At 51.2% G+C, this 253,903-nt stretch overlaps 17 protein-coding genes and 1 pseudogene across 43 annotated transcripts; 9 read left to right on the plus strand and 9 right to left on the minus strand.

Moving 5' to 3' along the window:
• The first annotated feature begins 5,460 nt into the window (after positions 1-5,460).
• Positions 5,461-6,159, plus strand: LOC129500137 (deoxyribonuclease TATDN1-like; annotated as a pseudogene).
• Positions 6,160-16,897: 10,738 nt separating this feature from the next.
• On the minus strand, positions 16,898-26,883 carry TBCB (tubulin folding cofactor B). Its single transcript, XM_055310732.1, has 6 exons — positions 26,286-26,883; positions 25,623-25,766; positions 21,633-21,729; positions 20,896-21,087; positions 17,320-17,392; positions 16,898-17,170 (listed from the first exon to the last, which is right to left on the minus strand). Exons 1-6 carry the CDS (start codon positions 26,721-26,723, stop codon positions 17,056-17,058), a joined length of 1,059 nt encoding a protein of 352 aa, XP_055166707.1. The 5' UTR covers positions 26,724-26,883; the 3' UTR covers positions 16,898-17,055.
• Positions 26,884-26,941: 58 nt separating this feature from the next.
• POLR2I (RNA polymerase II subunit I) lies at positions 26,942-28,270 on the plus strand. The gene is made up of 6 exons (XM_055310743.1): positions 26,942-27,121; positions 27,200-27,254; positions 27,564-27,637; positions 27,724-27,798; positions 27,901-27,952; positions 28,163-28,270. Exons 1-6 carry the CDS (start codon positions 27,063-27,065, stop codon positions 28,223-28,225), a joined length of 378 nt encoding a protein of 125 aa, XP_055166718.1. The 5' UTR covers positions 26,942-27,062; the 3' UTR covers positions 28,226-28,270.
• A 46-nt stretch (positions 28,271-28,316) lies between these two features.
• OVOL3 (ovo like zinc finger 3) lies at positions 28,317-30,212 on the minus strand. Its single transcript, XM_055310742.1, has 4 exons — positions 30,119-30,212; positions 29,979-30,043; positions 29,027-29,228; positions 28,317-28,525 (listed from the first exon to the last, which is right to left on the minus strand). The coding sequence occupies exons 1-4, from the start codon at positions 30,210-30,212 to the stop codon at positions 28,317-28,319; spliced, it is 570 nt and encodes a 189-aa protein (XP_055166717.1).
• Positions 30,213-33,753: 3,541 nt separating this feature from the next.
• On the minus strand, positions 33,754-82,836 carry WDR62 (WD repeat domain 62). Of its 2 annotated transcripts, XM_055310626.1 has the most exons (32): positions 82,584-82,836; positions 79,629-79,720; positions 77,462-77,524; positions 74,088-74,145; positions 73,684-73,854; positions 72,764-72,901; positions 72,171-72,353; positions 70,488-70,648; positions 68,992-69,181; positions 58,381-58,518; positions 55,873-56,051; positions 54,623-54,714; positions 52,901-53,026; positions 50,140-50,207; positions 49,938-50,059; positions 48,713-48,788; positions 47,820-47,931; positions 47,655-47,718; positions 46,889-46,999; positions 45,069-45,202; positions 42,810-42,862; positions 40,137-40,355; positions 38,776-38,900; positions 38,427-38,530; positions 37,973-38,077; positions 37,539-37,673; positions 37,142-37,253; positions 36,891-37,032; positions 36,748-36,808; positions 35,916-36,563; positions 35,246-35,403; positions 33,754-35,140 (listed from the first exon to the last, which is right to left on the minus strand). In XM_055310626.1, exons 1-32 carry the CDS (start codon positions 82,758-82,760, stop codon positions 34,874-34,876), a joined length of 4,584 nt encoding a protein of 1,527 aa, XP_055166601.1. In that variant the 5' UTR covers positions 82,761-82,836; the 3' UTR covers positions 33,754-34,873. The 2 variants fall into 2 exon arrangements, with proteins under 2 accessions (XP_055166601.1, XP_055166602.1); XM_055310627.1 differs by lacking the exon at positions 40,137-40,355.
• Positions 82,837-83,378: 542 nt separating this feature from the next.
• Positions 83,379-96,134, plus strand: THAP8 (THAP domain containing 8). The gene is made up of 4 exons (XM_055310740.1): positions 83,379-83,575; positions 93,146-93,338; positions 93,566-93,957; positions 95,351-96,134. The coding sequence occupies exons 1-4, from the start codon at positions 83,493-83,495 to the stop codon at positions 95,478-95,480; spliced, it is 798 nt and encodes a 265-aa protein (XP_055166715.1). The 5' UTR covers positions 83,379-83,492; the 3' UTR covers positions 95,481-96,134.
• A 1,356-nt stretch (positions 96,135-97,490) lies between these two features.
• On the plus strand, positions 97,491-110,336 carry CLIP3 (CAP-Gly domain containing linker protein 3). Its single transcript, XM_055310684.1, has 14 exons — positions 97,491-97,639; positions 97,945-98,170; positions 101,322-101,461; positions 101,547-101,640; positions 101,841-102,002; positions 102,429-102,547; positions 103,444-103,680; positions 106,204-106,339; positions 106,488-106,616; positions 107,334-107,477; positions 107,560-107,683; positions 107,889-107,953; positions 108,314-108,386; positions 108,792-110,336. Exons 2-14 carry the CDS (start codon positions 98,005-98,007, stop codon positions 108,844-108,846), a joined length of 1,644 nt encoding a protein of 547 aa, XP_055166659.1. The 5' UTR covers positions 97,491-97,639; positions 97,945-98,004; the 3' UTR covers positions 108,847-110,336.
• A 433-nt stretch (positions 110,337-110,769) lies between these two features.
• Positions 110,770-115,799, plus strand: ALKBH6 (alkB homolog 6). 14 transcript variants are annotated; one of them, XM_055311468.1, is made up of 8 exons: positions 110,770-110,792; positions 111,439-111,464; positions 111,584-111,662; positions 111,939-112,007; positions 113,509-113,569; positions 113,912-114,084; positions 114,290-114,494; positions 115,359-115,799. In XM_055311468.1, exons 2-8 carry the CDS (start codon positions 111,439-111,441, stop codon positions 115,658-115,660), a joined length of 915 nt encoding a protein of 304 aa, XP_055167443.1. In that variant the 5' UTR covers positions 110,770-110,792; the 3' UTR covers positions 115,661-115,799. The 14 variants fall into 14 exon arrangements, with proteins under 14 accessions (XP_055167443.1, XP_055167452.1, XP_055167450.1 ...); XM_055311469.1 differs by having other exon boundaries at positions 110,791-110,817; XM_055311475.1 differs by lacking the exon at positions 111,439-111,464 and having other exon boundaries at positions 110,787-110,817; positions 113,933-114,084.
• A 122-nt stretch (positions 115,800-115,921) lies between these two features.
• On the plus strand, positions 115,922-120,149 carry SYNE4 (spectrin repeat containing nuclear envelope family member 4). Of its 5 annotated transcripts, none has more exons than XM_055311458.1 (8): positions 115,922-116,136; positions 116,242-116,379; positions 116,626-116,677; positions 117,165-117,308; positions 117,522-118,037; positions 118,913-118,990; positions 119,642-119,773; positions 119,867-120,149. In XM_055311458.1, the coding sequence occupies exons 2-8, from the start codon at positions 116,252-116,254 to the stop codon at positions 120,065-120,067; spliced, it is 1,251 nt and encodes a 416-aa protein (XP_055167433.1). In that variant the 5' UTR covers positions 115,922-116,136; positions 116,242-116,251; the 3' UTR covers positions 120,068-120,149. The 5 variants fall into 5 exon arrangements, with proteins under 5 accessions (XP_055167433.1, XP_055167434.1, XP_055167437.1 ...); XM_055311459.1 differs by having other exon boundaries at positions 115,922-116,379; positions 117,522-117,716; positions 117,789-118,037; positions 119,867-120,148; XM_055311462.1 differs by having other exon boundaries at positions 115,922-116,379; positions 117,522-117,716; positions 117,789-118,037; positions 119,718-119,773; positions 119,867-120,143.
• A 7,129-nt stretch (positions 120,150-127,278) lies between these two features.
• SDHAF1 (succinate dehydrogenase complex assembly factor 1) lies at positions 127,279-128,389 on the minus strand. Its single transcript, XM_055311726.1, has one exon. The coding sequence runs from the start codon at positions 128,290-128,292 to the stop codon at positions 127,936-127,938; it is 357 nt and encodes a 118-aa protein (XP_055167701.1). The 5' UTR covers positions 128,293-128,389; the 3' UTR covers positions 127,279-127,935.
• A 109-nt stretch (positions 128,390-128,498) lies between these two features.
• Positions 128,499-132,596, minus strand: LOC129500138 (IgGFc-binding protein-like). Its single transcript, XM_055310262.1, has 4 exons — positions 132,564-132,596; positions 132,208-132,510; positions 128,983-129,272; positions 128,499-128,847 (listed from the first exon to the last, which is right to left on the minus strand). The coding sequence occupies exons 1-4, from the start codon at positions 132,594-132,596 to the stop codon at positions 128,799-128,801; spliced, it is 675 nt and encodes a 224-aa protein (XP_055166237.1). The 3' UTR covers positions 128,499-128,798.
• Positions 132,597-166,398: 33,802 nt separating this feature from the next.
• On the minus strand, positions 166,399-173,651 carry LRFN3 (leucine rich repeat and fibronectin type III domain containing 3). The gene is made up of 3 exons (XM_055309427.1): positions 172,590-173,651; positions 169,794-171,236; positions 166,399-167,709 (listed from the first exon to the last, which is right to left on the minus strand). The coding sequence occupies exons 2-3, from the start codon at positions 171,218-171,220 to the stop codon at positions 167,244-167,246; spliced, it is 1,893 nt and encodes a 630-aa protein (XP_055165402.1). The 5' UTR covers positions 171,221-171,236; positions 172,590-173,651; the 3' UTR covers positions 166,399-167,243.
• Positions 173,652-195,919: 22,268 nt separating this feature from the next.
• Positions 195,920-198,890, plus strand: TYROBP (transmembrane immune signaling adaptor TYROBP). Of its 2 annotated transcripts, none has more exons than XM_055311075.1 (5): positions 195,920-196,052; positions 196,437-196,463; positions 196,613-196,747; positions 196,916-196,962; positions 198,656-198,890. In XM_055311075.1, the coding sequence occupies exons 1-5, from the start codon at positions 195,992-195,994 to the stop codon at positions 198,719-198,721; spliced, it is 336 nt and encodes a 111-aa protein (XP_055167050.1). In that variant the 5' UTR covers positions 195,920-195,991; the 3' UTR covers positions 198,722-198,890. The 2 variants fall into 2 exon arrangements, with proteins under 2 accessions (XP_055167050.1, XP_055167051.1); XM_055311076.1 differs by having other exon boundaries at positions 196,919-196,962.
• Positions 198,891-199,081: 191 nt separating this feature from the next.
• HCST (hematopoietic cell signal transducer) lies at positions 199,082-201,164 on the minus strand. Of its 2 annotated transcripts, XM_055309412.1 has the most exons (4): positions 200,419-201,164; positions 200,001-200,024; positions 199,412-199,543; positions 199,082-199,181 (listed from the first exon to the last, which is right to left on the minus strand). In XM_055309412.1, the coding sequence occupies exons 1-4, from the start codon at positions 200,453-200,455 to the stop codon at positions 199,141-199,143; spliced, it is 234 nt and encodes a 77-aa protein (XP_055165387.1). In that variant the 5' UTR covers positions 200,456-201,164; the 3' UTR covers positions 199,082-199,140. The 2 variants fall into 2 exon arrangements, 1 of the variants encoding a protein (XP_055165387.1); XR_008662428.1 differs by lacking the exons at positions 199,082-199,181; positions 200,419-201,164 and having other exon boundaries at positions 199,482-199,543; positions 199,959-200,300.
• A 612-nt stretch (positions 201,165-201,776) lies between these two features.
• NFKBID (NFKB inhibitor delta) lies at positions 201,777-209,380 on the plus strand. Its single transcript, XM_055309411.1, has 12 exons — positions 201,777-201,920; positions 203,291-203,391; positions 203,559-203,619; positions 204,099-204,298; positions 204,530-204,720; positions 204,803-204,908; positions 205,022-205,168; positions 205,282-205,333; positions 205,427-205,575; positions 207,554-207,670; positions 207,987-208,151; positions 208,709-209,380. Exons 4-12 carry the CDS (start codon positions 204,293-204,295, stop codon positions 208,760-208,762), a joined length of 987 nt encoding a protein of 328 aa, XP_055165386.1. The 5' UTR covers positions 201,777-201,920; positions 203,291-203,391; positions 203,559-203,619; positions 204,099-204,292; the 3' UTR covers positions 208,763-209,380.
• A 3,541-nt stretch (positions 209,381-212,921) lies between these two features.
• On the minus strand, positions 212,922-221,562 carry APLP1 (amyloid beta precursor like protein 1). 3 transcript variants are annotated; one of them, XM_055312084.1, is made up of 17 exons: positions 221,356-221,562; positions 220,341-220,484; positions 219,509-219,641; positions 219,189-219,301; positions 218,840-218,973; positions 218,546-218,730; positions 217,981-218,111; positions 217,530-217,604; positions 216,562-216,720; positions 216,356-216,484; positions 215,465-215,564; positions 214,596-214,703; positions 214,309-214,335; positions 214,054-214,124; positions 213,756-213,818; positions 213,482-213,625; positions 212,922-213,367 (listed from the first exon to the last, which is right to left on the minus strand). In XM_055312084.1, exons 1-17 carry the CDS (start codon positions 221,500-221,502, stop codon positions 213,269-213,271), a joined length of 1,962 nt encoding a protein of 653 aa, XP_055168059.1. In that variant the 5' UTR covers positions 221,503-221,562; the 3' UTR covers positions 212,922-213,268. The 3 variants fall into 3 exon arrangements, with proteins under 3 accessions (XP_055168059.1, XP_055168060.1, XP_055168061.1); XM_055312085.1 differs by having other exon boundaries at positions 214,309-214,332; positions 221,356-221,561; XM_055312086.1 differs by lacking the exon at positions 214,309-214,335.
• Positions 221,563-222,658: 1,096 nt separating this feature from the next.
• On the minus strand, positions 222,659-231,353 carry KIRREL2 (kirre like nephrin family adhesion molecule 2). Its single transcript, XM_055310263.1, has 17 exons — positions 231,127-231,353; positions 230,263-230,315; positions 229,921-230,070; positions 229,222-229,371; positions 228,895-229,055; positions 228,360-228,510; positions 227,959-228,064; positions 227,689-227,837; positions 227,238-227,365; positions 227,014-227,146; positions 226,618-226,718; positions 226,272-226,491; positions 225,482-225,584; positions 225,088-225,196; positions 224,693-224,758; positions 223,544-223,582; positions 222,659-223,274 (listed from the first exon to the last, which is right to left on the minus strand). Exons 1-17 carry the CDS (start codon positions 231,351-231,353, stop codon positions 223,203-223,205), a joined length of 2,118 nt encoding a protein of 705 aa, XP_055166238.1. The 3' UTR covers positions 222,659-223,202.
• Positions 231,354-233,690: 2,337 nt separating this feature from the next.
• Positions 233,691-252,425, plus strand: NPHS1 (NPHS1 adhesion molecule, nephrin). 5 transcript variants are annotated; one of them, XM_055310863.1, is made up of 29 exons: positions 233,691-233,809; positions 233,921-234,136; positions 234,220-234,342; positions 234,526-234,654; positions 235,134-235,215; positions 235,568-235,671; positions 235,855-235,982; positions 236,075-236,246; positions 236,406-236,563; positions 236,803-236,947; positions 237,063-237,187; positions 238,565-238,751; positions 238,931-239,060; positions 239,229-239,401; positions 239,831-239,971; positions 240,055-240,195; positions 240,990-241,111; positions 242,090-242,261; positions 242,360-242,516; positions 242,612-242,763; positions 244,117-244,228; positions 244,311-244,492; positions 246,482-246,538; positions 248,561-248,680; positions 248,823-248,847; positions 248,954-249,029; positions 249,187-249,280; positions 249,377-249,492; positions 251,522-252,425. In XM_055310863.1, the coding sequence occupies exons 1-29, from the start codon at positions 233,752-233,754 to the stop codon at positions 251,651-251,653; spliced, it is 3,729 nt and encodes a 1,242-aa protein (XP_055166838.1). In that variant the 5' UTR covers positions 233,691-233,751; the 3' UTR covers positions 251,654-252,425. The 5 variants fall into 5 exon arrangements, 4 of the variants coding, with proteins under 4 accessions (XP_055166838.1, XP_055166839.1, XP_055166840.1 ...); XM_055310864.1 differs by lacking the exon at positions 238,931-239,060 and having other exon boundaries at positions 238,565-238,749; XR_008662546.1 differs by lacking the exons at positions 249,377-249,492; positions 251,522-252,425 and having other exon boundaries at positions 246,482-246,534; positions 249,187-249,202.
• Positions 252,426-253,903: the final 1,478 nt, after the last annotated feature.

Genomic DNA, 253,903 nt, shown 5'->3' on the forward strand with positions numbered 1-253,903 from the left:
CCTTCCAGTGACTGAGACTGCACAGCCCAGGATCATCCTGACCTCTTTTCCACACCTGTGCCAACCCGTCAGGAAATGTTGACTCCACCAACACTGCCCCAGCCCGGGACAGTTTCCATCCTCCTTGACCTGACCCCACAGCAGCTCCTCCCTGGGCTCTGTGCTTCCTGCCTGCCCTCACAGTCTGCTCCCCATCCACAGCCAGAGGGAGCCTGTGATACCCTGAGTCAGGTCTGGGCCCTCCCCTGGCCACACTTCTCTCCTGGTTAGAGTCAGTCCTCACCATGGTCACCCATGCTAGTGATCTGTACTGTCACCTCTCTGACCTCACCTCCTCCTCCTTAAGAAAGTGAGAAGAAGCACTACTGGCACCTCAACCTGGATGTACCCAGCCCCCTTGGAGGCCCTGCAAGTGCAGCAATATCCAAAGAGCCCACCTCCTGGTGCCCTTGAGGGCTGCTACCCCATTACCAAGGCCCTCTCTGGCCACACCTTAGTGCCTCAAGTCTGCGCATCTCGTGGTCTCAGGAAGATCCTTTCAGATCTTTGATTTCACCCCCCACTCCCTGTTGCACCCGCATGCTGCCTCTATCATTTATCACCTGCTAACATGGTGTATAGTTTACTCATTTATCCAGTTCCTTATCTTTCTCCCCCACTAGAATATTAGCTGCTCAAGGGATTGCTGTCCATCCTGTTCACCGCTGGGTACTGAGTTCCTAGAACAGTGCCTAGCACACCTTAGAGGAGATAGTACAGCAAGCATACTAAAGTCCTCCACCATCTTCCAGATTCCTTTGAATTCAGACATGGTTATGACTTGTTTTGGCCAATAAAATGTGAATGGAAATATCGGGAGTGTCTTTCTTTCTTTCTTTCTTTCTTTCTTTCTTTCTTTCTTTCTTTCTTTCTTTCTTTCTTTCTTTCTTTCTTTCTTTCTTTCTTTCTTTCTTTCTTTCTTTCTTTCTTTCTTTCATTTTATTTTTAAGTAATCTCTATACCCAGTGTGGGCCTTGAATTTACAATCCCAAGATCAAGTTGCATCCTCCACCAACTGAGCCAGCCAGGTGCCCCTTATGTAATGTTTATGCCCAATGTGAAGCTTATAGTCATGACCCAGAGATCAAGAGTTGTATGCTCTACAGATTAAGCCAGCCAGGTCTCGTGAGAGTGTCACTTTTAAATGTCGAATTTAAAAGCCAGTGCAGGTGGCACCTGGCTGGCTCAGTTGGTTAAATGTCTGCCTTCAGCTAAGGTCATGATCTCAGGGTCCCCCCACATCGGGCTCTCTGCTCAGCAGTGAGGCTGCTTCTCCTCTCCTGCTTGCTGCTCCCCCTGCTTGTGCTCTCTCTTTCTCTCTGTCAAATAAATAAGTAAAATCTTTTTAAAAAATTAAAAATAGGGCAGCCCTGGTGGCTCAGCAGTTTAGCACCGCCTTCGGCCCGGGGTATGATCCTGGAGACCTGGGATCGAGTCCCACATCGGGCTCCCTGCATGGAGCCTGCTTCTGCCTCTGCCTGTGTCTCTGCCTCTCTCTCTCTGTCTCTGTGTCTCTCATGAATAAATAAATAAAATATTTTAAAAATATAAAATAAAAATAAAAGCCTGTGAAGGATGCTCTATGCTCTCATCCCCTGCCTAGGCAACATTAGGAGCCTGGCAAGCACAGAGGTGCCAAATAAAGGAAGCTAACTGGCTCACTGAGCCATGGCATGGAGGAAATCTGACTGTTTCTATGAGCAAGAAATAAAAATTGAAGAGTTAGTCTGCTAAGGTCTAGGGCTCATTTGTTATCACAACATAACCTAGCCTATTCTAACTGATGCAGGTAGAAGTTGTTACTATTATCCCATGAGAAAAGAGATGGGGTTACTTGTCCAAGATCACACAGTTGGTAAGTACCAGAATCAAAATTGGTACTCAGTGGGGTGCCTGGCTGGCTCAGTTGGTAGAGAATGTAACTCTTGATCTTGTGAGTTTGAGGCCCACGTTGGGCATAAAGCCTATTTTTTTTTAAAGATTTTATTTATTTATTTATTTATTTATTTATTTATTTATTTATTTATTTATTTATTTATGAGAGACACAGAGGGGGTGGGGCAGAGACACAGGCAGAGGGAGAAGCAAGTTTCATGCAGGGAGCCTTACGTGGGACTCAATCCTGGGTCTCCAGGATCAGGCCCTCGGCCGAAGGCGGCGCTAAACCACTGAGCCACCCTGGGTGCCCATTAAGCCTATTTTTTTAAAGATTTTTTTAAAAGATTTCATTTTTTATTTAAAAGAGATAGAGAGCTTGCACACAAGCATGGGAAAGGAGGGGCAGGAGGGGGGAAGCAGATTTCCTGCTGAGCAGGGAGACCGATGATATGGGGCTCATCCCAGGACCCTGAGATCATGATCTGAGCTGAAGGCAGACACTTGCCGACTGAGCCACCCAGGTGCACCTGTAAAATCTGCCTATTTAAAAAAAAAAAAAAAAAAAAGATTTGAACTCAGGAAGGCTGTCTCTGTAGCTCATGCTTCTAATCCTCACAATTTGTTGCTTTAACGATGTTCATGTTACAATGCCATCAATTAATAAGTTGACAATAGTCATAACTAACTGAGCTTCATGCCTCCTGAGGTCTTGATGAACAAGCTGAGGTAACTGCTTTACCGGCAGGTATTGCAAAGGCACTCACAACTCACTCTCTCCTAAAGGAACTAACACGGGGTGGAGGTTCAGGGAGATGGTGTCACTTGCCTGAGGGGATGGCAAAACCAGGTCTAAATCTATATCTTATTTGATGCCAAATGATTATGTGATAACTAATCCAGATGATTGTCCCTCCACAGCCCTTTCTTTTTTTAAAGATTTTATTTATTTATTCATGAGAGAGAGGCAGAGACACAGGCAGGGGGAGAAGCAGGCTCCCTGCAGAGCAGAAGCTGGATGCAGGACTCAATCCCAGGACCCCAGGATCATGATCTAAGCTGAAGGCCAATTTAGCCACCCAAGTACCCTGCCCTTTCTTTAATGGTGTATTGGTCGGGGTCCTCCAGAGAAACAGAACCAATAGAATATACAGAGTAAGAGAAAGAGATTTATCATAAGGAATTCGCACATCATGGAGTTTGAGAAGTCCCACGTTCTGCTGTCTGCAAGCTGGAGGCCTAGGAAAGCCAGTGGTTTGAGTCCTGGTCCAAGTCTGGAGATCCAAGAACCAGGGGAACCAATGATATAAGTCCCAGTCTGAGTGCAGAGGACCAATGTTCCAGCACCACAGTCAGGGAGAACTCAACTTATTCCCTCCTCTGACTCTGTTCTGTTCAGGCCCTCAGAGATTTGCATGATGCCTCCTGCACTGGGGAGGGCAGTCAGCCGTAGTCAGTCTACCCGTCCAGATGATAATCTTGCTTGGAAACACCCTCACAGACACACCTAGAAATAACATTTAGCCAAATTCAGAGGCACTCTGTATCCCAGTCAACTAGATGGAAAAAAGTAACCATCATTCTATCCCCAGTCCTCTTCCCAGGCTCCCTGCTGCCAGGTTCTTGCATAGGTTGTGTCTCTGCAGGAACATATCTCCTACTCTTTTTGCTTTGGAGGTGATTTGGTGATTGCACCTCATCAAAGTAGTCTTTATTGACCTCCCCTATTACAGACTAGGGCAGGTTGCCCTCTTATATACTCTTAGGAGTCCCAAAACTTCTTCCCCAGGACAGCATAACAAATTAATATCAGTAGTGATCAATAATGTCTGTCTCCTGGACTGGATTGGGGACTTACTTAGGCGGTGGGCAGGGCTATCTCAGGGACCACTGTGTCCCCAGCATCACTCAGCCCAAGGCTCAACATGGGATACATGGTCAGTAATTCTTAGTTATCTTCGTCATTATCCTTTGGGGGATATTGATATAATTCAGACTTCCTCATCAGAACAGAATCTGTCAGTAGAGTATGTGCTTTCATGATCCCACAACAAAACTTCCTCATCCTTCCAAACCACAAAGCTCTCCTTGGTGATTCCCTCCCACCTCCTGCTCCAGCTAAATCAGGTAACTTCTCTGGCATCTCACAGGCTTTTGGGTTCCCCTATCCCAACCTGATCACCCTGAGGCCTGCGTGTTCATTTTATAATGATCCTGTACACTGTGCATCCTTATTTTCCATTTCTGTAGGTGTGCTATATTTCATAATTTAAAATATTTAAAATACCTGGTAATGCCTGCTCATCGTAGAAAATATATAAAATAAGCAAGAGAAAATGTAAAAGGAAAAATTCACCCGCTTTTCAAAGACAACCTTTATTTAGTTTTATTTCCTGCTTGATTTTTTAGATTTCTGATAATATATAAAATTTGTATATGCAATTTGCATCCCGCCCATCAACTTGCAAACAACTTGTATGAACCTGGGACAAGCAGCTATAGTACCTTCAGCTGCTTACCTGTGACCTGACTTCACTGTTAGGCATCAGCTCTTTGCCCTGGAAAGTAACCAAAGAGATGATTCTCACACTCCATAAGGCAGAAGAAATTAAACACTAAAGCTAGGATTTCGGGGATCCCTGGGTGGCTCAGCGGTTTGGCGCCTGCCTTTGGTCCAAGCATGATCCTGGAGTCCCGGGATCAAGTCCCACATCAGGTTCCCTGGATGGAGCCTGCTTCTCCCTCTGCCTCTCTGTGTCTATCATGAATAAATAAATAAAATCTTTAATTAAAAAAAAAAGCTAGGATTTCATTTCTCAGTTATGCTCTGAAGAAGCAGCGGAGTGAGGCTTCATTTCCTCTTTCTCCTTCTCGCTCCCTGGCACTTAGACATGGTGGGAACCACCTTGGACCACATGGGCCAGGGCACGCCCCTAGGCATGGCAGGGCCATAAGTCAAAGTGTATCTGATACTAAGAAGTTTTGTTACCAGCCCTGGACCACTTACAGGGAAGAAAGAACAATTTTATTTAAGTTGCTGCCATGTTGAGTTCTGTTACAGGGGTTATATTAAATGCCACTTAACCCTCAGTGCCTATTTGACATGCCCTGAACAATTCCCATGTCCCTAAAAATATAATTTTTGGTGTGTCCAGAATATTCCATCACCTGAAAATGTTTCATTCACTTATTCAACACTTATTTATTGAGTGCTTCTATATCCAGGCCCCTGGACCAGCAATAGGGATGTAACAGTCATAATCCAGAAGGAGACAGGCAAACAAACATAACCCATCTCTGTTTTCAGATAATAGCATGTCCCAAAATGTAGGGCAGAGACCGGCTAATTGCTCACCGAAACTGTTTCCCGGGGGTGGGGCCCGAGAGGTAGACATGAGTCGCTTCAAGTTTGTGGATGTTGGTAAGCACTTGACAGATCCAATGTTCAGAGGAAGTTATAGGGGAGGTCAGGAGCTTTAAGATGACTTACAAGACATAATAGAGAAAGTGGTCCAGATTGGTGTCAAAAAAATATTTTGAAAAAAGTTTCAATTGGCAGAACAAACAAAATTACCAATGTCTCTTCACTGTTGGAACTCACATGATGAATTTTTGGACATGATGGAAAGAAATAGAGACCTGTGTGTGGGTGGAGCAGTGCATTCATTTGATGGTACAAAGGAAGCGGGAGCTTTCTTGATTGACTTGGATCTCTACATAGAGTTTTTTTTTTTTAATTTATTTACTCATGAGAAACACACAGAGAGAGGCAGAGACACAGGCAGAGGGAGAAGCAGACTCCATGCAGGGAGCCCGATGTGGGACTCGATCCCAGGACCCCAGGATCACGACCTGAGCGGAAGGCAGAAGCTCAACCACTGAGCCACCAGGCACCCTCTACATAGGATTAAATGAAAACTGAGGCCCACTGAAAACTGAGGCTAATTTGGAAGTTCTGAAGTCAATATCTCATGAAAAAATGAATGATTGAAACTGACGCAACTTGGTGTGGAGTGCAAAGTACATAGGCTGGATCAAAATATATAAAAACTTCATTTTCTACCAAAAAGAAGTGGGAAAATGGGCACGATGTAAAGACATGAACCCTGTCATGTAATTCAAATACTGGAGACAATGTCAACAGTAAGAAAGCAAAATCCACTCAAATTGGCCAATATTCTATATAACATCATTAATTTTTTTCCTGACACGTTATTTTTCCGTCTAGTAAAGCATAAACATTAAGACAGTTGGGAGTCGGGGGGATCCCTGGGTGGCTCAGAGGTTTAGCGCCTGCCTTTGGCCCAGGGCACGATCCTGGAGTCCCGGATTGAGTCCCATGTGTCGGGCTCCCGGCATGGAGCCTGCTTCTCCCTCCTCCTGTGTCTCTGCCTCTCTCTCTCTCTCTCTCTATGTCTATCATAAATAAATAAATCTTTAAAAAAAGATAGTTGGGAGTCTCCTTCTGGAAGTTAAGTTATTGATAAGAATGCTTTTTTCTTTTTTTAAAAAAGTGTCTTTTTATTTATTTATTTTTTAAGTGTTTTAAAAAATATGCTATTTATTTACTTCGGAGAGAGAGAGAGACAGTAGAGGGAGAGGCAAAGCAGGCCTCTGCTGAGCAGAGAACCTGATATGGGGCTCAATCCTAGGACCCTAGGATCATGACCTGAGCCGAAGGCAGACATCTAACTGACTGAACCACTCAGGTACCCCAAGAATGCTTTTTTTCTTATAAATCACTGAGATTTTTTTTTTCACTGAGATATTTGTCAACTGAAGGAGACTCATGTCTTCCAGGACTGTGATCTCTTCATCTCTATTTGTTAACCATTTATTTTTCCCTTCCCTTTGCTTTAGGGCAGCCAGGAATGCCCAAGGAATATCACACATATCCCACCTGGGTGGGTGGGTGCATGAGGATTGCAAGTGTCAACTTGTGCTTTCCCCCAACTTGCCTTCTGCTCCACCTCATCAAGAATCCACCAAACCAGGCCCAGATCAGCATAACCAGTCAACTAATCTATTTATTTATTAATGGTTTTTAGCCGCCAAATTTTGGTGTGGTTTGTTACACAGCAGTAGCTAACTGATACAGGCTTCATGACTAAATAGATTCAGAAAATAATGCCTAGGAGATTCCTTCTTGTACAGTTATCATGGAATCTAGCACATTAATGAAAAGTCCTATAATAAAGCAGCTCATCTAATTTTGTTTAAGCCACCAAAATCTACATTTCTTTTATCAAGGAACACTTTAATTTTTAAAAAGATTTTATTTACTTATTTTTGTGTGTGTGTGTGTGTGTGTGAGAGAGAGAGAGAGAGAGGAAGCATGAGCCAGAGGAGGGGCAGAGGGACAAGCAGACTCCCCACTGTGTAGGCAGCCAGATGCTGGACTCTATCCCAAGGCCCTGAGATCATTACCTGAGCCAAAGGCAGACACCCAACTGCTGAGCTACCCAGGCATCCCTATGAATTGTCTGTTCATATTCTTTTTTAAAAAAGATTTTATTTATTTATTCATGAGAGACACACAGAGAGAGGCAGAGACATAGAGGGAGAAGCAGGCTCCATGCAGGAAGCCTGATGTGGGACTCGATCCCAGGACCCTGGGACCACGCCCTGAGCTGGAAGGCTTAATCACTGAACCACCCAGGCATCCCATCTTTTCATATTCTATGTCCATTTTTATTTGTTGAGTTTTCATGTTAATTTCACATTACTTTGTTAATACCTTCAATCATTGAGGATGTTAACCAATTGTCTATCATTTTTGTTGCAAATATACTTCTCAAATGTATATTTACTTCAGTTTGCCTATGCCCTTTTTGGACATATAAAATATCCAGCTCATTTACAGCCTACTTCATCAGTCTTCTCTTTGATGCTTTGTTTCCCCCACTACATAGAAGCTTAGAACATCTTTCCCTAGACAGAATTTGTTCAATATTTGCTGGTAAGAGCCTCCTTTAGATTTTCACCATGCTATTCCCCCACACACATATTACTCAAATCCAACTGGAATTTATTTTGTTATGCCATGTAAGATGGGATTCTAAACTGATGTTTTCCCCCAAATAAATAAGAGATCAATCCAATTGATGTGACATAGTGCTTCTTATAAATTCTTATGTTCTCTAGTCTGGCCAACCATTCTGTTACATCATTCAGTAGATTGTTCTTACACTAAAACTACACTTTAAATTACGTGAACTCCATGAGGACAGGGACTCTGTCTGTTTTGTTGCTGCAGTAGCAACAGTACCTAGTAAGGTTCATGGCAGGATCTCAATAAATATCTATGAAATGAATGAGTAAATGAACATGTGATTGAATAAGTGGATGGACGGGTGAATGAATATAATATGCCAGTCCCTGTGTGGTATTGTGATTATTTATGTTGTGAAAAACATATAGTCCCTTCCGCAAAGCCCATAGGTAGCTAGAAAACATTTCTTTAATCTTTTATCAGTTAGCTCTTGCTGTATAACAAACTATCCCCAAATTGACACTTAAAGGAACAATAATTTTTATTATTTTTCATGATTCTGCAGTTCAGGAATTTAAATTGGCACAGCCTGGTTTTTGAGATGTCTAAGCAACAGCTAAGGCAGGGGCAGGAAGCTGTCCTGTTGGAACCACTGTGTAAATCAGGAAAGGATCTAGGCTGGAGATAGATCTGAGAATTGCATGCAGATGGTGATCAAAGTCACAAGAATAGATCAGAGGAGAATGTGTAGAATGAGGAGAGAAAAGGATCCAAGTTAGTGCATTATAGAATGTTCCGTATAGGGACACCTTGCTAACTCAGAAGAGTGTGTGACTCTTAATCTAAGGATTGTGAGTTCAAGCCCCATGTTGGGTGTAGACATTACTTTAAAAGATGAAAGAAGACAAAGATGAAGAAGAAAGAATGTTCTGTATAGCAAGGTGAAACTGTTTTAAAAATTTGACCACCAGAACTCCGGGGTGGCTCAGGGGTAGAGCATCTGGCTTCAGCTCAGGGCATGATCCTGGGGCCCTTGGATGGAGTCGCACAATGGGCTTCCCACAGGGAGCCTGCTTCTCCCTCTGCCTGTGTCTCTACCTCTCTCTGTGTGTCTCTCATGAATAAATAAAATCTTAAAAAACAAACAAACCAAAACCATGATCATGAAGCTTTCACATTCCCTGCATCAAGAATTGGGAGCTATGGGGCACCTGAATGGCTCAGTGGTTGAGCATCTGCCTTTGGCTCAGGTGGTGATCCCAGGGTCCCAGGATCCAGTCCTGCATCCGGCTCCCTGCCAGGAACCTGCTTCTCTCTGTGTGTGTCTCATGAATAAATAAATAAAATCTTTTAAAAAAAGAATTGGGAGCTATGTGGCCTCCTCTTGAATCTGGGTGGGCATGCGTTCACTTTGATCAAGAGGTAACAACAGAAGTGACACTATGTGACTTCTGAAGCTGGGTCAGAAAGGCCTTGCAGCTTTGGTTCTCATGGAACACTCTGCAGAAAGCCAGCTGTCACATAGGAAGTTCAGCTACCCTGGGACTGCAATGCTAGAAGGCCATGCAGAGGCGCTCTGGTTTTAGATCCTGCTGAGCTCCCAGCCAACACCCAACGTTACTTTCAGCCAATTTGCTGAGTCACTTTGGACATCCAACCTAGTCAAGCATTGAGATGACTCCAGTCCCAGCCAACTTCTGACTCATATACATGAGAGATCCTGAGTCAAACCCTTCCTAAATTCTTGATCTACAAAAAGGCAGGAAAAACAAAATGTCTGATTTAAGTTGAGGGTTTTTTTTTTAATTATTTTTTTAATTTATGATAGTCACACACACACACACACACACACACACAGAGAGAGGCAGAGACATAGGCAGAGGGAGAAGCAGGCTCCATGCACGGGAGCCTGATGTGGGACTCGATCCCGGGTCTCCAGGATCACGCCCTGGGCCAAAGGCAGGCGCCAAACCACTGCATCACCCAGGGATCCCCTAAGTTGAGGTTTTGATAATACTTAATCCAGCAATGGGTAACTGAAACACAGGTATACTAAAAACCTGTTGCAGCTAGCAAATTAAAGCCAAAACTTAGCAGCTTAAAGTTTACTCATTTATTTAAGTAACCTCTACACTCAATGTGGGGCTCGAACTCCCAACCCTGACATCAAGAGCTGCATGCAGGTTTGGCGCCTGCCTTTAGCCCAGGGTGCGATCTTGGAGACCTGGGATCGAATCCCATGTCAGGCTGCCGGTGCATGGAGCCTGCTTCTCCCTCTGCCTACGTCTCTGCCTCTCTCTCTCTCTCTGTGACTATCATAAATAAATAAAAATTAAAAAAAAAAGCTGCATGCAATTCTGAATGAGCCAGCCAGACACCCCCAAAAATCTAACAGCTTAAAACATTGTCTTGGGACGCCCGGGGGGCTCAGCAGTTGAGTGCCTGCCTTCGGCCCAGGGCATGACCCTGGAGTCCTGGGATCGAGTCCCACATCAGGCTCCCTGCATGGAGCCTGCTTCTCTTTCTGCCTGTGTCTCTGCCTCTCTCTCTCTCTCTCTCTCTCATAAATAAATATAAATAAATAAATAAATATAATCTAAAGAAACAACAAAAAAAAAAACATTGTCTTACTTTCTTTAGGTCAGGAATTCAGGAGTGGCATAACTGGGTGGTCTGGTTCAGGATCACTCATGGGGATGCAGTTAGGTTGTTGGTCAAGACTGACTGCATTTATCTCATGGTTTGACTAGGGTGGAGGAGCAGCTTCCAAGCTGGCCCACTTCACAGGGCTGCTGCCAGGGGCCTCAGTTCCTTGCAGACTTTCACAGACCTCAGTTTCTCATCACATGGACTTCCCTTTAGGCTGCTCAAGTGTCAGCACAATATGGGCAGCTGGCTTCTCCCCAAGCAGGTAATCCCAATACAATACCTTTTATGATCTGGTCTTAGAAGTCAACACCATTACTTCTAGAAGCGAGGCATGAAGTTCAGCCTCAAGGGAAGGCAGCATTAAGTCCACACTCAAAGGAAGGGCTGTTAAAAAGAAGTGTCAAAGAACTTGGAACTTTTATTTTTAGGGATTTGTTTGTTTGTTTGTTTGTTTGTTTGATAGAGAGGGAGAGTGTGCACAAGCAGGGGGAGGGGCAGGGGGAGGAGCAGAGGGAGAGGGAGAAGTAGGCTCCCCATGGAGCTCAGAGCACCACATGGTGGATTCCAGGACCCTGAGACCATAATCCAAATTGACGACACTTAACTGAGCCACCCAGGCACCCCTAACTTGGAACATATTTTAAAACCACAACAGGGGGATCCCTGGGTGGCTCAGCGGTTTAGTGCCTGCCTCTGGCCCAGGGTGCGATCCTGGAGTCTCGGGATCGAGTCCCGCGTCGGGCTTCCGGCATGGAACCTGCTTCTCCCTCCTCCTGTGTCTCTGCCTCTCTCTCTCTGTCTATCATAAATGAATAAATATAAATCTTTAAAAAATAAAATAAAATAAAATAAAACCACAACAGGGGGCAGCCCTGGTGGTGCAGCGGTTTGGTGCCACCTGCAGCTTGGGGCATGATCCTGGAGACCCTGGATCGAGTCCCACGTCGGGCTCCCTGCATGGAGCCTGCTTCTCCCTCTGCCTGTGTCTCTGCCTCTCATTCTCTCTCTGTGTCTCTATAAATAAATAAATAAAATCTATAAATAAATAAATAAATAAATAAATAAATAAATAAATAAATAAATAAATAAATAAAACAAACCACAACAGGGGTTGCAAACTCAAGAGGCATATATGTATCTCCTCATGGAGGAACTCGAACACCACCCATAAAGTATATTTACCAGGAAATCGAACTTGTGTGTGTGTGTTTTTTTTTAAGGAAATCGAACTCTTATCTGACCCAGTTTTTTAATCCCTCAGTTTATAGAACATACAGGAATAGAAGACTATAGCGAAGGATACAAGAGGTACAACCAGCCAAGTCCGGCTGTAAGAAGTCCCACAGGGAGATTGAGAGGGAGGAGGAATGTTGAAGAATAAAAAGACTTAGATGTCAATCAAATATAGGGTGTAAACGCTGTCTGTGATGAAATTTGGAAGTTTTTGGATTTACAAGCGAATGTCTAAGAAAGAATTCTTGAGACATTTTTGATGCAAAAAGGTGATTTTATTATAGCATAGGAGTAGGACCCGCGGGCAGAAAGCTGCGCTAGGATTGTCTGATTATACACTTGTTAATTAGTGGGGTTTAGGGACAGCAGAAGTCTCTAAGGAATTTGGAAGCAAGGCTTTTACCGCCTAGAGGGGCTAGCTGCTGTTAAGATAAGGTAACCTTGGGCAGCCCGAGTGGCTCAGCGGTTTAGCGCTGCCTTGGGCCCAGGGCGTGATCCTCCTTGCATGGAGCCTGCTTCTCCCTCTGGCTGTGTCTCTGCCTCTCTCTCTCTCTCTCTCTCTCTCTCTCTCTCTCTCTCTCTCTTGTGTGTCGTCTCTCATGAATAAATAAATAAAATCTTAAAAAAAAAGATAAGGTTACCTTTAGGTTTTAACAAAACAAACATTAAAGCACTAAGCCAGGGATCCCTGGGTGGCGCAGCGGTTTGGCGCCTGCCTTTGGCCTAGGGCGCGATCCTGGAGATGCGGGATCGAATCCCACGTCGGGCTCCCGGTGCTTGGAGCCTGCTTCTCCCTCTGCCTATGTCTCTGCCTCCCTCTCTCATTCTGTGTGACTATCATAAATAAATAAAAAATAAAAAAAAGAGGTTAGATACTTTAAAAAATAAAGCACTAAGCCAGCCATGAATTTGAGGAAGCTCATGCTCTGCGTGTTTCAGGGATCTATCAGTGGGCTGCAAGCTGCAAGGAGACTTAATTTAAGCTACATTTCTCTCTTACCTTTGTTTCTCTTCTCATCTGGATTCTTTTTTTTTTAATTTTTTTAAATTTATTTATTCATGATAGAGAGAGAGAGAGAATGGCAGAGACACAGGCAGAGGGAGAAGCAGGCTCCATGCACTGGGAGCCCGACGTGGGATTCGATCCCGGGTCTCCAGGATCGCGCCCTGGGCCAAAGGCAGGCGCCAAACCGCTGCGCCACCCAGGGATCCCTCCTCATCTGGATTCTGATTTGAACAAACCAACAGTAAAAAGACATTTATGAGGGGCGCCTGGGTGGCTCAGTTAAGGGACCAACTCTTGATTTTGGCTCAGGTCATGAGCTCAGGGTCATGAGATCCAGCCCGGCGGCCAGCTCCTCCTGGAGTCAGCTTGGGATTCTCTCTCCCTCTGCCTCTGCACCTGCCCTCCTCATGCTGTCTTCAAAATAAATAAATGAAATCTTAAAAAAAAAAAAAAAGAAAAGAAAAGAAAAGAAAAGAAAGAAAAGAAAAGAAAAGAAAAAAGATACCTATGAAACAACAGGGGACTTCTGAATACTACTCACCTATATTAGATAATATTAAAGGATGGCTTTTTTTTTTTTTTGGTGTGATGGAAACGCCTTTTAGAGATACATACAGAAACGTTTCCAAATGAGATGACATAATACCCAAGATTTGCTTTGAAATAATGAGAGAGGAGAGGGAGCATAAATAAAACAGGACCGGCCATATGTTTGAACTACAGAAGCTGGGTGATGGGTCCTTGGGAAATCCTTAACTATTCCAATTTAAAATTCTCTTAATATGTTGGGGGGGGGGAGATTTAGCTGTTTAGAAGAGAGAAAAGAAAAAAAAGGGATATTTTTTCATGTAAAACGTGAGCGCCTTCACCCGGCTTGACTGCCCGCCAGCAAGCCTAGAGTTGAACGACCCGCCGAGATGCAGGAGCGAGGGAAGACGGCCCCGCCCGCTCCAGGCCACAAAGTGCCCTCGTCTGGGTTTTTCCAAGAGGTTGGGGCGCCCCCGCCAGGACGTGGGTTCCCACCCCTGGATTGCACCCCGCGGGGCCCGGCAGCCGTCCACGCCTGCGCAACGCCGCCCTCCGCGGAGGAGCCCGAATCCCTTCATCCCACAATCCCCCGCGACCTCCGCTTGAGCTTGCGCGGAGCAAAACGAGGCTGAGGTTCTCGCATGGTTTTCTGGGAAATGCAGTTCGCGTGCAGCCCTCGCCCTCGCCCCGCCCTCGCCCCGCCCCCGTCCCCGCCCCGCCCGCGCCCGCGAGACTCCGCGCTTCACCAGGCGCCGCGCGCGGTTCGCTGAGCAGCGCGCTGCTGCCCCCACGTGGCGGCTGAGGGGCTACTGCACGCGTCTGGGACGATGGGGACGCCTGAGGTCGCAGGGACCTGGGAACCTCTGGGAATCTCCGGAGGGGTGGGGTGCGGTAAGAAATTAGGGGCAGGTCCCGCCGTGGAGATTAAATAAAGCGTTCCCAATGTTGGCCGAAAGTAGTTCTTATACCTACTGCTAATATTTACCGAGTGGGCATTCACCTGCAGCCGACTTCAGCACTTCCTATGCCTCAGCTCACTTAAAGCTCACAGCAGCCGTTTTGTCATCAGCCTCAATTTATAGGAATGAAGCTGAGACCCAGAGAGAAGGAACACTTACTTGTTCAGTCACCCTGCAGGGCAGCCGGGGTTTGAACCCAGGCTGCCTGGCTTCCGGTCCGTGCTCCTCCTCAGTGTTACACCACCTCTCCCAACCTCCTCAATAATCCCAAATTTGTAACCGGTGCGTGAATCAACTCCAGCAAGCCATTAAGCATGCTCAGTCACTGATTTAGCTCAGCCTCAGCACAAAGGTGGCATTCAGCCTAAGTTTGTGGTTAGCACAGGGATCAAGTTCCTGATGGGCACGGATCACCAAAGGGATTATTTCAGGCCTACAAAGCCCTGTCCCTTTTTGTTCGGGTGACTGCTAGTCAAATGTCCCTATCCCCATTCCTTCCCTCATACCAGCACCATCCAGCAGATTTGGTGATTTTTGTTTTCCTTCCCCCACTGCCAGCAACTTGATTCATAATTAAGTATCACAGTTAAAAACAAGAGAGAAATTTCTTGATAATTTTTTGTCTCCCTTTAACTCCCAAGCAAGGACTGTGTCCAATTCATGAATGTGTCCCTAGTATCAGGCCTGACATCCACTGGGGGGGGGGGGCGTGTTCATAAACTGTACAGAGCGTTGGATATTTACCGTCTTCCGTCTGCAATGACCTGAAGACTTCTGAAATCAAGGCCCATGGACTCTGGATGAACTTAAAATGGTGGGCGCTGGGGGGAAGTTGGGGGACATCCCCCCTAAGGCTCCTCACTCTGACAACTCCCTAACATGGTAGGGGCCTAACCCTTGGGATCTTTTTCTGAAATAACCAGTTTTGGGGGTTATTTTTTGGTTTTTGTTAACATTGACAATTTCAGTGGTGTGTGTGTATGTGTGTGTGTGTCCAGGTGTGTATCTATTACTGTGGGTGTGTGATGTGAATCTCAGTGTTCCCTGTGTGAGACTGTGTGTGCACTGTAACCTCTCATGTCTGAGTGTGAGCCTCCGGTGTGTGTCTCCAGGGTCTGTGAGTCCAGGAGTGTGAGTGTTCTGTGTATCTAAGCAACTGTGTGCATCACAGGGGCGTCCGAGTATATATACAGCAGGCCGTTGGAGGATGTGAGCAGTACCCCCGAGGATCCCATCCCCTCAGCCCTTAAACAGTTCAACTTCATTCTTCCTAGCATGGTTGTGCCTGCCCCCCTGCCGCTGCCAGCTCCCTCTCCAGGAGCTATAATTAATTGCAACAATTAAGTGGAATCTCCCAGACAGCCACCCCACTGGGAATTACTTCAAAGCGCTAACCTAACGAGGCTCCTTGCAGGCAGACAGACACACACACACACACACACACACACACACACACACAGTGGGATTCAGGCTCCCCGAGGGCAGGGACTGCCTGCGAACAAGTCACACAGCTGAGGGCACAAGGTACTCTGCCCAGCTCTACAATCCTAGGGGGGGCTTCATGCTACTTCTAGTCTGATTTCTTTCTTTTTAAAAGTATTATTAAGGGGCGCCTGGGTGGCTCAGTCAGTTAAGCATCTGCCTTCAGCTCAGGTCCTGATCCCAGGGTCCTGGGAGGGAGCCCCATGTCCCTGCTAAGCAGGGAGCCTGCTTCTCCCTCTCCTCCCTGCTCATGCTCTTTCTTGCTATCTCTGTCTCTTTCTCTCAAATAAATATTTTGTAAAAAATAAAAATAAAAGTATTACATGAACAGGTAAGGTCTCCCACCCACAGGAACTGTGGTGGAACTACTTATTGACCCCCAATATTCCTTCTCCCCAGCTTCTGCGGTATAGGAACTTTCTTTTTTTTTTTTTTTTTTTTAAAGATTTTATTTATTTATTCATGAGAGACATAGAGAGAGAGAGAAAGTCAGAGACACAGGCAGAGGGAGAAGCAGGCTCCATGCAGGGAGCTGGACGTGGGACTCAACCCCGGGTCTCCAGGATCCCTCCCTGGGCTGAAGGTGGGACTAAACCACTGAGCCACCGGGGCTGCCCGATATAGGAACTTCTGATATTTGGGGAGGAACATGGCTGCCCAGAATAAAAACTACATTCCCCGGTCTACAAGTGGCCAGGAGACAAAATTCTGGCCAAGGAAATAGAAACATGTTCTGAGTTGCACATATTTCTTAAGGGCAAGAGGTGTCCTTCCCCTTCCCCTCTCGATGTTGCCTGGAGCTGATGATGTGGGAATTACGAGAAGGAAGAGCAACAACATACATGTATGGAGACTGGCCTCTGACACAGAGGGATCACCATACCAGCTCTTGGTGGTTACATGAGACTTTACATGAGAAATAAACTGCCTTATTTAAGCCACTATTATTGTGGGCTCCTTTGTTACAGCCGCAAAGCATTACAGTAACTAATAAAGGACAAAAAACAGTCTCATGGGCCCCCAGCTATCAGGTAAGGAATAAAGCCTCGTCCTGCCCAACCTCTACCTCATCCAGCCTATTTCACCCTCACCTATCCCCACCCCCCACCCCATATTCATCAAGTCCTCCAACACTTCTCAGGTTTCCAGGAAATTTAATGCATGAGTCTCAAAAGTCAATAGCAAGGTGAATAAAATAAAAACGGGCTCGGGGAAGAGGGCCACGGGCACACACAGGGAGGGGCAATGAGTAGGCCAGTTAGTTGGAGCTGGGGGATGCCTTTCCTCAGGTGTCACATCTCATCCAACCCGTAGTCTTCCTCAGGAAAGTCCCCCACTGTCACAACCGATGGCTTGACGAAGGCGCCGTACTTGGCCTGGCATTCGAAGTAGCGTTTCCCATTCACACTGCAGGGCAACATGGGGAGGCAGTGGTCAGAGGGGCCCCAAAACGGCTCCCACCCCAGATGCCAGGATGGGCAGGCTCAATCCAAACACACTTACACACAGAAGCACACGTATGCACACAAAGATGCCTGAATGGGACCGTTCATTACCTGCCGTCGTTCTTCCCTAGGGGCTCATCATAGCGGACGCCAATCCAGTAGCCAGGCTTGAAATCTGTGAGTCCTGTCCAGGGAGGAAAGCCCAATGAAACTTCTCGCTGCAGTTCATCCCAGATTCATGCCCACTGACTCAGTATAAAGCCTATCCTGGCAAAAACCACTCCTTGCTAGCACCCAGGGCCACCTCCATCTCCTGCCCAGACTAATATGATAGCCTCCTTCATTGGTCTCACTGTTCCTAGCTCAGATCCTCGCTTTTTTTTTTTAAAGACTTATTTACTTATTCATGAAAGACACAGAGAGAAAAAGAGAGAGAGAGAGAGAGAGAGAGAGAGAGAGGCAGAGACACAGGCAGAGGGAGAAGCAGGCTCCACGCAGGGAGCCTGATGTGGGACTCGATCCTGAGACTCCAGGATCACGCCTTGGGCTGAAGGGGCGCTAAACTGCTGAGCCACCCAGGCTGCCCTTCTCAGGATCTGCTATTTACTCAACATCCCACTCAGAGGAGTCTTTGTAAAAATTTAAAGGAAACAGCACTGCTACCTTGCCTCAAATTCCTCAAAGGCCGCCCATCCCATTCGGCATAAAATCCACACTGTTTATGATCAAATGATTTTTGACAAGGGTGCCAAGACTGTTCAATGAGGAAAGAATAGCCTTTTCAACAGATAGTTCCAGGACAACTAGATATCCACACTCAAGAGAAGGAAGTTGGATTCCTATCTCATGTCACACATGCAAATTAACTCAAAGTAGGTCTAAGACCTATATGCAAAACACATCACTATAAAACTCTTAGAGGAAAATACAGGAGTAAAACTCTGTGACCTTATCTTAGGCCCTGGCTTCTTAGATATAATACCAAAAGTGTAAGCAACAACAAAATAAATTGGGACTTTAAAATAATTTTTTTTCTTAAAGATTGTATTTATTCATGAGACACACACACACAGAGAGAGAGAGAGAGAGAGAGAGAGAGAGAGGGCAGAGGGAGAAGCAAGCTCCGTGCAGGGAGCCTGATGTGGGACTCAATCTTGGGTCTCCGGGATCACACCCTGGGCTGAAGGCGGTGCCAAACAGCTGAGCCACCCGGGCTGCCCCCCCAAATTTTTTAAATGTTATGCTTCAAAGGACACGATCAAGAAAGTAAAAAGACAACCAACCCACAGAAAAGCAGGACAAAAAAAGGAATGGAAGAAATGTTTGTGAATCATATATTTGATAAGGGAATTTACCTAGAATATATAAAGAATTCTTAAAACTAGGTAAGGGCTGAACTGTGTCTGCCAAAACTTACACGATGATATCCTAACCCCCAGTACTTCAGAATATGACTGTATTTGGAGACAAGGTCTTTAAAAAGGTGGTCAAGGGATCCCTGGGTGGCGCAGCGGTTTGGTGCCTGCCTTTGGCCCAGGGCGCGATCCTGGAGACCCGGGATCGAATCCCACATCAGGCTCCCGGTGCATGGAGCCTGCTTCTCCCTCTGCCTGTGTCTCTGCCTCTCTCTCTCTGTGACTATCATAAATAAATAAAAATTTTAAAAAAAAATTAAAAAAAAAAAAAAAGGTGGTCAAGTTAAAATGAAGCCATTAGGGTGGGAGATATAATCCAATCTGATTGGTGTCTTTATAAAGAGGAAATTCAGACACACAGACACCGGGGATGTGCCTGCACACAGAGGGAAGAGTGCTGGTGAGGACATGGAGAAACCAGAGCCCTCACACACCACTGGTGAACTATGGTGTGGTACAGCTGCTCCAAAGGTTAAACAGAGCTACCGTGTGACCCAGCAATTCCACTCCTTCTGCAGAGAAATGAAAATATGTGTCTGCACAAAAACCTATTCAATGTCCACAGCAGGGGCACCTGGGTGGCTCAGGGGTCGAGCATCTACCTTTGGCTCAGGTTGTGATTCCAGGGTCCTGAGATCCAGTCTCGCATTGGGCTCCCCACAGGGAGCCTGCTTCTCCCTCTGCCTATGTCTCTGCCTCTTGTGAATAAACAAATAAAAATCTTTTTTTTTTAATTTTTATTTATTTATGATAGTCACAGAGAGAGAAAGAGAGAAGCAGAGACATAGGCAGAGGGAGAAGCAGACTCCATGCACCGGGAGCCCGACGTGGGATTCGATCCCGGGTCTCCAGGATCGCGCCCTGGGCCAAAGGCAGGTGCCAAACCGCTGCGCCACCCAGGGATCCCAACAAATAAAAATCTTAAATAAAAAAAAAAAAAAGAATGTCCATAGCAGTATTATTCATAATAGACAAAAAAGTGGAAAGGACTCAAAAATCCATCAGCTGATGAACGAATGTATAAAATGAGGTGTACTTAACCAATGCGGCATCATTTGGCTATAAAAAGAGACGAAACAGGACGCCTGGGTGGCTCAGCGGTTGAGCGCCTCCCTTTGGCCCAGGGCATGATCCTAGAGTCCCGGGATCGAGTCCCACATCGGTCGGGCTCTCTGCATGGAGCCTGCTTCTCCCTCTGCTTGTGTCTCTGCCTCTCTCTGTGTGTGTCATGAATAAATAAATAAAATCTTTAAAAAAAAAAAGAGAGAGACAAAACCCTGACATAGGCTACAACACGGATGAAGCCTGAGAACGAAGTGAAACAAGCCAGTCACAAAAGACCGCCTACTATAGGATTCAGTTTATGTGGAACGTCCAAGATAGGCAGGTCTACAGAGTCAACATCGACTAGTGGCTGCCCAGGACTGGGGGAGTCGAGGCTTCAGAAATGGGGAGTGGCTGCTAATGGTTATGGAGTTTCTTCCCGGGGAGATGGAAATGTTCTAAGACTGGTGACGGCCGCACACTTCCGTGAGCACACGTAAGACCAACGACTTGTATACTTTAAGTTTCACGGTATTTGAATTACACCTCAATGCAGCTGTTATAAAAACAAACCCCACGCTGCTCCCCACTCTCTTCAAGGCCCTGCACATCCCACGTGCCCGTGCTCGTGCACAGACCTCACGTCTTACCTCTCCCCCCATGTCCTCCCCACTCCCCACGCTGACTTCCTCTCTCCCCCTTGGATGGGCCCAGCCAGGCCCAGCCTGTTGTAGCTCCTGGTTCCTGCTCCAGGGCCTCTGGGCCTCTGGGCCTCTGGGCCTCTGCACTCACCACGCCCTCTGGCGGGAGCACTCGACCCCCTCCTCACCCTTTCTCTCACACAGGCCCACCCCCCCAACCCCCCCACCCCCCTCCCAGGAAGCTCCCCCCATCACCCACAGGAGGGCAGGGCAGAGCAGGTGCTGCCGCTCAGCTCATACAGCCCCACCCTCATCACCTGGGCCCCTGCCTCCCCCATCTCAGCTCTGACCCTGCGCCCTGTGCCCTGTGCATTCACCTCAGAACCAGCCCCTCTGGCCTCCACTTCCTCTCACAACCCCACTGTTCTGCCTCTGCCCCCCACTTCCCTGCCAGGAACACTCTGGGTCGTCACTGTCATTGCTGGGTCTGCCTCCCCGACCAGACCGGCCTGGGATCTCCCTGAGGGGCCGAGTCTCCAGCATCGCCCACCTCAGGGCCGAGCACAAGGCCTCAGTGGGCCACGTACCTACATACATGACGGTGCCCCGGCGAGGGGGCTGCCCAGGCGCCCGCACTTCACAGCGGCTGCCCACAGGGATGGCACTGGCCTGGGTCTTCTCCTCGTTCAGGCGCTGGGTGGCCTCGGCCTCCTGCTGTGCCCGCTCCTCTTCGTTGTACCGGCCCAGCTTGCTGCGCTTCAGGAAGGAGCGGACCGAGTCTGAGGGCGGGGTGGGGGACAAGGCTTAGAGGTGCTTGCCCTGGTCTCATGGGACAACTTGCCACCCACGCAGGGCCAACATTCAGAAGAAACTCTTCTGTTCTGGCCCCGTGGGCCTCCCCACAATCTAGATGCTGCCTCCTGTCTTCCCATGACCCCACCTTCCCACGTCCCTTCAGCATCATATTCCCTCCACCCAGCCTCTCATCTCACCCGCTACACATCCGATCTGTTCTGCTCATGCCACCGTGTGACACTAACTCCCCCGCTACGTGTGACCCCCCGTAGACTCCCCTCTCATGACCCCTCTGCCTGCCCACACTCCCTCACACTTCCCAGCCCCCATTCACACCCCACGCCCTGTGCCCCTGCAAGCCCTATCTGTCCCCACAACAAACCCATCCCACGCCCTCCACCTGCCATGTCTGACTGTCCCCAATGCCCACACCACCGGCCCCCCTCCCCTGTCTGCCCCCCACCCCTGTCCACTGGCACAGACCCCTTCTGGCCCTCACAGGCCCCCATCCAACCCCCTGCGCCTGTACCTTGCCTCTGGTCGTAGGCTTCTTGTGAGATCTGGTATTTCTCCACCTTAGACACATCCTCATACTCCCCAAGGCGGGCACCACTGTGGTCAATGACCTGTAGTGAGGGGAGCGATGTCAGGGGGGATCCGGGCCTGGCCTGGGAAGCTTGGGATGCTGGAGGCAGGGGCTGCACACTGGAGCATTCCCGGGATTTAAGTCTCTCCATCTAGGAAAGACCATATTCCTCTACCCTCACCTTTACCCAGGGCTCCTCTCCTCTCCTGAGCCCAGCAGAAGGGGTGAGAACACATGTCCACACTGGCCATCTCCCCTCCCTCGCCCCCATCCAAGCCCTCAGAGGCTGGATCTGGACCCAGACAATCCCCACATGCTGCCGCCAACATCACTGGTGGTCCAAGATCGTTGGAATTGAAGACAGAGCTCAAGTCTTGCTCATGAGACTTCTGGGCAGCACATCTGTCCCTCTCTGGGTCTCTGGGACCCTCCTAAGCTAGACCCAACCTCCAGCCTCCCCTGAAGCATCTCTTCCTGTCTGTCCCCCCAATATTCACTCACTCACTGCTGCTATGCTCTTCCGTAGCCCCCAGCTGGGCTCTGTGCTGGGTGCTAGGGACACAAGCTCATCTGCTGGCAGCCCGACCACAAACACACACATGCACGTACTAAACACCAGATGACAAGGTTCTACGTAGATAAATAGCACCAAGAGGCTCAGGAGCATGAGAGGGTAGTCAGAGTAGGTTTCCGAAGGGAGGGGATGTCTGAGCCAAGGCCCAAAGGCTGAGAAGGAAGGACAGGCACCAAATCTTGGTGCAGAAATGACCTTAGCCCTTTTCAGGAAGAGCAGGGATGCCATTGCAGCTGGAGCAGAGACCCAGGGGAAGGTGGGAGACACGACGGGTCACTGTGGACTTTGGTTTTCACCCAGATCGAGATGCAGCCAGGGAGGCGCTGAGCCAGGAGCGCCCTGACCCAACTTGGAGCATCACAGGCTCCTTCTGGAAAGCAGACTGCAGAGGGCCTAGGGGTGAGAGGATGGAGGCTGGGCCAGGGCAGGGGCAGTGGGGGAGAAGAGTGCTAGTCAGGATCACTAAGAATTTCTACTTTCTATATTAAAGATCTTGTGAATTTGGGATCCCTGGGTGGCGCAGCGGTTTGGCGCCTGCCTTTGGCCCAGGGCGCGATCCTGGAGACCCGGGATCGAATCCCACGTCGGGCTCCCGGTGCATGGAGCCTGCTTCTCCCTCTGCCTGTGTCTCTGCCTCTCTCTCTCTCTCTGTGACTATCATAAGTAAATAAAAATTAAAAAAAAATGTTAAAAAAAAAAAGATCTTGTGAATTTGACGTGGGTATTATTATAAGCAAAAAATGTAGATAACATTATATATGTGTGTGTGTATATACAAACACACACACACACACACACACACATATATATATATAAACATTTTAAAATTGTTTTAGGTTGGGACGCCTGGGTGGCTCAGCGGTTGAGCATCTGCCTTTGGCCCAGGGCGTGATCCTGGTGTTCCAGGATCGAGTCCCACATTGGGCTCCCTGCATGGAACCTGCTTCTCCTTCTGCCTGTGTCTCTGCCTCTCTCTCTGTCTCTCATGAATAGATAAATAAGATTTTTTTAAAAAATTGATTTTAAATAATCTCTATGTCCAACATGGGGCCTGAACTCACAACCCTGAGATCAAGTCACATGCTCTACCAACTGAGCCAGTTAGGCACTTCAAATATATAGGTAAAAAACAAAAACAAAACAAAACAAAACAAAAAACAAAAAAAAACCCCAAATATATAAGTAATATTTATAAACAGAAAAAGAATTTAAAACAACAAAAATAACCTCCCCAGAGGCTCTGCCTCTGGGAAACCTTCCTCAAATGACCTCAGAAGTTAAAGGCCTGTCTACACCTGAATCCATGTGTGAAAACCTCCTGTTGGAGGATGCCATGACCCACACCCGAACCACCAGCGTGCGGAGGCTGAGGCTGCCCCGGTCAGCCCAGGGACTCTGTCCTGTGCCCAGCACTATCCTGACCCATTCCCACTATGATCCAGGCCCCACCGCACCACCTGGACGGTGGAAGCAGCCCCCTCCCAGGTCTCCCTACTCCTCTTGTCTTCTGTAGCCTGCTCCCCACACACAGTCAGAGGGAGCCTACGAACATCTGAGTCAGGCCAGGACTCTGCTGCCTCGGAGCCCTCCCCTGCCTCCCCTGGTTCCCACTTCCCCCTGCCAGAAGAGAGGCCCCTCTTCAGCTCCTGTACCTAACTGAGCTCCCTTCCACCCCATGTTTGCACATGCTGGGCCCTTTCCCGGGGTGCTCTTGTCTCTTCTTCAGTTTTTTTTTTTTTAATATTTTTTTAAATTTTATTTATTTATGATAGTCACACACACACACACAGAGAGAGAGAGAGAGAGAGAGAGAGAGAGAGAGAGAGATTGGCAGAGACATAGGCAGAGGGAGAAGCAGGCTCCATGCACCGGGAGCCCGACGTGGGATTCGATCCCGGGTCTCCAGGATGGCGGCCTGGGCCAAAGGCAGGTGCCAAACCGCTGCGCCACCCAGGGATCCCTCTCTTCAGTTAACTCTTCCTATTCTCCAGGTCTCTGCTCAGGCGTCACCTCTTTCAGGAAGTCCTCCCAGACCTCACTGATAGGTCAAGTCCCCCAGTATCGGCTCTCTCGGCTCTGTGATCTCTTCCTAATGGCCCCTGTGTCTCTGACATTTCATGTTTGTTCCTGTGAATATCTTGCTAACATCTACCTCATACACTGGACAGAGCTAAAAACAGAGACCTCTTCAGACTTGGCCCTTGGCATGACACAAATGCTCAAAAAACACCTAGGAGGTAAAAAAGGAACCAGTTCTCTGAGCATACTGACTCCCACAGTCATGCAGACTGAGGCGATAATTCTAACTATAGTTCATTCTTAGGGAAAGTAAATTTCAGTAAGTTTTTTATTTTGCAAAATGAAGTTAATTACACCATTTTCTGAGTCTTATTTTATGGATTCAGTTCAGTATTCAACAATGATTCATTGAGCGTTTTCTCTGTCCTCGGCATTATTCCAGCTGCTGGCGGAAATGCACAGTATGTTACAGGGTGCTGGGAGCTAAGGACAAAAATCAAGTAAAGTGGAAAACAGAGAAGATTTAAATTTCATACTGAGATCTATGAAGGCCTCACATTTGGAGGGTGACATTTAGTGGAGGGGGCGCCTGGGTGGCTCAGTCGGTTAAGCATTCAGCTAGGGTCAGGATCCCAGGGTCCTGGGATCGAGCCGCACATCTGGCCCCCTGCTCAGCAAGGAGTCTGCTTCTCCTTCTCCCTCTATCTGCTCATGCTTTCATGCTTTCTCTTTCTCTCCCTCCCTCAAATAAATAAATCTTAAAAAAAAAAAAAAAGACTGGAAGGGTGGGGTAAGCCATGTGAAGCCATATAAAAAAGAACTATGCGAGTGTGGGGTACACAGCATATGCAAAGGCCCTGAGGTGGAGGTTACCTGGGATACTGGGATGTCTGAGGAGTAAGGGGGGGGGACAGAGAGGAGGACGTGAGTTGATGCATGCAGAGGCCCTCCGTGTTCCAACTTCTCCCAACACGTCCAGTCTCATCACTTACCCTGACCCCCCTCACACTCTCTGCTGTTCCCTCCACCTGGCATGCCCCTCCCTCTCCTTAAGTTGTCCTTTCCTCATCTTTCGGGTCTCAGCTCAGGGATCCCTTCCTTCAGGAGGCCCCTTCTGATACTTCCAGGAGGAGTCAGGCACCTCTCTGGGCGCCCTCAGTTCCCTGGGCCTTTCCCAGCCGGGATCGGCCCCCTCTGCCTGTCACTGTCCAGAGATGGCTAGGTGTCTCTCCCTGCTGGACTGGGGGCTCCACGAGAGGAGGGCCTATCCTGGTTATCACACAGAGCAACGTACAGCCAAGTATTTGTTCAATAAATAAATGAATGAGGGGGGGTCTCACGTGGATGCGGCAGCCGTCGTCTACGGGGTACGAACCCAGCAGCGCATCCTCCTGGTCCAGCTTGCTGTAGAACTTGTCGTCAGCTCCATACAGCTCCAGTTCCATGCAAGACGCAGGACTGCCCACCACCAGCTCCAGTTTACACTGCGGGGGAGCAGCCGGTGGAAGCCGGTGGAAGCCGTCAGCGGCCCCACCCTCTGCCCTGAGGCTCCACCCCTCGCTACATACATTCGCAGGTTTGTACTTGCGTATTTATTTATTTATACATTTTTTAAAGTAGACTGTACGCCCAACGCGGGCCTCGGACTCACGAGCGGAGATGGAGAATCGCCAGCTCTTCCAGCTGAGCCCGCCAGGCGCCCCGAGGGTCCGCCCCTTGCAACGACCATCACCCCATCCCCGCTCCTCCAAGGGACCCACCATTTAGGAGCCACCCGGTTATCCTTGGCCACGCCCTATGCAACCTCTAATTTTCCCTGGCTTCGCCCCCCATTTCTGGAACTTCAAGTTCGCCCCGGCCCCATCCGCCCGCGGCCCAGCCCCCAGGCGGTTCAACCCGGGTTGGTCCCGGCCCCTCCTCGCCGTCGGGAAGCCCCTCCGGGCCTTCCTTGCCCCGCCCCCTCACACCTACCCCGCCCCCGGGCCCCGCCCCCACGGCCACACCTTGAACTCCGCTATGGTGAGGCTGCGACTGTACCGCTTTTCAGAGCGGAAGCTGTTGAGAGAGCTGCTGATGAACACGGTCACGGTGGGCGCCGACAAGCCCGTCACCTCCATCTCGCCGCGCCCTGCCGGGGTCCGCAGCCCGGCCGGTCGCCTCACACCGGCTCCGCAGCCGCCGCCGCCGCCGCTTCTGGGATATCGGCCCCGCCCCCTGCTCCCGACCCGGCCAATCCTCGCCCTCCCGCGAGCAGGGCCCGCCAATCGCCGCCGTCCCTTTCCACGCCAGGAAGAGGCCTCCCCCGTGCTCTTGGGTGGGCCCAGCCAATCCCGAGAGGCCTTCCATGGAGCACAGTTCTTCCAATAGCCGCCCGGGAAACGGCCCGGCGGACGGCGGCTGAAGCCCACAGGAAGGACTGGCAAGTTACCTCGTCCGCGCATGTGCACTGGCCGTCAGCCAGGGACTGTGCAATGGCTTCATTCAGGCTCCGTGCCTTGCTTATTACGAGAAGCATCGTGTTCCTGGCTCTCGTCCCATACTGCTCTACAAACTGGGGAAGCGAGGCTCGAAAGGCGGAAACAATTACCGCAGGGTATCAGAAAAATTAAAGCAAGTTGTTAATGGAACCTCGGCGGAGAGAGCCGAGCACAAAGCCGCTGGGAGCCGGTGCGCGTGTGTAGCCCCGCCCCGCCGTGGCGCGAAGCAACTAGGCGTGACCCTTCCCGCGACCCGTCGCGCGGCGGAGCCAGTGCGCAGGGCTCGGCGGGCCCGGCGTCGCTATGGAGCCAGACGGGACCTATGAGCCGGGTTTCGTGGGTATTCGATTCTGCCAGGAATGGTGAGGCCGGGGCTGCGAGTGCGCAAGGGGAGCAAGTAACGGCCCCAGGACTGACCTCTGGCTTCCTCCTCCCCGCAGTAACAACATGCTTTATCCCAAGGAGGACAAGGAGAACCGCATCCTGCTCTACGCGGTGAGCGCGGGCGGCCGCGGCGCCCGGGTCCCCCCAGAACGGTCCCCGGTTCCCGGCGTGGCCCCAACCTACTCCACGTGCCCCTTACCCCTCTCTGCGCCCCCTTCGTGTTTTGGTTTCCTTTTCTATCCCCTGGGTGAACCCTAGTCTCTTGTGTGGCCCATCCCGGAGGTGATTCCCAACATACTCCGTTACCCCAACTTGGAGACCCCGTGCTTTAGTCATCGCCTCCGGGGAAGGCCCAGCCTTCCCTTCCAGTCCCCCCCGGATCTCTCCGTGACCCCCTCCCGCCATGCTCGCCCTCTCTAGTGCCGGAATTGCGATTACCAGCAGGAAGCCGACAACAGCTGCATCTATGTCAACAAGATCACGCACGAAGTGGAGTGAGTGGCAGGACTAGAGCCTGGGGACGGGGTTGTTGGCTGGGGAGGCCTCATCTGGGCCTAATTATTCACTTCTGCTCCCCCAGCGAACTGACCCAGATCATCGCCGACGTGTCCCAGGACCCCACGTTGCCGCGGACCGAGGACCACCCGTGCCAAAAGTGAGCGCGCTGTTGGTGCTGGCGCTGGAGAGCGGCTCGTCCTTAACGGGTGGACGGAGGAGGGGAGGGTATGGTAGGCTGAGTGGCTGCCTGTCCTCCCAGGTGTGGCCACAAGGAGGCGGTGTTCTTCCAGTCACATAGTGCCCGGGCTGAGGTGAGTGGCAGGAGGACTTTGCACGTCGCAGGGTTGGCCCTCCCCGGGCAGGGATGCCAATATTGGGGGGAACCCTGGCCTTCCGGGTGTCCCCCTTCTCAATGGGGAAAGCCCCTTTGCCTGTTATCTCGGGGTGAGGGTCTGCTGGATGTTCTGTGTTGTACCCTTCCATGAGGTCCAGACCTTTCCTAACTGCAACCTTTCTGCCAGGACGCCATGCGCTTGTACTACGTGTGCACGGCCCCACACTGTGGCCACCGCTGGACCGAGTGAACTATCCTCCCCCGTGTGTAATAAATGCTGTGTTTTGTGTGTGCATTTCCTGCATTTATTTGCCTCTCGGAGTTGTGTGGGATGCACATTCTCAGGCAGCGCGATGTAGAGCACGGTGCTGCACGTAGGCGTCGGGCCTCGAGCAGGTGAAGCCACAGTCCTCACACACATGCAGCTTCTCACGGCGCTCACGGTAAGCATAGCTGGCCGGCTGCCCGTGCACCTTGGCGAGATGAGCTTCAAGGGAGCAGCGCTGTGTAAATGCTTTCCCGCAAGCTCCACAGCGGAACGGCCGGATCCCTGTGCAGAAGGGCAGAGGGGGGAGGACAGACAGGGGAGTGGCCTCCAAACCAAAACCTTCCCACCATGCCTTCCAGGAGCATTCCTGCATCCCTAATCCTAGTTGTCCAGACTCCTCTGCCCACGTCCCACCGTGTGCTACCTCCACCCATTGCAAACATGGGCCAGACACGTGTGTTCCCCCTCTGTTCATCAGGAGTTTCCTTCCCCAGGGGGAGAAGGAAGGAGGCTTTGCCTTACATCTTTCTGTTTAGGACCTAAATCATGCAACTACTATGGTCTTCATCTGTACCCCTCAGCAGGCTGCTTGCTACCCTGGCACCACCTTATACCTACTGGATGGGATTCTTAAATAGGAGGTTTTCCAAGCCTCCTGTTGGCTGAGTCTCCACCCCAAAAACACAAATGCTGGAAACTCCACATCCTGGGGACCTTTCTCCCAATTTTGTTCCCAACCTTCCTGGGGCCCAACCGCCTTTCCCTATCCCTGCCCCTCCTCACCAGTGTGAGTCCTCATGTGACGCTTGAGGTCGAAGGCATCGTGAAAGCCTTTGCCACAACAGCGGCACACATGGCGGCGTGCAGGGCTGTGGCACTTGAGGTGCCGTGTCAGCATGCGCTGCAAAGGGAAGGCCTTGGGGCAGAGTGGGCAGCCAAGCGTCCCGGGGCCCCTGGGACTGGAGGCCAGACTGCCCTGCCTCGGCTGTGGGAGGCACATGGGAGTTAGAGCCCCTGGGAGTTAGAGCAAACGGAATACCTAGAACCAGGAACCAAGGAGGTCTGGGAAGGCCCGAGACTGCTCTTTGTGTGTGAAAATGCTACCCTCTCTCCAAGGCCTTCCCTGGCCCTTCCCCATTGCCTTTACCTTGCTTTATATTTCTCCATAGCACATCTTCCAACATAATATATATTTTTCTAATTTTATTATCTATAGCTATAGCCCCCACCAGCTCCAGGAAGGAATGAATTTTTGTCTCATTCCTGGTAAATATCCATTCAGGAAAGCCGTTCCTGGCTTTCAACAAATACTGATATAATCTCAGTCACATATATAATCTGGCTAGTGCTTTCCTTCTTCCAGGTCATGCATAGCTGAATACCCCTTCAGAGGGTCCCCAGCCTTCCCCCACCCCCCATCTTGTTCCTGTCACTTTTGTCTGATCTGACATAAAGCAAATCACCATCCACTTGGCTTGAATCTTGTTTTGCCCCACTGGACAGAGAGACCTCTGGGAGTAGGAAATGTGGCTGCCCACTCGGGAAATGGTGCGTGGGCTGAAGCCTAACAGTAAGCTCTATTAAGAAAGGAAAGGCATTTCCAGCAGAGAGAACAATAGATGGAAAGGTCCTGAGGCTGGAGAGGCAGGTGCAAATGGGCTCAGGAAGTAAGGGGCAGTCAGGTTCTGTCTCGGCTGAGAGTGAGCAGGGTCCTGTGCTCCAGCTGCAGACTCACCGCCGCCCAAGAGTCCCGGAGGCCAGAAGACTGGCGTGCTGGTGGGCCCTGCTGGTTGCTGCAGTCTGAGGAGAGAAACCCAGATGGTGATGCTTTGTGTCTCACCTACCCTTCACCTCCAGGCCCAGTGAGGGGCCCACCTGGAACATAGGCATCTCCTCGAAGCTGGTCAGGCAGGTGGCCCCAGTTGGGTGGCTGTGGACGCCGACTCCTGACCAGGAAGGCACGGGGCATCACCAGGAATGGTGAGATGGCCTTAGATGGATGCCTGCCTCTTCCACTTGCAGTCACACCTCAGCCCCAGGATGACTAGGAGGGGGAAGGAAAGGAGGGAGGGAGCCTTGGAGGAGCCTCATTCTCTCCATGCAAATTTTGTGACCAGCCCAGGGAGCTGACTTAGCTGGCTCCAGTTACCTCTGCCCCAGGACCCACTGTTCCTCTCCCTTCTACACCAGGTTCCTGAGGGCACTTTCCTGCCACCAGGGGCCTGCCAAGTGCTAGGACCCCCCCAAGAACATCAAGCAAGGGCAAGATTGGAGCCTAGACAGCTCCTGGAAGGGGGAAAAAAGAGATTCTGGGCGGGGGGGCTGTCTTCTCAAAGTAGCAGCAGGGCCCAGGACCTGAGGGTCTGTTTGCCAGGCAAATCAGCCGCCAATCGGACATCCAACAGCCTGCCTGGTTATTCAAATCACAGCAGCTGTCTGAGGAAGCTGAGGGGGTGGGGTGGGGTGGGGTGGGGTGCTGTGATTGCTTGCCCCAGAGGGTGGAGGGACAGTAGGGTCCAGCAGGTAAGGACAAAGGGAGGATAGAGGCTATGCATCTTCCAACAGGAGGCTCTACCTCTCAGATTCTCAAACGCCCAGAGCAGACGTTCAGACCAGAAGCTGTTGAGATGTAGCAGGTATTAAAATATTGGTAAATAAATAAATAAATAAATAAATAAGTAAGTAAGTAAGTAAGTAAGTAAAATATTGGTGCGTTAGTAGCCCAGCTCCTAGTGCTTGCCTGCCACACCACTTCCTCACTGTCCCACAGTCCAGGAGCCAGAGGGGGTCACCTGACACAGCCAGGGCCTCCCACACACTAGCGAGTGAGTCTTGTTCTAGACTGATCATTGTCTGACTTCTTAACCAGTAGTTAAGGATTTTTAATATTCTCTGTGCAGTTACTTCCTCTCATTTATCCAGTCAGCAATTTCCTGAGCTCCAACTATGGGCCAGGCTAGCTCAGCACTAAAAACGAGCACATAACTTAGCCCACGGGGGAGACACACCAGTAACAGCCCAAAATGACAGGTTATGATGGGGGATACACAGGCAAAGTGATTCCAACTGCAATAGAGAAAACTCATGGGGCTCAAGGGAGCCCAGAAGGGGCTCCTGATCCAGCCTCAACGTTCAGAGATGACTGCTGGGGTGTAGCTCTGAAGGAGGATGAGGTTTCTGGTGAAAGGGGGAGGGTGTTCCAGGCGGAGGGAACAGTCTAGACAAAGGTTTAGTGGTGAGAACAGTGTTATTTCTTCACACTCCCTAAGCGTCAGTCCTGCTGATTCATTTGGGGCAACAAGGGAGGCAGAACTGACAGCCTATCAGCCCAGAGCTTTGCCACTTTATCTTTACAGGACCCAGGCAAGTCACTTCTTGCTAAGCCTCAGTTTCTTCGCCTGGAAAATGGGACAAATGTGTCTCCCTATCACTGGTTTGTGTCAAAGATCCATGTAGATCATGTGGGGAGAATGCTTAGCATGCAGCATATGAACAGGGTGGTTGTTAGGAAGGCTTGAGGGGTAGCTAAGCAAGCATCTGAGTTTCAATCAGCCCATCTGGAAAATGGGGTTTGAAGTGTCTCCATCTCACAACTGTGGATTTCACACAGCTGTGGCTGTCCAGCGTGGGAGCACAGGGCGGAGGTCGCACTGATGAGCTGGCAAATGGTTGGGGGGAGCCATTGTCTCTTTCCCGGTGTCCAGGTCTCCCTGCCCAGCACCATGTCTCTTGGGGCAGCTGGTTCCTGTAATACTGAAAACACACTAGGGAAGAGATCCAGGGCTGGGGAGCTGGATTGCCCCCAGGCTCTCTCTGTCCCATTCCTCCCCGCTCTGCATCCTGGAAGGCTGACTGGGGTGGGTCACATCATCTGGGCTCCCATGCCCCTGGCTCCCAGGACGACTTGGGACAATGGGGAGCCCCCTAGAAGATGGGGGAGTGGATTCCCCCAACTCTTTCCCTATGGAGTTGCCCGTTACCCGGCTCCCCTTAGGGCAGCCCGCTCTCCAGGCCTGGCTCTTCTGGGTCCCACTTTGCCCCCTTGTGGCTCCAGCTCTCCGGGTACCAGTCCAGGATACTGTACCAGCCCTGTGATTTCCTGGTTCCCTGCCCACTTCTTTGAAAATGATCCCTTCACCAAACTGTCTGAAATACCCCATGTATGGGGTAGCCCGGGTGGCTCAGCGGTTTAGCGCCGCCTTCCGCCCAGGGCGTGATCCTGGAGACCTGGTATTGAGTCCCATGTCGGGCTCCCTGCATGGAGCCTGCTTCTCTCTCCGCCTTTCTCCTGTGTTTCTCATGAATAAATAAAATCTTTAAAAAATACCCCGTGTGAGCATGCTGGCATCTTCCTGCTGGGACCCTGGGTCCCCAAACCGCACGCGCACACATTCAGCAGTGGCTTCTTAACCAATTTGTCCAAGGAGAGTCTGGTCTTTCCAGGGCTGAAGAGCTTAGTATTAAGTGGAGAGCGGTAGACACACTGGGTCCTCTCTACAAGCCCCCCTCCTCTTGGGCTGAGAACCCTTTTGTTTGAACAGTGGTATGTCCAGGACAGATGGTTGGTCCAAATAAGTCAAAGCAATCTCCATTCTTTTTGCCCCCAACTACTCTAGAAGGGAAAGGATCTAGGAAAGCTTAGGACTTTCCTCACTACCCTGGCAGCTGCCCTCCTTTGGGCCTTTGGGCCTGGTTGGGTGAGGGCGTACTGCTGAGTGCTGGTATGGCAGCCGTATGGTGGCCAGGAAGGCCTAAGCTGGAGGTGGAACTCCAACTCATAGGGGAACAAAGCAGGAACATAATCAAGAATAACAAGTATCCCTACAGCTTGGGCCTCCCTAAGCCAACTGTTTGCTACGTAGGACTCGAAGGATGCAGGTGAGAGGAGAGGTACATTCCACAAAGGCTCAAGATGGTCTTCTGGGTGTTCAGGGGCCTGGATGCCAAGCCTTGCCTCAGGGATCTTAGATGACTGTGGCCAGGCAAGGCAGAGGCAAGGAGAATGGGTCCCCAGTGGCCTGTAACCTGTGGGGCTGGGCAGGGAGTCTCCGGTGGGGCAGGGAGAGGGACTTCGGGAAATAAGTAATACTGGGCATCTCCTTAAATACCAAGATCAGGCATCTGATTTAGGGGGGGAAATTGTGCTGTGAAAATTTCTTGGATTTAAATGTCATAAAGCAATGAAGACCCTGCCCCTTGAACCCCATTCTTCCTCCCACCTCCTCTCTTGCCTTCTTCATTCCTGTCACATACATTTGACCCTCTCAACGCGGTTGCATGGACTATTGTCTGCTTGGGAACTTCCCCAAGATGTCTATGTGACCTGTGCCTTCTCTCAAAGGTCACCCCGAGAGGCCTTCGCCGGCCCATCAACCAGCAGTTAACTCCCTCAGCTTACCCACAGTTCCACAGATATTTTAATTCCTATTTGGTCTCTAGAAGGCTAATGCCATGAGGGGAGATGCTTTGCTGGTCTTGTTCCTTATCCTGTAGATGTAGACAGACACAGGTACCAGCAGAGTTTTTTGAACGTACAGTTGGTGCTGATGTGTGTCAGTGTTTAGGGAGACAGCAGAGGACCATGTTCTTATGCTGAAGGGTCTGGCTCTGGCACTAGGCAAGTCCAGGTTTGAGTCTCAGCTCTGTGGAATCCGGGGCAAGACTGGCTCTCTCTGAGCAGAGGAAGTCAGGGAAGTGGTGGTTCAGGCCACAGCAAGCCGCGTGGCGAGGCTGTGTTTTAGGAGGGGGCCCTGCCCTTGCTGGCTTCCTCTTCATAGAGAATTGGGGCAGTGGGGGCTTTTGTGGTCACAAGAGTGGCCTTCTTGGCAGACATGCCACATGGCTAGATGCATGCTGCCTGGGGAAGCTGCTACCAGAGCTGGCAGCTTAGGAGATGAATCTGGATGTAGTCTTCCCACTGGACAAAGAATAATTTGTCCCAGCTGCTGGATGGCCCGGGCATGCGGCCCGACTGTCCAGTCAGTGGGCTTGCTGGTCTCTCAATCCCCCTGTCACAGATGGGAGACAAAAGCCTGGGCTTGGCCTGGCAGTGGTGTAGCAGGTGTGTCCTGGGAGCCAGGGTCTGGCACCTGGTGACGGCAGTGGCTCCAGTACATTCTGGGGCACTGGTAAGGGGCAGAGGAAGGGTTTCCCCTCTCCTTGGGGAATAGATAGGCCCCACCTTGGGGAATAGCAAGGACCACAACTGATCCCATAGTGGCTCAGCGGAGATGGGAGACATGGGATCCAGGTGTTGGGATCATCATTACTGCAGTTCCTGTATTTCTTGGGAATGTTGGTCCCATTGACAGAGTCCTGGAACAAGGCAGGGCACTGGGGCTGACATCCTCCAGGGGAGACAGGAAGGGGACAAGCGGGTGAGGGTACAATGCTGGGGAGCCAACACCTACGGCACACAAATTTCACCCCTTCCAGGGTTTATCCACCTGTATTCCCTGGGCAGTCCACCCTGCCCTCCTTCCCTGCATCCGCCTGAGGGGGCTCTGTGAATGCACCCTGACAGGCACCAGGAACCATTCCTTGAAGTTGTCAGTTTATTTGCTTCAGACACCGATTTCCTCTGAAGCAGCCAGGCTGTCTTGGGGGGGGGGGGGCGGGGGGCACCAGCCCTCAGTGCCCCCGGGCCTTCCTCCGCACAGCCTGCACCAGCAGCTCTGAGTAATGTTCCAGCAGGGCATGCAAGTCTGGGCTTGCCAGGGGGCACAGTGTCGGTGGGGAGGGGGAGCCCAGGCCAGGCTGGGCCTGGGGTGGGGCCACATCACTCCTCAGCAGCCAGCTGTTGGCCTCTAACTGGCTATGGATCCAAAGGAAGGTGGAGGCCAGCTCAGTCCGTGCCTGCCGCTGCTGCTCAGTGCTCATCTGGTCGTTGGGGACCACCTGCGACGGGTACCGACCTTGTCAGGGGCCACCACCCAGCCAGCTCAGGCAGGCCGTCCCAGGGAGCCCCCCGGCCCACACCTCTGACCCCGGGGCTCGGCTCACCAGGTTGTAAAGGTCCATGGCTTCTTGGAAGGCAGTCTGCAGTCTGTGCACGATGGTGCTCACACTGCTCAGTTCAAGGGGAGTTGGGGGCAGGAAACTCAATGGCCCCCCAGGCTCCTCCCAGTGTCCAGGGCTGCCCTGGACCAGACTGAGCGCATCTGGGGTTAGAGGGGAGGGAATGAGAAAGACACCTCCGCTTTCCAGCTGGTCTCAGAAAGGCCAGGATGGCTGGGCTGCTCTCAACTGCTGTCCCTCCGCCTGGAACACTTCCCTTGGTCCCCTGAGGCTCACTTCCCTCCCGCTCTGCTCAAGTGCCCTCCTTCTCCAGATTGAAGCCTTTTCTCATTATCCTTCTCTAACCACTGCCCCCCTGCTTGTTCCCTAAGCCCTCTCTCTTATTTCTGTCCTTATTAGCACATACTCCTTCGTGACACACTAAACACTTTGTTTCATGTCTGGCCGTCTCCCCAGTTAAGGGGTCAATTTTTTGTGGTCTTGTTAACCACTGTGCCCCAGTGCCCAGGGTCTAGAACAAAGCCCAACATGTATGAAGTGCTCGCTAAAGATTTAAGTGAACCAATGGTGCAGCCCCCGGGGCCAGGTCAAGTGCCCACCGCTGGACCTAAGCCAGCTGTACAAGGGATGAGCCTTGCCCAAGAGTGGTACTCACCAGGGGCGGGCTCCAGGAGGGAGGTGACGCTGCCAGGGACCCCAGGCCTGGTCTCTGGAAGCGAGGTGCTGTTGGGGTGGGCAGGGGTGTTGGGGGACTCAGGGACCAGGAGCCTCGGGAGAAAGGTGGAACTGTGGAGCCCCAGGGAGCTTGCATCCACGGGGCTGGGGACTGGGAAGGTGGCTGTTGTGACGCTGGGCTGGGTGGCCACAGGATCCAACGGGGGAGGCGGCAACAAGAGCCTGTCGCAGATGCTCGACAGGGTCAGCTTCAGGCTGGCCCGGGCCTCGTGGTTGCCCCCCAAGGAGAGCAAGGCAGGTTCTCGGCCCTCGCTGTTAGAGCCCGGTGCTACCGTGGTGGGGATGGCCTGGAGCTCCTGGCCCAGGGACACCAGTTCCCCAACGGAGGACGGCCTGGGGAGGGGCCTGGCCAGCTCAGCCAGCACAGGGCCCTCACTGTCCTCGAGGGAGATGCTGCGTGACATCTTGGCGCGGGAGCTCGCAGCAGCCGCCATGTAGGAGCGGGAGGAGGGGCTGTGGACACCCTGAGTCAAGCCTGGAGTGGGCAGGGCTGTGGGCGTCAGAGGCTTCCCGTCAGCGGGCAGCACTGAGGAGGGGGCACAGGGTGCCAGGCCTGAGAGGCAGGGGGCTGTAAAGGAAGCAGCCAGCTCACTCTCACACCCCAGCCAGAGAGCCGATGCGAGGGGTCCACCCCAGGAGGCTGCAGGGGCTGAGTGGCCTCTGCCCATCCCTACTGCCCCATAGTTCAGATGGGCACCGGAGCCATTTGCTGAGATGCCCAGGGCTGTTTATCTGCAGATGGGGGCACTCACTCAGTGGGAACCAGGGCTCCAGGGTCTCAAGGGGCTCCTCAGCCTTTTTCCCAGTGAGGACCTGCAAGCACGACCAGGAGGTGGGGACAAGAAGGCCTCCTGCTCCCAGCCCTAAGTCCTGAAAGAAGTAGCCCCATACTCACACTGGTTCTGCCTGGGGAGGTGTAGCCAGCGCCTACTCTCAAAGGCTCTGCCCTGGGCTGGCTGCCCCCAAGGTCCGTGAATTTGACCTCTGGGGACTTCACCAGGTGCAGGGGCAGCTGGGGAGGGAAGGTGTGGGTAAACCTGTGGGAAGGAAAGCAGGGGTTTGTGGCTGGCCTGGGGGTTCCTGAGGGGTCACAGTCCCGCCCTGCGAGAGACAGTGAGCTTGGGTGGGAGGGGCACCTGCTCCTACCTGGATGTTTTCTGGAGACGCGAGAGGAACTGAGCTGAAATGCTCAGCCGGGGATTGAAGAAGTCTTCAGCCTCAGGGGCCTCCAAGTCTCTCAGGGATCCATGGAAGAGCTCTAGAGGAAGAGGCCAACGGAGCCCTCAGAATCCCTCCAGCCACCCAGCCCTGAGCCCAGGAAGACCCACAGACCAGCAGGTAGATCCCCAGAAACGCCATCAAGAGCCCACACTATGCCTGGGGAGCAAACACAGCATGGAGAAGAGCCTGCGTGGCTCAGTCCTGAGGATAAAACGCAAGCCCTTCTCCACCCTTGCTAGCCATGCAGGGAAGCCCTACCCACCCTACCCGGAACACCCATGCTTTGCCCAGCACTGGATGGCCTGCCCAGGCAGGGCCCTACCCTCGGGGTGACCGTCAGTAAGCGTCTCGAAGTGGTGGCGGAGGAACTTCTCCTGCTCAGGGGTCTGGGGCAGGGAGCCGTTGGATATGCCCAGCACCTCGGGCTGGGATAACTCTTCTGTGGTACCTGGGCATCCTGGGGAGAGGTGAAGGGGAGGCGAGGGGGCGGGCAGGAGAGAGTCGTCAACACCATGAGTCATGGCAGACGCCCAGACAAACAAGCTAGACGCCTAACAATGGAGAGAGCTGGACTGGCCCATCACACACCCTGCTGCCACTAGACCGAGGAGAGGCTAATGGCTCTGTCTCCCAGCGAGGAAATGGAGGCTCAGTGGGCATCAAGTACAGGGCTGATGTGGGGAAAGTGATTATACCTCATGACCATCCCCCAGCCAGTCCTACACCCCGTCTTCCCCATATCTGGCCCCTGCTTACCTGGTGTGCGGGGCATCATCATGTTAAACCGAGGGGTTGGCCGGGGAGGGGACGAATGGATGGTGGTGAAGCTGCACTCCAAGTCGGCCTCTGACTCCCCCGAGTCTGGAGAGGCAGAGCAGGAGTCAGGAGTCCAAAGCCAAGCCCTTACTGGGTGAGTCAGGTAAGTGGCTCAGCTTCCCAGGGCTTCAATTTTCCCATCTGGAGAACGGGGGTTAATAATATCCTCTCTCCATTTTTATGGACCAATAAGTTCTTTGAGGAAGCGGCAGAGCTGGGCTCCTGCCAGTGAGCAATAGGGCTCCAGAATCCTCAGGTAACAGAAGGGACCCATGCCTGTCTCTGTGATAGACTCTGAACTTCAGGAAGACGGAGTCAGGTCACCATTAACACCCAGAAGGGAGCCTGGCTGGACCAACAGATTGCTGCAGGGTCTCTGCCTATCCCCACTCACCTTCGGGTGGGCTCCGATCCTTCGAGCTAATGGAGGAGCCTCTGAGGTAGGAGTCACCCTGCTGGTCTCTGGGCTTCCCCTTCATGTCCTTTGTGCAGTAATCGCTGCAGTGGGGGTGAGAACATACTAGTAGTAAAGAGCTGGCCCCCACCCTGAACCCCCAGACATCTGTGCCCTGCTCCTACTGGGAGCACGGCCTAGCCTCTCCTGCCTCCTGCGCAACCCGGGCCTACTCCACTCCCACAGGCCTACTGGGAGAGCAGAGAGCAATTCTTCCGGGGCATGCCTATCAGCCCAGGCCTCCCCTCTCCAACACCGTAAGGCTTCCCTTGGTGCAAAGGACACCCACCTGTCTGTCCCTATGACTGTCACCTCTGCCTCCAGGGAGTAGATGAGTTCACTGTCCTCAGAGGACTCCCGCTGTAGGGGCAAGAAGGAGGGGTGCCCACAGCCATTCTCCTGGGGGCTCTCCGACTGTGGGGTGAAGAGAACACAGCCATCTAAGGTAGCCATGGCAACTGGGGCCCTTTGGAAGCCAGCAAATGGGCCACCAACACCCACAATAACAGGAAAGATGTGCTGGCCACTCACGGGAAGCCAGGGCCTGGCCCCTTATGTGCTCATCTTGAGCTCATTCTGTGCTCCTCCTGCATGACCAGTCAGCCCCTTTACACGTAAGGAATTGGTATGGCTCCAACCCTCCAAGAATCTGTTTGAATGACGTTTAAGAACAAACTAATCCTTGGTGAGAGATGAGAAGACTGCTCACCACAGGTGGGGGTACTGACGAGGAGGGGCACGGGGGGGGGGGTCTTCCAGGAGGTAGAAAAGACTCTACATTTTGGCCTGGGTGCGGGGCACATAGGTGCATACATAGGTAATAATTCACCAAGCTGTATACCTAGGGTTTGTACACAAAAGCGCATGTGTATTATTCCACAATAATAAAAAAAGAAAGTTTGTACAACAGAATAAAAACTAATTTTGTTTGGAAAATAACAGAACAAGAGCTAAAGTTGCTTCAGGACTTCTGAGGGCCCAGGCCCTATTCTCAGCACTGGATTCCTATCAAAGCCCTCTGGAGGCTTTCTTTTTATGACCATTTTTTAGAAATATATATATATATGTTATCTTTTTTTAAATGACCATTTCTTTTTTAAAAGCAGAAGCCTAGACAAGCCTTGTGACAAGTCACTACACAGCCAGGAAGGGGTAGGGCCAGGGCTCTATTGCTCAAATGCCCCCAGCCAGGTATAGGCCTGTTCTCGGGCCCAAGCTTTTAACCCTCAAGCAACCCACCCCCAGGCTCCTAGTCTGCCCTGGGAAGTCTCATTTACCCCAGGGCCTCACCCTCTTGCCCCCAACCATGTCATGTAATCATCTTTCACCCCCTAGAGTGGGATGGGTTAGCCTGATTTTCTTTTTTTTATAAATTTTTTTTTTGTTTTATTTATTTATGATAGGCACACAGTGAGAGAGAGAGAGGCAGAGACACAGGCAGAGGGAGAAGCAGGCTCCATACACCGGGAGCCTGACGTGGGACTCGATCCCGGGTCTCCAGGATCACGCCCTGGGCCAAAGGCAGGCGCCAAACCGCTGCGCCACCCAGGGATCCCCTAGCCTGATTTTCAAAAGGAGACTGCCGAGGCCCCGAGTCCAGGGTGGGCAGTCACAGTGCAGGGCCTGTGGGCTGGGCTGGCCGATCTGTACCTCACTCAGCAGGCCCGCCAGGCTCTGGGGCTCCACTGTATCCAGAACAGAGTTCTCCAGGCTCTCAAGCTTCATGGGGGTGAAGTAGCAATCCAGGTCCTGGGCATCCAGGATGGTCTTGAGGGGCTTCTGGTCAGCCCGCTCTGCCCAGCGGCCATGTGGCTTGTAGCTGCGCTTGGCATGGAAGGCTGAGCCATCTGTCACATCGTCATCTCCTAGCTGAGGGTGACAGGGGATGGTCAGACAGCTGGCCAAGAGCTCACCAACTCCAATGGGGCCCAGGGACTCTGCATGGACTCCATCCAGTCTCTTGGCTTTATTTTTTAATTTTTATTTATTTATTATTTTTTTAAGACTTTATTCACAGGAGACACACAGAGAGAGGCAGAGACATAGGAGGAGGGAGAAGCAGGCTCCCTGCAGAGAGCCCAATGCGGGACTTGATCCCAGGACCCCGGGATCACAACATGACCTGAGCCAAAGGCAGACGCTCAACTGCTGAGCCACCCAGGCGTCCCTAGTCTCTTGGCTTTAAATACCACTCAGTGACAACTTCCAGATAAACGTCTCCAGCCTGAACCTCTGTTCAATTACAGAAGTGCATACGCAACTGCTTTCCATCTATATGGATTCTTAGTGATACTTCAAAGTAGGCATTTGAAAGCAACTCCTGATCTTTCCCCCAGATCAGCTTCTGCTGCAGCCTTCTCTGTCCTATTCCCACTGGTGGCTCGGGCCCTAAACCTGGAGATCACCTCTCATCCTTCTATTGTCCCTCATACTCCATACTGTATTTCTTCAAGCAATTCTCTCAGCACTGCTATCCCAACAGCATCCAAGATATGGCCACTTCTCTCACCCTGGTCCTGCCCAGTGTGGCCTCTGAAGAAGACTGGCTTGAGAGACAGTGGAGGGTGGGTGTTTCTGAGAACTCAGGCTCTGGAGCAGCCCTTGTTCACTAATTCCTAGCTGTGTGACCCTGGACAAGTTACTTAACCTCTCTGGGCCTCAGTTTCTCCATCTGTGAAACAGGGATATGAAAAGCTCCTGTACCTCAGTGGGGATCAGGTGAGATAATACACATAAAAGACTTAGAACTGGGATGCCTGGGTGGCTCAGCGGTTTGGCTCAAGGCATGATCCCGGAGTCCCGGGATCGAGTCCCACATCGGGCTTCCTGCATGGAGCCTTCTTCTCCCTCTGTCTGTGTCTCTGCCTCTCTCTCTGTGTCTCTCATGAATAAATAAAATCTTAAAAAAAAAAAAAGACTTAGAACAGAGCTTGTGCAGAGTCAAGTGTGCTACGCATATTCACTGGCTGTAATTCCGCTTGTTGTAGTCACTGATAAGGAGGAGCCTGAGGTCTTGAGACCTGGTCTGCAGGGGAGGGGATGGCAGAGAAGATTTCCCTGAGGGAAAGGTTTTGATCTGAGGACTAACACTGTTACTGAAATAAATTGTCCAACCTAGGATGTAGGATTCTGCTGCCAGCTTCTTCTTTTTAAGGATTTTATTTGAGAGAGAGAGAGAGAGACAGAGAGAGAGAGCGCGCGACCGTGTGCATGAGCAGCGGGGAGGAGCAGAGGGAGAGGCACACTTCCTGCTGAGCAGGGAGCCCAATTCGGGGCTAGATCCCAGACCCCGAGATCATGATCTGAGCTAAATGCAGATGCAAAACGACTGAGACACCCAGGTGCCCCTCTGCTGTCAGCTTTTAACCCACCAGCTCCTAGCCTGCCCCTCCCCCAAGTAAACAACTATTCATTCAATCCTAGTATCCTCTTCGTCCCTTTCTTTCTCTCACATCCAGTCTCATAATCCACCGAAAATCCACCCATTACTGCCCACCCCCCAACCCAGCTCAGCCTCTAATATCTCCTGGATGATCCTAACAGCCTCCTCCCTGGACCCCTGCTTTGCCCCTCATGTTCACTTTTGCATTAGATCATGGCTTTCCTCAGCTCAGAGCCCTCCCTTGCCTCCATCTCACTCAGTGCCAGGGATAAAAATAAGTGGGGAGGACGATAAGGAGTGTTTGAGGAACGCAGTGCAGCCCACATGGTGCCATGCCATCTGGCCCCCATCACCTCTCTAAGCCCCTCTCTTCCCCCCCTGCCCTCATTCACATTCAACCCAGGCAGCTGGGTCTCCCTGCACCTTGAACATGCTAATAAGCACAATCTGCCTCATGGCCTTTGTCCTGCTTACTGTTCTCTGCCTGGAACATTCCTTCCCAGGACCTGCATTTCTCCCTTATTTCAACTCTGTTCAAATATAATCTCAGTGAGGCCTTTTTTGTTTGTCTTAAAGTTGTTTCCCCCTCCCCCCAACCCATGCTATTTTCCTTCTCATTTTTTTTCCTCTGCAGCATTTATCAACTTCCCAAATACTATGCATCTTACCTGTTTCATATGGATGCTGTCCATGTCCCACACTAGAAAATGTCTGCCTTGCTACCATATGTAAGGGTCAGAACAAGCCTGGCACAGGTGTAGGTGACACCTACACAGGTGTCACATGAATGAATGGGTGTCTAAGCTGAGACTGGAAGGATGATGGGGCTCTCCAGGGAAATGAGAGACAGGGAGAGGGATATGGGCTCCCAGAAGAAAAGCATGAAGGACAGCACCCCTACTTTGCCAGCCCTAGGTGTCCTGGTCTCCGGGCAGACTCACCAGCCGCTTTGCCCACAGTGGCAGTTTGCCATTGGTCAGGAGACACTGAGGATCTGGAGAGAGACATGGAATCCATGAAAAGAGACAACAACCCAAAAGACAAATGGGCAACATACATAAACAGGCAATTCTCCAAAGAGACAATACAAAAAACAAGAGACATAACAAATGATGCTCAGCCTTGCAAACAGTCAGGAAAATGCAAATTTCCATAGGACATCAAAACTCAAATGCTTCATATTACCAAGCATTGGCAAAAGCGTGGCAGGACAGAGGGCTTCACACTGCCAGGTGGGGCAGTAACTGGATTTGGAGGGTCCTTGGGGTTCCCTTTTGAAATAAAGTGTGTACTAACCCCATCGCCTGGGAGTGCCAGCCCTTGCCTCTGTCCTGAACAAACACTCTCACGTGTGCCTGAGGAGGCCGAGGAACAGTCAACAAGGCCATATTCACAATGGTGTACAGTTGGCAAAACCCTAAATGTCCATCCAGAGGTGAATACCTTAAAATATCCTACTATATGCTGTTGGTTGAAAGAGGGAGGCCTCTAGGGCGTCTGGGGGGCTCAGTCAGTTGAGCATCTGACTCTAGATTTTGGCTCAGGTTGTGACTCAGGGTTGTGGGATCCAGTCCCATGTTGGGAGTCAGACTCCTGATCAGTGGGGAGTCTGCTTGAGATTCCCTCTCCTTCTCCCTCTGCTCATGGTCCTGCTCTAAATCAATCAGTCAATCAAATCTTTTAAAAAAAGAAAGAGGGAGGCCCCTGTTTTGTATCCACTAACATACAGGTTGAGGTTTCTCTTTCTTTCTTTCTTTTCTTTCTTTCTTTCTTTCTTTTTTTTTAAAGATTTTATCTATCTTTCTATCTACCTACCTACCTACCTATGAGAGAAAGAGAGAGCGAGCACGAGGGTACACACATGGGGAAGGGCAGAGGGAGGAAGAGAAAAAGAATCTCAAGCACACGCCACACTGAGCGCAGAGGGTGACACAGAGCTTGATATTACGACCTGAACCGAAAACAAGAGTTGGACTGACTGAGCCACCCAGGTGGCCCCCAACAACATATTTCTGAGTGAAAAAATATACAGAATGATGTCTGCAGTAGAATATAATTTATGTACCTAAATCTGACATGTTCTGAAGGCTGTGTGCATACGTATAAAAAGTTCAGGAAAAGGCCTATAAGAATTCATACCAAACTGAAAGAAGTGGTCACCCTGGAGAGGACATGAGATTGGGTGTGAGGGTGGCAACAAAGAAAATTCACTCACTCTGATTTTTTTCCAAGGCTGAATTCTTTTTTTTTTTCCCCCCAAGGCTGAATATTTACATTCATGTTGCCTACTGTCTAGTCAGTCCCTATTGGCAAGGCCCCCACCCCACACTGAAGCACCTGCCCTCTCTCAGCTGGAGAATCAACGCCAATGGGACCCAAGAGAAGCCTGCAGTGGGCTTCTGGGCAAGTTTCCTCTCTAAAGGAGACTGTAGGATGGACCATCCTATGCAAGCAGCAGCCATCTTGCAACCAGGAAGCTTAAGCCCAGGGTATGTACAGAAGGGCAGAAATTTAGAGAAAGCCTGGCCTGCTACAAAGTCATTGAGCTACTACTATTCTCCCTTTTGCCTGAACAAAAGAATCTGTTGTCTTCTGGGGAAGAGCACCCTGTTTTTTCCCTGGGCCATCCCCTGCACCCCTGCCCACCCTCTTTGGTCAGGTGGTCCCAGTGGAGCTGAGTCAAGCCTCCCCCTTCAGGGAATACCACATGACTTAGACCTGGCCAATCACAGCCACTGGCTCAGAATTGGGCACCATGTCTCACGCCGGAACCATGAGTCACAAGCCCAGGATTCTGCTTGAGCTACTGGGAAAGAGATGCTCTTTTTTCTATCGAGTTTTATTATCTAGGGCTGCTGGGGGAATCTTTGCCCCAGGAAAGGGAGAGTCTGCCTGAAAACAAAGCTAACATGGAAAAAAGCAGAGCCATGAGACAGAGAAAAATATATTCCTTCAACATCACCTGACTACCAGGATCTGGCCATTGCCTGAAGCCAATGCTCTGATTTTCAGGTACATGAACCAATAAATTCTCTTTCCCCTAATGAGTCTGGTCGCTATTACACTGAAGGAGTTCTGACTGATAGGATTATTGAGCTACATTTCCAGGCTCTGAAAGTCAAGTAGTAGGCGAAACCCAGCAACGATCCTTACACTGAGAGTCCAAAATAGGGCCCCCTTGGATAGGTGCCTTTCCCAACCTGGGTCCGAGCTGTCTTTGGACGGGGTCTTCAGCAACTCTTCCGATTCACACTCTTCCTCCAGCTCCTCCTCCGTCTGCTCTCCAGGGCTTAAGGAGCAAATCTCGCTGGGCATGGATGTATAGGTCTCCTGCCTGAGGCCAGGAATGGGGGCAGCAAGGAAAGAAATAGGTAAATGGGGTGGGGGTGGGATGGACAGGGATCCGCCTAGGACTGAGTCCTGTGCTAGCTTCCATATGAACATATTATAGACTTCTGGTCAGGATGGGGCTGGGAGGGGCACCTGGGTGGCTCAGAGGTTGAGCATCTCCTTTTGGCTCAGGTCATGATCCCGGGATCCTAGGATAGAGTTCTGCGGGGAGCCTGCTTCTCCCTCTGCCTGTGTCTCTGCTTCTCTGTGTCTCTCATGAATAAATAAATAAATAAAATCTTAAAAAAAAAAAAAGGGGGGATCCCTGGGTGGCTCAGTGGCTTGGCGCCTGCCTTCAGCCCGGGGCGTGATCCTGGAGTCCCAGGATCGAGTGCCGCATCAGGATCCCTGCATGGAGCCTGCTTCTCCCTCTGCCTGCGTCTCTGCCTCTCTTTCTCTCTGTGTCTCACATGAATAAATAAAATCTTTAAAAAATAAATAAATAGGGATCCCTGGGTGGCGCAGCGGTTTGGCGCCTGCCTTTGGCCCGGGGCGCGATCCTGGAGACCCGGGATCGAATCCCACGTCAGGCTCCCGGTGCATGGAGCCTGCTTCTCCCTCTGCCTGTGTCTCTACCTCTCTCTCTCTGTGTGTGTGACTATCATAAATAAATAAAAATTTAAAAAAAATAAAAAAAAATAAAAAAATAAAAAAATAAATAAAATCTTAAAAAAAAAAAAGATGGTGCTGGGACACATCTGCCACATCTGTTCTGCTGGAAATGCCAACACAATAAGTAAGATATAACAAAGCCTGGGCTCAAAAAATAAGACAAACTCTCTAAGGGCCATAGCAATGTAACTGAAAGCAAAGCAGAGATTGGGGCTTGAGTACTAAGCTGCCACATTCTGTTCTGGAAAGTGTGTGTGTGTGAGTGTGAGTGTGCGTGGTAGGATGGGTAGCAATGAGGTTTTATCTTCTTTGGAGTACAGGAGCCTAAAACACGCTTGACAAGAGGTGGGCAGTGGAGGACACCGAAGGTAGAGTGTAAGCTCCAAAACCAGGAGCCAAGGGGAGCTGCCCATTCCCTTGGTACCTAGTTCTGTAAGACCTCCAATGCTACATAGGACAAGAGGCTCATGGCCTGGCCTGGTCCCTGTGGGGAGGCAGTGGCAAAGCCTCAAAGCAGAGGACAAGGACGGCTCCAGAGGCAGAAGAGAGGATAAATCCCCAAATCTCCCCCTCAACTGAGACCTCTATACTAAAATCCCTAACAAAAATTAGAATATGAATTCATGCCAAATAAAACCGGTCTTGTAGAGCAGAAAGACTTTGGGGAATAAGACACGTCAACTCCACAGGATGCTTCTCTGACTCTGTCCCTCCCCACTGCACACTGGGTCCAGAGCCTCCCCTTGGTCCCCACAGTTCCCTGGAGTGTCCCCACCACAGTGGGCACAGGCTCTCCAGGCACCCTGTTTTTCTACTTCAAAACCCTTCTCACATGTATTATCATAAATTTGTACTCAAAGTCTGCGAGTGTGCAGAGGCAGGGCCTAAGGCTGTCCTGGCCACGGCTGGGTCTTCAGCATCAGTTCTCACGGGGCCCAGGGTGGGGAGACATTTCTTTTCTCTAGCAGACAAATGGGGGACAGCCAAGTGACTACAGGACCTGGGCTGGCTGCTCTACCTCTCGTCCTTCCTGTTCTGCTGCTGCTGTTGCTCCCGGTGGTTAATCTCCAGCAAGTGCTGCTTCATGCAGTTAGTGATCTCTGGGCCCAGGTGCCAGATGAACACACAGCTGGAGGCCAAAGAGAGATGTGGAAGGAGCAAGAACAGTGAACATGAGGCCAGCGGAACCTGGAGCCACCCAGGTCACCGCAGCCAAGACCCCATTCATTCCCTGGCCCCTCCCGGAAAACACATCCCTGCAGCTTAGTGCAAGGGCTCCAGGCCACACTGGGTCTACATCCTGGGCAGGGTTCTGAGCACCCCAGGAAACCAGGACCTGTTCTGAAGACCTCAAGACTCAAGGAAGGGGTCTGGGGAAGGACCATAATAAATCAAAGGGAGTGACAAAAGGGACTTCCTTGGGCACCAGCCACATATCAAGGACTTTATACACTATCTTATTTGATCCTCACTGCAGTTTGTCAAAGACATGGGGGTCATCTTTTACAGAGGAGCAAACTGAGGCTTAGCACTGGGAAATGACCTGCTCAAGGTGCCAATTAAGTAAATGGCAGATCTGGGATTGGAACTCAGGGCTGGTGTGACACTGAGGTACACGCCATCAAAGGAAAGAATAGTAAGCTGGAACCCACAGTAGAGCTCTCTTAACGGACAGGTTTGGAGTTTGGTGCTCCTGCTGTCTGAGCCCCTGCACTCCCCAAAGCAATGGTCTTGCCCGGTACTAGAGGGAGGCCAGCCAGGGGTGGCCTCTAGGCCTTGCCCACCTGTCTCCAGATACTGTGATCAAGTGACGACAATCGTAGGTGAACTTCATGCTGGTAACAATTTCTGAAAGCAGAGGAGAGAAGCTGTGCTGGCTTTCTGACCCAGAAGGCTGTGTGGGGGCACATGGGGAGGTGTCTTCCCGCCACGGAAGGAGGCACACCCACCTGAATGACCAAACATCTTGGCAATGCACTCGCCTGAATAAAAGTCAATCACCGAGATGCTTTTGTCGGAGCAGCTAGTGGCCAGGAAGGTGCCTGAGGGGTCCACATGGACCTGCCAAGAAGAGGACCCACATGACAGTGCGGCTGCTTCCTCCCTGCGGTGAGGCCCGGGTCAAACATCACAGCCTCCACTGATGGATGACCCTCTTATGCCGGACACTTGGCACCGGACTTGTCCCAGGTAGCCCTCGGGACATACACCCTGGTTAGGATAGGAACTCCTGTTCCCACTTCACAGGTGAAAAAATTACCAAGCACCCCCCGTGCCAAGCATTGTACACATGCAAACTGATTTCTTCCAGAGAAGAACCCTACGATAGAGACTCTTTCTTTTTTTTTTTTTTTTTTTTAAGAGACTCTTTCTATCTGCATTTTACAGATGAGGAAACAGGCTTCAGAGGAGATGACCCTTGCCCAAGGTCACAGCCTGAGACAGAGCTATTAAGAGTCTGACCTTAAAGCCTAAACTCAAAACAACTCCCTTACTTCAGGGGCTCTGAGAAGGTTCCCCAACCTTGTCCTGAAAACGTGGCAGGGGGCAAGCCTAGTAAAAGAGCCCAGGCCTCTTTGTTTCCACCGTACTATGGCCACTCAAAACAGAAACCACTTAAATGTCCCCGTTTGAGGAAGGGCTCAGTAAATAAAGGTAAAACAGTCTGTGATGCCCTCAGCTCCCAAGCAATCTTGGTCAGCTAGGCCAGACTGGGTGCTGGCCAGCTTGTGATCCTTTGATCAGGTGCCCAGGAGGCCACAGGTCTCAGGTGGCCCATCAGGGTGGCAGACGGACAGGGGGAACATGTGTGGTTTTCACACTAGAGATTCTAGCTACTCACCTTCAGCAGGGACCCTTCGTCACCCTGGGAGCCTTTGTAGCACTTCTTCTGCTTTCCATTCACGGTGTTGTAGACTCTGGGGAGGTGGGGGCATAACGTGGCCAACGCGGCCCTGCCCACCTGCCCCCTCTTACATGTGGTTCCAGCCCTACCCACCAACCATCTTCCTCTCCCCTGGAAGCCTCTCGTCACCTCTTATCCCCATCTGATGCCTGGACTGAAATCCCATCTCAGGGAATGAGATGCTGTCTCAGGCTGACATCATGGAGGTTACATACTGGATATTCATTGAGTTAGTTGTCTGCTGAGTTAATGTCTGTCTTCCCTGCTACAGAGCAAGCAGGATGCTGGCACTCAACTTGAATGAGCAAGGCAAAGAGGTAGAGAACCTCTTTGTACACGCTCTCCCCATGCACACCCCCTTTCTCCCCTCTCCTGGCTCACTCCACATCCTTCTCAGTCTCACTTCAGATGTTCTCTCCATCAAGCCCTTCTTGATCCCCAGGTAGGATCAGGTGTCTCCCTAGGACCCCCCAAGTCCCGGCCTCTCCCAGCCCTGACCGCTCCATGCTGTCACTGTCTAGTGAGGCATCCATCTCTCCTTCCCTGGACTGTGAGCTCCATGAAGGCAGGGCCTGGGGCTGCCCTGCTCACTGCTGTCTCCTATACTATCCATCCCAGATGGGTGCTCAGGGAATGTAGGTGAATGGATGCATCTGAGCCACATCAGCCCCTCTCAGTCACCCCACATAGGTTTCCGGAGGGCCAAAAGGAACCCCCTTCTGGCCTGGAGGCTAGGCCTGGGTGAGCTCCGTTCCTAGGAAACACCCAATAGGTCCTTCCACCCAACCCAGCTGCCTCAGGGACCGAATGGGCAGGGGAAAGAGACTGACACCTCATGAGCACACAGACCCAACTAGGTCTCATACAGGTCCCACTCAGAAACCAGGCCAGGAAAAAAAAAAAAAGAAAGAAAAGAAACCAGGCCAGGGGCAGCCCAGGTGGCTCAGCGGTTTAGTGCCGCCTTCAGCCCAGGGCGTGATCCTGGAGACCTGGGATCGAGTCCCATGTCGGGCACCCTGCATGGAGCCTGCTTTTCCCTTGGCCTGTGTCTCTGCCTCTCTCTCTCATGTCTTTCATGAATAAATAAATAAAATCTTAAAAAAAAAAAAAAAAAAAAAAGAAACCAGGCCAGGCCGACTAAGAGCCCAGGGCAGCTCCTTACCTCACATTGCGGTCCTGGCAGGCTACAGCCACATACTTCTGGGTGATGTCAATGTCCATGTCATACAAGGTGGTCTTCTCTGCCACATGGTGGGTACGGACAAAGTGTAGTCCATCTGAGGTCTGGCAGGACAGGCAGGGCCTTCAGAGGACACCCATGACAAGCTTCCCTCCCCAGCCCCTAAGGAGGAAACCCACTCTACCCGCTGGGCACTGCGAAAGTAGATGCTCTTGTCAGCCCCACAGCTGATCATCTGGATGTCTCTATTGCCTGGAGGAGAAGGAGGTGGTACATTAGACAAGGCTGGGCCACTGCTGAGCCTGACTGGGGTCAGGGTCCCTAGTTAGGGAACTTACTGCAAGTGTACTACTCTGCTGGAGGGTCAGGGAGGGATCCCTGGAGGAGGTGCAAGTAGTATCCTAAGATGGGAGCTGTGTGCATGAGGTGGTACAGATAGAGCAGTGGCATGGCAGGCCTCTACAGACCAAGGGCAGAGAGGGAAACAGGCCAGGGACACAGAACGGGCACCACTTCTGATTTGGGATTTGGAAAGGTGATTTGGGTGACAGAGTGGAGGCGGGACCAAAGCAGGGGACAAGTGGAGACAGGTAGACTGCTGGGAGGTTCATGCCATCATGAGCAATCAGAGCATCCACACATACCTCAGGCCAGGCCCCGTAACATAGGTGCCTCCCCCTCGACTGCTCACAGCCCACTCCATTGTACAAATGTGAACCCAGGGGCTTAGAGTCACACAGTCCTGGCGCACGGAGAGTCGGGACAGGGTCAGGATTAGACCCAGGCGTTTTCTGGCTAACCACTGTGCTCTGAGCCCTGGCTTCTTCTCCATGCCTCTGATTTCAACAGGCCAGATTGCTAATGTGTCAGGACATGACGCCACCTAAGTTCTATTCCTGCCAAGAATGTATCAGCGGAATGAAATTGTGACGAAAACAAATTTAAATTGAAGGAAATTCTATAAAATGACTGGTCTATATCCTGCAGAAAGCCATGTCAGAAAGACAAAGGGCCTGACAGTCCCCACCCCATGGAGTTCTGTGAAGCCTGTGGAACAGTGGCTGCCACCTGGTTAGCACTATAAAAATTCTTGCCTTTCTTCTTTTTTCTTTATAGAATTAGAATAATAACAGCACAAATACCTCAGTGTTGTGTTGAGGATGTAAAGACAGAACAGATATAAAACACTTAGAGCCCTGGTACCACAGATCTGCTGCTTCATGGCAGGATACCGGAGAAGCTCAGGCCTGACACACAAGATATAACTCAAGCAGGAGTCACTGGCCCACAGAAGGGAGTGAGTCCCGTGTGGGGGAGGGAGCATGACCTGGGAAGGACCCAGAGAGGCCTGCAAGTTACTGGTAATGTTCTGCTTCTTAACCTGGGGTGGGGAGCCCACATGCTTAGCAATGTTAGAACACAAGCGATCAGAACAGTCACTGGTTATAAACAATAGGTGTGTCTGTTCTAGTTCATACCCACTGATTATGAACCTTGATGGGGAAATTCAATGTATTATTCTGCAAACTACACATATTGTATTCATTTGTTTGGATATGTTTCAGATAACACTGTTAAAGACCGAATCCTTTTTTAGCATGGCAGCGACCATCAGGTTTCGACCAGCTAGAGTCCAGTTTATACTGACAATAAAATTGTCCATGTTGTGAGCATAGATAGCCCAGCTGGAAAAGAGCACCCAAGAGCTGGGTTTAGGATTCATGTCCTGTCAGACTGGCTGGGAACTCTGATAAAGCCTACACCCTGTAATGCAGAAGGTGGCCTTAAGGACCAACTCCTGGGCTACCCCTTGGGTCATCATCACTGCTCTCAGATCCAGACTGTTTGTTAAAGCTGAGGTCACTGGTGGCCAAACTGCTAGACTTGCTGACTTATTCCAACTCTATTCCGTGGAACAAATAGGTTTTTAAAGATGTCTGAGAAGTTTTAGCTAATCAAATCTGGCTGTCTTCATTGACACATCAAACATTGTTAACTTCTTTTAGCTACAGAGAGGTAGGGCAGGAGGTAGGGAGGACCAAGGGACAGTAGTACATTCTCAGTCATAAGATTACAGGTAAAAAAAAAAACCTCTTCACAGTCAAGAACTTAGAAAAGTACATGGGTATATTCTCTCCATGAATATATTCTTCTGGAACATCATTTTGAATATGCTCTTGGGTTCTGATCAGTTAACCCTACAGGACCCACCTCCCCTCCCCTTGGAATCCTTTAGGGCCAAGGACCTCTATACTGAATCCTTTGAGTCTAGAGGAAATCCCTTTGATTTCCTAGTTGAGTGTGGGCTTTGTCAGCAGCCCTGCACAATATCCTAAGCCTGCACGCACTGGCTCTGTGACTCCAGCTGTAAGTGCGAGGATCCTCTCCAGCACAGAGTTAGCTTCCAGCAATTTTCATGGTCACCTATTTTTCTGCCAAGGTCACCAGTGCCCACCCTGCCCTCTAACAGGATTGGCACCCTGGTTTCCTTTAGGGGAGCAACATTCATCTAATTCCAGTCCTCCTGGATTGGAGGCAGAGGCAGATATGGGCTAGGGGTGCATGAGTCAGACCTGGTCCAAGAACACATCCCAAAGCCCTGGCACTGAGAGCTGTTCTGAAAAGAGCAGGTGCCTCAAGCCAGCACAAGGGAAGTCAGCTCCCAATTTCTGCCAAAATAGACAGGAAGAGGGAAAATCTCTTTTCAGTGGCACAGTGATAACCAAGATGCTGCCCATCATAGAAAGGCGCAGCTGACAGAGGCAGTCTTGAAAGGTTAAATAAACAAACAAATAAACAAACCAACCAACCTTTGGATCCAGCTGGGCCTGAATCCAGAGCTTGCTTTCCCCTCTTGTTTAAGCTAAAGGGAGTCTTAGTGTTGTTACCTGCAGCCAAAGGAGTGCGCCAAACAAGGCGGGGGAAGCAGGAAGGGAGGGGCTCACCAGCAAATTTGATGGCCGTGATGGAGGAAGAGTGGTCATCCAGGGTCTGCTCCAGGTTGTAGTTCTTCTCCACATTCAGCACATGGATCAGTCGGTCCCGACTGGCTGAGGCCAGCAAGGTCAGCCCTGTGAGTGGACAGGGTAGCCTTGGGTTCCCAGGAGGCTGCTCAATGCCTTGGCCTCCCACACGGCAATGAGACTGGGCTTCCCCAGCCTTGAAGAAGGGGTCTTTGGTTCTGTAACTGCGGCCAACTTGCCCCAAACCCAGGAAGGGACAATTTCCTCAGCTATCTGTAGTCCTGCCCCAGGGCCCCCAAACCCTGGCATTTCACACCCCATGCCACCAGTTCAGGAGGATGAATCTTCACGTACATACGGACACTCTGCCACCTGTACCCATAGCAGACATCCTAGCAGAGCCCAGAGCTTCTTCCTGTCAAGTCCAACTCTTTGGCTTCCCATGTGAAGTCCTGCCAACTTCTCAGGCTCCCCGGAACACTGTTCCCTCACTCTCTGAGCTCTGGGTCTCTGGGTCTCGAAGAGGTCTTACTGATGACCCGCTGCCACACTTCTGCCAGTACGCCCCTCAGACAGTGGTACCCTGGTTGCCTGGCATGTCTGAGGGCTAACACATGACTGGAGGCAGAGGAGAGCTTGGGAAGGATGCACTGAAGACAGATCTAAAGAACTGCGGAGGGTGGGGGAACAGGGTGTTTGAGGAAATGGAGGAGGAAAGAGCGTGGGAAGATTGCTAACGTATCAGGACACGACTCCACCTAAGTTCTATTCCTGCCAAAAATGTATCAGCGAAATGAAATCATGATGAAAACAGACAAACTCAAATCGAAGGAAATTCCATAAAATGGTCTGTACTCTGCAGAAAGCCAAGTCATAAAGACAAATTAAGGCTGTGGAAATATTCCAGAAAAAAGGTGACAAAAGAGCTATGAAAACTCAAGTGTGAACCTGGACTGGAAAAGAAAGGTGCTATAGAGGACAATACTGGGACAGCCAGTAAAATAGGAATAAAGACCACAAAAGGGAGGACTATAGGATAAAGTGAAACCTCCACAACTGATGTGCACATGGCCATGTAAATGGATGTCCTCATTCCTAAGAAATGCTCACAGACCCACTGGAGAGTGAAAGGTCATGTCTTCACTCTCAAAAAAATCAGCAGAAAAAAAAGAAATGAATATGCTACTATTCTATTAGCATGAGTATATGTACACACACATGCATAGAGACAGAAACGGAGATGGGGAAGCAGATTAAGTCATACACACAGTTATAGGGTCATACAGAATTGAAAAGAAAAAAACCCTGAGGAATCTGGGTGAAGAGAACATGGGTATTCATTCTAGTACTCATGTGATTTTTCTGTAGGTATCAAACTTTTTCAAAATCAATATGTTCGATATGTGATCTATAACTGTTGATCTATCTTTTCCAGTGGAGGAGATGAGCTCATCCATACATTCTTTCATTCAGCACTCACCTCTTTAACCTGAGTGCTGTTTGGGGCGCTGAGAACCAGGGCCAGCAAGTCCAGCCCAGTCCTGCCTTCCAGATTCTTGTATTCTAGAATCCCAGCTACCCTGACTCAGGGCCCAGCAACAGGGGCGCTTACACAGCCCCATCAGACATCAACTATCCGTTTCTATGGCTCTGCTGGGGGGCCCTGCTCCCCTGCCTTCCCCCTTCTACCCTGTATAGGTTTACCTGTCTCAGGCTTGGAGTACTCCAGGCACAGCACCTCAGCATCATGGGCTTCCACTTTGAACAGCTCATCCATGAAGTGTAGCTCGTGGATCCTGGGAGACATACTGTCCACTGTACCCTACCCAGAGCCCCCGCCCCTCGGCTCTAGGTGCTCTGCCACTGCTAGAGAATGTCAGAGCTGCCTGTGAGGCAACATGGGGGACTCCCTGCCCTGGCCAGCTAGTCGAGAGATGCCCAACCATTATTTTCCTCTAGAAACCTGCTTTCTCAAAGGTTTGAGAATGGTTTGCCCACCTCAGTGGGTGGGCACCCAGACCCTTATGGCTCCATGGGCCAGGTCTAGGATAGTCCTCTGGGGGAAGAGGAGTGGAGCAGGGTGGTGTCAGAGGAGATCCCTGGGGGTGGGGGAGGGGCTGGAGGTCAGAGGTCAGACTAAGGATAGGACCTATGGGTGGGGAATACTTCACTACAATCTCTCATTCTTAAAGACTCTCAAATCTAAACTTTCCTCGTTCTCTCCAAATGAAATCAAACCACCTACAGGCTATCTAGGATGATATAAGAGCCAGTTATCCCAGGTCCTCCACTCCAGCTGTGTGACCTTAGCTTAGCCACCGGCCTCTCCTGCCTCACTGCCTCATTAACCTATCTGGACATGGAGCTAATACCAGCACTTGCATCAGAGGTGGGTGAAATGACTACGTTGGTTGATGCAGTATCAGGCCACATGGAGCATGTGCTCTCTACCTTCCCCCCCTCAACGGCCTCGGCACCTAGGGGGTCACAGCCATATTCTGTCAGCAGCTACTGGGCCAGTAACATCTTAAAAAAATCTCATAGTGGTGGTAAACAGCCTGAGCTCTCCAATGTCCCATCCTCCTGGCCCCCCTCCCGCACCACCAGGACCCCTCATGCCCCAACTGGCATCCCCTCTGACTATTCAGCACCAGTATCACATGGCTGGTGAAAGTGTCACCCTAGCCTGCAATTGTGCAAGTTTGCCCATCTACAATGCAGGTGCCATTTGCAAGCCCCAGCTGCTGAGGTCCTGGAGCTACACTATCTCAGCCCTCTGGAAGACACTGCTTAGCTTACGTTCTCAGGGATGGGTGGTTTCCAGACTGCCATTCACAGTCCCTCATTCTCAGTGGGGAAGCAGAGGTGCCCAAGTCAGGGCTCCTTCACACCACCCTCAGGACCCAAACCTGAGCTGGGAAGTGTACATTAGTCATCTGCCAGGGCTCACTTGCCTCAGATTTCCACTTCGGTCGCCTGAAGCCAAATGCTGGCCATCAGGACTGACCTGCATGACTCGGACCCCAGCCTTCACATCCACAGGTGTTCCATTCTCACTCCCTCGGTCTGGGAAGTGGGACATGTCCTGCAGGTGCTGGATGTCATTCTCTACATACACAACCTTCAGCAGGGTCTGCAGGGAGGAGAGGGCTGAGGTCAGTGCTCTGGGAAGGTCTGAAGCACATCTGCAATTCTGTCTCCCAATAGCCAGGCTCTCATTCTTCATAGTAACAGAACTCCATTTTTTAAAAAATATTTTATTTATTTATTCATGAGAGACACAGAGAGCGGCAGACATAGGCAGAGGGAGAAGCAGGCTCCCTGCAGGGAGCCCGACGTGGGACTCAATCTCAGGACCCCGGGACCACGCCCCAAACCAAAGGGAGACACTCAACCACTGAGCACCCAGGAGCCCCCAGAACTCCAAATTTAACCTTCTCTACTGAGAATAACTGTTTCCTACCCTCCCCTGCAGCTAGATGAGGCTCTGTGAATAAATTCTGGTCAATGAGATATAAAACAAGTGAGAACCCTTCTGCTTCCTTTTCCTTTGTTCTTCTACCTGGAGCTCTAGCAGCCATATTGGATGACAAGGTCAAGGGCTACTCCAAAATGACAGAGTGGAGAGCTGAAGGCTCTTGGGTCTCTAAGGACTTCCTCCTGTAGCTGCCAAAACAGCTTGGACTGGTTACCTCCAGGCTATTTAGGAGTCAGAAAACCAAACGTTTACCTCTTATTTTGGATTTTCCTGTTGTATGCAGCTAAATGTAACATATCACAGGTATGGAAAAGAAGGTAGTAATACTAGGTGAAGGGGATGAGGGGAGTAAAGGGGCACCTGCTATACACACCCTGCATAAGGGTCAGCCACACTGACCATTCAGGTTTTTCAACTCATCAGACTCTTTCCCACCGGGCCTTTGCACAGGCTAGTCCCTTGGCTTGGACACTCTCCCCTCCCCTCTTTACTCATTCCAATCCTCCATATCTCAGTTGCCTCTTCCCCTAGGAAGCTGCCCTTGACACCACAGATAAAATCATATGACACTTATATATCCTACTAGCATTTCGCAATTTTTTCATGGTGATTATCATGCTTGTGATCATATCATAGGGGCGGCGCCTGGGCGGCTCTGTGGGTTAAGCGTCTGACTCTTGATTTTGGCTCAGGTTATGATTTCAGGGTTGTGAGACTGAGCGCTGCGGTCAGTGAGGAGTCTGAAGATTCTGTCCCTCTGCCCTTTATCACTCTTCCTCTCAAATAAATATTTTTTTAAAATGATTATTTATGGGGTGTTTGGGTGGCTCAGTCGATTAAGTAACTGCCTTTGTCTCAGGTCATGGTCCAGGGGTCCTGGGATGGAGCCACACGTTGGGCTCCCTGCTCAGTGGGGAGTTTGCTTCTCCCTCTGCCCCTCCCCTGCCTATTCTCTTTCTCTCAGATAATAAAATCTTTAAAAATGATTATATCATAATTTGTGCAGTTACTAGTTCACTGCACAGTGCTTAGCATAGATTTTTTTTTTAAAGATTTTATTTATTTATTCATGAGAGACACACACAGAGAGAGAGAAAGGCAGAGGGAGAAGCAGGCTCCATACAGGAAGCCTGATGCGGGAATTGATCCTGGGTCTCCAGAATCACACCCTGGGCTGAAGGTGGCACTAAACTGCTGAGCCACCCAGGCTGCCCCATAGCGCAGATCTTAATAAGCATCTGCAGAGAAGATGAATGCACAATTCACATCTCAGCTCCTAAGAGAAGCTCCCTCACCGACCTAGCAATATCAACTATTTCTTCAGCAAAGTTTTCTCTATATCCTCCCATCATGGCTCTCTTTGGGGTCCTGCCAGCACCCTCACCCAAGGCTTCACAGTTTGGCAGCAAGGTAGACAGGGGACGCCTCTCCCTGGTTTGGTCCACCAGGTGCTCTTCCAGGAAGTTCTGACTTAACACTTAGGGTACAATTTCATTTCTTTTTTTTTTTTTTTTAATTTTCTTTTATTTATTTATGATAGTCACACACAGAGAGAGAGAGGCAGAGACATAGGCAGAGGGAGAAGCAGGCTTCATGCACCGGGAGCCCGACGTGGGATTCGATCCTGGGTCTCCAGGATTGCGCCCTGGGCCAAAGGCAGGCGCTAAACCGCTGCGCCACCCAGGGATCCCTACAATTTCATTTCTATTGAATATGGCAAGTTGCCTGGAGTAGCTGTGTTGACACATACCTGGACGGCAGGAGCTGACTGGAAGAGAGAAGCCGAGAGGAGAGACCATGCTACTTCAGAAAGAAATAAAAGGAGAGAGAAAGAAACGAGAGAGGGAGACACAGAGTGCTTCCTGGTCCCTGCATCCAGGAAAGCTTAACACCAGGATCCATAGGATTCTCTCCTACCCCTCTATCCTAGCTTAAAGTACATCTCTGTTCCTCCTAAAATATGGTTCACAATTAAGCCACTCACGTTACTGAAGATATTCTTCTGCCATTCAGAGTCGGGACTGCTATTCATGTTCCAAAAGCGGATGGTGTTGTCTGAGGAACAAGTAAGAAAAGATCCTGATGGCAGACAAGCTCTCTGATCTTCAAACTCAGGATACACCTACAGTTCCCAGAGAATAAGGCAAAGAGTGATTCATTACAACCATTTCCATGACAGCACTGGGATATTCTATTGTATTTTGGTGGAAAAAAGAAAAGGCATGTTGCAGATAAACAGGCATAGTGTAATGTCTTCTATGTTAAAAATAAACAAGAAAAAAAGGACACTACATGCTACCATATGTTGTCCATGCACCATCTTCAGCCCAGGTCATGAAACATCCTCGCACATAAATTTCCAAGGCAAATGGGCAGCCCAGTCAAAAATCACTAAGCAAAAAAGGAAACAAGGTACCATGGGCAAGAAGCAGCAGAAAAAACAGTCCACCTTCAAATACTGGAAAATCAGACAGAATATAAAATAACTCTGTTTAATGTGTTTAAAGAAATAGAAGAACTTTGACAAAAGAGTAGTCAACCATAAACTAGAAAGAATAACCAAGCAAACCTGAAAAAGAACAAAACAGAACTATTTCTAAAAAACAAAATACAGCTCAGAGAGTCAGAGAGATAACATATAAAGGAATTTCAAAATATGGAACACTGAGTTCTGAGATGATAATAGCAGCAGCAGAGATTTTTTTTAATCTAAAAAACCCACACAAGGCACCTAGGTGGCTCAGTTGGTTAAACATTCGACTCTTGGTTTTGGCTCAGGTCATGATCTCAGGGTCATAGGGCTGAGCCCTGCCTCAGACTCTGCACTCAGCTTGAGTCTGCTTGAAGATTCTCTCCCTCTGTCCCTCCCCCAACTCGCACACATGCACTCTCTAAATGATTAAATTTAAAAAATCCCCACATAAAAATGAGTGACCAAAACCACATGAACAACAATACAGCAAAACTAGGTGATAAGATATTCTCTTAACTCCCAAAAGATAAACAGGTAGGGACAAACTACCTCTAGTCATAAGATCTACACATCATCAACATGTGTATGAGAGAAAGTAGAGGGAAGCAATGAAGACCCTGACAGATCCAACAAAGGATAACCCAAAGTAGCCAACAGGTATTCATGGGAAGGTACAACAGGCCAAACAACAGTTTAAATTGGGAGGGTTTTATCCTCTCCAATAGTGGTTTAACTGCAAGGTTTGGCAGTTAGGTCTGAAGGGGAGTTTGAAGAAATAGTTGATTTTGCTAGGTCAGTGAGGGAGCTTTTAGGAGGTGAGATGTGAATCAAATCAGGAGGGTTTCATCTTCTTCAATAGTAGCTGAGTGCCAGGTTTGGCATTTAGAAGTCTGGAGCAGTGAAGCCCATAAACTCAAAACTGACCTGCCAGGGCTCTCTTTGAGGACAAAGGCCTATCCTAGGGCAAACTACTGAGTGGAAACAAAACTGATCAGGAGGGGATCCCTGGGTGGCGCAGCGGTTTGGCGCCTGCCTTTGGCCCAGGGCGCGATCCTGAAGACCCGGGATCGAATCCCACATCGGGCTCCCGGTGCATGGAGCCTGCTTCTCCCTCTGTCTGTGTCTCTGTCTCTGTCTCTCTCTCTCTCTCTGTGACTATCATAAATAAATAAAAATTAAAAAAAAAAAAAAAAAAAGAGAGAGCCAGGAGAGCCAGAGTAAAGGGGAGGCTTAGAACAAAGTAGAGGTACACATAAACAGGAACATAACAAGGAAATATCAAAAGGCAAGCTGCCATATTTTTTTAAACAGTATAAAAATCATGGAAGATGGAATTTTTTCCTGAGAAGTAGGAAAATGTTCTGAACACCAACTTCTATGTTTTGTTATTTTTTTAAGGAATGTCTATACCCAAGATGGAGCTCAACCTCACAATCCCCAGATGAAGTCTCATGCCAGGCACGCCACAAACTATACCAACTTCTAAAAATTCGGAAAAACTAGTATTACATAAAAAGGAAACAAAAAAAGGACCAAACTCAAGTCCCAAACAAAGTTAAAATAAAATGAAAAGAAAGAAAGCACACCAGAAACATATTTCCACAAAACAAATCAAAACTGTAACTTACTATTTCAAGATAAGCTAGAAGACATTAAGAAAATGATCTGAGATATGGATAGCAACCTAAATCACAATTAGAAAAACCAGAAATAAAGGATGCCTGGGTGGCTCATGACCTGTTCCTGACAAGTCTTCCAAAGAATGAACTCTGAACTACAAAAACAACTGGAGATGTCAACAAATGTCTATATGTAAATACCTGTTACTTGTAGAACAAAGAATAAATATGGGTCAAGTGACATCACTGAAAATGGCACAGTAGGGAACTCCAAAAACTATCCCTCCACCAAAGCAACCTTAAGCTGGAAAAAAACTATCAGAATCAACTTTTTCAGAACCCCGAATCTAACTTACAATAACCAGGAGGAGCTTAAAAAAGAAAGAAGCTGCTGAATTTTGACATTTAAGGAAACTACTGTCAAATCATTAGTTGACTACTCAGATAATGGAAAAGAGACTTCAGTGACCACACATGAAAAAGAATACAATCTTTACAAAAGTAGTTCAGAAAAATCACTAAACAATTACAACCCACATAACAAACCCTAGCGGGGAGGAGAATTTGATTGCCAGAGTCATCACATTATAATAGTCGAAATACCCAGTTTTCAACAAAAGAATAATGAAAGAGAAGAAAAGAAGAAAGCACAGCCCATTCATAGGAAAACAGAAATTAAGAGAAACTGCCTGAGGAAGCCCAGATTGGACTTATTAAACAAAGAAGTTAAATCAACTGTCTTATATATACTGAAAAAGATCAAGGAAATTGTGGACAAAGGACTAAAGGAAACCAGAAGAACAATGTCACATCAAAAATGCAATATCAAAAAAAATTAAAAAAAGGAACCAAATAGAAATCTAGAGCTGTAAAGTATAATAACTAAAATAAAAATTCAGTAGGGTTCAACTGCAAATTTAGTGAGCAAAAGAATGAATCAGTGAAGCAAAAATAGGTCAATTGAAATTACCCAGTCTAAGGATCAGAATGAAAAAATTTTAAGAAAAATGAGTAGAACCTAAGGAACCTACACAAGACCACAGACAACATCAACATCCACACGTAGAAGTCTAGAAAGAAAGAGGCACAAAAAAATATTTGAAAAAATAGAGGCTAAAACCTCTCAAATTTGATGTAAGACATGTATCAACACATTCAAGAAGCTGAAAAAACTCCAAGCAGGATAAACAGACTAAAAAAGATTCATGTCAAGACACATCACAAATTACTGAAAGCCAAAAGCCAGACAAAATCTTGGAAGCAAAAAGAGATAGATGACTTATTCCATACAAAGGATCTTCAATAAAATTAACAGTTGGTGTCTCAACAGAAACCATAGAAACCAGAAGGCAGTGGGACAACATATTTAAAGTACTACAGAGAAAAAAATGTTAACCAAGAATTCTGTACCTTGCAAAACTACCCTTTTTTTATAATAAATTTATTTCTTATTGGTGTTCAATTTGCCAACATACAGAATAACACCCAGTGCTCATCCCGTCAAGTGCCCCCCTCAGTGTCCGTCACCCATTCACCCTCACCCCCCGCCCTCCTCCCCTTCCACCACCCCTAGTTCGTTTCCCAGAGTTAGGAGTCTTTATGTTCTGTCTCCCTTTCTGATATTTCCCACACATTTCTTCTCCCTTCCAAAACTACCCTTTAAACATGAAGGAGTGGGCAGCCCAGGTGGCTCAGCGGTTTAGCGCCGCCTTCGGCCCAGGGCGTGATCCTGGAGACCCGGGATGGAGTCCCACATCAGGCTCCCTGCATGGACCCTGCTTCTCCCTCTGCCTGTGTCTCTGCCTCTCTCTCTCTGTGTCTCTCATGAATAAATAAATAAAATCTTAAAAAATAAAAATAAAAAAAATAAATAAACATGAAGGAGAGGGGGAACCTAGGTGGCTCAGTTGGTTGAGCGCCTGCCTTTGGCTCAGGGTGTGATCCCTATCTGGGGATTGAGTCCCACATCAGACTCCCTGCAGGGAGCCTGCTTCTCCCTCTGCCTATATCTCTGCCTCTCTCTCTGTGTCTCATGAATAAATAAAATCCTTAAAAAAAAAAAAAAAGTTTTGGGATCCCTGGGTGGCTCAGCGGTTTAGCATCTGCCTTCGGCTCAGGGCGTGATCCCAGAGTCCCAGGATGGAGGCCCACATCGGGCTCCCTGCATGGAGCCTGCTTCTCTCTCTGCCTGTGACTCTGCCTCTCTCTCTCTCTCTGTCTCTCATAAATAAATAAATAAAGTCTTAAAAAAAAAAAAAAGACAGCTCTAGGGAAATTATCAATAAGGAAACAGAGGCCTGCAAAAAACACTATAAACCAAACAGATTAACAAATGTATAAAGACTATGCCACCCAATAACAGCAAAATCCATGTTCTCAAGTGAACATGGAACATTCTCCAGAACAGACCACACATTAGGTAACAAAATAAGTCAATACATTTTAAAAAAACTGTAATTATACAATCTTCTCCAACCACAATTGGAATGAAATTACAAATAACAGTAGGAAATTTGGAGAATTAACAAATACATAAATATTAAACCATACACTTTTACACAATCAATGGGTCAAAGAAGCAATCAAAGAGAAATTAGAAAATACTGTCAGACAAATGAAAATGAAAACACAATATACCAAAATTATGGCATGCAGCAAAAGCAACGCTCAGAGAGAAACTTACAGCTCTAAATGCCTACATTAGAAAAGCAGGCTGACAGGACGCCTAGGAGGCTCAGCAGTTGAGTGTCTCTGTCTTTGGCTCAGAATGTGATCCTGGAGTCCTGGGATCGAGTCCCACATTGGGCTTCCTGCATGGAGCCTGCTTCTCCCTCTGCTTATGTCTCTGCCTCTCTGTGTCTCTTATGAATAAATAAATAAATAATCTTTTTTTTAAAAAAAAAAGCAGATTGGGGCTCCTGGGTGCTCAGTTGGTTAAGTGTCTACCTCAGCTCAGGTCATGATCCCAGAGTCCTGAGTCCACTCCTTGTTCAGCAGGGTATCTGCTTCTCCCTCTGCCCCTCCCTTGCTCATTCTCTCTAACGAATTAAAAAAAAAAAACTTTTTTTTTTAAACAGGCATCTGGGTGGCTCAGTTGGTTAAGTGTCTGTCTTTGGCTCAGGTCATGACCCCAGAGTCCTGGGACTGAGCTCCTCATTGGGCTCCATGCTCAGTTAGGAGTCGGCTTCTCCCTCTGCCCCTCTCCCTGCCCATGCTTTCTCTTTCTCTCTCTCAAATAAAAAAATAAAATCTTAAAAAAAAGATAATGGTTATCATCATCATCATCATCATCATCTCAGGTGCGCCTGGGTGGCACAGTTAAATGTTCAACTCTTGGTTTTGGCTCAGATTGTGATCTTGGGGTCATGGGATGGAGCCCCATGTTGAGCTCCACAATTGGCCCAGAGATTCTCCCTTCCTCTGGGATTATCCCTCCCTCTGTTCCCCTCCCATTGTGTGTGCACTCTCTCAAAATTAAAAAAAAATCTTAAAAAAAAAAGATCTTAAATCAAAAATGTCTCACCTTAAGAAACCAGAAAAACAAGAGCAAACTAAACCAAAAGCTAAAAGGAAGAAGAAAATAAAGATTACAATGGAGATAAAGTCTTTTTTCTTTTCCCCAGAAATGGAAAACATGATCCTAAAATTCATATGGAAAAAAAAAACTAAAAAAATAAAATAAAAATAAAATTCATATGGAATTGTAAGAGATCCCAAATACTCAAATGAATATTGATCAAACAAACAAATCCCAAAGTTGTTAGGGACACCTGGGTGGTTCAGTGGTTGAGCTGCCTTTGGCTCAGGGTGTGATTCCTATCTGGGGATGGAGTCCTGCATCAGACTCCCTGCAGAGAGCCTGCTTCTCCCTCTGCCTATGTCTCTGCCTCTCTGTCTGTGTGTCTCTCCTGAATAAATAACATTTTAAAAAACAAAACAAATGCAAAATAATGAAGTTGGACCTCTGCATCAAGTATATACAAAAATTAACTCAAGCAGCAGCCCCAGTGGCTCAGCGGTTTAGCGCTGTCTTTAGCCCAGGGCATGATCTTAAGAGACCTGGGATCCAGTCCCACATCAGGCTCCCTGCATGGAGCCTGCTTCTCCCTCTGCCTGTGTCTTCGCCTCTCTGTGTGTCTCTCATGAATAAATAAATAAAATCTTAAAAAAAAATTAACTCAAAAGAGATCAAAGACATAAATGGAAGAGCTAAAACAATGAAACTTTTTATTTATTTTTTTGAAGATTTATTTATTCATGAGAGACAGGAAGAGAGAGAGAGAGAGAGAGAGAGAGAGAGACAGGCAGAGGGAGAAGCAGGCTCCATGCAGGGAGCCTGATGTGGGACTTGATCCCGGGACTCCAGGATCACGCCCTGGACCAAAGGCAGGCACTAAACCGCTGAGCCACCCAGGGATCCCCCAAACTTTTTTTTTTTAAAGTGCTCCAGCATGGAGCCCAACATGGGACCTGAACTCCTAACGCTGAGATCAAGACCTGAGCTGAGATAGAGAGTCGGACACTTTTAACTGACTGAGCCACCCAGGAGCCCCTAAAACAATAAAACTCTTAAAAGAAAAGCAAATCTTCATGATTGTGGATTTAGCAACGGTTCTTTATAGCTATGACACCAAAGATACAAGCAACAAAAGAAAAAAATAGATAAATTAGACTTCATCAAAATTAAAAACCTATGGGATCCCTGGGATTTAAAAAAAAAATTAAAAACCTCTGTACAAAGGATACCATCAAAAAAAGTGAAAAAATAACAAAAAATGAGAGAAAATATTTGCAAAGCATATATCTAATAGGGTCTAGTAACCAGAATATATAAAGAATGCTTACAATTCAACAGGAAGAAGACAAACAACCCAAAGTAAAAAATGGGCAAAAATTTTGAATACACATTTCTTCAAAGATATACAATTACCAACTAGTATATGAAAAGAAGTTCAACATCACTAACCATTAGGGAAATGCAAGTCAAACACTAAGACAGCTATAATTTAAAGCAAAAATCAAAAAAACTCGTGCTGGTAAGGATGTAGAGAAATTGGAATTCTCATACATCACTGGTGGTAATGTAAAATGGTGAGGGGTGCCTGGCTGGCTCAGTTGGAAGTGTATCACTCTTGGGATGCCTGGGTGAGTCAGCAATTAGGCATCTGCTTTTGGCTCAGGGCGTGATCCTGGGATCCAGGATTGAGTCCCACATCAGGCTCTTTGCAGGAAGCCTGTGTCTTCCTCTGCCTCTGTCTCTGCTCCTCTCTCTGTCTCTCATGAATAAATGAAATCTTTAAAAAGAAAAAAGGAAGTGTATGACTCTTAATCTCAGGGCCGTGAGTTTGAACCCCATTGGGGTACAGAGATTATTTAAATAAATTAAAAAAAAAAGGAATGTAAAATGGTGCAGCTGCTATGGAAAAGTCTGATGGTTCCTCAAAAAGCTAACAAGATTTACCATATGACCCAGCAATTCTGCTCATGGGTATATACCCTGATTGTTCCTCAAAAAGCTAACAGGATTTACCATATGGCCCAGCAATTCTGCTCATGGGTATATACCCAAAAGAACTGAAACCAGATATTCAAAGCTTATACATGAACATTCATAGCAGTACTATTCATAATAGCCAAAAGGTACAAACAACACAAATGTCCACCAACTGATGAACAGATGAATAAAATGTGGCATATCTGCACAATGGAATATTATTCAACCTTATAAAGGAATAAAGTACTGAAACATTACAACACAGATAAAACTTAAAAAGAGAGGTGTCTGGGTGGCTCAGTAGGTTAAGTGTCTGCCTTCAGCTCGGGCCATGGCCTTAGAGTCCTAAGATTGAGCCCCACATCGGGCTGCCTGCTCAGTGGGGAGTCTGCTTCTCCCTCTGCTCCTCTCCTTGTTTGTGCTCTCTCTCTCTCAAATAATTAAAAGTCTTAAAAACCAAGACCCAAAACTTTGAAAACATACTAAGGGAAAGAAGCCAGACACAAAGTCCACATATTCTATCATTCCATTTGTATGAAATATTTAGAACAGGCAAATCCATACCAATAGAAAGCAGGTTAGGGCTGGGGGAACGGGAATAGGGAGTGATTGGTTAATGGGTACAGAGTTTCCTTTTAGAGTGATGAAAATGTTCTAGAACTAGATAATAGGGATGGTTGTACAACACTATGAGTGTACTAAATGCCACTGAATTGTACATTTTAAAATGATTTAGGGGGGTCTGGATGGGTCAGTCAGTTAAGTGTCTGACTCTTAATTTCGGTTTAGGTTGTGATCTCAGTGTCGTGAGATTGAGCCCTACATTGGGCTCTAAACTGATCCTGCAGTCTGCTTAAGATTTTCTCTCTCACTCTCCCTCTGCTCCTTCCCCTGAACCTGCACGTGCACGCATGCATGCATACGCTCTCTCAAAACAAATAAATTAAATGGCAAATTTTATGCTATCTGTATTTCAACACAATACATATGTACACTTACAGTCCCCTAAATAAATGGGGTCAGAAGGAAGAGAACATGGTATATAATGGCTACATGAGCAGGTCACATAGATGTTGAATAACTATTTTTTTAAAATTGGGAGAGAATGGAGAACATATACAAAAAAAAAATTGTTTTAACTCTTTTTAAAATTGAGTAATTGTCATTCTTAGACTGTTGTACACATAATGTGAGAATAAATAAATGATTAACGGGGATATTCTAATTCCATCATCCCCCGTGTCTTTAGTATTCTGGAAGGATCAGTTTAATACCTATGAGCATCCCCAACACTCAGACTATGAATTTGAAATACCAATTCAACTTGAAACCAAAACTTAGGGCTTCTTTAAGAAATGATTGATTCCAGTCTGGGATAGGAAATGTACAAGATGAAGCTGGAATATCTTGTCATCTCAAAAAACAAAAGGTAGCTACCAAAGAAAGACTACAAGGGTCATGTCCAGAGGACTCAGAAGCCAACTTGAAGAGGCTCCCAATGGTCAAAGATGAGACAATTTGAGCCTCCATAATGTTAACAATTGCAATGGATTAAAATATATCCAATATATTTACATATGAGTGTATAATGATATTAAATAAAAACAACTAGTTACCTTTAGAGGACAGGGAACCAATTCATTATCTTGAAAACTGGTAAATAAAGGGAAAGAATCAAGCATTTATCCTGCCTTTCCTATATGAAGTGTACCACTGGGTGACCAAATGGTAGATGAGGGGAAGTGTTTCTTCATATAAGTAGTCCAACTAATAAAAAGAAATGATAGAATTAGAATATCACCATTTGCAACCCCCAAGGAATAGATGGATCTAGGCATTGAGCATCAATAGCTCCTAACAATTATCAATAAACTGTACATTTCCTTTGTATGATTTTCTAGATCTGTTATTCAAAAAATATTGAAGGCCAAAGAGGGTTAGGACATTAGGAGTTGCAGAAGAAGAGAAAGAATGGGGTAGAGGCAATTTTTAAATCTGTACTGGCTGTTCTTTCCAGAACTGATAAAAAGATGCACCCACAGATATTTTTGTTGAGGAGACAGATACACATAAATAATAGGCAAATGCAAAGGAAAAGAACTGAAAGAACACATAATAAACTAATAACAAAGGTGAGGGTGAAAGTGAACAGGATTGGGGGTGGGCAGATCAAAACAGACTTTAGTTTTGAAACATTTCACCCTTTTTTCAAGGAGAATATATTTATATATAAAATTTTAAAGTTATTTAAAAAACATTCTTGTTGAGTAAAGTGCTATCAACAGAAATGTCAGATCTATGAAAGGCAGATGGATTCGAAAAGTCAAAGGGCTGAATAATGGTTGTTGAAAAGGATCGAGTTATTTCTCCTAATTCTGAACTGGGCCACTGAAAACATAATTTCTCTAGGACAAATGTTCCTCACAGTATGAAATTTTCAGAAGGGAAAAGAGGTAGAATACAATTATTTCCCCACCAGTTGTCTTATCTGCAAGGAAAACTTAGAACAGCTTTAGAGAATGAAAACACCCCCAAAGACTCATTCTCCGAAAATTTCAACACTTGAAAGAGCACTAACCTACACAAATAGCTCTCCACAGCAAGCTCTATGAGGTACACACGCTCCTGCCACAGTCCTCCCAAGTGGCTGCATGCCTCTGCCCCTCATTCCCTGCAGGTCTCTGCTTGAAGGTCACGTCCTCAGAGAGCACCCCTGGTCTCTCTTCCCCTGGTTTTATTTTTCTTTGGAGAGGTAGTGCTGCTTGGCTGTCATTGATGATGTGTATGAGATTACTCTCCCACCCAAATGTGAGCTCCACCACGGCAGGACATTTGTCAGTTTCCTTCTCAACTAATGTCCCCAGCACCTAGAACAGCACCTGGCACCAAGTTGGGGCCCATGAGTATCTTGTGAAGGAATGGCTGAATGGGTTCCCCAAACTGCAGAAGCTTTCCCCAGCTGAGCCCCGGATGGGAGCTGAGCAGGGGCAGAGAGGAAGAGGGGCTCACCTCCACATTCCAGACGTAGGAGCTGTGGAAGAGCTCCGACCACATCTTGCCTACTTTGTTGATGTCTTTGACGTCCCAGATGTAGATGCTGTGGTCCTTATATACGCAGGACAGCCACTGATGGATGGGGTCGAAGGTCAGCGCCACTGTATCTGGGTAGACTGCTTCTGCCTTCCTGCGGAAGAGGAAGCTAACAAGGCCACATGGGTTATCAGTCGCCATCAATGGCAGTGTATCAATGACAGCTGCCTCTGGTGACACTCAAGCTGCCTCTTGCCTGGCAATGCCATCCCTTATGATAATTGAGGTGGTTCATCTCCCACTCCAACTCTACTTCTTGTCTCCTTCTTCTTTTGCTTTTGCTTCTAGTACAGTGGTTGTTAACTGGAAGTTCCTGCCTGGCCCCTGAGAATATCTGAATTTTCACCTTCCCTCATCTCACCCAACCCAAGCTCCATCCTTTTTCTGAGCTGGAAGGATAATGGGCATGTACCTTAGTTCTCTCACACTGGCCTCACCAACACATGACCAAAAGTCCCTATGCCAGGGCTGGGGTGCTGTCCCCTGGCCTAGGGCCTCCCTACAAAGGCTATAGTTTACTGAGCACTTACTATGCGACCATCAGAGAGCTTTAGCTGCCCTGAATCCTTAGTATCCACGAGAGGTAGGTACTATATTTCACAGATGAGGAAATTAAAGCACACACGGCGAAGGTGGCAGGGGGGCTGGGCGGCCTGGTCACTATAACACAACACTGTGTGTCACTCAGAAAAGGTACCCAGGAGGTAGTGTCCAGCAATTTACAAACAGGCAGCCCCAGGCACCCAGCACCCAGTTAGGTAGCCCTTTCCCCCAATAGCCTTACAACAAAGGGGAAGATACACCATAGCTCAGCCCTTCAACCTGCTTTCAACATGGCAGCCAGACGGATTTAATGCTTAAGGCCAACCATATAACTAATGCCAACGCCTGCAATCTCCAGTGGCTGCCCAATGACCCCAGAAAAGACTATAAGCTCCCCTGCAGGCTTCCATCAATGTTCAGACCAGTCTCCTAACATTCTCCCTGGCACACTGGGCTCTGGCCATGCAGCCTCTAGTTGTACCTGCAACACGCCAAGCCCAGGGCACTTTCCCCTTCAGGTCTTTATACTTGCTATTAGGACCTACCTCTCCACATAGCTGGCTCCTCCTCACCAGAGACTTCCTCTGCTCCCAATCAACGTAGCCCGACCCCCAGGCACTTTCCTTCCTGAGTTCCTGGTTTATTTCACCCAAGCATTTATGACGATCTCAAATGACCTTGTTTGTAAACTTGTTTGGCATCAAGCTCCCTCACTAGACTGCAGACTTCATGGTGGCAGAGATTTTGCTGCCTTGTAATAGCTCTATCCAGCGCAGGGCCAGCCAGATAGGTACATGAAGCTTGATGCACGAATGGATGTCGGGAGACAGACTCTGCGTTGGGCCCCTCTCCTACCATGTGCTAGGCAGTACCTGGGCTCCAGAGCCTGGGCCACGTCCACCCCAAGGTAGTGTGGTTTCGGCAGGTTCGCAAGGTATTGCAGGCTGTGGGCCTGGAACATGCGGACGATCCCATCTGTGCAGCCGCAGAAGATGAGCTCCTGACTGACACAGAGGCATGAAGATAAGGAGACCTGTGGGGGCAAAGGGGACCCAAGTGGACTTGGTGCTGCATGTGGCCCAGTTCAGAGACATAGGGACTAACAGAGCAGAATTCAGCCTCTGAGAAGCCTTAGAGTTCCTTGGGTTTGAGGAGCCCATTTTGGCAAATTTTAAACTTCTGAAGTTAGGAGATGGCAGTCACTATTGGAGAAAACGTGCCAGCAGGCAGACAGAGGCACAAACTGTGACAGAACTGTTATCACTGTCTACAGAGGAACTCAGCGTCTGTGGAAAATAATCTGTTCAGCAATTTGTGACTTCAGATAGGTAACATGCAGTACCAGGGTTGAATTTGAGGCTTATGTTTTTCCCCTACTGTTTAAAAACAACTTCATAGAGATACTTCAAAGCAACACAGAAAAATGTTACTATATACAGAAAAGACTATCAGACTGTCTATCCTGCCAGGATACACAGATGGAAGGGGCAGGAAGTGCCAGACCTCTGGACACAGATTAGAGGAGCTTTTCGAAATCTAGAGGGATTTAATTTATAAGTCATTTAAGACAACTGCTCAGGGGCTAACCGTGCATCTGTTGGAAGCTTTGGACTTGCTTGAGCTGCTAAAGTTCTAAAAAGAAGATTCAAATGAGAAAAAAAATGATGTTTAACCAACTAAGAAAAACAGACGAAATTTCAAATTCTTCCACAGGCCTGACACTGTGCCATTAGCCCTAAAGGTGAGTTCTGGAAGAGAGGCACAAAAGCAGGAGTAGGAAAAGGAGGGAACACAAAAAAAGTGTGGATTCAAACCCTCAGATCCTGAAGAAATGTGGTTCTGCAATTTATAGATATATCAGCCTTTAATTTAAAATGTTTAAAAAAAGAAAATGTTACATATTTTAATAGTCTTTTTTGACCGAAACATTAAGTCAATGATACCTTAGTTGTTTTTTTTTTTTTAATATTTTTATGTATCTACTTATTCATTCATGGGGGGGCGGGGCAGAGACACAGGCAGAGGGAGAAGCAGGCTCCATGCAAGGAACCCCATGTGGGACATCCCAGGACTCCAGGATCATGCCGGGGCCTGAAGGCAGGCACCAAACCGCTGAGCCACCCAGGGATCCCCCCTTAGTTTGTTTTGTAAATGCGGTCATCCAATCAATCAATCAATTAATCAATCAGGTCATCCCACCAGCTAAGAGAACTCAGTGAAGAGAAATGGGAACTGGATCTAACAGTCATGGGAGAGCAATTATAGCCTTGATCCCATTATAGGGTACCAGGTACTGTGCTAAGCGCCTTACATTTTACAGATTACAGATGAGGAACCTGTGCTAAGTGCCTTACATTTTCCATTTTACAGATGAGGAACCTGAGTCCCAGGGAGGGAAACTCACTCACCCAGAGTCTCACAAACATAACTTCTGAGCAGTCAAACCCAGAGCTAGCGGGACCAACTACCAGGTAGGGATATTATTGAGTGTCCCTTGAGACATGTCCTGGGAAGAGTGTTTTCCCCACTGATGGCAAGGAGGGAGGGTGGTGTACCTTCAAGTCGATCCACTTCTCCAGCACTCTCTTCTCATTGAACTGGCAAAGGAGGCCCGAGTAGGACACACAGAAGGTGTTGCCTGCCAATTGGCCCCGGCCACAAGCCACGCCACAGAAGATGTTGTTGTGCAGCTCACCCAGGATGCCTGAACGCCCTACGAGGGGAACTGTGCCCATCACCTGGAGGCATAGCAGGGCACAGTAAGACACTGTCCACATGGCCTAGACCCCAGCAAGGTCACCATGGAACTCTCCCGACCAGAGAATATGACACATAGCTAAATAGAAGGACTCTGAGACATTCCGCCAAATGGAAGAGAAGGATAGAAAAAACAGCACACACTTCCAGGCAGAGTGGCTGGAAGGCAGCAGTCTAGGAAAGAGGTCTGGTCCCAGGGTCAGTGGGTGGGGAAGATATTTCCCAGCAGGGCCTCACAGCACCTGGAGAGAAGCCCAGAAGCAGAAGCTGAACCAGAGGCCAGAAAGCTTCTGAGACCACAACCTCTAAATCTCAGGTAGAAACAGGAGTCCATACTGCCCTCAGTGGTTACTCCCCAGGCTTGGCTAAGGGGGCAGGGGCAGAAACCTACCTTTGCTTCTGTGGAGACTTCCAAGAACCAGAACCTCACATGTCGGTTCCCTACGGTGACAAAATAGCTGCTGTCCTCTGAGAAGGAGAGAGCAATGACCCTGCATGATACTTTGTTGGAAGCCACCACGATGTCTTTCTGGAAGAATCAATGCAGAGTTCACTCTAGCACCTACCCATTGGATCATTTGTGCCTTTGCCCTCAGCCCTGCATCTCCCCACCCTCCGCTGCTCCAAGTCATTTTTCTTTGAGTCCTCCAGTGAGCTGCTTTATGGGAAAACCTATGTGTGGCACTCATATCATTCCCAATACAGAGGACACTGAGGCTTGGAAAGGTTTCCACGTGTAAGTTCCAGAGCTCTCCCCAAGAGTCCAACTTCTATAGCTCACACATGGCTGAGCCTTCACAGGATGTAATCCTCTCAATAGTCCTAGATGCTAGGAAGGTGCTTCTCCCCACCCTTCCAGGCTCAGAGAGGTGGAGTCATGTGCTCAAGATCACACACCAGATTATGAGGAGAGCCAGGACTTGGTACCCATTTCTGCACCTCCAAGTCCTCCCCTAGCTATTCCAACATCCAGTCTTCCAGTTTGTATCAACTTCTTGAATTCTCAGAACTCGAAAAGGTAGATGCTAGCATATCCATTTTACACATGAGGATGACTCACACAGAAGTCAAATCATTTGCTCAAGGTCACAGCTGGTTGACATGAGAATAATTATGTAATTCCACTAGTTGAGAGCTCGTCATATGCCTCACAATGTCTAGAACAGGGACCAGCATCCAGTAGGTGTTCAATAAATATTTTCTGGATAAATGAACACTTTACCAAATTATCTCACTTCGTTTGCTGAATGCCTGAGCCTCAGGGTGCTCTGGCAGCTGGCTACCTGCCCATACTCCCACCGGCCATCTCACCTTCCAGTCCCAGACGTTGAGTACCATGTCGTGCTGGTAGCCCATGGATACAATGTGCTTCATATTGGGGGAGAAGGCCACACAGGCCACGCCGTACTTGTGGCCCAGCATCTCTGCCACCTGACTCTTCTCATCCACGTCCCAGATGCGCACAGCAGGCCTGTGCCCGTTCTGGGGAAGGTGGGGCCATTACTGCTGATAAGTTGTGTACCAGGCAGGGCTAGAAGGGCTATTAGGGCTGAAATTGGCATTGCCCCAGGACATACCCAAAAGCCACCACCCCCATCTGCCAAGGGGCTTTCTGGCCTGGGAAGAAGCTATTCTAGGGTATAAGGCAGGGGTATATATTCTAGGGTATAAGCAGTCCCAAGATCCCTTCCCACCCAATCACCATCACAACTCACCTCCCCTGTCACTATGTACTTCCCATCAGGGGAGAAGGCCAGAGCACTCAGAGACTTCCTGGGGGTAAGGAAAGGGGCTGGTCACTGGTTTCAAGGAGGACAGGCAGCCAGACTCCCATCTGGCTGTGCTCCCACAACTCTGCCCACCTTTTGCTCCCAAGCCTTGAAAGAGGCCAGGAGAGGGGAGTGCCAGCAGCTCCCATAGAGCCAATGCTGCCTGTGTGCTCAGCACAGCACACAGTGCGTTCCTTGCTTTACCTGCTGCCAGTAGGGGGGCAGTGGCAAAGGGAAATGGGCAAAGGCCCCAAACCCAGATAGGGTGGTCACTGTACAGGGACCTTCCTTTTCTCTCCCTCAGCAGGGGGTGGGCTCCCTGAGACCCCACCCATCCTGTATCCCTGAGAAATTCAGGAGCAGGAAATGGTACGGATCTGGCCTAACGATGGGGGTGGCGCTGAGGGGAGGAGCCTGGCAGACAGCACAGGAGACAGCCTGCAGCATGTGCTCCATTGCTAAATACACAAGGTATTCTGGAAAACCCATGAACAATCAACATGTTTCTCTCCAGCCTGCACAAGGGCTGAATGACTAGACTAGTTTGCACGTTTTCTTGGCAGCAAGTTTCATGGTTCCCAGACTACACTGTTGTTTTCCTCTCCCTCTCCCTTTTATCTATGTTAATTGTCCAATGATTGTCTCCCTCACATGAGTTAATTAGTGTGCAGATAATTAAGTAAATGCTCTGAGCTTTGACAACCTCATAGAACATTTATCAGCATCCCCTCAACTCTCTGGTGGCTTCCCATCACTCCTCCAGCGGCAGACAAGGCAAGCTGTCTATGGGATAGCCACTTGCTCCTCCTGTCCATTTGGATTAGAACCCAAATTTTAATTAGGATGGCAGTGTTCCCAGCAGTAGTACATTCCTCACCTCTCTTACAGCTACACAGCTACCTGATTTATTCTGTCCAGTGAGAGGTAAGCTGAAATGCTGGGTGGGATTTCCTGAAAAGCTTCTCAAAGGGGATTCTTCGATCTGATCCCCAGTTGTTCTCCTTCTGGACGTGACAGCCAGAACTCCATCTTGGACCATGAGACAACCTCAAGAAGCCTCACAACAGGCATGGTGGAACAGAAAGACAGGCACACTGGGGTTCCTGATGCTTACAGAGACACCAGCCATCTGGGTGCCCACCATTGTGCAAGAAGAGTATGCCCTTCTGTCTGAAGCCATGATTGTTGTGGGTTTCTGTTGTGTGCAGCCACTCCTAACCTGTCACATGCCCTGACCCTATACCCGGCCCTCTGCAAAATGCTATATGGGCATCGCTGCACTGATTCCTCAGGCGCGTTCTCGAAGACAGGACTCTGAGCCAGTTTTGAGGTGAAGAGACCTCAACACAGGGAAGTCCTGCCCTAGTTATCTAACCTGACAGGGTAGTGCACTGTTCGCACATCAGAATTCTCTGCAGAGACTTGAAATATGTCAAAGCCGTGCTATGACCAGTAAACAAAAGTCTGGGGAGGAACAGGGTAGTATCTGCAGTTTCACAGAAGCTCCCCACAAGATGCTCACTAATCACTGGAAAAAAAGAGAGGTTTCACGGTGGGAAAGCCCCATGATGGGCAAGCAGATGCCACCTTTGTCAGGGGCCCAACTGAACACCACTGGTCACAGGAGATACCAGTACCATGCCACTCCCGCTAGAATGCACTGAGGAGAAAGTAGCACTCCTTCTGCTGCAGAACCTCAGTTTATGAGGAAACATCAGACACACCGAAGGCTGGGGCATTCTACAAAATACCTGGCCCATACTCCTCAGGTGTCATGGTCAGGAAAGTCAAGGACAGATGAAAAAACTGCTTCAGTCTGAAGAAGACTAAAGAGACCACTAAGTGCAACACGTGATTCTGGACAGAATCCTTTTGCCATAAAAAATGTTCCTGGGGGCAGCCCCAGTGGCCCAGTGGTTTAGCGGGGCCTTCAGCCTGGGGCGTGATCCTGGAGACCCGGGATAGAGTTCCCGTGGAGCCTGCTTCTCCCTCTGTGTCTCTGCCCCTTTCTCTCTCTGTGTCTGTCATGAATAAATGAAATCTTAAAAAAAAAAAAAAAAAAAAAAAAAACAATGTTCTTGAGATACACGGCAAAACTTGAAAGAGACCTAGATGGTAGTGACGTACCAATTTTAATTTCCCGCTTTTGCTGAGTGTATTGGGGTTTTGAATGGTAACCCCTCCCTCCCTGGAAATATACACTGAAACATTCAGAGGTACAGGGACATCCTGTCGGCAGCTTACTCTCAAATGGTTCGGAAAAAAAATTACCTATATAGATGGTTATACAGGCATTCTTTGTACGGTTCGTTAAAAGTCTAAAACTATTGCAGGGATCCCTGGGTGGCACAGCAGTTTGGCGCCTGCCTTTGGCCCAGGGCGTGATCCTGGAGACCCGGGATCGAATCCCATGTCGGGCTCCCGGTGCATGGAGCCTGCTTCTCCCTCTGTGTCTCTGCCTCTCTCTATCATAAATAAATAAAAATTTAAAAAAAATAAATAAAAAAAAATAAAACTATTGCAATATAAAAAGTCAAAAAATTGGGATCCCTGGGTGGCGCAGCGGTTTGGTGCCTGCCTTTGGCCCAGGGTGGGATCCTGGAGATCCAGGATCGAATCCCACGTCGGGCTCCCGGTACATGGAGCCTGCCTCTCCCTCTGCCTGTATCTCTGCCTCTCTCCCTCTGTGTGTGTGACTATCGTAGATTAAAATAAATAAAGATCAAAAAAAAAAAAAGTCAAAAATTGCCAATACCCAGCAGTGGTTTCTGTTTCTGCTTCACCTCGCCTTCACTCACTCCTCCATTCCAGGCACAGGAATCCCTGGGCTGCTCCTCAAAAAACTCAAGATTTGTAACCACTGTAGGGCCTTTGCCCTTGCTGCTCCCTCTACCTGGAACACTCTCCCCACACTTGCACAAGGGTCACCTCCTTACTTCTCTCAGGTCTCAGCCTCCAAGAGGCCCTCCCTGGGCCCTCTGACATGGCTCCCTTCTCCCCACTGGTCAGTGCCCGCACACCTGCCCTAATCCTCATCATTTCCTCCACAGCAATGGTCAGAGTTAGCTAGTAGTTTGCCAACTGGTTTAGTCTGTCTCCAACGATGAGCTGTCAGCCCTACAAGAGCAGAGATTCTCATTTTTTCTGTTCGCTATCATGAGCACTGGATCACTACCTAGCACAAGGCAGCAGAATGTCGCTGAACCCATGTGTCAGTGAATGAGTTAGTCACCCACCTCAAGCTTCCAAGCAACATGGGGAAGGGGGCATGCGCCAGGACCCCAGTCCTACCGCTACCCAATGCCCAGGCCCCAGCATACCTGGCAGTGTTAAAAATGTGCTGCTGCTTGTTCTCCTTGGGGTTCAAAATCACCACCACACAGCTGGGGAGAAAGAGGAAAATGTGTCAAAACTAAGGGAAGTAATGGGGGCCCAGGGATAATTCTCTTCCCAACAAAAGAGCCCATATATAAATAAGGCTCCCTCTGGACAGAAGATTCTATTCTCTCTTCTCCCTCCAGGTATTTATGCTGAGAATTCTAGAGTACTATATATTCTTTTTTACAGATTTTTTTTATTTGACAGAGAGAGAGAGAGAGAGAGAGAGAGAGAGCACAAGCAGGGGGAGCAGCAGGCAGAGGGAGAGAGAGAAGCAGGCTCCCCCCTGAGCAGGGAGCCCGATGTGGGACTTGATCCCAGGACCCTGAGATCATAACCCGAACCAAAGGCAGATGCTTAACTGACTGAGCCACCCAGGCACCCCTAAATAATATATTCTTTTTTTTAATAATTTTTTTATTTTTATTTATTTATTTATTCATGAGAGACGAGAGAGAGAGAGAGAGAGAGAGAGAGAGAGGCAGGCAGAGACACAAGCAGAGGGAGAAACTGGCTCCATGCAGGGAGCTGGATGTGGACTCGATCCCGGGTCTCCAGGATCAGGCCCTGGACTGAAGGCGGCGCTAAACCACTGAGCCACCCGGGCTGCCCTAAATAATATATTCTTAAATAAAAACCAACACTTCCTCTGTCAGGCCCTAGGCTCCTAAAGATCTATGTGCACCATCTCTTTAAATCCTCACAATTGGGGCACCTCAGTGGCTCAGTGACTGAGCATCTGCCTTTGGCTCTGGTAGTGATCCTGGATTCCTGGGATTGAGTCCTGCCATCAGGCTCCCCGCAGGAAGCCTGCTTCTCCCTCTGCCTGTGTCTCTGCCAATCTCTCTCGGTCTCTTGTGAATAAATAGATCAAATCTTTATTTATTTTTTTTTTTAATTTTTTTTAAATTTTTATTTATTTATGATAGTCACAGAGAGAGAGAGAGTGAGGCAGAGACACAGGCAGAGGGAGAAGCAGGCTCCATGCACCAGGAGCCCGATGTGGGATTCGATCCCGGGTCTCCAGGATCGCACCCTGGGCCAAAGGCAGGCGCCAAACCGCTGCGCCACCCAGGGATCCCTCAAATCTTTATTTAAAAAAAAATGATTCATTTATTTATTCACGAGAGACACACAGAGAGAGATTGGCAGAGACACAGGCAGAGGGAGAAGCAGGCCCCCTGCAGGGATCCCAATGCGGGACTCGATCCCAGATCCCAGGACCATGCCCTGAGCCAAAGGCAGACGCTCAATTGCTGAGCCACCCAGGTGTCCCATCTAAAATCTTTAAAAAAATAAAAAAAAAATCTTGTGACAATTACCAGGTGAAGCTGGACATCTTAGTCTCCCTTTTAGAGATGAGGAAACTTGAAAACCAGAGAGGGAAAATCCTTTGCCCAGGGCCACCAGCAGGTCAGACAGAGTGGGGATATGAATCCACACCTGTCAGATTTAAGAGTCCACCCCTGGACTGTATCCCAAAGACTGAATAACAGATACAATTCATCAGGAATGACCACAGGTCTGTCATGCCCTAGAAGCGAGGAGGGGTCCCTTCAGTGCCTAGAACAGACTAGGTCAGTATCTGTGGAATAAACAATAGGAGGATATCTTTCAGTCCTCTCAACTACCTAAGAGGAAGATATCATTAGTTCTGTTTTATGAATGAAAAAGGAGGTGCTGGGGCACCTGGGTGGCTCAGCAGTTGTGCATCTGTCTTTGGCTCAGGGCATGATATGGGGTCCTGGGATCAAGTCCCACATTAGGTTCCCTGCAAGGAGCCTGCTTCTCCCTCTGCCTATGTGTCTCATAAATAAATAAATAAAAATCTCAAAAAAAAAAAAAAAAGTAAAGAAAAAGGAGGTGTTCACAGAAGAGTACATGTTGAAGCTGGGACACAAATTCAGGCTGTCTGACACCATGGCTTGGGTCTTTCCGAGAATCATTGCCACATGCCACCTGCAGTTACAGTAGGGCTTTCATAGTGCTCACAAGCCAGTACTGTTCTAGACACAGATGGGCCTGTGGAATCCTCTCCACAGCCCTCAGGGGTAGAGAGCTCATCTGCATTCTACAGATGGAAAAACCAAGTCCCATTCATTCACTCACCCTGCTAGGTAGGCCACATGGCCTGTGTTGGGGTCACAGGTTAGGCCACTGCTGTTCTGGGCTGTGATGCCAAGTACCTTCTCGAGTGACACCTGTGGGGAAAAAGCCCAGGTCAGAAGAACCTGTCTCAATAGGTCCTTTGTGGCACCAGTGCCTCAGCCACCCATTCAGTGCCTGTTACATACAACAACTGAGCTTCTACAGTCATGCCACCAACACCTAACATTTGTTCTCGAGATTCCTTTGAAGGACACAGAATGGTGAGGAAGACAGACAAAAATCCCTGCCCTAGTGGAGATGGGATGGAGGACATAAAAAATATACAGAATATGTAAAACAGATGTCAGATGATGATAGGAGCAAGAGAGAAAAATAAAGCAGGGAAGAAGACTGGGAGTATAGAAGGAGAGGCTCACTGAGAAGGCGGCCTCTGAGTACATTTCTAAGTATTTTATATGGATGAAAGATTTGAAACCCCACGACCCAAAGAATGCACAACTGTCATCACTCCACCGGTGTGGGGATTTTGAGGCTCAATGACCTTGCCTCAAAATCCCCACACCTGTGGAATGGCAAGGTTGGGATACAAACCCAGCCAGTTTCTGGCTCCAAAGCCAGTACCTTGGGCCCTGAAGGAGAGACACAGCAGTGAGCAAGAGTGGACACCATCTGTTCCCTCAGCAAATTCATAGTCTAGAGGTTCAACAAGTAAAGAAACAAATGAATAGTCACACTTAAAATTCTTAAATTCTCTAAGCAAAGTAATTTAAATGAACAAGTCACTATCATGGTTGATTGAAACTGTTTAGAATATGGACTATTAGAATTGTGGTATTTTCATATTTTGAATATACTAGTTTCAAATTATTATTATTTTTTTAAATTTACAGATTGTATTTATTCATGAGAGACACACACACACACACAGAGAGAAGGAGAGAGAGGCAGAGACACAGGCAGAGGGAGAAGCAGGCTCCACACAGGGAGCCCGATACGGGACCCGACCCCAGGACCACGCCCTGGGCCGAAGGCAGGCGCCAAACTGCTGAGCCACCCAGGGATCCCCTAGTTTCAAATTATTATAAAGCAAAACATTCTCAAGCAAGTCTTTGGCTTTAGAAATGAGAGGCAAACATAGGATAATAATAGCTAACTCTTCTTGAGCATTTACCAGGAGCCAGGCACTGTTTAAATACCTGTACTGACTTATGCTCACAATAACCCTGTGATGTGGTCATTATCATCATCCTCCTCCTCTCCATCTTACAGATGAGGCTATAAAGGGGCCCAGAGAGGTAACCCACCCAGGAAGGAGCAGCAGCAGGACTCTATTCCAAACAATCAAACAATGGCACATTATTTTTCTATCTGTCAACCAGCATTACTGGGCATTAATATAATATAATGGTCATTTTTAGAGTACATCTTTTGTAAGCCAGATGGACTCTGTGCCACCAAACAAGAATAAATAAATGACACCAATTATCCAAGATACACAATCAAAGAAGTAGTAGCTACCACTAATAAGAGTACTTGCAATGTGCCAGGTATTGTTCTAATGCTTAAGATACGTGAGTTCACTTAATCCTCACAAATACCCTGCAAGGGAATATTTATATTATTATCATCATTTGACAGATGAGGAAACTGAGGCACAGAAAAGTTCATAACAAGAACAGAATTAAGGTTTAAGCCCAGGCAGTCTGGGTCCAGAGGCCGCTTAACCACGTTGCTCTCTGAAATCTCCACTGCTATTCCTTTATTTTACACGCAGTTTAGAGCTCACAAGTACTTTCAGGAACATACAAGAGAAAAGCTATGAAGTACATACAGCATGCTAGGTAAGAGATTAAAGTAGGTGTCTATCTTAGGTGGGGGGGTTCAAAAAGGCAGCTCAGGCTAGGGATATTCAGGCTGAGATTTGAGGAATGAGGAGCCAGCCAGGTGGACTGCAGCAAAAAAGCCCAAAGGACTCAGCAAACACTTGGGAGGAGGTAAAGAGCTTGGAGCCTCGGGAAAACAGCTGGCTAGTGTGACCTAACACTGATAAAAGGGAGGACAATGGAGGTACTGCCAGAGAGGTGGGGAGGGGCCACTTGCCTAGCAAGGCCTTACAGCCAGGAATGGGTGATATAATCAGAGTGCAGCAGGACGCCAGGTGGCAGAAACAAGATCCACCAGGATCTACCGTGTTTCCACCCTCTATCTGGCCTCTGCCAAGAGCAGGTCATGGTCACGATTTCATCTCTGCTCCCTGCAACTCCGTGGCATGATTACTGTCAACTTCTCTTTTATAAAAATAGACTTTGTAGCTCGGAGAGTTGGAGAACCATTTTTTTAAGCCGCTGGTGTGCTAAGAGAATACCTTGTACCTACTCTAAAATCGTCTTTGATTTTCTATCTAAGGACGTCGGGGACTATTCTGTATGTCAACCCCCACTTCGGAAGCGCTGCTGAGGTTTTACATTTACTCACACAGTGTCCGTAACCTGGGGTGGCAACATGCGCCAAGAATTCCACGTCGCTAAGGGTGGAAAGAAAGGGCGGGCAGGTGGGGAGAGAAGGTGGAATGAGCTGAGGGACAGACGAGGTGGGTAGCGCTCGGGACTGCACACGGACTGGTGGGGACCCTAAAGATCCAGCGTAGGGCGGGGTCAACAAAAATGAAGGGCCAGAGAGACATCTAACGGTGACTGAAGGGAGAGGCAGGAAGGAGGGCGAAGGTGATCAGAACTAAAATACCCTCTGAGGGAAGGGAGAGCTGGGACCGGTCTGAAGGCCAGTGCCTGAGGGAGAGGAGACGGGAGGGTGGGAGGGGCCTGCGAGACGCCGCGGGCCAGACCGGAGCCTGAGGGGCCGAGCCGAGGGCTGAGGCGGGGCCGGCGATCCGGGGGCGGGGCCGGGGGAGGCCGCCGAACCCCGGGACTGGGGTGGGCAGGGCAAACAGCTCCTCACCCGGTTCTGCACCGTGTCCTCCGGCGCCGTCGAGAGTCGTGTCCGCCGCCGGAGACAGAGCGGCGGGGCGGGGGGCGGAGAGCACTGGCCCCTCCGCGCCGGAACCCCAGCCGCGCCGGACGGCAGCTTCTCCGCTGCATCGTTGCGCGCGTAGCCTCCGGGCCCCAAGGCCGCCATCGACGCGCCGGAGCCGGGCAACCGTTAGGCCCCTCAACCGCCGCCGCCGCCGCCGCCTCCACGACCCACTGGAAGAGCAAACGGCCGCGGGAAAGCCGGCGCCGCCGCCCATTGGACGCGGCAGGCCCGGGTCTGGCCAATGTCAGGGCCGCCGGGTGCCGGTTTTGACCAATGAGGGCCGAGAGGCGGAGCGAAGCCTACGGCCGGGTGGAACCGGAGCTCCTCTACTTGATGCCTGATCAAGGAAGTGGCGTTTTTTACGCGGTCTGTTTTCACCATTAACAAGCATTTAGGTGTTAACTTTTTACGTAGCGAAGATCAAAGCCTCCAGTTCGCTTTTTGCCGCACTCCCCACCCCCAGCAACTACCCACGCAGTGGCAGTCGCCCGGATGTAAGATGGGGTGGAGTCCAATGAGACCGATCACTCGGCGCATGCTCAGAAAAGCCGCGACTCCCCTCCCCCAACACGTGGTAAGGTCCGGATGCCTAAGAACGGGCTTTGCGCCGACGTCCTCGCGCTTTCCCCACTCGCCACGTGACCAGGGCGTAACTGTGGTAACGCGGCTGGGCGCGTAGTGCGCAGGCGCTCTCTTCCCTCCCCTGCACGTGATGAGGCACCAAGGGCCATCACGTGGGGTAGGCGGAGAGCGGGCAGGGTGGGGTTCGGCGGCGCCCGGCGAGGATCAAAGTGCGGCTGCAGACTGGGCAGGACTCAACGGGGTGGAACAGCCATGCCCAAGTACTGCCGGGCTCCGAACTGCTCCAACACTGCGGGCCGACTGGGCGCTGACAACCGCCCCGTGAGCTTCTACAAGTGAGCGCAAGCGCGGGGCGGGGCTCGGGGGGCGGGGCTGGGGTGGGGCTGGGGGCGGAGCCCGAGGGTAACTGCAGCTGTGGCCGCGCGCCTGGTCCAGCTTGCAGGTGTCTGGAAGCAGGGCTAGCAAAGTGAAGAGACGGTGTTCTCAGCCCTAAACGCAGCACACGCAGAGGTGCAGAAGTGTTAAAACGCAGGGGTGGACGATAAACTACAGGTAGTGAAAGCAGCGAGCATGAGAAGTGGGACTGTGTAGGGGAAGGACCCTAAAACTGCCCACTTGTTATCTCCACGAATTTATCTCAAACGCAAAACATCCAGAATTGAGCTCCTGATCTTGTCTCTCTCCCAAACTTTCCACAGCCTTTCCTATTTCAGTTAAGAGCTCGCTCCATCTTTCCTGTTGTTCAGGCAGGAAATCTTAAGAGTCATACCTACCTCTTTTCTTTGCTCGCATTGGGGAAAGTAAAAATGAGCTTGAACTGTTAAAAAAAAAAAAAGAAGAAGAAAGGAAAAAAAATCTGTCCTCCCACTTATTATTCCCCAGCTGGAATAAAAGACACGGGAAAATTCGACTGAAGAGTTAATAAGAGAAAATATTTCTATTTTTCTCAGATGCTGCAGATATAAAGTGAAAAATAATCCTTCTTCTTTGACTGCTGCTTTTTTGCTGCTTTTTTGTTGTTTAAAATCGTAGACTATCATAAACTTCGCCATTTGGAATTCTATCAGTAATAATGAAACATCTCGCTTAGCACCTGGAAGAGTTGTCACATTGACACAGGGAAGCAACCTCAGTTGCTTCTGCCCAGGTGCAGAGCTTCAGGTAAGGCATTTCTGGACATAGTTTTTCCACATCTACCTAAACTTTACTGCTTTTTTTTTTTAAAAAAAAGGTTTTATTCATTCATGAGAGACAGAAGCAGAGACACAGGGGGAGGGAGAAACAGGCTCCTCGCAGGGAGCCTGATGCGGGACTTGATCCCCAGAACCCAGGATCACACCCTGAGACGAAGGCAGATGCTCAACCACTGAACCACCCAGGCATCCCAACTTTATTGCTTTCAAGGAGACAGGACCCTGGACTCACTTTCACAACCCAAACCTAGTATCTATGCCTTTACACACAGTTCTGCTTTGCTTTAAGCCTATCCAAACAGTTTCATTTACATTTCACCTAAAATTCACCCTTCTCCCAAACTCAAGTAATAACCCTGTCTTTTCCTTTGTTGAGACTCCTCACTTCTGGTATTTCTGGTGTGCAATTTTCCTCATCGCAATGGTAAATAAACCTGACTCTTTGGGATGACAGGTGTATCCCTGTTAGCCTTAGTCTAAATGGGGTAGGACACATTCCTCATCCAGCCCATCAGCAGATCCTGTTGGCTCTTCCTTTCAAATCTATCCAGAATTGACCACTTCTAACCTTCTCTGCCTCCATTCAGGTTCTGGTCATTACCACCTCCTAACTGCACTATTTTAGTAGCCTCTTCATTAGTCAAGGCGCTCCCACACTCTGATCCCCACACACAGACACAAGGAATCTGTGTACCCGTGAGTCAGATCAGAGTCCTCCTCTGTTCAGATTCTCTCCTGGCTTCCACCTCACTCTATACAAGATAAGAAGGTGAGACTGGAGTAGACAGAAAGCCCTACAGGGGCTGGATCCCCAGTATCTGTATGACCTCATTTCCTTCCTCCTGTCCCTTAATACTGTGCTCCAGTGTCACTGGCAACATGCTGTTCCCCTAGCACGCCAGGCACATTGTTGCCCCTGGGACTTTGCTTGTGCTTTTTCCTCTCCCTGGAAAGGTCTTACCTTTATGACCACCACTCTATGTAAAATGATAATCCTCTCCCAGATCTGTAGGTATTCTCCCTATTTACCTCCTGTTTTACTTATCCTTTTTTAAAAAAAAAAAGATTTTATTTATTTATTCATGAGAGAGAGAGAGTGAGAGGCAGAGCCACAGGCAGAGAGAGAAGCAGTCTCCACGCAGGGAGCCTGACATGGGTCTCGATCCCGGGTCTCCAGGATCACACCTTGGGCCGAAGGCAGGCGCTAAACCGCTGAGCCACCCAGGGATCCCTTTACTTATCCTTTTGATGCTTATCACTATTTGGCATATCACATATTTAATGTATTCATTTATTGTCTTCTCCACTAGAATGTCAGTGATTTTTTTTTTTTGTCATTTCCCCAACCCTAAAATAATGCCTGTTGCATAGGGGGTGCTCAGTACATATTTGTTGGCTGAATTTCATTAATGCATTTCAGATGGCCTCCCCCAGGAAACTCAGCAATCCCTGTCCCTTGAAGGGACCCTGGTGCAGAGTAAGAGTAATGCAGAGGAGTCTTTAAACCTAAATCAGTGTGTCCAGATTTGGTTTTTTTAAAGATACATTGCTCTGGCAGTGTTTATTAATTCAGCAACTCTGAGTGTCTCCTGGAGTATGGAAGCCCCTCCTAGACACAGAGGATCCTGACAGATCCTGTCCAGACAAAGCTCATGGATAGGTAAAGCATCAAACACTGAAGAACTGAACATACAACTTGGGAGTCACTCCCAATCTTTCTTCAGCACTGCTGCTGTCAGTCAGTCCATCAACCCATCCTTTGACTTTATCCTCCAAACACATCCCCACCCTGTGACAATCACAACAAAACCCTTCATACCTTGGCAGTAGAGTTATAAATGCAAATGGGAAAATCCTAACTAAACTATTAGGAAATAACAACAACAACCAAAAGCTCTACATTTCCAGCCTGACTACTTCATATTACCTCTGTTCTCATGGTGTAGTTCAGGCTGCCAACATCTGTTAATGAAACATTGTGATAGCTGCTTGCTGGCCTCCCTGCCTACACTTCTGTGTCCCTGACAAGAGCAACAATAACAACTTATTTAGAGAGCACTTATGCCAGGCACTGTTCTAAGTGCCTCACCTATAATAATGAGAACAATAACAACTGTACAGAGCATCCAGATGATTTTATAAAAAATTAGTTCTTGTCTGTGTTGTTTAAATCCCACCAATGGCTTCCAGACCATCCTTCACACAAGCTAACCCATTTCCTCCTCAAGGCTCATCCCTGAGTCAGTCTTGCAGAAGCCACATAGTTAAGAGTTTGGTGAGGAGCTGTTTGCAAAGGAGATTCAGGAGAAGGTGTGGATGGCAAGAAGGAACAAGGTGAATCATATTGAGGGAAGTGGCTGCAGGGGAATAACGTAAGGGCCTGCCAGGCAGCCAGAGGAAACATTCATTTGTTTTTGGCCCTTTCAGGAAAATCAGAGTCAGCTCTAATGGGAAGTCTTCTAATGGGAAGTTAGGAATTGCATTTGGCTGGCAGTAAGAAAGTCCTGAAATATTATTGGATTTAAAAAAATTATGGAGTTTATAGCATATAGGATATAGCTACAATAACAGTTACAAAATCTCGTACTACAACAAAAGTTTATTTCTCATTCACAATATGTCCTTTGCAGAACATTTATGGACCTACTCTATAGTATCCTAACCCGGGACTCAGGCTGAAGGAGCCTCCCCTACATGGAAACTTCTGGTCTTGTAGAAGGGGTAAAAGTGAAAATAGGGAGAGTCACCCAATAGCTCCTCATAAATTCTATATTTAGAAGTGGCCCACATCACTTTCAGTCCTTTGGCCAAAGCAAGTCTGTGGCAAGCCTCGGGTCAGTGCAGTAGAGATATGTAACCTTCATGTGGGGAAGGGCAGCAAATATCTTGAACAATAATAGAATCCCCTAAGGGTTTATTTTTCTCTTGAATAAAACACATACAGAGGGTAGCCCTGGTGGCGCAGTGGTTTAGCACCGCCTGCAGCCCAGGGCGTGATCCTGGAGACCCTGGATCAACTCCCACGTCAGGCTCTCTGCATGGAGCCTGCTTCTCTCTCTGCCTGTGTCTCTGCCTCTCTCTCTCTGTCTCTATGAATAAATAAAATCTTAAAAAAAAAACACATACAGAGGTTGACAGACAAGCACTGGTGTGGCAAGCCCACAAATCATTAGGGTTGAGATTCCTATTTTTCTGTGCTGTCATCCTTAGCATGCAGTCTCATGCAAGATGGCTGCCAAGTGCCCCAACCATCAAGGCCCACCATTCCTGGTAAGAAAAGAGAAGGGAGGAAGAGCAAAAGGGGCTCTAACCGTGAGTGGAGTTAGTCCTTTATAAATCCTTCCCAGAAACCCCACCTGATCGTGAGTTCTTCATCATTGGCCAACCCAACTACAAAGGAGACTGGGAAATATAATTTAGCAGGGCATTTAACCACCCTGAAGAAATTTTGAATTCATTGTTAGTAAGGAAGAAAATAACTTTTAAAAAACAGATTTTAGGGATCCCTGGGTGGCGCAGCGGTTTGGCGCCTGCCTTTGACCCAGGGCGCGATCCTGGAGACCCAGGATTGAATCCCACATCGGGCTCCCGGTGCATGGAGCCTGCTTCTCCCTCTGCCTGTGTCTCTGCCTCTCTCTCTCTCTCTCTCTCTCTCTCTCTCTCTCTCTGTGACTATCATAAATAAATAAAAAATTAAAAAAAAATAACAGATTTTATTTATTTGACAGAACGAGAGAGAAAGTGTGCACATGCACAAGCAGACAGAGCAGTGGGCAGAGAGAGAAGCAGGCTCCTCTCAGACCAGGGAGCCGGATGTGGAGCTCAATCACAGGACTCTTGGATCATAACTAGAGCCAAAGGCAGATCCTTAACTGAATAAGCCACCCTGGAACTCCAGAAAATAACACACACACACACATTTTTTTAAAGATTTTATTTATTTATTCATAGACACAGAGAGAGAGGCAGAGACACAGGCAGAGGGAGAGGGAGAAGCAGGCTCCATGCAGGAAGCCCTATGTGGGACTCGATCCCAGGTCTCCAGGATCACACCCCAGGCTGCAGGCGGCACCAAACCGCTGCGCCACCAGGGCTGCCCCCCACACCCATTTTTAAAGAAGAATTTCTAGCAGTGTATGATCTAGAAGGATGACCAACAAGACTAAACAATTCTAGAGAAAAGGAGGGCACTGACTACTTAAAGTAGATTTTTAGAGAGCCCATTGTAAATGTGTTGCCATCCAGAAGAACAAAAGAGAATAAGAAAAAGACCAAGTGAGGAAGAGGTGGGTTTTTTTTTTTTAAGGTTTTATTTATTTGAGAGAGAGAGAGATCATGAGCAGGGGGGAAGAGCAGAGAGAGAAGCAGACTCCCCGCTGAGCAGGTAGCCTGACACAGGACTTGATCCCAGGACCCCCGGATCATGACCTGAGCCAAGGCAGACACTTAACCAACTCAGCCATGCAGACGCCCAAGGAAGAAGTTTTTCATATTTTCCTCCTTTGCCCCTTGAGGTTCCCTGATCCATTTGAGGACCCTTCGCATTTTTAAGGTACCCTGCCAGATTTCTCACACGACACAAAAGTATTCACTGGCCGGAACTTAGTTACGTGGCCCCACCTACACAAAGCAACCTGGGAAACAGTCTTCTAGCGAGGCACATCATGACCTCAACTAAAGTTGGAGTTTTTTTAGTAAGGAAGAAAGAAAGGGGATGTGGAGTGGTCAGTTGTCAGTCTCTGCCAAGGAGGAGGGGCTGGGGAATGCTGCTGCAAGAGAGTTCTTGTGTGTGTCCAGGCAGAATGGGGTTGATGAGATTTGGATCCCAAACAGAGGCGAAAGGGACTACAGCAGCCAGAGCTCCTGGCTGGGTGCCCTGGGGTTCTGCTCTTTGGGTGCCACAGCTCTTCTGAGTCAGCCCGTGTCCTTTTACCAGCTGTACCCCCACCCCCACCTGCCCTGTCTGTCTGCCTTTGGGCTGGGAAGTCCTGCTCCTGCACCCATCTCTGTTCATCCTGCCCACCTCCTTTCTTAACGTGTCTTTTCCAAAAGTTTCTTTATACAGATATGAGCAAATCTGAATACATGTTCTAATTTCCCCTCTATTGCTATATTAGTTTCCTGTGAATGTTGAAACAAACTTGATGGCTTAAAATAGCAGAAATTATTCTCTCCCATTTCTGGAGACCAGAAGTGCAAGTCAGTTTTACTGGGCCAGAACCAAGGTGTTGGCAGGATGGCACTCCCAGTGAGGCTGGCTGTAGGAGAGAATCTGTGTCTTGCCTCTTCCAGCTTCTGGGGGCCACATCAATCTCTGCCTTTGTAGTCACATCACCTTCTCTGCTTTCATCTGTGGTAATGTCCACTTGGCCTCCCTCTCGCAAGGATACTTGGGATTGCATGTAGGGCCCAAATGAATGTTCTAGGATGACTTCCTCATCTCAGGATCCTTAACTTAATCGCATCTTTTGTCATGCAACATAGTATTTGCAGATTCCAGGGATTTGAACATGGATATCTTTGGGGGGTCATTACCGAGCCTGCCACAGTTACTAAAAGCTGTTTGCACCTTTTTTTTTTTTTTTCAGGTAATACATGTGCCTGAAAATAGCACATCAGTTCATAGAGTGCCTCCACATTCTGTTTTAGGGCTGTATGGTATTCCTTTGTGTGCCTGTGCCTGAGTTTGTTACCTTGTCTCCTATAGATGGTGTTATCCTCCGCTCTAGCACCCCTTACTCTGCCCTTTTAACAGACAGAGGCCTCAGAGCCCTCAGCAGAAGAAAGTATCCAGCTGTTTTTTTGGTCAACTTCTGTTCCTGGAATTGGTAACTGGTTTTCCATTTTCAGTTGTGGTGTAAAGTTTCTCTTTGAGGTATCTTTGTTTCATACTTAAAGTTGGTCAATTTTAAGAAAAATATTAAGTATATAATGTGACAGATATGGAAGATACTGTGCAGGTGGAGTGTGGATGACTGACTATATTAGTTATTTAGTGCTGCATAACAAACCATCTCAAAATTTAACCACTTAAACAGTTAATGTGTCACAGTTTCTGACTGCTGCTGCATGACAGATCAATCAGAACTCAATTATGTGACCACCCCTGGCTGCGAAGGAAGCCGGAAAATGAGGTCTTCATTGTGGACAGTCTTGAGTCTCAGATAATCCCCACCTATTCCCACAGGGAAAGCTTTTATTCAGTTCATTTTTTTTAACTTTATTTTTAATTGTAACATACGTATAAAATCTACCATCGTAACCATTTTTGAATATCCAGTTCAGTAATATTAAGGATATTCACATTATTGTGCAACCCAATCTTCAGAACTTTGTCATCGTGCGAAACAAACTCCATGTGCATTGAACAACAAACTCCAATTTCCTACTCCCTTCAGCCGCTGGAAACCACCATTCTATTTCTTTTTCTATGAATTTGACAACTCTAGATAATTCATATAAGTGGTATTTTGTGTGTATGCAACTGGCTTACTTCATTTACCATAATGTCTTGAAGGTCACTCATGTTATAGCATGTGTCAGAATTTCCTTTTTAAGACTAAATAATATTCTATTGTATGCATATGCCACATTTTCCTTACCTATTCATCCATTGATGAATATTGGCTTTTGGCTGTTGTGAATAATGCGGTTATGAACGTTAGTGTGCAAATATCTTTTCAAGACCCCACTTTCAATTCTTTCAGGTACATACCTAGAAGTAGAATTGCTGGATCATATGGTAATTCTATTTTTAATTTTTTTGAGGAGGTACTGTATCGTTTTCCATAGTGGCTGCACCATGTTACATTTCTCTCCAACAGTGCATCAGGTTCCAGTTTCTGCACATGCTCACTAACACGTTTGGTTTTAATTTTTATTTTACTTATTTATATTTATATTTCTTATTATTTTATTTATTTTTAAAAGATTTATTTATGGGGATCCCTGGTTGGCTCAGAGGTTTAGCGCCCGCCTTTGGCCCAGGGTGTGATCCTGGAGACCTGGGACCAAGTCCCATGTCGGGCTCCCTGCATGGAGCCTGCTTCTCCCTCTGCCTGTGTCTCTGCCTCTCTCTCTTTCTCTGTGTCTCTCATGAATAAGTAAATAAAAATCTTTTTTAAAAAGTTATATGAATGGATTCTCATGCATAGTCACTCAGATTCACCAATTGTCAACATTTTGCTAATCTTTTTTATCTGCTCCCACCCTGTAATGCATGATTTTTAAAAAAGATTTTATTTATTCACAAGAGACAGAGAGAGAGAGAGAGAGAGAGAGAGAGAGAGAGAGAGGCAGAGACACAGGCAGAGAGAGAGAAGCAGACTCCATACAGGGAACCCAATGCAGGATTCAGTCCTGGGATCACACCCTGGGCCAAAAGCAGGCACTCAACCACTGAGCCACCCAGGTGTCCCTTAATGCATGATTTTAAAGTAAATCCTAGATATTAGTTCTTTTACCCGTAAATATTCAGAATGTTTTTCCAACGGATGACTATTTTAGAAGCATAAACCAATACAATTATCATACCTAGCAAGATTAGTTTCTTACAACTATCCAATATCCAATTTATGTTCAGTTTTCCCCCTACTGTGTTAAAATGTCTTTTTATGAAATGGTTTGTTGCAGATGAGGACCACAGTCTGCAATTGGATGTTTCTTACATTTCTTTTAATCTATAACCCCACCCTACTCCCCCCCCATCCCCATCCCCATGAATGTGGACACATTCTAGATTTGCCCAGTTTCATAGACTGCTCTCTCAGGTTCATGTAGAGGAACAGATTGTGGGGGAGGGCAGAGTGGCTATGGGTCAGGAGATTGGGAAAGAGGCTGCTGTAAAAGTCCAGTCAGGAGAGTATGGATGCTGGAAGGGAGGGACAGCAGAGGTGGGAGAGGTAGGCTGATGTTGGGTGTTCAAAAGCTGGAGCTGGGCAGCCTGGGTGGCTCAGCGGTTTGGCGCTGCCTTCAGACCAGGGTGTGATCCTGGAGACCTCGGATCGAGTCCCACATCGGGTTCCCTGCATGGAGCCTGCTTCTCCCTCTGCCTTGTGTCTCTGCCTCTCTCTTTCTCTCTCTCTGTCTCTCATGAATGAATAAATGAAATATTAAAAAAAAAAAAGCTGGAGCTGAGGGCACCAGGGTGGCTCAGTCAGTTAAGCATCTGCTTTCAGCTCAGGTCATGATCCTGGGATTGAGCCCCACTTCCGATTTCCTGCTCAGTGAGGAGTCTCCTTCCTCTCCGTCTGCCTCTCCCCCCACTTGTGCGTGCTCTCACGCACAGGCAAGTGTTCTCTCTTTCTCTGTCTCAGATAAATTCATTATAAAAAATAAAAAGGGATCCCTGGGTGGCTCATGGGGTGCTGGGTAGCTCAATGGTTAAGTGTCTACCTTTGACACAGCATAACCTGGGAGTCCGGCATCGGACTCCCCACAGGGAGCCTGCTTCTCCTTCTGCCTATGTCTCTGCCTTCTTTTTGTGTCTCTTATGAATAAATAAATAAAATCTTTAAAATGAATGAATGAGTGGTGAAGCTGAAGGTTGGGATGTAGGTTGGTGGTAGAGAGACTCTGGGTAAGAGGCAGGGCCAGTTTCTGGCCTAGGTAGACAGAAGTTTGGAGCCCAGGGACCTCTGCGTGTGCATGTCACCAGAGAGAGGTGGGACTGACCTGATATTGCTGACCCTGTAACCCCACTGTCCCTGGCAGGTTCCCACTGAAGGACGGCCCCCGGCTGCAGGCCTGGCTGAGGCACATGGGCCATGAGGACTGGGTGCCCAGCTGCCACCACCATTTGTGCAGTGAGCACTTCACACCTTCCTGCTTCCAGTGGCGCTGGGGTGTGCGCTACCTGCGGCCTGATGCAGTGCCATCCATTTTCTCCCCAGCACCACCTGCTAAGGTGAGCAAAGGGAGGTCCCACTGTTGGAGTCTGACCCTGTCTTCCCCACCTGGAAATGACCTGTGGAGTCTGATCCTCAGCCTTCCTCTCCTGAGGGAAGTCCCTGCTGCAGTCTGACCCTCAGGCCTCCCCTCAAGGAAGTTCCTCCTTGAGGTCTGGCCTTATCGGAGGACAGTATCCCTTAAAGTCTGACCCTGATGCCTCTCATCCCATGCCTTTTCTTCCAGAGGCAGCAGAGTTCCCGAAGCACTGAGAAGCCAGTCGTGTCTCCCTCTTCACCAGAGGCCATGCCCCTGTCTCCGGATCCAGCTGTCTCAGCCCCTGGCCCTATGCACCTTGCGGTACTGGGGTCAGCATCTGGAGGCCCTGAAGCCACGGCCACCATGTTCCTGACCTCCCTGCCTCCTCCTCCTGCTCCTGCCAGGCCACAGCCTGGAGTCCAGGCCCAGAACTCTCTGGCTGGGCTGGGCAGTGTCCTGGGAGCACTGCAGAAGCGGGTGTGGAGGCTGCAGCGGCACCATGAGCAGCATCAGGTGCAGCTGCAGGCTCTAGAACAGCTGGTACAGCAGCTGTGCAAGGAGGGCCTGCCAGCTAGGCGCTCCAGGGCCTGCTATGCCTGGTGAGTGTGGCCACCTGGCCCCCAGAGCACATGTATTTTCATTTTCAGTGCAAGGGTCCAGTATTTAAAAGTCAGAACATTTCACTCATGTTTCCAAACTTCTGAGTTTTCTTGGGGAAAAAAAAAAAGTCAATCTGTCAACGCCTACCAACTATTGGTCAGAGCAGGGTAATGGCTGCCCTTACTCTGTGCCAGACAGAGTTAATAACTTAAAACTCATATGACCTTGATGTGGCTCTGGTCCCCATTTTTCAGATGAAAAAAACAGGCACCAGGATGCTACAGTAACTTGCCCAAAGTAAGGCAGCCAGTAAGCTGCAGAGTCAACATTCAAACCAGGTGTCTGACTCCGCAGGAGGCCAGTGCTCTCCTTTTGGAGAGCTCCTTGCCTGAATCCTAATAGAGCTTGAGTTTGCAGCCTACCTCACAGAGTCTCCCCAGCCCCATCTAAAGGCCCTTTTGCCCCTATGTTTTACTACCAAGTATCGGAGGAGGGTATCATGTCTTGAAAAATCAGTTTGATCAGGCCGTTTCCCTGCTTAAGACCCCCAGGACCAAGTTTGGAGTCCCATAGCTCTCAGCCCCAGCTGGACAAGGAAGTGGGAAGGGGTTTCACAAAGGAGCCTCTCTGAAGTAGCCCTGTAGCTAAGGTTTCTCAGTCTGACAACCAGTGGGTTGCACATGGCTCAGAGATCTGATTTTTTCTGGCCTCAACAGTGTTTTATAGTCATTTTTGGTCTTTCCTGGAGGCTCAGCAGATCTAGCAGCACTGGGTCCATATTCACAGTTTGTGGCAGGTAGCTGGGATGGCAGTGTGGCTACCCCTGGAGGCTCTATGTTTGTGACTAGGGCCTGACTATGCTGGGGCTCAGGGGAGTGTACAGAAGAGCAGGGACAGGCCTAGGACTCTTCCTGAAGCCCACCAGGGCCCCTGGCTGACAGTGTCTCTCTCTGCCTCTCCTGACCCATTCAATCACCATCTCTCAATGTCCTTCTTTCTTCCCATCTCCACCTCTATGTTTCTGCTACCCTGTCTCTCTGCCCCCCCATCTGTCTCCCCATTTCCTCACGTCTCTCTTCACCTGCATCTTTCTGTGTCCCTCATATCACTGGCCCTCTGTATTCCCCTGTTTGGCCTGTCCCCATATCTGTCTTTCCATGTCCCCCACATTTTCCTCTGTTTCCCTGTACCTATTTACTCCCCCGTGAATGTCTCTCTGGCTTCACATCTCTTCCTGTCTCCCCACAAATCTCTCTGTGTCTCTTGATATTCCCCTTCCACCTCGGCCTTCCTGTTCCTCACCATTTCTCCCCCCTCATCCTTCCTTCCCTCTCTCCTTCTCTTCCCTCTTTCCCCTATGTGTTCCATCTCTGTCACTTTGGGACTGCCCAGCTTCCTGGACGTGAGGAATCCCATCATCTGTGGAGGGCCTGACATAGCTGTGGTCATTGCCCAGAGGCCTGCACCTCCCACACTGGATGCCAAGCCTGAGCTCCTGGACACTAAGACCCCCAGTGCATAAGGACCAGGATAGATAATGTCGTGGGACAGATGATAGAAAACAGAGGAAGAAAAAAGAAAACAGAGGAAGAGATACTCCTCAAACATGGGCCTGCCTTGTCCCACTACCCGTGCCTGGGCCATTGCAGCACCCCCTTCTACAGACCCTTTGAACCTTGGAGTTGACCTGGGCCCAAACCACATCAGTGCTTATTTCCCTTGATGCCAGGTCCCTGCTACTCCTCGCTTGAACTTTTGTAGTCAGTAAAGCAGTTTCAGAGCAGAACAAGGATTGTTTATTTGGGGGAAAATTGTACCTGGTACCTCATACCCGTTGGCCAAGTCGGGTGCCAAGCTGGGAATAATACAGCAGTGAACACAGCTGACAAAATCCTGTCCTCATGGTGCTCCTATTCTGCTTAAGTGGAAGATAAACTAGTAAACTAATAAACAAGATAATTTCGGATTGTGATAAGTGCTGAAAAGACTAAATGAAAATGTGATGGGGCAGGGGTTGTGGATGGATGAATGAATGAAGAGGACTCTTTAAGGAGACAACGTGTGCGCAGACTCCTGGATGAGAGGAGCTGGCCTGGAAGGCATATGGGCTGGATCCTCCGTGGAGAACAGCCCCTGCAAATGCCCAACACTTAGGGTGTCAGCTGGAGGAGGGCAGTGTTGCTATGGCAAAAACTGAAGCGGGGAAGGGAGTGGGGGGGGGGAGGTGCGATTTTAGATAGAGCGGAGGTCTCACTGAAAAGGTGCCAATAAGTAAAAAATGAGGGGAGAGAGGGAACCAGGTACCTGGGAGAGGAGCATTCTGGGCAGAAGGAACAGCCAGTGTAAAGGTGCTGCACTGAGGAGGAGCAAGGAAGCCAGTGTAGTACAGTGAATGTGGGGAGAGTGAGAAGAGAAGAGGCTGGAGATGATCAGGGAAAGTTCACCTAGGGCCTTGTGGGCTGTGGTTGACAACCTTGGTTTTTTAAAATCTAGAAGAGATGCAGCAAGCAGATGTCTCCAAATTGAGGAGGGCCCTGATGGGGGTATGTGTTAGGTCCCTATGGGTGCATTACAGAGAGCAAGTTGTGGGGTAAAGAGGAGGAGGGAGAATGGGAAAGAGGCTGCTGCCATAGTCCAGGTGGGAGAAGATGAAAGACCAGGATGAGAGCCTGGGTGTGGGGTGGGGCATGAAATTCTGGGAATATTTCAGAGATGGAATCACCAGCCTTGATCATTAGAAGGATGAAGGGTGGAAGGCAAAGTCAACCCAGTCCTCTCTGGACTGGGGTTTTGGGCAGTGCAGGCCACAGCCAGGCAGGCATGACAGCCAGACCAGGATGATGGAGCCAGGAAGGCCTGGACCCTGGGCTGGCTCCAGGTCTTCTTAGGGGAGATACAGGTTCAGATAGGGTTGGAGGCTTTCATTGGCAGGTCTGTCCCCTAGACACAGCTACCGCCATGTCGCGTGGTGATTAAAAGCCCTGACTCTCAGCCAGGCTGTCGGGTTTCAAGTCAGCTCCATCCCCTATTTGCTGTGTGCCCTTGGCCAAGTGGCTTAACCTCTCTGAGCCTGGTATGTGCTCTGTGAGCACTGTGATGCTAACCACGATGACTGGTGGCCGCAGAGGATGGACGGAGTCTACAGAATCACGACTCTGAGACACCCTGATAGGCGGCGAGCACGGAGAAGGGGTTAGGTCTGAGATCGGAGAGAGACAGAAAACACCACCGCCACCACAGAGACCCCTGCCCTGGCTGGCCTGGTTCTGGGCCTGCGGGAAGGCTCTATGTCGGGGATGCACAAAAAAGGACTGCGCCCGCTTTCCCATCCCTCTCCTTTTCCCCTTGTCCATGCTTCATCTCTTTTGATGCCTCACATCCCTTTCCGTGGCCACCTCTCCTTTCTCTCTCCATCCTTCGTGTCTGTCCCCTTCACGACGCTGCCTCGAGCCTTTTCATCAAAGCGAGGAGCCTCCCAGTATCTCCGCCCCCGCGCCTGGTTGGGGGTACCATTGCGCATGCGCTGTCAGCGCCCCTCCCTCTCCACCCCCATCCCCAGTCGGCGTCTGGGCCTCGTCCCCTTCTGTCTCCCTCTCCTCCCGCATCACTTCCCCCAACACAGACACCCCAGTACTCCAGGCTCCCCAGGCTCAGCTTTGGTCTCCAGCCCCAACGGCCGAGGTAAGGTGGGCAGAGGGGAGGCCCGCGGGGAAGGGGAGGGGCGAAGCATCCTGCATCCCGAGATAAACAAACCCGGGGAGGGGGCGGCCTAGACCGAGGGGCCTGACGCGGGGAGGAGAAGAATGGGGGCTGGACCTGGGGGACGTGCTGGGCCCTGGGTCCACACACCGGGGTCCTCCGAGGGGTAATGGTCGTCGCTATGATTGCCCAAAATCCGGAGCTGGGGGCGTGGGAGCCGCTGGGGTGGCTTCTGGGGGCTCACACCCTGGACCCCATGGGGCGCTCTAACTGACCGCTGTCTTCAGGATTTACCCGAAAGCCGCCCCCCAACTCTGCACCCGCCCCCCGGAGGGCCACTGAAGACCATGACTAAGACAGATCCCGCTCCGATGGCCCCTCCACTCCGGGGGGAGGAAGAAGAAGAGGAGGAGGAGGATGAGCTGGTCCCCGAGGCCCCCAGCCCCACCCAGGAGCGCCGGCAGAAGCCTGTTGTGCACCCCTCGGCACCTGCCCCCCTCCCCAAGGACTACGGTAACCACCCTCCCCACCCTGCATTTGGTCTGGAGCCTTGGGTGGCCAGGGAGGTTGGACTGAGCTCTCTGATGGTGATGGTGGGTTGATTCACTTTGAAAGTGGTCTGGGGGAGTCTTGGCCCTTGGATGCCCCCTTCGTTAATTTATTCATTCACCCATTGGAGAATGGAATTAGCATAAGCCTAACCTTTGATTCATGACACATCATTCAGTCATTTAGTCATTCAACAAACATTGACTGAAAAGGCTGTCTTGGACCTGTTCAATGCTAGGAGCCTGGGGCAAAGCATGGAGCCAGACGGAGTCTTTGCCCTGAGAGAACTTACAGGCCTCAGTGACAACCTACACAGATAACAATGTAACATAATATAAATGTATAATTGCAAGACATGATGAGAATTGTGTTTGCCAAGAATAGGATGCTCCAGGAGCTTTTTAGGACATGGTTTCCGTGCAGAGGTAACATCTGAGGAAGACCCAAGGATGAGTTGGGGTTTAACAAGCAAAAGGGCAAGGGGAAGAGAATACCCAGAGGGATAACTTCAGGAGTAAAGGCTCCAAGGTAGGAAGTTGTGAAGCTGGGAAGGTGGCTTTTTGGAGAAACTGAAAGTGTCTAATCATTCACCAAGCATATTTATCCATTGGTACTACTCTGGCTGATAGAGAGGTTTAATGGTGAGTGATCCAGGCATGCATGATCCCTACTCTTAGGAGAGAGCAAGTAATAGTTAAATCAGATAAGTTCAGATGGAGTGAATGCTATGAAAGAACTAAAAGATGGACATTATAATGGGGGGGGGGTTAGGGGGCAGCACCTTGAGACGGAGTGGTCCTAGGGGGTCTTTCTGATGAGGTGGCATTTAGGCTGAGACCCAGAGCATGAGGAGGAATCAACTGTGAGAGAGCTGGAGAAAGAAAGTTCCAGGCTGTGAGCAGCATGTGCAAAAGCCCTGAGGCAAGAACAGAAGACAATCCTGGAGCTGTAGTTAGGGAGTGATGAGAGTTAAGGTGAAGGTTTGGCCCTGACTAGATCCTGGCCCCTTAGGGGCTATGGTGAGAACTTTGAATAAGTGTGATGAGAGGAGAGCAGTTGGTGGGAAGATATTTAAAAGCAGAGGAGTGGTGGATCTGATTTGTATTTTTGATTTCTATTTTTAAAAGCTCCCTCTGGCTACTGGTTACAGAGGTGGAGGGGGCTTTTAGAAGGTGTTGGCTGGGAGTCCCCAGCAGCTGTAAGTTTAGAAACTAGACATCAGGTTCAAAGAGTAGGCATCAGTAAGATAGGGCTGGAGAATGGCATCTGTGGCCATGTCACCCACTAGAGGTGGGTCAGAGAGGCTACAAATTGAGCTCAGTCTGATAGAAAAATAAGAAGGTGATCTGGGTGTCTGGTGTGAGGAATCCACCCCAGGAAACTGGAAAATTTCTTCTGGAAATGTGGCTAGATGGGGCTGGGGCCTGTGGCCTGGTGAGAAGTCAGAGGGTACAGGCTGCCTCTCTGCCCCACCCCTGCCTCCCTCAGAATCTTGTTTGTAGAACAAGGAGGGTTTGGTCACAGAACATGAAGGAATCTGGAAATGTGGTCTAGAAGAGAGAGAGGGCTAAGGTGGACTCCAAGAAGAACTTGTGTATTTGTGTATTAAATGTGTGCCATTAATTCAGTAGAGATGGATTGAGCACCTACTGCATGCCAGCTGCTATGCTGGGCCCTGGGGAGAAGGGAGCGAATGGGCAGCACAGAAACTTAGTGCTTTCATCCTAGTGAGGGAGGCAAGTGAGAGAGAAAAAGAAGAAAAAAGAGGGAAGAAGAGAAACAAAGGAAAGGGAAGGAGAAAGAGAAGGAAGAGAGGGTAAACAAGTTAATGTTAAGTGGGGGTGCCTGGGTGGCTCAGTAGTTAAGCATCTGCCTTTGGCTCAGGTCACAACCCCAGGGTCCTAGGATCCAGCCCCCTTGGGGCTCCCTGCTCAGTGGGGAGTCTGCTTCTCCCCTGCCCCTCCCCTACTCGTTTTTTCTCTCTGTCAAATAAATATATAAAATCTTTTTTAAAAAAAGTTAATGTTAAATAATATGTGCTGTGATGAAAGAAAGGAAAAAGGGCCCAAGATGGAGAAGGGCACAGGTGCTGATTTACACAGGGTGGTCTGGGAGGCCTCTGTGAAGAGGTGACGTTTGCGGAAAACCTGCAAAGCCTTGAGAAGGCTTGGGCGAAGACCAGCCCAGGCAAGGAAAACAGCAAGTGCAAAGCCACTGAGATAGGAATTTGCCCGGCGTGTTGGAAGGACAGAAGGAGCCAGTGTGGCTGGGTAGAATGAATGAGGGGGAGAGGACAGACGAGGCCAGTTTGTGCAGGGCTCGTGGGATGTGAGGAGGACAGTGGGGTGGGAGCCAGGGTGGGGTTCTGAGCCAAGGAGGGCTGTGGCGTGACTGGGGTATAAAAAGGAGCACACAGGCTGATTCCTGGAGACGCTCTGTCTGTGCCACTTTCCCGGCCAGGTGTCATCTGGGTGTTCATTTACTCATTCATTCAGTATGTACTGAGCTCCTGCCATGTGCCAGGCCCTGTGCTGGCAGTTGGCAATACTACAGGAGCAGCACCCATCAGAGCCTAATAGGGGGAGATGGAAGTTCCTCTCGGCCCCACCTTGCCCATGGGTACTTTTATGTGTCCTGCATGGTATTTGAAAAATTGAGATTTCTCTTAAAAACCGAGTTTTCTGGCTTTTAATTTTTCTTTCTTTCTTTTTTTTTTTTTTACTTGAGATTTAGCCAGACTGTGCCCATACTTACCAGGGCAGCGATGTGTTAGAAGCACTAGCAGCTCCCCTGCCCCCAACCCCGGGGGGGCATGCAGATTCAAGGTATTGTGCTGCTTCCACACTCTAGTTTCAAGGAGTAGAGTTTGTTGCTCTGTAGGATTGCTGGATCTGCCAACTTTTCAAGACACACTGGGCATCTGGAGTTTTATCAGGAAACCTCCTGATTCTGAAGCCTCATGCTGGCCACACAGAAAATGTCTGTAGCCCTTGCACCATGGTTTGAGACCATGCAATAGAGGATCTTAAAGGCAAAGGCCTAGAGCTGCCCTGCCTCAGGATGGAAAGAGGGCTTCAGCTTGCCTGGGGTGACTCTGGACCTCTTACTACCCTAGCCTTCACATTCTTCGATCCCAATGACCCGGCGTGCCAGGAGATTCTTTTTGACCCCCAGACCACCATCCCTGAACTGTTCGCCATTGTGCGCCAGTGGGTGCCCCAAGTCCAGCACAAGATTGATGTCATTGGCAACGAGGTAAGATGCTTGGGAAGCCAGGGAGGGAGAGGACAGGGTCCCTCACATGTTTGGGTAAACCTCCCTGGTCCCCTGGTATTCCCAGATTCTGCGTCGAGGCTGCCACGTGAATGATCGAGATGGGCTGACCGACATGACACTGCTCCACTACGCGTGCAAGGCTGGGGCCCACGGAGTTGGTAAGGTCCCAACCCCAAACCACTAGCCCTGACACATCCGGCCCCGGACCGGACACACTCAAAACCATTCAGAATCCTGGCCCACCCTGAGCCTGCAGCCTAAGATGCCAAAGCACAGTCCCCGAGGCACAGGGCCTTCCCTATGCCTTGGGCCCAGGCTTTGGAGGAGGGGACGCAAGCTGACCTGGGCTGTTGCGCAGGGGACCCCGCTGCGGCTGTGCGCCTTTCGCAGCAGCTGCTGGCGTTGGGCGCCGACGTAACACTGCGCAGCCGTTGGACCAACATGAATGCGCTTCACTACGCTGCCTACTTCGACGTGCCCGACCTCGTGCGAGTGCTGCTTAAGGGTGCTCGGCCGAGAGGTGAGCTGGAGAGTCCAGGCTGGGAGGGGATGGGACCCAGGCTAAGGAGGAGGCTGGAAGCAGGAGGAGGGTGCCCTGGATGTGTGTTGTGGGGTGGTGAATGAGGGGAGAGGGGGCCGGGATCCGAGGAGACAGTGGTAGGTTGGAGACAGGAGGTGCAGGTGATGGGGCCCAGACATCCAGGACCCATCCCCAGGGCTGGGCAGGGCCTGTTTGGGAGGGGCATGGCCTAGTGGGGAGGAGGGGAAGGGAAGGGGAGGGAGGGGTGGGGCTCCGCTTGCCAGCTGTGGGGAGCATTGGGGCCTGTGGGTTAAGAGAGATTGGGGGAGGCTGTAAGGCAGTGGTGGGGGCGTGGGTTAGGAGGGTGGCGAGGAGGCAGGCTGCCGAGGCCACTCACCAGAAACCCTCCTCTCACCCACAACCCAGTGGTGAACTCCACGTGCAGTGACTTCAACCACGGCTCAGCCCTGCACATCGCAGCTTCCAACCTGTGCCTGGGTGCCGCCAAATGTTTGCTGGAGCATGGTGCCAACCCTGCGCTGCGGGTACTGCACCCTGGCCCAGCCCCCCGTGTCTTCCTTCTTCCTTTCCCACCCCTTTTCTGGCCGGCAGAGGATGAGGGGGTTCTAGGACCACTTGCATTTCTGGGAGCTCATTACAAAAATCACCTGTACATTCAACAAGTGAAGTGATAGCTGGTATTTACTTAGGGTTCATGATGTATCAGGTAAACTCTATTATGAGCCCTGTTTTACAATGAAGAAACTGAAGCAAAGAGAGTGATTTTTCCAGGGTTACTTAGCAAGGAATACCTTCTCTCAATGCTGACTGACCCTGGGCTGTATGTAGACAATATTTCAAGATCGTGAAAAGAATTGAGACTCTCAGTGAATGAAAGAGTGGGTCCCCCCCCCATAAGTTTAAAACATGATCTTTGATCTCCAACTCATCCATTTCCAGATCCTATTCCTAACACCAATTACTGTGCATTATTCCAGGCCCAGATATCTTGGGGGACATGGCCTGTGTTTCTGAAGCCCTGCCTCTCCTCATTCTCCTTTGGCCCAGTTGGACCCTGACCCAGGACCACAGGAGACCATTTTCAGGGTTCATCCCTCACATGGTCTCATTCCAGGCTTGGGATCTCCTGGGGCATGGCCTCCCTAAGGGCATGACCTATAGACTGAAGTGTGACCTTTATTCCCTTGGCTCTACCCATAGATCCACCCTCAATTACTTGAAATCCCCAGCCTGAGGTTTAGGGTGGATGTCCCAGGGGACATGGGGACATGGGCTATATCCTAATGCCTCACCCCTTCTTATTCCCATATTGGCCTAGGGTATGACCTAGTTCTACCTTTGCTTTACCTAGACTAGGGGTCTCTGGAAGCAGAGCCTGTGCCACTGAATCCTCACTTCCTTTCTTCCCATTGGCCCCCAGAACCGAAAGGGTCAAGTGCCAGCGGAGGTGGTCCCAGATCCCATGGACATGTCCCTGGACAAGGCAGAGGCAGCACTGGTGGCCAAGGAGCTGCGAACACTGCTGGAGGAGGCTGTGCCACTCTCCTGTGCCCTCCCCAAGGTCACACTACCAAACTATGACAACGTCCCAGGCAATCTGATGCTCAGTGCATTGGGCCTGCGTCTGGGAGACCGCGTGCTGCTGGATGGCCAGAAGGTCAGAGACTGGGGAGAGGAGGGGAGGGCAGGACTCAGCCCTCACGCCTCAGAGCTGGGTCCTCAGGCACAGCGTAGACCCTCTCCTTTGGCTACCCACCCTCCCAGGCATTCCCACAGTTGTTCTGTGTTTCCTTTGTGTCCCACCCTGGGCTGAGCTATCAGTGCAGGGGGGGAAGACAGATCTATCACCTGACAGTGACAGCCCAGGACAATCATGGCTGTTATGAGGAAGCATAAGCAGATTGATCAAGGCAGCTCTGCACTTGTGAGTTCCCTGGGGCTTTGTGATCCCCACTCAGGGCCCACCTCTGCTCCCACAGTGGTTAATACTTTGATTGAGACAAAAAGGACAGATCACAACAGTCAGGGGTGTGATAGGATGGATGCACCCACCTGAAGATAGGAAGGATGAGCCAGAAGAATAAAAGGAGGAGGGAAGTCCCATGTAGGGGGAGCAGGTATAAATGCTCAGAGGGCAGAGAGAATTTTTATTCATCCAGGTATTCCAACTTTGGTTTATTTATCAGATGTCCCTCAGTCTCCATGCTGCGCCCACCCCATCCTTGGGAATAAAGGGCTGTGTGAGCCCAGACCCACTTTCATGGAGCTTTTTTCTAATGAAGAAGACATAGCCAATAAAGTAAACCCATAGTTAAGATAAACCTAGTAGCAACCACGGCTTTGAAAACCATTAGATGCTTGGATTTAGGGGTACCTGGCTGGCTCAGTCAGTAGAGCATGGGACTTTTGATCTCAAGGTTGTGAATTTGAGCCTCACATTGGACATTGAGATTACTTTGTTTTTGTTTATTTATTTTTATTATTTTTTATTTTTTTGAGATTACTTAAAAAAATTTTTTTTGACTTAAAAAAAAGGTTGGATTTAGTAAATTGCCCCTGGGTGTTCCAGAGGTTTCTGTGAGAAGCTGATGTCTGAGCCAAGAGGGGAAGGAGCTCACCTGCAACAACATGGAGACAGAGGAAATGGCAGTATAGAGCCCAGGAGGAGAGAAGGGGTAGTGTGACTGGAGGGGGAAGTGGAGAGGACAGCAGGGGCTGGATCACACCAGACCTGCAGGCCACCGGAAGGAATTTGAATTTTGTTGCTTGTACAGTGAGAAACCATAAAAATCACATTGTGTTTTCTGATCAAGAGTTTTGCATACATCAGTCCCATCTATATTACTTTCTGCACATGATCTAATCAAATCCACATGACAATTCTTTTTTAGTACTTTATTTATTCATGAGAGACACACACAGAGCGGCAGAGACATAGGCAGAGGGAGAAGCAGGCTTCTTGCAGGAATCCCGATGTGGGACTCGATCTCGGGACCCCGGGATCACGCCCTGAGCCAAAGGCAGACACTTAACCACTGAGCCACCCAGCCATCCCCTACGTGACAATTTTGAAAGCAAAATGGGTTGATTCTCCCCATTTTACAACCCAGAAGACTGTAAGAGGCTCAGAGAGGCGAAACCTTTTGTTTGAAGATAAGAACAATAATAACAACCTGCCCCTTAGAGAAACAGCATAGCACAGTGGTTACGAGCTCAGGCAAATGTCAGCTTTGCTATTTTCTAGCTGTGGGACCTGGGGCCACTGATTCCACGTCTCTGAGGAATCAGTTTCTTCATCTCTAAAATGGAGCTAATAATGGTACCCACCTCAAGTAGTCGTATGAGGCTTAAATTAATTAAAATCAGTAAAGCCCTTAGAATAGGGCTTGGTGCATCACAAATGCTCTTCTGTGTGCCAGGCACTATTCTGATCTCTACACCAATCCTCCAGAGTTGGCACTGTTCACCCATTTTATAGATAAGGAACTGAGCCTTAGAGAGTGAAGCAGCCTCACACGATGATAACAGCCGTACTCACTGAGGCTGTTACCACTGCAACCAAATGAACTTACATATATTCCAAATGTTTCGATCAGACAGCCAGCCTGTGAAGTGCTTTGCTATCTCCATTTTACAGATGAAGCTGAGGCCCAAAAGGTCATTTGACCAAAGTGCAAGATACTAATAGTCAACACTCACTGATCCCTCACTCAGCCCCAGGCCCTCTTCTGAGGCTGTCACAGCCCTGTCCAATAGATCTTTCCATCTGTGGTGGTGGAAATATTCTGGGTCTGTGTTGCCCAACAAAATAGCCATAAGCCATATGTGGCTATTGAGCTCTTGAAATGGGGTGAGTGCAACCAGGGAAATTAAATTTAAATTTAATTTCAGTTAATTTAAATTGTTCTATGTGGCTAATGGTCGTTTACTGCATTGGACAGGGTAGTTCTATAACCATCTTCTAAGGTAGGTATGATTTCTAGTTCCATTTCATAGATGAGGACACAGAGACACAGTGACTTAAGTCACGTAGCCAGTAAATGGTGATGTCCAAATAGATTTGAGTTTAGGGCTCCCTTATCCTCTCTCCATGCTGCCTGTGTGCCAGTCATCTATCATGGCCTCTCAAGGACCACTCCCCACCCACCCACCCAAACCATATCCTCCCTTATTTCCTCAGACGGGCACACTTCGGTTCTGCGGGACCACGGAGTTCGCCAGTGGCCAGTGGGTGGGCGTGGAGCTGGATGAACCTGAGGGCAAGAATGATGGCAGTGTTGGGGGCGTCCGGTACTTCATCTGCCCTCCCAAGCAGGGTCAGTCCCACCTGGGGCTCAAAAGGGGTGGGGGTGGGGTCCATTCAGTGGTTCTGGTGCTGTTGACTAGGTGATGGGGCAGGGGAGACGATGGCCGGGCAGAGGGCAGAGGCTTGGACAATTCCCAGCCCAGGCTTTGTCCCCCCAGGTCTCTTTGCCTCTGTGTCCAAGATCTCCAAGGTAGTGGACGCACCCCCCTCCTCTGTCACCTCCACACCTCGGACTCCTCGGATGGACTTTTCCCGTGTCACTGGCAAAGGCCGCAGGGAACACAAAGGTCAGAGCGGGGGCCTTCTGGGTGAGGAGGGTGAGGAGAGCCAATCTGAGGATATTCTGTGGGTAGCCCAACTTCAGTGACTCAGTTTCTCCTCAGGTCCCTGTGTTAGAGGACAATCCTCTGAGTTCTTCACTTCTATGACTCCATTTCTCCTTTGACTTAGTACTGGCCCCCCACCCAGTTCTTGAAAGGATCTGTGTGTTCTCTGCCTTCTATGACTAAGTTTCTCCTCAGGTCCAAGGGGTTCCCCCCAGTTTTAGGAAAGAATCTATGGGGTTCCTGGCTTTAAGGACTTGATTTACCTTCACACCCAACTCCTTCCTTCATTTTAAAAGGATAATTTATGGGCTCCTGACTTCTGTGACTCAGTTTTTCCTTTGGCCTAAATAACCTCAGCTTTGAGAAAGGATTTTGGGGTTCTCCAGGTTCTTGACTCAGTTTCCCCTCAGGCCTTGCCCCCCCCCCCAAGTTTTCTGGCAGTTGAGGTTTCCTTCCAAGCCCAAAGCCCTCCTGGTTCTTGTTAAGTAATTTTAAAAATTAATTAATTGATTTTTTTTTGCCCCCCACCCCCACACACACCCCGGTTCTGAGGAAGGCTCTAGAGTTCCTGATTAGAGCCAGGACAGAGTTTCTACCTTTGGTCTTTCTGGGTAGCATGAGGTCCCCAGGGCTGGCATCTGGGGGCCCCACTCCCTCCCCTTATACCCTTTACCCTAGGCAAGAAGAAGCCCCCGTCCTCCCCGTCTCTGGGCAGCCTGCAGCAGCGGGAGGGAGCCAAGGCCGAGGTCGGAGACCAAGTCCTTGTTGCCGGCCAGAAGCAAGGGATTGTGCGCTTCTATGGGAAGACAGACTTTGCCCCGGGTGAGGACAGTGATCTGGGGGGTGGGGGGGGGAGGGGGTGGGCAGGCGGGACTTGAGGCATGCTGACACCCCACTGCCACAGGTTACTGGTATGGCATTGAGCTAGACCAGCCAACTGGCAAGCATGATGGCTCTGTCTTCGGTGTCCGGTACTTCACCTGCCCCCCACGGCATGGAGTCTTTGCGCCAGCATCCCGAATTCAGAGGTGAGCCCAAACCCCGACCCCAACCCAGTGCACCTCCCAGAACCCTGATCCCTGCCCCCCTTTCAGGTGTCTCTCCCTCTCAGACCAGCAGGACCGTGTGGATACCCACCTCCACACCCTGGCTCTCTCTGCGTGGGGCCTGTGGGTTCAGCTCCCCTGGGATCTTGTGACTCTGACTCCTCCCACTCTTCTTATGTCTCCCTAGGATTGGTGGAACCACTGACCCGCCTGGGGACAATGTCGGAGCCAAAAAAGTGCATCAAGTGACAAGTGAGTTGGGACTGAGGTGTAGGAGGTAGAGGAGGAGGAGTAAGGGTTTGGGGACAGGAGGAGAGGTCATGGGTTCTCAGGTATGTGTTGGTGACAGTATTTATAGGGAACACAGAGTCCAGGAAAGTGATGAGGATAGGTGCCATGGGGTATGAGGATGTTAGCAACAAGGCTCTGGGCAGGCACTGGGGACATGGGTAGGTATTGGGGGACACGGAATATTACAAGAGATCCAGATGGGTATTGGAATGTGGGGTCCAGGTAGGTATTGAGGACATGGATGAGTATCAATGACAAAGAGACTAGTTGGGTATTGAGGGTCTGTCATCCCCTCACCTGAGACCTTGCCTTCCCCTTTAGTGACACAGCCCAAACGCACTTTCACGACAGTCCGGACCCCAAAGGACATCGCATCAGAGAACTCCATCTCCAGGTGGGTAGCCAACCTTTGGCCCACGTCCTGTGGGATATTCAGGGATATTCAGTGGCACAGGGCCACTGGACACAGGGATCTGGACTTCTGGTTGGGGCTGGAAATAGAGGTTAGGAAAACTTGTGACTAGTCAGCTCTTAGGGAAACAGTTCTTAGGGAGTGAGGTCTCCACAATGAATTCTGGTGCCTTCCACTCTTAAGGGGCAGGTAAAGGAGGCAAAATAGCTTCTATTTCACATAAGCCTGAGAAGGCATAGCTGGATAGGTAGAGGCAGAATTCAGAAAGGCCAAATCCCAAACACTTGGGGAGAAGCAGGGGTGAAGCAGGGGTGGGGTGGGGGGTGATGAGCCCAGATGTCCCCACATCCTGCATCAAGGTGTGACAGACATGATTCTCCTTTCCAGGTTGCTCTTCTGCTGCTGGTTTCCCTGGATGCTGAGAGCGGAGATGCAGTCTTAGAGGCCTGGATATCTGACAGAGAGTCAAAGAGTCCCCTCTAGCATCTCCTCACACAGGAGCCCCCAAGTCACCCTGAGATAGAGATTCCCAGTAACACATCCAGAATAGAGACCCCATTAGCCAGCCCTCGATCACTGAGGCCCCATTATTAACAGATTCCCTCATGATAACCCCCAAATACAGACCCCATGGTACCCAGAAAGATTCCCTGAGTGTAGCACCTTCAGGCTAGTTCCTGTCCCCAACCCCTCAGAGCAGACCCCCAATAACATTTCCACATCACCTCAAATAATGGTGACCTCTACATAATGCTCCAGAGCAGAATATTCCTGAGTCATTCATCACTGGATCAGAATCCTCCCCCATTAACAAAGACACCCCCCCACACATCAAGTCCCCTTGAAATAAACACAGGTCTTACCTCCAGAGCAAAAGTAACAGATCTACATTTAACATCAGTCCCCTCAAGATGTTGTGACCCCCATGGTCACCCCAAAAGCTTACACTGCAATCAGAGACACCCTACATTAACAAATCCCTACTCTTACCCCTCAAGAAGAGACCCACATTAACCAGCCCACTGTCACCCCCAATATACAGACACCAAAACAGTCCTGGAAGTGCTAATTACAGGACCCCTATGTCTTCCTGCCCTCTGCGCCCTCAAGAAACCCCCAGTGCCTTGTATGAAGCCCACCCGACACGGCCCACAGCCCCTGTGCTGGCCAGGCTCCCAAAAAATTCTCTATTTTTTAAGTAACGACTTCCCCCTTTGGGGGACCCCAAAATTTGGAGGCCCCATTCTGGGACTCTGGGGATACTAAGCTCCAGAGTACATGTCCCCCATGTTCCCAAGTCCTACAGCCCCTAGAGGACCCCAAGGCCCTAATTCCCAGGATCCTCAAATCATAGAATCCCCAAATCCCCAGGGAATCCCAAATTTAAAAATTCAATCCTAAGCCCCCAGGAAACCCCAATCAAGGAGGTCCTTGTGCCTGGGATGGAGGAAATTGCAGTCAGGATGTGCATCCCGGGCTCCCAGGGCACCTCAAGCCCTATTGGTAGGCACCAGGAGACCCCAAACAGGAATTCTCATCCCTGGAGACCGGAGTACTTCAATGCCCTGAGTTGATGGATCTCAAGACACCCAAATGCAAAGAACCCCAGCCCCCAGGGAACCCCAAATCCTAAAGCCTCCATCTCTAATACATGAAGGGCCCCAAGGCCTTGAGGGGATCCCAAATCCTAGAACCCTATTTCAATCTACGTTCTGGTCACAGGTCCAAAACACCAAATCTGAGTCACTGGCCCCAAAGGACCTCACAGCACCCGGGCCAGACCAACAGCCTGAGGGAGAACCTGAAGGCCCAGGGGGTCTAGGGTGGACCTGGGGCCCTGACCACCAAGGACAGCTCACGACTGCCCCTTCACTGCATGTCCCCGAACTCAGCATGACCCCTATCCCCTTCAATAAAGATGTTTCTATGGCTTGTCTGCGTCAGGTCAATATTTGGGGAGTTACGGGCCTGCCTGTGTAGCCCTTACTACAGAGGACGAGAAAGGAGGTCCTTCCTTCAATGGGCATTGAATGATTCCGCCTGCGGGAAGTCCTGCTAACAATCCGGCTTCGGCTTCTTCCTGCCGCTTCCCGTCCCATCTGGGCCCTTCGAAGGCTTCCCCTCCCATCTGGGCCCACTCCGCAGGTTCTGGAGCCTGATTGGTCGGTGCTAGAAAAAGACCCGTCTCCGGAGGATCCCCATTGGCTCAGAGCCCGGGAGGCGCGGCCTATCACTGAGCGAGGGGGAGGCGGGACAATACAGGGCGAGAGCGCCGATTGGGTGGAAGGCGGACCCTCAGGACCTTTGAGAATTCCCGTTGGTTTGAGGAAACTGCGTCAGGAACGTGGGCGGAAGTGGCTGGGAAGGGAATGGGGGTGTTTAATTCGGGTATTGGAGGGGACCCTGGTGGACGGTCAGTTTTGGGGGTGGCTGGGGACGGAGATGGGGTCCGAGAGGGCTGAGAACGGGGACCTGGGGAAGCTCAGGTGGGAATTCCAGGGAAGCTCGGAGCGTGGGGTTCTAGAAGACTCGGTGTGGGGAGTCTAAGGGGTTCAGGTAGAGAAGGTTGGAGAGGAGCCAGGCTTCAGACTAAAGGCCTAAGGTTGCTGCAGGGAAGGGGCGCTCGGGAGGAGAAGTGTGAAGGTGTCCAGAATGGGGGGATCCGAGGAGACGGAGAGTGGGCCTTTCTGAGACTCGGATCGGGGGCACGCGGGTGTTCAGAACGGGGCGTCTGAAGGGCTGGAGGCAGGAGGAGGGTGCATGGTGACCGTGAATACTGTTGGAGACCCAGACTCATGGTTGCAAGTCTGAAGTTGTTAGGAAGGGGTCTCAAACCCTTTGAAGGGGCTTTGGGGTGCAGCCCTGGAGGCCCTGCGTGGAGCTCTTGAGAACGGCTCCCCGTGAGGTCAGAGGATGTTCTCCGTGAGAGGCTTAAGAGGGCAAAAATGTGTGCCGTTGGATGAGACGTTGTGGATGGAGTTTGGGGCAGCGGGGCAATGTTCTGGGTGCTCACTGTGTCTGGGTGGCTTTCGAGATGCCGAGGACTCAGGTGGAAACCAAGTGAGTATTCCCTGTAGAGCTGAGGGCCTCACACCCTGGCCCTTGATAAAGCCGAAAATGGGTAATAGCCTGAGGGTGGGAAGCTTGGTGACTTCAGAGTGTCCTCCCCTTCCCCACAGGACTGGGTGCATGGAGTTGGTGTCGATGGAAGATCAGGACGCCAGGGTCCCCGCCCTGGAACCGTACAGGGTGGAGCAGGTTGTCAGGACTGGGGGTGCAGAGGGTGAAGGTGGGGACTAGAGGGTGGGAGAGTAAGAGTGGGGATAGATAGGCAGACTCCTGGGTTTGTGGGCTGGGACTGCTCGCTTCCCACTCCCCACTTCCCACCCCCAAAATGGGCATTAGTCCTTTGACGTCAGGCCCTGGCCTGTCTGGGAACATCTGGAGCCTCTCTTAGAGGGAGGGTCTGCTCAGTGTTACTAGGGCTCCTATGTAGGTTGAAGGGCCGCACTTTCAGGGGGTTCTCTATCCTAGGCACCACCTGTAATCTACTATGTCCCTGACTTCATCTCCAAGGAAGAGGAAGAGTATTTGCTTCGACAGGTAACCTCAACACCCTTCTGTCGTTTTTTTCCCTCCTTCTCAGATCCCTCCCCAACCCCTAAGGCTACAGTGAAGATCCTGGCAGGAAGGAGAGTGCCACCCAGCACCCATCCCTCCTCTTCCCTACTTGCTGCTCTTGCAGGACCTGCTGGGTCTGTCAGAAAGAGCCTTTCCCAGGCAGCTTAGGGGAAACCAAACTGATTCTTAGAAAGGTAGTTATTATGCAGCTCAGACTCCCTGTGCTGGGATAGCCCAGTATGGCCTCCAAACAGATGTTATTGCTAGAAACAGATTCCTTATGCTAGAAACAAGGAAGTTAGAAACCTCATACCCTCTCTACTAAGAGAGCCCAATCCTGCTATCATAGAGAAAGGGGGATTATACATATAGACTGAGATAGCCCAGTTCAGGCCCTTGAGGTTTGGGGAATTAAGACTTTGCAGTTTCGGTTTTCTGTGCTGACATAACCCAGGCATCAGAATGCTACAGGGTAACCTCTTCCCTCTGCTGAAATAGCTCAGCACAGACCCAAAGTCTTGGTAACAAGGTTACCAAGCACAGATCACCTGTGCTGAGATGGCCCAGTATTCTATATTCTATTCTTAAGATTCGGGGTGGGGCGTGGGGGATAGAATTTATAAAGCTCAGAGCCTTTTGCAGCTTCAGAGACTTAGTTACAGAGCACAGGGCTTCCTTGTGCTACCCCAAGTAATCTTGTCTAGTTTGAGTCCCAGGAATAAGTTAGCTGCAGAGGACAGACTTTTTTGTTTTGTTTTGTTTTGTTTTTTAAAGATTTTATTTGTTTGAGAGGGAGAGATAGCTCCTGAGCGGGGTGGTGTCGGGGGGCAGAGGGAGAGAGAGAATCTTAAGACTCTCCGCTGAGCACAGAGACTGATGCAGGACCCTGAGATCATGACTTGAGCTGAAATCAGTCGGGTGCTTAACCAACTGAGCCACCCAGGTCCCCCACAGAACACACTCGTGTGCTGAGATAGCCCATTCCAGCCCCATAACGATGAAAGAAATGAGATTATTGAGTGGAGTACAGACTTCTTCGAGATTGCCTATTCTAGACCCACAGGATCTTGGCAGTGGAGAATTTTCAAAGTACTCTCTCTGCTATGCTGAGATAGCCCAGCCTAGCACATTTCCTCCCCCCGGGTGATGGGAACAAAGAGGTTCCAGAAGTCAGGCTGTGCTGAGAGAGCCCAGGATTCAGGAAATTACAGAGTGCACACTATTTGCTGGATTAAAAGAGCTCAGTCTAGCCCAGAGCTCTCAATAGATTCAGACCACGATTGTGTAGCTGTGGTTCCTTTCCTGATCCTGGACACAGGGAAGAGGGCAAATAACACAGGCCTGGGAACACTGTATCAGAGAACAATCCCACAGACTTTGAGATGACCCATTTCAACCCCAGGTAGAGGGCCCTATGTTGACCTGGGTGCAAGAATCAGTGAGGGTGATCCTGAAAAAGGACTGACCCCTCCCAACCTCCTAGGTCTTCAATGCCCCAAAGCCAAAGTGGACCCAGCTCTCGGGGAGGAAGTTACAGAACTGGGGTAAGTGTCCCTACCAGGGGCATGGGCAATGTGGGGATATACGCTGGGGCAGGTGGCTCAGATTGGATACTCAAGGCATTGGGTGGGTTCTTGAGGGTTAAAGGGATTCAAAAGGCCAGGAGGATTCTGAGGGGTGAGTGGAAATTCTGAGAGACTAGGGATTTCCTGATGAGTTGGGGATATCTCGCAGTGTCCAGAAGTTTAAAGAAGTCAAGACACCTTGGAAGCATCGGGTAGTGATCTCCAGAGTCGGAGGTTCCCCAGGGTCAGAGTGCTTCCAGCCACTGGGATATCCCTAATGGGGACTCCAGGTGCCAGGGCTCCTTGGTTGGGTGTCCTCAGGACCCCATTGCCCTCTCCCAGGTGGGCTCCCCCATCCCCGGGGGATGGTTCCTGAGCGGCTGCCTCTGTGGCTCCAGCGCTACGTGGACAAAGTATCTGACCTCAGCCTTTTTGGGGGTCTCCCAGCCAACCACGTCCTTGTGAACCAGTATCTGCCTGGGGAGGGCATCATGGTAACCACACACCTTCACCCTAATCCCCAGACCTCTGATCCACCATGGGACAGGGCATCATGTTGACCCACCTCTACTCATTCAGTAGCCACATACCTCCAGCAGGCATTCACCTCCCCATCTCAAGCTGGGGCGCCCTCCTTGAGCCCCAGAGGGTGGGGGGTGTGGACTCCTGCCCTGTCCAGCCCTGGTGCCCACTCCCTAGCCCCACGAGGACGGGCCACTCTACTACCCGACCGTCAGCACCATCAGCCTGGGCTCCCACACCATGCTGGACCTCTACGAGCCGCGGCAGCCAAAGGATGATGACCCTGCCGAGCAGGTGGGCCCTGAGACCCTGCCCCAGCCACTCGTGGGCATTCTGACAATCCACATCCTCCAAGAGGGCCCCAACCCCTCCTGCTTGCAAGGTACCCCTGATACTTTCCCAGACACCTTCCCCAGTCCCCTCAAAGTGGATCCCCCGATGCCCTACAGATCCCCTGGCCCCACATATTCGGAGTGCCCCCAATAGCCCAAGGTCCATATACCTTATGCAGGACTCCCCAACACTCCAGTAGATAACTGATATCCTCAGATTCCTCAACACCATTTACTCAGGGGTGTCTCTGATATTCCTTTTAGGCATCCTCTTTGCCCACTGCACAGGGCACCCTGACACAGACCTCTCTGCCACTCCAATAGTGTAGATCCGCCTGGTAGGACACTTCAGATTCTCCTTGGGGAGTCAACCCATGACTCGTTGCTCAAGGACGCCCCAGATACACTGACTCCCTTTGCGAGGACCGCGCATGACCGCAGCTTCCCTGACCTTTGAGTAATGCATTTCTGACACCTCACGGTTCACAGAAACTCCCTGGGAAACCCAGCTGCTCCTTTTTAGCCCTACATGCTCCTGGGTAGGCTGACACCTCCTTCTACTGTGCTGGTGTCCTCAAACATCCTGATGTCTGCAGACAGACCCAGACCACACCGGCTCCTCGTCGCCTGTGTTCATCCCTCTAGCCCCTCTTCCTAACTTCGGCCAAGCCCTCAGTCCAGTTCCATCCAGTTACTAGGACTGCTGATCCCTGGGTGCAAGCTGCAGCCGACTTTCTGCCCCCTTCCAAGGGCCTGCTGGTCCTGCCTTCCATCCTCCCCCACTAGCTGAGACCCCCGTAGGATTTGCACTCCAGACCCTCAGCCTTTGCCCCTAGGAACTCACTAACCCCCTCCCCACCCCAACCTAGCCCCCTGACTTCTGGGGACCCGCTGACCTTGAGCCCGCCCCGCAGCCTCGGGCCCCGCCCCGGCCAGCCACCTCACTGCTGCTGGAACCGCGCAGCCTGCTGGTGCTCCGAGGCACCGCCTACACGCGCCTCCTCCACGGCATCGCAGCTGCCCGCGTAGACGCGCTGGACGCCACCTCCCTGCCGCCCAACGCCGCCGCCTGCCCGTCGGCGCGGCCCGGAGCCAGCCTGGTCCGTGGCACGCGCGTCTCGCTGACCATCCGCCGCGTGCCCCGTGTGCTGCGCACCGGCCTCCTGCTCAGCAAGTGATGCCAGGTGGACTCATTCTGGGGCTCTCCGCCTCCTGACATCTGCGACCCTGTGACCTTGGAACCCTGGGGCAGAGGCGGCTCCCCTCCCCAGCATTCCCGGGGTTATATATTTTCCCAGTAACTTTGTGGGAACTACAGGAAGAGGTCCCATTTCAAATAAACCAACAAAAATCTTTCTTTGGTCTTGGATTGGGTAGAGGGGCAGATGCATGAGTTCCTGAGGGGCACTGCGTCTGGGACCTTGGATGGTGTGGGCCTTGGGGCTAGGTGTAAGGGGGTCACTGAGTGGGGTGGAGTCCAGGGCTCTTGAGGGGTCAGGGTCCTATGTGGAAACCCCTTAGGTGGGATGAATGGGATGAGCCTGGGAGGTTCAGCCAACTGGCCCGCTAGAGAGGAAGGAGTTAAATGCTGCTCTCACCTGAGCTGGGCATCAAATTACCTGAGTCCAGGTTCCACTGGTAAGGAGGTGGAGCTGAGCCTGCCCCTGGGCCTCTGGCTGCCTCAGGCCTAAGGTAAGGACTTACCTGCCTGGGTAAGTCCTACTGAGGAGGTCTGGGGGGATACCCCTGACCAGAAAAAGGGCTCTCACTGGGGATCCTCACTGACTCTGTCCTCAGGCTCCCAGCTATGGCCCTGCCCCCATCCCTGGGCCCTAGACTCCCCTCAGAGCCCCTCAGCCACCCCCCTGGAGCCCCTAGGGAACTGGACGTTGCTGGATGCACCATCTGCTCTGCATCTGGAGAGGAGAGAATCAGGTAGGGGCTGGGGTTTCTGAAACTTGGGCCCCAAAAGGGTGGGGGCAGTAGCAGAGGCATTTTGAGGGTGAGAGGTACTGTGGCTGTAATCACCTAGGGACATGGCAGAGGGAGCTGGGGACAGGGGTAGCAGAGGCCTGTCAGTGCTTCATGCCTCCAGCCCAGAAACGGGTCAGACTCCTTGGATCCTCCCAAACACTTCCAGGGTGGGTTGAGGGGCACTGACCCTACTGTTGGTCCTCTCAGATGGCCAACACCCTCTTCCAGTGAGGACCCAGCTGGAGGCAGACACCGGGAGGTAAGCTGAGGTGATCCAGGGCCCTTGGGCCAGCCCCCATTTCCTCTCCCCCAGAATCTGGGGATGAGATGATGAGCCTGGGAAAGCACTGGGCATCTGGGGGTGGGGGTGAGGGGAATGTTCTAGGAAATTATTCTTTACCACTATAATCACTTCATTATTTTACTGACTGGGAGAGAATGGTTTCATCATTGACCCTGTACAGTCCTATTCCTTGTGGGGATATCCAGCTCCATCACCCCTCCCTGTCTGGGCCCCCAGACCCCATATGTCCATGTTTCTAGGAGCCTTGAAAACCTGGAGGCTTTGAACTAGAGGTCTTCAGGCCTGGTTCCACCAGGAAGGATTCCAGGTGGGAGCCGCCCTGGTACAGACCCAGGGAGGGACGCTGCTATAGGAGGATCCTGCAGGAGATGGGTGGCAATGAGAGTAGGGGCAAGGTCTTTGTTAGCCTACCAGCCCTAACTCCGCCCCTTGTATTCCCCAGCATCTCATCTCTGGCCAGGAGGTATTGGAGGCTGAGCAGGACAGTCTATCGCTATGCCTGTTGGGGCTGGGCCTCCGGCTGCAGGACCTAGAGCAAGGCCTGGGGCCCTGGGCATCAGCCCAGAGCAGGATGGTCCAGCTGCAGGTGGGCAGCGGGAGGCCAAAATGTGGGAGGGTGGGCAGGGCCTCTCGAATGGGTACCAGCTTCCTAGGGTGGGAAATGGGTTTATTCCATGTTCCAGATGCCTGGGTAGGAGAGAAGGGATGTAATTCCAAGTCCCAGATCTCTGGAGCTCCTGCTGTGTGTGGGTATGGGTATGTTGTGTGTGTGTGGGGGTGTCTAACCTTGTGTCCCCAGACCCTACAGGCAGACCTACGTGGGGCAGCTGAGCGTGTGGATGCACTGCTGGCATTTGGTGAGGGGCTGGCACAGCGGAGTGAGCCTCAGGCCCGGGCGTCCCTGGAGCAGATCCTGAGGGCCCTCAGAGCCCACCGAGGCAGCATCTTTCGGCGACTGTGGTGGCTGCAGGCCCAGCTGGTCACCTATAGCCTGGTATGGCCCACCCTGGCAGTCCCCACTCCAGGAACCAATTCCACAATCCCCATGACTCTGTCCTCTGACCAGGTATTTGAGGAAGCCAACCCACTGGACCAGGACTTGGAAGTCGAGGGCGACGTGGATGGACCAGGACCTAGTGGGGTCTGGGGACCCTGGGCACCAAGTAGCCTCCCCATTCCCGCAGAGCTGGAGTGGGACCCAGCAGGGGATGTTGGAGGCCTCAGGCCCTTGGGGCGAAAGACAGCCTGGATGCCAGGAGCTCCTTGTGAGCTGTGTGGCCATAGAGGCCCCCAGGGCAGGGGACAAGACCTTGAGGTGAGAGCAGGTGGGGGATACCCCTCCCCCACAGGCACCCTTGGGACGCCTCTTTTGGGGTACTTCCCTTTCAAGGGGGTCTTGATGGCTCTGTCTCTCTGGGTCTCTTTCTCTCTTGCTGTCTCAGTGTTGTCCTCCCTCCCTCCTCCTGTCTCTATTGATCTCTGGGACTTCTCTATCTCTGTTTCCCTCTTATGGTCTCTATCTGTGTGTCCTTATTTCTTTTCGCTCTTCCTTACTCTCCACTCTGCAGCCACATTAACCTCCTGGTTTTTAAACATCCCCAGTTCACTCCCACTCACAAAGCTCCCAGACTTATGCCTCCCTCATCTCCTCACTTCATTCCAGTCTCTCCTCAAATATCACCTTTTTAAAAATTTTTAAATTTTATTACTTTTTTAACTGAGTTTTATGCCCAACATGGGTCTTGAACTCACATGCTCTGCCAACTGAGCCAGCCAGGTGCCCTCCGAAATGTCACCTCCTCAGAGAAGCCTGCCCTGACCTCCAGACATGATCACTCCGTAAGCTCTTTATTTCCTAGCAGCACTTACCACATCTTGACATTGTACATTTATTTATGAATGTGTGGTCTCTCTGCTAGAAAATAAGTTCTATGGACACCAGGACTTTGTCGGTTTATAGATTCTAGAACAGTGCCTGGCATGTAATGGACACTCATTAAATATTTGTTAAATGAATGAATAAGTAATATCTCTTCTCTCTTGGTTTCTTCGTCTCTGCCCCTCTCTTCATCTCTCCCTGAGACCTTTTTCTTCCCCCAGAATCTCATCTCTATGACAAGCCCATCTTGGCCCTTGACCAATTTTGTCTGTTGCTAGTTTTCCAAGGACCTCCCACCTCTTTCCCCGCAGGACATGCTCATGTCGGGCTTTAGCCACCGGAAACACTTAGCAGGTCACCGAAGACGTTCCCTGCTCCGGAAGTCTCAGGTGAGCTGGTCCTCAGCCAGGGGTATCACTCGAGAATCTTGATGGCAAGCGACAGAAACCTAACCCAAATTGAATTACACAAAAAAAGGGATGATATTTTTTCATGTAACTGAAAAGTCCAGGTGCTGCTGAGAAGATCTCAGGTGCTATCCAGGGCTCAGCCCTTCCCTCTCTTGGGCTCTATTTCTCCAAGGTGGTTTTCTTCTCAGCAAATGGCTGCCCAGCAGCTAAACACTCACATCCCACTGGTTTATCCACCCGAGGAGAAGCAGAGTGCCACTGACCTACTGGCAGCAAAGTCCCAGGGCTGATTCCCACTTGGCCAGCTTGGGTCATGGCCTACACCCTGAACCAATCACGGTGGCCAAGCTGATGGAGTGCTCTCATTGGCCAGATCTGGCTCACATGCCCAGTCATGGAAGTAGAGTCGTGTGGGGTCAGCTACTCAAGCACCCAAAGGCCTGTGGGTGGGGAGGCAGGATGCCCTCCAGCCCCTGCCCTCATTAAGCCACTGTCATCAGGAACAGGAAGATTGGATGGAGGGCAGACACAGATACCCACCACACTAGGAGATGTTCCAAGTCCATGTGGTTGGGTCCTGAGGGTTCAGGACGTGCCAGGAAAGGAGGAAAAATAAACTCAGCCCTGTAGGTCTGTTATAGTAAGGAAGAATCCAGACTAAGTGCTACTTCCATCCATTCTGCTGCTGGCTGCTGTCTCCTCTTAGGACAAGAAGCAAACGCCTCCCAGTCTCCAGGATGTGATGTTGGAGGTAGACCCTGGGTGAGATGCCTGGGAGATGGTTCTGGGGGTGTGGGGTACAGGGCTCAAGGTGGCAGTTTAACACTGCATTTCACACCATATTTCCCTCCACAGAGCCCGTCCTCCTGCCTCCAGGCAGTCCCTGACCTTCCTCCTTCTCTTCCTCCTCTTTCTCCTGGTGGGTGCCACATTGCTCCTGCCACTGACAGGAGGGTCCTGCTGCTCTCCTGCCCGACTGGCCAGGACACCTTACCTGGTGCTCAGCTACGTCAATGGCCCCCCACCAATCTGAGTACACAGCCCGGACATATGTAATAAATGGTCACCGTCAAAGGATGTGTCTTAGTCCGTTGGGCCTGCTATAACAAAATAACAGACTGGGTAGCTTATAAACAATAGAAGTTCGTTTCTCACAGTTCTGGAGGCTGGGAAGTCCAAGATCACAGTGCCAGCAGATGAAGGTCTGCTTCCTGCTTCACAGATGGTCGCCTTCTCGCCGTCTCCTCATGTGACAGAAGGATCAGGGTTCTCTCTTTTATGAGGGCTCTAAGTCCCTTCCATGAGGATTCCACCATCATGACCTGATCACTTCCTAAAGGCCTCACCTCCTAATACTATCACATTGGGGGTTAGGATTTCAACATGAAGGTTGAGGGGGCACAAACATACCACAGCGGAATGCGTGAGGATATTGGGTGTGTGAGTTCAGAATGTGGGATCCAGCTCTGATGTCTGGACAGCCCCCTCCACGGATCCCTTCACTTTTGAATGTACAACACAGAACTGAATCACCCCATCTTGGATTGGGATCCCGGAGACAAAGATTCTAGCACAAGTAGTTCATTAGGGAGGTGACCCCCTAGGCAGATTAACGGGAGTGAGGAAGTGAGCCAGGGAAGGCAGCTAATGAGCTGGTTGCTGCTCTGGGCTCCTGGGGTTCCACCCCACTAGGGGCCTCTGGGAGAATACAACCAAAGGGTGAAGAAGTTGTGACATTTATGCTCCAGCTTCCATATCTCATTGGAATAGGGACTAATCCTGGAGATGCTAACTCCTCTACACTTCCAGCCTCTCCTGTCTGTCAAGGCTTCTCAGGCAAAGAGGCATGGGTGCTTGCACCAGGAAGCTAGGGGTGTGTAGGGAAGGATGCAGGCAATGTGGGGGAGCTGCCAACACCTGCTACGGCCCCTGTCTGGCAGGCATACAGGTGCTCTGCCAAACATTCTGCATGTCTCCCAGGCTGGGCCATCCCTGGCATAGGATAGCGAAATCCCCCTTTCCCCAGGGTCTTGACCTCACCCAGCTGAATTGCCAGGGCTGCATCCTGAGTCCAGTCCTCAGCCTGAGGTGTCTAAGCTTACCCTCTCCTCAGAGTGCATGCAATCAGGACAAGAGGAACAGGACTAGATTCAAGAACAGGAGCCCTGTGCTAGGCTCCTGGATGTGCACTAAACACACGTCCCTTCTTTAAAGCTCACGACCACCCAATGGTGTGTCCCCGCTTAATGGGAAACTGAAGCTCCAGAGGGGAAGCCATGGCTCAAGGCCACACAGGGAGCAAGCAGCTGAAGCCCAATTCCCACTGATTTAAGCTGAAGTGGGAACTGATTTTTGTGGATAACTGAAAAGTTCAGGCTGCAAGCCCAGCTGAGCTAGGGACACACACGGAATCTCCATCTCTCAGTTCTGTCCACTGGTTTGGCTTCTTATCTAGTGGTAGCCCGAGTGCCCCTCAAAGCCTCTAAGCACCCCACCAATTGAGCAGCCAATACAACAGTCACCCTTCCCTTACAGTTCCACCAAAGTCCCCAAGCTGGCTCCCTTGGCCAGTGTCACTTGCTTCCTTGGCAGCTGCTGTCAGCCCTGCCTGGATCATGTGTACTGGAAATGGGGGAGGGGTGGGTCTCCAAAGAAACCAGGGAGGTGTCACCAGAAGGGGGAATGGACAGAGGGAGGGAGGCAGGAAGCAGCAGATCCTGAGACCCCAGGTTCAGGGAAAAACCAGAACGCAAACCTGGGTCTGTCCTGTTTCCACACCAAGTCTCTGTCCCAACCAAGGAAGAGCCATGGTCTCCCCAGAGTCACTACAAACAGGGTGGGCAGAGTCCCGCCAATGCTAACCCAACTGACTGGATAATGGAACAGATCTGTGCCATTCACTCACTCACTCACTCATTCATTCATTCTTTCAAAGTTGAGTGTCTGCTTTGGGTCAGTTACTGGTCAAAAACCAGGGCTATGACAGTGAACAAGCCAGGCTAAAAATCCTTGTCCCCATGGGGGGGGGGGCAGACACTCTAATGCGGATCAGCAGTAAATAAGAGGACTAGGTAAAATGCTATAGGTCAGATGGTGATTAAGCACCAAGGAGACAACGGAAGTAGGCAAAAGGAAAGGGGACACAATTTAATTAGGGTGGCTGGGGAAGGCATCAGGGAGACAATTAGGTCATGATGTTGGCATTATGTGATTATAGTAAATTGCAGTGAGGAAACAAGCCCCAGGACTCCTAGAGTAGTGCTAAAACAGATATAATGTGAGGCACAAATATAATTTTATTATTATATATTTTTTAAAGGAAATAGAAGTTTACTGACTACACAAGGGAACAGCGGGCAGGACAGGAAAGGAGACTGTCCGCCAAGAGGCAGTGGTGCAGGGCTCTAGTTACAAGACAGAGTGAGGCATTATGGGAATGTATGGCATTCTCCCCTCTTGGTAACTGGGCCTGGTTGAGGGCAGCCCACTGGTCAGGGAGGGCCTATGATTATTTCCAGGGGGGTTGCTTAATGAGCCTTTTTGCATTCACCTTGGGGGCCATAGTGGGCCCTTTTGCCTTGCTCCAGGTTTCATTGTTCAAGCCTGTTGCCTAAAAGTGGCCTCTACACACCGCCTACCACCAGCACACCCCCAAACCCCTGTCCTGATGGACTGACAATGACAAATCTCTGGCATTTGGGCAGAGTAGCTGCCCAAATATCGATCTTCAGTAGTTGCTTTAATTTTCAAATTTCTACTAAATAAGGGGCACCTGGGTGGCTCAATTGGTTAAGCATCTGCCGTCGGCTCAGGTCATGATCCCAGGGTCCTCGGATCAAACCTCACATTGGGCAACCTGCTTGGGAAATAGCTTGCTTCTCCCTCTCCCTCTGCTGTTCCCCCTGCTTGTGTGCTCTCTCTCTGTCAAATAAATAAAACTTTAAAAAAATTTATTAAAAATTGTTTAAATTCCTTAGTCCCTAATCACATTTTTAAAAAAATTATTTATTTAGGTTATGTCTACATTCAGTGTGGGGGCTTGAACTTATGATCCCAAGATCAAGAGTCATATGCTCTTCTGAGTCATCACATTTCAAATACATCCCAAGTTGCTCCCATTATCATACTGGACAGTGGAGACAGGAAGGAAGAGCATTCCAGGTAGAGGGGAAAAGTGCAAAGGCCTTGAGGTAGAAGTGTGCCGAGCATGGGGGAAGCCAATGTGGCTGGAGCATGAGTCATGAAGGGGGAGTGTGGGAGGAGATGAGGTGAGAGGTGATGGGGCCAGATCAGGTGAGGCTTCTGATCTGTGTTAGGTGCCCCAGACCACTACATTTTGTTTTGTTTTCCCAACTTTAATAATGATACTTTTTGAACTTGTACAAAAGGAGAAGGGACAGTATTACAAGTCTCTATGGAATCATCACCAGTTCTAGTCATTATCAACTCAGAGCCAATCCTGTTTAATCCTCCTAGGCACCCACTCCCCTCTCCCTAGATTACTTTGAAGCCAATCCTTTGGCATCATATCCTTTTACTCATGAGCAATTTGTGGAATCTCCAGATCAGGATTGTTTTTTATTTTTTTAAGATTTTATTTATTTATTCATGAGAAACAGAGAGAGAGAGAGTCAGAGACACAGGCAGAGGGAGAAGCAGGCTCCATGCGGGGAGCCAGACGTGGGACTCCATCCTGGGTCTCCAGGATCACGCCCAGGGCTGAAGGCTGTGCTAAACCGCTGAGCCACCCAGGCTGCCCTAGAACTGTTTTAGAATCAAATCACAGTACTTTTACGCTCTAAAGAAAATCCTAGTCATTCCTCCCTATCATTCATATCCAGGGCCATCCAATGCTGAGGGAGGGAGCTGAGCAAGAGTGGTGGTAATGTGGAGTGCCTGGCTGCCTCAGTTGGTAGAGCATGTGACTCTTGATCTTGGGGCTGTAAGTTTGAGCCCCATGTTGGGTAGAGATTACTTAAAATCTTAAAAAAAAAAAAAAGTGTTGGTAACCTGCTGGTGTGGCTAGTGGCTCCTCATCAGGTACTGTGAGTTTCCCAGACTTCCCCCCACTTGTACTCTCTCAAATAGATAAATAAAATGTTTATAAAAAGATGCATAGTCTCAGAAAACAGGCGTTACAGATTTTAAATCTCTTGTAAAAATGTGCCCTGTGTATAAAGATCTCTAGTGCCCAAATATGAATGACCACTGACTTTTAATTTTTTTGTAACTTTGTTGCAAATTGCTGAAAACTTTTAAGACTTATTCAGCAAACTTCCATAGACCCTTTTACCCAGATTCACCAAATGGTAACATTTTACCGGAGGTGCTTCACCACTCTCACTCTTGCTAATATATTTATATATGTACATATATTCTAGACCCATTTGAGACTAAGTTGTAGACATGAGACTCCTTACTCCTAAATACTTTGTGTATTTTTTTTTTTTTTAGATTTTATTTATTTATTCATGAGAGATACACAGAGAGAGGCAGAGACACAGGCAGAGAAGAAGCAGATTACTCGCAGGAACCTGATGTGGGACTCGATCCTGGCACAGGGATCCTGCCCTGGGCCAAAGACAGATGCTCAAAAAAACCCCAAAAACAAACAAACAAAACACAAAGACAGATGCTCAATCAGGCGTCCCACTTTGTATATAATTCTTAAGAACAAAAGCATTCTCTTACACTAGAGTACAGTTATCAGAATCTGGAAAATCAACTCCATCGAATTTTTTTTTTTTAGGATTTTATTTATTTATTCATGAGACAAGAGGGAGAGGGAGGCTCCCTGCAGGGAGCCTGATGTGGGACTCCATCCCAGGACCTCGGGATCACACCCTGAGCCTAAGGCAGAGACGCTCAACCACTGAATCACCCAGGCATCCACATTCAGTTCTGTTATTAATCCACAATACAGACTCCAAATTATCCGTCAGTCCTTTATAGCCACTTTCTTAGATCAGAAGATTCCTGTTTGATGGGGCCAGGGGCTTGAGAAGCACTGACCTTGTGCCTTAGCAGAGTAAAAACATTACACAGAGAGTATCAACCATGTATAAATATTGGCATACTCTGAGCCAAGGACTTCAGGTAGGTTTATGTGGGACATGATCCCAAGACACAGGAGTTAGGGAGTAGGGGGGAGTGAGACAGGCTAGGGGGCATGCCAAAAAAGATGATTCTGGGAGACACCCAGGTGGCTCAGTGGTTGAGTGTCTGCCTTTGGCTCAGGTCGTAATCCTGCGGTCTTGGGATCGAGTCCTGTATTAGGCTCTCTGCCAGGAGCCTGCTTCTCCCTCTGCCTGTGTCTCTGTGTCTCTCATGAATAAATAAATTGACTCTTTTTTTTTTTTTAAGGTGCTTATGGACTGGTAACTGCTGTGGGCAACTGGGCACAATCCCATAGTGGGACTGCTGAGGCACCTTGTGAAAAGACATTGCAATTGTCTCAACAAACAGGCAGGCTGCTGCACTCATGCAGTGACTGCTGTCCTTTCACAGGCTGAAAGACTGCCCCCGAGGATGTTAACCCATAACCCCCAGAAAGCCTTCAGGCAAAGGCGCAGAGATAGACTCAGGGCAGGAAGCTTGCAGTCTCCTGGGATCCCACTTCTTCAGCTCCAAGTGGACCCAACTAGGCAAGAGGGTCACGGAGTTCAGACATCATTTGCTGCCACGCCACATATTTAATCCACTGTAACAGCTACATGAGGGAGGCCCTAGTATGATGCCCATTTCACAGATAAGGGCACTGAGGAACAGAGAGGTTAAATCACAGGCCCATGATCATATGGTCAGTAAATGTTGGAGTTGGGATCCAAACTTAGGCATTCTAGGTCCAGAGTCCATGCTCTTAATCACCAATGACCTACAATCTCCTCCCTCGAATCAGGCACTCCCCTCTCATTCTCTCTACCATACAAACTCTGCCCATCTGTGTACCTGGGTAGAATGTCTCCCCTCCTGACCCAGGTCACCCAGCTCCAGTGGGAACTTGCTCACTACCCTATGGCTCTGCCAGGAGCTCCCATCCTGGAGCTTCTTAGGACTCAAATCCTCAGAGCCAGGAGTGAGCAAGAGGGAGAGGTGAGTGATACAGGGCTGGATGGTAGGAACCTATCAGCCACTTCATGACTTTGGCTTTTACTGAGGTGAAGTCAGGGATGCCTGGATGGCTCAGTGGTTGAGCGCCTGCCTTTGGCTCAGGGCGTGATCCTGGAGACCTGGGATCTAGTCCCACGTCGGGCTCCCTGCATGGAGCCTCTCTGCCTGTGTCTCTGCCTCTCTCTCTGTGTCTCTTATGATTAATAAATAAAATCTTAAAAAAAAAAAAGGGGGGACAGAGAGAGGTGAAGTCAGGCCCAGATTAACAGGAACACCGTGATGAAAAAAAAAAAAAAACTGAGGCTGAAGAGAGATGAGCAAGCCGAGACAGCTGAAGTGGAAACCACGTGTGCAAGCCACACAGCCTATGCTCTGGGGCACTCCAGGTGCCTGGTGGAACCCTGCCTTTCTTTCCTCCAGGCCTTTGACCACACTGGTCCTCCTGCTTAGAAGCCTAACCCTACCATCTGGGAAACTCCTTATAATTCTTCAAATTTCAACTCCATTTCATAACTCTTGGTGCACCTGCTCCCCCCATGGGGATTAGAGTAGTCATGTTTCTCTTCCGTCTATCCTATCTTTGGTCAGAGGTCTGGGCTCCCCTCCTCTTCCCAATGGTGTTTGCTAAGAATTCATCTGCTTTCCACTTACGTAACCGACATGGTGGCAAATACAGTTCAGTGCTGCAAAATGCAGTATCCCAGAGAATGTCTAGGGAAGATCAATACAGGGATAGGGGAGGAGGTATGCCTGGGGTCTATGGGGCCATCTCTCCTCTCCCACCCTGGGCCTTGCTAACAAAGATCCTAGCGTGTATCTGAGGCTGGACTCTTCAGCCAGGTTTGAGGTCCTCAGTACTGCCTCAGGGGTTACTAGTCAGGTCTCCTCAGCTCCACCATTTTCTCTCCCCCCTCACTACCTTCTATTAGGGGGTCAACCTGGGTTTCTTTGGGGTCAAACCAGGGTGGTCCCAAACCAGGCAGGTCCCAAGGATCTGCCCAGGGACAGGAACTAGGCTGCTTCAACCAATTTGCTAGTCTAGAGGGCTCCAGCGAGGAAGAGACAGCTCTCCACACCTATCCCTCCCAGAGGGCCACTTCCTAGTGTGTGAGGCCCTTTCCAACAATCCCCAAACATGTGAAATCTTTAAGACCATCAACAGGGAAGTAATCACATCCCCAATTTTATTCTTTTTGTCCAACAGTCCTGGAAGAAGGGTGCAGGAGTCAGCGTTCCCCCTTAGAACTATCAAGTACAGGTCTTGAGGGGTCATTAGTTGATCAGAGGAGCTAAGATACCCCAGCCCCTTCCTCCCAGGTCCTAGACTGCCTCAATTAATGGGAAGAAAGTTTTCCAAAGGGGGATTCGGGGCTTCTCACCATCCATCAGGGTATCTTCTCAAAGTTCTCGGCAACAAGTCTGCTCTTTTCAGAGTTAAACACAAGAGAGGGGGGGGCCCGGGGTCAGGAGAAGGGCGTCTTCTGTCCGACGGCGGGCGTCCTGGTTCCCCATGCTTTAGGGTTAAGTAGCTCTCAGCTTGACACAGTTCGGCCAGCCGGCAACCAAGCCGCCCCAGACCCTCACGGGGAGAGTTCGACCCGTTATCGTGGATCGGGCAAGGTCAGGCACCTCTCAGCATCCATCATCGGGGTCTCTAGGACCTCACGTCCCGAGGAGGGCTCTCCAATTCACCCAATCCATCGAGCTGGTCTTCTCAAGACATCTCCCCTTCCAGCAAGTGGGTTCCCTGGTCGCCCCACGCAGTCAAGAGGGCCCCCGCTTCCCCTGTGCTACCGGGTGAGCTCCTCGGCCTGTCACCGCCCATCGGGAGGGGTCTCTGGTGACCCCATGCTGTCGAGGGGGTTTCTCAGACCACTACCATCGTCAGGCTGGGCTCCCGAGGCCCCCGCGCCGCTGGACTCCTCGGTTGGCCCCTGCGGGCGCACGAAGGCACCCATGGCCTTGGCGTGGCCGGAGCGTAGCAGCTGCAGCTGGCGCCGCCCGCGGCGGTACAGGTACTCGATCCGCAGCACGTCGGAGCGTGGCAACGAGGCGTGCTGCCGGAACTCGGCCCGCACTCGCGCCTCGGCGCCCGGCTTCCCGCGCCCAGCGCGCAGCAGCTCGCGGTACAAGCTCAAAACTTGCCTCTGCAGGCGGCTGGGCCGGCTCATGGTAGCGGCTGGGCCGCGGGCGCCCGCAGGCGACGCCCCGCGAGCAGCGGCCCAGCGTCGCCCCGGGGCCTAACGGCAGAGCCCGGCAACAGGCACTTCCGGCCCGCGCACCCCAGACTTCCGCCTCCTCCTTCGTTGTCCCATTGGCTGTTACGTCACAACGCGGCGGCTCAGGGGCGGGGCTGCAGGTTCCCAGGCCTGCCCCGCGGGGAGTCCGTCCCCTTGAGCCGACTGCACCCAGGCGGAGCGGGGCGAGGCGCTGGGGTCAGATTTTGGGTCGGAAGGGACCCGGATCCCGACCTCACCCCCGGACCCTGGGAGACGGGGAACTAGAGGTTGGGACTTTGCGTCCCCGGGGCGCGGGGCCACTGGGAAGATACAGGCACAAGCAGGTTTGGTCGTTAAGTTGTTTATTCAGACAATCTCGGGAAGGTCCGTGGGTTCCCATCGCCGGGGCAGGTGTGCGTCGGGAGGTCCTAGCCATGGGGACGTTCAGAGGGACGGCGTCAGCCGGTGAAGTGTTGGGTCACGGCTGGAGTAACCAGCTTCTCCGCGCTGTGGGAAGACCACCAGAGCGAGGGTGTGAGCCCTCAAGTGCCCCAAGGCAGCGTGGGGCGCAGGGAGTTACGTGGATCGCGCCCTCTGCCGATGTGAGCCAGGTACCCGGGCAGGAGAACGGGGGGTCCTCACCAGTTGTTGAAGCCCGGAGCCCGGCACGCCTGGAACACGTCGATTAGGCTGGCACCCCGGAGTCGTCCTGGGAGCATCAGGTCGTCGGCTGCAACTCCGTTGTAGTCCCCGCAGGCTGCCCGGAGGCGTCCTCGCAGCGCGGGAGAGGCCCGTAAGGCCACGGCGCCCTCGGGCCCCACCAGCACCCGCAGCGTGGGGGGCCGCTCGATGACAACCCGGGAGCCCTCAGCCCAGCGTGCGACCACGCCCGCGCACACTTGGGCTGGGAGCCGCGCGGGTCGCCCGTTCACCTGCAGAGGGGAGGCGGATCAGGGGCGGGGATTAGGGCCTGAGTCCCAGGCTGCGGCTCCGAAGCCGCGGTGAATCCTGCTGCGCGTCTCTATCACAAACGCATATCCAGGTCTTCGCTAGAGGAATAAGGTCTGGGATTTGCTTTAAAACCCTCCAGCGCGAACAAAGCAAAAAAGAGTGGGAGGAAAAGACGAAAGCAAGCATGGCAAAATATTTGTAACTGTAACAGGGTTTCATAACACCACTCTCTTCTCTTTCGATGCTTGAGATTTTCCATAATAAACTCTCTCCTAAAAGGGAGCTTTAGAGAACAAAAAGCCTCTGGAACCTGTCGCATCTCTCTCACCTGTGTCTTCACAGTCTAACAACTGTTTACATATACTGTGTGCCAGGCACTATTCCAAGTAAACAAATAATATTTGGTTATTTATAAGATAATGTGTGACCAGTATATTGCAGTATGTGATGCAATAGATATTTTAATATATTGTCACCTAATTTTTATTATTTTATGTAATTGAAGATATTAAATTATTTATTTTAAAAATATTTTTAAAGATTTTTTTTAAATTATTTATTCAGAGAGAGAGAGAGGCAGAGGGAGAAGCAGGCTCCATGCAGGAAGCCCCACGTGGAACTCCATCCCGGGTCTCCAGGATCACACCCCGGGCTGCAGGGGGCGCTAAACCGCTGCGCCACCGAGGCTGGCCGATATTAAATTATTTAAACTATATTAAATTCTCACCAACACTCTGACAAGGTATATCGGTACTATATGCCTATATGCCCCTTGCCTTTTACTGATTAGGAAACTGAGACCCGGAGAAGTACCACAGTTTGCCTAGGTTCCCATAGCTGGTAAGTGGCAGAGCCAGTTTTGAACCAAAGAGGTCTGATTTCATGACCTGTGGTCTTAACCATTCTACTATATGTACTGTCTCTTCATTAATAACATAAAAGTGGCTGCAGGAACAATCGCAGCTTTAAAATTTTAAGTTTATTTACTTTTAAGTAATCTCTACACTCAACATGGGGATCAAACTCATGACCCCAAGTTCAAGAGTTTCAAGCTCTTCTGACTGAGCTGGCCAGATGCCCTAAAGACCAGTCATAGCTTCTATTTACTGAGGCCTTAGTAGATGCCACACACTTTGCAGGAATCCTCACAGCTACCCTACGTGGTACTATTCTTGGCACTTTTTGTGGTTGAGCAAAGGGAGGTATAGATAGGCTGAGTCACTTGCCCATAGTTACCTTAGAAGTTTAGGAGACACAGAGTCTCTTGACCCTTTAACTAAAGGCTCTGGCTTAGCTTACTTGCCAGCTTGTGGCAGATATCCCAGTTCTCTTTCTGGATCGTCCTCCCACTCTTTTTTTTAATTTTTTTTATTATTTATTTATGATAGTCATACAGAGAGAGAGAGAGAGGCAGAGACACAGGCAGAGGGAGAAGCAGGCTCCATGCACCGGGAGCCCGACGTGGGATTCGATCCCGGGTCTCCAGGATCACGCCCTGGGCCAAAGGCAGGCGCCAAACCACTGCGCCACCCAGGGATCCCCCGTCCTCCCACTCTTACATTTAGCCTCCACCGCACAGCTGTATTCTGTTTCTCAGCATGGGATTTCAGGTTAGATTTCCTCTTATCAGCACTATCCATTTGCCCAGGTTCCAATTCTGCTGCTCTCCTGCTTCCTTGTTCCTTTGGAGAGCCAGGGGTTCTCCACTTGGGCATCTCTCTCTGCTGGATTTCCAACCTCTCCTTATCTGGCTTCTTCCCATCACACCTAAACATCCCTCAGTTTCTCCCATAACAACATCATAATGGTAAATCAGTTCTAAGGTAGCTTTGCCCTCTGCCTCTTCCTGGCTTATCTCTAGTCTCATCTGTTTGGCAAGGGGAGTTTGTATGTATAACTCATCAAGAGAGGTGTGTATTCCTGTTATTCCTCAAACATGCAATCCAGGAGCTGCCCCCCTGATGTGATCTTAAGTTACTAACAACCTCCTTGGCCCTAAGCCCAGGGACATTTAGTGGGCTATTTGAAACTGGGGGTCCTGGGTGGCTCAGTTGGTTAAGTGCTTTCAGCACAGGTCATGATCCCAGGCTCCTGGGACTGAGCCCAGCATAGGGCTTCCTACTCAGTGGGGAGTCTGCCCCCCCCGCCCCTCCCTACAGCTCTTGCTCTCTCTCACTCACTTTTTCAAATCTTAAAAAAATATAATAAACTTAGTAGTTGATTTTTTACCACCATTCCCCAAATATGGTCCCTCCTTTTCTCTGGCCTTGTTCTGCAACACTCCTCCCTGCTCTCTTCCCCAGCCTAACATCAGGTTTCCACTCATTTGTCACCTTCTCCAAAAGTCTTCACTGGTCGCCTAAACTGAGGGTACCTCCTCTGGACTTCCACTGTTTACCTGTGCTTCCCCCATTCCAGCCCTGATACCTCTGTCTGGGCTTCCCCTATTAGAGCTCTGATCACTCAGTCAGTAGTTCCCAGGAGTTCAGCAGGACTTGAGTCAGGGTGGAGTCAGTGGGTCCTGGGAAGTCCAGGGTGAGGTTTATGTGGGGTCTAGAGAGTCATGACACATATAGCTAATGGAGGTCAATGTGAGATCAGGGTGATGGGAGAGTTCTATGATAAAAGGTTATGGAAGGCCAATGAAGGATCAAAAGGCCCCAGAGAGGGATCCCTGGGTGGCGCAGCGGTTTGGCGCCTGCCTTTGGCCCAGGGCGCGATCCTGGAGACCCGGGATCCAATCCCACGTCAGGCTCCCGGTGCATGGAGCCTGCTTCTCCCTCTGCCTGTGTCTCTGCCTCTCTCTCTCTCTGTATGACTATCATAAATTAAAAAAAAAAGATTTAAAAAAAAAAAAGGCCCCAGAGATCAGCCGGGTTACAAAAGAGTCTTGATAGAATTGAGGAAGTCCCTTACCCATATTTCCTGATTGGTTCCCACAGCTGCACAGCCATCCCTGAAGCCGACGATCACTCGTGGTTTGAGAGCAGTACAGCCAGGACAGGGCAGGAAGTCAACAATGACATGGAACCAGTCGGGATCCTCAGGCCTGGAACCCACCAAAGTGGCTAGCTCATAGGCAGAGGACATAACAGGCATGGGTGTGAGCCCACTGAAGCCATCAAAGGTGGTAAAGAGGCCCCCCAGCTCTAGGCGGCATGTAGCACCCTCCCCAGCCTCACAGCACCGCACACCGCCATCCAGAATGCAGCCTGTGCCCTGTGGGCAGGAAAAGGGCTGGCACTGGAGGCCTTGACCACGCAAGCACATACAGCGTTCCTGGCAGCCAGGCAGGACCAGTGCATCCCCGACCTGCAGAGACAGACAGACTCAAAATCAGATTCAAAAAACCATTATGAATATCAACAATCCACAAAACATGTGTAAAACACATCATGAAAGACCAAGTTCCCTAATATATAAAGAGTTCCCAGAAATCAAAAAGAAAAAAACCCGATAAATCTATATAAAAACATGGACAGGGACGCCTGAGTTGGCTCAGTGGTTGAATGTCTGCCTTCACCTCAGAGCATGATCCCAAGGTCCTGGGATTGAGTCCCACATAGGGCTCCCTGTAAGGGGTCTGCTTCTCCTTCTGCCTATGTCTCTGCCTCTCTCTGTATGTCTTTCATGAATAAATAAAATCTTAAAAAAAAACATGGGCAGAGGCTATTCAGAAAGTTAATTTTTTAAAAAAAGGGATACAAATGTTTCTTAGGCATTTGAAAAGATGCTCAACCTCCTAATAAGAAAAATACAAATAAAAAAATCCATTGAGGTCTTTTTTCCTCTATGAGATAGGCACAAACAAAAAAGTTGGATGAGTTTCTCCAATTGTCTCTCCAAATATCTATTAAATGTACTTTTGGAATTAGGATCTAATCGAGCTTTGTGTACTTCATTTGACTACTGTGATTTTTTAGTCTCTTTTATTCTAGGACAACCTCCCTGCCTTTCATTGGTGTGTGAAAAGCCTTACGGAGCTCTCTGCAAATTCTGATGAGTGGCTAGTGTCAGTGCTGGTGTGGAGCAGACATGCAATGGCAGATGTATCAGATCTTCTGCCCTGTTCCTCCCGGTGTGGGCATCTCTTAATTTCCAGGATTGGTCTGGGGTTTAAACATTCATGTTTTTTCCTATCCAGTGGCCCCTAATCTATAAGACAACTGTGTCAGTCATCCTGGAGGTCCTTCCTTTCCTTCTGGACTCCAAGAGCTCCAAACCTTGAAGGGAATGCTTTGCCTACTGAGGGTCCAACCATGGTCTTCTGGTAAATGCCTCTGCTTTTTTTTTTTTTAAGATTTATTTATTTATTTCTTCATGATAGACAGAGAGAGAGAGAGAGAGAGAGAGAGAGAGGCAGAGACACAGGCAGAGGGAGAAAGAAGCAGGCTCCATGCTGGGAGCCCGACGTGGGACTCGATCCCGGGACTCCAGGATCGTGTCCTGGGCCAAAGGCAGGCATCAAACCGCTGAGCTACCCAGGGATCCTCAAGCCTCTGCTTTCTTTTGGAAACTAGCCCCTTTTAGTCTGTGGGGTTTGCTGGATGGTATACCTACCCTCTGGCTTCAACCAGATGATGTCCTTCTGTGAAATTCTGACCAATGGGATGTGAACAGAAGTGTATGCTACTTGTGGGTTATCCCCTTAAAGAGAGGATGCCTGACCTTCCTGTCCCCTTTTTTCCTGGCCATTTTGCTTGAATGTAGATGTGGTGGGAAGCAGGTAATCTCAATACCACAGGGGAGGCAGAACCACATGATAGAAGGAGCCTGTGTCCCTGACTTGGAGGAGCCAACCTGGTTATTCTTGGACTGTTCGTGAGAGAGAAATAAGTTTCTATCGAGTTTAAGCCACTGTAATTTTGAGCCTCTGTTACAGCATTTGGACCCACAGCCTACTTAATAGAGAAAAAGGAAAAAGGCAGGGATGAAAGACAGGAAGAAACTTGGGTCTTAGTGACATCATTTAAGTCCCTGAATCCAGCCATGCCTGAAGGCCTCAAATTTAAGCAATTAAAAGTAGATATATCTTTGTTGTATTTAAGATATTTGGCATCATTTACAACTGCAAATGCTGACTGATACAGTGTGGTCCAGGGAACATTTTATGACAAGCTATGGGAAACTCTGCACCCATCCACCCATGCCTGGGGACCTCTCTTACAGGGATGTAGCGTCCACTGTAAAAGCAGCCACAGCGGTCCTGAGACACACAGTCTCTGCCATCAAAAATGAGTCCAGGGTCACACTCACAACCCTCATAGCACTGGGTAGAACAGTGAGCGGGGCTGGTAGGCTGGACACAGCCCCCGTCGCAGGTCCGTGCACAGATGCTGTAGTGGCTTCGGGGTGGACAAATCAGGGCTGCAGGTGAATGGCAAAGGCCAGTGCTTAGGATTTGAGTTTCCCTCTCCAATCCTGTTGCCTCTTGCCCCAGTCAGGCTAGCTTCCCTTTGGTATTTTCCAACCTTCACTCATTTGCAGTTACAGTTCTCTTTCCCTTGGCTGCCCTTCCCCACATACTATACTTAACAAATTCCATCTATGTCAGGACTTCTCTGATCCCCATAAGGGGCCTGCAACCTGCCCCAAATGCATTCCAGACCCAGCCAGAGCACTCACGGCAAAGCTTGGGGCCCCTCCAGAGCTTCACAGGGATGCCAGCTTCCTGACAGGCTGCAGTATAGGCTGTGAGGGCATCACAGAGACCCAGGTGCTGGCCATGGGTATGACATATATTTTGCAGACATATCCTGAGGAAAGGCTTAGGGCTGATATGGTCCAGGCAGCGGCCAAAGGGACCATCTGGTGCCTGTAGAAGTCTACACAGTTTGGGAGCATTGTAGATCTGCGGAGGTTGCGTGGGGCAGCTGATGGTAAAGTCAAGATTGGGCTGGGGCAGTGGGCAGGGGTTAGTGATGAGGCCCTTGAACCAAGATCTTTTGTCTATAGGGGGGTCAAGGGGGCCATCTTTGCCACCAAAGGCCCCACAGATCCCCACCAGCTGGCCGTGGAAGGTGGAAGGCACAGTTAGGTGCACCTGGCTGCCCCAGTCATACATAAGATGTAGTCCACAGGCTGTGTGTACCACCACATGGCGGCCCTCCAATGTGGCCCAGGCCTTGCCCTCTGGCAGTACCCAGGGCAGCCGGCAGTGTTCACCATCCACCTGTGGAGGAGGAAAGGGATCAGGATCAGGGCTATGAAGGCTGAGCCTGCTCCCATGTCTCCCAGTAACCTGGATATCCCTCCCAGCTGTTCCACAAATGAGCTGTGGGAGTTGGGTGGAGGAACTTTGCCTCTCCAAACTTCAGTTTCTCCGTTTGTAAAATGAGAGGATAAAAGTACCTACTTCATAGGGTCGTTGGGAGAATTAAATGAATGAACAAAAAGTGCTTAGAACAATACTCAGCATAAGATAAGTGCTTATGACCTGCGCCAAGGTCACCCAAATGCCAGTCAACTCACAGACATGTGACTGAGAAAGCTGGTCGGGGTAAGTTTTTGTTTTTTTTGTTTTGTTTTTTTTTTTTTTTTTAGTTTGTTTGCTATGCAGCATTAGCTGACTAATACAGTTGCTATAGTTGCTATAAAGATTAAATGAGATCATACACGTAGTGCTCAGAACAGTGTCAGCACCATAATAAGCACCACCTAAATCCCAGGGCCCTTTCTCTGGCTGTATCTTCCTCATGAAGCCTCACCACACTGCTTTTTAAGGCTCTCTCTACTATTAGCTGCTGAATCTCACTGCACTCCTCCTGATTTCCCTGCGTCTGCTTTGCCTAAGTTTTCACCACAGCCCACCCTATAAGGCCCTGGTGATCGATTAGGCCCCATCACCTTTCTGAGGCCACCATCTCCTCCTCAACCCCTCTCTTACTCGCTCACCTAGCACAAAGCTACACTGACCACCTGTTCCTCCAACACACCAGGCACCATCCCATTTCCCTGACCTTTACACTTTGTGTTCCCTCTGCCTGGTTTACTCCTTCCCTGATATCCACATGGCATATCCACATGGCCTCCTTCAGATCTTGACTCAAATGTTACTTTCTCAGTGGGTTCTTCCTCCTTATTTAAAATTCTAGGGCAGCTCCGGTGGCTCAGCAGTTTAGCGCCGCCTTCAGCCCAGGGCCTGATCCTGGAGACCCGGGATCGAGTCCACGTCAGGCTCCCTGCGTGGAGCCTGCTTCTCCCTCTGCCTGTGTGTCTGCCTTTCACGTTCTCTCTCTGTCTCTCATGAATAGATAAAAATCTTTAAAAAAAAATTCCAAACCTCTCTATTCTGTTTTTGTATTCTCTCTCTTCCTTGTTTTATTTTTCTTTGTAGTTCTTAAACCCATCATCTGATGTGCCACTTATTTTCCTCATTTATTTACTTACCACCTGTTTCCCCGGGACGAATGTGAGCTCGCCCAGGACCTGCCCACCATCAGATCCTTCAGGGCTTTCCTGGACCACGGAGAGACCCTCCATACAATTCACCGCAATGATCCCTCCCGAACGACTGATTTTACCCACACCCGGGTAGGAGGTGAGAACGCGATCTAACAGCTACGCTTTAGTGGGCCGCTGCTGTGTTCCCGGCAATGCTTCTACCCGATCACATACTGGCACCATCTCTTAAGGCTCGAGGGACAGACACGCCCATTTTCCATCGGGTGGGGGAAACTGAGGCACTTCCAGGAGGAAGAGGCGGGGCCCGGGGGCGCGTACCGTGATGACGCCCACGCGGGAGCGGTCTAGCTGCAGGAGGTGCCCGGAGAGGTTGAGGTGCAGACTGAGCGGCCCGGCCCCGTCGCGGGCCACGACTACGCCGAAGCGACAGGGCCCCCGGCTCGCAGCGCGCGCCAGCACCTGCACGCAGCGCTCCGGACCGAAGGGCGCGCGCGGGAGCGGGGGCAGCGGCAGCGCGCGGCCGTCGAAGGCGAGCACGTGCGCGGGCCCGGCGAGTGCGCAGGCGCCTCGGCCCTCGGGCAGGCAGCGGCGCTCGCCCCCGCGCAGGCCGCACACCCGCCCGCGCCCGCACGGCCGCGGCGCGCACGTCACCGCGCCCCCCGCGCGGCAGTGGCAGCGGCGAGCGCAGCCGGGCCCCGGGTACCACGCGGCCCCCGGAGCTCGGTAGCGGCCGCCGCGGAAGCAGCCGCACCGGGCCAGGGGCACGCAGGCGGCGCCGCTCAGCACGAAGCCCGCGTCGCACGCGCAGCCCTCACAGCAGCGGCTGCCCCGGGCGCCTCGGCCGGCGGCGCAGCTGTCTCTGCCCGCGCACGTGGCTGGGCAGCACGGGCCGCACAGCTCGTAGTGCGAGTGCGGCGGACACCGCAAAGCTGCGGGGAGAGACAGACGGACAGAGGGACAAAGGGGCAAGCCGGGAGAGAGGAACAGACGGACGGGGCAGCCACACGGCGGGGAGACAACGAGGGACAGAGAATGGGACCCCGAGGTGAGGTAGTGGGGCACAGAGAGGGGGACAGAGAGTGAGACGGGCACCAGCCACGAAGTGTCGTTACTTAGGCTGCAGGCCCTCCATCTCCTCCTGGCGCCACCCCCCAGGCCTGAACTTCTCCGTTGGGCCTCCCCCGCCCCCCTCCATCCCCTGGGGTCCCAAATTCTAGCTCTCGCCAGCTTCACCCGCTATCCCTGCGAAGTCCCGCGCACTCACGACAGAAGTCAGGCGTCCTCCAGGGGCGCAGGTGCACGCCCAGAGCCTGACAGGCGACAGCGAAGGCGGCCAGGGCTCGGCAGACGATGTGACGAGCGCCGTAGTGGCGGCACGCGTCGTCCAGGCAGTTGTCCATGAACGGGAGCGGGTCCAGCGCGGCGTAGCATGGGCTGAAGGGGCCGTCGGCCGCCGCCAGCAGGCCGCAGTACTCGTCTCCAGCGAATCGAGTGCGCCTGGCCCCTGGGCACGGGCCGGGACAAAGGGGGCCACAGATTGGACCACAGCCCGGCACTTCTGCCATCTTCCAGGTGTCGGGCACCTGCACGGTGGGGCTGCTCGGGCCCTGTTGGCCACAGAGTCCACACAAGTAGGGTCCGTAGGACCTGGGCAGTGTTACACGTGCCAGGCTGTCCCAATCGTAGGTCAGTGAGAGGCCGAAGGCCGTGTCTATGCAGAGCTGGCGGCCTTGGTAGTAGGCTCGGAGGCAGCGGCCATGAAAGAAGGGCAGGGATTCCAGAATTCCATCCACCTACAGGGAGGGCATGCAGGTGGGAGAACAGCGGGAGAAGTAGTGGCTGTCAGTAAAAATTCTTGGAAATGTTAATGAAGGATCAGAGAAGGATCAAGGGAAATATTGGTTAACCTGCATAGTCATTAGGAATCATAAGGGGATTCAGTGACCATCCGTGGAGGCTAAATGGAGTGTCAGTGAAGGATTCATTCCATGGGGGTGGGGAGGTCAACGGTAGAGTGATTAGATAAGAGTCAATGAGGGGTCAGTGGGAGACCAATGAAGGGTAAAAAGAATAACTAGGGAGTCAGTAGAGAGGAATCAGTGAGGGATCAATGGGAGGATCAAGAAGGATAATTGGATGAAGTGGAGGACAAATACAAGTGGTACTGAAGATCAAGAAAATGCTTAGGTATGGGCAGCCTGGGTGCCGCAGCAGTTTAGCACTGCCTTCAGCCCAGGGCGTGACCCTGGAGACCAGGCTTCCTGCATGGAGCCTGTTTCTCCCTCTGCCTATGTCCCTGCTTCTCTCTCTCTCAATGTGTGTCTCGAATGAATGAATGAATGAATGAATAAATAAATAAATAGAAAATGCTTAGGTGGCTTTGGGTGGCAATGGGGAGATTCAGCAAGTGGGTAAATGGGGGTAGAATCGAAAGTGTGTTGATGAATTTTAATGGGACAGCCTAAGGAAGGCTCAATGGGTGAGACTAGGAGTCAAAGACAGGCTCAACTGGTTAATAGAAAGCCCTGAGATTCGATGGAGGAGTCAATATCAATAGGAAGCTCAATGGGAAGATGCATAGAGACGTAAATGACATTAATGGGCCAGTCAGTAGATTACTAGGAAGATCAACTGATTGCTTGCTCAGTACAGAACTTTGGGGTGTGGTGTGGTCAAGAGGACAGTAAATAGGGTTAATGGGCAAGTCAATATAACGGTTGTAGGATCAGATGGAGAGAAGCAATGAATGAGTTCCAGGGATATTCAATGGGGGAAAAAGGGAGGGTCAATGGGAACATCAGGGCTGAGGGTGATTAAAAGGAAGCCAACTGAGGACTCAGTGGAGGGTTAATGAGAAGGTAATAGGAGACTCAAAGGTAATAGGAGTCTCAAATAGAGAGTCTGTGGGAAGGAGTCAACAGGCAAGTCAATGGGCCACCAGGAAATTGGAGGGCATTCTTGAGGACCAGTCAGGGTCGATAAAAGGGGCATCAGCAGGAAAAGAGGGGTCACTACACATTACATGTGGGTAGTGGGGACGGTAAGGAATAGTAGGTTGATCTGGAGCCTTTGAAAACTTACCTGGATGTGGTTGAGATCTTTTGGACTCATGTCCAGCCTCAGGCCACAGGCTAAGAGGGTCAGGGCCTTGGTCCAGCCACGTGGCCGCAGCAATGGGGTCAAATCCAGGCTGAAGGGCTCAAGGTTGGCATGGGCTGTGCCACAGAGACCCACCAAGCGGTAGACACAGGAGCCAGGGAATTCATAGTGGGTTCCTCCAAATGTATGGAAGTGGAAGTCTCCAGTCGCAATGCAGACCAGTGACTTCTCCAGGACAGTGGGACTGGGTGGGGGCTGGGCTAACAGGCAATGGTACCAACTACCCGAGGAGGCCTTGCAGTGACCATGGCACTTGTCAGGCCAACACTGGGGAAGCTTGCTCGCCAGGACCCCAAGGGTTGGGCAGTGGCATTGCTGAGTACAGTTATCTGTCCAGAAAGCACGGCCTTGGTGCAGGAAGCAGAAGCAGTGGGCATGGGGCACACATTGGCCCTCTAGCAGCAGGTGGCCAGGTAGGCACTGGCAAGTAGGAGCACAGGGGTGGCTACAGTGCTCTGGGGCTGACGGGTTGGCACATGTGGCTGGACATGCAGAGCCACATGGAACAAAGTGGGAATTTTCTGGGCACTGGGGGCTGGGGCTGGGGAGGGGTGGGGAAGGTGGAGAAACCAGTGGTGAGGCCACAGAGCTCAAGGCAGGGGCCAAGGTGGCTGTGGGGAGAGAGATCAGGCACCTATGAGTCTTAGGAGTCTGGGTCACCAGTCCTCTCCTTCCCAGGACTTAGGAGTCATGCCCCAATCTCTGACCCCTCAGACCACAGCCCTAGGCACCTTGCAATCGACAGCCTAGGACTCCATCTGTGATGCCACAGACCTCCTTCTTAGGGCAGCTGAAGGGGACACAGGCCACACCCTCCCCTAGTTGGCAGGTACAGGAGGAGGAGCAGTTCTTGAGGAGGAGAGTCTGGCCAGGCTGTGGAGGAAGGGAGGGAGGGTGAAAAGTGAGATAGCATCGAAGGGGAGGTGCAGCCAGAGGTTCTGAGAGGAGACCCATATAGGAAGTGCGAGGAGATCAGAGGCAAAGTGAAAGGAAGAGAAGAAAAAGTGAAGCTCTCACAAGGACCCAAGAGGATGCTCACAGGGAAGTACTGGCCGTTGTGGAAGCAAGAACAGTGGTCCACAGGGACGCAGTCACGTCCGGCTGGGAAGAATCCATCATCACACTCGCAGCCCTCGGCGCAGGGAGTGGGGAGCTGCACCACCTCCTGAACACCAGGACAGGCCGCAGGGCAGGGGTTCACACACAGGCTGTAGTGGCTGTTGGGGGGGCACCGCATGGCTGTGGAGAGGTGGCTTGTCGGACTCGGGCAAGCCAGGAGCGTGTTCTCCGCTTACCCAGCACCAGCAGATTGCAGACCTCCCCCTTCTGGATTAATCACAACAGCAAAAACAACCAGCAGTGACTGAGCAGTGTCTGCATACATGCAGCTTGCTAGCTACTTTAATGTATCCTAGATGTGACTAACACGGCTTCCCTGCTCTTTATCTTTTGTGGGGTGTTCCCTCCTGATCCCAGACCCTGCTGAAGGGGTTGACCATTACTCGAACCACCAAATGATTCCACCTCCTATCCTGCTTGTTTGGGTCTGTAGGAACCTGTCGATGGATTCTGGTGGTACATGTCGTTTCTTGCCCTCTCTACCCTTCTAATAATAATAATACCTCCACTTGCTTTTTGGCAACTACCCATCCTTACTTTCAACTTGTGGACTGAGGTGATTTCACATCCGGGTTCCAGGGATGTGTACGGAACCCAGGGCTGGCTAATCAGATCATTCTTCCCTCCTCTGGATCACAATAACTGGACAGGCAAAGCCTGTGGGTAGTGACCCTGGGAGTTTTGCTGGGAAAAGGGTATTACATTTTTGCAAAGGCTTTGATGCTGGTTGAATTGTCAGCCTGAAGTTGCCAAAGCCTTGCTGCTACCACAAGAGGAGAATCTGCTTGAGAATAAAGCTAACAGAGAGAGAGGGTGGAAGGGAAGAATGAGATGGATGGTTTGAAAGAGAAAAATGGACAGTTGAAAATTCTTAATCCAGCTAAGTCTGAGGATAGAAATACCCTCAGTCTTTGCAGTTATATGTGCTCCAGATCCTTCATTCTTTCTTCAGTTTGAGCTAGGATTCTGACATTGCCATTAAAAGTCCTGCTTGATACAGTGGCCACATTGTATATCCATGACCAGCTGGTCGGCCCAGAGCTGGATAAATGAGCATGACAGACAGAGGGGGAGGTGGCCATAAGTCTGTAAGTAAAGAACAATCCTACAGATTCCCTCCAGGATCATTTGAACCTAGAGGCAGAAAGAGGTCAGAGAGAGATAGATACTGATACCACAATGATAAGTCAAGATGGGGCTGAGAGTCCATGAGGATCTGGAGGATACGTGTGGACGGAGAAATTTGAAGTTGATGAGAATTTGTTAAACAAATATTCAGATGCCCGCTACTAAGTCATTTTCTAGGTGTGTGACGCTGGGCAAATTCCTTAGCCATCTATGCCTTGGTTTCCCTCATCCACAAAATGTTCTTGCCTAATGGGGCTGTTGGTAGAATTGAGGGCTTAGCACCGAGCATATACACAGTAAAGTCACCTGTTCTTTTCATGTTATTACTGGAACAATTTTTACATTATTGTTGGGAGACAAATTATAGCATAGGGCATCCGAGAGAGGATGGTGAAACCAGGTAGAAAGGCCAGTTCTACTCTATGGGCTGTGAGATCTGGAAAATTCTCTGTGCCTCAGTGTCCTCAATTTCAGGAGGCAGACAATGGTCCCTATCTCGTAGAGCAATTCATAGATGGAGTGAGCTGACTTAAAAGCAGGTAAAACAGGTTCTCAGACCCAGTTTAGGTCCATGTCTCCCCCGAGGGCTTGTTAAAACTCCAGAGTTTTTGATTCAGTAAGTCTGGGACAGGGCCAGAGTTTGCATTGTAAACAAGCCCTGAGTACTGCCGATGCTGCTGGTCCGGAGAGAACAATTTTAACACAGCACCTGATATTGAATGAGTGCTTTGTAAATGTTAGCTAAGGGATAAAATCAAATCTGTTTTCCCAACCATAACGTGTGCTGGACTCTGTCCTGTTTGATGCTGGATCTTTAGCGTGGGCCTGACACATAGTAGGTCCTCAGCTAACGCGTGTGTTATGAGTGAAGACCAGACCCAGGTGCCCCGCCCCGGACAACCCTCACCCCCGGGCCAGCTCTGAAAGTCCTCTGGGGGGGCACATACGGCAAAAGCTGGGAGCCCTCCAGGGCCGCATATCCGCACCAGCCGCCTGGCAGGCAGCCACGTAGGCTTGCAGGGAGGCACAGAGCGCTTTGCGGTTCCCGCGGGCGCGGCCCACGTCGGCCACGCAGGCCTGGAAGAAGGGCTCGGGCGGCAGGAGCGCGTGGCAGGGCGCCAGCGGGCCGGTGGGCTCCCGCAGGAGGCCGCAAGCGCCCCGCCCCGCTGCGTCTGCGCCCGCGTGCTCCGCGGCCGGTGGACAGCCCGAACCGGGGCAGGGACGTGGCGCGGCGCAGGGCCCCGGGCTCGGTAGCTGCAGGTCATCCGCCGCGTCGCCGTTGAAGTTGCCACAGAGGCCGCGCGTGAGGCCGCGGTAGGCCGCGGGCAGCTGCACGCTCAGGTGGCCGCCGGGCCCGAAAAGCAGGCGCGGGCCTCCCCGCACCGCGAGCATCACCGAGGCGCCCCGCGCGAAGGCGCGCACCCGGCCCCTGGTCAGCGAGAAGGGCAGGGAGCGCCGCACGCCGTCCACCTGCGGGCAGGGGTGGGGCAGCCTAGAGTGAGGGGGGAGGTCCGGGTCTGGAGAGAACTGGGGGAAGACTGGGGGGTGGGGGGAGCGGTGAAGCGGCGGGGGGGGGGGGTGCCAAGGGGAAGTGAGGTGGTGTGCCAAAACAGGGGAAGAGTGGACTGGGGCTGCTGGGGTGAGATGAGGGGCGTGGGGTGAAGGAGAGGAGTCGAGGGGCATTGAAGGCAGTGCCTGGGAGTAGGTATCTGGGGAGGTGTGTGGAGACCTGGCAGGGGAAGGAGAGTGAGGGGAGGGAGAGTGGTGAGGTGGGCCTGGAGTCCCGGTAGAGGGGAAACCTCTTGCTCGGGGCTGGAGAGACACCTGAGAGCATCCACGGACCTGGGGAATGGGAGGCAGCAGAGGTCTGTGGAGCCGGCTAAGAGGAGGGAGGGGATGTGGGGACGGGAGGAGAGAGGGGGAGAGAAAAGAAGGGGGAGACCTGGAGAGGAAAAGCAGTGGTGAGGCAGGGGCACCAGTGAGTGAGGGGGTCAGCCAAGAAGGGAGCAGGGGTCAGGGAAGGCTGAGTGGGCCTCTTGGGGAAGAGGTAATGATAGATCCGGAGCAGGAGAGGCCCACGGAGATCCAGGTAGAGGAGAGAAAGAGGCAGAGGTGACAATGGGGGTGAGGGGGTGGGCATGGCGTGGGTGGTGAAGCGAGAGAGGAGGGAAGTGGGAGAGACTGGGAACTTGAGCCGCATGGAACACGGAGGTGCAGACCCAACTATTGAGAGAGGAATTGAAAGGGGAAGGGGCAGGAGAGGGAGGAAGTGAAGGGAGGAGGAGGAGAGTGGCAATGAGGTTGGGGAGAGAGGAGGGCATCAGGCGGCATCCTCAGGGAACAGAGACTATGAGGCAGCCAGAGGAGGCGGACCCCAGTGCGGGGGCTCACCGTGATGTACCCCCGGTCCTCCCAGGCTAAGCGGAAGCTGTGGCCAAGCACACGGAGCAGCACGCTGCGGAGTTTGGGTGTCCCTGGGCCATTCTCCAGCACCACCTCCAAGGGCCACACACCCGGAAGGCGTCGCCTGCTCGTGCCCACCAATGAGTAGGTGCAGGTGCCCTGGAGGTGGAAGGTGGTGCCGTCGAAGGTGCGGTAACAGAGTCCGTCTGAGGCGAGGCAGAAGCCTGGGCCACCTGGGGCTGCGCGGCAGGGTTTGCAGGCCACTCGGCCACCAGGGTGACAGCGGCAGCAGCAGCCAGTGGTGGGGGAAGGGGGCGGCAGCGGCACACCGGGTTCCAAGTAGCGGCCGGCACTCAGGCAGCCACACTGAGCCGGGGCCACGCAGATGGCGCCGCTCAGCACAAAGCCTGGGTCGCACACGCAACCCTCTCGGCAGAGCCCGCTGTCGCATCCAGGTGGTGGCTTCAGCCCTGCACAAGTGGCTGAGCAACCAGGAGCGCACAGCGCATAGTGGGAGTGTGCGGGGCACAGCGGGCCTGCAGGAACAAGGAATGGAGGATTACTTCAAGGCAGGCATGTGCTGTTGGGAATCTCATGCCCCCCCCCCAGCCTCTGGGGCTCCGATGGGGCATCTGGGGCCTTGCAGGGGTAAAGCTCTACCTGGGCAGAGCAGCAGGAACCTTCAGATAGCAACAGACCAGGTGGCTAACCGTGGATCTGAGGAATAGCTAATCTGTAGGGCTTGGGATGGGTAAGGGCTTGGGTGCTGGGCTATGAACAGATCTGAGTCCCTGAGAGGTAAGGACTGAAGGGTTGGACCATAATCAGGGCTGAGAAGATGGAAGGATGAGAGCTGGGGGCTGGCCTTCCGTCAGAGTAGGCCTGACACTTTAGGATGAGCAAAAGAAAGGTTCAGGGTTTGGTGGGGAGTGGAGGGATGGGTGGAGGCCGGTGCAGTGGGAAGTACAGGGTCTCAGGGATACATTATGCAGGGATGAGCTAGCACTCTGGGATGGGTAACAGCCACAGCAGGAGCTGAGCCTCAGTCAGGAGTGCGGCCAGGTTTCCCAGAGGAGCAAAGATGGAGAGGCTGGACTGAAGCCCTAGGCACTCACTGCACAGAGTCGACTTCCGCCAGGGGAAGACTTCGCCACCCAGCAGCTGGCAAGTTTCACAGTAGAGGCTTAGCATGGGACAGGGTCCAATGCCTAGGCATACATCCACCATGCAATCTTGGACATAGGGGCCTGGTGCCAGCATCTCATGGCACAGCTGGAAGGGACCCAGGGGATCCAAGAGGATGTCACAGATGTTGGCAAAGTGGGCTGGGGTGCTGGTGGTTAGCAGGGTGACACAGGATGGTGGCAGTGGCGGCATCTTGTCAGCAGCATTCAGGCACCCAGTTGGGGAACCCACCAGATAGCTATGGCCGAAGGCCCAAGCCAATGCATCCTCAGGCAGCTTGGTGCCCAGCACAATTCCAGGCACCTGGAGGTCATCCATGGGATCCCCATTGTAGTCACCACACAGCCCCATCACATGGCCCATATATGCTGCTGAAAGATCCAATACCACTCGGATCCCAGGGGCATAGGTCACACGCAAGCCAAAGGGGCAGCTGACCACAGTGTCCCAGCCACGGCGAAAGATGAGCATACTGCTGTTCATAGCCTGGAATGGTAGATTCTCCCAGTCTCCATTCACCTGTGTGAAGAGGGTATGTCAGGCTGGGGCTCTAGGCTCAGCATCAGTACCAAGGATGCCTATGTCTCTAGGTAAGAGCAGAGCCTCCAGAAGGCCTTGTTGAGGGACTAAGGGTCTGTTTACAATGACCTGAAAGCCCGCTTGGGATGCTGTCCATGGTGCCGATCCTTTTTCCAACAAATACTTGGTGAGAACTGTCAATGGGGGTCGGGGGATGTGTGATGGGCATTAAGAAGGGCATGTGATGTAATGAGCACTGGATGTTATATACAACTGATGAATCACCGAACTTTTTTTTTTTAGATTTTATTTATTTATTCATGAGAGACACACACACACAGAGAGAGAGAGAGAGAGAGAGAGAGAGACAGGGAGAGGGAGAAGCAGGTTCCATGCAGGGAGCCTGACGTGGGACTTGATCCCGGGTCCCCAGGATCAGGCCCTGGACCAAAGGCGGTGCTAAACCGCTGAGCCACCGGGGCTGCCCCACCGAACTCTACTTCTAATAAACTAATAATACATTATATGTTAGTTAATCGAACTTAAATGCAATAAAATAAAAAATAAAATAAAAGACTTAGAAAAGCAAAAATATACCATGTTGGTGGGCTGGCAAACTCAATAGTCTCCCCACTTTGAGTTATAGATTCAATGCAATCCTCTCAAAAGAAAAAAATTGTAATTCAGTAATAAATTAAAAATATTACCAAGGCAAACTTCTGATGTAAAATAACTGACAGTGTCTGGGTCCTGTCCTCTGGTCAGTGAATACTCGTCCCCACAGTCCCATAGGTACTCTCCCAGTGTCTCTTCCCAGACTTTTCTACCTTGTTGAGAAAATCTGCTACATTGAAGCGGTGTCAGAGTCACTGGGGGCTCTGAATTATGTTTCACAAAGGAGGTAGTTGAGATCATATATTTTTTTGACCATTTGCAGAGACAGCATAATAGACCTTGGAGCCAAAATGCCAAGGTTTAAATATCGGCTCTGCTGTGTGACCTTGGGCAAATGGCCTCACCTCTCTGAGTCACAGTTTCCTCATCTGGAAAAATGGCAATGCCATTTTTCCAGATGAGGACTCTTGTGCAATATGTGTGATGATATTGGCACCTAATGAGTGCCTTCCATGTAGCCTTTCCAACAGCACTACAAGCTCTTTTCCTTTGCCACAAGAAGCTATGGCGGAGTGAGTAAGGGGCTTCTGGACTTAGGGTTTCATCATAATGAGTTAAGGGTTGAGTTCTAATTTGGAGGTTAGCTTTAGGGGGTGAAAGTTAAGTGGCTGGGTCAGAGATCATGTGGCAAGAGGAAGGAGGTAGGAGCCTTGCGTTGAGGGTCCAGTATCATAGACAAAAACTCAAGGAATGACCCTAGAGTGAGGTTAGGGGAATCTTGGGATCAGGATTGGGAGTCTTGGGGTGAGGAGGTGAAGACTCTGGGTCAGAGGTCATAAGGTGGGATCCCTGGGTGCATGTGTGGGCAGGGGTGGGATGTTCTCACCAGGACACGACCGGGTTCCTTGGGGTCCAACCTCAGGTGACATCCAGACACGTGCACTTCGAGGCTACTGGGGACGCCATCAGGACCAGTGCCCAGGAGCACACGGAAGTCAGTGAGCTCCTGCGGCACCAGTGCTGGAGAAGGAAGGCCGCTCAGCAGGTACATGCAAGAGCCAGGGAAGCGAAAACGGCGCCCGTCAAAGGTGATGTAGTGGCCTCCTCCGGCTACCACGCACGTGGCCATGCTCAAGGGCAAACATGTGCGCAGGCCATGTGACAGAACACAGCGCTTGCCTGGCCTGCAACCAGCTTCAGTGCAGATCACGCTCCCTCCTGAGGCTGGGCAGAGGCAGCGGTGGGTGCAGCCCACGCCCTCCCATAAAGTCTCACCCGGTGCCAGCAGGCGTCCCTGGTGCGTGCAGCCACAGCCACCAGGACCTGGGCGCCGCAGGACGCAGGCTGGGCCGCTGTGAACATAGCCAGCATCACAGGCGCAGGTTTCCCCGCAGGGCAGTGGGCACGGTGCTCCCAACGGACCCAGGCATGTCTCTGGGCAGGAGGAACCACATGGCTCATAGTGGCTGTTTTGGGGGCACTCGATGGCTGGGGGCAGGGGGAGAGGAAGGTGGAGGAGAGACAGTGTTCACATCAGGACCTCCCAGTCTGGTTTCAGAGACTACGTATTCAGCAACCCCTGGAAGGGAGATCTCCTCACCCTCAGCTTCCAAGAGTCATCCCCAGGATCCCTAGATGGAGGCTTTCCAGCAATTTCCATCTCACAGAGTAAAGAAGTTTCTATCATCAGAAGCCAGAAGTCCCCTTTCCACAATATAAAAGTCTGCCCTGGGACACAGACCCTGAAGGGCTTGTCACCTAGAGGACTTTTCCATCCACCAAATCCAGAAATCCTGACTTTTAGAATTAACTAATTCTGGACCCCAGGGCCTGGAAGCCTTCACCCTAGGCCCCAAAGGCCTAAGTGAGGTAGGTGTTCCAGCTCCTAGAAACCAGAAATCCATCCTACCCCTAAGGTGGAATGTCTCCATCCCCAGACCCAAGGAACCCCGTCTCTGGGTACTCTGCAGCCCCACCCAAGGGACCCTGCGTGCTTGTCCCAAGAATCAATTCTAGCATCAAGGAGTGCCACTCCCTGAGTCCCAGAATCCCCTTCCCCAGTAGCCCATAGCCTTTTCTATCTAAGGCTCACTCACGGCAGCCAGTCTGGAATCTCCAGGAGTTCATGCTGACGCCCAGGCGCTGACATGCACGTGCGTAGACCCGGAGGGTCAAGCAAAGTGCGGCTTGGTAGTTGGCAAAGGGGCAGATCCAAGCCCTGCAGCTGGTCTCGAAGGGCGCAGGTAGCAGCACGTTGTGGCAGGGGCTAAACGGCCCGTTCAGAGCAGCCAGGACCGCGCAGGGCCCCGGGGTCGCTGGTGGGGACGCTGGCTGGGCGCAGGGAGCCGCCCAGAGGGCGTGGCACGGGGCACCGGGCGGCTGCAGGGCCCAAGAGCGCAGGAAGGCCCGCGGGTCGGGACCGTCCACGTCGTCTGCCGGGTCCCGGTTGAAGTTGCCGCACAGGCCCGCCACACGCGCCCGGTAGCCGTCGCTCACTTGCAGAGACAGCGCGTGCTGCCAGTCGTACACTAGGCGCAGCGCGGGCGGCTCCTGCTCCAGCCCTACCTCTGCCCACAGTTCGGAGCTGCGGAAATACAACCGCAGCCTCCCGTCCTGCAGCGTCGCCGGCAGCCGAAGCCGCTGCTGGTTCACCTGCAGGGGGGACCCAAGAGCAGGAGTCACCAGAAAGGGTGCGTTCCTGAGCATTTGAGGAGGGATGGAGGATGGAAGCTGAAGGGGTTGGATTTGGGGATAGGAGGGGGGGGCTTTGGGGCTGTAAGGTGGGAATGAGTTAACATAGGAAAAGCATCTGGAATAGAGTCCACCTTATGGTTCATGTGAGGAGGGTTTGCTCTGCTTATTGTCCCCTAACACTGACATCTGGAACCTCCAAATTCTGTGAGTTTTGGACATATCCTAGGACCACATGCAGTTACTGGCATGTCTGAAATTTCTTCTCAGGGAATGTTCTCCATAGGCATTGTTCTGGTTGGAAGGTCACTCTGTGGACTAACCAGGAGTCATTTATTTATTTATTTTTATTTGTATTATTTATTTATTTATTTATTTATTTATTATTTAACCAGGAGTCTTATATCTAATACCCAGATGCAACCTCATGCAAAATTCAGAAGACTTCCCTCAGGAATCTAGGTAAGTAAGTCTACTTACTTACGGGAGTCTCCAGTTAATTAATAGGAGAGCCTTCAGCTAGGACCCCAGTGTCTTATACCCAATTACCAAGAGCCTCCACCAAGAGCTTCTAGACCATATATCTCCATGATTTCCATTTTTTTGCATCCACCCATCAAGGTTACCAGCCCACTTTTACTCTCATTCACCATCTCTACCCTGGTCCAACCATCATCTCCTGCCTGGACAATTGCAGCAACCTCCTCATTGGTCTCCTGGTGCATCCTTCACAAGCCCCATAGTCTGTTCCCCACACAGCGGCCGCAGGGATCCTGTTAACACTCATGTGATATTTCATCCCTCCTCTGCACACAATCTTTCCTTGGCTTCCACCTCATACAGAATAAAAGACAAAGTTGTTGCAAGAGCCCATATGGTGATACACAATGTGATCCCCATGGTCTCTCCTTCTCCTCTGTATCAGAATCTTTCCACTTCAGCCTGGGTTTCTTGATGTTCCTCTAAAGTGACTGTCAGATTCCCACCTTAGGCATTGGCTGTTTCTGCTGCCTGGAATGTTCTTCTCTCAGATGAACACATGGCTCTCTCCCTTGCCTCCTTTAAAACTTGGTTCAAAAATAATTTGTTCAACTTTCATCTTCTCAGAGAGATCCTCTTACTTAAAGCTATACTCTCAGACATCTTTATTTTAAAAGATTTTGTTTATTTATTCAAGAGAAAGGGGGCGGAGAGAGAGAGAGAGAGACAGAGAAAGAGAGAGAGAGAGGCAGAGACACAGGCAGAGGGAGAAGCAGGCTCCATGCAGGGAGCCTAACATGGGACTCGATCCCAGGTCTCCAGGATTACGCCCTGGGCTGAGAGTGGTGCTAAACCGCTGAGCCACCCAGGCTGCCCTACTCTCAGACATCTTGATGCCACTTTCCTTTTTTTTTTTTTTTTTTAAGATTTTATTTATTTACTTATGAGAGACACAGAGAAAGAGGCAGAGACATAAGCACAGGGAGAAGCAGGCTCCCCATGGGGAGCCTGATGCGGGGTTTGATCCCAGGACCCCAGGATCACAACTTGAGCCAAAGGCAGACACTCAACCACTGAGCCACTGAGGTGCCCCCCCAATGCCACTTTCTTGATCCATTTTTTTCCTCCTTGGCATGTATCACCTTCAAACACACTACATAATAATTTGTATTTATTGCCGATCTCTCTCCACTAGAGCATAAGTACCATGAAAACAAGGATTTTGTCTGTCTCTGTCATTGATGTGTCCTCAGGGCCTTAAGCAAGATCTGGTATATACTAATAAAACATTTCTTTTTTTTTTTTTAATTTATTCATGATAGGGCAGCCCCCGTGGCACACCGGTTTAGCGCTGCCTGCAGCCTGGGGTATGGTCCTGGAGACCCGGGATCGAGTCCTCCCATGTCAGGTTCCCTGCATGGAGCCTGCTTGTGTCGCTCTCTGCCTGTGTCTCTGCCTCTCTCTCTCTCTCTCTCTCTCTCTCTCTCTGTGTGTGTGTGTGTGTGTGTCTCTATAAATAAATAAATAAAAATCTTTAAAAAAATAAAAAATAAAAAAATAAAATTTATTCATGATAGACATAGAGAGGGAGAGACACAAGCAGAGGGAGAAGCAGGCTCCATGCCAGGAGCCCAATGCAGAACTTCAGGATGGCATCCTGGGCCAAAGGCAGGCGCTAAACCACTGAGCCACCAAGGGATCCCCAATAAAACATTTCTTAATCAATGAAGAAACTCAGGAGTGGTGGGTGCTTAGAAGAAATGGGTTCATTTGATAAGAGTATAAATCTGGAGTCCTGAGAATTTAAAGGTGCTATGGGTTGGGGTGCTGTTGCTGGGGAGCCATAAGAGCACTTGGGAGACTCTTGATGACTCCGCAGTGGCAGGGTGAGCTCTCAAGAGGTGTGTGGAGGGGAGTATGGAGCATCATGGGCTTATTCATCAGGTCCTAGCATCTTATACTTCTGAGCTTTCTATATATTAGCCTATTTGATCCTCACTCCAGTCTGATGAGTTCAATCTTTTCATCAACCTGATTTCACAGATGAAGACACTAAGGCTAAGAGAGTGTAAATAATTTGCCTAAGGTCACACAGATCACAGGTGGTCAACTTAGGATCTGAACTCAGGCCATCAGGTTCCGGAGTCCATTGTCTTTCCATAGTGGTGCTGAGGAGTGTGTTAGTATATCCATAACCTCATAGGTTTGCTCCCTCTAGCAACTCTGATTAAACATATTCTAGTCCCTACAACCTTCCAGAGTAATGCATCCAAAACTTCCCCAAGGAGAAATTTTTGACATGCTAGTGGTTGCACGTGGTCCTAGGATAAGTCCAAGGCTCACAGAATTTAGAGGTTCTAGTTGTCAGTGTTAGGGCACAATAAACATGGCAAACACTCCTCAGATGACACTTATCATGAGATGGACTCTGTTCCAAGTGCTTTCTACACTGTTAACTCATTCCCACTGCACAGGAAGCTGTTAGCATAGGTGCTAGAGACCCATAATCCCTTATCCGCAATCCCCAAATGCAAAAGTGGTCTGAAGACTAAGATGTTTTGTGTATTTGATGTTAAAACATAATTGGCAGGGCACCTGGGTGGCTCAGTCGGTCAAGTACCTGCCTTCGGCTCAAGTCATGATCCCAGGGTCCTGGGATTGAGCCCCTCATTGGGATCTCTGCTCAGCAGGGAACCTGCTTCTCCCTCTCCTGCTCCCCCTGCTTGTGCTCTCTCTCTGTCAAATAAATAAATAAAATCTTAAAAAAAAAAAGAACATAATTGGCAGCAAAAGCTGACCTGAACTCATGGTATGGCTACTTATCATCTTAGTTTATCCTACTTAGTGTGAATAGTCAGACATTTCACTGCAGAGGTATTAATGTCTATAATTGTGTAACACCTATTGGGATTATTATATAATATATGGCATTTGCATGATATGACCACTTGAAATTCCAAAATCTGAAATGTACCTGACCCCAAGCATTCTGGATAAGGGATTGTGGACTTATATAATTGCCTCCACTGTAGAGTTGACAAAAATGAGGGACAGAGAAGGATACAGTTTCCCAGGATTCCATACAAAATGATTCTTACCTGGACAAAGCCAAACTCATGCTTGAGAGCAGTGATGGTGACTCCAAAGATGCGCATTGTGACAAAGTGCATAGGCTGCCTCTCTCCAGAGCAGGCAATCCATAGCTGGAAGGCAGGAAGGCCACCAGGGAGGGCCTGGGAGCAATGGCTCAGAATGTAGGTACAGCCCCCAGGCACAGGGAAAGAGTAGCCATCAAAAGTGTAGATGTATGGTAGCCCGGAAGCCCAGCAGGTACTTCCTGTGACGCTCCCCTGACCCTTACTAGGGACCCCCTCTGTCTCTGATTTGGCCTCAGGCACCATTTTGGAGTCAGACACAGTTTCAAGTTCTTGCTTTGCCATAGTCATAGCTTCCAAGCCTGATTCAGTCACTGCCACCACCTGGAGCCCCAGCTTGGCCACTGAGATGGTTTCTGACCTAGCCTTAGACATGGTCTTGGGTTCAGATTCTTGTTCAGCTATGGGTACTGTCAGGGTGAAAGATGCAAGTGCTGGTTCAGCCACGACCAGGGTTTCAGGAATTGGTTCTTTTACAGCCAGAGGTTCAGATTCTGGTTTAATCAAAACCATAGATTCAGGCTGATGTTCATTTATGGCCACAGTTACAATCCCTGGTTCTGCTTCAGGTGTGCTCTCTGATCCTGGTTTGGTCATTGCCATGGTTTTAGAGCTGAAGATGGATGCTGTTTTGGAGTCCTTGAGAGATATTGTCTTGGGACTGAACATGATCTCGGTGGCCTGGGTGCTGGCTACACACTCAGGTTTGTGCTTCACAAGGTGACACGTGGTCCCATTGGAACATGCATGGTCTTTACAGGATCCTGGGAGCTGGAGTAGCATCATCAGGGAAGACTCTAGCAGGGGATAGGATTCTGTGGAAGGGTTCCAATCTTCCTTAGTCAGAATATCTGGAGATGAGATGAGATGAAATGATGCAATAGAACTGGATCCTGGAATTTGGTCTCAGCCCTTTCCTGCCTCCATGCCCTAGGCCTCCAGGGTCATTGGAGACTCAACGTGCACAAGCTAGCAGGGTTCCCAATCTAAAATGAAGTGGGTGCATATAATCAGAAAGAGGGTGAGGCTGAAGTACAATACAGAAATGGTCAGCACAGTGTGGGTATACAATAGGGCTGTGATGAGCTGGAGAGCATAGACTCTAAGGACACCATATTGGTTATTACAAAAATCTGTGAGCCAGTAAGTCTAAATACATCTGTGGGTTGATTTTGGCCAGTGAGGACTTCCAGTTTGCCATGTTAAGCAGCCTTAAGAACGTGTGTGCGTGTGTGTGTGTGTGTGTGTGTTCTGTGGAGATATAACTTCCCCATTTCCCAGGGAAGGGAGCTTTTTTTCATAGCTGTTGATATATGATGCTAGACACCTACAAAATGAACCTTTAAGAGGTAACTTTGTTCCGTAGGGGTTTGCATATTTTCTTTTTTTTTAAGATTTTATTTATTTATTCATGAGAGACACACAGAGAGAGAGAGAGAGAGTCAGAGACACAGGCAGAGGGAAAAGCAGACTCCACACAGGGAGCCCAATAAGGGACTCAATCCCGGGACCCCAGGATCACACCCTGGGCCAAAGGTAGGTGCTAAACCGCTGAGCCACCCAGGTATCCCTGAGCCACCCAGGGATCCCAGGGGTTTGCATATTTTCTATCAAAACATAATACATACTTTCGGGATGGATTACAATATGAATTAAAGTATCAGCTCTCTAGGATAGGAATGTTTCTATGTTGTACTTTGTTGCATTTCCGGTGCCTAGAAATGGCCTAGCCTGAAGTAAATCTAAAAAAAAAAAAAAATGTTGAAAATTAATAATAGCATTTACTGCGTGCCAAGCACCCTTCTATTAACTCATTTTTAAAAATGTCCCAACAGCCTTATGAAGTTGTTGAGATTATTATTCACACTTTGCAGAAGAGAAAGTTGAGGTTCAGAGAGATGACATGGCTTGCCCAAGATCACACAGCTTATAGTAGAATTTTTTTTAAGATTTTATTTATTTATTCATAGAGTCAGAGAGAGAGAGAGAGGCAGAGACACAGGCAGAGGGAGAAGCAAGCATCATACAGAGAGCCTGATGTGGGACTCGATCCAGGGTCTCCAGGATCACGCCCTGGGCTGCACGCGGCGCTAAACCGCTGTGCCACCAGGGCTGCCCTATAGTAGAATTTGAATCCAGGCCTTTTGTCCCCAGAATCCAGCTGTGAGCCAATTTTAATAAACGAATTGAAGTCCATGTTTTCATTTCTAAGAAATCCTAGCCTCTCTGACTATACCCTCACTTTTCTCTCATCTCCCTGGTCTCCCACTGTTTTTTGGAACTGGAGGAGATTGATTCCAGGATTACACAGTAGCAAACTATAATCAGAACCATGGTCAGCGTCCAGCTACTCCGCTGTGCATAGCGCTGCACTCTGGCAGGCGACCAGCCTCTTTCCCAGCAGCCTGAGCAAGTTTTGCGTTTGCAGTTACGGCTTGCTCACTGTGTAGCTTTGGATGGCGATCTCTTGCCTTCAACCTTTAACTGCTTCTACTATAAAATGGGGATAATAGCGGTGCCCGGATAGCTCAGTCAGTTGAGCATCCAGCTCCTTGGGTTCATCTCAGGGCATGATCTCGTGGGTCCTAAGATTGAGCCCCAAGTGGAGCTCCACTGGGCAGGGAGTCTGCATTAAGATTCTCTCCCTCGGGGGATCCCTGGGTGGCTCAGCGGTTTAGTGCCTGCCTTCAGCCCCGGCGTGATCCTGGAGTCCCAGGGTTGAGTCCCACATCAGGCTCCCGGGGTGGGGCCAGCTTCTCTCTCTGCCTGTGTCCCTGCCTCTCTCTCTCTGTCTCTCATGAATAAATGGATGAAATCTTAAAAAAAAAAAATTCTCTCCCTCAGCCCTTCTCCTCCCCTCTCTCGCTCTCTCTCTCTCTCAAATAAATGAATAAATAATTTGAAAAATGGGGAGAATAGAGACCTGCCTCCAGAGTGGTTGTGAGGAATGCATTACATAATGGACATACATTATATATAAAAGTATTTACCACTTAGCACATAAGTCTAGACTATGTGTGAAGCAGTATAAAATAAAACAAAACAAAATGGTGGCTAAAAACTTGTGCTCTGGGGATGCCTGGGTGGCTCAGTGGTTGAGTATCTGCCTTTGGCTCAGGGCATGATCCTGGGATCCGGGATCGAGTCCCACAATGGGCTCCCTGCATGGAGCCTGCTTCTCCCTCTGCCTGTGTCTCTGCCCGCCCCCCCCCTCTGTTCTTTCATGAATAAATAAATAAAATCTTAAAAAAAAAAAAAAAACTTGTGCTCTGGAAACAAGACTTGGGTTCAAATCCTGGCTCAGCCACTTTCCAGCTGTGTGAACTTGGCAAAAGATTTGATTCCCAGCCCTTCCCCTCCCCAGGAAAAAGGAATTATTACAATACTGTGATACAGTCAACCTTAAAGACAAGTGGGAAGGTGAAACAGCCACTATTTTATCCTTTCCCCTGACCCCATTGTTTATATTTTAAGCTGTAGTAAAGTAAAAGAACTTGTGACCTTCAACAGTAACTTCCTTTCTGAGCCCAGTGCCTGGCATATGATTTGGTGCACATTTAACAACTTATAACCATTATTATTCATTCCACAAATATTTACTAAGGTTGGGGACTGTCCTAGAAGCTGATGATTCTGCAGTAAACAAAAGATTTTTGTAAAAATTTGACCTCATAGGGCTATTTGGGGTGATGGAAATATTCTATAATTTGACCTAGGTGATGGTTACAAGGGTGTATGTATATATGCAAAAATTCATCAGGCTATATGCCTAAATATTGCACAATTAAGGACACCTGGGTGGCTCAGTGGTTGAGTGTCTCCAGCTCAGGGTATGATCCCAGAGTTCTGGGATTTGTCCTGGCAGGGAGACTGCTGCTGCCTCTGCCTGTGTCTCTGCCTCTCTTTGTGTGTTTCGCATGAATAAATAAATAAAATCTTTTAAAAATTGCATTAACTCTATCTTAGAACTTAAAACTTATTATTTTTTATTTATTTTTATTTATTTTATTTTTTTTAAATTTATTTATGGTAGTCACACAGAGAGGGAGAGAGAGAGGCAGAGACACAGGCAGAGGGAGAAGCAGGCTCCATGCACCGGGAGCCCGACGTGGGATTCGATCCCGGGTCTCCAGGATCGCGCCCCGGGCCAAAGGCAGGAGCCAAACCGCTGCGCCACCCAGGGATCCCAAAACTTATTATTTTTTAAAAGATAGATAGATTGATTGATTTAGGACACACGGAGAGAGGCAGAGACATAGGCAGAGGGAGAAGCAGGCTCCCTGAGAGGAGCCCGAGGAGCCCAATGGGGGACTCAATCCTGGAACCCTGGGACCAGGCCCTGAGCCTAAGGCAGACGCTCAACTGCTGAGCCACCCAGCCATCCTTAAATTTTTTTACAAAAAGCATTGACCTCGGGATCCCTGGGTGGCGCAGCGGTTTGGCGCCTGCCTTTGGCCCAGGGCGCGATCCTGGAGAATCGGGATCGAATCCCACATCGGGCTCCCGGTGCATGGAGCCTGCTTCTCCCTCTGCCTGTGTCTCTGCCTCTCTCTCTCTGTGACTATCATAAATTTAAATAAATAAATAAATAAATAACCTCTAAAAAAAGCATTGACCTCAAGGAACAGATGGGAGAAAGAGAATAAGCCTGCAAAAAGTGATATGAGGGCAGCCCGGGTGGCTCAGGGGTTTAGCGCCGCCTTCAGCCCAGGGCGTGATTCTGGGGTCCTGGGATTGGGTCCCACGTCCGGCTCCCTGCATGGAGCCTGCTTCTCCCTCTGCCTGTGTCTCTGCCTCTCTCTCTCTCTCTCTCTCTGTCTGTGCCTCTCATGAATAAATAAATAAAATCTTTAAAAAAAAAGTGATATGAGCCATGAAAAAAAAATCAGGAAAGGGCTAGAGTTTGTAACGGATGGGGAATTACTATTTTAAATTGAGTGGTCAATTTGGCCTGAGTAAGAAGATGGCATTTGAGCAAAGACTTGAAGGAGATGAGGGTGAGATCCATAAAGATATCAGGGGGATGGTCAGTGTTAAGGCCCTGGAGCTGGGAAGAGAAAGTAAGTGTGGCTAGTGTGGCTGGAATGGAGTGAAGGAAGGCCAAGAGTGAGAAGAGATGAGACCAGAGAGGTAATGAGAGCAGATTGTATGGGGCCTCATTAAACACTGTAAGGACTTTGCTTTTGCTGGGTGTAATAATAACTGCGTGGAAAGATTTTGAGTGGAGGAGGGAATGATTTGCATTTTAAAAAAACAACAACAACCCTGCTTCTCGGTCTGCTATGCGAGGAATTGCAGGTCGTATGATTTTCCCCGTCCCTGATCTGGAATCCCATCGCCCGCTCATCTTCCCACTGTCTCGGGCCCCAGCGCTGCTCACCCTCGCTCGGCTGCCCCACGGCCTGGGTCCCGAAGCCCGCTCCAGGGGCGGTGCCGAAGCTAAGCACGCCCACCGGCATCCCGCGAGTCTCCAGCAAATGCACCACTCCGGGCTCAGGCCCATATGCCACCTCGGTCCAGACGAAACCCTGAGCGGGGCCCCGGCTTTCACCAGGATGCCGCCCGGGACGCGGCTCTGGGCCGCCGGGAATCAGGCGCCAGTACAGGTTGGGCAGCGGCTGCCGATCTAGGAGCACCGCGGTGGGCTCGCGCGCCAGCAGCACCGCTACGTTGGAAAAGCCCGGCTGCGCAGTGAGCGCAAAGCTGCGGCTGAACGCGTCCACCGGGGGCAAGAGAGCCAAGAAGGGATTGTAGGCGACGCCCCCGCGGGCCGCGGCTGCAGCCAGGAAAAGCACCTGCAGGCGGGCGGAGGAGCGCAGCACCAGGGGGCGCACTGGGTCCACCGCGAAGTGCAGCACGGCCCCGGGGCGCACAGCCCGCGCCCCATTGGCGCCGCCCCCCCAGAAGCTCAGGCTGCCGGGGCTGTCCGCCGCCACAAACACCTGGTCTCTGGGTCCGGGAGCCGCGGGCGCGAACGGGGCTATGGCATAGACGCGGCCCCAGTAATCCTGGGGCAGCAGTTGTTCGGACACGTGGCCACAGGCCTTATCTCTCGCTCGCAGGCAACTGTGGCCAGCCAGCAGCGCGACGGGATGAGTGGCCACGACGCGGGTGCCCGACAGGTCGCCTGCGCTCTGCACCTGCAGCGCCTGGAAGGGCTCCAGGCGCACGAGGAAGGGCCGGCCGGCAGCATGCTCGACGCCATCCAGCAGGATGGGCACCGGAGGCGTGAGGCGCAGGCGCGTGGGCCAAGCGCCGGCCACCACCGCGAACTCCTTGTGCCGGTCGTGGGGCCGCAGCGACGGCGTCACCACCACGTAGCGAGTGCCCAGCAGGCGGCGCGGCAGCGCTAGCGCGGTGTCCAGGGAGGTGCGCCCACGCGCGTTCACCACCGTCACTCCCACGGGTCGCGACGCGGCCAAGCGCACGGCGGCCCCCGCCGCCCGCCGCGAGCCCCGCAGCTCCACGGCGCTGGGCAGGCGCACCCACGCGGTGGCGCCCGGCTGCAGGCTCAGCGCGCGCCGGAAAGGCGGTCCCCCCACCGGCTGCGCCCTCACTTGCACCGCCGTCGGGGGCCCCTTGGGCGGGGGCGACACGTACAGGCGGAAGCTGGGCTCCTCCGCGCCCCCATTCTCCAAGAAGGCCGTGACGAAGTAACGACCCTGGAAATCCACAAAGGCAACCGTTGGGCCTGAGGGAACCCGGAGGGGAGAGGGGGAGAGGAGGGAGGAGTCAGCATAATGTGTTGGATTTTGAGGCCAGACACAGCAGATTCTAATCCTGACCGCCCCGCTCTAGCCATGTCTACGTGGGCAAGGTACCACCTGCGGGCCTCAGTTTCATCTTAAAAAGGGAGTGTCGGCAGAGCTGTGACAGTATTAGATGAAATAATATATGTAAAGGCCGTGGAACAATGTCTGGTAAATATTAACTTAATAAAGCTGCTTCCTCTGAACCATCTGTGTCCCAGAAAGGCCTGCTCAGCCCCTTCCCACAACTGGCTTGGCCAATCGCCGGCCAGAGTCTACCCAAATAGTCCTTGGTTCCAGCTGGCCGGGGCCCTGTCCCCAGCAGCTCCACCGTGGCCAATCCCCTGTTATAGAACCATGCCAGGCGGCCCCAAGCCCCAGCCAGCACAACCGCTCCCCTGCTGCAGATCCAGACCAGCTCACCAGTCTTCTGCATCCCCCGTGGATCACTCACCCCACAGGAAGTCCAGGGCACCCAGGCACAGCAGGGCAGGGGGGAGGGCAGCCATGGCTGGGGAGGGGGTGGGCAGGCTCTCCTGCCAGTCTGCCTCCAGCCCTTGTAGTGCAGGAGCAGAGGAGCCCAGGGGGAAAGGCAAGGCTGGGTTCTCACCTGCAGGGGCTGTGCAGAGGCCACCGTGTGCCAGTATTTATAGTCCCGAGCCTGAGCCGGGACCTCCCTGGGTCGGTGCACCGGATGTCTCCATTAGCACTGGTTCCAGTCTGACTAGATGCCATTGATTGTAAGGAGGCCTCATCCTGTGGGTGGGGTCAGGGAGACGGGACAGATCCAGAGACGGAGGGGGTGGGACAGGTAGGGGGAGGTGAATCGGGAGACCAAAGGTGGCGGGGCAAGAATACCTTGGTTTCCCAGAAAATTGGGACAGGACTCCACAGCCTGCCAAGGACAGAGAGGCTTCAGGCTTGAACTTTTGGGGTCCTGGGAAGGAGGGGACCAGAAGCCTGGACTGCTGGGCTCTGAGGAAGGAGGGGGAAGAGACGCTGGACTTCTGTGTCTGAGGGAGGAAGGACTGGGGACTTGATCTCCTAGGTCGTGGAAGTGACAGAGGCAGGAGAGGACACCCTGTGCTGGATGAGGAGGCCTGGAGGATATGGGGTGGAGCGCCCCAAGGGAAGACAATGGCTTCCACGTGACTCCCCTCCTTCCAGAACGTCCTGAGCTGGAGAACAATGGAGTCGAACCCTACCTGGAGGATCCCGGACAAAGGACAGGCTGGGACTCCGGACAAGGAAAGGCAAGGGACCTTGGATACAATTTCCAGCCCCTTCTCACCCCCCCCCCCAAGAACCCTTGCCTTTGAGTACGGAGAGTAGGGGGAGAATTCAAGAAGGAATTCTTTCAATAGTTTCATTTCTCACCTGCTTAAGATCCTTCCCCTGCTCTTCAACACAAGCAGAGGAGGTGAAGGAAGGCTCCCCTGAGGGCACAGGGAACAACGTGGGTGTGTAAAAGGGTGGGCTTTTCAGGGAGTGCTTATCTCCTATGTGCTAGAGATGGAGTTGGGGGTAGGTGGGGGGCAGGCAAGGCCTATACAGCCAGGCTAAAGAGCTGGAGCTTTGTCCAGGAACCCAGGAGACCCATGGTGGGTTCTATGCAGAGGAGGGTCAGGTTTGGCTTTATGAAGATTCTCTGGACCAGAGTGGGAAACTGAAGCCAGGACACCTGGGGGTGGGGGGGGAGATGCAGGGACCCAGGTGGTTGGACCCGAGAAGGGAGCAAGGCTAAGTGGAAGGGCTGCCAGGAGGCTGAGTGGAGGGTTGCTCTGAGGGGACCCAGGAAGAGGGACAGGTATGGGAAGAAGCTAAGGTCAATGTGCACCCCCCCCCCATGTGAGAGGCCTGGGGGCTGTACTGGAAGCTGAGGGAAGCCAGGCTTGGGAGAGGGGCCCGTGCTGGGGACAGATATATTGGGGTCTTCAGCAGAGAAAGAAAAGAGAAGCCTGGGGGCAGGTGGAGAGGTGCTGCCTCAGAAGGAGGTGAGTGGAGGAGCAGGAAGGGGGTCAGTTCCTAGCCCTGGGGGCATCAGCCACAGTGTTTAGGGCTGCGGATAAAGAAGAAGTTCCCAAAGATCTGATGTTTCATCCGGAGGACTGGGGAGGAGTGAAGTGCACTCCAGGGGTTCCAGAGTTGAAGCCAGAATATACCCAGAATAAAGTCCTTTGAAGTCTTACATTTTATACTCTAAATTCTTGCCAATTTTGCATTCACTTTCATCAGTCTATCCATGTGAGTTCTCATATAAAGATTTTCAAGTACTTACCGGTGACACCCATTAACCTACCCTTGTGCACCCACCCAACAGTGAAAAATCTTCAAGTGAAAATGAAGCTCTGGATTCAGCCTGTGGCTTTGGGTCCCCCCGGCCGGTCTCCTGGTGTATTGGGTGTCTGTCACCCAAGTATTCAAGGCTCTTCATACGCCCTCCCACAGTGACCAGACACTCTCACCCTTCCCACAGGCAGCTGAGCCTCCCACCCCGACCTTATTTTCGGTCGTGTGCCCCTGGCCACCTTCCCCAGTATAGACAGATGGATCTTTCTAAAGTCCAAACCTGACCCTGGCCCTCCACCATGGCTCCCCAGTGCCTCTGGAATGGAGTCCCAACTCGTGGGCCATCAGCTCAGCAGCGGGCATCCAGCAACTTCTTGAGCCCACCCCTCACTCACCGCCTCCTTCCTCTCTGTGCTCCAGCTACACAGAACTGCGGTCAGCTCTTCGAGGGTACGATCCTCTCGTCCTTTCTTGTGTTTGGCACACAATGTTCTCTGTCCTTGGAAGACTCTCTCTTCCTCTGGCTCTTTCTGTACATCCCTGAAGTATGCAGGGCACAGTGCAAAATGAACATGTGGAGTCCTTTGTTCAAAAATTATTAAGAATTTCACGATGGCGACAGCAGGGCATTCAACCAAGCTCAGGGCCTTTCTTAATGTGAGGTGCTGTGCGACTGTACAGGTCACACTGCCATGAAGCTGGCCCTGCATTCAGGAAATCACGGACTCACCCCACCTCCCAAGCCAGGCTCTGTAAGGAACCCAGTCTGGGCTCCCAGAATCCCTTGCACATAGACAGCCCCTTATCAGTCTTGCCTGTGCTTCCCTTATCCCAGCCATCTCCACTTTGGGGTGTCATTGTTTGGTGAGCATGTATTTCCTCCACTGGACTGGAGCTCTGTGAAGGTGGGGTCTGGGGCTGGGTTGGTCACCGATGTGTTCCCAGCGTCGCTCCGTACAAGTTAGGGCAATGCCACGCACTGACACCCGTCCTTGCTTTTGGGAAGCATGAAAGGGCACAGGCACCAGGGAGGAATCAGAGGCAGAGGCCATGTTCGGGTTCAACCCAGAAGAGAAGCAACCCTTTCCGGAGGACCCCTTTATCAGACTCTTCCCACATATGTGCCCACGGAAACGAGCTGTGAAACCTTGGCATTAGCTGAGGTCTTGTAAGGAAGGGATCACAGACACCGAGACACTCAGGCCCCGGGGCAGATTAGCCGCACCCAGACACATAGGTGGGATGTGGCAACGTGCAGACAGGGGAGCGTCCTGGTATCAGGACTACGGTTACTTCGAGAAAACGCTCCAGTAGCCTGGAACTTTGGTTCCAGAAAACCTGGTCTCAAAAATGTGCAAAGGCATTCTCAAAGCCACACAGGGGAGGGACCGTGGAAGGAGCAGTAGTGCTCCCGGGGCTCAGGAAATTGGTGGACTCCGTTGGGCAGGGCTGGATTTTAACTTTAAATTCTAGATACATGGGCAGCCCCGGTGGCACAGCGGTTTAGCGCTGCCTGCAGCCCAGGGCATGATCTGGAGACCCTGGATCGAGTCCCACGTCAGGCTCTCTGCATGGAGCCTGCTTCTCCCTCTGCCTGTGTCTCTGCCTCTCTCTCTCTCTCTGCATCTCTATGAATAAATAAAATCTTTAAAAAAAATAAAAAATAAAAAATAAATAAAATAAAGAAATTCTAGATACATGTGATCATATGTCCATAAGAGTATTGTTCCTGCATGGGGGTGAGGGATGATCCAGGCGCCCTGTTGGGGAGGCCAAGGGGGCCAAACTAGAGGAACTAGCCAGCCCGCATGTATCCCCTCCCACACTCCTTGTTTCCACACATATAATTAGCGTGTCCCCCTTCCAGGCCCGCATTTCCTGTGTCCACATCCCCCCCAATCAGCCGCAGTCTCTGCCTTGCAGAACCAACATCCACTATCTGCCCGGTACTTGAACCTGGAAAAAGTTCTTACAGAGACAGTTGCTTCCTCATCTAATGGATGGATCCTTGGATATCAGACACCAGGGGGGTCCCACAGCTCTTCTTTCCAGTCTCTGCAATTTTGCCTGAGAGCCAGATCATTGGATAGTGGTCCACCCTGTCCTCCTCTGTATAGGGTACAGAGGCCTCTGGTGAGGTAGTCTCAAATCTCTCTCCAGCCCATCCACTTCAGGTCCCAACCTCATTTGGGGTCAGTGTTTTGCTTGGACCATTGCAGTAGCCCCTTCCCTGGTCTCCCTTCTTCACTTTCGTCCCCCACGTGCAAACAGACCGACCCGACCACTGGAGCTTTCTGAAGAGGAGGGAGCACTATTCTCCTCACTGTTCAGAACCTCCAGTGGCTTCTCATGCCACTTATAATAAAATCCCAGCAGCCTACAGGGTCCTGTATCATCTGCCCCCTTTCCAGCCTCAACACTGCATCCTTCCCTCACCCCATCTCAGCACCCCTCTTCTAGCCCTTTCACTCACCACGCATCTCCCAGCCCCTAAACTTCTACACATTCTGTTCCATTTGCATGGGATGCCCTTTCCACCTCCCCTCCCCCCAGTGCAGTTAACTCCAACCTGAGCATCCTTCACAGCTCAGCTGAGATGTCACTTCCTCCAGGAAGCCTCTCTCAACGCCAGTTCCCGGGTCAGGTCTCCTGGTTATAGGGTCTCCCAGTTCCATGTATCTCTCCTACATGCTCCATCCCCACAACAGCCTTCGCCACAGATGCTTTATACTGGCTTGTGTGATTATTCAACATTTGTCTCCCCACCAAATGGTGAGATGTGTGAGGCCAGGACCTGTGCCTGTATTTGCTCAGTATTGAATTCCCAGCATGCTGCACAAATAGGCACACAATAAATTGTTCAAATTGAAAAATAAGGGTTAAGGAATGGTGCACTCTGTCTCCGCCTTGTGGCAGCAATTGGCATTTTGAAATTGGCACCAGATCTCCAATCTTCCCACTCCCTAGGGCGCCTACCCTTTTGCCAAGACGCCTCCCTCACCCTGATGGCTTCACCTGACCTCAGCCACCAAGGGTAACAAACAAGAAGGACCTCATTATGCTTGTGGAGGACTCTGGAGTCAGGCCAGGTCCCTGGGACTCAGATTGTTCCTATAGCTGGTGGAAGATCGTTTTCAAAGCCTACAACCCACCAAGAAAACCGTTGCAGAATCTAGGATGTTATCCCATGAGGACAAAGTCATGTGCACCAGGTCTTGAGAATGGCCAGTCCAGTCTTGGGCCCTCTTCACCATGCCCCTCACACCAGCATCACTCCAGAGAACCCTCACAGGACTTAAGCCCATCTCCCCCATCCCCATCTTCTCTGTCCCTGGACCCACCGCCAGAGGAGGCCTAGGGTCAGAGAACACTATTCTTACTGCCTATCCCATTCCTGGATCTCCAATGAGCCCCCGTGTTACCAAGGCCCAGAGTTTGGTCTTCCAAACCTCCAGGTCTGGTGTCTGAGGGGGATCTAAGGCGGTCCAAGACACAGTGAGGACCAGCCTTGCAGAGATGTAGTGCTGATTGGTCCAGATTAACCAAAACCAGGCCCTAGACCCACAGAATCACAGGGTCTATGCTCCCTACTTACACTTTCTTAGCTCCTACTCTCAAATTAGCTGAATCTGGCACCTACCCAACCAATCCCCTAACACCACTCTCACTGAGGAGGTCACCATGGCCTGATACGTTAAACACAATAGTCACTTGGGTTTGACCTGACTGGTTTGCTTTCACTCTGTCCCTCCATCTGCTGTTCCTATTTAGTCTTTGTCAGGTTTTTCTTTGCCTGTCCCTTAAACTGGAAAGTCCCAGAAGCTGTCTCATCACCCCATTGGCCTCATTCCCCATCTCTGCTGATAATAGCCTTCTTTTCTTCATAGACCAGGGTCCTGAGGCCTGCCTCCTGGCTACCACCTCCAGGACATCCTCTGCCCACCCCCATTCACCAAGTCCCCCATTGCCCTCAGCATCTTCCCTAACCTGTATCTCCTTCCTGGTCCTGCATCAGATGGTTCCACAGTCCCCACCCCTGGCCAGAGCCCTGGGCCTCATTCTGGATACCTTCCTCCCCCACAGCCCTTTAGCTCCATAACCCATCCATTCAGCTTCCTCTCTCACCTACCCCCTAATCACCTCTCTCACCTTTCCCCCAGCCGTGGCCCGGTCCTGCCTTGTCCTTGTCCTTACCCACCTTGGCTTCCCTCAGGCTCCTAGCTTCGGTTTTCCCCTCTGGTCCACCCTCTTCACGATAGCTAGAGAGATCTTCCTAAAGCCCATTCCTGGCCCTGGCCCTGGCCCTCCCCTGCATAGAACCCTCCATGGCTCCCCAGTACTATCATCAGGCCAGAGTCTGAGCTCCTCAGCCTGGAGCTCCTGGACCCTGCTTGCCCCTCCTGCCTTACCTCTACCACCGGACCCCCAGCGTCTGGCATTTACTAAGTTCTTGCTTGTGCTGGGCCCTCTGCCTGGAACAGCTTTCTCTTTGCTCTTTGCCCAATTATCTCCTTCTGATGTCATGCTCAGATCTCATCCTCCCTCCAGGAAGCCTCCCTGACCACACCCTAGGCTGAGTCAGGCACCTTTCCTGGGCTTCCACAACCAACCTCCGAGGCTTCCCTCATCACCACATCTCTGATCACAATGAACTTTCACTGTCTGAGCAGGGCTTGGGGCCATCTAAGTCACCCAGCACAGGGCACACACAGAAGGCACGCTCTTGTCATTCTGTTGACTGAATGGATGACCGCCCTCAGCCTCATCCCAGGAACTTCAGACAGAACAGAGTGGGGGTCTCTCCCCAGAGGAGGCCTTCCCAACTCCAGACCCCTGCACGATCCCTCCCCAGCCCCCACAGACAGAGACAAGGGCAAGGGCCCAGGCCCAAGCTTAGAAAAATAGGACTTTCTTGTTGTGCCCCGGTGCCCCCGACACCCTCCCCATCAGAGTTTTAAAAACCGTGAGCGATTTGGTGAGTCTGAGGCCAGGTCCCACGGGGCGCCTGGGTCCTCCCACCCCTGGGGCCAGAAGGGCCGTGGAGGTGGGCCCGAGGCTAGGGTCCCGTGGGTTCGTGGCTGGGCCTCCAGGGCTCACAGTCCAGCTGGACCACGGTGTGGGCCCTGGGCGCAGCGGGCTCAGGGGCGGGCGGCGCCGGCGTGGGGCCCAGGGCGCCGTTGGTCTGCGAACAAACGCTGCTGACGGGTGCAGGTGCCTTGGCCTTGCCCGGGGGCTGGCCGCCGTGCACCTTGTAGCGCATGAGCAGCACGAAGATGAAGACCAGTACCGAGGCCACGATGACTCCGCCAAGGGCGATGATCATGGTGCCGCCCAGGAAGGGTGCGTGCGGGGCCCCGCAGGGCCGCAGCGCCGGCTCGGTGGAGAAGCGGGCGCAGCCCACGGGCCGCGTGGCCGTCAGCCCTGTGGCGCCGTCCTCGTACACCGCTAGCACGCACAGATCGTAGGTGCGGCCCGACGCCAGGTCCGACAACAAGAAGGAGCGGCTGTCGGCGGGAATCATCCTGGGGGGACAGGCAGGCGGGGTCAGGTCTCTGGCTGCCCAGGCCGCACCCTGCCCTCTGCCCCCACCTCCCCGCCCCCTCGCTGGTTGGCAGGTTTCCCCCCAGCCCGCCCTTCGCCCCTGAGCTCCTGCCCACCGCTGCCCCAAATTCCCTGGTCAGCCTCTTGCGCGATAACCGATATAACCCATATAACCCATATAACCCATCGGCGGGTCTTCTTAGCATCCGGGCGCCTGCCGCTCAATCCCCTGGTTTAATCTCCTCCTAGCCCAGTGCCCAGATTCCCTCCAGGGCCGCTGCCCACCGCATCTCTGCTCTGCCGCCCAGTTTCACCGCAGCCTCTCTGCCCCACCTCCCTGAGGTGCAACTTTCCCTCCAATACCACCTCCAGGTCTCCCGCTAGACCCCTGCCCACCTTCCCCAGTTCCCGGGCCCGCCTCTCCTTCAGTTGGGGCCTGATTTCCCTTTTCCAGCTGCCCCCTTATCCTCAAGTGTACAGCTAGCATTCCCTCCTCGGACCGCCTGAACCCCCACACGGCTGCTGCCTGCCTTCCTTCTCCCCTGCCAGTGAATGTCCCCCCAGCCCCATCGCCTTATTATCGTTACTGTATCTACAGCCAGTGAGCCCTCAGCTGATTCTGCTCTCATGAAACTGATGCGCCTCAGCCATCACAGCTGATTTTTTCTCCCTGTTGCCGTATTTCTTCCAGCTCCGATTCCCGAATCCTTTTTTTTTTTTTTTTATCTCTGTTGCCTGGTTTTTATTTATCCTTACCTTTCCCATTTCCTTTTATCCTTAGCACCGATTCCACTTTATTTTCTCTTGCAGCAGAGCACCCTGCTGGAGATTTAACTTGTTTTATAATCTATCTTATTCCTAAACTGCTTTAATGAGGGAGTTACAGGGAACTCTGTGATTGTCTCTGAGAGGGTGGCTACCTAGGAGAGCATTTGTCTCATCCCCTGCCAGGTAATGTGGGCAGGCTTTGTGGGATTTTCAGGTGTGGGCCCTCCATGGAGCCTACTCCCCCTCCAGGGAGCACTGCCATCTGAAAAAGGCAACAGAATAAGCTTGCTAGATTTCCAGGACTGAAAAAGGAAATCAACTGATAATCTCTTAAGGTGTGGGCCCCTCAAGAAGGAAAGGGGACCCAGGTACTGGATTTATAGGGTGTACAGCCCAGGTGTTGGGAGGCCCAGTCCTCTGCAGCCAGGCCTCGGGGACTGCACCCCTGGCCTCGCCTGGCAGTGACAAGAGCGAACAATCCACAGCCATCCATGCAAGGTTAGACTTGGGTGAGAAATGTCAGCAGCATCTGGGTCAGAGCCACCACTACTGACCACATGTGGCCAGACACAGCAGATGTTCCAAATGCTCTCCAGCTCGGGGGCAGAAGAAGTATTGACCACCTCTCAGAGTGTATAAGCCCCAGATTTTTTTCTATTGTTTGCAACAATTAAATAGAGAAGGGAATCACTAACAGTGGGTGGGTAAATTCAATGTTCCTAGGTATAATTTGACTTAGAAAATCAAAAATTGAGACGTCACCATATTAGAACTCTAAACATGTGGAGCAGTTTACAAACTCGAAGCCTGATCTCTGTTCAGCCTCCTCCCTCATTTTCCTTCTAACCTCTGGTCTGAATTCCTTTGCAGCACGGGCCCCCTCATTTCATTTTCCCCATGAACTCTCTACCTTCCCGTTTGATCTCCTTTCCTTCCCGCAACTTAGCTTACATCTAGTCCTAGCCTCTGGAAACACCTGGTTCCTCTTTACCTTTATATTCAGTTTGCCTCCAACCTGGCTCCCCCTCCCCATGATTAGCTTTTTACTCTTCTGGACTGATTACTTTTTTATATCTGCTACTATTTACTTGTGCTGCCTTATTTCTTTTTATCACTACTGCCAGATTTCTTTTACCTTCTCTGCCTGATTTCTTTTACTTTTGCTGTCTGATTTCCTTTGTACCCTTCCGCTTCCTTTCTCAGCTGTGTTGCAGCCTGGGGTGTCAACAAGATGTATCTTCAACCCTCCCTCCAACTCAGTCTGCCACCCATGCTGCCCGCTGCCTGGACCCTGCACCTGTAGACGAGGATGTCGTCGGCTGAGCTGTTGTACTGGATCTGGTACATGCGGATGCCTGGGATAGGCCGCTGATCCGGCCACTGGACAAGAGCAGCGGTGGCCCCGTGCTCAGTCACCTGGACACCGCGGTCGGGAGGGGGCCCAGTGTCAGCTGCCTTGGCGGAGGCAGAGGCTGAGGCTGAGGCGGCAGAGGGCGGGGTGAGGGCATCAGGATCCCCGTCCCGCGGGGGGTCACAACTGGTGCTGTTGGCTAGCTGGGGAGGTGGGGGGGGACCCACAGTCAACTCAACAGCAGCGGTGGCCTCGCCAGCAGCATTGGCCGCAATGCAAGTGAAAATGCCACCATCGCCCGGCTCGGTGACCAGCAGCTCCAGCGTCCCGTTAGGGAAGGCACGAGCACGGCTCGAATTGCCCACCAGCCGGCCCTGGGGTGACACCCAGCGCACGCGGGGCTCGGGGTCCCCCACGGCCCGGCAGCGCAGGGCAGCTGGCCGGCCCGCAGGCACCGCCAGCGGCGGGGAGCGGTGAGTCACCACAGGGGGCTCGCACACGAACTCCTCCTCACCCACAGCCCAGAAGTAGCGGCCACCCAGAGCCGGCGGGGAGGCGCAGGCCTCCAGGTCGTCCTCCCGGGCCAGCCGCCGCAGCCACACCAGCTCGCAGTTGCAGTGGAGGGGGTTCCCGCCAAAGGCCAGCACCAGCGCCGAGGCGGGGGAGCCGCGGGGCCTGGCCAGCAGCGGCAGGCGGGAGAAGAGCGGGTCGGGCGGGATGGTGGTCAGGCGATTGGAGGTCATGTCCAGCCGTGCCAACTTGTGCAGGCGGGAAAAGGCGCCGGCGGGCACGGAGGCCAGCAGGTTGTGGTCGAGGCCCAACGTGTTGACGTTGCCCAGGCGGCCCAAGGCCTCCCAGGGCAGCTGCTCCAGGTTGTTGTAGGACAGGTCGAGATCCTCGAGCGTCTCGGCGCAGTCGTCCAGGGCACCGGCCGCCAGGGCCGCCAGCTGGTTGTTGCTCAGGATGAGGTGGCGCAAGTTGACCAGGCCGCGCAGCTGACCCTCGCCCAGCGAGGTCAGCCGGTTTCCATCGAGGTGCAGGGCGCGCAGGGCGCGCAGGTCAGCAAAGGCGCCGGCTGCCACGTGGCGGATGGTGTTCCGCGACAGGCTCAGATGCAGCAGGCCGGTCATGTTGGCCAGGTCGCGGCGGCGCACGGCCGCGATGAAGTTGTCCGCCAGGCGCAGCTCGGCTGCCCGGCGGTCCAGCGAGGGGGGCACGAACAGAAGGCCGGCCCCCGGGCACAGCACACTTAGGGGCAGCGACTGCGTCTGGCAGCGGCAGCGGCGGGGACACGGGCTGGCTGTGGCTGGCTGGGACGGAGACGAGGCAGGGGCCAGCGGCAGCAGGCACAGGAGCAGTGGGAAGACGGCCATTGCGGGCGGGGGTGGCCTACAGGGAAGAAGGGAGGCATTAGGGCAGGCGGAGGCCAGAAGAGGGGTGCCAGAGGGCATGAGGGTGGCTCAAGGCCAGGAGGGAAGGTCACGGTGGGCTGAGAGCAAAACAGTTGAGTCAAAGATGGTCAGGCAGAGGAGTGGGAGTGGTCAGAAGGATCAAAAAGTAGAGGAGATGGTCAAAGACTCAGAGGGAGGTGTCGTGGAGGGACAGAGGGAGCAGAAGTGAACAAAGACTGTCAGAGGAAAAGGAGGTAATTAGAGATGGTCAGAGACAGAGGACCTGGGAGGGTTGATCAGTGGGCAGAAGGGAAGCCAGAGGGCTTTAAATGTGGTCAAAGACACGGTGAAAGATGGCCAGAGAGAAGAGGCGGTCAGTGAGGTGGGAATGATTAGAAGTCGTCAAACATGACCAGAGAAGGGAGGTGGTCAGAGGTGGTCCAGAAGCTGAGAGGTGGACAGAGGAGGGGACATGGTCAGGGATGGTCAGATCCAAGAGAGAGATGGTCAGAGATGGTCAAAAGCCAGAGAGGTAGTCAGATAGAGGAGGAAAGGACGGACATGTCAGAAACAGTTGGAGATGAGGACAGCTGTTAGGATGGTGGGTGCCAGGAGAGGTCATCAGAGGGAGGAAAGGCAGCCAGAGATACTGGAAATGATTAGAGAACTCCAGGGCTCAAGAGAGACAGAGAGAAGAGAGGTGGTCAGTAAGGGTCAGAGCTGGTCGCATGGTCGTAGACTGGCAGTTAGGATAGGCAGAGGGAGGGGGCCGAGAGCAATGGGAAAAGATGGTCAGAGGCAGGCCAGGGCTGAGAGAGTCAGGGGTGGGCAAGGGCAAGAGGGCTAGTGGAAGATGATCAGAGAGAGGTAGGGCGGACAGAGATGCCAAAGGTGGTCACTGAGTGAAGCAGCAGACAGAGGTGGCCTGGGAGAGAGGCGGTGGATGGCAGTGGCAAAGGTGATCAGAGCCAGGAGTGGTGAACAGAGATGGTCAGCGACAGAGACGCTCAGTGAGAGGAGCGGTGGCCCGGAGAGGCGTCTGGAGACGGTCAGATGAGATAGGTGGTGGGAAGAAACTGGGGAACAGAGTGAGAGATCAGAGACCTGGAGGTGCCATCAACTGGGGAAGAGGAGGTCAGAGAGGGGCAGTGCTGGTCAAATAAATGTCCAGAGAGTACGTGAAGCACAGCAGGAGCTGGAGGCAAACCCTTGGAGGAGGGGGGCGGGATATCTGTGTCCTGGGCAAACCCCACGGGTGCCCAGGGGGACCTCGTCCTCACTTACCTCCACCCCCAGCCCCAAAGTTCCTCCCAAGTCCCTCCCCACCATGGGGGTCCCCCAATAGCCTTACCTGAGCTGGAAGCCGCCCCAGGGAGCAGAGTCCTCAAGCTCCAAGGGGTCAGGGGTCAGGGCTCTGGAGGGGGGGCCTGGTCATGCCTTCTCTGTCCCCAAGGCCTCTGTAGAGGGTCTGTGTTGTGTCTCAGCCCAGATCTGTGGCCATGGAGTCTCTAGACCGACCTTATTACTTGGGGTCTTAGATCTCTAAATACAGGGCCTCTAGGGTCCAATTGTAGAGACCCAGGCTCCAGTTTGGGTTGATCAGAGCCAGTGTCTCCTAGCTCTGGGCTTGGGATACTAAACAGCCAAATGGAGAGCTGAGGGTCTGAGTCTCAAGCCCAGTCCTGGGATCCGATACTGGGGTGCTGGGTTCAGATATTGGGGTTCCGAGTCAAGATTTGGAGGTCTCTAGCTCTCAGTTTCAGCATTCGGGTCTGCAGCAAGGACTTCAGGCTCAAACAAACCCAGGTTTAGGCCCCTTGGAATGCCAGGGTTCAGATCTTGGAATTTGAGGCCTAAATCTCAGGGTTCAGGTCCCAATTAGTGGGTTCCAGTTACAGATATGGGAATCTGGTCCCAGATTTCAAGGTCCCAGGCACAGCATTCAGAGTTCAGTTCCAGATTTGGGGTTTTAGATGCGAAATCTTGAGGTTCAGGCTCCAAATCTGGGGGTCCATATTCCAAGTCTTGGGGTTCCCGAGACTGATGTTGAGATTCCAGCCCCAGACACTAGGTGTTCGGGCTCCAGGTCTTGGGGGTCCCAGCCCCAGATCAGGGTCTCAGGCTCAGGTTTCCAGATCTCTGGATCCAATCTCAGGGTGCAGGCCCCCGGTGTCGGGGTGCGGGCCCAGGGTCTGGGGCGGCGTGGTCCCGGCTTGCTTCCTGGGCTGCGGCGGGGGACTGGCCGGAGGGAGGGGGGCGGATGCGGTTGGGGGGGGTGGCAAGGCAGCCCCGGGGGCCGGGGTGGGGCGAGGCCTGGGCGAGGACAGACGGACAGGCAGGGACACGCGGGGTGGAGGCACCGCAGCGCAGGTGGGGGCGCAGGGGGGAGGGGCCACGCTCAGAGACCCCTCCCCCGCCGGGGCCGGGGCGGGGGCCGGGCGGGGGCCGGGCAGGCGGGCCGGGTCCGGGCGCTCCCGCGGCCTCCTCGCCGGGAACCCAGGGCCTCGCGCGCGCCCGCGCTTAAAGGCGCAGGCCCCGCGCGTGCCCGCGCTTAAAGGTGTAGGCACCCCCCTCAAAGGCGCGCGTCGGGCCCCACCTCTCTTGGAGCGGCCCTGGCGTTGCTTGGGAGAGAAAAAAAAAAAAAAATCCTTGGATACAGAGAGACACAGAGACTGAGACGAGGAGACACTCAAACTGAGAGACAAAAAATGGGCAGGGTTAGATGGAGAGACAAGAGTAGAATGAGAGACGCAGAGAGAAAGACACGCATTCAAGGAGAGATGGAAATACACAGAGACGGTGGGAAACCCAGAGAGAGATAGACAAGGACAAGACAGAGACAAAGACAGAGACATAGAGAAAGTCAAAGAGACAGAGACACGGGTGGGCTGGGGGCTGGGGGTGGCAGAGACTGAACAGGGGCAACTCATCTGTGAGGATGGGTATGTGTATTTGTGTGTGTGTTCAGTTCTTTGCATGTGGCTTTCCATCCCAGAGCCTCTGGCCCCCAAGCCTGTCACCTGCTCCTTTGCCTCAGCACCACCTCCCTGGGATGTCCTTCCCTAGGTGGAGCTTCCTTACTTGGACCCCGCGCAGCAACAGGCCTGATCTTTCAGTCCAGAGAGGAGACTCTGCTCCTTCCCAAGCCTCCTTGCCCTGGCTGCAAGGGAAAACTTGGCTCCCAGAACCTGTGCCCTCTGGAATTACAGCTAGACCTCAAGATGCACTGGATGGATATCCCATGGGGGTTGGAAAAGATAGGAAATGGGACAGAGGCAGGGGGCTGGACAGATTGACCCAGAGGCCCTACAGAGGACTCTGACAGAACTGTACTAACACAGGACTCATCAGGAGTGGGGCCTGCCTGTCCTAACCATTGTGAGAGGGTAGTGGAGGGGAGGGTGGAGGGTTCCACATGTTTCCTGGCACATGGTACCAAAGGAAGAGGGATGTGTGTGGTGGTCTACAAGCCTTCCCTGGGAACTTGGTTATAGCAACATGGGGAACCTGATAACTTTGGGACCCCCTGGTCTGAAGGGAACACAGTCTTGCTCTTTGGTCATGGCTCTAACCCTGGGGGAAACTGAATGGTCACATACCATCCCCAGGGACACCACCCTCCTTCTGAGTAGAGGAGCAAAGCAACCTTGTTGGGTGTAGGAACATACATGCACATCACCCTGGCATCCCTAGCTCTGCTGAAGGTTTCAGAACAGACTTTTGGCTCCTTCCACTCATGTGTATTGAAAAATTGCAGCTAAAATTAACTCAGCTCTAGGGCACGCCTTTCCAGATCATTAGCAAAGTTCATCAGTGCTTCTGGCCCAGCATAGTGGATAGTGGTTACTCAGACACTCAGAAAAAGGCTGCAGAAGTCTCAGAGATACTACAGAAGTGGTGGAGGTGGGGAGATAGAAATACCTAGAGACAGTCCAAGAGCAAATTGGGATTAGAATTCAGTGGAACTGGCTGATTTGGGGGTGACCCCAGGAAATGGGCAAGGGATTGGGGGAGAATGAGGCAAGGGAGGAAAAAGTTAACAGATGGTTCAGGTGAAGAGCAGATTACCCCCCTGGGCAACAGGGCCTCAGTTCAGCTGGGGAACATTAAGGAACCTTGTAGAACACATCAGAATTATGGTTCCTCCCCTTCCTCCCCCGCCCTGCAAAATTTCTCCCCCTGCAGCCACATTTATACACTAGCTCTTATCCCTTTGGGTGATGGCTGTCCTTTGGTGGGAGGGGGTGGTACTGGGAGCTATCTGAGATCTGAGGCAGAAGAGCAGAGAGGAATGCCTCCCATGAACTAAATCTGCTGTCCTCACACTTTATGGGATCACCTTGACTATAGATCTCCAGGCCCCAGTCCCAGAGTTTCTGGTTCAGTACTTCTAGGTGAGATCCAAACATTTGCATTTCTAATAAGTTCCCAAGTGATGCTAATGCTGCTGGTCCAGGGATCACACTTTGAGAACCACTGGGCTAAACCAAGGACATCTGCAACTTGCATGGAACTGTCCACTATAGCTGTGCCAAAAGCGGCAGAGGGGGTTTGGCATTCTAAGTGCGTGCCAGAGAAACCAACATATTTAGAGACATAAAGAGGGGTTCCGAAACAGAGAAGGGCAAAGATGCTAGTTCAACATTTGCTGTAGATCTCTGGCCATGGTTGTGTGCTAAATGACGCTGCAGCAGAAGTGTGACCAAGGCAGTGTCAGGTCCTGCTTTCACTTAGCTCAAATTTCAAAAGCAAAACAGATAAAGCTCAGAGTGCTCAGGGCTGGGCTGGAAGAAGCTTGGGCTAGACAGCCTGGGACTGTCATGACACAGGCCCAGGCCACAGTGGCCAGGGTGTGATAAGGGACATGCAGAGCAAAGTAATTAAGGGTTTTGATGGCAAAGCACAGGCCAGAGTGGTCAGGGCTCTGATGGGGGAATCAGAGGGGTATGGGGTCCAAATGGCAGAGTCCAACCCTTTAAGCACACCCCCCACCAGCCCCCAGTCAGGGAGGCTTCCTGGAGGAAGGGACCTGTATGCTGAGACCTGAAGGATGAGCATTAACAAAGCAGGTGGGCAAGGGGAACCTCTGTGTTGTTTGTGTGCCCTCATGCTACAGCATGTACAGCCTGGGGGTCCCTGCAGTGCCTGAATAGTACCGTGCGTGTGTCTGCATGTGCTGTAATCCCTCATTAGCTCCTGCAAGGGGGTCCTGGTGGGATGGTGGTTTGGGGGGCTCTGCTTAATTGCTGCATTTACTTAATTACAACATCTGGAGAAGGGGACAAAAGCAGTGGAAAGAACCACGGCAGGAAGAATGAAGTTGAATTGCCTGAGAGCTGAGGGGGCCTTAGGGGGAAGGGGACTGCTCATAGGCACACGCAGAATCTGCCTGAATATACACAAATACACACAGGGGACACATCCATATTCATACATGCACATCACGTACTCAGAGGCTCATCAGAACAGAGGCACAGCAGGCGCATGGAACACATATACACCTGCTTCACGTTCACATACAGGGGACACACACAAGTGCACACTTAGTCACACACACACATGCACAGACTCACACTCAGATGTGAGTGATCATATGTGTAGAAGCACTCTGCATAGATTCTCTCTTGCATGCCCGTGTGAGCCACACTCCCACACATATACTTAAACATTCAGGAAGCCATATCAAACACCTGCAAGGGATAGGTACACACACACAAGTGCGTTCACACACGCACATGGACATTCAAATCAACGAAGTCAAAAAGTCACTTTATAAATTTAGGTCCCTTTCTACTTGGGGTTTGAGAAATGATGGATGGACGTGGTGTCCCCTTATCCTCAACTAGTACCTACTAACCAAAGTCCAGCCAGTGGGGTTCATTGGAATTAGCTCAGCTTTGTAATTAGCACATGAATTGGTACTGAGGACTAGGAACCCACTTTGATTTTTTTGAGAGAGTGCATGCGCATATGTGTGGGGGGTGAGGCAGAGGGAAAGACAGAAGCAGAGTCTCTATTGAATGGGGAGTCTGACACAGGACACAGGTCTCCATCCCAGGACCTCAAGATCATGACCTGAGCCAAAGGCAGATGCTTAACAGACTGAGCCACCCAGGTGCCCCTAGGAACTCACTTTAAAGGTTTAGGTCTGGGATCCCTGGGTGGCTCAGTGGTTTAGTGCCTGCCTTTGGCCTAGGAGTCCGAGGATCAAGTCCTACATCAGGCTCCCTGCATGCAGCCTGCTTCTCCTTCTGCCTGAGTCTCTGCCTCTCTCTTTCTCTGTGTGTCTCTCATGAATAAAATCTTTTAAAAAAAGATTAGGTCTGAAGGCGCATTCCCATATGGATGGGTCAAAAGAGATGGACAGGAAGATGAGTGCTTGCTCCCCAACCCAAAACATTTACACTAAAGACCCTAAATCAGACCGATGGGTTCCAGGCAAACACTGACTTCTACAGGGCAACCACAAGATCCTGTGTATGAGGCTTTGCTTAACTATGGTGGAAGACCTAACGCAACCCTCAGGGTCTGCTTTAATGACTTCCAGCTGTCAGCCTGGAAGAAGACTTCCATAAGAACATGAGGGAAAGTTTACATTCCTGCAAAGAATGGAGGGGAATATACTGATAACTTTAAATCAGTAAATATGGGCCACCATATGAAACTGCTATGTGAAAGCCTGAACACAACTGAATATTAGAGGTTCATTTCACAGAATGACAGGGGGTGCTCGGGGTTTCCTGATATCAGGGATCGGAGGGGAAGGGTCAGAGTATCACTGAGTATAATGTCAGCTACTGTAACAAAGAACTCCCTTGATTTCAGTGACTAGATACAATAGTTGATTTCTTGCCACAGGTGTCCTGCTTGGTTGGCAGCTGTCCTCCATCTGGTGACTCACACAAGCAGACTTAATCTTATGCCTCCATTATTTTCTGGGGCTCAGAATGATCTGCTTCCACCTGGCAAATGGGAAGAGATGGGGTGGAGAAGGTTCACAAGCTTCTTAAAAAACTTGGCCCAGAAGTGACCTTCTATAAACTTCTCTTCTGCCCATATTTTATTGGAGAGAACTAGTCACATAGCCACCCTGGATGCCAGGAGGGCTGAGAACTTATTCTCAGGCTGGGCAGCTTCCTCCCGGACACAATTATGCAGAGTGTATGGATTATAATGGACCCAACATCAACCACCACCAGACCCACAGCCTCAGGGGAGGCAGCAGGAAGAGGCAGTCAGATCTCCTTCCATCCACTACACCAAATCCTGCTCCAGGGAGCTGTCTCAGCCTCACCCTGACCATCCACCCACCAACTGTGGGCCCCTGCCTTTGGGCTGAGTGAGCACAAGTTTGACTCCTTGAGGGCAAACTGAATCTGGCTTGATAAATAGGTTGATGCAGAAAGATGATGGTAAGTGTCCAACATTCTCTTCCCAAGCATTTATTAAGCCCTCACTATGTGCCAGACCTGATGCTGGGAACATACCTGTGAATCAGATACAGTCCAGGCTTTGGAATTTTGTCTCCTCTTAAGGTAGAAAGAGAATAGGTAATTTCAGAACAGTGGTCGTTGCTGTGATCATTCCATTATGAACAAGATTGGGAAGAGGGAAGGAACAAGGAAGTCACCAAGGCTACCTGCCTGTGCATGATGGTTGGGAGTGGAGGTTCAGTAAAGGGATGAGGGTAACAATTAAGGAGGAGGTCACCTGGCCCAAAAGAGGGTAGGGCTTTCTGGGTGTGAACATCATCCCTGTGTGCTCAGATCTGTGTGTTAATCAGAAACCTAATGATTCCAGCTTCTAACACAAACTCCTGTTGATTCAAGTGCTAATCAGAAATCTGATCTCTGTGAACACCAACCCGTGCTGATTCATGTGCTGCTTATAAATCTATGCTGATTGTAAACTCTGTCTTGGAGCAGGGCTAAATCACAAGTTGGGCAGGAACACATAATCACCAATTCAAAGAGATCCACATGCTAATGGCCATTTTGAGTTGATTCATGTGCTAATTACAATTTAGGGATAATTTAACAGAGTGATCAGAGGGGGTTACAGTCACAGTGAAGAAGAACGCTGACCCAGAAGCCTGACAGCCTAGGTTCATATCCCAGCTCTTGCCACTGACCTGCTGAATTGATTTGGGGCAAATTATTCCCTTCTCTGGGCCTCCACTTCATTTTTGTAAAGGGGGTGGGGGTCTGATAGTATCTCAAATGGCTGTTGGCAGGATTAAATGAGATAATTTGTGTAACAAGGCGTGAGCAGTGCCTCGCACATCAGTACTTCCTCTATAAGTACTAGCTGTAATAATAAGGGTAATATACAGCCAACAGCTAATATCCTCATTTTACTGCATCTTCATAGTGGCCCTGCCTCCAACTCCTTCACCACCACCACACTTCCTTGGTCCCGGTCTGGGAAAGCCCGTCTTCTGGAAAGCCGTCCCAGTGTCCCAGGGCAACCCTCAGCATCCCCCAGCCGGGGGTGGGGGGGGTGGGGTGGGGGCCGCTCCTACCTCTCTCAGCCCTATTCTCAGGTTTGGACATAACCGCTCCGCCGCCACGTGGGGGCAGCAAAGCACCGCCCAGCCGCCGCGCGCGCTGTGCATTGTGGAGCATGTAGTCTTGTGGGTGCGTTGAGCGGCGGTTCCAGCCTCGCAGGCAAACTGCATTTCCCAGAAGGCCACGCGACACCCTCTGCCTCACCTTGCTCAAACCTGGCGGCTGAGGTCTCGCCCCCTCAGAGAGCGCGCCTGCGGAGCGGCGCGGGGGATTGTGGGGGGTCGGAACCGGGCCCCGGGCGCCGAGGAGGGGGTGGTGCGCAGGCGCGGGTGGCTGGTCAAGCCCGAGGGACGTCAGCGGGTGGGTGGGGGTCGCTCTCCGGTCCCGGGAGTGGCAGCCGCTTTGAAGCCGAGGGCGTGGGCGTGGGCTGCGCTGGCGTCTCAGAAACTGCGAGACCCCCACCCCGCGCATGCCCTGGAGTCCGCTCCTCCTCCTGCGGCTCCTGAAGCGCCTGGATGCGTCTCCCCCGTCAGCTCTCCAGCCTGTTCCTGGCGCTTCAATCTTAAGAAAAATCCCTTCCCTTTCTTTTCTCTCTTTTCCTTCACTGCTATCCCTCTCCCCCTTTAAAAACAAGAAACCCAAAAAACCCCACTCCACCGTATTATGGTAATTCAACCATGCACAAAAAGAACAGTGTAATGATGCCCCAGGTACCCATCACCTTTCTTCAACAATTATCAACGTATGGCCAGTCTTGTCCTATTTTTTCTGCCTCCCGCCCGGCAGAATTAGTTCAGAGCAAATCCCAGACAGACATATGATTTTATCCATAAACACTTTTATATGTATCTCTAAAATACAAATTTCTTTAAAAGAAAAACCCACTTTATCACACTTACAAACGAATAACTTAATTTTAGCACACAACTTGTCTCCAAGTCTCCCTGTCTTTTTTTTTTTTAATTTTTTTTTTTTTATGATAGTCACACACAGAGAAAGAGAGGCAGAGACATAGGCAGAGGGAGAAGCAGGCTCCGTGCACCGGGAGCCCGACGTGGGATTCGATCCCGGGTCTCCAGGATCGTGCTCTGGGCCAAAGGCAGGCGCCAAACCGCTGCGCCACCCAGGGATCCCCAATCTCCTTGTATTATAAATATCCTAACTGTTGATTAGTTCCAAATCAGAATCCAAACAGGATCTACACATTACATTTTGTTGGCTCTTGTTTAAATACTTTATTCCAGGGCGGTTCCCCCTTCCTCTCATTCATCTCGCAGTCTGATTTGGCTGGTTGCATTTCTTGGTGTCCTTTATTATGTTCTTCTGTCCCCTGTAGTCCTGCAAACTGGTAGCTCTAGAGGCTGGGTCAGATTCAGGTTTAATTTGGGGGTAAGTAGATGTCGTGGGTGATGCTGAGTTCTTCAGTCAGGAGGCACATAATAATGTCTGAATGTTTCTTTTGTGTTTGTGATGTTAATATGTAATGTTGGGTTTCAGTGTTGTCAGCCCGATCCATCCATTAGAGTGACACAGTCAGATTTCGGGAGGGAAGTTCTGCGTGCTCTCCCCTCCATCTCTCTCCTCAGTTTCACAAAAAAAAAAAAAAAAAAAAAAAAAAAACCAACCCACCACCAAACCCAATACTTTTGTGTTGCTAAATCTCTTCCCTGTTGCTAAACTTAAGAGGCAATTCTCTATCCTTAACACTGTCCTGCAATAACACACTTATCCCGTGCTGTCCAGTATGGTCACCACACAGGGTATTTGAAGGTTTAACTAGTCCTAATTAAGATGTGCTGTGAGTATAAATACACACTGGGATTTCATGTAATTTATTCATTCATTACCATTATTATTTTACTTTATTATTTATTCATTTATCATAAGTAATTTTGTAATAATACCCCCCCCCAAAATGAATGCAAAGTATCTCAAGAATTTTAAGAACATTGGTAACATGTTAGGGGCTCTTGGGTGGCACGATCAGTTAAACTCAGGCCATGATCTCCAGGTGGTGAGATGGAGGCCAGAGTTGGGCTCCATGCTGAGCAGAGTCTGCTTCAGATTCTCTCTGCCTCTGCCCCTCCTGTTTGTCCTCTCTCTCTCTCTCAGATAAATAAATCTTTAAAAAAAATTAAAAACATTGGTAACTTGGGATCCCTGGGTGGCGCAGCGGTTTGGTGCCTGCCTTTGGCCTGGGGCGTGATCCTGGAGACCCAGGATCGAGTCCCACGTCGGGCTCCTGGTGCATGGAGCCTGCTTCTCCCTCTGCCTGTGTCTCTGCCTCTCTCTCTCTGTGTGTGTGACTATCATAAATAAAAAAAAAATTGGTAACTTGTTGAAATGATAGCATTTGGGATATATTAATAGCACAATATATGACAAATATTTTATTAAAATACTTTCACCTTTTTTTTCTTTTTAACTATGACTACTAGAAAATTTTAGTTTATTTTTAAATTTATTTAAGTAATCTCTACACCCAATGTGGGGCTTGAACTCATGACCCCTCAATCAAGAGTTGTGTGCTCTTCCCACTGAGCCAGCCAAGTGCCCCTAGAAATTTATAAGTGACACAAGTGGCTTACATTATATTTCTATTAGAAAGCATTGTTTTAGACCTAGTGGTTTTCAAAGTGTGATCTCTGGGTCCGCAGCAGCAGCAACAACAGCAGCATCATATGACAACTTGTTAGAAATGCAAATTCTCTGTTGCCCTAGACCCACTGAACTGGAACCTCTGGGGACAGGACCCAGCAGTCTGCATTTTAACAAGTCCTCCAGACCACCCCTGTCTGAAAACTCCCTTTCTGGTTCCTGTGACGCAGTACTCTTCCAAACCCATCGGCTTCCCACTGCTCCACTGCTAACACCCTGGTCCCAGCCCCATTCAGCACCACCTGGATTGCCACAATTGCTTACAACTGGTTTCCCCGCCTCTAATCTTGTGCCCTTCTTAAAGTCTCATACTACACCTTTAGAGGAGGGGTGTCTTTCAAAAACATAAATCAGGTCATATTACTTCCCTGCTTCGTTAAAAGCTTCCAATGGCTTCTCATTGCACTTCCAGTGAAACCCAGGCTCCTCCACCCCACATCGTCCTCCAATTTCCCTTTCACTCCTTCCGCCCCAGGCAGCCCTTCCAGATGCTCCTCACACACTCCCAGCTCTTTCCTGGCTCCAGCGGGACTTTGTGATGGGCATTCCCTCTTCTGGGAACATGGGTCTGGCTCTCTTGTCCTGGATGTCTCTCGGCTCAGATGCCTCGTCTCAGTGGTGCCATTGTGTCACCCCCACTAAAGCCTGACTCCCCCACAACCACGTTCACACAATATCACCCACCTTTCCTTCTGCATGGCACATTCCATGCAGTTTGTGTTTATCTGTCTCCTCTACTATAAGTAACTATTCCTCTTCAGTCTCTCTTGTGGCTTCTATCTACTCTGAAGCAAGAGGACCATTGGCGTCCACAGCAGTCTTGAGTCCTGGCTTCTACCATGTTGGGGTATCTGACAACATGGAGCCCACTTTTCTGCTTGGGCCCAGGAGGCTGGAGCTGCTATACCTGCCAGGGGCTGTTGAAGATACAGCTATTAGAACAGAGGGATGTTAACTGGTGGAGGTGGTTATGCACCAGATAGAGCTGGGGAGCCATGCAGGAGCCAGTGAAGCAGTCAGGCCTTAGCAGGGGGAAGCCACTGTCACTCCAGGCTGGAGGAACAAAGCGGGGAGGTGGCACCAGCAGAGCCCAGAGACAAAATCACCTGAAAGAAGCTGGAGACCCAGTGGGATTGTCTAACTGGCTGGAGCTGTGGGGAGGCACAACCACAGGGAGAGGGATGGAATGCCATGGCCTCTTGCTCCCATTCTCCAAGCTCCTGCCACTGCTTCCTACTGAACCCCAGGTAAATCCAGGTAAAGGGGGAGACTGGGAACTGTGGTGGGGATACAGGCAGAAAGGGGAGGATGACAAACAGATCTGGGGGCAAATACAGCCTAGAGCAGCACAGCATGAGTTCCCTGGTAAATGGAGGTCCCCGCCATGCCCTGCTGTCCCACACCAGGCCCCGGTCACTGACTTATATCACATGTCTGGCTGCTGTAGGATTAGCATTAGGGTAGAATTTGCAACCCCACTGTTTCTGTTATCTTCTGCTGCGTAACAAATTATCCAAAAATTAAGCAGCTCAAATCAACCATTTTTTTTTCCCTCTGACTTTATATGGATCAGTTCTTCAAGAAGGGCTCAGTGGAGCTGTTCTCACTTGGTGTCCATCAGATGGTTGAAGTCAGATGTTGAGTGGGGCTGGAGTTATTTGAAAACTCCACTGGCCTGGGTGGCCAAGGTGGCTCACTCACATAGCTGGCAGTGTTGCTGACTGTCAGATGAGAGGTCAGCGGGCTGTTGACCAGAGCAAATACACGTGGTCACCCCAGCATGGTGATCTGACTTGGTGGCTGGTTTCTCCCAGAGCGTGTGTCCCAAAAGATCCGGGCAGAAGCTGCCTGGCATTTTCTGACTCATGTGAAGTCGCATAGCATTGCTTTTGCTGCTGTCTCTTGGTTGGAGCAGTCACAAAGACGCTCAGGTTTAAGATGAACCTAAATAGATTCTGCTCCTTATTGTGAGGAATCAGTGGCCACATCTTGCCACAAAAAAATGTTCTTTGAGGTGCTAATACACATTTATTCTTTTCCTTGACTCTAGACATTCTCCTGCGGTGAACTTCCCCATTACATTCTGGTGGCTGTGATGCTCATCTGCATAACTGTGACTCCCAGCCCTATTTGCAGCCCAAACTCTCGATGTACAGAATGGCTCCAAGGTGGGTATCCCCCAGATATTGATTGAGGTGTCCAACGCCTCAGAATATCTGGATTCAGATAACTCAGATTCCTAGTTGCTTGTTGAGACTATTCTTCAAGACAAATGCCAGATTTCTTACTGAGGCATTCAGGGCCCCCATCATTTCCCATTTTAGGGACCCTGATTTGACTCCAGCCTCGTCACCAACTAGTTTCTTACCTATGTACCTTTGTACACGCTCTTCCATTGACTGTGTCCTACTCATTCTTAAGACATAGTTACCTTTATTTGAAGCCTCCCTGAGCACTTACCCTCTCAGGTTAGGAGAGACATCTGCCTTAGGGCCCCAGGAATGGCCAGAGGCCATTTATCCACTGCATTTTAGGAGACTGCATCTGTGAGACTCACCATTGCATCTGCTTCCTGCCTGGCCCTTTTGGAAGGTCTATAATGAACAATTTAAGGGATTGTGGAAGTCAGTTATTCTAAGATTCCTAAAGAACTATACCTTGCTATTCACTCTTATGTAGTCCTCTCCCTTTGAATCTGCCTTGGACATGTGACTTGTTTTAACCAAAAGAAGTCACCCCCTGCCAGTTCTGGTCTAAGCCTTAAGCCTGGCAGCTTTTGCTTTTGTGCATTTAGAAACGCTGAGCTCCCTGCTGGGAAGACCACATGGAAAAGTCACATAGAGAGATTATGTGGAAAAGCCACGTGGAGAGCTGAGGAAGGCAGCAGGTGAGAATATTTTTTTAAAGATTTTATCTATTTATTTTATTTAATTTTATTTATTTTTTAAAGATTTTTTTATTTATTCGAGAGAGAGAGAGAGAGAGGCAGAGACACAGGCAGAGGGAGAAGCAGGCCCCATGCAGGGAGCCCGATGTGGGGCTCGATCCTGGGACTCTGGGATCATGCCCTGAGCCGAAGGCAGGCACTAAACTGCTGAGCCACCCAGGCATCCCTTATCTATTTATTTTAGAGAGAGAGGGAGGAAAAGTCCCAAGCAGACTCCGCACTGAGAATGGAGCCCAAAATGGGGCTCAATCCCACAACCCTGAGATCATGACCCAAGCTGAAACCAGGAGTTGCACTCTTAACTGACCTGTGCCATCTAGGGCCCCAATCTGTGACCCCTGTCCTAGCTATCCCTCAGCCATTTGAACTTTTCTTGAAACTCCAGAAATGTAAGTAAAGAAGCCCTCTTGAATGTTCTAGCCTTAACTGACATCATGTGGCACAGAGATATGCTTCACATCTCTGGAGCATGGATCTCGGCTGTGTCCTATTCAAATTCTTGAAACAAGGTGCAGTGAGCAAATAATAACATGGTTGCTGTTCTTTTTTTTTTAATTCTTTTTTTTAATTAATTAATTTATTTATGATAGTCACAGAGAGAGAGAGAGGCAGAGACACAAGCAGAGGGAGAAGCAGGCTCCATGCACCGGGAGCCCGATATGGGATTCGATCCCGGGTCTCCAGAATCGCGCCCCGGGCCAAAGGCAGGTGCCAAACCGCTGCGCCACCCAGGGATCCCATGGTTGCTGTTCTAAGCCACTAGTTTCAGGGTGTTTGTTAAGCAGCAATAGCTACCTACTATAGGCTGAGTTTCCTATTTATCTGTGGGCCTCACAGAGGAAAGGGGCAGAATGTTATTCCAACATAAACTCACCACCCAGGTTAGGGCTGACATATTGTATGCATTCATTTATTTGCTCATTCTTTCATTCACTCATTTATTCTTTCACTCTTTCACCAGATATTCACTGAGGTATTCACTGCCATGTGCCAGGCTCTGTTGTAGGTCCTGTAGATACACCAGTGATCCTCTGGAGAAGGATTGGGCAGCCTGAGTCCAGAGCCTAAAAATGCATGTATCTGTTAATTCACCATTTACACTTCTAGGAATTTAGCCTTTGGAAAGAATCCAGCAAGTAGGAAAAGATTTCACTAAAAGGATTTTCATGGCACCATTTTCTAATAATAACAAACACACATAAACCAGAAACGAATTGGAAATAATCCCATGTCCTACTAACATTTGACAAAGATCCACAGGATGTCATTTGAAGATAAAAGGGCTCCTTGGAAGAGGAATGTGGGAATGCTGGCTCGGATGAAGTGAGATGAGCTACTTTGTTGCAGGGATTTTTATCAGCATGCAAAGTCCATGATAACTCTACGGGACCTCCTGGGCATTTTTCCCCTGAATTTATTTGGTCAGGGAGCCTATATCAGTTAGCTATTGCTGTCAACTGTCATGCCATTTCCTTCTTCAGCATTCTGTTGACCACATCTGTTCCCAACACCTGCTCAGATTCAAGGGCAAGGGAAATAGACTCCACCCTTTGAAGGAAATTGCTGGGAAGTCAGATGGCAAAAGGCAGGGAGACAGAGAGGGGTGAAAAATTGGAGCCAGTTTTGTAGTCTTCCAGAGTCTTTGCTTCATGGAATGTATTAGATAAGCTAAATTACTAGCTAATGTTAACCAAAAAACCCCCAAATTTCAGTGGCTCACTGTAATCTCTATTTCCTTCATACTATAGTGTGGTTAGTAGGCTGGATGCCCCTGAGTCACCTGGGGACTCAGGCTCCTTCCATCTGGTGGCTCTGAGGTTCTTTAGTTGTCTTGCCCCTGCCACTGGTCTTCTCTATCAGTAGATGTTGAAAGAAGTGAGGGCCACAAGGTCACACCTGGAGATCCAGCGAAACACATTTGCTCATGTGCTGTTGGCTCACATAACTGACAGGGTGTGCAAAGGAGCAAAGGGAAGCCATTTTAGTGATAAATTAGCCAGTCTCTGCCACACGTTTTGGAACATGGTATCTGAAAATAGAAAAGTTTATTTATTTTTCTTGTTTATTCCCTGTCTACTAGGATGTGAGCTCTATGAGGGCAAATTTGTTCATCATTATATATCTATCACCCACCCAGGAGCCTGGAAAAATATGTGTTGAATAAAAGATTATGTGCAATAAGTGAATAAAAATTCAAACACTTCAGAGGATATAATATTACAAATCCAATAAGACTGATATTTCTTTTTTATTTTTTTCAAGATTTTCTTTATTTATTCATGAGAGACACACACAGAGGCAGAGGCATAGGCAGAGGGAGAAGCAGCCTCCCCACAGGGAGCCTGAGGCGGGACTCGATCCCAGGACCCTGGGGTCACAACCTGAGCCAAAGGCAGATGCTCAACCACTGAGCCACCCAGGTGCCCCGAGACTGATATTTCTCAGGGGATTTTAGAAACATGAGAAATTGCTCATGTATAATGAGCACTTAGATAGGACATAGGTTAATAGGATGTGAACCCTATAACAGAACTCAATATAACAGTGGCTTAAACAAAGTAAAACTTTATTTTTCTCTCACCAATAGAGCAAGTATAAACAGTCCAGGGCTTCATGGTATCAGAGATCCAGGGCGCTTTAACCTATGGCTTTGCCATCCCATGGGGAGTGCCCTGTCCTGTGTGGTCCAAGATGACTCCCACCACATCCACATTCCAGGCACTGGGAAGAAGAAATCCAAATATAAAGAACTGTCCTTGAGGAGTGTGGGAAATGCTGGCTTGGATGAAGTTAGGCCCCACAGCTCTTTCCTAGCATAGGTGAACTAAGAAATGAAATCTTAGCTTTGGTGTCTAATTTAGTTTGCCCTCTGTAGCATGAGGGTCATCTCCCTGGTTACTTTCTAGGACAAGAGCAGATGTATAACAGTAAAGTCAGGTCATAGATGAACAGTCGAAGGGAATATAGCTGCTTGTTCCAGGTTCATATACATTATTTGCAAAAATGGGCAGGACACAACCTAGCATATGTGTTATAATCAGAAATCGGAAGTGTTTGCATGTATGTTGTCATTTCTGTTCATTCTGCTAGTTCTTGTTCATGATGTCTTAGATTTGTAGGAAAAACCTGAAGACCTAATATGTGTAATCCAGAGGGGACGTTAATCCAGGACAAGACCTAGGTTTACCTGATTTAGAGGGTACAAGGATAAGCTGTTAGTTCACATGAAGGCTAGGTGACTTCGAACTCACTCTTACCTTGAGTGTGACGGCCTTCAGGTCTCAGTTTAAAACAAAGAGCTGATGTTCAGACTCTCTGGCGGGGTGGATCTGGGCCTTTACTTTTGCCTCTCTAATCCCAAACCGTCTTCTGGATTGGAAAATGCTTTTAGAACAAAGTGAAGGTGCAGCACCTGGGTGGCTCAGTTGGTTAAGCGCCTGCTTTCAGCTCAGGTCATGATCCCGGGGTCCTGGTATTGAGCCCCACATTGTGCTCCCTGCTCAGTGGGGAGTCTGCTTCTCCCTCTCCCTCTGCCTGCCACCTCCCCTGCTTGTGCACTCTCTCATGCACTCTCTGTCAAACAAATAAATAAAATCTTAAAAAAAAAAAAAGGGAAGGCATTTGAGTTCTGGATTCCCCTCTTATTTTATTTTGGATTTTGGGTGGTATTTCCTTAATCTCTTACTAGTGCTTTGCTACTTATAGTAACTTTTCCTATATATTTCACCCTGCATTTTCATTTGTTCTTGAGTGGAGGATGCCTTCTGAATTCTTAGAACACAATGGTTGGCAGCAGATGTCCCAACAAACACACAAATTTGCCTTTATGTATCTGTTGTGTTTTCTGAAAATAAATATTTTAATTTTTTAAATGATGATAGAAGTTAAAAATACTCCTTGTAAAAACACAAATTTTAAAAATAAGGAAAATATAAGTATCTAAATCTCACCAATCAGAGATACTATTCTCTTGAATGTCATTCAGTTTTTGCTGTGCAGATATACACAATTTTACACATATAATTTGATATAAATGTCATCTTACTATACACATTATTGTTAACATATATTTCCTTCACTCGCAATCCTATTTTGCTCTTACCCTCCCCGACCTCCTATCCTGACCCAGGTCACCAAATATTACCAACGGTGGCAGCCTGAGATGTCTCCTTTCATAGCTTTCTCCAGTGCCTCTCAGTATGCAAACATAGGGGCACCTGGGTGGCTCAGTGGTTGAGCATCTGCCTTTGGCTCAGGTCATGATTCCAGGGTCCTGGGATTGGGTCCTACATCAGGCTCCCTGTGGGGAGCTTTCTTCTCCCTCTGCTTCTCTCTGTGTGTCTCTCATGAATAAATAAATAAAATCTTTTTTAAAAATATGCAAACATATATACACATATTTACAAGGGACTCTTTTGGTCACTGCTTGGAATCATACTATATTCTTTTCTTTCTATCTTACTTTTCTCAGTTAAAATCCCTTCAAATCAGCTTGAAGAATTTTAATTCATTTACAATAACGCATTTATGATATGGATGAACCACAATTGATAAATCTATGTTGCATTGCTTTAATTATATTTTAAAGGCTTTCATTTCACAAATGAAAAGTCAGCTGTTGTGGTCTAGGATGTCTGTTCACCCCCAGTGTTGGGGCCGCATTCCTGCCAAGAGGAAGAACAGAGAAAGAGAGGAAACATCTTTGCCTCTAGGGACACAACCTGGAAGTTGTTTCTTCCCACATTCCGTTGGCCAGAAGGCAGTTACAAGGCCTCACTGTCCCCAAAGAGGCTAAGAAACATAGTCTTGGCTGGGAGACCAGATGCCCAATTACAAATTCTATTTTAATAGAAGGGGAGAAAACAATATTTGCTGATCCTGCTTCACTTACCTTGCAAGTCAGCATTTGCTAGCTATTTCCCACAAGTCAAAGTGGGAAACATCTGTTTAGTTGTCAACATTGCAACTGGTAGGAAATAAAGACATCATGACACCTCTTTACTAGTTTCTTTGGTGCTTACAATTTTCATCTGTTTAAAACAATTTTTTATTCAAGTAGAATTTACACAGAGTAAAATACCTCCGTTTTAGTGTATTGTTTTATGAGTTTTGACAAGTGCATACAGTTATGTAATCATTACCACAACAAAAATGGAGAATTTTATTGTGCCCTCCACCCTAATTTCCCTCATTTTCCTTTGTAGTCAACCACTGCTTCCATTTCCAGCCCCTGGCAGGCACTGATTCAATTTCTGTCCCTATGGGCCTGCATTTTTCAGAATGTCTTATGAATAGATTGTATATGTAGACTTTTGAGTCTGGCACCCTTCACTTAGCATGATGTATTTCAGATTTGTCTGTGTGCCAGTGGCATCCCCTACACACTGCTTAGGGACTGTTCCTACCTCCTTCTCCAAACCAGAGTTCTTTTGGATCCTGTCATTTTCTTGCAGACTTTGCTCGTCAACCCCAGCCACAGGTTTGGGGTGGACCGGGAATTCGTGCTGTGCCAATCATAGCCCTTCCTCAGGATTCCTTCCTTTTAAAAGTGTTTTTTTTTTTTAATTTATTTGTTAGAGAGAAGGAGCATGAGTATGGAGCAGAGGGGAAGGGGCAGAGGGAGAGGGAGAAGCTGACTCCCCCCTGAGTGGGGAGCGATCTACAGGGCTCGATCCCAGGACTCCAAGATCATGACTTTAACCGACTGAGCCACCTAGGCACCCTCTTTTCTTTTTAAATCATGGGCTCAGCAAGAGTGAGCTATTGATGACAGAAACTCTGCAGCTCCATACGGAATAGAGAGGGCTGAACAAGACTGGTTCAGAGAGGAGCAGAAGCAAGCGAGAGTCTCAGAGTCAGTCTGGATCTGTCCAAAGTTCCATCATCCCCTTTCCTCTGGTGGTTGGGTGCTCATCTTTTCCTTAGAGCATGTGTAGCATTAACCTCCAAATCTTTACAAATTCATTCTTGAACTTCAGCTAGTTCAGGCTGGGCATCTGAAACTAGATCCAGTAGAATATAGATCCGGCTGTTGTAACAAAGCCCCCCAAATAACAGTGCTATTTCCATTGTCTATTGCTTTGGGGCACCTGGGTAGCCCAATCAGTTAATCATCTGACTCTTGACTTTGGGTCAGGTCATGATCTCAGGGTCCTGGGATTGATCCCCACATCAGGCTCCCTACTCAATGGGGAGTCTATTTCTTCCTCTGCCCTTCTGCCTTCCCCTACTCATGCTCTCTCTCTTTCTCTCTCAAATAAATAAATAAAATATGTTTTAAAAATTAGAAAAAATTAATCTATCATTGTTAATTGCTTTGTAACAGACTAAACAGACAAAAACATAGTGGCTTAAAGCAACAATGATTTATTATTTCTCATGATTCTTTGAGCTGACTGGGTGATTCTTCTGCTCCACTTGGTGTTGCCTGGGGTCACTCAAGTGGCTGCATTTGTCTGGTGGCTGGCATGGCATGAAAGATCCAGATGAGTTCTTTCACCTGCCTGGGACCTTGGCACTTGCTATGGGCTGGGGTGCCTTGGTTTTCCTCCATGTGGCCTTTCTCTCCACATACTGTCTCATCCTCTAGGGCCTCTTTGTGCGGTCTTATTCCCCAGGAAGGGAGTTTGGACTTCCTTATAGCTTGGCAGCTGGATTCCAAGAGAGTAAAACCAGAAGCTACAAGTCTTCTTAAGACCTAAGCTCAGAACTGGCTCAGCATACTTTCTACCATGTTCTTTGTCAAAGCAAGTCACAAGGTCAGCTCAGATTCAAGGACAAGGAAACTGGAGTCTCTACCTCTGGATGAGAGAGTTGGGATGTGCATACTGGGAGGAAGAAATTCTTGGTGACCATCTTTGGAGACCACCTGCCATGAGTGTCTTTAAACAAGGTAGACCTTCCTCCGTCACCTAAAAGTCCAGGGTTGGTGTGGATCCTCCAAGATGATGGGCACTGAGGCTCCTTCTGTCTTCTTGCTCTTTCATTTTTATGATGTTGCTCTCATCTGTTTATTCCAAGATTCCCACATTCAAATTCCAGCAAATGAGAAAATCCAGAAGAGGAGTAGAGTGCACCCTCCACCAAGGCTAGGACTTCTAAATTGTTCATTTACTTCCCACACTGCCCATCAGCCAGGAGGAAGTTATATGGCCACTCTAGATGCAAACGAGGCCAGAAAATACAGTCTTTGGTTTGGTGGGCAGATGCCCTGCTAAAAACCTCTTGGAAGAAGGAGCAGGGGGATACTTGGGGACACTAGCATTCTTATCGGCCAAGTGATTAATCCAAGAAGAAATGGTGGCCATGTCTGGGATACCCCTAGACCTCTGCAGAGATGAAGAGCCATGCTTAATGCAACCTGTTACTGGTGGCCATTTAGTCCAATATTGAAAGAGTATTTACTGAGCCTCTACTATATGTGCTGGGGATACGACAGTGAACAAGGCAGAAAGGCTCCTGTTCTCATGGAATTTCCATTCTAGAGGAAGTAGCAGACAGTATAAATGGGAACACACAATTCAGAGGATTTCAGGTATGATAAATATAGGAAGAAAACGAAACTGGTGGTGGGAGGCGACTTGAGCAGTGGTGGTCAGGAGAGGCCTCCGTGAGGGTGTGACATTTGAGCTGAGATCTGGAGGATGGGAAAGGTCCAGTTCTACATGGACTTTGGGGGAAAGCATCATAGGCAGGGGGAACGGCAGGTATAAAGGTCCTGGGGTGAGAAGGAACTTGACTTAAACAAGAAGCAGCAAGACGGCCAGTGTAGCTAGAGTAAGGGAAGCGAGGGAAAGAGGGGGAGGTGGGGAGGGCAGAAAGATGGGCAGGTCTTTATGTTAATGCATGCTTGTATTTCTCTTGGTCAGGATGCCTGTTCTGTGGAGCTGCTGGATCTCTGCGTCGGTGAATATTTACCTTTCTAAGAAACTACCCAACTCTTTCCCAACGTGTTGGCTCTATTCTTCATTTCTACCGGCAGTGTGAGATTTCCAATCGCTCCACCTCGCTGCTGACACCTGAGATGGTCAGTCTTTTTAAGACAGTCATTCCAGTGGGTGTGTAGTGGTATTTCACTGTGGTTTAAATCCATATTTCCCTAATGGCTGATGATGTTAAGTGCCTTTTCACACGCTTGTTGGCCACTCAGGTCTCTTTTGTGAGCCTTTCAAAATGTGGGGCCATTTACAAAATTGGTTCTCTGGCTTTTCCAAGAACCTCCTCTGGCTGCTGGGGGGGGAGGATGGACTATAGGGGGCAGAAGTAGAAGCAGGGAGAGTAGGGAGGAGCTGGAGCTTCCACAGACAAGCTTGTCACAGGCGCAACACATTGCCTGCCTTCTGGCAACGTCAGCTGGGGCCTTGCCCAACTCTTGGGCTGCGGCCAGGAGAGATTGAGACACTTTGTGGATCTCATGGGAGGGTGAAGCAGCCCTACTTCCTGGAGCCTGGGCTGTGTGAGGGGTGGCTCCCAGTCAGCTGGGTGCCCTCCATCTCAGCCTTCTTTCACCCAATGGCTAATCCGCCCAGAGACGGTCCAGGCCGACCAGGCCAGGCCAACATTCTGTGGTCTGCACCAGTATAGTCATACCAGTTGCTAAAATATTTAAATACTTCATTTCTGGTTGGTAAAGAGCCTCTAGCCCCCCCCCTACAGATACCCGCATTCCCTTGGGATACCTCAGCCTTCCCCACATCACGGCAATTAAAAGGGGGGGTGCTCCAGGTCTCAGACCCAGCTGGTTGGCTGCAGCTCCCTGATTGGTTGGTGCACCAGTGTGCTGGCTATGAGACTGAACTCAGGCCTGGCTGGCGTTGGGAGGACCAGATTGGGAGGCTGAGTCTGAGGGATAGAGGGAGGATTTTTATCAAGGTGAGCCCAGAACTGGAGACTTTTAGTACTAATAACAATAACAATAATGATGAGGGTAGTGATTCATATTCACTGAGCTTATACAGAGACATCACTCTGATGGACCTCACAGAATCTTCACATAAACTGGCCCTTGCTCCGCTCCCTGCCCCCCCACAGTGTCAGTGTGCTCCCTCCCGGGCACCTGAGTCAGATCAAGACCCTCCAGCCTCAGAGCTTCCTCTGATCTCTGACTGCCCCGTGGCTCACTCGGCTTCAGCCACCTTGAGGCCTGGTGTGCTGCCAGTGGGGCCTCCAGGGCCCGGTCTCTCCGTGCTCACTGCAGACCCGGTGGTGGTAGTGGAGGGGTTGTTGGTTCTTTAGCAACTGGACTCAGCCAGGCCTGGGCGAGGGTGGCTGTTACCAGCCTGTGCTACCTCCGACTGGGCCCTGACTCTCCTCTGGCTTCCAAATCCGCCCACCACCAAGCGCCACTCAGAGTCTGTCCCATGACCAGCATCCAGTTTCCCCTTTTCTCCCCTAAGACCAGGCCCTGGTAGCTGTGGAGTGTGACGCCTGGATGGGGGAGGAGGGCTTCCTGCCACTGGCCCATCCCCCAGTGCCCTAACCTCAGGTTCCTCCTAGCCAGCCCCAGCTCAGGCTGGCAGTGGGGGGCGGGGGCACGACTAGAGGTCCCTGTCTCCTCCTGGGTGCCCTCCTTCTGTCCTCACTTCTAGCTACTTCCTCATTTGGTGGTCACCACGTTGTCTCCCATTTGCCTCACCCCAAACCCCAGATCCCTGTGTCTGTACTGGGTTTTATCAGCGTCACTGTCTATCCGTCTCTCTCTTTCTCCTTCCCAATCTTTCATCTTGGTTCTTTTTTTCTTTCCCTCTAAGGGTCAAATATCTGTCCTTGGGTCCTGGGTTTCATTATCACCTTTATTGGCTGTGTCACCTTGCCAAGTGTCTTTTTTTTTTTTTTTAAGATCTTGTTTATTCATGAGAGACACAGAGAGAGGCCGAGACACAGGCAGAGGGAGAAGCAGGCTCCCCACAGGAGCCTGATGCAGAACTCGATCCCAGAACCCCGGGATCATGACCTGAGCCCAAAGGCAGATGCTCAACCACTGAGCCACCCCGGTGCCCCTGGGCAATGTCTTTACCTTTCTGCACAACGGGGATGATAAGAGCAACCACCTCAGATGGGTGTGGGGGTTGAAAGAGTTGACACCGTAGGACAGAATGCCTGCAGCTTATTAGGACCCATATCCCGATGGCTCTCTGCAATATCCTATAAATATCACAAAGTTCTGATTATCAAATAATTATAGCTAGTGCTTATAAAAGGCTAACGAGTGTTGGACCCTGTTCTAGAAACATTAATTCACAAGCTCCTGCAAAATAGGTACTAATTTACTCTTCCATTTTACAGGTAAGGGAGCTGAGGCCCAGAGAGGTTGAATGACTTGTTCAAGCCAGGAAGAGGAAAAGCTGGCTTCAGTCATAGCCACTGACTGTCCTGTTGCACTGATGGCTGACCCCCGCTCAGGGGTGGATTGGTGCATGTAGCCTTTTTCTTTTTATGTCCAGTCCTTAGAGGCTATAGCGTGGCCCCCATGGTGTCTCGGCCTGATTCTTCCTGGCATTATCTGTCTCCGTCCCTCCTCCTGTATTGTCCCCTCCTCCCTCCTGCCACCGCCCACCTCAGACTTCCTCCTTCACTTGGTTGGACGCTACACCACATCCCACCGGCCCCTGGACTCTGGCGTCCAGCAGCGTCGCCTGTGTCATGGGGGTCCTTGGACCTTCCAACAGGCTCCTGTTCCTGCCTCTCCTTCTGAGCATGGGTGGTGAGTTGGGGGCTTCTACAGCTGCCTCCTGAGTCCCTGGGTTCAGCTTGGGGCAGAGCGGGGTACAGGGTAGAAAGAGAACCAAAAGGGAGGTGGGGGAAAGCAGATCCCCATCCCTCAAAAGTTATGTCTGTCTCCCAGAGCCAGAGCCCCCAAGATTTGGCCTCTGGTAGAAGCAGGGGGGAGGGGACTGTACGGGTGTTGCAATAGGACAAGTCGGGGTAGAAATAGCACAGTCCAGTGGCCTTGATGCTGGCGCACAGGTCCCACCAGACACAAAATTCCACTCATTTCCTAGCTCTCAGGATCCACCCTCCCCACCTTCTGTGCCCACCCTCCTGTCACAGCCCCATGACTCAATTTACCTTCTTTTTCTCCCCTCAGGTTTCAGCCCTATCCAGGCACAGGACGGTAGGCCTAGACTCTGCAGTCTCCCTCCCTACCTCCCGAAGATCTCCCCACCTCTATCTGTTCCCCAATCTCTCTGAACCTTCCCCTGCTGACACCTCCCAATTCCCAACTGCCACTGACCACCCCAAACCTTTGGGCCACATTCTCAGGATGCAACTGCCCTGTGGTGAGTCCCGGTGTGCTGGCAGGGATCGTGCTGGGGGACCTGGTGCTGACCCTCCTCATTGCCTTGGCTGTGTACTCCCTGGGCCGAATGTTTCCTCGGGGACGAGGGGCTGTGGAAGGTGAGTGGGGCTGGCGAGGGATAGCCTGGGACTCCCTGAGGGAGGAGGAAGGTCTCAAGTCACAACCATCCGAAGTGGGTGATGGAGGGGCTGATTTTGCATTAGCAAAATGGTCCCAGTTCACCACCTGAACTGTCTCTGCACTCTGCTCTACTCCCCATCCCCCAGCAGTGACCAGGAAACAGCGCATCACTGAGACAGAGTCGCCTTATCAGGTGAGAAAACCAGCTTCTCTTCCTCACATGTTACTCCTACCCTGTGGGTGTCTGTCTTAAATACTTTCCCAGTCCCTCTAGAACCTAGACCCTAGGTCTAAAGCCCTAAAGCCACTTTCTGAGCAACATTGCCAACCCTCAAAGATTAACGGGGCATCTGTCCAAAACGGCTTTCAATGATCAATCATGGCCTTATGCTCAGCTTACAATGTGTGAGAAAACATGGGGTTTTATGTTCGCAAGGGCACATATAGGCCTTTGCCAGAAGGCAAGCGCTGAAGTGTTCGGGACAGGATGATTTCTGGGATGAGCTCTTAGAAGAGCAGAGAACAGATTTCAGCCCCAATTCGGTAACTCTGAAGAGAGGAGTTTTAGACTTTTTTGGAAGGAGGGATCCTGTATCCCTTTGAGAAGCTGATGAAAGCTAGAGACTCCTCAGAAAAACCCACACAAAAATTTACAAAACTGTGCATGTGATCTTGAAACCCTTCTTAAGGACTACCATGCAGGTATGCCTAGGGTGGCTCAGTCCATTAGCATCTGGCTCTTGATTTTGGCTCATGTCGTCGTCGTCGTGGTCTCAGGGTGGTGGAATGTCTGGCTCCCTGCTCAGTGGGGAGTCTGCTTGGGATTCTCTCTCTCCCTCTCCTTCTGCCCCTCCCCCTCTCCCCCTGCTTGTGCTCTCTCTCTCTCCAAAATAAATAAATCTTAAAAAAAAAAGATTCTCCTCTTGCCCCCATCCTCACATGTGCATGCTCTCTCTCTCTCTAAAAAAAAAAAAAAAATGCCACTATGCAGACAGAGGCACCTTTCCATCTCTTGCCTCTCTGTCAGTGCCCTTCTACACTTTGGGGAGTCATGGGCTCCTGTGCGAAGCTAAGGGAAGCCAAAGAGCCCCCTTCCCATAAAGATATATACCCGGGCCAGTCATTCGTGTAGGATTTCAGGGATTCAGTTTGAGGGCTGCCTCTTGGGGCCATAGGTTTCCCCACTCCCCGCCCCGCCAAATATGAGCCATGTTCTGTGAAGTCTCTTACTTACTTGCAGCCAACTTTGCTTTGTCTCACCTGTGGATTAAAAAGTCTCTTTGTAAAGTGTAAGCATCTTGAGTTTGGCCTTGTGAGGTCCAGGAAAATGAGGGAGCTTTTTGGTTATTGGGGGCAGTGACATGTTAGGGCAAAGCATGATTATCATTTACTCAACCTTTGGTGGGATTTATTGAGCACCTACACTGCAACAGAGTTTACATCCTAGTTGGGGAGATAGACAAATGAACAGTTGAGATAATTTTGGGAGGTACCATGAAGAAATAAAGCTGATATGACAGTGACGGGGGCGGGGTGTGGGTGAGGGGGGGAGAAATGTGATGACAAAATCATTAAATGCTTCTCTGAGAAGTGACATGAGCTGCGACTTGAAGGGGGAGAAGGAACCATCCGCGGGAATATCTAGGAAACCAGTATTCCAGGCAGAGAGAACAGTATGTGCAAAGGCCCTGAGGCTGAGGCATGATGATGAGGTGGAGGAGAAAGGGAAACACTAAATGTACTTGATTAAAATCCAGATCTCTTCCGTGGCTGCGAGGTTGAAGCTGCTAGGAGCCTTATAGGCCACTGGGAGAAGGCTGAATTTTGTTTTAAGTTTATTCAGTGGGCCTCATCCACTAATGACTCCCACCCTGTCCCTCCATTAGGAGCTCCAAGGTCAGAGGTCAGATGTCTATAGTGACCTCAACACACAGAGGCCGTATTACAAATGAGCCTAAACCACGGCAGTCAACATCCTGATGCCTGGATCCACTCATTCCTGACACCTACCCTGCATCCTATTCCTACTTCCACCAAGATAAAGATCCACAGAGTGCCCTCTCTGAGAGGTCAGATTTCTCTCCACCACTGCCCCCAAATAAACGTGGCACATAAAAGGTCTGTTGAGTCATCCCAGATCTTTCAGCTGAGGGGGGCTTGGATATGTGGGGCTCAGGAGGGGGTCATTCACCCAGAAACAGATAAATGGGAGGGAGGCTTTGGGGACCCTGGGGTTCTTTGAGGAAGAATTAGAACCAGAGGTATTTTCAATGGCTTTATTTCACCCCAAAGTGGGGAATGTGTTTCTGTGCTGCCACACACAACACAGGAAGCAGAGGGTCAGAAGTCCAAGGTCTCACTTACACGGGGGTCAGCCCCTGCCAGGCATGTTGATGTAGATTTTGTCATGTTCTGGAGGTGGGGGAGAGAAAGCATGAGGCCTGACCACCTACCACCCACCCACATCTCCACCTTCCTGGGGACCCCCTGCCTCAGGGGTTTCCTCTGGAGTTCCCCTCCAGTCACCGCCCCCAGGGTTTCCCCAGCATCTCCTCTAGGGCTTCCCTTGGGGGGCCCCTCCCTGGGGGGCCCCTCCCTAGGGACACTTCTCCCTCCAGGCCCTACCCTGTCTCTGTCCTCACCTTGGGTGGGCCTGTGGCGTGGGCAAGCACACACAAACACTGCTGCAATGATTAGCAGCGACACCACCGCATGGGCAGCCATGAGGCCTGCCAGCAGGGGCAGAGAGACAGGCTCACATCCGGAACAGGAACCTGGAGGGTGGGGCCCAGGGGAGAGGGCAGTTGAGGAAGGTTCCAGACCCTCAGGGCTGCACTTTGGACACTGGGAGCAGATGAAGTCCCTGGCGGGTGTGTGTGTGTGTGTGTGTGTGTGTGTGTCTTGAGATCTCCAAGGGTGACTTGGGGGATGAAAGAGGAGGTGGGTGGGGGCCCCCAGCATAAAGAGACATACGAGGTGCTTTGGGCATAGTGGGGACTCCCTATGAAGGCTAGGGGTAGTCGAGTCCCTGGGGCTTCAATCTGGTGATGCGGGCAGTGAGACGGCGACCCAGAGAGGACCCCAGATCCTCTGGGGGCTCTGATTTGGTGAGAGGTGAACTGGTGAGCTAGAGAGCCACTGGGGCTGTTCCAGGACCCTCAGACCACCCTGTAGGGACGGAAGCAGTACCTGAAGTGCCATGGCAGAGGGCAAGGCGTGCTCATTTCTCACCTGGGGTCACCAGAGCTGCAATCACTGTGAAAAGAGGGAAAGTGGATTAGCAGGGGAGAGGCAGTTCCCAAAACAGGGTGCAGGGAAAAGGTGGTGCCCTGAGAAGTAACCTCCATTCGGGAGAGAGCAAATGAGAAAGAGCCCAGATGGGTAGGGGAGCTCCCAGACACACACGCAGAGACAGAAAATCAGCAGTAGCGACAGAGACAGACCCGGCAGCGGGAAGGGGAGATGAACAGGCAAGTACCCCAGACTCAGCTTCTCTCCCCCAAAGAACCAGGTCCTGAAGCTAAAACGGATCTCCAGAAAGGAGGGGTGCTGAGAGGACCTGCTCTCAGCACTCCTCCCTTCAGATGCCACCCAAGCCACCCCTCTCATAAGTCCTCTGCCTGCCAGGCCCCATAACCACTGGCTTCACCTGGGAGCAGGAGCAGGATGTCACCGGAAGGGGCCATGCTAGGCTGAGGCTAGAAGGGGTCTGGCAAGAGGCTTTGGTCCAGAGAAGTCCTGAGGAACAGTTGGGGAGTAAAGAAGCAGCAATAGCGGATGTCACTCTGCTGGTGGCAAGGCCACCTGCTTCCTGTGTGAAGGTGTGGGAGGGGGAGAAGTGGTGGGTCCCTGTGACTGCCTTTGGGGATGAACTAGGGGTAGGGTCAGAGACCAGGGAGGCTGCTGTGATTGTCCAGGTGGAAGGTGACAGATGGACCAGGCTGTGGGCACTGAGGAGGTTCTGGAGAGCTTTAGGAGGTGGAACCAACAAAACTTACTGATCTTGTAGGTATGGGGTGTGTTTGAGAGAGAGGGATTTGGGATGACCAAAGCTTCTGGACTGAGCAACTGAAAAGATGGAGAAGGAGGGGAGAGGCGAGGAGGTTTAGGGGGAAAGTGCCAAGGTCTGGGGACACTGAACTGGAAATGCCGACAGATCTCCCTGTAGAACTGAATGACCACGGCTGCATCTGTGAATCCTGGGCTGGAGGATGTACATTTTCGGGTTGATGGCTTATGGATGGCATTTAAGGCCACGAGACTGGATGAGATCACCAAGGAAGTGAGTACAGGCAGAGGAGTGCCCCTGGCCCCCAAGAATGGGTGAAGGGGTGGAAACAGCCAGGGAAACTGGGAAGGAACAGCCTGTGAGGGAGGAGAACCAGGAGAGCAGAAGTCTCGAAAGAAAGCCCGGGAGAAATGATTAACATAGTCCCGGAGATGGGAACTGAGAACCAGCCACCCCTGGAATGGCAGTTGGCCTGAGGGCTGGGAATTCCTGTTCTTAGTTCACAGCCACCCGGAGGCTCCCAGCAAAGTACCTCCCTTGCAGTGATGAACTATTCTTAAGGATGAACGAATAGACGAGAACGGACCTCTGGAAAAGAAAGTGATGTGGGGAAGAGGGAGAAATTTGAGTTCACCTAGGTCACTCTTGCCTCCCTCGGGACCAGGAAGTCCCGAACCCCAGCCTCCTCTTGCCCCAGGACTCAGTAATACTGTCCGCTCCCAGCCCAGGCCCCAGAAATGGAAGCCTCCAGAACCCCCTCGGACAGACAGAGACCCAGAAGGCCAGGCCCCCAGCGCCCTCCTCCTTCAGGTGTCCTCTGTCCCAGGCCGCTTCTCCCTCCAACCAAAGACGCCCCCCGCCGTCGTGCCCCCCTCGTCCTAGGGAGGCTCAGGAGTGGGGGCCTCAGTGTCAGCCCCGCCCATTCAGAGACTGGACCCGTTCTAGCGCGACGCGGGGACTCCCGGGCCTGTGGGCGGGGCCCTGCCCTTGACTGGGCGGGGCCGGAGACCCAGTTTTAAAACTCGTGGGGCACGACCCTAGATCGGGGACCCGGCGGCGGCTCCGCGGGGGAAGAGCGAGGCTGGCGCAGCGCCGAGGCCGCGGCCCTGGGGGCCCGCAATCCGCGCCACGGAACCCGAGGGGTGAGTGGAGATGGGGAGGTGGGCAGGTGAGGCGCGCGCGGCCCCTCGAGAGCCAGGGTGTGGGGGTCCGCCCCCGAGAACCGGGGGATGGGGGGAGCGTCAAGCCTGGGTGCTGAGAGTGAGCGGACGCGGCGTTTGGAGGGGGCGCAGGGCGCCTGGACTGCTGGGTGGTGATGGAGGCCGGGAGGCCGGGAGGCCGGGAGGCTGGAAGCCTGGGCTCCTGGGGGCGAGGGGCCCGCGGGTTCGGACCCCTGGGTCCGGGCGGGGGGTGGGGTGAAAGGCCCGGGAGCCCCGGTCCCCGGGTGGTGCGGGCGGAGGGGGCTGGCGGCCCGGACCCCTCGCTCCTGGGGGCGTGGTGGCTTAAAAGCCGGCCGCGGGTCGCCGTGGGTGAGGCCGGGCCGCCGCGGGCCGCGCCGACCGTGGCCCTGCCCCCGCGCCGGGAATTCCCGGGTCTCCGCCCACGCCGGGCCCCCGCGCCGAGCAGGAATTCCCCACGTGCGGGGATTCCGCGAGCTCCACGCCTGGCCGCCCGCCGGGCTCGGAGCGGGACACCTGCGGCGCGCCGCGGGGAGGGGCAGGGTGGATGGAAGATTCCCTTGCGTGAGCGCCGCGACGTCAGCACGTCGTGTCTGGGCTGTTTCCGAGTCCGCCCTCCCCCGCTTAACCCTTCCTCCGCCGGAACCCGGGCTCGGGAGGGCGCGGGCTCAGGGCCTCGGCTCCCCGGGGGCTGCGGACCAGGCTCCTGGAAACCGGGGCTCCCGGGCGCAAGGGGGGGCGGGGCTGAGCGCCCGGACTCCGGGGTCCCGGGGCAAGGGGTGCTAGGCGCTCGGGCTCCCCAGAGTGGGCCTGGACTCTTAGATCTGAGGGGGCGATGGGGTCTGGACTTGGGTGAGCCAGCGGGCTGTCGACTCGTCGTCCCTTGGGGAGAGGGGCTGGGGACCCGGACCGGACGCCTGGTTCCCGTGGACAGTGCGTCAAGGTCAGCTTCAGGGCAGGGCGACGCGGGGAAGCTGCACGTGCGGCTCCAGGGCGTCATTCCCGGCGGCCCCCCAGGCCTCGCGACTGGGAGATCTGGGGGCTGGGATTTTTCACGGAAGCGGGGGGGGGGGAGGTGCTGCAGAGGGGCGCGCCCCTCCCCCTTCCCCAGTTTCCACGACGCTGGTGGAAAGTTGGCTCAGAGGGGAAAGCGCGGAGCGAAGGGAAGGAAACGGCGGAGGCGGAAGCTGCACCTGAGAGCTAAGAACGGCTCTGGAGTCCTCGGGTGGCGTCAGCCTGCCAGTTTTTCCGCGCAGGAGGTCGAGGGAGGGTGCCCGAGTTGGGTGACTTGAGGACCTCTGATTGCCCCCCCCCCCCGCCCCGTCCCCCCGTAGTGAGCCGGGGTGAACGCAGCCACTGCCCGTCGCAGACCGTGAAGAAGCTCCTGGAAGAACAGAGGCGCCGTCAGCAGCAGCCTGAGGCTGGGGGGGTACCGGTAAGGCCCGTGAAGCCCCGTGAAGCTGTTGGGCCGGGACTTGAGGGCTCCCTGGGCCCTCAGCGGGAGAGGGGTGCGGCCCTGACTTAGATGCGGGGCTGGGGCTGGATGCTGAGGGCTGTGTCACATAAACTCACCCTCGTTCGTTTTTGTTTATGCCTCTCCAGGGACAGTTTCCACCTCCCCCGGCCCAGTCCCTGACCCCATCTGTGAATGAGAGTGAGGCTGGTAAGTCTGGAAACCCATCTGGTCCCCTCAGCTGGCGCAGCCCCAGCTTTCTTCCCCGACTCAGAAATTCTAAATCTTAGAACTTTGGGGGAACTTAGGAGTCAGACCAGACCCTCTTTCTTGCTGGGGACCCGGTAGCAGCTTGATCTCCCAGATTCTCTGGAGCCCGCCAGTCTATGTATGAGGTCCTTCCGTGTTCCAGGGGCCCAGGCTTGCAGCCTTTTGTTGCTCCAAGAGTCTAGGCGCTCAACCCTCAGTGTCCCTGGAGTTCAGGTGGCAGAAGTCCAAGCTTTCAACCACTTGGTGCCCTGGATTCTGGGTCCCAGCCCTTTGGTGTCCCACAAGTACTAGCTCTCAGTACCTTGGGAGATTCCAGGCCCTCACTCCGGTCCTCCAGTCTAGGTCAGGACTTCCCCAACTCTGGTAACCAGGCCTGCCCCTGCCCCTCCTCTCACACACAGGCCATTCTCGCTTCCCAGTACACCAAGAGACTGTGGGTTCTGGACCTGGCAGCCTGGCTCCCACCACGGGCTTTCCAGACTGGGACCCCAACACGCATGCTGCCTACACAGACAGCCCCTACTCTTACTCTGCTTCTGCTGCTGAAGGCTTCCTGACTCCTGACTTCTACCCACCCTCCGACCCAGGGCGGCAGTGTCCATATTCTGTGGGGATGGAGGTGAGATACAGAGTGGGAATAGGATGCTGAAGGACCCCTAAAATTCCCAGTTGCCCTCATGCTGGATGAAGATCCCATTCTTCAGATGGGCAAAACTGAGGCCCAAAGGTCCAGGGTCACTTGGTGCAGACGGGGCACCCAGCCACTCTGCCTGGCACTCTGTGTACATCTGTATGTTAGGAAGAGGGAATTCTCAGCTGACTGGGTCTGCCCACCACATGTATCCTTCAGGACCCCCTGGATACCCGGCTTTATGCAGAACCTTCCCTGCCACAGGCAGGATCCTGGAGAGGTTCTGGACTCCCTTCAGGACCCCCACCGTTGCCTACTCTGGCCACCGGACCATCCCTGGACACAGCCCGTGCTCACATGCTGGCTTTGGGGCCTCAACAGCTGCTGGCCCAGGATGAGGAGGGAGACACGTGAGTATAGGGGATTGCGGTCTGCATGTTCCTGGCTTAGCGGGGCTGCTGTGCTCACTGCTTGCCCCCTACCTGTCCTCAGGCTCCTGCACCTATTCGCGGCTCGAGGGCTGCGCTGGGCAGCGTATGCCGCAGCTGAGATGCTCCAAGTATACAGACGTCTGGACATTCGGGAGCATAAGGGCAAGGTGAGGGCCAGGGGCCTGGACTGGATTTGAAGGCAGAAGGTCTGGGGACCTGGATTCTTGGTTTGCAGAGGGGAGGAGACTTGGGCTCAGACTAACCTTCTTATCTCCTGCAGACCCCTCTGCTGGTGGCTGCTGCCGCCAACCAGCCCCTGATTGTGGAGGATCTACTGAACCTGGGAGCAGAGCCCAATGCCACCGATCATCAGGGACGTTCTGTCTTGCATGTGGCTGCTACCTATGGGCTCCCAGGAGTCCTCTCGGTATGGCCAGCTGGCCGGTGGGGTGAATGGGATGGACTGGTCGCTCACATCCTGGCTTCCAGGGCTAGCAGGCCTGGGGAGACTAATCCAGCCCTCTGCCTTCTCCTCCTCAGGCTGTGATTAACTCGGGGGTTCAGGTCGACCTGGAAGCCAGAGACTTCGAGGGTAAGTTGAGTGCTCGACGGCGTGGGTGTGGCAGGTGGGCTTGGGTGGGGTGGGTGCTCCAGATGCAGAGCCCTCACTGTCTCTGTTCCGCAGGCCTCACCCCTCTCCACACAGCCATCCTGGCCCTCAACGTTGCCGTGCACCCACCTGACCTATGTTTCCGGGTACTGAGTACCCAGGCCCGAGACAGGCTGGCTTGTGTCCAAATGTTGCTGCACATGGGTGCTGATCACACCAGCCAGGTGAGCTGGGCAGTGGGCAGCCGGTCTCTAGAAAGGTGTGTGGGATGGGTCACCTGGATGTCCAGGGCTTCCAAACAAAAGCTGACTTGGCTCTTCCCAGCCTGGTGAACTTGAGCACGTTACTTCAGCTTTTGTGCCCCAGAGAATAATATTATTGATCTTAGCTTATATTGATCAAGAACTTTACTATTCATCAAACACGGAATTTCATAGATTAGCTAACCGAACCCTCACAAATACCCTTCGACATGCGCACTGTTGTTACTTTTCCTGTTTTACTGGTAAAGAAACTGAGGCACAGGGGTCAAAAATCTTACAGCTTCTAAGTGTCAGGGGATTAGAATCACGTGGTTCACGCCAGAATCCAACGCTTCATAGTTATGTTACTTTCCTTCCCCTGCTAGTAGCTCTTTCACGGGCTGCCTGAGAGAATTCAACATCCGCTTATTATTTTGCTTTGTTTTTTAAAGAAATTTGAACGCAGATAAAATATAGAAAATAATATAGTGAACTCCCCATACCCAACATCAGTAATCAGCAACTTGTAACCAGTCCTGCCCCATCCATTCTTCAACTTTCCTATAGTATTTTAGAGTAAACCAAGCGTGTATTTTTATCCACAAATATCTGTGTCTTTAAAGTTAAGAACTCTTTTAACCTCAATACCATTATTCCATCTTACAAAAAAGTTAATCTCATAGTATCAAATATCCTGGCTGTGTTCAAATTTTTTTTTTAATTTTTTTAAATTTTTATTTATTTATGATAGTCACAGAGAGAGAGAGAGAGAGAGGCAGAGACATAGGCAGAGAGAGAAGCAGGCTCCATGTACCGGGAGCCCAACGTGGGATCCGATCCCGGGTCTCCAGGATCGTGCCCTGGGCCAAAGGCAGGCGCTAAACCACTGCGCCACCAGGGATCCCTGTGTTCAAATTTCTGATTGACTCTAAAGTAATATGCTTCTTTTTTTTTTTTTTCATTAAAAGACTAGGATCCAAATAAAGCCCACATATTGCCATTATAGGGCTTTTGTGTTACTTTAAGATTTTATTTATTTATTTGTGAGAGACACAGAGAGAGAGGCAGAGACATAGGCAGACGGAGAAGCAGGCTCTCCATGGGGAGATCCCAGGACCCCAGGATTATACCCTGAGCCAAAGGCAGATGCTCAACCACTGAGCCACCCAAGAGTCCCTTAAGGACTTTATTTATTTTTTTTTTTAAATTTTTTATTTTATTTTATTTTATTTATTTATGATAGGCACACAGTGAGAGAGAGAGAGAGAGGCAGAGACATAGGCAGAGGGAGAAGCAGGCTCCATGCACCGGGAGCCCGATGTGGGATTCGATCCCGGGTCTCCAGGATCGCGCCCTGGGCCAAAGGCAGGCGCTAAACCGCTGTGCCACCCAGGGATCCCTCCTTAAGGACTTTTAAAGTCGTTTCCTCCTCCATCTCCTTGTCTCCTCTTCATTATTTGGTGAGCCAACTAAGTTGTTTTGCCTTGTATAAACCCATCATATTTTTAATGTCCATTATTACAAACTCTTTAAGAACAGGTAATCAAGTTTCACTGTGCAATATGTCTTTATTTGCTCCAAAATATGAAGAGAACAATTAAATAAGGAAGTACACGTAGGCTTAGTTGGTCCCCCAAAAATGCTGCTCAAGTCGCATCCCTACAGATATGGGCAGCTGCTAGCCCAGAGCTCCTTTGGAGGATTAGATATAAGAGTCTTCTCCTCAAAGACACTTGGGCTGGAAAATTGTCATAATAAACACATGGTCCTGTGATGCGTACAATGTGAATGGCACCCCCTTAAATGTGGTACTCTTGTTTAGTGCACAACGCATATAACTGTGTAAGGCACCCCTGGGTGCTTGCAAAGGAGGAACATGGTGTCTAAGGGCTCTTGGGTTCCGTGGGAGGGGCCTTGGGTGTGAGGACTGGCCTGACCTCTGCCGTTCCCTTTCCTACAGGAGATAAAGAGCAATAAGACTGTTCTGCATCTGGCTGTGCAGGCTGCCAATCCCACCCTGGTTCAGCTGCTGCTTGAGCTGCCACAGGGAGACTTGCGGGCCTTCGTCAACATGAAGGTGCGGGCCTCGGTCAGAACGTGCGATTGTGTGAGATAGATGGAGAAGGGCAGCGGGATGTTGGGAGGCCCGTGGACTAGGGAAGGGACGGCGAATGGAACACAGGCAAGGCCTCTATAGGATGTAGATTGGGGGAGTATATAGGCCATGGATGGAGGGGCATGTGGAGTGCGATTGTGGAGAGGATTCTGGGCTGTGAGGAGGCACAAGTGGGATGTGGCTGTGAGGCAGGAGTGTGATAGAATCTGAAGTGCACTGTTGAGGCCCGGGCCAGCTGAGTCTGAATCCTTAGCAGTCCTCCCCTCACTGTCCCCAGGCCCATGGGAACACAGCCCTCCACATGGCAGCTGCCCTGCCCCCTGGGCCACCCCAGGAGGCTATCGTGCGACGCCTGCTGGCAGCTGGCGCAGATCCAACGCTGCGAAACCTGGAGAACGAGCAGCCTGTCCACCTGCTGCGGCCTGGGCCGGGCCCTGAGGGGGTGAGCACTGGGCCCACCCTGACCGCAGAGTGGCCTCTGACCTAACAGTGTGAACCCCTGACCGTACCCATTCATGACTTTAGAGGATGACTTTTAATCTCAGAAGCTGACCTTGATCCTCTACAGCCCTGATTTGAAAGTATGACCTCTGACCCCAGTGTTTGATTTCCCACCTGGTACTGGTGACTCCTTCTAAGCTCTACTTCTAACCCTGAGTCCTGACCTCAGGGTGTGACCTTTGATTCCCAAGTATGACCTCTGACCCCCCCACCACAGCCCTAAGTGTTACCTCTGACCCCTGGCCTCTACCTTTGACTCCTGGTCCTGAATTTTAACCCCAGAGTGGGAACCCCCAGCCAGCAACACCTTTATCCTTCATCTGTAGTGCTGGCTCCTGAACCATCTTCCCTAACCCTGCACCTTGACTCTGAACCTCTGACCTGCAAACCCAATCGACCCTACTCTGTTCTGTACTTTACCCCCCACCTTCACAGGGTTTCTGTCCCTTACCTCTTTTTCCAGCCTCCCTAACTTTTCTTCCCCCTCCTTGTCTGCAGCTTCGGCAGCTATTGAAGAGGAGCCGTGTGGCACCCCCAGGCCTGTCCTCTTAGGACTCAAACCCAGAACCTGGACTGATTTTTCCAGTCCCCTCCGTCCTGTGGGACAGCCAGCGTATGCTAATGTTGCAAATCCATGATAATGTATGTGGAATGTCCTGCCATCGGGGTCTTACATTAAAACCCCAAAATGGCTGCTGGGGGGGTAAACAATCCCCAATATTTGGGGTGGTGTGATACCCCTCCCCCACCCACAAGGAGCCCTCTTGATGATTTCTGTGAAATCGAGGCCCCTTGATTGTTTCTGTGAAACACTTTAGACCCTAACCCTTTCTCCACTGGGATCCTTTGGAGCCCCCCTTCCCCTCCTCAAGTCTAGTTCAATTCCTCTAGAACCCCAGAAGTGATTCCCCTTCACAGTACTTGGGGTACCCCCAGAATAGCTCCCAGTGTCATCCAGTAGAGCTGCTAAGATGACCCCCAAACCTCCCCAGGACCCACACCATTCATGTCCTTACCCCTGAGACATAGGAAGGACTCTTCCTAGATTCAAGTCCCCTGGGTCCTATGCTTTCTAATTCAGAGCTCAACTGGGCTCCATCCCTGATCTCCGCATTTCCAGTGAATTTCTCCCCTATCTGAAACAACTTATTAAACTCAGTTTGGACTGCACTGTCATTGTCTTCATCACTGGCGGCATTGGTGCAGGGGAGTGGCTGTGGTGCTTGGCTGAGGAGGCGTGTTTGGATGACTGTGCCTGGGTGGGGTATGTAACAGACCGTGGGTGCCACGTCCATATCCCGCCGCCTTCACCCTGTCCACCCTCATCCTGGCAGTCTGACTGCCTGTGGGCATTGTGAGACCCCTGGTGCCTGCCTTACCCTGGGTATGAGCATGGGTATGGGTAGCCTTAAATGCCAACAAATTTACGCCACTTTCCATCCAACAGCCCTCTAAGCAGAGATTGAAAGGAGATGGTAGAGAAATATTCTAGGTCCCTCACTTCTATGAAGATAATGTGGAAGTGTGTGTTCACGGGCTTTCGGAATTCCCCAACAGAATTAAACTCCCAGCTCCCCAAACTGGTTCTGGCTTGATAACACACCCTTTCCTGTCTGCTTGCCCTTTTCTGTGTCCTTTCCCACCTCTCTTACCAATAAGTTGTCCTCAAATCCTTCTTCCAGAGAAACCCAAACTAAGACAGAAGACCTCCATGATGCCCTCTTCTCATAACTGCCCCACAACCTCTGTCCTGGACTTTGTCCAAATCTTACCCCTACATGAGCCCCCGCTGAAAGCCCTCTGACTTCTCAGAGCATTCCACTGCTCAGAGCCTCTTAAGGACAACAAACCAAGCATACTTCAGGGCATGTGCCAGTGTCTCCACCCCAAAACTTAGCTTAAAACAACCATCTCTATTTGCTCATGATCCTCCAATCTAGGCTGGGCTCAACTGGACCGTCCTATCCTACTTTGGTCACTCTTGTGGCTACAGTCAGCTAGAGGCCTGATTAGGCCAAACAACTTCACTCACATGTCTGATAGCTCAGTTGAGATGGCTGGAACCACTGTGAGTGGGCTGAGCATCTCTAGGTCCATGTAGTCTCCCCAGGAAGGTGGGTGGGTCTCTTCACCTGGTGTTTCCAAGAAGTCCTTGCTTACATCATGTTGTTGACATCATATTGGTCAAAGTCATTCACAGGGCCAAGCTAGAATCTGGGGTGGGGGTACTACACAGGGCTTGAAAATTGGGAGGCAGGGTTTCAGGAGCCATCTGTGTTAGTCTCCCATATCAACTGCCCTGTGCCAACATACATTGCTCTTCTGTGTATGCACATAATGGCAGCTGACCCATGAAAAATTCATAGGAATGTTATTTCATAGATTCTAAGAACTTAACTGGAATTCATCTTATAGTCATAGTGGGGCATCGTTTAATTTCTGTATTTTTTTCCTTTGTGGTACCTAAAGATATTTTATTTATTTATTTATTTATTTATTTATTTATTTATTTGAGAGAGAGAGAGAGAGTGAGTGGGGGGAGTGGGGCAGAGGGGGAGGGAGAAGGACAAGCAGATTCCATGCTGAGCATGGAGCCCAACGTGCGGCTCAGTCCCATGACCCTGTGATGATGTCCTGGGTGGAAACCAAGAATTGAATGCTCAAGGGACTAAGCCACATAGGTGCCCCATTAGGTTATTTCTTATCATTGATGGCATCTTAGAGTCTATTCACATATAAGATGTATATCCCAACATGTATCAACAAACATACACGTAGTTATTAAAATAACAAAATGAAAAATAAAATGACAAAATGATTAAATGTCTCTAATAGACTTACTAAAAGAAAAATTAACAAATTGTTTTCAGTGGGAAGAGAAGGGCAGCTTAGTAGCACAAGAGCATCAGATGAACAATAGCAAAGTTATTTTTCCTGCTGGAATTTCAGTAAGTGTTTTAAAATTAATTACCCTAAGTATCCTTATTAATATGTAAACATTATTAAGGAATCACATACTGAGCAAAGTGAGCAAAATGACCTTCCATTTCCTTGCCCCACCTGTTTGGAGCTCCTTACCCATTGTTATCCTGTTGATCACCCCTGGCTGTGAAAACAAAGGCAGCTCTCCCCCCATCTGTGGTGCTAGTCATAGATTTCTGCTAAAGTGTCTCAGTACAACTAAAGATGTAACCATCTCAGAATGTTGGAAACAGTTCTCCGATGAAGCTGTGGCATTGTGTCCAATTTATACCATGTAGGCATCTTCCTCCAGATGTCTGCTACGTCTATATTTAATATACATGACTTGTATTTACGTGTATGTATGATAAAGAGACACTGTGAGCTCACAGTCTCTTTGGGAGAATTAGATTTAGGTGCTTCCTCCCTAGGGCATCTGACAGAAAATTGTATACTTAGCGGACATTAGAACATAGCATATTGCTGCCACCTGCTGGGAAGTTGTAGTAAAAATGCAAATCTACAGTGTCTAGAAAGTGAATGGTAACTCTTGGAATTTTGCAGGGCACAACCTGAACGGCATATGGGGCAGCCTTGAATTTCTAGGCAGCAGGTCAGCAAAATGGCTAAGTGTATGGATGCTAAAGCCAGGTTGGCCTGGGTTGAATCTCTAGCTCTGACCATTCCTAGATGGTGACCATGGGCATGTAATGTAACTTTTTATCTCCATTTCTAGTCATAGTACCTCCTTCACGGGATAGAAGTAATGATTAAGAGTGTCAATGTAGTAAAAACCTCTTGGAGCGGTGCCTGGCACAGAGTGAGGGCCTTATGAGTATTTGCCACCATGCTGTTTTTAAAATGTATTTTTTAAACTTAAAAAAAGATTTTATTTATTTATTCATAAGAGACAGAGGAGAGAGAGAGAGAGAGAGAGAGAGAGAGAGAGAGAGGCAGAGACACAGGCAGAGGGAGAAGCAGGCTCCATGCAGGCAGCCCGATGTGAGACTCGATCCCGAGACTCCAGGATCACGCCCTGGGCTGAAGGCGGGCGCTTAACCGCTGAGCCACGCAGTCGTCCCTGTTTTAAAATTTATTTGACAAATACTTGTGAAGTAGCAGGCACAGGTCTAACATCTCCACAGGTATTAGCCCTTTTAATCTCCATAGCAACCTTCTTGGGACAGGTAACAGCATAGGTAGAGGGCTAACCCCAACGCCACAAAATGAGGTACATGAGGGTTTAAGTTCCAACAGGCATTTGCAGACATCACATACCCCTCTCTGGGACATGTAACCGGAATTTCCACGCATCAGGATTCCTACTGCCTCCGGAAGAGGGTATGAAAACTTGTGAATGGGAAGAGGGGTTCGAGAGTCTCAGTCCCTCCTTGGGATCGCAGGTTGGGGGTGGATGCTGTGTGTGATTGAGTGTGAGGGTGAAGGCAGGAGAAACTGCCAGGACACAACTTCCTTGGAGTCGACCCCCCCCCGGGATTCAGCAAACAGAGGCCTGGAAGTAACAAACCGTTCAGCACCGCGGAAAGCTCCGGACTGGGCTGGGGGAGCCGAGCCGTCCTTGGGCCCCGCCCCCTGCACGCCAATCCCGGCCCTTCCTACAGGCTCCGCCCCGATTTAAAGTTCCTACGGACTGTTTAAATGGGTGAAGGAGGGCCGGGCGGGGATCCACATCAGTGTCCAGCGCTGTGATTACACATTGATCCCCCCACAGAGACGCAAGAGGGCACGGTGGCGTAAAGGATTTTATTGGGTTGTTAGTGGAGAGCACATGGGAGGGTGAGTTCTAGGAAACAACAAACACTGGGACCAAGCTGGTGGTCACCTTAAGGAACAATAAATTAACTTACAAAATAAATTAAGATGAGAAAGTCCCAAGCAGGGAGGCAGCTAGGAATACCTGGGGATTTCTTGGGAGTGGAATTTGGGATCGGAAAGGGGAAATAAGAATTTCCAGCCCCCTCACAAAGAGTGTGAAATGAACATTTTTGAGACCCCTCCCCCAGGCTGGGAGTTGGGGTTCTGGGGAGCCAGGAAGAGGGAAGGTCTGAGCTCAGCCAAAGGGGTGAAGGGGCTGGTTCAGGGTCGTTCCTCCAGGAATCGGTAGGTGGGGTTCTCATAGCCGTGACGCTGCAGTTCACGCAGCTGCTGCTCCTCCAGGGTCAGCATAGGGTCCACCTGCAGTAGGGGCCGGAGGGATAGAGGGGCATAGGGACCTGACCGAAGATCTCACAGTTCCTCTGTGCCAGACTCTGGCATTCCTCCCCCATACCACGTCTTTGTGTCTCTCACCTCCACCACTCCATGGCTGATAGCCCCATAGGGCTTCTTCCTGCGCAAGAGCAGCAGGGAGAGGACAATCAGGGAGCCCCCACCTGCTCCCATGATCAGCAGACCAGACACGGCCTCTCGGGACACACCTGTCCCGGCTGGTGCCTGCATGGAGAGGACAGGGGCAGGGGCCATCTTTGAGGCTCGCCAAGGCCCTGTGTGGCTTTGGGAGTCACAGCCTAGTCACTGACTTCTGACCTCTCCCCCTAGGTAACCAGAACAGTCCTCCTCTTACCAGCTCATCTCTCTGAATCTCCGATGAGTGGAAAGGAAAACCCCTTGGAACAGACACATTCACCTGGGGAAGCAGGAGGTGTCAGGGACTCAGGAGTCTGGGCCCCAGCCTCCTCCTCCCCTGGGCCCCAGTAGGGCATCCCCCAGCCTTGTTCTTCCCTAGGACTCCAAAGTCCATGTCCTCAATCCCTTCTTCCCTCAGGCCAAGGAATCCAAACCCCTAAAACCCTCCTCCTTCAGACCTAGGAGTCCGGGACCCCTCTCCCATCTACCCTCAGGCACCCATAGGTCTGACCTACCTTTCGCTCGTACTGCTCCAGGGGGGACATCTTCTCTTTCCCAGAGGATGCAGCATCTTGTTCTGTGGACCCTAACCCCCAAGGCCTATCTTATTCCGGAGAATTGAGAATGGTGCTTCCCCTGCCTGAGGAGGCGGTCATAAGGGGCACCGGACTCTACCCCAGCAGGTCTGGAGTTCCCAAGGACCCTTTTCCATTCCGGGCTCAGGGACTAGTGGGGTTTGGTGGTTGGGATCTATTCTGTGAGATACTCACCTTTTGGAAGGGCCATGGGGGTGTCTGCTGGCAGCCAGAGGAGGCAAGACAGGTGGAACAGTGAAGAAAGGAGGGCATCATCGAGGAAAGAGTGGAGACGCACCCTCCCGGGGGCCAAGGCAGGAGGATCAAGGATCCTACAGAGGCCTCCACGGCCTTAGACATCCGTTCCTATCCTCTCCCACTCACTGCGGTGGCTAAGATACCCCCAGACTTTAGGGAGTTAGAATTGAGGGTGGGTGCCTGTCCCCCCAAGTCTGGGATTATCTCTATCTGGGTTAACTCACCGTCTTTGGAATCCAGAGGCTGCAGCCCACTCTTGTCCTCACTGCTGCCCCCTGGGGCGGGGACTTCCAATTCATTGGGACCCAGGTGCTCAGAGTGGAGGAGCTCCTCTGAGGGGAACATGCAGAAAGGGAGTCAAGATCATTCCTCAAAACAAAACTGGGTGAATAAACATCACCCTAACAGTAGAGTGATCAGGCATAGCCACAAGTGTGATCCGGGATAGTGGGGAGCTAGATGGAGATACCCCTGGGAGGGAGGATGGAGGTTGAGGTTTCAAGAGAATGGCTTCTTTAAAGAGCAGGATTAGGTGTGGGATATGCCGTAGTAAGTCACAACAGATCCGGGGGCTGCGACAGGTCACACTTTCTGGTGTTCCTGCTCTCGTGTGGGTCCCTGCCTTTGAATCTGGACTGGGGTTGTCCCTTGCCTTAACCAAGAGAAGGTGGGCCCCTGCCTTGAGAAGCCCTGACAGCGTTCACTGTCCTGTATGGGGAGCCTGAGCCACTATGGAGGAGACCCTGCTGAGACCACGTGGAGGGGCTCCATGGAGAAGAGACCCTGTGCTGACTTGGAGAGGGAGAGAGGCCCATCTGTGCCAGGGTCCCAGTCCCCAGTGGATCTGCTAGCCAGACACTGCCACACACTGGACTACTGGCAAGGCTGGCAGAAGGAGCACCCAGCAGAATCCAGACCAGATGGCAGAGTCAGGAGCAAAGAAAATGGTTGTTTTAAGCTACTAAGTTCTGGAGTTTATTACGTAGGAATAAATCATGGAAATGGTGACAGGGGTGTTGGTGGAAGCAATGATTGGGAGTCAGGATCTGCCCTTCCATGTCTGGAATGGGAACCAGGGGTCACAGGTACTCACGGATCTGGGGCCGCAGCTCCTGAGCCAGGCGGGGGTTCTGGTCAAGCAGCCCCAAGCTCTGGTTCATCCTCTCTTCAATTACTTGAAGATGGGTCTGCACCTGTCGGGGAGTGAGCATGAAGGATGAACCGGGCAGTAGGGAGAGATGGGGAAACTGAGGCAGGGTAGGGTCCAAGGAAAAGGAACATGTACAATGGGCAGGAAGTAGGGTAAAATGGCCAGGAATTGGGCCACAGGAGGAAGAAAACTGGAGACGCAGAATAAAAAGAAAAAGAAAAGATGTACAGAAGACAGGAAGTGAGGGGCTTGGAAAAGGAAGTGAGGCAGAAGGGAAGGGAGTAGTCACCAGGGAGGGTACACAAGGGACAATGTAGGCGTAGGATACAAGGAACACGGCGTAGAAAATAGGAAGCGAGCGTAAGTCTGAGGAATAGAACATGAGGTTTCAGGGGTTACAGAGAGGGAAATAGGATTAGAGGCTCATAGGGAAATGATGTGGTTCAAGGGCAAGACTTGAGTTCAAAAGCATAGAATGGAGTGGTCAGGGACAGGAAGAGAACAGCCAAGAACTAGGGACTGGGATCTGAGGGCACAGAGCAAGGGCTGCATGGAAAAGCAGTGGGGTGAAGGACAGAGAGGATTCGAGGCTCAGGAGGGGGATTCTGGGAAAGGAATCCAAGGGACAAGAAGGGGGTCAAAGGCATGTGGGTGGTGGTCAGGATCAAGGAGTAGGGATGCAAGGGGCTACAAAGGGTCCCAAGGCACAGGGGTGGGGGGTTGCCAGGTTTGGGAAGAGATCCAAGGGACAGAAAGAACATCTGAGGGATGGGGTCCCAGACCCTGGGGTCTGAGGGATGGCAGGATATTTGGGAGCTGGAAGGATCTGAGCACCTGGAAGCGCATCTGCTGGGCCTTCTCAGGATCCACAGCAGCCACGTGCTGGTAGTGCCTCAGTGTGTGTCTTTGTTCCTTCTGCTCTGCTCGCAGGTAACGCCGCAGGGCCAGCAGGACGCGCTCTGCCTGTGGAAGAGATGAAGGCTGCTGGGCCTGCCCCAGATCTTTTCACCCTCTGCCCTCTGTCCCCACAGCTCCAGCACCTGAGGTGGATCTCCCTGCAGCGCCGCCAGGAAACCTTCCAGAGCAGCCCGGCGCTGGTCGTTGATGAGGGCAATGACTCGGGTGGCATGGGTCTCCACCAGGCGCTGTCGCTCACCAGATACCTGCTCCTCCAGGGTCTGCAGAATGGACTGGAAGTGCTGGCGAGGAGGTGAGCACAGGGCCAGGAAAGGTGAAGACGGGGGAAAGTCTGGGTCAAAGGCAGTCTGGAAAGGCAGGGCTCTAGGGCCAAGTGGTGGAAGGGGGGTGTAGGCAGGAGTAGAATCGATCACAGGACACTGATGGAAGGGGTGGGGATTCAGGGCCAGGCATAGTGCAGGCAGGACCAGGCCAACTGGGACTTGATCTAAGGATATAAACTGTACTGGGTGGGAACAATCTGGGAACTGAGCTGGCTGGTGTTCAGGTGAAATACTTTCCAACTATTATAGGACAGGTAAGGCTCTAGACCTGGGCAGGGCCAACTGGAAATGGTCTGTGCTGAAATAGGACATAGAAGAGTGCAACAAGAGTCGGGAATGGGGCTAACCTGAACGAGGCCTGAAGGTGATGGGTGAGTCCTGATACTGGGCCTACTGAAGAGGGATTGAGTACAAGTGAGATTAGAGGGGTGGGACCAGCATCAGGGGGCAGGGCCGAACATGGATGTGACCTCATCAAGGAGGCTGAGAAGGCCCGGCTGCACCTGCAGGAGCTCAGCTGGGGACAGGACCTCAGGGGGGGCCCTCAGAGGGAAGGATCAAGTTAAGACAAAGCCAAACATGGCCAGTCTGAAGAGAGAGTCATAGGCCAAGAGGGGTGGGACCAAGTGGGGGGCCAGGCCAGGAGAGACCACTATAACTAGGAAGAGGTGGAACCGAATGAGACCGGGCAGGTAGAACCAGGCTGAGACCAGGTGCGTCCTAGGCAGTGGACGAGCATGACTAAGACCCGCTGGAGGGTGTCTTACCTCGTTCAGGGCCTGTCTGTCCGCTTTCGGCAGGTTCTTGGACTGGTTGTCTGCCATGGCCCATTCACGCATCACCTAAGGTCAAGGGGGAGCTTCAGGATCCTGCAATCTACCCTCTACCCAGTGAGTTCCCCAGTCCCTCTTCAAGACTTTGGAGGCTCCAGATGCCTTAAGTCCCACTGGCTCTTGGGTTCACAAGAGGTCAAGGCTCCGAAAGAATTTAAAGTGGAAGGACACAGCGTACCAGAGTTTCCATAGAATGTTGGTGACCTCTCAGCGGGATTCTAGGTGGGTCAGGGATCTCTGGTCATCTCAGAGGTAGTGTGGAGGGCTAGGGGTTGATGGGGGCTTGGGGAGTCTTTGGAGGCAGCTTCAATGTGCACCTGAGGAAATCCCTGGTATTTAGGGAGTTCTATGTTGTGGGAAATCCTGGGGCTCCCAGGATCATCACCTCATTAATCTGGCGCATCCTTCGTTCCTCCAGGTCCATCTTGGCCCGCAGGAACCCCTCGTGCTCGCTGATTTCTCCAGGCATGCCGAAGTACACATCCACACCATCTGTGGGCCTTGGAGTGGTGGTCACTGCAAGGCCAGGAGTCAGGGAATCCCGAAGCCCATGGCCTGGTCACCTCCCCTCCCTAGAGCACGCTGGAGACCACCATGTGTCCACATAACCATAGCTGCTATGGGGCATCATGAGAGATAGAGTTCTGAACCAGGCCTGTTTTTGTCAAGCTTAGGAATCCATTATACCATCCTTTAAGCTTCCCCAAAATAATCCTTAGGAACTACCAGATGGCTCTTTTACCTCCACGTACCCCCAAACCATCCTCAGCCTTTGCATTCTTCACAGGACAGCCCTCCCACCTCTTCTTTATCCCAAGTTACTCCCATCCCTTCCATTCCCCCAGCTCTCTCCCCAACAGGTCCCACCTAAAGATGCCTCTACACTAAGGCTCCCTCAAATCATCCTCCCTCCAGGGAAGAGGGAACTAAGGGTCCAGAGACTGTCTCACCTTTGCTGACCCCTGCAGGGCTATGGGAGCTTGAGGGTAGAATTCTTTCCTCCTCATCTTCCTCTTCAGCCCGTGGGGGTTCCACGAAGTAATCATCCACTGGCTGTAGGAAGGATTCCTCTTCTTCCTCCTCCTCAGCCCCCTCTACTCTGCCCCCTAGGGGCCAGGAGCGCGTGGAGGGGTCACTGAGGGAACAGAAGACTTAAGGCAATGAGAATCTGACCTGGGCCCCCAGGCTTCCATTTCCTGCCTCAGGAGCCTCGGGATGTGCATGGAAGGTTCCCTCCCACTCACCCAGCTGCTGTCCCAGACGGATCGGGGGTCACTGGTGGGGGGCAGCACACATACTCCACACCTCGGAACCGATCTGTGCCACAGGGCAAAAGCATGCCGGAACCATGCAGGATGAGGCCCTGGGAACTGCAGGCCTGCAGAAGAACAGGCCCAGATGCCACGATTGTGTGTTAGGAGAGGGGTAGAGGGGAGTCCGGATGCCTGGGGCTTGGGGTCTGATGGGGCTGGGAGCCTGGATTCCTGATTCCGTCCCAGTGGGAAGAGGGGGCTGAGGCCCAGACTCAGGTTCTGTTAGGGGACTGGAATCCTGGGTTCTAGGGGGTGAGGATGGATGGGCCAGGATCCTGACCTCCTGCGCCTCTTGATGCCTCCGGGTGGAACTCTCACACTGGTCCATGCGCTCCTGGTGCAAGAACCGGCAACCTTCAGGCACCAGCAGGGCCTCGCTCACGAATTCACCTGCTGGGGTGTGGGGGTACCAGAGTGAGACCTTCCCACAGACATTAGCCCCACCCTCCTCTGAATCCAGACATTTTATCCTCCGAGATTTCTCTGCCCCACTCTGGACCCAGACGTCCAGATCCCTAATGTGAGCCTGAGCCCAGGGCCCAGAATCTCACCCCCCGGGATACCCCCACTTCTGTTCCCCTCCCCCAGCCTATAACTCACGCAGGCAGCGGAAAGGCACAACCTGGTGGTGGGGATGGGTACAGCGGCCACCCCGGGCACCCCCGCACCAGCGCTCCATGGGGATGGCTTGCGTCGCCTGTTCCACACGTGCAATCTGCAGCTCCGGGTACATCTGGGGGCACCGGGTGGGGGCGATCAACCCACAGCCTCACCCCTGTCAGCCGTGCTTACCCACTGGCCACGTCCCTTTTCAAGGCTCTAGTGATCACCCTAGGTCTTAGAAATCTCAGCCAGCAGGCCCCCGGCCACGCCCCCAGTAGCTCTCGTTCAGAAGCCCCGACAACCACCCAGAAACTTAATCCCTGTAAATCCATCTCTCTTCTGGTCACTTCTGTCCCCTCCCCCAACAGGTTTGGTCCTCCCTTAAGCCTCACCTCTTCCTCGGTTTGGCTTCTCAGGAAGCGTCCTTTCTCTTTGTATTAGAACTGCCTTTTCGAAGAAGCCACCCTCCCAGCTTTCCACTCTCATTGGGCTCCACCCCATTTCCCATCCTGCAGGTCCAAAAGGTCTTTTTTCTGAGCCCCGCCTCTCCTTCGGCCAAGCTCACCGACATTCCTAGTCTTTAAGGACCCCACCCCATATTGCTAAACTGTCTCTTCACTGGATACCATCCTTAGCCGGCCCTCTTTGCACAGTTCCTGACCCAGTTTCTCAAAAACAGATCCTAAATTCGCCTCTTTCTCGGCCACGCCCCCTAGCTTCCCCGGCCTACTTGGATCCCTCATCCTCCCCGGACCTTGCCTTTTGCACCACTAGCTTCTTTCGGGGGACCCGGCTCGCTGACCACGCCCCTCCAGCAGGGCCCGCCCACCTGTCTGCAGTATTCCAGCGCGCGCTGCGGGTCCCGGAGACAGCGTCGCGAGCGCTGTGGGTCTGGTTCCCAGCGGCCGGTGCGCAGGTCCCGGTGAAGGGTTAGGTGCCGGCATAGTCCAGCAACCTGGGCCGACCCCGGGGCCTGGGGTCGGGTCAGAGGGGTCAGCGAGGGCCGCGGGACGCCCGCACGTGTGTCCCCCGGACGTTCGCTCCGTAGGACCCAGAGGTTCAGACCCCCCAGCACCAGCCCCCTCCGCAAAGCACCGCGCACCCGCCTCCTAAGAGGGACTGTTCCCCGGGAAACAGCTCCCACTGGGCGGGGGCGCCCCAGCTCTCCCGTTGCCACGGCGACCCAGGTCCCCGGGGTGTCTCGCGGCCTTGTTGCCGCGGAGACAGGCTCCGCCCCCACCCCGGCGCAGCCGCACTGAAGCCCGAAGGGGTTAAAACCTAATCGCGGGGGAGGAGGCCAGAACCCAGGCGTTCGGGCCCCTCCTCCCTCCGTCCCTAGCTCAGGGTCCCATTCTCCGATGCAAAGACGACAAGGCCTGGCTTCAGGGCCCTGCAGGCCTGGGCTGGAGAGCCACATCCTGGGTCGGGCGGGGGTCGGTGGCTGGAGACCTGGACTCCTGGGTTCTCGGAGGCTGCGGGAGCCTTCAAATGGGTCCAGAGGATGCCAGGGACCAACACACTTGGAACCGGGTGTCTTACTGTCTGGTGGGTCCCCATGTTTGGGTGGGAAGGGGCTGGGGCTGAGTCACCTAGGTCAAGAGGCTGGACTTTGGGGACCGGGGGCTCTGGAACGGCCAGTTCCTAAGCTAGGGGCAGAAGGCGGCGGGAGGACGGAGGCTGGGGCCTGAACTCCTGGGTTCCTGGATGCCCCGTGCCGTTAGGGGCGTTAGGGGCCGGCCCCTCGGCTGGAAGGGCTGCGCTTTCCGCCCTGGACGTGTCCGCGTCCGGGTCCCGGGCCCGGTCCCGCCCCGTCCCCCATCCCCCAGGACCCGGCCGGGCCTCACCTCGGCCGCGCCGGGGCTCCCACCGGCCAGGCTCCCGACGGCGAGCTGCGCGCGCAGGAGGAGCAGCAGTAGCGGCAGCGACAGCGGCAGCGGCGGCGGGCCCCGGCGGCGGCCCAGACCGCGAGCGGCGGGGCTGCTGGGCCCCATGTCCCGGCCCTCGCGCCCTCGCGTCCCCTGCGCTCCCGCCCGGCCCGGCCCGGCCCCAGCGGTGACAGGAGCTCCCAGCGCCGCCGCCGCCGCCGCCGCCTCCTCCTCCCGCCGCCCCCGGGCTGCGCCGGCGCCGCCAGCCCCGCCCCGCGCCGGCCCCGCCTTCGCGGCCAGGACAATAGCGCGGCGGCTCTGCGCAGCCGGGGGCGGCCGGGGGGCCGGGGGGAGCGGCGCGGGCCCCCGCCCAGAGCCGCGGGATCCCAGCGCGTGCCGGGGCCTGGCCCGGAGCCTGGGTCGTGCGCTCCGCGGTGCTGAGCCTTTCCTAGGCCCCTCGCGCCCAGCCTTCCCTCCCTCAGAGCCAGACACTCCCACATCAGCCTCCTCTTGCAGCCGCGCCGGCGTTGGAGACCTCTCCCCCCAGCAAATTCCTCCCCGGAGGTCCCAGGAATACGGGCCCCCCAAATTCCCCCAGTGGAGGACCCAGCAGCTGAGGGCCGGTCCCCTTCTCCCTCGGTTCCAGGAGTCGGGGCTAAAGGCACCTTCTTTTCAGGACCTGAGACCAAGCCCCTGCCCTTTCTCCCCGGAGTCTTGGCCTTCTGCTCTGCCTTCCAAGGATCCCAGGTGTCTGGACCTTTAACTCCTAGCTGGGGGATTCATAAACCAAAGCCCCCAGGCCCTTCCTTTAAGGATGACCTGAGTCAGGTACCCAGCACCTCGGGGCGAGGGGCTCAGCCATCCTTGCTTTGAGGACCCCGACATTTCTATTCTCTCACCCCTACCTCTCCCTCCCGGCTTCCTCTCCAGGGCTCACTGCTGTTTCCCCAAATAACTAGAATGCTGTCTTCCCCAAGCCCACTGGAGCACTCGTCATGTATGTGCATCTGCGCATGTATGTTTGTGTAGATGTGTGTCAAAAGAGCTTAGAAGGCCAAGTGGGTAATAAAGGGCCGAGAGGTGGTCATGGTTTGTTCCTACAGCCACTCAGGGCCTAGGGTAGAGGAAGGGCCTTGGGGCAGATTTAATGGACCGCTTCCTTCCGTAAGGTAATGATGCCAGGAGAATCCCCAAGACGCATTCACTTCTCAACATTTTTTTATTAAACATAAATATTCTTATCCCCAGGTTCCACCCCTACCCACCCCACCCTCTTCCTCTCTCCTGCTGGCAGTTCTCACCCTATCCTCACTCCTTGGTGGAGTCAATTCTTCCAGGACCTTTAAAGAACTTGGAAGGATCAAGATAGTTGCTCTCTTGGGTTCCCAGAGAGTGAACAGCCATCTTGGCTGCACTTCCATTGGCCAAGCAAAGTGCCCCTCAGGGAGAACCAGGACAGGGGCCTGGTCTGGCTTCCATCTTAATCTGTCCTATGTTGCCTGTCTTCTCAGTATAGGTGATTGGTCACCTTGAAATCTCTTCTTTCAATGTCTGGAAATAACATCCATCCCTGCCCCTACCTCCTAACACCTCCTGTCCCCATCCCCCTACAAAGAGCTCATCTGCCATCTGGAATCTCTTTTACACTGGGGAATAGTTGGTCAAGTGGCCATCTTGTTCCCACTTGGAGCATCCCCTTTGGCTGAGCTGATTGTACACTAGTGATCCAGATGATCGTAATGATCTTTCTCTCCCATCAATGTTCAGTTTTGGAGGAGTAAGGTCACCAACTTTTTTTCTGATTCCTTAGAAATCAGGACAATCCATTATGGCAAGTTGAAGATTCTAGGCCTCTTCATTTGGAGAGGTATCATACATGAGTCTGGAGACGCGGGTGGCTGGGTGTGGGGAAGGCAGCATAGGGGAAGGGTAGAGTCCTGGGGTCCAGATCTGGGGGTCCAATGGATGTAGGTTTGATGTAGCTGGTAAAAGCTCGAGGGTGGGGTGTGGTGAGATAACCTGCCCGAGCTCTATACAGTCTGCAGGGGGGGACCATGCCTAGGTGTGCGTTGAAGTCATAGAAAGTAGGGGTCCCTGGAGGTCCAAGAGGGGAGGGGGGCGGCAGGAAGAGGCCTCCTCCAGGGCCTTCACCAAGGCTCAGGCTCACACTGACTCCTCGGACCTTGTAGTAACCATTGGTTGGATCCTGAGGGAACAAATTGGATTGGTTAAGGTATTTGAGGATATTGGGGGAAGTTACGGTCCCTAATGGAGAGTCACACTTAAAGCAAGACCTGAGAGAGACAAAAAGACAGAAACAGGAGCAAGCGGAGACCCAGAGAGAAAGACAGACATATAGACCGATAGGAAGACAAAAAGGGGCAAGAAAACAATGACAAGAAACAAAGGGACAGAAGGAAATGGGCAGGAAAAGGCAACAACAGAAGAACAGAGGCCTGCTAGGGCCTGGTGCTATGGAAGGAGATGCAGCAGGAACAGACAGATTGAGACCAAGACATTCAGTCACCTGCCCACCAGCCCCAAGGCTTTGATTCTGTGTCATGCCTTACGCTGTTGCTAGAGGTATCTATCGTGGGGAGAGACAGGGTCCTGCCTTCATGGAGATCCCAGGCCAAGGAGCAAATGGCAAATCCCCTAAGTCCAAAGGGGTCAGAGTAGTGATGGGGAAAGTACAGGCAGAGTGATAAGGCTTTATGGGGAAGCACAAGCAGGGTTTCTGGGCTGGGACAGGAGGCCAGGGCAGAGTGGTCCTGGTTGTGACAGGCGGAACACAGAATGATCAGGGCAGTGAGGAGGGAAGCACGGGCTTTCTAGAACAAGAAATATTTGAGCTGAGACCAGAGGAACAAAGGACAGAATCAGATAGGTATGGGAAGGAAAGTAGTGTGTCAGGCCAGTGGAATGGCACATGCTATGTACACAGGAGACAGAGAAAGGCTCTGGACTGGGGACTGAGGTCCGTGGAGCTCAAAAGAAGGGGACTCACAAAAGGGGCAGGTTTGGGGAGAACTGAGGCCAGTGGGGGACCTGGCAGAGGCATCCAGGAGGCCTGAGGTGGGGGTGTGATGGGAAAGCACAGGCTGAGTGAGGCCAAGGCTGGACAGGATTGTGGGCATAATCAGCAGATGTGCAAACAGGCTGGGGAGGTGAGTGAAGTGGCCTAGGAGGCAAGAAGAAAGGGTGAAGGGGGGGCTAGGCCCCTCATCTGGGGGGCAACAGCATGAAAAGGGAGGGGACCAAGCAGGGAGAGAGCTAGAGACCCAGTGAAGGGAACCCCTCTGTTTCCAACACTCACCTTGGTCTCCAGAGCCCCCTCCTCATCCAGAATGAGGTCACTGTGGTCCGTGTGCACGATGGGGCCCTGGGGTAGGGTGCTTAGTAAGAGGGAGTGCTCAGAGGATCCTGTTGGCCCAGTGCCAAACACTGACAACCCCTCAGCTGGGGGCACTGGGGACCAGGCAGGAGGGGCCAAGAGCCTCTGGAGCTGGGGTCCAGATACAAGACAAAGGGCCCCGGGACATATTTGGTCTAGGGTATAACTGGGTGGGTCAGGGGCATATTTGGACTTGGGGGTCACTTGTCGGGAGCCAGACCCTCTTTGAGTTGGAGGGCCCAGTTGGGACTAGGAGAGCAGCTGGGTTTAGGTTACGAATTGTTCTAGAGGCAGAGTTGGGTCTGGGGACATCCTACCTGGTCCTCGCCGCTTCCTGTCTCCTCCTCAGGACCCCGAGAACTGGAGCCATCGCTGCTGCCTGGGATTCGCACCAGGTTCTTTTGCTTGGAGAAAGAGGCTGAGGCCAGGGACAGTGGGGCAGCAGAGAAAAGTGATGGGGGCAGGGTCACAGTTTGTGGAGACCAGGGAGCAGGAAGAAAGAGGACTGGGCTGGGTCAAGAGGCTGTGTACCAATAGGAAGCTGGTAGGTTAAGGAGTGTGACGCTGAGAAGAAGGACATAGGGGTTGAGGGAGGAATCAGGGCCTGAAGGTGAGCCAGAGACCAAAGAGGTGGGACTGGGACCAGGTCAAGGCCAGGTCAGTTGGGGTGAGGTAGGGGATGGTACTGAGGTAAGGCTCAGTCACTCACCCTTGCTGTGGCGCCAGCAGCAGAGGGTCACCCCAATGATGAGCATGAGAAGAGTCATGCCTGCAGCAGCCACTCCAGCCACAATCCGCACAGTGGGCAGCAAGTCTACAGGGAGGAGAAGGGGTGTTTCTGTTTTTGTTTTAAAGATTTTATTTATTTCTTCGTGAGAGACACAGAGAGAGAGGTAGAGACATAGGCAGAAGGAGAAGCAGGTGCCCTGCAGGGAACTCGATGCAGGACTCGATCCCAGGACTCCAGGATCACAACTGAGCTGAAGGCAGATGCTCAACCACTGAGCCACCCAGGTGTCCCAAGAAGGGGTGTTCTGAGGAGGCTAAGTGTGAGGCCCAGGAGGAACTGGGGAACTGGGATTTGGCTTGCTTGGGTTGGAGTGTCTGGGTTCAAAAGGCCGTCAAGTTTGAGAATACCCAAGTCTGTAGTCTCTAGCTTGGGGTCCTTCAGGTTTAAGGCCTCTTGAATTTGGGGTTCCCCAGGTTTTAAACTCCCTGGCTTTAGGGAGTCCTAGAGTTTGAGGGGTTTTTAATTTTGCGATTCCCCATATTTGGAGCCTCCCTCCTTTGGGGCACCTAAGTGTGAGGGGGCCTCTCAGTTTAGAATTCTATATTTAAAGGAATTTACTGTTGGGGGGGGTGCTCAGGATTCAAGGGACTCATGAGCTTTGAGGCTTTCAAGGTTTGAGGTAGTCCGCGTTTGGAGGTCCTGGGTTTGAGATTGTTGCACTTTGGGGGTTTGAGATCCTCAGATTTGGAGGCTTCAGGCCGGGAATCTCACCTCTACGGCCCAGGCTGACCTGGGTGCCTCCCTCACCCAAGCGGTTCCTGGCACTGCAGTTGAAACCCCGACTGAAGTCGGACTCCTGGGTCCCGGAAATGTGTAGCACAGAGATCAGGGCTGGGCCCTGTCCCCCGCGGCCCTCTGGGGCTGGGAATGTCTCCACCAGGAACCGACCCTGCGACCCCGCCGCCAGAAAGCCCTCATCCCAAGACCAGACCTGGGGGCACAAAAAAAGGGAAGTCATTAAGGAGATTGGAAAGGGAGGGAAGGGCGGGCAGGGTGTCGGTCACAGCAGTTTTGGAGGTCCGGCCTGACGGTCAGGAGAGCGGGGACATTTCCTTACCACGGCATCTGGGGCTGGGGATGCGAAGACTAGACATTGGAGGCGGGCGGGGCCCCTCAGGAAGGCGGGCGCAGAATGCAGGGCGGTCACGATGGGGGGAGCTGGTTTGGAGATTGCGGGCGCGTCAGAGAGAAGCGCTGCCCGCGGAGGCTCCGGTGGTCAATCAGGCGCGGCCAGGTCCTGGCCCTTCCCACCAACGCCGCTCAGCCAGGCCACGCCCCTCGGCAGCCTCGGATCCTCCCGGGGGCTCGCCCGCGCGGGGTCCCGCTCCTACCCCCGGGCCCCGGTCCAGAGAGCGCGCCCTTCCAGGCCACGCCCACCCCGCTGAGCGCTCGCCCGCTCCGCGCGTTCCCCGTCCCGGGCTCTCCGGCCTTCTGGGCAGCGCCGCGTGCTCACCGTTCACCGTCAACCTGGCCTCCGCGGCGCCGCCCCCCAGGCCCGAGAGCCCGGGCTCAGCCCTGCACACGTAGTCGCCGGCGTCCTCGGGCCCCACCGACGGAAGACGCAGCGTGGGCCCGGAGCCCAGCACCTGGGATGGGGAAGGGGCGTCAGGGGCAGGACCTCGAGGGGAAGCCCCGTCCATCGCCAGCCACGGCCGCGGGCCCCAGATCGGGTCTCACCTGCGCGTCCCCGCTGCGGGTCCAAGTTACCCGTGGGAGCGGGTTCCCGCGCCAGGCACAGCTGAAGGAAGCGTCTTCCCCTATGTCTACTGACATGGGCTCTGGCCTTGCCTGCAGAACTGGCCCGACTGGAGGAGAGAGAGGAGACGTCGCATGGCCGGGGAGGGATGCAGCTTCTGACCCGGGATCAGCCACTCAGGGACGACACCCGAGGGCCCAAGTACCGGCGGCCAGTCCGCGGCAACTCTGCTCGCACGCCCCGGCCCCGCCCCTCTCGCCCCGCCCCCGGGCCCGCCCCGCCCCGCCTCTGACCCAGCCCAGCCAATCCCTGCCTACGTCCCGTTCCCGCTCCACCTCCTCCCGCGGCCGGCCGCGGCCACGCCCCCCTCCAGCCCCTAACCCCAGGCCGTCCGCCCCGCTCTGGCCACACCCAGGGCTCGCCCCGGCTCACACTGCACGTCCAGCGCGGTGCTGCGGTTGGCGCTGCCCACAGCGTTGCTGACCTCGCAGGACACCGGCTCAGTCAGGAATGAGGCGTCTGCCACGACCTCCAGCATTGGCCCGCGGGCCCCGAGCACCGGGGAGCCTCCCTTTGCCCACCTGCGGGGGGAGTGGGGCTGTTCGCGTCGTCCCTGCTCCCCAAGGACACCCACGGACGTCCCAATCTCAGTCTTCCCCAAATGCGTGCTCGGGCCTGAGGAGAGGTGACCATCGTCCTCACCTGTAGCCAGTGACAGGAGGCTGGGCTGTGGCCTGGCACAGGAAAGTGACCTTCTCTCCCTCCAGCACAGTCTGTGGTTCCGCAGACAGAGTCACCACTGGGGGATCTGCGGAGGTGGGTCAGCGGTCGGCGGTGGGCAAGGACCTGGAACACCTCCGTGGAGCTCCTGAGTCCAATGCCCAGCCTCTCACAGGCTGGGTGGCCAGGCTCCTCTGCCAATGCCCACTCTGGGTCCCCAGTATCCTCTTCCTTTTGAGTTGGGAGCCCAGGACTCCAGTTCCCAATGCCTCCAGGGCCCCAGGTCCACAGCCTCCTCCTTCCTCATACCCTGGAATCCAGTCCTCAGGCCCCTCTTTTCCCAAAGGTCTCTGGCTTCAGGGCCAGTGTCTAGTTGCACTCACACTGCAGGCTCAGTGTGATAGCTGTATCCTTCCCCGAGGGCAGGGCCTGGCTCCGGGCCCGACAGACCAACGTGGCTCCATCATCGTGGCTGGAAGGAGTCAAGGATAAGATGCTCTCCACTGACCCAGTTGTTCCTTCCTTCAGCAGGGGCTGGAGGTTATGAATAATAACAATGATTTCATCTACCCCTTATACAGTATTTACTATGTGTCACTTCTAAGCATTTTACATGTATAATCTTCACAAGTGCCCTATGAAGTGAATATTATTGTCCCTATTGTACAGATAATGAAACTGATGGACAGAGAGGTTAAGCTCCTTGAACTCAAGATCAACCAACTACCAAGTCGCTGAGCCAGGATTTGAACCTGGGTAGTCTGGCTCTGGAGTCCTTAACCTTAATCACATACCAAGGGTCCCAACACTTGAACCTCTTCCCTCCCATGCCCTTCTTTCCTCTGGATAAGCCTGTGGTCTGACTGGATCCCAAACGTCCCTGCATGGCCAAGGGCTGCATAGGGATTTGGACCTGACCTGGTGGAAGGTGGTCCCATCCAGCCGGATCCCATCTCGGAACCACAGCAGCTCAGGGGTGGGGCGGGCATCCCCACGGCTTCGACAGGTCAGATTCGCAGGAACCCCAGCAACCAGAGACACAAAGGGGCCGCCCAGCACCTGGGGGGCTTCTGGGGGCACTGTGGGTGTAGACTGGGGTCAGAGCTGGATCCTGGGACCAGAGGCCCCAATCTTCCCAGCTCTAATGACCATTCCTCTGGGCTCCCTGGACTCTGATACTCAGCTAGCACTGGCTGTCCACCCCCCTCCCCAGGTTTCCCAGGGACAAGTGAGCTGGGTCCTCACCCAGCACATGCAGTTGGGCAGGTCGAGAGCGGAGGCCTGCTTGTGTAGCCTGACATTCATATGATGCTTGATCCTCCAGCTCCACGGGCCTAATGTAAAGGTCGTGCTGGCCACTGGCCGCATTCCCTGATATCCAGTACCGGGACCACCCTGAAGTTAAGGAAGAGGCAGTCACACCATGGTTCTGAGTTCCTGGCCCCAGCCTCCCTCCCCAGACATCCCATACCAGAAAGACATCCCAAAGTGGGTGCTGGGCCAGACAGACTCTAACCCCCTCCCAGTCCAGAGTCATGGCAAACTTGGGGGTGGGTGAAAAAGTCAGAGAAAAGTGAAGAAACAATTGCCACGGAAGTCAAGATTAGATACTCCCTCTGGGGTGAGCAGAGGGCTATGATAGGAGGAAGGAATAGGAAAGGCTTCTGGGGAGTTGACCATGGACGTGAGTAGTAGTTACACGAGTAACTTTTTGGCAAATCTTACTTGTATGCTCTATGCATGTATGTTTCTGCATTTACGTAATATTTTGTGATACAAATAAAAACCCACTACCCACCCAGAGAAGAAGCTAAAACCTCCCAGATGTTTACCTGAGCCCAACAATTTTCCAAATTTGAAAACCTCAAAACAGAACCCCAGATACAGCCCAAGCCGTTGATAGAGCTGGAGCCAAACCGTCCTGAGTAGAGAGAACAGTCTCACCTGGCAAGTCCCTTTCACCCCCTAGAGCCAGTCCATCCTTAGTCCACTGAACCAGCCCCCAGTATTCACCCAGGGCACAGGGCAGACGGGCCTCATCCCCCAGCAGTGCCACCAGGTCATCTGGTTGTTGCAGGAAATGGGGCGACAGACCTAGGAGGACGGGGAGGGGGATGTGGAGCAGGGTTGAGTTTAGCGATGAGCTTAGCTCCCTCATTCAGGACCCAGGAGCCCAGCCTCCCAGAGTTCTCCTGCAGACCTAGGAGTCGGAGCCCCCTCCTCTAACCCAGTAAAGAGGCAGGGGGCAAACAATCCTCCCCCAAATTCACCCGCCCCTCGAGGTACCTGCATGGCCTCGGAGGCAGAAGAGGAGGACGAGGAGGGCGGGGACCAGCATTCTGAAAGTGTGGCCCCCAAGATCCCGCAGACTTGCTGTTGCACTGGCTTCCTTGCTAACTCCTTCCTCAACAGCACACCTCTCCCCGCTCCGGCCGGAGCTCCCTTCGCGCCCGGCTCCTCGCCCCAGCCTAGGAGCCACCCCGTTCCCGGCCTGGAGCGCCCCGAGACTGCTCAGCAGCCGGCTCCAACGCTGAAACCCAGGCGGGTTCCGCGCCCCGGGCCTCTCAGAGATCGGGGAGGGCCCGATCCCACTCGCCCCGCCCCCCGGGGCCCCGCCCCTTCCCATTGAGAAACTCCCGCGGCCGAGACGCGGATGAATGGGGCGCCGCAGGGCGGGGTCTTCCCGCGGGCGCCCCAGCCAAACTGGGGTCTGGGAGCCTGAACACCTGGGTCGACGGAGGGCGTCCCGGCTGGGGTGGACACCTGCACCCCCAGGCTTGTGGGGGGCACGGCGGGAGAGAGAGTGGAAGAAACTTGTCAGTCCCGGTCCTGGAGGGACCGCGCTGAGTGGAAACGGAGCTATAAATGGGAGCCCCTGGGGCTTCGCTAGTTTCCGCGCCTCGGGGAGGCGGGGCCCGGCGCTCCCCTGGGCCTGCGGGTCAGGAAGAGGACACTGGGGTGCCTGGGGGGGCAACCGGGACCCCTGAGGAGAGGAGGGGGTTCAGTTCTTCTCGCTTCGAAACCCCAGCTCAGAATATCCTGTGCCTGCGCGTTAGCGCTGCAAAGCACCGCAAGTCCCAGGGTCCGGGAAGCCAGGCCCCCAGCCCCTCCTTTCCCGAGACCCCGCAGTCCGGGCTCGGCCCCCCCCACGCCCCCCGACTGCGGTTGCCGGGCGACGGCGGGGCGGCGGCGGTGCCCGAGCTGCGGCGGGCGGGGAGGCTGGGAACCGCGCAGCTTGTCCTGACGGCTGCCTGCTGCCCAGCTGGGGCGTTCCCACGCCGCGGGCCCGCCGGGGCGCTGCGCAGCTGGCGGGGCAGGTGGGCGGGACCCCGAGCCGACGGAGTGGGGCCGGGGGCCTGGGACCCGGGGCCTGACATTCCGGAGCCCGCGGGGCCTGGGGGCCCACGTTCAGGTCCTTTGTTGCTCCTGAGCTCAGATTCTTGCTTCTCCAAATGGCAGGGGCTTGCACTCAGAGGCTTCTGAGCCTGGGCATTCACATCTCTGTTGACTGAGAAGCTAATGGCCCGAACTGGGAGTTTCTGGGGGAGTTGGAGACTCAACTAGTTCCCCTGCTTGCAGCATGGTGCAGTTGGGAGAGGACGACAGGGGGGTCAGAAAATCTGGTCTTAAGTCTTAGAGTCAGTGGATTAGCCACCAATCCCTCCCACCCCCACGCAGGCCCAGGAGGATTTGAAAATCACAGACAGTCAACATCTGCCCTAAGTCCTCTGTGGGGTGGGGGGAAGGGGTGGAGGCCTGAACTCTTGGGTCCTTGAGGAGAAGCAGCTGCAGGCCTGGACTCCTGAGTCTGAGAGGGGTGGGTCCTGGGGAGGACTCTGGGGGCCTGAGCAGGCTTCTGTTTGGGGAATCTAGAGCCGGGATTTCGACAGAGGATGAGCTTGGAGCCAGGACTCCTGAGTCTTGGGGAGAAGTCAGCTCGTATAAGGCTGTTTTTCCAGACACCTGACATTGCTTCCCCTTCCTGGCTCTCTTGGGCCACAGGCATGGAAAAATGGAGAGCCTGAGGTCCCAGGGGCATCCAGAGAAGGAAAACAGCCAAGGTGGAGGGTGGAAGGTTTGTGCTAATTAAAGGTCTCAGCAACTGACAGCTCTACACCCCCGCCCTGAGGGACACCATCTGGTGAGAGCCCCTATGACGGAACCTCCAGCTCTGCATCCAGTCCATTCCCCAGGAGGCGTGGGGGGCAGTTGGGAAAGATAGTGCAGGGGAGGGCAAGGAGTCTGGAATGGGAGGGAAGAAGAAAGAGTAGAGGCAACATTAAGGATGGAGCTGTGGGGGCTCCGGCCAGATGCCTCATCTTGTTCCTGGAGGAAGACCAGAGAAGGGAGTGTGGGGAGGGGGAGGCAGGGAGGGGAAGCCAGCAGTTCCAATTCCTGCAGGAGATAAGCAGGCAGAAGAAGCTTATCCCACGTGAGTGTCTGTGTGTGCACACTGGGGCGGGGGCGGGGGGCAGGCCGAGCAGCGTATGGTTACGAAAGTCAAAGATGTGACAACCAGGAGGATGCAGAGATGGAGGAACAAATAAAAGGAAGAAGTGTCTTCAAATGTTGACCGAGAACAAATATTTATTGAGCGTCTGGTGTGTGAGAGAGACAGAGCATGGGGAGTGGGGGATGGGGATGAGAACAAAGACAGGAAGACACGAAAAACCGAGACCCAGGCATAGAGGCGTAAAGAGAGACAGTGACATAGGTAAAGGCTGCCTGAGATGTAACCACCTAATGGAGAGGGAGGGAGGGAGGGGAGGAGAGACAGAGAAGCTTCATGAACTAGAACGCACGTGGCCATGGGGTTCCCAAGCTGGGCTCACTCCTATACACACTTAGTGCAGGTGGTCTTGGACGCTGCCTTTCACTCCACCCACTCTGGCTGCCCTGCACACTTATACCTTGGTCTGTCTTTCACACACGTACTCTTGCATATACTTTCCCAGCTCACATTTCGCTCTCACCTTCCCCATGCTCACACGCATGCTCATGCACCCATACACACACAAGAACACAGATATCTGCACTCTCACAGTCTCCCAAACACACTCTTGCACACCCCCCAGCAGAGGTGGCAACGAAAAGCTGTCTACTTGGGGAACGAAGAGGCTTGCCAAGGTCATGTACCAGGGGAGGGAAGAGATGGGGAGTCCCAACCCCACGCTGGGTCCAGATCTCCACCTGGATCTGACCTGCTCCCCCTTATCCTTGGCCAGAGCCAGGCCCTTGGGGTCATGGGGGCTGGGGAGGCACCGTGGAATGTTCCTGGCATGTGCTGACAGGGGATTTCATGCTCCAGCTGGGCCGGGAGGAGCCTGCTGGGCAGAGACCTGGAGCTGGAGACTCGAGAGGGTGCCTGGGGGAGGCAGCAGTGTGAGGACGACATCGGGCTGGGTCTCCTCTGCCGGGAGGGTCTCTACCACTGACCACATCAGCTTCATCGCTCTCCTGGGCTCCTGGGGCCTGCCGGACTCTGAGCAGCTGTCCCCTCTGAGGGGCTGTGAGTGGTGAGAGGAGAGCAGGGGTGGGGGTGGCAGGAGAGAAGAGAGAGACTGAAGAGGAGGAAAGGAGAAAGAGAGACAGAGAGAGAGAGAGAGAGAGAGACTTATGGGAAGAGAGGAAAACCGAGAAATAGAAGGAGACAAATGGATGAAGAGAGACAATAAGAAAAGCCAGACACATAGAGAGAGGGATCCAGCTAAAGACAGAACCAGAGACAGGAGGCAGGCAGTGGGCATTGTGGGAGCCACAGCCAGAGGACCCGGGATGGCCCTGAGGACCCCCAGCAGGGCTCCCCTGCTCCTCATGGGGCTGCTGACCACAGGTGAGTGGGATCCCAGCCTTGTGATCCAGTACCAGTGGCCCTCATTTCCCACTCATGTTCTGCAGACGGATGACCCTCTGCCCTCTCCTGCTGACACCTCTGTGTCCCCAGGCCTGGCCCAGTTGCCGCTCTCTGCCTCGGCCCCTCGAGGCTTCTGGGCTCTGCCAGAAAACTTGACGGTGGTGGAGGGAGCCACTGCTGAGCTGCAGTGTGGGGTCCACGCCCCTGGCAGTGTGGTGCAATGGGCCAAAGATGGGCTACTCCTGGGCCCTGATCCTAGGATCCCCCGCTTCCCGAGGTACCGCCTGGAAGGAGACCCGAGTAGAGGTAAGAGATCAGGGCCTCAGACCCTGAACCACCAGCAGGGCCTGACTGTGGTCCTGACCTGGGACACCCGCTCTCACCTGCAGGTGAATTCCACCTGCATATTGAAGCATGTGACCTGAGCGACGATGCAGAGTATGAGTGTCAGGTCGGCCGCTCGGAGACAGGCCCTGAGCTCGTGTCTCCCAGAGTGATCCTCTCCATCCTGGGTATGGGTGAGAGACCCCCAGGACCCATGAGTCCAGCCCTCTCCGACTCCAGGGCCCAGGATTCCAAGGATTCCAAGCCCCCAGTCCCAGACCCAGGGAACACGTTTGATGGGCAAACTCAAAAATCCAAATCCTCATGTTTTCCTCAGTGGTGGCAGCTCACCCCAGACCTTTTCTCACCAGTGCCCCCCAAGGTGCTTCAGCTGACCCCTGAGGCAGGGAGCACAGTCACGTGGGTAGCCGGGCAGGACTACGTGGTCACCTGTGTGTCTGGGGACGCGAAGCCGGCACCCGACATCACCTTCTTCCAGAGTGAGTGTGGGTGAACTGGCCGGGACAGCATCAAGTCCCTGGAGTGGGGCGAGACTGGGTCCCTCCTAGAGGTCCCAGAAAATAGGACATTCTCGAGTGATGGGAATGCAGGAACGAACTCGGGGAGATGTTGAGGCCAGTGTGAGACCCTGCGAATGGGAGGGAACATCCAGGGAGAGGCACCACAGTCTGGGACTCAGGGAAGGGGCCGAGGCTCCAGACAGAGATGTGGGTGTCATCACTGGTGCTGAAGCAAGAAGCTGGGTGATGGCGGTGAGTGACACAACTCAGCAAGGTGGTGAGGGCAGGACTCTGGGATTCAGGGAGGCCTGAATGCCTGGAGGAACAAAGCTAGAGCTTTTCCTCCAGAAGCAGGAGGGAGGGGGCGCTATGTCCACCCTGAGGATTTCCAGGCCATTCTCCCCAGGACCTACCCTGAGGAGAAGCTGGCATCCCTTTCGCCCTCTTGTTGCTTCAAGGTGGACAAACAGTTTCTGACATCTCTGCCAATGTGAATGCGGGGTCCCAGGAGAAACTCTTCACCACAGAGGCCACAGCCAGGTGTGAAATTTGGGATGCTCTCCCCTCAGCCTGACCCCTAAATTTCTCTGCGAAGATGCCAAGCATGAAGACTAGAGTCAGGCATGAACAATCTGGGACCTAATTCTTCATCCCGATGCTCCAAAACATCTTCATGGGAACGCTATAGTTCCAGAGTATCAAGTACAAGATTTTGGCCAGGGGTGGGCCCCTGGGATCCCGGTTTTCACAGCTGACCCCCCAGAAGTCTTCCATGGAACTCGAGTTCCTCAAGGAAATTAACGGAGGGAACCTGGGATCCCCATATCTTCACCCTTACTCCCCAAATTTCAGATGATGACTCTGACTCCAGAACCCCAACTTCCCACCCCAGGGTGACACCCCAGAGCTCAGATAATGGGCAGCTATTGGTCTGTGAGGGATCCAGCCCAGCATTGGACACCCCTATCCGGGTCTCGGTCACCATGAATGTTCTGTGTAAGTGGGGAACTGAGTCAGCTGTGGGGGATGGGGAGCAGGGATTAGGGGTCCTAGGGGGTGTTCCAGGATTATGGAAGGTTCAGGTTCTCAAGGAGAAACATGGGGGTTCAGAGGCTGGTTGTGGGGCCTGGAAAGACTGGCTGGGCTCTCCAGGCCCACTGAGTGACTGCTGTTTCCCAGTCCCCCCAGGGCCCCCTGTCATTGAATGGCCTGGCCTGGACGAGGGGCATGTGCGAGCAGGACAGAGCTTGGAGCTGCTGTGTGTGGCCCGAGGGGGGAACCCGCCAGCCACACTGCAGTGGCTGAAGGTGAGGGCAGGAGCAGGCATGGGGTGGGGTGGGAGAGGATGCGGGGGTGGGGGGCTGGCCCTGAGCTGGCCCAGGTCTGTCTCTGTCTCCAGAATGGCCAGCCCATGTCCACAGCGTGGGGCACAGAGCACGCTGAGGCAGTGGCCCGAAGCATGCTAGTGATGGTCGTGCGACCAGAAGACCACGGGGCGAGGCTCAGCTGTGAGGCCCACAACAGCGTATCTACAGGGATCCAGGAGCGCGGGGTCACGCTGCAGGTCACCTGTGAGTCCCGATGCCAGATGCCCATCTGTCAGTCCATGCCCCAGAGAACCATCTGTGTCCTCAAAGCATGCCTGCCTGATGCCAGAGACCTTGTCATCTGTCCCCAGTCCCTTGTCGGGGCCGGTCTGAGTGTCTCTCCCCTGTCCCCCGGCCCCACAGTTCCCCCTAGTGCCATTACCATCTTGGGATCCGCATCCCAGTCTGAGAACAAGAATGTTACGCTCTCCTGCATCTCCAAGTCCAGTCGCCCACGGGTCCTGTTGCGATGGTGGCTGGGTTGGCGGCAGCTGGTGCCCACAGAAGAGATGGTCGTGGATGTGAGGCGGTGGCCAGGCTCCTGGGTCTGAGGGAGGAGGGAGATGAGGGCACGACTCCTGGATCTGGGGAAGGACAGGTCTGGCAGCCTGGATGACTGGGTCCTGGCCTTGTGGGCCTCACAGAGGAGGGGTGGAGATGCTTGATGTGTGTCCCTGCTGGGGTCCGGAGCGAACCCAGACCTCTGGGACCTTGGATGGGAGTGCCCTCGCTCCCAAGCCTGAAGCTCGCTCCTTACCAGGGCCTGCATGGTGGCCACATCTCCATGTCCAATTTGACGTTCCTGGTGCGACGGGAGGACAATGGTCTGACTCTCACGTGTGAGGCCTTTAGTGAGGCCTTCACCAAGGAGACCTTCAAGAAATCACTCACCCTGAATGTGAAATGTGAGTCTCCACCTTTGCCCAAGGTGTCCCATTTCCCATCCCTTAGAGACACCCCCTGCCCCCCCAACAGGCCCAGCCCAGAGAGAAAAGCTACTCTTCCTGGCTTTCCTCACAGATCCTGCCCAGAAGTTGTGGATAGAGGGTCCACCAGAGGGACAACGCCTCCGGGCTGGGACTCGAGTGAGGCTGGTGTGTTTGGCCATTGGAGGCAACCCAGAACCCTCTCTTACTTGGCTCAAGGTCGGTGCCAAACGAAGGCTATAGGGTTGGCAAGAAATGTGGGGGAAAGACGAAGCCCTTTCTCTCCTCCAGAGTCTGGGGAAATGTTGGAGAAACTTGAATTTCTTGAAAAATACTGGAGAGTTTGAATTTTGGTAGGGAATTGGAAAAGACACAAATGCCATGAGGATTAAATGGAATCCTAGGAAAATTCTGGGAGTTCTGGGAAAACAGTGAGAATTCTAGGAGAAAAGAAGGAATTCTAGATGAGGATGGGGAAGTCTAGAGAAAAGGCAGTAAATTTCATCAAAAGTAAAGGAAATTCTGGCAAAACCCTAGGGGTTCAGATGAAATGGCAGGGATTTTAGGGAAAGGTAAGAATTCCAGGTGCAAGGACAATGATGGACAAAGGTTAGAAATTCGAGGGAGAGACTAGTTATCTCACAGAACATTTGAAAACCTATTGATAGGGATCCCTGGGTGGCGCAGCGGTTTGGCGCCTGCCTTTGGCCCAGGGCGCGATCCTGGAGACCCAGGATCGAATCCCACATCGGGCTCCCGGTGCATGGAGCCTGCTTCTCCCTCTGCCTATGTCTCTGCGTCTCTCTCTCTCTCTCTCTGTGACTATCATAAAAAAAAAAAAAAGAAAACCTATTGATATTAATTTCCATTCATGGGATTAGGGGGTAAAAAGTGAAATTCCATTAAAATTAAAAGAAGTTCTGAGAAAATCCTGGGAAGTTAAGGAGCTAGTGAAAATTCTGGGGGAAAGACTAGGAATTAGAGGAATGAAGTTTAACTGGATGGAATTCTAGGAAAGTGACGAGAATTTGGGCAATCAAAAGATTCTAGGCAAAGACTAGTGTCATAAGAGAATATTGGGGAAGGATTCAGAAATCCATGGAAAGAGTGTGGAATTAAGAGAACAATCAAAGGAAATCTTGGGGAAAGTGGGAATTTTAAGAAAAAGAACTAATGATAGAAAAAAAAATGAAGAAATTCTGGGAAAGGCTTGGGGATTCCATGGGACTTTCCTGGTGTGTGGTGTTTGCTAAGTGTAGCTGGAATGGACTTTGAGGGGTGGGGCTGAGGGTCGGCAGGGGCACCAACCACTGCTGGCCTCTGAGGGCGAGTGGAGGGGTGCCTCGTAGGGGTGGAGGCCGGATCTCACCGCAAAGCCACTGGGCTCTGGGGCCCCAGGGGAGGCGGAGAGACTCTGCATGGCAGGTGCTCAATTCCAGTCCCCACTCGAATCTACTTTAGTGGGTGCCAGGGGAAGGAGGCCCCTTTGCCTCATCACACCAAGGCTTTATCAGAGCTGGCTGCAGCCAACCCAATGGGCTGTTTCTGGGGGGAAATGTTAGGGCTGCTTGTCCCCCAGTTAGTCTCTGCCCTCAGGACTCCCGGACGGTGACTGAACTGCGGCCGCCCCAGGAGCCGCGGAGGGTGCAGCTGGGAAGTCTGGAGAAGTCAGGGAGCACGTTCTCCCGAGAGCTTATACTGATCACGGGTCCATCGGACAACCAGGCCAAGTTCACGTGCAAGGCGGGTCAGCTGAGCGCATCCACGCAGCTTGTGGTGCAGTGTGAGGGCGCCCTGGGCCAGGACCTGGGGGAGGGCTTGGTCGTGGCGGGGAACTAGGCCAGAGCCAGGCTGGGGGACAATGGATATGGACAGGCAGGACGCGAGCAGCAGAGCCTGGGGTCTCGGTAAGGCGGAAGCAGGGTCTGAGCCTCGCTCTTCCCACCTGGCCCGTTCTTGAAGTTCCCCCAACAAACGTGACGATCTTGGCCAATGCTACGGCACTGCGCCCAGGGGATGCATTAAACTTGACTTGCATCAGTGTTAGCAGCAACCCTCCTGTCAACTTGTCGTGGGACAAGGAGGGGGAGAGGTGAGATGCCAGGGGCCCCCCTCCACTCTCTGGTTCTGGTCTCACGCCTTCACCGTTTGAGCCCCCACCCCCACCCCTGTGGTCCTGCCCCCTACCTAGTTTGAACCCCCCACCCCCACCCCTACCGTCCTGCCCCACACCTAGTACCTCTCTGGCTCTGGTCCACAGGCTGGAAAGTGTGGCCACACCGCCCCGTAGTGCCCCATTCAAAGGCTCTGCGGCAGCCAGGAGTGTCCTTCTGAGAATGTCACCCCGAGACCACGGCCACCGAGTGACCTGCCGAGCCCACAGTCCTGAGCTACGGGAAACCATGAGCGCTTTCTACCGCCTCAACGTGCTGTGTAAGTGGAACCCCTCTTGATTCCCTCCTGACTCTATACTACCTGGGTCTTCGCGTGGACACTCCTTTATCTCCATTCTACAGCTGGAAACTTTCCTGACCTTTATCCTTGACCCCTGGCTCTACACCAACTCCTGTCCTACCCAACCTCCATTTTGCCTTGCCCTCTTTTCAACCCTTGGCTGTGAGCCCTCTTGAACCCCTTCTCTATCTTTTAATCTGGCTCTGACCTTTACCCTTTTCCTAAACTAGATCCTGACCTCTATCCTGAACCTAACAGCAGAGCTCAGTTCTGAACTTGTTACCTTGTACACAACCTTAAATCTAGTCACGAGTCCAGCTGTAACCCTTAGACCAGTACCTGATCTCAGATCCATCCCAGACCCCAACCTTAACAACAATCTTGACTTCAGTGGCGCCCCTTCCACAGATCCTCCAGAGTTCCTGGGGGAGCAGGTGCTTGTGGTGACCGCGGTGGAGCAGGGTGAGGCACTGCTGCCGGTGTCTGTGTCTGCCAACCCTGCCCCGGAGGCCTTCAACTGGACTTTCCGCGGCTACCGTCTCAGCCCAGGTGCGTGGAGTGGTCAAGGAGAGGGGTGCAAAGGTCCCCCAGACTGGAGGGTCTGGCAGGGCCCTCACCCTGACCTCCCCCAGCTGGCGGCCCTCGGCATCGCATCTTGTCTGGTGGAGCTCTGCAGCTGTGGAATGTGACCCGCGCTGACGATGGCCTCTATCAGCTGCATTGCCAGAACTCAGAGGGCACCGCCGAAACTCTAGTGCGGCTGGATGTACACTGTGAGCACCCCTTAGTAACCCTAGCAAGCTAGGGAGTTCTGGGAGCCCCCCCCCCATGCCGAACAACACCCGTTCAGGGAGTCTTGCCCATTGTGGAGTCTCCTATGGTGGAAGCCCAGCCCACCCAGGGATAGTCACCCATGCTGAAAGCTTCCCACTCTGGAAGCTCCGACTGTGATGGAGTTGCTCTCGCTTTGAGAACCTTGCCCACTAGAGAGACCCTATGTGGAATCTGCTCAGACAGGGGTCCATTTACATGGGAGTTACTCTCATCAGGAAGCCTTGGGGCACCTGGGTGGCTCCGTTGATTAAGCATCTGACTTTTGATTTCGGCTCAGATCATGATCTCAGGGTTGTAAGATTGAGTCCTGACTAAGCTGTGCTTAGGGTGGAGCCGGCTTAAGATTCTCTCTCTCTCTCTCTCCCTCTGCCCCACTACCCCCATGTGCACATGTACAGGAGCGGTCTCTCTCTCTCTCTCTCTCTCTCTCTCTCAAAAAGGGCGGGGGGGGGAAGCCAAGTGCACTGTGGAAGCTCCACTTCCACACAATCGTGGAAGTCCGCCAGACCTACTCTTGTCACCACAGAGGCACAGCACAGTGGAGGGTGGAGGATGCCTTACTAACCCTGAGAACTTTACTCCAACTGCTCTGCATAAAGGGCAGACTGTATCATACCCGTTCATGCCTGTAATTTTCCTGAGCACCACTAGGACACTTTTCCCATCTGGAGCCTTCTCCCATCACCATCTTTATGGACACAAGTGGCTTTCCCACCCCTTTTGCCTTCCCCAGATGCTCCCACTATCCGAGCTCTCCAGGATCCTACTGAGGTGAATATTGGGGGTTCTGTGGACATAGTCTGCACTGTTGATGCCAATCCTATCCTTCCAGAGATGTTCAGCTGGGAGAGGCTGGTAAGGATATGACCTTTGGTAAATGAAGATGGGGGCTTGAGGATGTGGTTTCCTGATTATGAGCTCCTTGGGGAGAGGGATCACAGCTATATGATCCTGTATAACTATATGTTGTTGGGACATGCTCCAAGAACTAACTAACTGTTGAGTGACAGATGGATGGGTGCATGAGTGAATAGATAACCATGTGAGTGGGTGGGCAGGTGGATGGATATATGGATCAATAGGTAGGTGGATGGATGAATAAGTGAATGGAAGAACAGAGGGACAAACAAACAAGTGAATGGGTGGGTAGTTGATGAATAGAAGAGTGGCAAAATGGTTCAATGAGATAAATGAATAGATACATTGATTAGATTAGAGGGTAGATGGATGGATAAATACACATCAGTGGAAAGATGTCTGTGGAAGGAGGATGGATGAATGGATGGATGAGTGCATGGGGCAATAGAGAGATGGAGAAATGGATAAACAAGTAGTTGAATGAACTGATGAATAGTTGCATGTATTTATGGGTATGTGCATGTATGAGTAAATAGAAGAGGTGGATGGATAGAGATGGAAGGGTGGATAGGAGGATAGGTAGAAGAAAAAAAAGGATTGGATGAATGAATGGGCAAATGCACAAATGGATGAAGGAGAGGTAGATGGATAGATAGATATGAATAAATCAATGAAGAGACGGATGGTTAAATAGATGGAGAGATAGATGGTTCCAAGCATGAATGGTTGGATAAATGGATGGGTGAATAGTTTTCTGGGTTGGTGGATGAATGGATGGGCCATGAATGAATGATTGGATACATGGATAGATGGATGGATGACTGGTGGAATGGATAAACGGATAGGGGAATTTTTTCTTCACTAGATCTTTGGAGGGTGATTCTGTCTAGGAGAAAAAAGCTACAGGAGGGACACAGTTTGGGGGATAATGGAGCTACAAACTTGGGGGCCATCTCCTGTATCTTGTGCCGCAAGGGAGAAGAGGAGGAGGACCAGAGCCTGGATGACATGGAGAAGATATCAAAAGGATCCACAGGGCGTCTTCGAATTCACCATGCCAAACTGGCCCAGGCTGGTGCTTACCAGTGCATCGTGGATAATGGAGTGGCACCTCCAGCCCGAGGGTTGGTCCGACTTGTTGTCAGATGTGAGTAACACCCAAACTCCTGATTTCAAGGCCTGCCACTAAACTCACATCTCTCATGTCCTACCACATACCTCATATTGACCAACAACTCCTCCTAGTTGCCCCCCAGGTGGAGCACCCCACTCCCCTAAACAAGGTGGCTGCAGCTGGAGACAGTACCAGTTCTGCCACTCTCCACTGTCGTGCCCGAGGCGTCCCCAACATCATCTTCACTTGGACCAAAAATGGAGTCCCTCTGGATCTCGAGGATCCCAGGTGAGTCAAGGCCTAGCCAGGTAGTGCTCTAGTCCCAACTTTGGTTCCTCGACCCCAGTTACTCTTCCTGAATCCCTGCCACACCTCCTCTCCAGGTACACAGAGCACACATACCACCAGGGTGGGGTCCACAGCAGTCTCCTGACCATTGCCAACGTGTCTGCAGCCCAGGATTATGCCCTCTTCACGTGCACAGCCACCAACCCCCTTGGCTCAGACCACACCAACATTCAACTCGTCAGCATTAGTATGGTGGGAGCGGGCTGTGCGGGTGTTGGGAGGATGTGCCCTGGGTCAATTTCCAAGTCTCTTGTTGGCCCAGAATGGCAGTGTTCCCAAAACCTGGGAAATGTTTATGAGCAGGATGGAGTTTCTGCCTGCCCTGAAAATTCTAACGGAGACTAGATCTTCAGGGAAATCCACAGCAAGGGAAAAAGGAGGGAGAGGGTACTTACTGGCCTGAATAACTAAAAAGTACATTGTCAGGGGTCGATGGATCTATGTTCAGGTCATCAAGAACTCTCTGACTCTCAGGTCTGCTTTTTTCTGTGTTGGCTTTATTCTAAGGCTCCTCATAGAGGGCTGTTGGATTTTCCAGGAGAAATGGAATTTATTTCTCTCCTAACAGTGTATGAAAGTACTAGACTTAAAATTTATTGGCTCTACTCAGCTCCCATCACATCCCTGAACCAATCTTGTGGTTAGGAAAGGTTTGGCCTGGTCACATATCTCTCCTACAAGGAGTAGAGTCACTTCCATCAGAAGCACCTGGCCTGAGAATGTGGGTGAGTGGTTTTCCAAAGGATATTCAGGGTTCTACAACCAGAAGAAATGATGAATGAATGTGACATCGGCGCCAAAAAATCCACACAGAGAAGATATGTCATATATAGGCTAGGCTCATATTTAGCAAGTCTGTATTTGCAAATTTGTCTACTTGCTAAAATTTATTTGTATCCTCAGAATCAATACTCATGTGCTTTCTTGGGTCATTCAGGAACATGTACAGAGCAGGCAAAAAAATACAGTCATCCAGTAAGCACATTCTTAGCTAGGGTAGAACCAGGTGACACTCCGTTCCAGCTTTCATACTACAAGGAAGTATTCTCTCTGCGGCCTATTGAGTGCCGTATTTTTTGCACTTTTGTGCTTTTTGTTAGTGATTTTGCTATTTAAAGTAATCGCTAGCCACAGTGCTGAAGTCTAGAGTTCCTAAGGATATGGAGAAGACACTTCTATTGGATAAGCTTCGTTCAAACATGAATTATAACACTGTTGGCCATGAGTTCAATGTTAATGAATCAATAAGATATATTAAATAAGGTGTCTTTAAACAGAAACATAAAAAAACAAGGTCATGTATTGATTGGCTGATGAAAATATTGTGACAGGATGTTCACAGGAATCTAAATGCATTTCCCCCAGAAGCAATGATTTGATGTTCTGTAATTCAGTGTTCATAGCAAGTTTATAGAACATTACTGCCACTAATCAGAAGAATTGATTATATATTTAAAATAATTCTTAGAAAAATCTAGAAGGAATCTTCCAGAACCCTGTTGTTATCCTCTGACTAGTTCCCTCATCCTTTTCCTCAAAGGCCGCCCGGATCCCCCATCAGGATTAAAGGTTGTGAGCATGACCCCATATTCAGTGGGGTTGGAATGGAAGCCTGGCTTTGATGGGGGTTTGCCACAGAGGTTCCAAATCAGGTGGGTCCCTGTTAAGGTAGAAAGGGATAGAAGCCGACAGGGCTAGGGCACCTCCTGAATGACTGCCCTCTCTTTCATGCAGATATGAGGCACTGGAGACTCCAGGGTTCCTCTACATGGACGTCCTACCACCTGATGCCACCACCTTCACACTAACTGGGCTACAGCCTTCTACACGATACAGGGTCTGGCTGCTAGCCAGCAACGCCCTGGGGGACAGCGGACTAACTGACAAGGGGTCCCAGATCCCTATTACCACCCCAGGTGGGAAGGGACAGTCTTGAATAGGTTGCAGAGCTCCTCAGTGGACTTATGGGGTGATATAGTGAAGTAGATATTTATTATTCCCTTTGTATAGATGAAGAAACTGAGGACCAGAGAGGTGAAGCAAACTGTTGAGGCTCACATAGCTAGAAGGAAGTAGAGATGAGATTGGAACTCAGACAGATGAACTCCAGGAACCAGTTTTTATTTTTTAATTTTTATTTATTTTTTAAAAATATTTTATTTATTTATTCATGAGAGACACACAGAAAGAGAAGCAGAGACATATGCAGAAGGAGAAGCAGGCTCCTCGCACGGAACCCTATGTGGGACTCGATCCCGGGACTCCAGGATCACGCCCTGGGCCAGAGGCAGGCACTAAACCACTGAGCCACGCAGGGATCCCCAGGGACCAGTTTTTAGCCACTAAACTATACTGTCTGAAACAACACAAGGGAAATTAGAAGAATGTATGCTTTGAATGGAAAGGAAATTATGGAAATTGTGAGGTGCAGCTAAAGCAGTGCTGAGCAGGACATTTATAACATTAAGGTGGCCATTTAATTTTTTTAAAAAGCTTCAGATTGATGCTTAGTTGCCATCTTTAAAATGGAATTAGAAAAAGAAGAACAAATTAAACCCAAAGTAAACAGAAGGAAGGAAATAATAAAGAGCAAAATGAACTAGAAAACAGAAAAACAATAGAGAAAAATAAATGAAACCAAAAGCTGCTGCTTTGAAAGGTCAATAACCTTCATAAAGTGAATCAAGCCAAAAAAGAGAGAAGAGACAACTACACCAATCTCAGGAATGACAGAGGGCATCACTACTAACCCTTAGACATTAAGTGGAAGTTAGGGAATATTACAGACAACTTGATACCAATAAATTCAGCAACTTTGAGGAAAGGGACAAATTTGTTGATATGACTAATGAGAACATTTTGACTCTGGCAGGCACTGTAATGTAACAGCTCATCACACAGAGCCTGGTTTAGACAAGCCTGGTTTCAGGTCTCAGCCCTGCCACTTCCTAGTCATGAGACCTTGGGCAAGTTACTTAACATTTTTGAGCCTCAGTTTCTAAAAATAAGGTATCTCAGATCTCTGTGCCTATTTCTGAAAGTAGGTCTCCTTCAGACAGCTGTGAGGATTAAATAAATTACTTTATCTAAAGTGCTTAGAATGGGGACGTGTACAAAGTAAGTGCTATGTAAATGCTGATTTAAAGAAATGTTCCCTGCTCAACTTCTGCTTACCCCAAGAGAGCTTCCTTTTTCTGTCTTTCCCTTCCTGACAGAGCAATCTTTTTCCTTATGGAGGTAAGGAACTTCTCCCATTCCTCTTCTTTCCTTCTCCCATTACAGTCTTTGCTCTAAGTTCTAAAGCATAAAGTACTACACTCACTTCACTTGCTCTAGAACTAATACCTCTATTAAGACATTTAGAGAGCTCAGCATCTTTTTTGGTTAACCGTCCAAAATTGATAATTTGGGTTAAAAGGACCTTCCATATCATAAAGCACTCATCAATAATAATAATATATAATTATATACTAATTATTATCATTATTATTACTATTGGCATTAGATATTGCCCTTACTATCAGCAATCTGCAGTGTCTTGAAATATTCCTTTTTAAAGAAATATTCATTTATTTCTTCAAATAAATAAATAAGAAAGAGAGAAAGAGAGAGAATGCACGAGGAAAAGGGGCAGAGGGAGAGGGAGAGATAATTGCAAACAGACTCCCTGCTGAGCGCAGAGCCTGAAGGGTGGATCAATCTCACCACCCAAAGATCATGACCTGAGCCAAAATCAAGAGTTGGTTGCCCAACCAACTGCATCACTCAAGTGCCCCTGAAATACTCCTAAGAAGCCATAAATCAGTTCCTCAAAATGGGTTGAAAAGCTTAATAGGAAACTGTGAAATATTTAAGGCTTACTCAGATTCTTGGTGTTAATTCACAATCTCTATACCCACCCCCAGGTCTAGACGAGCCTTCTGGAGAACCTGACTACCAGCTGCCCACAGAGCAGCCTGTAGGTAGGTTTTCAATTTCTTAAATATCCCTCTCACCCCTGAGAATAGAACATTCTGGTTTCCAACCCCACCACCTCTGTTTTGTGGCCACAGCCCCTTAAGACTTAGCTCTGTCTGTTATACAATGTCCTAAGCTCTATCTTTTGCTTGAATATGATACATTTTCTCTCTAATTCAGTTTAATTCTGAAAGAATTAGCTGGTTCCACACCCTGTGCAGAGCCTATATCAATTTGCTTTTTAAAAGAAGATCTATTTATTTATATTAAGGACAGAGAGTGGGGGAGAGGGAGACTCAGAGAATTTAATCAGACTCCCTGATGAGAATGGAGCTGGAGGCGAGGGCCCCAAGGCAGAGCCCCACACAGGGCTAACACACACCTGGACATGGGCCTGGACATGTGTCACAAGGCCCTACGTGGGGCTCGATCTCACCACCCTGAGATCATGACCTCAGCTGAAACCAAGAGTCAGATGCTTAACTGACTGTACCACCCAGGTGCCCCTGTATTTATTGGCTTTTGATATAGAATAAACCAATTCAAACAATGATTATAGCAATAACCATTGTTTTTCTTGATTCTATGAGTGGCTGAACAGTTCTAGTCTGGGCTACAAGCAGCTGGAGGCTCATCTGGGACTGGTTGATCTAGGATGGCCTCCTCCTCACACATCTGACAATCTAGTTCTTAGTTGGGACAATAGAGATAACTGGGTGACATGTCTCTCCTTGACTTGTTCACATGGAGGTGGTCACAAGAGTCCCAAGAGCAGCAGGACTGGGCAAGCACTTTCAAGCTTCTGATTCTGTCATACTTGATGTTGTCTCATGGGCTGAAGCAAGTGACATGGCTTAACTCAGAGTTAGTGTGGAAAGGGACTACTCAAGAGTGTAGTTACAGGGAGAGAATTATGACCATTTTGCTAACAATCCCCCTTCAAAGCCTGAGAAGAAAGTTGCAAGTGACAGAAATTCAGCTGTTGTGGGCAACAAAAAGATTTGCTTGGCTTGGGAAATGGAAAATTCCAATAGGTGATCACAATTTTCACGAAGGACCTATTCCTCTCTCTCAACTTTGCCTTCATTTTTGATGGCCTCCTTCTCAGGTTCTTTTGTCAAGAGTGCAGAGAAATACCTGTTCCCCTCCACACACCTCCAGCTTTGTTCCACTTCTCACCAGTCTGTAGAGGAATGTCCTAAATGTTATGGCAAAAATCCACCTTGGGTCAAATGCTAGATGGGTCTGAACTGATCACTGTGGAAAGAGGGATGAGTGCTCTTATTGGCCAGGGAGGGCCATGTGTCCTCCATGGAGATCTGTGGGAACATATAGCCTGAGGAGGAGGAGGAGGAGGAGGAGGAGGAGGAAGAAGAGAGAGAGAGAGAGAGAGAGAGAGAGAGAGAGAGAGAGAGAGAGATTGGCTATTTTCTCAAAGGAAAATGAGTGCTGTTAGCAGAAGATAGGGAGACAAATGCTGAGCAGATGTCTACTTAGAGGGATTTAGTCTTGTCCTTTAGGGATATAGCAGAAGACTCTGATATTACCTGGAATGGAAGTTTGTGCAAAGAAGTCATTTGAGAAGAAAATCAGTTGGGAAAAAAGAACATTTAAGGACAGACATTTGACTCTTCCAAGGTTTAGGGGTGTGGCTTTGCCTCAGTGATTCTGGAAATAGCCAGTAGTTTGTGTGGTTGGAGAGTCCAATACCAGGGTCTATGGATGGTGGGTGGGGCTGAATACATGGGAAGAGGTCTTGAATGCCCATATAAGGAGCTGAAGCTCCCACTTGAGTCTACACATGGGGCTCACGCAAAGGTAGGACCCACTGTTAGTAGCTTGACTTGAGAAAGGAGCCACCTGCCCTGAGGTGGCAAGAGGGAGTGGGCATGGAATTCCCTCCCATCTCCTTCCTTGATCTAGGAAAAGAGACTTTGCTTAGTCAGAAGCAAGCTTTCTCAGAGAATGCTGCTCCGGGCCTAGAGCCAGTTGTTTTGGGTTCACTGAGGGGTATCTTCTGCCCTCAGGACCCTCAGGGCTTCCTCTACTGCCTGTGCTGTTTGCTGTTGGGGGTCTTTTGCTGCTTTCTAATATCTCCTGTGTTGGAGGATTCCTCTGGCAGCGGAGACTGAGGCGTCTTGCTGAAGGTGAGGAGAGACTGTTCTTCCCCTGCAGGGATGGAGGCCCAAGGGTGAAGGGAGCCCTGGGGCTGCTCCATATTGAATGTTTCCCAGGGCTGGTTCGCCAGAGAAGGGATGTCTTTGATCCTTTTTTTCCTACTTTCCATAGGCATCTCGGAGAAGACAGAGACAGGGTAAGTGGGAATATTTTTCTGTAAGAAAGCCTCTGAAGAAAGAGGTTTGGGGATGAGAGATATCAGAGTCAAGACCCAGCTGCTCTCCATACCTCTATCCTGGAAGGTCGGAGGAGGACCGAGTCAGGAATGAATATGAGGACAGCCGGTGGACTGGAGACCGGGACACTCGAAGCTCCACAGTGAGTGGGGGGTACTCCTGAAAGCCCTGCCAGGGAACTGGCATATTAAAATTCCATCATTAACTTCAGGTTAATCATTGTCCTTTATGGGAACTATGGAGCCAGAGGATGGAAAAGATTTTATCTGGTTTTTTTGGGGGGTGGGGGCTACTGACAGGTTAGCACAACAGATGTGGAACCATATTACCACTCCATGAAGAACTTCAGCCCCCAGCTGCCACCAACACTGGAGGAGATGTCTTATCCCCGAGGTAAGCCATGACAGTGTCACAACTCCTTCTGCTCATAGGTACCCCTGACCTCTGGACAGATCCCCTGATCATCCCTTCCTTCCACTCCAACTTCAGGTTTCACACATATTGAAGAGGAGAATATGGCTTTTCCTGGACACCTGTATGATGAAGTGGAAAGGCTATATGCTCCGCCTGGGGCCTGGGGACCCGTCTATGATGAAGTACCAATGGTGAGCAGATTTGTACCAGCAGAAGTCTTTCCTGGATAGTGCCAGAAAACCACATCCTACTGTTTATATTAGTTAGGGTAAGCTAGAGGCCATAGCACAAAGCCCTCACTATGATCCTATTTCCTTCTCACATAGCAATCAGAGGTGAGTGACCCTATTGCACATGGTTACTCCAGAACTCAAGTTCTTTCCATTGTATTCCTTTGCCATCCTCTAGTCCATATTTGTTCAAGTTTGCATGGATAGGCTAGTTTACTGCAGGTTTCAACTGGTGTGAGAGGGAAAAAGAGAGTGCGGTAGAGGCAAAACCCTGTATTATGGTCCAGGCCCAGAAATGATGCACTCTACTCATTCCCTGATGAGATCACAGTCACATGGTCACATCTAACTGAAAAGGAGACTGAGAAATATAGTCCAGCTTGTCAGCTACATGCCTCACTATAGCTCTATTACTGTGGGAAAAATAAGCAATGCATTCTATTGGATAATTAGCCTTCTCCACTACACTGGTTAAGCAGAGATATAGAGGGGTGTAGCAGAGAGAAAAAATTTTTGGCCCACTCAACTGAAAAGTCAAGGGATAGAATAGTCTTCAGGTCCCACCCAGGTGGACCCAGAGTTTCCTCCCTAGAGTGTCCTTAGAAAATGCAGATTTGTATCCTATTAGATTGGAAACCTTCAGAGAAGGAGAAAGCTTCTTTTCCAATAGCCCTAAAGTCCCAGAGCTGACACTTTATTAGTCTAACATTGGTCGCATATTTATTGATGAACCACCGACGCAGGGGAAAGACTATGCTAATTGGACAGGTCTGGATTGGTGCCCAGCTATGGCATTAGGGAGTAGGGGCGAATTTCACTCAACCCACTGGACTGAGTGAGAGAGGAACAGGGAATCCAGAGGGAAGTGAAGATGGTGGCTGGGCAGGCAAGAACAACAGACACCTTGACCATCAACTACCCCCACATACTGTAAGGGAGGTGGAGCAGAACCCTTGACTTTCTGTGTGGCCTTGGCTAATGCTCTGGCACCTCTGGCCAAGAATTTCCCTCTGTAACTTTGTCCCAGATGGGGCACTGTTCTCAGAAGCGTGGGAATAACGTGCCTTAAAATGCTGTGCCACGTCAAAATGCTGTCCGTGGTGCTGAACCATATGTGCTCTCTAAAGCACAGATGCAATCTGCACACTTTTTCTGTAAAGGTCCAGATAGTAAATACTTTGGGTTCTGCAGGACATGCCTGTCCTTTTTGAAACTACTCAGTTTTGCCGCTGTAGTATAAAAGCAGCTATAGACAATACATAACTGAATAAGTATGGCTAAGTTCCAATAAAATTTTATTTTTGGACACTGAAATTTGAATTTCATAAATTTTCATATGTCATAAATATTCTTCTTCTGATATTTTCCCATTAATTAAAAATATGTAAAACCATTCTTAGCCCCAGGCAGTACAAAAACAAGCAGCAGGCTGTATTTGGCTCACGGGCAAATCTGCTCTAAAGTTTGCCGAGCTAAAACAACCATTTTCTCCTAATCCTATGGCAAAACACATTTCCAGTAAGGACTGTTCCACATGGCCATTTTTTGCCTTCTATTTTGATGAAGATTTGGAAATTTATAGGACTAACAGAATCATGACTCACATTCCACTCCAATTTCGATAACATGCATTTTTAAAAGTTTCATATTTCTGACATTTAAATTATTTTTCTGACAGAAATCATGAGATATCTTGGACTTGCTTAAAAATAACCCAGTTAGTGGGGTTAGGAGATGAAAAGATGGAGATATGGATAAATCAAGATTGACCAAGGGTTGATATTAATTAAGCTAGGTGATGGGTACATGGAGGTTCATGATGGAGGCTCATTATCACTCTCTTCTTTGTAGTTGGATTCCCCCCCCCCTAATTAGAAGCTAAGACTTTTTTTTTCTGAGAAGTTGAGTAGGAGTGTGTATCCCTTTTGGAGCTGCAATGATGATCCCCAGGGCATATGTCTATGGTTCTAACTCCACCTTTGGTTGTCAGGGCCCCTCTGACCCCTGCTGGCCTGAGGAGACATATGAGGATACAAGAAGAATCTACGATCGGGTGGCAGGAAACTTGGACCCTGTGGAAACTGATTCTCTACCCTTTGAGCTGAGGGGACATCTGGTGTGAGAGCCTTCCCAACACCCTTTTCCTACATCTGCAAGACATAATATTCCAATGATCTTTTTTATTCCAACATGGGCTGAGCTTGTTAAGTGAGCTTCATGAGACACAAAGGGATAGGACTATTTTTGAGAGAGGTGTATGTAAGTAACAGGAGATGATTCAAGCTGGTGCCAACAGGCTTATATAAATAAGACTCCTCTGGGAGGTGGCTTTAGAAACTAAACTTCTCCAAAAAGAAACAGTGGATTGTAAGAGACATCTCAATAATGAAAAGCTACTTAAGGGTCTTTATGCTTTTTAAAGTAAAATTTTCAGAAGTTGGAAAAGACCTATTTAAAATAGTTCATTTTGAGTTCAACTACACCCAAAATAGCTAATAATAAGTGGAATTTATGAACTATTATTATGTCCTACTTGTTTTATTATTTTTCTACAGGTATCTAAAATATGACATATAAAAATAAAATAAAATAAATAAAATATGACATATATAAACTATGATACACATGTAAACATAAATAGACTATAGAAAATAAAAAGGCAATAAAACAAGCTAGAAACAAAAGAAAATATATTGTATGATTTCACTTCTAGAAATTCTAAAACAGGCAAAGCTAATCTAAAGTGACAGAGCAGATAAGCAGTTGCCTGGGACCAAGAGAAGAAAATTGACTGCAAAAGGGCACAACAGAATTTTTTGGGGTAAATGTTCTATATCATGATGTGGTGGTGGTTTCATGGGTATATAGATTTGTCAAACTCATTGAACTGTACACTTACGATGGGTGCATTTTATAGTACATAAATTATACCTCAGTAAAGGTAATTTGTAAAACAGTGTCCATAATAAAGCACCCCAGGAAGAGAATTCTTTTTTTTCCAGCAAGAGAATTTTTATTGTTTATATTGAACAGCAGACAGAGGAAAAGTCTGCCTCTTTTCACGGAAAAGAGAGTATAGCTAAGTATAATCTTCATTTATGACTCCACTTCTATTTGATTAATCATATTATTGAAACTGTAGGTTCAAATGCTCATCAACATATTAATTTTTTTAACCAGGGCAGACTAAAATAAGCTTTTATACTACAGCACTTGAATACACAAATACACTGGGGCCCAAACAATTCTCCTTTAATTTAAAAGATGATTCCATTTCTAAAAGTAGAATTTTTCCGTGTGGTTTTTTTTTTTTTCAAAGAAGAAACCCACAACATTCTGTTTCCACACTGGCTAAGCAGGAAAGGTGAGTTTATTGTTTTTTCTAGCTGACAACATCAGAGAAATGCTGGCCGCAAGCACTGCTGGGCACAGTATTGAAACACAGCCAGGAAGGATCTATTTTTCTATGTCTTTGGCTCTGCTTCTCTCTGTGTTGATTTTATCCTCAGGTAGAGTCTTCATTTAAGAAAGAAAAATGACCACTTACAGCTCTAGGCTGGCATTCCATAAGCTCAGCAGTCACAATGTCTCTTTTGCCAATAGTTCTGGAAAGTCCTGTGGCTGTTTTTCCCTCAGCCCAGCTTGGGTTTTAAGCCCATGCCTGAACCAGTCATTGTAGCCAGGGGAGAGAATATGCTGATATTTGCGGATCTGGGTTGCTGGGTACCACTTGAACTGCTTGGGTAAGATTCCACAAAGGAGCTCCATGCTGTGGTTGGGTCTCTTCATGCACTTCCTATTTCCTCTTTGCCATTGTCTGAATCAACGTAGCAAATATCTATTGCTTCTGTCTGCTCAGAATCTAGTTCCTTTTAACTCACCTAAATAACTATGAATGAGACAAGTTCCTGATCACAACAAGCTCCTGGATCCAGCTGTACCTGAAGTTAGGGCTGCTTCTGGACAATAAATTCCCCTCCTCAATGAGGCCAATCTGAATGGTGGTTTTAGTTAGTTGCAACCATAAATTACCCTCTTTCTTAAGCCAGTTCAAATGGGGGCCTTTCGTTAATGGATACAAAAAATGGATAATTTGCAGAAACCCACTCAAGCTCAAGTAGAGATTTAAAAAAAACATATATTTTACTAGTTCTAAGGGGAAAATGATTTCATAGTTGAGAAAACATGATAGATGCCACCTTAACTAAATGATCAAAGTTAAGATCATCAGTCATCAAAACGGCATCACAAACCTTCTGGTATGAAACACTGAGGATTAGATAGAATGTCAATGATATTCCAGAGTAAAACGTATAATGTGAATCTAATAATGAGGAAGACAGGTAAGAATAAAAGGATATTCTATAAAATA

Source organism: Nyctereutes procyonoides, unplaced genomic scaffold (assembly GCF_905146905.1).
Source record: "Nyctereutes procyonoides isolate TBG_1078 unplaced genomic scaffold, NYPRO_anot_genome, whole genome shotgun sequence".
NCBI classification, from domain to species: Eukaryota; Metazoa; Chordata; class Mammalia; order Carnivora; family Canidae; genus Nyctereutes; species Nyctereutes procyonoides.

What these genes read in the sequence shown, in the direction of transcription:
- SYNE4 (XM_055311458.1), top strand. Translation starts at nt 116,252, where the DNA reads ATGGCCCTGCCCCCATCCCTGGGCCCTAGACTCCCCTCAGAGCCCCTC. An exon ending in TCTGGAGAGGAGAGAATCAG is followed by an intron (nt 116,380 to 116,625) that starts GTAGGGGCTGGG and finishes TGGTCCTCTCAG; the next exon opens with ATGGCCAACACCCTCTTCCA. An exon ending in CTGGAGGCAGACACCGGGAG is followed by an intron (nt 116,678 to 117,164) that starts GTAAGCTGAGGT and finishes TGTATTCCCCAG; the next exon opens with CATCTCATCTCTGGCCAGGA.
- APLP1 (XM_055312084.1), bottom strand. Translation starts at nt 221,502, where the DNA reads ATGGGGCCCAGCAGCCCCGCCGCTCGCGGTCTGGGCCGCCGCCGGGGC. An exon ending in GGAGCCCCGGCGCGGCCGAG is followed by an intron (nt 220,485 to 221,355) that starts GTGAGGCCCGGC and finishes ACCCGACCCCAG; the next exon opens with GCCCCGGGGTCGGCCCAGGT. An exon ending in CGCTGGAATACTGCAGACAG is followed by an intron (nt 219,642 to 220,340) that starts GTGGGCGGGCCC and finishes CGGTGCCCCCAG; the next exon opens with ATGTACCCGGAGCTGCAGAT.
- ALKBH6 (XM_055311464.1), top strand. Translation starts at nt 111,364, where the DNA reads ATGAGACGTTGTGGATGGAGTTTGGGGCAGCGGGGCAATGTTCTGGGT. An exon ending in AACCGTACAGGGTGGAGCAG is followed by an intron (nt 111,663 to 111,938) that starts GTTGTCAGGACT and finishes TCTCTATCCTAG; the next exon opens with GCACCACCTGTAATCTACTA. An exon ending in GAGGAAGTTACAGAACTGGG is followed by an intron (nt 113,570 to 113,911) that starts GTAAGTGTCCCT and finishes GGGTGTCCTCAG; the next exon opens with GACCCCATTGCCCTCTCCCA.
- SDHAF1 (XM_055311726.1), bottom strand. Translation starts at nt 128,292, where the DNA reads ATGAGCCGGCCCAGCCGCCTGCAGAGGCAAGTTTTGAGCTTGTACCGC.
- LOC129500138 (XM_055310262.1), bottom strand. Translation starts at nt 132,596, where the DNA reads ATGCACTGGTCCTGCCTGGCTGCCAGGAACGCT. An exon ending in GCCTGGCTGCCAGGAACGCT is followed by an intron (nt 132,511 to 132,563) that starts GTATGTGCTTGC and finishes TCCTGCCCACAG; the next exon opens with GGCACAGGCTGCATTCTGGA. An exon ending in GAACCAATCAGGAAATATGG is followed by an intron (nt 129,273 to 132,207) that starts GTAAGGGACTTC and finishes TCCCCTCTGCAG; the next exon opens with GTGAACGGGCGACCCGCGCG.
- KIRREL2 (XM_055310263.1), bottom strand. Translation starts at nt 231,353, where the DNA reads ATGTCAGGCCCCGGGTCCCAGGCCCCCGGCCCCACTCCGTCGGCTCGG. An exon ending in GGCAACCGCAGTCGGGGGGC is followed by an intron (nt 230,316 to 231,126) that starts GTGGGGGGGGCC and finishes CCACACTTTCAG; the next exon opens with AATGCTGGTCCCCGCCCTCC. An exon ending in CTGCCTCCGAGGCCATGCAG is followed by an intron (nt 230,071 to 230,262) that starts GTACCTCGAGGG and finishes CCGTCCTCCTAG; the next exon opens with GTCTGTCGCCCCATTTCCTG.
- WDR62 (XM_055310626.1), bottom strand. Translation starts at nt 82,760, where the DNA reads ATGGCGGCCTTGGGGCCCGGAGGCTACGCGCGCAACGATGCAGCGGAG. An exon ending in AGGACACGGTGCAGAACCGG is followed by an intron (nt 79,721 to 82,583) that starts GTGAGGAGCTGT and finishes TTTTCCCCACAG; the next exon opens with GTGTCACTCGAGAAGGTACT. An exon ending in GACCGAAGTGGAAATCTGAG is followed by an intron (nt 54,715 to 55,872) that starts GCAAGTGAGCCC and finishes TATGTCTCCCAG; the next exon opens with GATCCACGAGCTACACTTCA.
- POLR2I (XM_055310743.1), top strand. Translation starts at nt 27,063, where the DNA reads ATGGAGCCAGACGGGACCTATGAGCCGGGTTTCGTGGGTATTCGATTC. An exon ending in AAGATCACGCACGAAGTGGA is followed by an intron (nt 27,638 to 27,723) that starts GTGAGTGGCAGG and finishes CTGCTCCCCCAG; the next exon opens with CGAACTGACCCAGATCATCG. An exon ending in GAGGACCACCCGTGCCAAAA is followed by an intron (nt 27,799 to 27,900) that starts GTGAGCGCGCTG and finishes CTGTCCTCCCAG; the next exon opens with GTGTGGCCACAAGGAGGCGG.
- NFKBID (XM_055309411.1), top strand. An exon ending in GGCTCCCAGGAGTCCTCTCG is followed by an intron (nt 205,169 to 205,281) that starts GTATGGCCAGCT and finishes TCTCCTCCTCAG; the next exon opens with GCTGTGATTAACTCGGGGGT. An exon ending in CTGGGCCGGGCCCTGAGGGG is followed by an intron (nt 208,152 to 208,708) that starts GTGAGCACTGGG and finishes CCTTGTCTGCAG; the next exon opens with CTTCGGCAGCTATTGAAGAG.
- CLIP3 (XM_055310684.1), top strand. Translation starts at nt 98,005, where the DNA reads ATGACTAAGACAGATCCCGCTCCGATGGCCCCTCCACTCCGGGGGGAG. An exon ending in GTGCCAACCCTGCGCTGCGG is followed by an intron (nt 102,548 to 103,443) that starts GTACTGCACCCT and finishes ATTGGCCCCCAG; the next exon opens with AACCGAAAGGGTCAAGTGCC. An exon ending in TGCTGCTGGATGGCCAGAAG is followed by an intron (nt 103,681 to 106,203) that starts GTCAGAGACTGG and finishes TTATTTCCTCAG; the next exon opens with ACGGGCACACTTCGGTTCTG.
- TBCB (XM_055310732.1), bottom strand. Translation starts at nt 26,723, where the DNA reads ATGCGCGGACGAGGTAACTTGCCAGTCCTTCCTGTGGGCTTCAGCCGC. An exon ending in ACGACGGCTGCCGCATCCAC is followed by an intron (nt 21,730 to 25,622) that starts GTGAGACCCCCC and finishes CCCTCACTACAG; the next exon opens with GTCATTGACCACAGTGGTGC. An exon ending in CTAGGGAAGAACGACGGCAG is followed by an intron (nt 17,171 to 17,319) that starts GTAATGAACGGT and finishes GTTGCCCTGCAG; the next exon opens with TGTGAATGGGAAACGCTACT.
- THAP8 (XM_055310740.1), top strand. Translation starts at nt 83,493, where the DNA reads ATGCCCAAGTACTGCCGGGCTCCGAACTGCTCCAACACTGCGGGCCGA. An exon ending in CGCCCCGTGAGCTTCTACAA is followed by an intron (nt 83,576 to 93,145) that starts GTGAGCGCAAGC and finishes TGTCCCTGGCAG; the next exon opens with GTTCCCACTGAAGGACGGCC. An exon ending in CCCCAGCACCACCTGCTAAG is followed by an intron (nt 93,339 to 93,565) that starts GTGAGCAAAGGG and finishes CTTTTCTTCCAG; the next exon opens with AGGCAGCAGAGTTCCCGAAG.
- LRFN3 (XM_055309427.1), bottom strand. Translation starts at nt 171,220, where the DNA reads ATGGCCGTCTTCCCACTGCTCCTGTGCCTGCTGCCGCTGGCCCCTGCC. An exon ending in GACGACATCCTCGTCTACAG is followed by an intron (nt 167,710 to 169,793) that starts GTGCAGGGTCCA and finishes CTGTCCCCCCAG; the next exon opens with GATGATTCCCGCCGACAGCC.
- OVOL3 (XM_055310742.1), bottom strand. Translation starts at nt 30,212, where the DNA reads ATGCCCCGTGCCTTCCTGGTCAGGAGTCGGCGTCCACAGCCACCCAAC. An exon ending in AGGAGATGCCTATGTTCCAG is followed by an intron (nt 30,044 to 30,118) that starts GTGGGCCCCTCA and finishes TTCTCTCCTCAG; the next exon opens with ACTGCAGCAACCAGCAGGGC. An exon ending in TCCGGGACTCTTGGGCGGCG is followed by an intron (nt 29,229 to 29,978) that starts GTGAGTCTGCAG and finishes TGCCTCCCACAG; the next exon opens with CCGAGGCAGGGCAGTCTGGC.
- NPHS1 (XM_055310863.1), top strand. Translation starts at nt 233,752, where the DNA reads ATGGCCCTGAGGACCCCCAGCAGGGCTCCCCTGCTCCTCATGGGGCTG. An exon ending in CGACATCACCTTCTTCCAGA is followed by an intron (nt 234,655 to 235,133) that starts GTGAGTGTGGGT and finishes TGTTGCTTCAAG; the next exon opens with GTGGACAAACAGTTTCTGAC. An exon ending in TGTTCAGCTGGGAGAGGCTG is followed by an intron (nt 241,112 to 242,089) that starts GTAAGGATATGA and finishes TTGTGCCGCAAG; the next exon opens with GGAGAAGAGGAGGAGGACCA.
- TYROBP (XM_055311075.1), top strand. Translation starts at nt 195,992, where the DNA reads ATGGGGGTCCTTGGACCTTCCAACAGGCTCCTGTTCCTGCCTCTCCTT. An exon ending in TCTCCTTCTGAGCATGGGTG is followed by an intron (nt 196,053 to 196,436) that starts GTGAGTTGGGGG and finishes TTCTCCCCTCAG; the next exon opens with GTTTCAGCCCTATCCAGGCA. An exon ending in CCCTATCCAGGCACAGGACG is followed by an intron (nt 196,464 to 196,612) that starts GTAGGCCTAGAC and finishes CCACATTCTCAG; the next exon opens with GATGCAACTGCCCTGTGGTG.
- HCST (XM_055309412.1), bottom strand. Translation starts at nt 200,455, where the DNA reads ATGGCCCCTTCCGGTGACATCCTGCTCCTGCTCCCAG. An exon ending in CATCCTGCTCCTGCTCCCAG is followed by an intron (nt 200,025 to 200,418) that starts GTGAAGCCAGTG and finishes CTCTTTTCACAG; the next exon opens with TGATTGCAGCTCTGGTGACC. An exon ending in ACGCCACAGGCCCACCCAAG is followed by an intron (nt 199,182 to 199,411) that starts GTGAGGACAGAG and finishes CCCCACCTCCAG; the next exon opens with AACATGACAAAATCTACATC.